Raw genomic sequence first — 288,358 nt, forward strand, 5'->3', positions numbered from 1 at the left:
CTCTCTCTGTGTAAATCTTTCTTTTTTATTTTTTTGTTTTTTAACTTTTATTTAATAAATATAAATTTCCAAATTACAACTTTTGGATTATAGCAGCTGTTTCCCCCCATAATTTCATTCCCACCTGAAACCATCCTATCTCCCACCCCCTCTCCCATCCCATTCTTCATCAAGATTCATTTTCAATTATCTTTATATACAGAAGATCAATTTAGAATATACTAAGTAAATATTTCAACAGGTTGCACTCACACAGAAACACAAAGTATAAAGTACTGTTTGGGTACTGTTATACCGTTAATTCACATAGTGCAACACATTAAGGACAGAGATCCTACATGGGCATTAAGTGCACGGTGACTCCTTTTGTTAACAATTGACACTCTTTTTTATGACGTCAGTAATCACCCAAGACTCTTGTCATGAGCTGCCAAGGCTATGGAAGCCTCTTGAGTTCACCAACTCTGATCTTATTTAGACAAGGCCATAGTCAAAGTGGAAGTTCTCTCTTCCCTTCAGAGAAAGGTACCTCTTTTTGATGGCCCGTTCTTTCCACTGGGATCTCACTCAGATCTTTCATTTAGTTTTTTTTTTTCCCACAGTGTCTTGGCTTTCCACTCCTGAGAAACTCTCATGGGCTTTTTAGCCTGATCTGAATGTCTTAAGGGCTGATTCTGAGGCCAGAGTGCTATTTAGGGTATCTGCCATTCTATGAATCTGCAGTGTATCCCACTTCCCATGTTGGATCATCCTCTCCTTTTTAATTCTATCGGTTAGTATTAGCAGACACTAGTCTTGTTTATGTGATCCCTTTGACACTTAATCCCATCATTATGATCAATTATGAACTGAACCTGATCACTTTTCTAACTCTATCATTAGGGGTAAGTCCGAGTGAGCAAGTGCCAAACTGTACATCTCCTCCCTCTCTTATTCCCACTCTTATATTTAACAGGTATCACTTTTCAGTTAAATTTAAACACCTAAGAATAATTGTATCTTAATTAAAGAGTTTAACCAATGCTATTAAGTAGCATAAATAATACTAAAAAAATAAAATAGTAAGTTGTTCCTTGACAGTCAGGACAAGGGCTGATCAAGTCATTGTGTCTCACAGTGTCCATTTTACTTCAACAGGTTTCCTTTTTGGTGCTCAGTTAGTTGTCACTGATCAGGGAGAACATATGATATTTGTCCCTTTGGGACTTCGCTTATTTCACTCAGCATGATGTTTTCCAAATTCCTCCATTTTGTTGCAAATGACTGGATTTCATTTTTTTTCCTAATGTATAGTATTCTATAGAGTACATATAATAAGATTTCTTTATCCAGTCTACCGTTGATGGGCATTTGGGTTGATTCCAGGTCTTAGCTATTGTGAATTGAGCTGCAATAAACATTGAGGTGCAGACAACGCTTTTATTTTCCAATTTAATTTCCTTTGGGTAAATTCCAAGAAGTGGGATGGTTGCGGTGTATGGTAGGGTTATATTCAGGTTTCTGAGGAATCTCCAGACTGACTTCCATAGTGGCTTGACCAGTTTGCATTCCCACCAACAGTGGGTTAGTATCCCTTTTTCCCCACATCCTCTCCAGCATCTGTTGTTGGTAGATTTCTGAATGTGAGCCATTCTAACTGGGGTGAGGTGAAACCTCATTGTGGTTTTGATTTGCATTTCCCTGATTGCTAATGATCCTGAATATTTTTTCATGTGCCTGTTGGCCATTTGGATTTCCTCTTTTGAAAAATGTCTATTGAGGTCCTTGGCCCATCTCTTAAGTGGGTTGTTGGTTTTGTTTTTGTGGAGTCTTGATCTCTTTGTAGATTCTGGTTATTAATCCTTTATCTGTTGCATAGTTTGCAAATATTTTTCCCATTCTGTCAGTTGCCTCTTCACTTTCCTGACTGTTTCTTTTGAAGTACAGAAACTTCTCAATTTGATGTAATCCAAATTGTTAATGTTGGCTTTGACTGCCTGTGCCTCCAGGGTCTTTTCCAAGAAGTCTTTGCCTGTGCCTATATCTTGCATGGTTTATCCAATGTTCTCTAATAATTTGATGGTGTCGGGTTGTAGATTTAGATCTTTAATCCATGTTGATTAGATTTTTGTGTAAGTTGTAAGGTAGGGGTCTTGCTTCATGCTTCTGTATGTGGAAATCCAGTTTCCCTGGTACCATTTGTTGAATAGACTGTCCTTGCTCTAGGAATTGATTTTAGATCCTTGATCAAATATAAGTTGGCTGTAGATGTTTGGATTGATTTCTGGTGTTTCTATTCTGTTCCATTGGTCTATCCATCTGTTTCTGTACCAGTACCATGCTGTTTTGATTATAACTGCCCTGTAGTATGTCCTGAAGTCTGGTATTGTGATGCCTCTGGCTTTGTTTTTGTTGTCCAAGATTGCTTTAGTTATTCGAGGTCTCCTGTGCCTCCATATGAATTTCAGCATCATTTTTTCCAGATCTGAGAAGAATGTCTTCGGTATTTTGATTGGTATCAAATTGAATCTATACATTGCTTTTGGGAGAATGGACATTTTGATGATATTGATTCTTCCAATCCATGAGCATGGAAGATTTTTCCATTTTTTGGTATCCTCTTCTATTTCCTTCTATAAGATTTTGTAATTCTCATCTTAGAGATATTTAACGTCCTTGGTTAAGTTTATTCCGAGGTATTTGATTGTTTTTGTAGCTATTGTGAATGGGATTGATCTTAGCAGTTCTTTCTCAGGCATGGTATTGCCTGTGTATACAAAGGCTCTTGATTTTTGTGCATTGGTTTTATGTCCTGCTAATTAAAAAAAAAATAGTAAAAGAAAAAAGAAAAGGAAGAAACTAAACTGCCTTTTTTTATATTTAAAAAAAAATTTCATTTTAAAGGCAAAGTTACAGAGAGGGAGATACGCAGTGTGGGTGGGTTTGTGGCAGAGACTTTCATCCATAAGTTCACTCCCCAAATGATGGCAACAGCCAGGGATGGACCAGGCTGAAACCAGAATCATGGAACTCCATATAGGTCTCCCACATGGATGACAGGTGCCAAGGTACTTAGGCCATCCTCTACTGATTTCCCAGGCACATTAACAGGGAATCTGGATTGGAAATGGACTATCCAGGACTGAAACTGTCACTCATGGGATGCTGGCTTTGCAGGCATGATCTTAACCAACTGGGCCACAATGCTGGCCCCAAAACTGCCTTTATTTACAGATGACATAATTTGGCATGTAGAATACTCCAAGAAATCCACTGAAAGACTGAGAACAGTAATAGGTGAAATTAGTAAAGTCATTTAATACAAGATAATATCCAGCAAGCATTACATTTACAGACTAGAAACAATTTAAAATGAAATTTTAAAATAATTATATTCATAATAAACACTTATAATGATTTAAATTAAATATGTACAAGACTTTTACATTAAAAACTATAAAACATTGCTAAGAGACACTAAACAAAACCTAAATAATGAGAATATACATGACGTTTATGGGTCAGAACACTCAGTAACTTTGTCAGTGCTCTGAAAATTGATTTGCAACTTCAATGTAATCTCAATTAAAATATCAGCAGGTTTTTGAAAAATCAAAATAGAGAAGTTAATTTGAAATATACATGGAAAATCAAAAGACACAAAATAGAGCAATCTTGAAAAAGAATAAGACAAAATTAGAGGAATTACACTACCTGGTCCCAAGACTGACTATCAATTTACAACTATCAAGACAGTGTGGTAATATATTAAATAGAGATATACCTATAGATATTGATATTTTGGATTTTTTGCTATCATGCATTTCAAAATGTGTTGTGTTCTAATTTTTCTCATTTATCTTTATCCAAAAAGTTATTTAGATATATATTCATTAATTTCTAAATATTTGAGATTTTTATGTTTATGTTTATTGATTTGTATTACTTTCTATTGAGTTCTACCTTCATCAAAGAATTAATTCCATATGGCTACAATCATTTTATATTTATTGAGAATACAATATGGTCAGGGTAATGAATATTACATGTGCACTAGAAAAGAATGTGTGTGCTGCCATGTTGGATATTGTCAGTCTATTCAAGATGTTCTAACAAAATACTATGAACACAATGGCTTATAAAGAGCAATTATTTATTGTTCACAGTTCTAGATGGATAATAGAGATAAAAAGAAAAGTTACACTATAAATCATCTAAATGTAAACACAGAAGAAGCTCTTCACAATGTGTGGTAATTTGATGAAATGGAAAAATAAGTCGAATGACACAAATTACCAAAATTGATACAAGAATTTGCCATCTCCAGGGGAGATCTTATTGATCTAGACAAAAATTTCCTTATCAGTAGCCAGAAATTGCTAAATAGAAAAGAAAAATAAAAGAATAAATTGAACTTCAAGAATATTAAAATCTTTCTGTCATTAAACAATGCAAGTTAAAAAGAAATAGCCAAACAACAGGATCAGTGAGTATACAAGGGAACTTCAAAAATTCATCGGAAAATAAAACTAAAAGTTAAGCTCATTTCAGGTTTAAACTGTTTTAAGGACCATTCTTTCATAATATATATTTTACATGAACTTTCTGAAGACCTCTCATAGTTGTAACAAATAATTCTAACAAAGAGTTCAAATTTAGTATATATGTATAAAAATTCCTTTAACTTAACAAAACAAGGGAAAAAATTCAAGGCAATAAGTTAACAAAAGTTTTGAACAGACACTTTACAAAGGAAGATATGCAAATGACCAATAAACATAAAATATTGAACAATGTTATAAAATTTAAAATAATTATAAAATTAAAATTGTATACTGTATTTAACACTGCATCAGTACAAATTAAAACCATGATGGAGTATCACTACATACTCATCAAAATCTCCAAAATATTAGATTGCTATTACTGAATGTTGGTAAGTATTTGGAACAACTGACACTCTCAAACGTTCCTGTTATGTCTATAAAACGTTAAAACCACTATGAAAACAGTTTTTAATTTCTTGTAACACTGAATATATGTACCTTTTCCTAAGGCTTGTTACGACCCAATAATTCTCCTCCAAGGAATTTACTGAAGAGAAATGAAAACATATTTCCATAGATTTCTATAAGAACATTCATAATATATTCAGTCAAAATAGGTGAAGACTAGAAAGAATCCAAAAGATCATCAACAGAAACGTAAATTGTATTCAATAATGAAAAAGGAATAAATTATTGATATATACAACAACTTGGGTGAACCACAAAAACAGTATGTGCATTAAAAGAAATAATTCAATAACAGAAGGGTTCATGCCATGGATTTCTGAAACAGGCAAGGATGATCTATAGTGAAAGAAATGAGAATAGTAGTTGCTTCTGGTGGAGAGGGTCAGGGATTAATTTGGACAAGGTATAAGGAAACATTTTGAGGTTGGGTAAAGTTGCAAGATATAAAATCAACACACAAAAAACAATAGCTTCAATATACAGAGACAATGTCATGGCTGAGATCAGTAACAATCACAACAGGGATAAAACCAAGAAGGTGCAAGATCTCTACAATAAAAATTATAAAACATTGAAGAAAGAAATAGAAGAAATTTAAAAACAGAAAAATATTGCATGCTTTTGGATCAGAAGAATGAACTTACAGATTCAATGTGAACCCAATCAATATACCAAAGATATTCTTATCAGATAGAGAAAAAAATGCTAAAATTCATATATAACACAAGAGACCCCGAATAGCTAAAGCAATCTTATGCGACAAAACCAAAGCCAGAGGCACCACAATACCAGATTTCAAGATATACTATAGAGCAGTTATAATCAAAACAGGCTGGTATTGGCACAGAAAGGACATGCAGAACAATGAAACCTAATAGAATTTTCTGAAATCAGTCCACACATCTACAACCAACTAATCTTTGGCAAATAAGCTAAAATCAATCACTGGAGAAAGAGTAGGCTCAAATAATAGTGCTGAGAAAATTGGATGTCAGCATGAAAAAGTGTGAAACATACCCCTACCTTACAACTTATACAAAAATCAACACAAAATGGATCAAAGATCTAAATCTATAACATAATACCATCAAATTACTAAAGGAGAACATTGGGGAAACACTACAAGACATTGGCAAAGGCAAAGACTTCTTGGAAAAGTTCCTAGAAGCACAGGCAATTAAAGCCAAAATTGACAAATGGGATTACATCAAGGTAAGAAGCTTCCTCACTGCAAAGGAAACACTCAATGACATGAAGAGGAAACTGACAGAATGAGATAAAATAGGGGCCAGTGCTGTGGCACAGCTGGTAAAGCCACCGCCCGCAGTGCTGGCATCCCATATGGGCGCCGGTTAAAGTCCTGGCTGCTCCACTTCTGATCTAGCTCTCTGCTATGGACTGGGAAAGCAGAAGATGACACAAGTCCTTGGGCACCTGGACCCCGTGTGGGAGACCCAGAAGAAACCTATGGCTCCTGGCTTCAGATCGGCACAGCTCTGGCCATTGCAGCCAATTGGGGAGTGAACCAGTGGATGGAAGACCTCTCCCTCTCTCTCTGTAACACTGACTTCTAAATAAATATAAATAAATCTTAAAAATAATGCTATAAAATATTTACAAACTCACAATTGATAAAGTATTAATATCCAGAATCTATAAAGAAATCAGAAAGTAAAAAAAAAAAAAAATCCAGTTAAGAAATGGGCAATGGCTTTGTAATGGCTGTAATTAATACACAATTATTCTTAAGTGTTGAAACTTAACTGAAAAGTGATTCCTGTTAAATATAAGAGTGGGAATAAGAGAGGGGGGAGATGTACAATTTGGGTCATGCTCAATCAGACTTGCCCCAAATGGTAGAGTTAAAAAATACCATACCAAGGGATTCCAATTCAATCCCATCAAGGTGGCATGTACCAATGCCATCTCACTAGTCCCAGTGATCAATTTCTGTTCACAATTGATTATAATGACAGGACTAAGAGTCAAAGGGATCACATAAACAAGACTAGTGTCTGCTAATACTAACCAATAGAATAAAAAAGGGAGAGAACGATCCAACATGGGAAGTGGGATACACAGCAGACTCATAGAATGGCAGATGTCCTAAACAGCACTCTGGCCTCAGAATCAGCCCTTAAGGCATTCAGATCTGGCTGAAGAGCCCATGAGAGTATTTCAGGCATGGAAAGCCCAGACACTCTGGCAAAAAAAAAAAAAATGACCTAAATGAAAGATCTCTGCAAGTGAGATCCCAGTGGAAAGAACAGGTCATCAAAGAAGGAGGTACCTTTCTCTGAAGGGAGGAGAGAACTTCCACTTTGACTATGTCCTTGTCTAAATATGATCAGAGTCGGTGAACTCAAAAGGCTTCCATAGCCTTGGCAGCTCATGACAAGAGCCTAGGGTGATTACTGACGCCATAAACAAGAATGTCAAATTGTTAAGTCAACAACAGGAGTCACTGTGCACTTACTCCTCATGTAGGATCTCTATTCTTAATGTGCTGTACATTGAGATTTAATGCTATAACGAGTACTCAAACAGTATTTTTCACTTTGTGTTTCTATGTGGGTGCAAACTGTTGAAATCTTTACTTAATATAGGCGAAACTGATCTTCTGTATATGAAGAGAATTGAAAATAAATCTTGATGTGAATGGAAGGGGAGAGGGAAAGGGGAGGGTTGCAGGTGGGAGGGAAGTTATGGGTTGGGGGAAGCCATTGTAATCAATATTCTGTACTTTGGATATTTATATTCATTAAATAAAAATTTAAAAAAGAGGAATGGGCAATGGAATAGAACACGCATTTTTCAAAAGAGGAAATTCAGGCCGGCGCCGCAGCTCACTAGGCTAATCCTCCGCCTTGCAGCGCTGGCACACCGGGTTCTAGTCCCGGTCGGGGCGCTGGATTCTGTCCCGGTTGCCCCTCTTCCAGGCCAGCTCTCTGCTGTGGCCAGGGAAGGCAGTGGAGGATGGCCCAAGTCCTTGGGCCCTGCACCCTGTGGGAGACCAGGATAAGTACCTGACTCCTGCCATCGGGTCAGTGCGGTGCGCCAGCTGCAGCACACCGGCTGCGGCGGCCATTGGAGGGTGAACCAACGGCAAAGGAAGACCTTTCTCTCTGTCTCTCTCTCTCACTGTCCACTCTGCCTGTCAAAAAAAAAAAAGTTGCAAAAGAGGAAATTCAAATGGCCAACAGACACATAAAAATATATTCAGGATCACTAGCCATCAGAGAAATGCAATAAAAACCACAATGAGGTTTCACCTCACCTCAGAATGGCTCTCATACAAAAATCATAAAACAATAAAGGCTGATGAGGATGTAACAAAAAATATTCTCTAATCCACTGTTGGTATAAATGCAAACTGGTACAGACTTTGTGGAAGATCTAATGGAGATTCTTCAGAAAGAAAATAAATCTACCTTATGATCCAGCTATCCCACTACTGAGAACTTACTAAAAGGAAATAAAATCAGCATACAAAAGAATTATGTGTACCTCCATTTTCATTGCAGCTGAATTCACAATAACTGAAATATTGAGTCAACACAGATTTCCATCAACTAATTATAGTTTAAAAATGTGTTATATATATATATATATGAATATATATAATGCACGTGCTCACACACTATGGAACATTACTACTCATTCACAAAAAAATGGATGCAACTAGAAACCATTATACTTAATGAAATGATCCAGTCCAAAAAAGAAAAATAACACATATTTTTCCTGCTCTGTTGAAACCATTAGAGTTCAAAAAAGTTAATGTATAAGTATTCGCATGGCAATGTGCAGAAAATTATTCCTGTGCATAGAAAAGAATTCAAATATGGTTCAGAATTTGTTGCTAAAATTTTCATTTCAAATAATAAATCTGGGAAAGCAAAATTTTCTGATAAGCAAACCATGAAAGAATTGATAAATATAAGAAAATATTTGTTTTAATAATCAGAGTTGTTCAGGTTCCAATAAAGGACCTAAAATATTTGAGTGTTGCCTTAATTGTTCAATATAGCTCAGTTTGACTTGTTAATCTTCTAGTTTCAGTAATCTCTTTGGAAAAATAAATATGATTTTATTATACATGCAAGATACAATTTTTGCTAGCAAATGACACCTGACAAGACAGCAATTAAAATGTGAAAATGTGTATTCCTCCACTATGAATAAATGAAATCTGAAGTTGGAATTCATAAAATGCTTCCAGGAACTTGTTGAAAATTTCAAGACACTTCAAATCATCTTAATATCTGGATTGTTTCTGTCATAACCATTGCATCAATAGTCTCCAAAACAAATAATTTATAATTCTGATGCTTTGAGTCAATCCATTCTCCTAACTAGCTTTGTTTTGTTCTTAAGTGCTGTTTTAGTTTATGCAGAAATAATAAGTATATATCCAGGAGCCTAGATATGCCATCAAAGACCAAAAATACATTGTAGGACACTTTTGTGGCAATCATATGTCTTACATAGTACTTTATAGGTTATGGAACAGCTGACAATCAATAGCATCTACAAGTCTAACATAATTTATCATGCTTAGTTAAAGCATGGAACCTTCATCTAACTCTTTTGAAAGGATGAAGTGTGTCTCAATAAGAAACACTTTTTATAGAATCTGCTTCAAAAACCTGAGAAAGAAGGAAAAGCAAAAGCCTGAAGTGATGAAGTCTCTGCTTTCTTCACAAGACCTACCTGATTTGTGATTTCCATGTTTTCTTCAAGAGCTTAATTGAATCACATTGTTTTGACTTTTCACTTTCAATTAACATCCTCTACAAAGTGTGAACTCTGAGCCTGGTTTGGCAGTTTCATACTTAACAAGAAAGCTTCTGCATGTCTATTTTGAAATAATGTAAATGAAAATGCTGTAGGTATCAAGTTAGAGCTAACAGAAATGAGTGCCAAACTATGCTGAAGTTTACATGTATTAGAGTAGGGTATCTGAAATTAAATTGGCTAAGAAAATCTATTTCCCTGCTATTTAGAAATATGTAGGTTTTTAGTGTTTTGATTCTAGGGCATATAAAATAGGGTACACTGAAAAATATAACCCTACTATATCTAAAATGCTGTTGGAAAGATAATTTCACATGTAAAAATATGGATTTATTGCAAGAATGGTATTTCCTTTTCACTTAACTTACACTATATACTATACATGAAGACAATAAGACATTACATTTTCTACAGACAAATCATTATTGGTAAAGCTGAGATTTCTTCTCTTCTGGGAAATGTTATGCTGAGGCTGTTTTCATCACACAGCTGCACTTTATAAATAGGAAGAATATTTCATTGGGTCATTCACAAGTTACAGGATCCCAAAATCTACCAAATATCATTGGTTTTATTTTTATAAATGTAAAATAAATGTTTGGATTCTGTCATTCACACATAGTCACAAAGCTTTGAATTCTAGCAAAAAATTCTAAATCCTTTGTCTTTTTTATTGATAGCATGAGAATCTGCTCCCACAGTGGTATTTGGCTCAATGTATGCCTTCAAAGAGTTAGCAATACTGTCCAAGTTGATTTGAAAGTTAGGCTAAATTGTTGAAACATTCTGTATATGATAAACAAAGATCATGGTAATTCAAGTCACATTTGATGTGACCAATACCTAACAACCGTTTAAATGGAAAATGCATATTAACGAGATCAAGTGAAACAATTTCTCTAGCCTAGTCATTTTCATTCCTTGAATGACACTGTTAAAAATGATCCAAAGTGGCATTTATTTGCCTTAACACTTTTACATGTATGCAACTGAAAAGTCTAGAAATTCTTATATTTTGACCTCATTTAAAAGAGTACTCTTCTTCCTGGAGCTGTATTGGGACAAATTTGCATTATCAGAATCCAAAAACTAGGCAAAGCTAAAGAATAGCCTGTCAACAAAATTGGAAAAGATTGTATATAGATTATTTATTCCTCTGGAGTGAATCTATTGATGCATAGTACCTTCTATTACACTAAGACTTAAGAGTTACAAGACTAATATAATAAGAAAATAATACATTTATGGGCAAAACAGTACAATTAGTAGATGCCACTGTGCAAACTCTGAAAAGATAACACATACACACTTACTTTTTCATTTTTCACAACTTTACAATCTTATACTCGGCACTTCCCAAAACCCTAGGAATAGTTCACAACATTGTATTATCAAGATTGAAGAAAAAATAGTTCTTTGGCTCAAAGACATAATACCTCACATAAAGCATTGCTTCAAAATAAAAAACTAAGGTACAGATTCCATCAGTTGATATGGCAGTGGAAATGCTATACAGTACTCTCATTTTTATCACTTAAGAAAAGGGCATTCAAACATTTGCAAAATAGTAATGAAACTTTTAATACATAAAACTGTATTTGAGTGTACCTTTTTTAATAATGGAATTTAAAACCATAAAAAACAAATAACAAATCAAGAGTGGGTAAGATTTGCCACTGGAAGGATTAGAAGTAAATGCTGAAGGAAAAATGAGTTGTGTCGAGGTACTGATCCATGCTGTCTTGTGAAGAGGCAATAGACTGAAAGTGTATGGTCAAGTTTCCAGAAAAAAATCATCCTAATCTTGCAGTTCTCACCCCTATATAGCCAAAGTTGCTTTGGAAATGACACAGAGAGATTGTGCAATATGAATCCCTGTCAGAGAGATGTGGCAATAACACTCTGGGTCAAGCCAGCACACTCAATATGCCTCCGATCAAAATGGCACAGTTATCTGGTGCCCAATAAAACTGAAAAGCTAGACTTATGGCTGTGAAAGCACTGCAGATTAATAAACAATTCACCTTGTTCTATGTTATTTCCCAGAGTACAATAGAATAGAACTCAGGGAAACTAGCAAAGCCCATATCCAGGAACAATGAATGGCAGGGGAGAATGAAAGACAAGGGGTTGGGGGAGAATCCAAAAATAAGCCAGGGAGATTTTACAGGAGACTCAGTATGAGGACAAGTAGAAAAATATGGTACACTTCTAGTCTTCCATCAGCAACAGCAGTAATCCACATAGTCCCCCAAGTTTGTGTTGAAGCTTCAAAGCAATATACCAAATCCTTTCACAAGTTTTCTTAAAGCTGCTGGTGACAACAAAGCTCTGGGCACTTCCTTACACTGAGTAAGGACACTGAGCCACCCTGTATCTATTAGGAATTTTGAAAGAATCCCTAGTACTAGAATATTTCTGTGGCTTTGGAAAGTAATTCAATGATTGTACATACAATAAAAAAAGAGGGTATTAGGTTAGCTTGTCTGCTTACCTTGACAAATCAGTGACAGATTAGAATGCATAAAATGATTCTGCTTTTTCCTACCAAATGACCAAATGAAATGAGAAATATTTGATAAGCTGTTCTCTTCCCCAAACTCCACTGGGATAGCTTACTATAGATTTGACTATGTTTGGTACTCATAATCATCCTACAAATCACTGAAGAACCCTGAGTGGCTGAGCTTAGAGCAAGAAGCACTTTCATTTTTTATCCTAGATAGACTGCCCACTTACCTCATTGCTTTTTGCTGTAATCCTTCCTACAGTAGCGAAAATGGTGAAATTTTAAAAAGAAACTATGTACAATTTTTGTTCTTCAAGTTTTATACAAATTTTGTTCTACAGGCCATCAAAGAAGGAGGTACCTTTCTCTGAAGGGAGGAGAGAACTTCCACTTTGACTAGGACCTTGTCTAAATAAGATCGGAGGTGGTGAACTCAAAAGGCTTCCATAGCCTTGGCAGCTCATGACAAGAGCCTAGGGTGATTACTGAGGCCATAAACAAGAGTGTCAATTTGTTAAGTCAACAACAGGAGTCACTGTGTACTTACTCCTCATGTAGGATGTCTGTCCTTAATGTGCTGTACAATGTGAATTAACGCTATAACTAGTACTCAAACAGTACTTTACACTTTGTGTTCTGTATGGGTGCAAACTGTTGAAATCTTTACTTAATATATACTAAATTGATCTTCTATATATAAAGAGAACTGAAAATGAATCTTGATGTGAATGGAATGGGAGAGGGAGAGGGAGATGGGAGGGTTGCAGGTGGAAGGGAAGTTATGGGGGTGGGATAACCACTGTAATCCAAAAGCTGTACTTTGGAAATTTATATTTATTAAATAAAAGTTAAAAAAAAAAAACAAATTTTCTTCTAAAATGAGGTTCCGAATTTGTGCTCAAGGGATGTCAAATTGTCCCAACTATCTTTCTGCAAGTTTTCTTCACAAAGGAATCTCCTTTGTCTAAAGAGCTCTCTTTGGTGTCAACATAACACTTTTTATGTAGGCAGTAGCTGTTTTTGCTTTCCTCACTTTTGACCAAAAACACCATGTTTTCTGTGTGCAGTTTTCACATAATTACGTGTAATGTTTTTGAAAGATTATTCTATACATGCTCCTTCCCACCTCACTTGGTTTGAATAGAAGTATGAACCTATATTGATTCCTACTTTTCTATTTTTTCACACACTTTTTCTTAATATATGCACTATTCATTTTGAGAGGATGAATGTTCTGCTAAATTAGCTGTGGGCAATCAGGGGAATTGTTCTTGCAAAGTCTCAAAATAAATGACAAATTTATTCATTCCTTCATGATTTATTGGATTTTGTGCTGTACACTAAAGTAGACATTTAAAACAAAAATATAAATAAGGGGCCAGCATCATGGCATAATGGGTTAAGCCGCTGTCTGCAATGCCAGCATTTCATATGGGTACTGGTTTGAGTCTCAGCCACTAAACTAATCCAGCTCCCTACTAATGCTCCTGGGAAAACCTCAGAAGATGGCACAAATGCTTGGGCCCCGGCACCCACTTGGGAGAACCTCAACGAAGCCCCTAGCTTCAGCCTGGTCCAGCCCTGGCCATTGCAGCCATTTGGGGAGTGAACCAGTGGATGGAAGATCTCTATTTCTCCCTCTCTCTATCTGTAACTCTGTCTTTCAAATAAAGAAAATCAATCTTGTAAAAAATAATTATTTAAAAAATAAAAATATAAATAAGATGCGAGACCTGCCTGATGCTGCTGTCATTCTGGTATAACTATAACAGTAAATGATTGGTGCTGTAATATGTGACTGAAAGATCTAACTCTGGTTGGGGACAGAGAAAGTAGGTTAAGGGTTCAAAAAGGGGGTTACATTTAAACTGAGTCTGGTAAGAAGGGTAATATGTCCCAACAAAGACAAGGCAAGAAAGAATCACATAGCAACCTGGAGGAACATGGCCAGTTCAGACAAGGAGTTGAGCAGCAGTTCCCCTCCGTGCATGCTAAAAGCAGACTAAAGAGAGACAAAAATGCCTGTGCCCCAATACTACCATTTCAAGACTTAGATTCGTTGGCCTATGATGAAAAAGGTAATTTCTGAAAGGCCCCTGGTTATTTCAATCTAAAGCCAGAGTGGAAAAAGCACTGCTTTACAAAATAAGGAGAATTTAAAGCATTTTAAGTTGGGAGTAAATAAAAATTTGAAGAAATAAAAATCATTTTGTTTAGATTGAAGAAGTAGAAGACTGAAGGCTGAGAAACCATTAGAACAGTAATCCCACAATAACACTTTTCAACTGTTGTTAATCCAAAACAAGGTTTTCACTAATACTAAGCAAACTGATACGTGATGTTATAAAAATAAGGACAAGGCAATATGATTCCTGCAAAGCTGGACTTATTCTACAAATAGGATTATTTTCTACTCTTTTATGCAATCATCTTTGTGTTTTTGTTTTATTTTATAAAATAATGGTAAATATTAGTTATTCATTGTGTCATTCTTTAATGCCTTTATTTGCTATCCCTCACAATTAGGAGTTATGATTACTCTTCTATTTTTCTTTTGCTTTATTTTGCTTTCACAAGTGAGATATTAGATGCATATTGCAAGATGTATAAAATGTACATACCTTGATTAGTACATATATTCATATATACTTGTGTATCTACAACCCACATTACAATGCATATTGTTCCTAATACTCCAGAAAGTCTCCACAGACCTCATTCTATTGAACTTCCACCCCTTCACTACTGGCAACAACTCTGGGTTTATAGCATCTTAAATTAGTTTTGTCTGTTCTTGTACTTAACTTAAGTGGATCGTAGGTTATACAGGTTTTATGTCTGGTTTCTTAAAGTCAACATGTTTCTCTGTTTCATCTATATTGTTGAGTTAGTGTCAGTAGATTTTAAAATATTTTCTATAATATTTTGATGTATAATTTTTTTTAACTTTTATTTAATGAATATAAATTTCCAAAGTACAGCTTATGGATTACAATGGCTTTTCCCCCCCCATAAATTCCCTCCCACCTGCAACCCTCCCCTTTCCCTCTCCCTCCCCCGTTCCATTCACATCAAGATTCATTTTCAATTCTCTTTATATACAGAAGATCAGTTTAGCATATATTAAGTAAAGATTTCAACAGTTTGCACCCACATAGAAACACAAAGTGAAAAATACTGTTTGAGTACTAGTTATAGCATTAAATCACAATGTACAGCACATTAAGGACAGAGATCCTACATGAGGAGTAAGTGCACAGTGACTCCTGTTGTTGACTTAACAAACTGACACTCTTGTTTATGGCATCAGTAATCACCCTAGGCTCTTATCATGAGCTGCCAAGGCTATGGAAGCCTTTTGAGTTCACCACCTCCGATCTTATTTAGACAAGGACATAGTCAAAGTGGAAGTTCTCTCCTCCCTTCAGAGAAAGGTACCTCCTTCTTTGATGACCTGTTCTTTCCACTGGGATCTCACTCGCGGAGATCTTTCATGTAGGGTTGTTTTGTTTTGTTTTGTTTTGTTTTGTTTTGTTTTTACAGAGTGTCTGGGCTTTCCATGCCTGTAATACTCTCATGGGCTTTTCAGCCAGATCCGCGTGCCTTAAGGGCTGATTCTGAGGCCAGAGTGCTCTTTAGGACATCTGCCCTTCTATGGGTCTGCTGTGTATCTCGCTTCCCATGTTGGATCATTCTCTCCCTTTTTTATTCTATCAGCTAGTATTAGCAGACACTAGTCTTGTTTATGTGATCCCTTTGGCTCTTAGTCCTATCATTATGATCAATTGTGAACAGAAATTGATCACTTGGACTAGTGAAATGGCATTGGTACATGCCACCTTGATGGGATTGAATTGGAATCCCCTGGTATGTTTCTAACTCTACCGTTTGGGGTAAGTCAGCTTGAGCATGTCCCGAATTGCACATCTCCTCCCTCTCTTATTCCCACTCTTATATTTAACAGTGATCACTTTTCAGTTAAGTTTCAGCACTTAAGAAGAATTGTGTATTGATTACAGTATTCAACCAAAAGTATTAAGTAGAACAAATAAACAAAAAAATACTAAGAGGGATAACGTATTAAGTGTTCATCAACAGTCAGGGCAAGGGCTGATCAAGTCACCGTTTCTCCTAGTGTTCATTTCACTTTAACAGGTTTCCTTTTTGGTACTCAGTTAGTTGTCACCTATCAAGGAGAACATATGGTAGCTGTCCCTTTGGGATTGGCTTATTTCACTCAGCATAATGTTTTCCAGATTCCTAACAGGGATCACTTTTCAGTTAAAATTTAAACACCTAAGAATAATTGTGTGTTAATTACAGAGTTCAGCCAATAGTATTAACTAGAACAAAAAAATACTAAAATGGATAAAGTATTACATTGTATATCAACAGTCAGGACTAGAGCTGATCAGGTCACTGTTTCTCATAGTGTCAATTTCACTTCAACAAGTTTCCCCTTTGGTGCTCAGTTAGTTGTCCCCAATCATGGAGAACAATGATATTTGTCCCTTTGGGACTGGCTTAATTCACTCAGCATGATTTTGTTACAACTTATTTGTTCTCCTATTGGCATTTAGAGCATTTCTAGCTTGTGTTATTATGAATAGGCAGTAAAACCATTATCTTTCAAGTATTTTGTAGATACATGAACTCATTTCTCTTGCTTATGTATGTGGAAGTAGAATTTCCAGGTCACAGGATAATGTATTTAATGTATTTAGCTTATCCTAATAGAAGCTTATGTGATATATTTAGCATACATTAAGTAGAAGCAAAACAGATTCAACTGAACTTATTCAGAATGGCTGCATAAAATTACATTCCTGGGGCCTGCACTGTGGCACAATGGGTTAACGCCCTGGCCTGAAGCACCGGCATCCCATATGGGCGCCGGTTCGAGACCCAGCTGCTCCACTTCCTGTCCAGCTCTCTGCTGTGCCCTGGGAAAGCAGTGGAAGATGGCCCAAGTCCTTGGGCCCCTGCACCCACGTAGGAGACCCAGAAGAAGCTCCTGGCTCCTGGCTTCGGATTGGCACAACTCTGGCCATTGCAGCCATCTGGGGAGTGAACCATCGGATGGAAGATCTCTCTTTCTCTGCCTCTCCTTTCTCTGTGTAACTCTGACTTTCAAATAAATAAATTTTTATTAAAAAAGTACATTCCTACCACTAATACATGAAAACTCTGGTTCTTCACGTTTGACAACACTTAGCATCACGTATTTTAAATCTGGCCACTTGGCAGATTGTAGTTATATTTCATTGTAGGTTTTTTGTGTGCACTGGCTCATGTGAATAAAATTAATGTTTTTTGATGACTATTTTATCAATGATTTTAATATTCACACTTTTAAAATGTACAGCTAAGTGACTTTGTGAATATTCATAAAGTTGTGAAACCACCAACACTATGTAATTCCAGAATATTACTATCATGGCAAAAATAAATTCCATGCTAAATTATATAGTCACTCCCCATCCCCTCCATTAGTCTCTGTGGTTTTGACTATTATGAACATTTAATATAAATGAAATCAAACAATATGTTACTTTTTGTGTCTAGCTTCTTCAAGGTAACATAATGATTTCAAGATTTATCCACACTGGAGCATTTATCAGTACTCCTTATTTATGACTGAATAATATTCCATTATATATGTATATATATATATATTACTTTTATTTTTTCATTCATCAGCTAATGCACATTTGGGTTGTTTTTACTCTATTTATGAATAATGCTGTTGTGAATATTCACTTATGACATGTGGCCATATTTTTCCCCCTTGGACTATACCTACTAGTGGAATTGATGGATCATATGGAAACTTTAAGTCTTTAAGGAACTGCCAAACTGTCTATCAAAGAAGCTGCATGTATTAATTTGGATCCTCACCAGCATTATATGAAGATTACTAATTCTCCACATATTTGTGGATAATTTTTCTTGTCTTTTTCAGTGCAGCCATCTTACTAGATATGAAATGGGTATGTCATTGTGGTTCTGCCTCATTCTTTCATGAATAAAGATGTTAAACATCTTCACGTGTTTTTACTAACCATGGTGTATCTTCTTTACAGAAATGTCTACTCAAATCCTTTGCTCATTTTTGAACTGGATTATTTATCTTTTCTACTCATTCCTAAAAGGTTTTATTATATTCAAGACACAAAATCTTAGTAAGCAGGTGTTTTGAATTTAATGATGTCAAATTTCTTTGTGTATCTCATGTGGTTTTATTGTATTTTTTTTCATTTTAAAAATTTATTTAAAAGAAAATGCTCCTATACCATAAAGAAATACTCTTATATTATTGTCTACTACAATGGATTTTGGCAAACTTATTCTGTAAATGACCAGATGGTAAAGACATGTATGTCTTTATGGGCTATATAATCTCTATCATAACTAGCAAACTTTGCCATTATAGCATGAAAGCAATCATAAACATACATAAATGAATGGACTGGCTCTATTACAATAAACATTATTCACAAAAAGAAGCAGCTGATTTGGCCACTGGACCTATCTGTAGGTAAGTCTGTTGTAAAACTTGCAATATCCACATGTAGGTCTATGATCCATCTCAATTTGACTTTTATGTATGATTTGGAATAAGTATTAAGGTCTATTTTCTTCCACGTGAACATTGAATTTCTTAAACATAATTTATTAAAAAGACTATTCTTTCCCTCAGTTAATTACAATAGAATCTTAGGTCTAAATCAAGAGACTACATTTGTGGGCCTATTTCTGCACTCCCTTTTCTGTACCACCAACCTACCTGTCAATCCTTTCATCTCTACCACACTACATTAATCATTATAAGCAGAGTTAGTCTCCAAATCTAACAGTAGAGGTCCCCCAATTTTGTTTTTTCTTTCAAGATTGTATTTGCTATTCATTTCTTTTGCATTTTGAAATAAATATTACAAGTTTATAAATTTATATACCCACACTGCAGAGATTTAAAATTACATTTCAATCATAGAAGAATCGATATCATAACACTATCATGCTTTCCAAGTAATACATAAACATGCTTTTGATTTAAATATTTATTCAAGTGTTTTTTCAATGTATCTAATATAATGGTATGTCCTATTTTTATTAGATTTATTCCTACATACTTTATAATTTTTCTTGTGATTTTAAATGGAATTTTTGTGGTGGATGATTGCCGTATTAGTTAAAATGCTGGCTGAGACATTCACATCCCATAAAAAAGTACCTGGTTTTCAATTCTAGCTTCTCTGCTCGGATTCCAGTTGTTTACTGATGCACACTCTGTGAGACAGTCATGGTGGCTCAGGTATTGGGTTCCTGCCACCAATGTGGAAGACTTGGATTGTATTCTCAGTTCTTGTTTTGGCCTAGTCATATCCCTGGCTATTGCAGCATTTGGGGAGTGACCCAGTAGATAAAAACTCTCTCACTCTTTGTCCTATACCCACTTTCTCTCTCTTTTCCTCAAATAAAATAAAGAGTAAATAAATGTTCAAAGAATGGCTGGCGCCGCGGCTCACTAGGCTAATCCTCCGCCTTGCGGCGCCAGCACACCGGGTTCTAGTCCCAGTCGGGGCGCCAGATTCTGTCCTGGTTGCCCCTCTTCCAGGCCAGCTCTCTGCTGTGGCCAGGGAGTGCAGTGGAGGATGGCCCTATTGCTTGGGCCCTGCACCCCATGGGAGACCAGGAGAAGCACCTGGCTCCTGCCATCGATCAGCGCGGTGCTCCGGCCACAGCGCTCCAGCTGCGGTGGCCATTGGAGGGTGAACCAACGGCAAAAGGAAGACCTTTCTCTCTCTCTCTCTCTCACTGTCCACTCTGCCTGTCAAAAAAAAGACTAAAAAAAAGACTTAAAAAAAGGAATAGCCAATATAACTTTTAAAATACTTCTTCAAAACATGTATTAATTTACATGTTAATTAATATTAATTATGTGTTGATGTTAATTAATAAATATTAAAGTCAGTTTCATTCCCTTAGCTGATCTCTGTGGGCAAGCAGGTGAATCCTTTTAAGTGTTTCCTTTTGCATTTACTACCACATGCAAAATACATAAGGTTATGTGTGGTAAGTTAATGAAAAGATGAGACTCTGAGCTCCTAAATTAATTCATTAGCCGAATATTCATGAAATATATTTTTCTCTCGATGCACACACATAATTAATATTAGCATTGGTGGCAGGAAGTTACATTTGTATGGGAAGAATACAACAATCAACATGGAAAAAAGTCCAAGAGAATTCCTTCAGCAGGATTTGCTATTTCACCATTTATTGCAAAAAATCATATCTTCAGGACACCAAAGAGAAACTTTCCGTTATTCAAATATTTCTTAATTGCTGCATGTCTTACATACTTGATCTTAGCCAAAAGGCCGAGAAGATATGCATGTCTTAAACAATAGGTACATTGTATGAAATACGTATTTTATTTTCTCCACAAGTATGAAAAGCAACAGAGTTTGTTGAAGGCCAGTCATGTGTCAAGTACTATGTCAAGTCCCTAAGAAGAATTGTTGTGGCCATAAAAAATGCTGCAAAATCATCCCCAAATTAGGTAGCTTAAAAACAACAATCATTTTGTTTCATGAATCTGTGGATCAGTAAGGCATTTGTTGATCAAGGCAGTTTTTCTAATGTTAAACTGGTCTTTCCCATGGATCTAGAGATTTGCTAGGAGTTGTCTGATGTTGGCTGGACCTGGTAAGGTGGTTTATCCTGTTCCAGTGTATTTTCTCCTTCTCCAACAACCAGAATAGCCCAGGGATATTCTATTTTTATGGATGGGAAAGGAACAAAAGTGAAAACTGAATAATTCAAAAGCTTTTACAAATTTTTGTCACATTATGTGCTATAGCTTGCCATTCACCAAAGCAAGCTATATGGCTACAGTCAAAGCCAAGCACTGGGGAAATACATTGTGTATCTTCAATGGGAGAAACTGTGATGTCATCACAAAGGGCACAGATAAAGCAAGGGGTTTAGAAGTAGGCCACTAGTGAAATCTGAAATAGACCCAATGTAATTTAATCCTCAGTTCATCCTCATAAGAGACCATTAGTATAAGGGGCTGGCGCTGTGGCGCAGTAGGTTAATCCTTTTCCTGCAGCGCTGGCATCCTATATGGGCTCCAGTTCTAGTCCCAGCAGCTCCTCTTCCAATCCAGCTCTCTGCTATGGCCTGGGAAAGCAGTGGAAGATGGCTTAAGTCCCTGGGCTCCTGCTCTCATTTGGGAGACTGGAAGAAGCTCCTTGCTCCTGGCTTCAGAATAGTCCAGTTCCATCCATTGTGGCCATCTGGAGAGTGACCCAATGGATGGAAGACCTCTCACCCTCTCACTGTCTGTAACTCCACCTCTCAAATAAATAAATAGAATCTTTTTTTTTTTTTTAAAAAAGCTCCTATTAGTATTTTCATATTACAGGGAACTGGAACATAGAGAAGTTAAATGACTTTCCCCAATTCATGAGAGTTATATGTTATAGACATAATGCCAAAGTTTATTGTTTTTGTTGTTCCTATACGTGATTTCTTATTCATTTAGTTTATAAATTTGAAACTGAAAAAGAAGTCTGCGAATTTATATGAAAATGTAATTGCAGATCAACAATAAAGCCATAATAGGGGTTGGCATCAGGGCATACTGAATTGAGCCACTATTTGCAATACCAACATCCCATGCCACAGTGCCAGTTTGTATCCCCACTACTCTGCTTCTGATCCAGCTCTTCGTTAATGCACCCAACAAAGTAGCAGAAGATGGCCCAAGTACCTGGGCCCCTGCCATCCAAATGGAAGACCTGGATGGAGTTTGAGGGTCCAGGCTTTAGTCTGGCCCAGACCAAAGGGGCCGTGTGGGAGGTGAACCAGCAGTTGGAAGATCTCTGTATATAACTCGGCCTTTCAAATAACTAAATAAATCTTTCAAAAATAAATAAAAATCCATATAGAAAAACCATAACCATGTAGAAATTGATAAAAATAATACCCACTTGATTGAAACAGTAAAGTTTTAAGTTGCTTATAAATTTATTATCTCTGTCTGTGACAACATGACTTTCTTCTTTTAAATATCGCTTATAATACCCAATGGTGAAGAGACATATGATCTTTATTTCCCTCTGATTCTACACTTCTGGATGGTGAGGAAGTAAGTCATGAAACCATACTCACTATAACTGTCCATAGCCAAAGACATATTTTGATATGGCATATCATGTGGCCTGTTTTCTTAATAACATATGCTAATGATAATAATTGCATCATTTGCAGAGATAAACAATAAGATATTTGACTCTTCTATCTTTAAAATCAAACAAACAGCAGCATACTTTCCCTGCCATTCTATCAAATTTGTATGGTATCTTTTATCTTTCTTTGTCCATTCAGTGCCAGTCCATATTTCTGCTGTCACTCTCTACATGTTCTCTTATTAAGACCTAACTTCCTTAATGACAGTTCTGCTGAGACTTACTCTCTCCGATGCTTTTTTCTTCAATCGCCAGCTATTTTCAGCAATCCTCATTCTCTTGCCAGCTCCGTTTTATTTTCATACATTTATTTTCATTTTATTTTTGGAATGGGGAGGGGGAGAGAGAGAGAGAGAGAGAGAGAGAGAGAGAGAGAGAGAGAGGTTTTCCACCCTCTGGTTCACTCCCCAAATGCCCACACAGCCAGGGTTGGACTAGACTGAAACCAGAAGCCAGGAACTCTTCTGTCAATTGAAACTATATTTGGTAGAAGTGTAATTATTCTAAAATGTGGGCACTGGAGCCCATCTCCCTGAATTCAAATCACTGACTTCCACTTCAAAATGCTGTGACCTTGAGAAAGTCAATGAACATCTTCATGCTTCAACTTTCTTATTTATAAAATGGGAGGGATTATGGTACCATAGTACCCACATCATATGGTTTTCAAGAACATTAAATGAGCCAGTATATTGTAGTACTTTGAAAAGTATACACAATAATACACAATTGAAACTCTTTGTGATGGGGCTGCCACTGTGGTGTAGCAGGTAAGGCTACTGCCTGCAGTGCCAGCATCGCATATGGGCACCGGTTCGAGTCCTGATTGCACCACTTCCAATCAAGCTCTGTGCTATGGCCTGGGAAAGCAGTGGAAGACAGCCAAAATCCTTGGGCCCCTGCACCCATGGGAGAGACCAGGAAGAAGCTCCTGGCTCCTGGCTTTGGATCGGCCCAGCTCCTTCGTTTGCAGCCAACTGGGGAGTGAACCAGTGTATAGAAGACCTCTCTCTCTGTCTCTACCTCTCTGTAGCTCTGTCTTTCATATAAATAAATAAATCTTAAAAAAAAAACTCTCTGTGATAATACTACATTGCCCTATTTTCTTTTTATTGTTTTTAAAGTTTTTTTTAAATTATACAAGTTTTATTTCTTTCATGTACATAGATTTAGAAACATTGTGATATTACTCCATTTTAATATATTAATTTTAATTCTTCTCCCAATCCCTCTTTCTTTGTGTTTCCCATTTATTATCATACTTCTCTTCTAAACAGTAAGCTTTCAAATCTGTTTCTAGACTAACCACTCTCCAAACATCACTCCCTGTTTCAATTAAACACAATTTTCTCTTAATCAGTTTTCTGCTGAAAAATAGAAAAAAATTCATTGGTCTCATCACTGAATCTTCTTAAATAGTTTAAGACACTTTTCATGCCTTAGCCGCCTTCTTACTAAGCTAAGTAACTGCATTCCCCTCAACTATTCCTTGAAGAGTCTATTTTTCCATTTCTTTGAAATTATTGTATCCTTCTGTATCCTCCCCATCCCTATATTCTTTTACAATATGAAAATTCACTCTTCATAATACTCAAAAATGTTTTGACTAATATTGTGTACAATGAAAGCATATTTTAACCTTGGGAGTTAATCCCCTACTAAGTTCCAATATTCAGTTTGTGGGTAAGAATAGAACTTTCCTACTCTGCTTGATTCTAGCTGGGTCTGTTCTAAAGGATAAGAAGGTAAAATTAATATAATTCAAATTACATTATCATGATCTCAATTGAAGTTGTGAGTTTTATGCACAGCAATTTGCCACTATTAATTCACAGGATATACTTTTTGAAGGGATCTAAATAGAATAGAGTCCAATATTGGGCATATCTAGCCTTATTCCATATCCCAGAAAGTCTACTGCATCAGTTCCAATGAGTATATACCAAAGATCATTCTTCTCTAGAAAAAAACAAAACACAGAAGCATAGTGGGTATAGGAATCAGTAAAAAAGGAGAATCTGATGTCTTATTTTTGAATAAGAATTACCACAGTCAACTTAAAAATAGATATGTACATTGCTGATACTTTATATTACAGCCATGGGCATGAACTTGTATTCTAAGCATTCCCATAGCAAATTTCCTTTAATTGGTCAGCTTTAACCCACTATCCCAAGGAACATCTTTTCTCATTGTGACTTTGAAGAATTCAGCAACTGTGTAGCATTTGCAAATACACTAAAAACAGTCATAGTACATAACTCTATTGTTTATAAATTGATAGTAAAGAACCTATAGGGATACAGAATGTTGCAAGTCTCCAAACTTCCTTGGGGCTATAGGGAAGTTTCAAAAGTACTTATATAAAGCAGATTGCAGACATTAAGTAGATATTGACTTGTGTTGAAGGCAGTAACAGGACTGTATTGAACTGTGAGATAAATATTGATCCAAGATCAGACCAATATTTACCCTGAGGAACAATGCAACTTGGTGTTCACCAAAAACCCATGTTAATGTATGTGTTTCTATATGCATTCCATTACCAGAATTAAATGTGAGAATTTTTATATGCTTCTATTTTTACATCTGAGAACTATTTACAACTCCACAAAGTAGATAACATTTTCTGTTTTATTTCTGTAATTATACTTACTTCCTATTTATTAATCTAAATAAAGAACCCAAAAATATAAATTATTAATTTTGTTACAATCATCTTTGTGCCTTCATCCTGGAAATCTTACAACTTGCTGTAACTGAGAGTAAGGATTAGAGAAAATGAAACTTTGAAGAGAGAAGACTCAAGTTAAAATTGTGGTCACACCATATACTAAATATTTGGCCTTGAGAAAGTTTCAATCTCTCTGAGGCCCAAGTATGTAAAGAAGGACATTAATGCCTGAATCATCAGGTTGTTCAGATAAAATTCCAATGCAGTTGCCAGTATATTCCCCACTGCCTCTTTACACTCAAATGTCTTGAAAGAAAGAGTTTCCTAAATTCATTTTTAGTTCCTATCTTCTTCCTTATCTTTCAACCCAGAGCAATCTATCTCTGTACATACTAGTAAATTATACCTGCTCTTCAGTTATCATGTACTTCTTCATTTGTAAGTTCAATGAATTCTCAATTCTCAAATTATTTGACTTTTTGACATTATTTCTCATTTGCTTCTTAATTAAAAGATATTTATTCCTTTAATTCTAAGCCTCTGTGTTCTACTGGATTTCCATTTATCATTCTATGGTGTCATTTATTTTTCCAGTATATTTTGAGAGGTCATCTTCTCCCACCCGGTCCTTAAAGTTTGCTTTTTTCATTAATCTGTACTAAGTACTCTTTTTGTGGAAACTCTCCCTGTGTGCTCACACTCAGTCCCTCTGGTTGACCATAACCACCTATGATATGTTGGATCCCAAATCTATAAGTCATTCATTAATTCAAAAACTAATATATACTATATACTGCCAACCCAGATCTTGATTGTCAGACATGTTTATCATATTGCTGACAATGGAGTTCATCATTTTCCTAATCACAACTGATCTCTTTCCTTGTGTGCCTTAATCAGCAGTTTCCCAAGCCAAAAATGTGCGTCTCTTCCTTCATTTCAGCCACTTTCTGATATCCTACACTCAACTTGCTACCTATCCAATTGGTCTTACTTCTTTGAATCAAAAGAGGGAAGGAACTAGGTAAATAACTAGAAGATCATTTCAGTGGAGAGCAAAAGATTGAACTCTAGGAACAGCAAGGCAGCCAGTGGTCTGAAAAATGTTGCTTCGAAATGCTATCAGGGAAAAGTAATAGGAAGTAAAGTCAGAAAGGTAGTGGAGGACCTCTCACTTGAGGTCTTTACTCCAATGTCACATAATCGGAGAGGTCTTCCACGACTATCCCTAGATAAATTACTGTTCTCTATTTTTACACTCCACACTTTCCTATATTCTACTTTATATTATCCACAGAATGTATTAAGTATATTTGTTACTAATCTTCATTTATTTTCCCATCTTCTCTAGTAGTAGATTGTAATTGCTAGTAGACTGAATAACTTGTTTAACTCATTTACTGATGTGGCTGGCACCAATGCCCAGAGAAGTACATAGAACACAGTAACAACTCAATAACTACTGATTGAATGGGTATGTAAGATAACTAGAGTATAGTATGTGCTCAATTTATTGTAGCATTATTATTTGTGAATAGCTAAAATATTTTGAAAAGTAAAATGTCATCTAAATGCTGAACTAGGAAATGAGAAGTACAAGGTGCTTTATTAATTTACTACAGATAAATGTGGATAAGAAAACATATTGTATCCACTATAGCTCCAGGATATACGATATACACACTTCTGTTGTCCATCTCATACAAGTATAGGACAGTGGATATCAGGTCATAGTTGTCAGTGGTGGCTTGGGAGTGCCAGTAATATGTAAATTATTCTTTGATTCTCTGTTATGGTGTAACACTAAATAGTGTCGGACTAAATTTAGTCTTACTAAATCTAACTACTTGCTGCCTGGCCGCATGCTCCTCAGTAGCCTTTGGTCTAGCACCTTTCACAATGCCCACCCCTAAGGCTTTGCCACTCCATGACAATAGCTCAGCACATTACCTGGTATAAACTTGATTCTATTAAAGGAGTGGAGTACAAAATAGATTAATTTCAAAAAAGCTTCATTGCCTTGGGAAACTGAGCACTATGCCTTAACAAAATGTTTATATTAAGTAAAAAAAAATATGTACTGTAGGAAAATAGTCTAGCTTTCTGATAAACATTATAGGACTGTATGGTTGAAGGTTTCTCTAAGGAAAACAACCATAAGTTATTGTAAATAGCTCACTCAAGTTAGCTGTGTGTAGGAGCTGGTTCCCCAAAGCTTTAAGATTATTGGGGGCATCAATAAGGCAAAAGCAAATGTTAGAAGCAATAGATCCCTTTTACACTTGGGATCTAAGACTCAGCTTTGAGTAGTAGATTATAAACCAAAGCTGAGAAGAGGTCACAGAAAAATGGTCCTGGTGGTATTTAGCTACTGTGTATAAACTAAAGCAGCAACAAAATTAGAGCAGTATGTATTCTTTGAAAGTATTTAAGTCTACAGGAAGGCACATACAGGATGCAATGAACTTGTCTTTTCAGTGAAATTTAAGATTATAAGCAGGAGTTAATTTTAAATAAGGGGCACAGAAACTTGTACTAAGGGCAGGAGGTCAAAGGAGTAAATCTTAAAGCCAGGACTAAAATAGACACGGAAACCCAAGGAGATAGATGTACAGATGTAAACAGGTACATTCTCAGAACAAGAAAGCCAGGCCTTTCAGTAAGCCCAGAGTCTCCCAAATTCCATCACATGAAATTTCATTTCAATCAGATAATTTCTTTACTGAAATAAAGATTTATTTTTGAAGAGAGCTACATTGTAACTGGCCAGTTTCACTTGCTTTTTATAGAGGGTGGCCAGACTATATGGATTAAACACTGTTATTAAATTCCAGCTACATACTAATGTTAGACCTAGCTTCCTAGATTGAAAATTACTTTTGCCTTTCTGTTAAAGGGACACTGACCATTTTTAGAGTATTATTAATGAACAAACTGGCACCAAACTAAGATTTCTCATTAATGTAATCAGAATAACTGAATGAACATTGAAAAGAAATTAACTTTCACTTTATGAGTCATCTATTATTTGACTGTGTTCCAACAGTACTAACTACATTTAGGAAAACAAAGTTAAATAGGTAACTATTTGGAAGCCATGGACTAAAAGAACAAAACAAGAGTAAAAATGGAGGATGAACCATCAGGGACTGGGATATAATAGTCACTGAAGATATCAGAACTTATCAGTCACGTTGTTTTAAGCTATGCCAAGGTTTAAAATAAATTTTATCAGGCCGGCACCGCAGCTCACTACGCCTGCGACACCGGCACCCGGGGCTCTAGTCCCGGTTGAGGCGCCGGATTCTGTCCCTGTTGCTCCTTTTCTTGTCCAGCTCTCTGCTGTGGCCCGGGAAGGCAGTGGAGGATGGCCCAAGTCCTTGGGTCCTGCACCCCATGGGAGACCAGGAGAAGCACCTGGCTCCTGGCTTCGGATCAGTGCAGTGTGCCAGCCGCAGCGCGCCGGCCGCAGCGCACTGGCCACAGCGGCCATTGCGGGGGTGAACCAACAGAAAAGGAAGACCTTTCTCTCTGTCTGTCTCTCTCACTGTCTGCTCTGCCTGTCAAAAAATAAAAAATAAATAAATTGTATCGGCTTAGCCATGAGCAATATTTTTTTGTATCCATAATCCCATCAGTGACCATAGCAGCTTCTGACTCTGTGCCTTACACTATAAGACGTAAGTGGAAAGAACAGCCCTGTTTCATTCTCTATTTTAAAAAAGTGATTTATTTTTATTTATTTGAAAGGGAGAGAAAGAAGATGGTGAGCTTCCAGCTGTTGGTCCTCAAATGCCCACTATATTCAAGGTAGAGTCAGGCCAAAGCCAGGAGATCCCAGAACATAATCTTGGTCTCTCATGTGCATGCCAGAGACTCAAGTGCTTCAGGCATCATCTGCTACCTCCCAAGGTATGCATCAGCAAGAAGCTGCATCAGAAGCAGAGCGGAAACGTGATCCTAGACAGTCCATTATGGGATGCAGTCACCACAAGTGGTGTTTAAACCTGCTGCACCAGCCGGCGCCATGGCTCAATAGGCTAATCCTCTGCCTGTGGTGCCGGCACCCAGGGTTCTAGTCCTGGTTGGGGCGCCGGATTCTGTCCTGGTTGCCCCTCTTCCAGGCCAGCTCTCTGCTGTGGCCAGGGTGTGCAGTGGAGGATGGCCCAAGTGCTTGGGCCCTGCACCCCATGGGAGACCAGGAAAAGCACCTGGCTCCTGCCATCGGATCAGCGCGGTGCGCCGGCCGCGGCGGCCATTGGAGGGTGAACCAACACAAAGGAAGACCTTTCTCTCTGTCTCTCTCTCTCACTGTCCACTCTGCCTATCTAAATAAATAAATAAATAAACCTGCTTTACCACAATGCTCATCCCTTCATTCCACTCTCTTAAAGTTTTACATCAAATATGGCCCATATCATTTCTCTCAGACATCTTGGCTAAAGAAAGTGACATGGCCAACCTTCACATCAGTGTAGCAGGGAAGACACTCCACGTGGAAATGCTGGAGGTCACATATCCTCCGGTTGGAATGTATAATCGTCTGTGAAAGGAGTGGCAACAGGGAACAACAATACCATCTACCACAAGGCCTACACTAGCAAAGACCAAGGGCTGATATAATTGTCACTATCATGTATTGAGTGCTTATTGTATGCTTATCCCCCTTCAAGGGCTCTGCACACATTTTTCTCACTAACTTCCTCAATAGTCATATGAAGAAGTAATTCTTATCCCTCCTGGAGGCTGGTGTGAAGGATTATATGTAATAGTTATTTGTGATGTAGCTATTTAAGGTAGCATCAATTTTATGACAGCTATTGGCTAGAGAAGCAGCTATGTAGTATCAAGACATAGAGCACAAGACAGAAATTCTGGAAGAATTCATTTATGAAGTACACAAGAGACAATATACTAAACCTGATATTCTGAAGCAGCAAATTAGGGAGATGAGTGGAACATGACATAATAATTTGAGTATGGAAAATATTTTCTAACTTTTTGTTACTTTGTTTGTTTAGTTACAACTCAATGAATCCGTGAGTTAGAGTTTTGTTTTATTTTTCTTAATATGAACAGAATAGAATTCATGCATTCCATAGGTACAGTTCCAAGAAGACAACCACACTTCCCTCACTACCCACTCTTCCAATCTCCCTTCCTTCCACCCTCCCCCCATTCATCAGTCTATTCAAAGATATAGTTTTTAAATATTTATTTATTTGTTTGAAAATCAGAGATACACAGAGAGAGAAAGAGAGGCGGGGGGGGGCGGTCTTCCATTGGCTGATTCACTCCTCAACTGGCCACAACAGCTGGAGCTGCGCTGATCCGAAGCCAGGAGCCAGGAGATTCTTCCAGGTCTCCCACACAGGTGCAGGGGCCCAAGGATTTGAGTCATCTTCTACTGCTTTCCCAGGCCACAGAAGAGAGCTGGATTGAATGTGGAACAGCCAGGACTTGGACCAGCATCCATATGGGATGCCAGCACTGCAGGCAGCGGATTTATCCACTACACCACAGCTCCAGCCCCTAAATATATAATTTCAATCCATTCAATAATCACAGGCTTAATTCACCATGAAGCAAAATATTCAACAAGTTAAAAGTAGAAAGACCACAATACTACAGGAGTATAAATAGCTGCTAAAAATAATCATCACCTGCCACATATCATTGAAAACATATTTTCTCTTTGATATGGCTTATTTCACTAAGCATAATGGTTTCCAGTTGCATCCATTTTGTTGCAAATGACAGGTTTTGGCTGAGTAGTATTCCATAGTGTGCATGTATGTGTGTGTGTGTGTATATATATATATATATATATATATAACATTTTCTTTATCTAGTCATCAGTTGACAGACATCTGGGTTGATTCCATACCTTAGGTACTGTGAATTGTGCTGCAATATACATAGGAGAACAAATAACTCTTTCATATGCTTATTTCATTTTCAGGAGTGGGATGGCTGAGTCAGATGGTAGATCGGTTTTCAGATCTCTGAGTAATCTCCATACTATCTTTCATAATGGTTGTACTAATGTACATTCCCACCAGTAGTGCATTAGGGTACCTTTTTCCTCACACCCTCACCAGCATTTTCTGTTTTTGCTTTTTGGTTGATAGCCATTCTAACTGGGGTGTGGTTTTGATTTACATTTACATTTTCCTGATGGTTAGTGATTCTGAGCATTTTTTTCATGTGTCTGTTGGTCATTTGTATTTCATCCTTTGAAAAATACCTGTTCAAGTCCTTTGCCCATTTCTTAACTGGTTTGTTTGTTTTGTTGTTGTTGAGTTTCTTGAGCTCTTTGCACATTGATATTAAACCTTTATCAGTTGCATAGTCTGCAAATATTTTTTCCTATGCTGTCAATTTCCTTTTAACTTTGCTGAGTGTTTCCTTTGCAGTGTAGAAATTCCTAAGCTTGATGTAATCTCATTTGTCTATTTTTATCTTTCTTAAATTTTTTATTTATTTGAAAGGCAGAGTTAAACAGAGAGAAAGAGGCAAAGGCAGAGAGAAAGACAGACAGACGGACAGAAAAATCTTTATCTGCTGGATCACTCCCCAAATGGCCACAAAGGCCAGAATTGGGCCAAACAAAAGCCAGGAGCCAGGGTTTTCTTCTGAGTCTCCCATGTGAGTGCAGGGGCTCAAGCACTTGGGCCATCCTTTGGTGTTTTTCAGGCATATTAGCAGGAAGCTGGCTTGGAAGTAGAGCAGCAGGGACATGAACCAGTACCCACACAGGATGCCGGTATTGCAGGTAGTGGCTTTACCAGCTACACCACAAGGCTTGACCCTATTTTTGTCTCTTTCAGCTGTGTTTCTGGGGTCTTTTCTAATAAGTCTTTGCCTATTCTAATGTCTTGCATAGTTTTCCTGATATTTCCCTCTAGTAATTTGATAGTATCAGGTCATAGATTTAGATTCTTTGTCTACTTTGAGTTGACTTTTGTATAAAGTGTAAGGTAAGCATCTTCTTTCCACTTCTGCCAATGTAGATCCAATTTTTCCAGCACCATTGGTTGAGAAGACTGTCCCTGGCCGGTGCCATGGCTCACTAGGCTAATGCTGCACCTGCGGCACCAGCACTCCGGGTTCTAGTCCCAGTTGGGGTGCCAGTTCTGTCCCCGTTGCCCCTCTTCCAGTCCAGCTCTCTGCTGTGGCCAGGGAGTGCAGTGGAGGATGGCCCAAGTGCTTGGGCCTGCACCCGCATGGGAGACCAGGAGGAAGCACCTGGCTCCTGCCTTCGGACCAGCACAGCATGCCGGCTGTGGTGGCCATTTGGGGGAGTGAACCAACGGAAGGAGGACCTTTCTCTCTGTCTCTCTCTCTGTCTAACTGCCTGTCAAAAAAAAAAAAAAAAGACAAGACTGTCCCTTCTCGAGGGACTGATTTTAGCTGGTTCATCAAAGATCAATTGGTTGTAGGTGCGTGGATTCATTCCTGGGGTTTCTATTCTGTTCCATTGGTCTGCATGTCTATTTTTGTGCCAGTTTGTGCCAGTAATAAGCTGTTTAGATTATAACTGCCCTGTAGTATTTACATCCAGTTTCTCTTCAAATAATTTTCTTTTAGTTAAGTATATTATTAAATCATACTTTACTGTATTGTTTCTTTACTTCATCTTCGTATCCTTTGCCAGTTTCTTATAATTAATGCAGTTTATGAATTATTATATGCTTTAATTCTTTTGTACCCTATTCACTTTATTGCTTTCATAATTTGTGTCTTTATCCTTCTTTGTCTTATTATTTTTAGTTAATTCAATAATTGTGAAATAGTTTCTTTGCAATCATGTTGTCTATTTATTAGTCCTCTATATGACATTAGTATTTCTTTAAAGTTTTATTTTTAACTTATTTGAACATTTATATCATGCTTTGTAACAGTAGGTTATCATTTTATAGTTGATTGTATAACACATTTAAGTAATTGGAATGCAGTAAAGGTAGGCTTATATTTTACAGCTGAATCCATTTCTTGTAAGGTAGGATAGGCATCTGAGATGATGTTCAAGGACTCTGCCAGCTCCACTGTGAATCATAGGCTAGGAAAAATATGATTGGATGGGCTGACAACAATGATGACTGAATAAAATATTGTGCCTGAAATTCCTCATTGGCTAAAAGGTAAACAGACTTTCACAATTCCACTTATTAATAGATAAGGTGCTTCTAATACACACTTTCAGACTGAATCTAATCCTACAAAAGATTGGATGAGGCTGAAACCATAGGTAGTACTTTATTACTTTCTGTAGAAACAAAATGACAACAAGCCTGTAGTTTTTGCACATTTGTTCACTTGTAGACACGGTTTCTATACTTGTGTTTCACAATTTCAAGCCTGAACAGACAAAAGATGGAGAGACTAACATTTGTTTGCCAAATTTTTATTTAGTCAAATCTGCACATTCTAGTACATAAGTTTCTACTATCAACATTATTTCTCAAAACAAAAGATATTCTAATATTAAAAGTATGAGGGAATTGTCTCAGAACAAAAGAGCATTAAACAATTTTCTTTCTTTGAAACTCAGTATATACCCCTTACTTTCTCCTTTTGTCATATATCAATATAAACAGAACCACAGGTAATCACCAGCCCATAGACTAATATCTTAGATTCATTGCTACAAGTTTTATATTGCTATCATTGAGATAACAGAAAATTATATGTTCCAACCACTTTAACTTAGTCTTTTTTTAGAATTCCCTACACAGTGTTACCTTTGTATATTGGCCTCTCAGCTTTTATAAGCAATCTTATAAAATATTCTGCATTTACCTTTAAAAGTGTTCATTTTTCATTGTGCTGTGCAATGAACGACATGATAAAATTTAGTCATTTAGAAACTGTCTTCCCTGAGGAGGTGATATGGGTTTGATATGGGTTTTCCTTTTCATAAAATTATAACTTATTTTGTTCTGGCTTCTAAAAAGCTCAAAGCCACCATTGCAGTTCCAATGCATACATTCTATTAGCACACATACCTTTTCCTTTTTCCTTGGTTTATAGCTTATATTTCTAGTTTCCTCTCCTGTTGTAATTGCTATGTTATAAACCCTCTCAATGTCTTTCTATATATATATATGAGTTACATATTAGCGTAAAATAACTAATAGTCTCATTACTTATTCATTTCCATATTCTGATTTCTCCTTTGTAAGTTTTTTGAGTGCAAGACCCATGTTGGATTCATCTTTGTATTTTTAATAGTGTTTAACATCTAGCAGACAGACTCAAAACATATTTGCTAAATGACTCACTGGCTAGGTGGTTAAATCGGATTTGATATCCCTCACCTGCATAGATGAATAATTTTATTCTGTGTTGACTATTTTAGGAACCATATGAAATAGAAAAATGTGTGTAAGAGTTAATGCAGGAAATCACTAAGTCTTCAAATGTCTAGTTTTAAAATAAAGTCCTATTTTCAGTTGCTGGAAAACTATTAATGATTTTTTAAAGATAACATCAGTATATCTGCCACATGCAAAACTTTGAAAGAATTGCTATACTTGTACTTTGAGATGTCTCTTCCCACACTGAAATGTTGAAATGATATTTGTAATGTTGCCAGGTTTCATTTTACTTGATTCATGTGACACTCTGTCAGCTTAACTAGAATACCTGGCTTTATCACATATTTCCTTCAAGATTGTCATACCACATTCATTCTTACTAGCTTCCTCATCTTTAACCCACTTTTATTCCATATCCCACATTGTAGCAGTGTCCTGTTTTAGACACAAATTCTTCATTGTGAATCAGTTAGAAGAGTTACCCCTGGTTTTTCTTTCTTTCTTTCTTTTTTTTTTTTTTTTTTTGAAATAGGTTGATCACAGTTTTTCAAGGTGTCTACAAATTACCCAGCAGACTCATAAGTATATTGCTCTTAATTAAACGCTACTTTCAATGACTAGTGCAGATCACCTTCAAAGCACTCTCCCAGCACTTACCTAAGATGTCATGGTCCGTGCAGCTCCCTGAATCATGAATGATGGAACTGTTGGTAAGTGTAGGGCCCTAGAAGAAGGTAAACTAAATAAATTTTTCACATAGTTTTACATTTGAAATACAGAAAGGTTTTTATCTAAAAATACATAATAGTACTAGAAAATGAATTGTTTGCATCACAGAAGACAGAACTTAGAAACAACATATTTGACTGTTAATGAAGATCTTATTATATGTGAATACATTTGAGACCATGACTAAAAAGCAAAAAACCATTGCAATGAAATTTCTACATAAAATAAAGACATGCCTGAAGACAGTTCAAGGATGGCATGACATACTTTGGGAAGGAAGTAAATGAATTCAAAAGACATGGCTCAGGTATTTCTGCAATTTAGAACCCAGAAGACTGGATGAAGATTCACAACTAACCACTGACACAAAAGTGTCCTCTTCACATCAGAAATGATGCTGTTCTTTATATCTATTAAGTCTATACACTGGTTCTCCTAATGTAAAAATCAAGGCTATTTTCATCTACTATTATTGAGTTGTACATCTTGTCATAATAAATAGAGTACAGTGAACCAAAAATCTCTAGGTGAATTAATTGCTCCCAGAAATGACTATCTTTTAGTGCTAGAAGCTAGGGGAGAACTGGGGGCAGTAGAAAATGTTCAAAGTAACACATTGCCATTTAAGAGATTCAGCATCGTTTACCGGCAGAAGTATTAAGATTTGCCAGCAGTCAGACTTTGCATTTGGCCTTTCAACATGACTGAAATTTAAGCCAAAATGTTGGGGTACAGCTTATAGAACCATACGACTCTGAAGCTGTTCAGAAATAACCTTTGCTTGCAGTACCCACTCACTCATAGATAGCACAGATAATGTTCTGGGGTTGCATGGGACAATTATTTCACAACTGGATTACAGCTTTCGACCTTTTTAAATTAACTACATATGTCTATTAGGCAAATACAGTGTCATATTTTGGAAAAGATGTCCTTGTATAAGATTATTCACTTCTAACTACATTGTGATCTACAAGTGCTCAACAGAAACCACTGCTGTTGTCTCAAGGCAGTGTCTGTCAATCCGATTTAATCATCATAAAGATCGTTCTCTGACAACAAGGACCAGGGTTTAGTATAGCAGACATCTTGAAGGGAGGTTTCTTAGTTGGGAAGTAGAAGATCTGTGCCCAGGGGTCGCTTCATTATATCTATTTAACATTTCTTAATATAAATCCAAAATTTCTGCTACCTTTCATGATACCATAGAGAGATGATTTTTAAAATTATAAGTGAATGCTTTAGCTGTGAAATTATAACCCACAGGACTGTGAAAATACTTACTTTAAAACTTAGCACAATACTAGGTGCCCACTGGGGATTCAATAATGGTCACTCAATAAATAAAACATGGTGATGATCATATCACTTTAGGTGCAAAAGGTTGTAAACCATGTTACTTTCAGCACTTAGCATTGTTGAATAACTCTGAATTTTGCAAAATGCTTACCTAAACCTGATCAAAACTCACTCAGTAACTTGTGGCAAATGCCCCTTGAATATCTTAAATTGTTAATGTGTATCACGACCATATTTTACTGCTAAATGACACTGGGAAGTTTTCTTCAGTAGAGATATTGTTTTGATAGGAAAACAAATTTTTATAGAACTTTGACAACGTCATCTCTACATATCTTTCTTTTTCTTCTATATCCAATACATGCTGCAGTTTTCTTTCCCAGAATAATTATGCATAGGAGTTAGGTAATGTCTTATATTCTGAAGAGCTCACGAATATCGCCCATTATTTTCATCCTTCTAGCTTTAATATTTAAGAGGTACCTTGGAAATTGTATTCCCATTTTAAAGGTGGAGCAGTTAAGACTGAGAATAACTGGTGGGTATTTTGAGGGTTGAGAGAATTGTCAAAATTGAAATATAAAAATAGAATCTCGCTTTTCCAAAGGGGAAAATTCTTAAAACTGTAACGGTACACTAGGTGAACAGATGATGTTCTGCTGAGCACCTTGGAAACTATGCTATTTTGTGTAAAATAGAGCAGCAAATCTCATCAAGGGAGATATATAGCTTCCCATCAGGCTTTGAGAAATATATAGGAGCATCTCTATTGTCATAATGATAGGGGATCTACTGACATTTAATAAACAGGAACCAGGAATTCTGGACATGCTGAAATACACAATAAAATATTGCTCTGAACTTAATATCCTTCTGCACCCACTCCACAAAAGCTATAGTCATTCTCTTCTCACAAATGGTAAATTTCTCCATCCAAAAGCTCAAAATCATTGTTGCCTCATGTGGGAGTTGTTGGAGTATGCAGATGAGTGATTATAACGAAATTGAGGTTATAGAAGCATTGAAGTAACAAGGATTAGTGAAATGACAATACCTATGTAGTTGAGGATTGCTGGGGAATCCAGGTGATATTTGTAGTGCTCAGAACTCATCTTGTTTCCTGATTGGTGGATAGAATGTCTCAAAGAAGCAGGATCTTAGCTTCATCATTATTTTTAAATAAAGCTTATTTATTTTGGTGTTATTCAGTTGAAAGGCAGAGAAAGACAGAGACAGAAACAGAGAGAGAGTTCTTTATACACTAGCTCACTCCCCAAAATGCTGCAGCAGCAGCTGGTGGTGGGACAGATCAAAGCAAGCCAGGGGCCTGGAATTCCATCTTGGTCTCCCACTTGGCTGGAAGAGACTCAAGTACCTCAATCATTACCTGCTGCCTTGCTGCTGCCTAGGCTGTGCATTAGCAGGAAGCTGGACTGGATGTGGAGATGGAGTACATACCCAGGCCCTCTGATATGGGATGCCTGCATTCCAAGCAGTGGCTTAACCCACTGTGACACAACGCCTTCCCCAACTCATTACTCTTGATTTGCTGATGGTTTTGAGAACTAGAGAAGCTGAATATCATTCCTCATATTCAGGCCCTCTGTTTGAGTCTGATGATTGGGTAGAAGTCTGGAAAATGCGTGATCTTTATCACAGTGCACAGAGATCACTGTTAATCCCTTTTGTAAGAGAAGAATAATTACGTTGGAAAATTTACGTGGATTCCTTTTGAGGCCTGCTTATGGAGTTGAAGATGCCTTCTGGGGAAAGCAGGTATAGAGCCAAGTGTGCAGGGCAACATTTTACTGCCATCAATGGTAAAATTATCAATAAATGACTTTAAATATCACTTATGTCACTAAGACTTCTAAGTTTGTAATGTTAGCTATTCTGAAGACCATACTTGAATTTCCAACAGCCTACTGAACAACTCCACTCAGATGTCTCACAGGTATCTTAAACTTAATATCTTTAAAATTAAACTCGAGATCCCTCTTCTTCCGCCCAATAAAAGCTGTGATTTTCCCTTTCTCAGTAAATGATAAATGTCACCATCCAGAAGGTTTTCCAGGGTAAAAACTTGGAACCCATTCTTTATCCTTCTCTTTCTCTCATATACCATATGCAACTCCTTAGGAAATTCTGTTTGACTCTTTAAGGCTTAGGCTAAATGCAGCCACTTCTTACCAACTCCAGTGCTAAAATCCTTTTCTAGCCACAATCATCTCGTATGGAGATCACTACAATATCCTCTCTACTCAACTCCTTGATTCCATCTTTGTCCCTCCTCCCATCTCCCCCAACTATTCCAGGCACATTATCTATTTAAATCATAAGTCAGATACCCTGATGCTTCTCTGCTCAGAACCCTGCAATGGCATCCTACTCACTAAGATTAATATCCAAAGTATTCAGAATGACCTACAAGGTCCTACATGATATTCCCTCCTCCCATTACCTCTGACCTCATGTCCTGAGATTTCCCACTTCATACACTTGGCTTTATTGATACTGGCTACCTTGCTGCACTTTGAAAATGTCAGGTATGTGCCCTTACTGAAGCCTTTAAATTAACGATTCTCTCTTCCGGGAATGCTTTGCACCATATGTCTACATAGTTAACTTGCTCAATTCCTTCAAATTAAAAAAAATGTTTATTTGAAAGGCAAAGACATAGACAAAGACAGAGAGAGATTGAGACATACAGGCAGAGAGAGAGGGGCGGGGTGGGGGGAATCTTCCATATGCTGGTTCACTTCCCAAATGCCTGTAACAGCCATGGCTGGTCCATGATGAAGCCAGGAGCCTGAAACTCATTCCCTGTCTCCCACATGGGTGGCAGGGACTAAAGTAGTTGAGCTGATACCTGCTGCCTTCCAGGATGCACAACAACAGGAAGCTGGATCAGAAGCAGAGGTGGAACTCAAGCCCAGGCACCTCAATATGGGATGAGGGTGTCACAAGTAATTTCTTAACCGTTGCACCAAATGCCTATCTCTCCCTCAAGATTTTGTGTTGAGGCCATCTTCTCATCAAGGCCCATCATAATTACTCTTCTTTCAAATTCTAACCTTCTATGTCCCAAATACATGGATCTCTGACACCCACTTGGGAGACTCCGAGGGAGTTTCAGGTGCATGGTTGGCCCAGCACTGCTTAATGAAACCATTTGGGGGATGAACCAGAGAATCATATTCCCTCTCCTCCCCTCCCCTCCCCTTCTCTTCTCTCCCCTCTCTTTTCCTCACCCTCTTTCTCTCTGTAATGCTGCTTTTCAAATACATAGAATAAACATTTTTTTAAAAAGTCTAACCTTCTACCATTCCCTGGCAATGCTAACACAATCACCTGCTCTTCTTTTCCCAAGGTACTTACTACTTTACAACATACTATTTAATTTGTTCAGTATGTCTCTCTCCCACTCCACTCCTAGCGAGTCTGTAAGCTCCATGAGGATAGGGATGTTTGCCTATTCTGTTCGCTACTTTAGGAAGGATCTTCAAAAATTAATAAAAAAATGCATATTACATAAAAACTAAGCATGAATCTTCAAAAATTCTTGCAGTGAAATAAAATTATCTTTTAATTCAACTTTCCACCAACTTTTTGAAATGTTCTCACATTCCAAGAATCTAGAACAGTGCCTGGCATATATTGGCACTACTCAACATATATTTATTGAATGACATTCAAATGTCCTAACACACATTCATATAGTTGAAAAGGTTTTTCACACACTATAATTTGAGGAAATACTCCTTGTTTTGTATGACAATAAGATTTTTTTCACCATTTTGGGAAAATCATATCAGAAACAGCAATGGCATTCATGGTCTTTGGGTATTTGAGTGTTGAGTATGTACAAAGTCAGCCTTGCTAGCGTTCATCTCATAATGATTTTAATGATAGTTATAAACATCTGACTACTTTATTATGTCTTCTGGAGTGGTTTTGTCTGAGTATTTGCATATTGAAATACATATTATTTTATTACAAATTACTTTCCTTTCATTTACCTTTTATGTTACCATTAAGACATTATATTGTTGCTTTTCTTTCTTTAATAGTGTGCGTCAGTAGGTAATAGTATCCACGAATTTAATTTCATAATTTTAAAGCAGGCTTTAGAAAATACTTATTACAAAAGCAATGGAGTCATTAATACTTCCAGACTGCACACTTCATGTGTAGTTTGTGGCTTTCCAGATATAGATAACTGGGCACTCTGAAAATATGGGGCAGATGACACAGATCAAACCCAATAATTTTTAATAATAAACCAAACTTGTGGAAAGTATTCACCTCACCATGTCCACAAAATTTCTTGTCAGCATTGGGAAACACAATTGACATGTCCAAGGTGATAAGCACGCCTAACTTCTCCCCCATAATTAGCTACAACAACAAATTGGAGAGCTTTTGCAAAAAAGGCTCCTCTATTCTCAGTGCAAACCTTTCAAGTCATGTCTACCTAAATTCAGCAAAATATAAACCCAAGTATATATCTGCTTGTCTGTGCCTAATGAGAAATATGTCCCTAGTTCTAATTGTCCCAGATGTATTTCCTGTCTAGTCCTTCCAAATCTGCCAAAGATTTCTTCCAGACAATATCTTTGGAACCTGCTTCCTGACTTTTACCTCTTGGCTATAGCAGCCTCATCTGCCCCTTCCAGAATAAAGCCCTTGAACTACACTCCTTTCATGCCTACTCACCAGAATGCCCCGATCCCAGCTTGTTTGTACTATGCGGAAAAACAGGAATAACTAGTCACTAAATTTAGACAGTTTGAAAGCAAGCTAAAATTGCTCTTAAACTTCTGCTCTCCTTATGACCTTGAGCTTTATTTGAAGTGCATGTTAAGATGACACTTTAATGCATGTGGTTACTATCAGTCTTTAAGATCTATACCAGATGAGTCTAAGAACCAGCAAAGAAACAGTCAATTCTTTTACTTCTATATTTTACAGATGCTATTTCTAATGGTGGCATTGTACATTTGTGAAATTCTGGCTGGCAAGTCTAAAGTATGATCCTATAGTTCCATATAAACCATATTTTTGTGTTTTTTTTTTCTTTTAAGATTCCTGTCATCTATCCGAATTTCAAAACACTTAGTCAATAATGAGAGTTTGATTCTCCCACATAGGCTGGCATGAAAGAAGCTTTGGGTGAATAAGCAGGCTGTAAGTTCTTACATAATGCATCTTCCTTAAGGAAATCGTTGAAGTTATAAGATATCATCACCTACTTGGGCACCTGGCCAAGACAATGAACTGAGCAATGATATTCATGCACACTCTCCACAAATAGTATAAGTCATTTTAACAACCTCTACTATTCATCACTTAGCTTTTAGTTTTTGTAATCTAGAGTTCAGTGAAACTCTCTCTCCCTACTGGTTTCTGTTCATTCACTGCCTCCCTCTCTTCTTTATGTCCTGGCTAACCAAGATCCAGCCATGCTCTCACCCACTCCTAAGTTTTCTCTCTCACCTCCAACAGAAAAGCAGAAAAAGAAGGAAGGGGGTAGGACAAGAGGAAAAGATGATAGAGCACTAACCAAGAGAAAAAAGTCATGAATTTGTGATGACACCTTCCATTGCCACTCAATTCTACTCTTCTCCCTAGTCAGAGCTGTTGCCTAAGGTGCCAACTGTCACATGAAGAGAAGCAGATACCACCACCATTCATCTTGGAATTGACCCGAGGTGAAAACCATGTCTCAACCTCTGCTTGAACAAGAAGCTACATAGAAAGTTCTGGTGTGTGGGCTGGTGGAAGTCTCAGAAAACAGCCAGATTGGCAGGTGTGCAGGTGATCTACAAGTCAAGAACCCATTGACATCTAAGGATCCAAACGTCAAGGTACAATGTAAAACAGAAATGCAAGCCACTAATGCTAATGTTCAATAGAAAATCTGAGAACTATTTTGTGGATATGGGTACAGATATCTACCAGCTTAGTTCTTCCTCACTGGGATGGCTGATATTGTTAGTGCAGACATCCCAGGGAATCGGTGGTCAGAACTCATTCCTTATCTGGCAGCCATTGCCATAAACCTCAATAGCCCAGAACACAAGAAAGAGTCAACACTGGATGCAATTTGTTACATCTGCCAAGATATTTGCAGAGAGAAGCTACAGGATAAATCCAATGGCATCCTGAATACCACTATCCTGGGGGAGATGAAAGGAGACCCAAATAGTAAAATAGTCATGGCTACTAAGGTTCATGGCTACTAAGGCAGTCTTGAACCACTAGAGTTCACCAAGCAGACTTTGACAAAGAGTCTTATAGGCAATTTATTTTGTGGGTAGTCAATAGAGCAACTTATTATCAAAATAATAGGTATGAGTGGCTAAATTAGAGTAGCTTGTATTATCCTTACATGGAGCCATATATGATTACTACTCTTTTTGGGGTGGTCACAAATGAAATAATTAACATTGACTTTGATGACGTGGACCTATAAGGAATAAAATCTTGATCCAAAGTCTGTGATGAAAAAAAATAGGCTTGGCCATTAAAGTAGAACAAATAGTGCCCCTAAACAAGCATGCAGCAAATTCCATGCCAAAGGAGCACTACACTCAAGCTTCCAATTCTCACAGACAGTAGCAAATAACAACAAAAAAATCATGTTTCTGGCCACTTGATGTGCAAATGACATTACAGTGCATGTCTCTCTCTCTTTTAAAGAACATATCAAGAACTCTTAGTCATAGAAGGTTACCACCATGCTGACTTTTTCCTGTATCTTGGGAAGACAGATATCCAATAAGCTCCAACTCCTACTTGTTTAGCAATGCATATCTCAATAGAATTAATCAAATGGCCTTGTATAAGTTGTTTGACACATGATGAGTGTGCAAGCTGCTCCATGTAGCTGCCAGTGATGTCTTCTTCACTGCCTTGCTACAATGTCTGATGGAAGACCTTAGTGCTAAACCCAGAATAACTTCAAAGCAAGCTGGGATTTTTCCAGTCTAGCTGAACCTGCTTATGAAACTTCATATATCATGATTAGGAATAAACAGCTACTTATTACTTACATTCACATTTCAGAATCTCATGGAGACCACAGTCAGGACTTCTGGCCACCAGAACACTGGAGAAGTGCTGCATATGAATATTTGATGGAACATATAGGAAGTAGTACAAAGTACTATTACCTCCCAGTTCAAAAACTGACTTTGGGAAAGAGGGAAAGAAGGAAAGGAGGAAGGAATGAGGGAAAGAAGGAAGAAGAGAGCAAGGAAGTGGGCAAGGAAGGGAGGAGAGAGACAGGAAGGAAGGAAGGCAGGCAGGCAGGCAGATAGCACACTTATATTCAGCAATTGGAAAGGATGTACTGAGATTAGTAACAATTAGTGTGACAACTCTTCGAAGTGTTGACTAAGGGAGAGATTAAAAGTGAGCAAACAAAACCTTGCTCCATGGGCAGCAACATAACTGAGGCAACTGAAGAATCAAAGCTGACCTGTGTTCATTGTAATGATACCTGTGATCACTACTGTGAATTTCCAATCTTTCAAAAAACCAGGAAAGGTGGAGTGTGCACAGATGTTCAAAATGCCACATTGGAAATTTTGCCACAGTAGCAACAGCTGTCAGTAGTACTGTTGGTTACTTATGTGAAGACTGACTCAAGAGCATGCCATCACATTGGACATCTTGGAAAAGAGAACAAGACATGATATATTTAAATGAAGAGGAGGAAGAAGAAGCAGTGGGGGAAGAGGAATAAGACAGAGGCAGGAAGGAGAAGAGGAGAAGATGAGGGAGAAGGGAAGGGGGAAGGGGGAAATGAGAAGGAAGAAAGAAGGGGAAAGGGGAAAAAGGGAAAGGAGGAAAGAGGAAGGACAATGAAAATCAGCAACAAGTTAGCTCTTCCCAAGTTCGCCGCAATTTACTGTTATGTCAGCTTGCACTGGGTGGAATAACTAATTTTTCCCAGAGAGGAGAGACTGTGTTTGGCAGTTGTATTTGTCATGAAAATTAGTCTGACATATGCCAGTGATGATAATGGATCCTGGGTTTGTGGACCTTTACTACACAAAACTGCACTCAGGCATGCGAGGAGGAAGATGAGGAAAAGTTGAGAAGTATTCCTAGGTATGGGTAAGTGAAGTTGAATCTACATTCTGAACTGCAAATGATTAAAGTTTATGTTTTTCCTTTAAAAAAGTTTGGGGAGATAGATGTTGCATTTCACAAAACTAACTGAAATTCTCTCTACTGATAGAGAACAACAGATACAAAATAAAAGGAAAAGAGGAAAAGAAAAGATACTTTGTAAATCTTTGGTTCTTTATTTTTACTGTTACCATTATTTTAGGGAAAACACAAACAAATGCTCAGAATAAAAATAAGACCTCCAAGACCAAAAAAATAATAAAAACATAAGGAAACAAAAATTTAAATGATTCAAATTACCTCTTTGTAACAGTACAAAGAGAAAGCTCTCTTTTGACCTGTATGTGAAGAGTGGACACCCACTAATACGTCCAGGAGTTTATAAAAATATGCAAATTTAGGTGACTATTTTGGTCTGAAATGAAGATAAATTTAAAGACAAAATATAATAAAATAACCATTTAGAAATTATTTGACCTTCTGTTCTATTTTGTCTCCAATGTAGTGTTGTTTTCTTGCTATTTTTTAAAACTAACCATAAAAAAACAACTAAAATATGTGCATAAAGGATGTGTGTGTGCATAATACAGCTCTCATAATGAAAATGACATTAATAAATGTAGTATTCAATGGTATGGCTATATCATGACCTATTGAACCATTCAAACATTGAAGCCTTCCTGCATTTTTTCTGGTTGGGAGCTTTTACAAATAAAGATGCTATGACCAATGGCGTGCAGGTTTTTGTACAGACATGAGCATTCATTTCTATGAGGTAAGCGTCCAGAAGTGCAGTTGCTGGGTTGTATGATAGTTTCATGTTTAGTTTTTAGAGAAACAGCCAAATTATTTTCTAGAGTGCATGCACCACTTTACTTTCTCTAGTGACCTTCTAGCTCTGTCTATCCTTGGTTCCTGAGGTTTCTAGCCAGTCTAGACTTCTCCTGACCTTTCAGTCTTTTTTATGTATGTTTTACATATAATATCCAAGGTTTACTTGTGTCTTAGTAGGAAGAATATGGAAATATACATCTACTCCATCTTTTTTCTATATTTTCTTTTGATAAATGTCGCTCCCCCTCTTCATGGAGGAACGACACTAAGCCCTGCCTAGGCTTCATATCCGAGTCATGGCACCATTATGTCGCTCCCCCTCTTCGTGGAGGAATGACACAGGACCCTGCGCTGTTCTTTTGTCTGCTCGGCCCTCCCTGGGTTTGCTGCTGGTTCTTCCCGGGTTGGCTACCGTCCCTTCTACCTCCGTGGAAGGGGGGTTCCCCCTGCCACTTTCCCCACTTCCGCGGGGGAGCGGCACACCGCCAGCCGGCTCTCTCGGGGGCTGCACAGGTGTTCCTTCAGATAGATGTTCCTGGTGCATGTTGTCTCTCTCCTCCTTTATAGTCCTCTTCCACCAATCCCAACTCTGCTACCCACACGCCGAGTATGCTGCTCTCCTCCAATCAGGAGCAGGTCCTACAGTTTATTGGTTGAACTGGAGGCAGCTGCGTAGAAGCTGTTTCCTCCTCTCCCAGCGCCATATTGTGGGAGAGCAGATGCATAGAATAAGTCTTAATTCCAGTAACAGTATAGTCCGAGTTGCTCCCCACAATAAACACACAAAGTCTATGTTCTTCTTTAGTGTTATATGAAATCTTAAATTAACTCATGATTTTTAAAAGATGAGATAAATTTCCATGTAGATAAAACTAACATGATAATTTTCCTTCGCTGATAAGGATATGAGCCACCCACTTCACTGAGAATCATTGCTACCCCACATTTTCAAAATTGTGACAGCTTGATTTCTAATCCCCCTACTTTTAAAGCCAGCCATATCTCCACTTCCTAGTTGGGCTTACTGTTTTAATACTTGTGACCTATTATGACCAAAGCATCAAAATCAGTATCAGATCTTTGGCCTAGTTTTTTAGAACAAAGATGTTCAATTTCAGATAAGTTTGAATAAGCATCAGATAAGCATCCACATGCTTAATCAATGCTTAGTTGAACCAGCAGCCTTCCACAAGCTTTTGAGGCCTGCCCATCAAAAGAGATTTGCTTTTTTCAGGGTTTTGCTTGATTCAAACTAACCTGCTAACCCTTTTGCTTTGCAAAAAAATTCACCAGTTTGGAAGCATCAGGTTTGTGATGGATGCATGGGCTTTACAAACACAGTTTGGGACTATTTTAACACATATACCATGAGCCATGTACAGTTATAAAGGGCTACTAGTTGAGGTTCAATTTCAGCACAGATTTTTGTAAAGGAGACGCATTTTCACAAAAATTTATTTTCCCTCTATAGCAAGTTTGACATCATTGTATGAATCTTCAACTGTAGTAGAAACAAAAATCTTTTATTAATGTCATTTTGGCATCCCATATCGGCACTGATTTGAGTCCTAGCTGCTCCTTATTCCATCTTGCACTCTACTGGCCTGAGAAAAGCAGTGAAAGATGGCCCAAGTGCCACTCATATGAGAGACCCAGGTAAAGCTCCTGGCTCCTGGCTTCAGCGTGGCCTGACCCTGGTCATTTTGGCCATCTGGGAAATGAACCGGTGGATGGAAGATTTCTCTCTCTCTCTCTCTCCCCTTCTCTAAAACTTAACTTTATAATTAATTAATTAATTTTCAAAAGATGCCCATATCCCATATTGGAGTGCCTAGACTGGAATCCCAGCTCCACTCGTAATTAGTTTTCTGCTAATGCATGCCCTTGGAGGAAGCAGGTGACAACTCAAGTAATAAGATTCCTGCCTCCCACATGAGGAACCTAGATTGAGTTCCAAGATCCTGGTTGTAGCCTGACCCAGTCCTCACCACTGGCAAGTGGGGAGTAAACCAGCAGATTGAAGATCTCTGCCAGTCCGTCTCTGTGTGTGTGTCTCTAGTAAATAAATATATTTTAAATGGTCAAAATTTTATTATTCCATTTATTATTAATAATATTATTTTCTAAATGAGAAAATTATAGAGATGAAAACACAAATTATTACTCTCCAAAGCTTAATGATGTGGGACATAAAGGGTAGCATGAGGTAGATCTCTGCAGTGATGGAATAGAACTATATTTGGGTTGTGATGGTGGTTACATGAATCTACATTAACTGAAAACGAACTATATATTTACATATTCTCTCTGTCTCTCTCTCACACACACACACATGCACACACACAGTATCCAAGTTAATTTCATTATTTTCATATTGTACTGCAGTTATTTAGGATGTAGCAACTGGGAGAAAACTGAGCGAAGGCACATGGTGTTTTTCTACACTACCTTCAGCCTATGGACCTATATTTCAAATATAAAAGTTTAAAATAAGACATAGGTTTGCAATTTTGAAAAAAATGCTGATAGAGGAGGAAAATGTAGATAACCACTGAATGGGACAAAAGGGCTTTTGTTAATCTCAATTTTGAGATGAATGTCACATTCTATTTGACTAAAACTTCAGTTAAAGATTATACTTTTATTTGAATCCCTGAGTTTCTGCTTTTTAAAACTTGCTGGTGATGTCTTTTTGGGGGACTGGGACAGGGCATTTGCACTGAAAAAGTAACCTTCACTATCCATACCCCATAACATGTGAATACCTTCTCTTCCAATTTTTTATGTGTAACCAATATAACCACTACTAAAATATTACTAGACTGACTTTGTTCTCAAAACTCATGCTCAGAAAAGTATGACTGGATCATCTAGAAACAGGAACAGAAACTTTAAACAACAAGGGCTTATATCAGATTTTTAAAAATTAATTTTTTAAAAAATAAAAGATATTTCAATGTAGGCAAATCTGAGTTATTAATGATAACTCCAAGATCACAAAGGATGAATTTTTATATTTTTGATCTATCTTTTGCATTGACTTCCACACTCAAGATTATCCAGTGGTTCAGTATAGCTACTAGGGCTCTGGCCATAATGTCCCTATTATTGGCAGGAAGCAAAAAAGAGTTCCTGGAAATCCCACTCCAGCTCTCATTTACAACCCATAAACCATCCAGGATAAAATTGGGTCCTATTATTAACTATGAAAGATAGAATAGATATCAGTTAGGCAGATAGCATTCTGTCAAATATGAATTAAGCATCATAAATAAACATAAGAATAAGCATAAATAAACCCATGAATACCTAGTCAGGCCAATGTGTTTGTGTGTGTGTGTGTATATATATATATATATATATATATACCATCAATAGCTGGAAACAAGACTGTCATTGGCAATGGAACAAGGTCTTGTAGAATTGGAACTTAAAAGACCATATAAACAGTGACATTCTCGTCAGAAGGAATCTGAGCTTTGCATCAACAAAAATCTTGTGAGGATTTCAGATTGTCAGTTGCTAAACTTAAAGGGAAAGTGATTGAAATATAGCTATTCACTGTGTCTAGACATATATAGCAGTTAAATTGGGACCCACCAAAAGTAGCTCACCCAGCAGATTAAAAGGTGTCATTGACAGAACCTTACAAGTTGTATAATAAACAGCAACACTGTATCACTAGCTACAATACTGGAGAGATCTTGCCTAACCTGAAGGAAAGCCTGTTCATTTGTGAATGAGAATTTCTGGAGAAATAAGATGCCATTGTTATCACAATTTTATGGATAAGGAGATTGAGGCCCACTGAGATTAAGATACGTGGCAATTCACTCAGCTAACCGACAGGGCTGAGATTCTTTGTTAACCAAAGTGCTTACTAACTAGATCTGCTGCACAAATCAGCATTACTTAAAAAATATTTTATCTGTATGTTTAATCCGGATGTAAGAGGTATGTATTGCCCCTTTCTAGGAGATTGCTTTATTTTTCATCCAGCATACAAAGTTCATGTTATACAAACCTTTGGAAAAACACAGTTTCTGGAAAACACAGTGTGCTTAACTGGGAGAACTGAGCCAGCTAGTGCATTGGAGGTTTCAGCTGAGACTACCTCCAAGGGATCCATCTTCCTCTCCAGCGAGGAAGAGCCCAGCTGCATCTCTCCTCCAGCATTTTATCCAGCTGTTCCAAAGTGCTTTGCTTGCAGCGATAGCCATGACCAGCTCTTTCTACTAAAGATAAAGCATCCTGATTATAGCAAGTACTCCTGCTGCAAACCATACCTTTTTGCAGTGGCTTGTTTGTTTTATTTAAAGCCATTTTGACAGCACTCTGCTTTCTCTGCTTCTATAAATAATCAGCCTTAATGATAAAGTATAACCTGCACATTCAAATGCACATTTACTTCTATATATCTTCGTGCCCTGAATAGGCACAGCTACAAAGACATCAGTTTTGAACACGAGCATATGGTTCTGAGAACTTCATATTTCAAATTCACAATTCAACTTAGGAATTGAACATAATGTTTTCATTAACACTGATGATACACAAAACTGCTTCTTAAAAAAAAAAATAAAACCTGGACTTGAGCTGTGAGGTTGGAGCTTTGAAGCTACTTAGGATTGAATTTTTATATTGAAAAAAATCATGTCTGACAGCAAGATAAAGCACACATAAAACATTGCCTAAATTCACAATGCTTCTGTTCAGTCCTTAAAGGAGACCTGTAGATGAATGTTCCTCCATTGCCAGACGAGTGATTTTTAGTTCCTTGCAAGTACTCTGTCATTGACTTTGGAACTGATTCTGTGTCATGTTTTCACACTGCACTGTGTCCTCCCTGCTGGTCATCAGCTGCTCCAATCCCTTCTCAGAGTCCCGTTTTTGGTGCCTATGTCAGACAGAGACTGCAGGGAGAAGAGGACTCACACATAATTGCATATTATTCTAAAGTGACTTGGAACTCTATGGGACACCTGGTCATGCACACAAAGAATGGAAATACAGTCATCTGAAAACTCTTTCAGTTAAATGTCTTTCTAACAACAGAGCCAGGTACTCCCCATCTTATTTGCCCCAAACGGAAGCATTCAGTTTGTCTATTAATGGCTAAGCCTAGGGAGCTGCAGTCCAGCTTCTTCCCACTGTGCCCAAACTGTTCTTAATAGATCATCACTTTAGTACAGACAAGCATACAGACAGCATGCAGAATACATTTTTGCCTTGATTTAGAAGGCTTACAAGAAATAGAAAATACATGGTGAGAGTTCCCTGTAGAAATGTCCTCTTCTTATTGCTCCTAAGATATTTCTCATGGAGAAAGGAGAAATGGGAAAGAGCAGTGCACTGACTTGCTTGGATTCTCCCCCCCCCCTTCCTTCTGACATTGGAACCTTTCTCAGGCTGCCACAGGCCTCCCTTGCTCATTGCCTTTTGGTTGCCCTTAGCAGTTTACATCATTTATTCCACCTTCCATTTTGCCTCCTCCCTCAGATTTCACTCCCTAGTTGTTCTTCCGTGTTTCCTGGTGAACAATCCTATTAGTCTGAACTATGAAAATGATTTACAAAGGAGAATTCAATAAAATGAAGTCATGATGAAAACAAGTACCATGACAAAACTAAAAAATTTGTAATTACATAGAAATAAGCAGGGCCAGCGCCATGGCTCACTAGGCTAATCCTCCGCCTTGCGGCGCCAGCACACCGGGTTCTAGTCCCGGTCAGGGCGCCGGATTCTGTCCCGGCTGCCCCTCTTCCAGGCCAGCTCTCTGCTGTGGCCAGGGAGTGCAGTGGAGGATGGCCCAAGTACTTGGGCCCTGCACCCCATGGGAGACCAGGAGAAGCACCTGGCTCCTGCCATCGTATCAGCGCGGTGCACCGGCCACAGCGCTCCAGCTGCGGTGGCCATTGGAGGGTGAACCAACGGCAAAGGAAGACCTTTCTCTCTGTATGTCTCTCTCACTGTCCACTCTGCCTGTCAAAAAAATAAAAATAAAAAAATAAAAAAATAAGCAGAAGAAATTTTTAAATGTATCTGTGGAAAATGGTTTGCTATTATTATTTACACTTGTATTTATTAGTTAATAGTTTATCTAAGGAAAAAAAGTATGTGAGATAATTAGTTCCAATTGATAAAGCAATGAGTTTTTAACTTGAAAATCTCAACTGAAATTTTAAAGAAAAATAAGAAGGGAATATCCTTATGTTGTTAGAATTGTACTTATAAGCCATAACAAATCTGTTAAGAACTAATTTAAATTTTAAATAAGCAATTAATTTAAAAAAGATTTTGGAGAAGTTAAAAATTGGTAGTCCACAGGTTGAATTTTGCCTGGATGTTTTGTTTTGGTGTTCTGTTTCGTTTTTTAATTTGGAGGTGAGCAACAGAGTTTTGCTTTATTTCATTATGATTTAATATGATACTTTTCAGTGGGGAATACACTCTCCATTTTTCCTCAAATGGCACCTCTCCATATTGTCTGCTACCTGTCAGGCAAGAAACAACCTTTAAGTTTTTATTTCTTGACCTAGAGATTTTATCTGGTCTCACTTCCAAAATCATTTCCTCCAATCCCACTCTTTCAAGTCTATACACTGATGCCTCTCATAGAAAAGAACCGCAATTCAAAATGCTCTTCTCTCACTACATTTCTGATGTTCAAGGACATGCATTTCTGATGTTTCAGGACATGCCAAGTTAACCAATTCAACAGTTCATGTGTTTTTATATTTGCTTTTCTATTGGTGGCAGGATAACCTTTGTGTACTGTGATAACCTCTACAAGAATAGAGTTTTATTTCCAGTCCCATGGTAGTGTAGCAACTCCATATGCATGGTAAAGAGTGATGGAAGCTTGAGAGTATGATTTATAGTTAAAGACTTCAAGGCTGTGTCGGAACACCTCAGCACAGACATGTAACCACATTACTCACCGGCAGAGCTCATCCCTATGCCTGTTTAACAATGAATTGAGGAAGGTCCTTTGGGCTTCCTATCATCATTTCGCTTTTGTAAAAGATCAGAATCCAGCAGGGTCACATGCAGAATCAGCTCAATAGTGAGTAAAATCCACTGGAAAGCAAGGAAATTGCATTTCAGTTGCAGGTGCAGATTTGGATGGCCTTATCCCTTACACATCTGCCTAGAATTTCTTATTGCTACTAAAGAGAATAAAAGGAAAGCCATTTGGCAGAAGGGATGTGTTTCCTTCTGACTTTGCCTTAAAACCTCTTCAATTGCAAAGAAGGTGAGAGGAGCCATATGCTGCCTCTATCATGCACTGCTTGCTGTGCCATGCTAACAGGAATGTTTTGGTGCTGAGAGAGTCTCTTGAGCACGTGGCAAATCAAGTTGTAAACAGTTGGAAATACCTAAGCTCAGCAAATACACCGGCAAATATGTTACCATTAGAAATATTCTGGAGAAATGGTTTTGCCCTAACACAGAGTAAAGTGAATTTCAGAATCTCAAATTTGTGCCCCGAAAAATACTTCTTTGTATCAAATAAGAGCTAAAATAGGACCCAGATCAGAAAGGATCATCAACCTCAGCCTGCTTCTGTTGGCGGATGCAGTAAATGGGACACCCTTACTCCATGAAGAGAAGCTCACCCATTGATGTTAGGCCTGCCTCCCTGGGCTACATGTGTATCCATGTGTGCATAGATGTGTGTGTTGTTAAATCTCAAACCTTGTGATATCAGTAGCAGGCCTGAGATAGTCTCATATCATTGAAGAGTTATATTAAACTTTAGAGGCCAGCATTCCTGCTGTGGTCGTGGATTTCCCACTCCATTCCCCAAACTGTGTTCTGGACATGGTACCCTGAGGTAGGAAGACAAGGAATAGTACAATAATGGTTGCTATTGCCCTCAATGTAAATGTTAATGTATGTATGCAGCCATGGTGTGGCTATCATTACTTGCCCATTAGTAGATTGAGCATGCTCAGCTTCTTATATGTTAAAAAAAGACACCCCAGAAATGAATATGTCTTTCACTTAGAATTCAAAACAAAACTATGTGGGCTTTTTAAAATTATTTTTTCATTTCACCTTTCAAATAGGAAACTGACAGAGTTATGTGAAAACTGTTGCCAACACTGGCAAAACTTATAGTTGACAATGTTATAGGAAAATAGAGAGATTTTTAGTCGGTTAAGTATGTACATGTGCATGTACAAACACATACACTCACCACATATAATAAAAATAGTGCCTTGGAATTCTTTTTCTTCCCTTTAATGTGTTGTTGATGTACCCTGTCACTAGACCAAGAGAAAAATATTGGATGTTAGGTTAAAAGGCCCATGTTTCTGCACAATGATTCTCAGATCAGTTCACTGGTACTCAAAATAGCCTCAAGAACTTTCTTCCCTTATTCTGTAATTCAGAATAAATGTGATTTCATAGACGTAGAGAGTAGAATAGTGGTCATTAGAAGTTGTGTAGGGTAAGAGGAAGAAGGGATAGAGGGAGATTGGATGATGGGCATCAAAATACAGTTACATAAGAGGAACAAATTCTAATATTTTACAACATAGTAGGGTACTTATATGCTACAAAGGTTATAAAATTATACATTTTATAAAAAACTAGAAGAGTTCAAAATTATAATCATTATACATTGTATACGTGTATTATCACACTATATACCATCAATATGTATAATTATGACATGACAATGAAAATAAATTTTAAAATGTGAGTTAGAGGAAAAAAAAGTAGTAGATAAGTTGAAAGGTTTTAAGGGCTATAAGACCTATCTGGCATTCCTTAAAAGTAATGTCACTTATTTTATTCAACAATTTAAAAAAATCATTATCAACAGAAGCCTTGTTATTCAACTATGAGTACCTTGTTCTTATTTGTTGTTATCAACACCCAAATCCAAGACATCTGTTTTGTAAGATATGTGAGATGTTAAAAATGAAATTTGTGTATCTTTCCTATTTCATTTCTATTATTCTACACTCAGCTCACTCTGTCTACTAACTCTTATCTTAATCTAAAATAAGTAGTGAGTGACTATTGGATGTGTGTCCCCCTAACAGACTTTGCTCTCTGTAAGAGCAAAGATCATGTCTGTCTCATTCATGGAGAAATTTCTAACACCCATCCCACCACCTCTAACATAATAGGTACTCAGTAATTTTTGATGAATAAAGAATTAAATAAATCAATGAAGTGAAATTTTATATCATCCCTATTAAAACATCTCTCCTCTAGTATCAAGTTTTAGATAGCCCGAGGCAAAATTCTTTTCCCATGAAGTTAATAACTACATACAATAAATACTCCATATTTGGTAGCTGTCGCCATTCTTTGAGCCAGAGAAACGACTGAATAAACTATACAAATCCCTTCCAATTCCATTATTTCATGATCCAATGAAATACTGAAATTTGCAGCTTGCCATCAAAGATCTAGGTAGCTATAAGCTAGTAAATGTGACTGAAATTGAAATATCATATAATGTTCAGCCCAAAAGTAACACGCACTGCCAATGTCCTAGCTGTCAAACAGGCATGACAGATTGCACAACTGTTTCAACAGTTTACACGACCAGTTTACACGAGGCTGTGAGAGCAGGAAGGAGGGATCTCCAAGAGAAATCATTAAGAAATAGTAGTTCAACCCGAGGCCCTAAAGGGAAGAATGCTAAGGGAAACGGTGTTTCATTCATCTGCAGGAATTCACGAGTGAGTTTTAGGTTTGTATTCTTGACTGTGGATGTCACAAATTATTAGTGTTACAAATGTGATTTTCCAGAAGGAAGGAAGAGAAGGTCTTACAGAATAACTCTCACGCTACAGGTAATTAGGAAGAATGAAAATACACAGAAAGCACAAAGGTAAAAAATGGAGGAAGTATCGGTGAGCAGGAAGTTATTATCTCCATCACGTAAAGCGCTGGGTTCATCTTAGAGAAAACCTGAAGAAAATGCTTGATAAGAAATAGTACAATCTAATTAAGAAGCTTTACAGTGAGAACGAGGCCGGCATTGTGGCTCAGTGGGTTAAGATGCCATCTGTGATGCCAGCATACCTGGGTGCAGGTTCAAGTCCCAGCTGCTCCACTTCAATCCAATTCCTTGCTAATTAGCCTGGGAAAAGCAGCAGCAGATGGCCCTTGCCACCCATGTGGGATATTCAGATGGAATTCCAAGCTCCTGGCTTTATCCTGGCCCATGCCTGGCCATGGCAGCCATATGAGGAGTGAAAACAGTGGATGGAATATCTCTCTTTCTCTCTCTGTCTCTCCCTCTCTGTAACTCTGCCTTTCAAATAAATAAATATTTATAAATAAATAATAAAGCTGAAACTATATAAAAGAAAGGAAATCCCTTAAATTATTGTGTGCCTGAATCTGACGTATGAAAGTGCATACATTCCAGGCCAGCTCTCTGCTATGGCCAGGGAGTGCAGTGGAGGATGGCCCAGGTGCTTGGGCCCTGCACCCCATGGGAGACCAGGAAAAGCACCTGGCTCCTGGCTCCTGCCAGGATCAGCGCGGTGCGCCGGCTGCAGCGGCGGCCATTGGAGGGTGAACCAACGGCAAAAAGGAAGACCTTTCTCTCTCTGTCTCTCTCTCTCACTGTCCACTCTGCCTGTCAAAAAAAAAAAAGAAAGTGCATACAACAAAGCAAGTAAAGCACTTGGAAAAAGCCCTCAGGAATTCTCATGAGAAAATAACAGGAAAGATATTTAGAAGCCATAGTTCAGCTGTCTTATATCAATAGCAACAGTATGAGGAAAGCAGCTTGAAATTCTCATACAGAGAGGTTAAATAGAGTGTCACTGAGACTCAATACGATTATATACAATTAAAAATTAGAATTAACGGTAATAATCTGTTCAATAACAAATTTAACAGCAGAAAGATCATCAGATGTCATAAAGATATACAGTGGTAGAAAAAAATTCCATGAACCTAGAGGCAGAAGCATGGTGCACAGAATTAACAAAATAACATGATTATGTGAATCTAATATGATCTGTTTGGCCACATGAAAGGTATGGACAGTACTTGCAATACTGATCACACAGCTGGTATACTGGAAATTAAACCTTAATGGGGACTGAAATTTTAAGAAATGTGTCTAATGTCTACTTGTTCTGAAAATAAATCCTATGAATTCTTGACATACCCAGTTTTTTACTCATAAGCACTTGAAGAAGTAAAAATGGAAAGCTTTTACACAGCAAAGGAAACAATCAAGAAAGCAAAGAAACCACCAAAAGAAATGGGAGAAAATATTTACAAACCACATATCCAATAAGGGACTAATACACAGAATATATGAGGAAATCAAGAAACTCAACAACAGCAAAACAAACAATTCCGTTAAGAAATAGGCAAAAGACATGAACAGACATTTTTCAAAGAATGAAATCCAACTGAGCGGCCAGTGCTGTGCCGTAAAAAGCTAAGCTTCTGCCTGCAGCACTGGCATCCCATATGGGCACCAGTTCAGGTCACAGCTTCTCCTCTTCCATTCCAGCTCTCTGCTTGTGGCCTGGGAAAGCAGGGGAAGATGGCCCAAGTGCTTGGGCCCCTGTACCCACATGGGAGACCCCGACGAAGCTCCATCTCTCCCTCTGTCTGTAACTCTCTCAAATAAATAAAAATCTTTATAAAAAATAAATCCAAATGGCCAACAGACACATGAAAATATGCTCAAGATAACTAGCCATCAGAGAAATGCAAATAAAAACCACAATGAGGTTTCAGCTCACTCCAAACTGTCGCTCCCCCTCTACGTGGAGGAACAACACTAAGCCCTGCCTAGGTTTCCTATCCGAGTCACGGCACCATTATGTCGCTCCCCCTCTTCGCAGAGGAACGACACAGGACCCTGCACTGTTCTTTTGTCTGCTCGGCCCTCCCCGGGTTTGCTGCTGGTTCTTCCCCGGTTGGCTACCAACCCTTCCACCTCCGTGGAAGGGCGGTTCCCCCTGCCACTTTCCCCACTTCCGCGGGGGAGCGGCACACCACCAGCCGGCTCTCTCAGGGGCTGCTCAGATGTTCCTCAGGTGTTCTTGGTGCATGTTGTCTCTCTCCTCCTTTATAGTCCTCTTCCACCAATCCCAACTCTGCTACCCACACGCCGAGTACGCTGCTCTCCTCCAATCAGGAGCAGGTCCTGCTGTTTATTGGTTGAACTGGAGGCAGCTGTGTAGAAGCTGTTTCCTCCTCTCCCAGCGCCATATTGTGGGAGAGCAGATGCATAGAATAAGTCTTAATTCCAGTAACTTAGTCTAGTCTGAGTTGCTCCCAGTTGCTCCCCACACAAACAGTGAATCAGTGGAAGGAAGACCTCTCTCTGCCTCTGCCTCTCTGTAACTCTGCCTTTCAAATAAATAAATCTTAAAAAAAAAGTCTATCATCCAAAAAATCAAAATACAATAAACACTGGCAGGGTTGTGAAGAAATAGGTACCCTAATACACTGTTCGTGAAATTGCAATTCATACAACCATTATGGAAAACAGTACAGAGATTCCTCAGAAAACTAAAAATACATCTACCAGAGGACCCAGCTACTATCTCACTCCTGGGAATATATCCAAAGGAAATGAAATCATCATATGAAAGAGACACCAGCACTCTTGTGGTTATAGCAGATCAATTCGCAACAATAAAGATATAGAATCAACCTAGATATCCCATTAACTGGTGATTGGATAAGGAAAATGTGATATATATACATGATGGAGTATTACTCAGCCATAAAAATGAATGAAATCCTGACATTTGCAAGAAAATGGATGGAACTGGAGATCATTATACTAAGTGAAATAAGCCAGACTCAGAAAGACAAATATAACATTTATTTGTGTTATTAACACTGCTTAACTGAATCATCAGATAAATGACAATATACTCTTCTTTCTCCACATTATAATAACTGTCATGAATCCCTCACTCTGTCATTAATATTTTTGATTTCAAGGGAAAAATGGTATATATGTGTATGAATATGTATACATTTGAAGTGAATGTGACAAAATGTTAAAATTGCTAAGTTTTAAAACTAAATATAGGGGCCAGCACTGTGGCATAGTAGGTTAAAGCCTCTGCCTCAGCGCTGGCATCCCATGTGGGTGCCAGTTCACATTCTGGCTACTCCACTTCCAATCTACCTCTCTGCTATGGCCTGGGAAAGTGGTAGAAGATGGTCTAAGTGCTTGGGCCCCTACACCCATATGGGAGACCTGGAAGAAGCTCCTGGCTCCTGGCTTCAGATCAGCTCAGCTCCACCGTTACAGCCATTTGGGGAGTAAATCAGCAAATAGAAGACCTTTCTCTCTGTCTCTCCCTCTGGCTATAACTCTACCTCTCAAATAAATAAATAAAATCTTTTAAAAAACCCAAAATATAATAAATTTGTAATTCAAACATGAAAAGTACTTCTCTCGAAATAGGATCAACAAGAGTATGCATTGTACTTATGAGAAGTATCTTGAATTCAGTAAAATATGTAATAAAAATTCTCTAAGATTATTTTATCAATAATATGCTAAAATATGAATAAAGATCATACTATCCAAGTGGTTTCTTTCTTTTTTTTTTTTTTTGACAGGCAGAGTGGACAGTGAGAGAGAGAGACAGACAGAAAGGTCTTCCTTTGCCGTTGGTTCACCCTCCAATGGCCACCGCGGCTGGAGCGCTGTGGCCGGTGCACCACGCTGATCCGATGGCAGGAGCCAGGTGCTTCTCCTGGTCTCCCATGTGGGTGCAGGGCCCAAGCACTTGGGCCATCCTCCACTGCACTCCCGGGCCACAGCAGAGAGCTGGCCTGGAAGAGGGGCAACCGGGACAGAATCCAGCACCCCGACCGGGACTAGAACCCGGTCACCACAAGGCGGAGGATTAGCCTAGTGAGCCACGGCGCCGGCCCCCCAAGTGGTTTCTGAGAGCACTAGGCAAGGCACTAAACAAAAGAGTATTATATGGTGTCACAGCAACATTTATTTGTGGGGGCAGAACAGTTACTTTTGAGTAGCTTAAATAGCTATGAGTCAAACACTTAACTGCATAAACAAATAAGTAACTTTTATTCCTAGAAACCAAACATTAAATGACATAGCAATTACTTAACTAAATATGTCTTTCAAAAAAATAAAAAAAAAAACCTCAACCTACTAAATCAAAGACTAGGTATATAAGGCGTAGGCAAACAAAATTCAGAAACAAAGAATGAACTAGAAGTATGCTACATATGCATTGTTTTTATGGATGATGTCTATCTTTTCAACTTATTATTGGTCAAATGACTTCAAAATAAAGCAACTAAAGTAATTCCTGAAGGGATCTGGGGATGTTCTCATCCTTCGTGTGGTCATGTGTGAAATTTTAATCTTATTGACTTAACGTAAAGAAATTTGTGGCAACTGCCCATGCTACATACAAGTGGTATACTAACTGTGGAGTAAAGGAGGAGGAAATTTTTAAGAGAATTATCAAAATAATTACAGGAGAATATTTTCATTAAAAATAAATTGGTATAATTAGAATAGAATCATAACTCTTTCCAAATGCTTCTGCGTACACTCCATCTTTGTTACCTTTAACGATTTGACATTCAGTTAAAATTAAGTGCTTCTTCCAGAGTGAGGAAAAATTCTGATTTACTGTTCAATTCTTAGCATAATGGGAAATGATGTAGAATTAGGTACTTTTAGCAAGAGATTATTTCTCTTACCCTTACTGAATTATGTTCACTCTGCAAGTAAATAATGAAGAAGAAGAAACCAACTTGTCAATATGTAACCAAAAGTGTCTTTCCTACAGCACAAGGATACACTAAAAATTAAAGTGAAAAGAAACAAGAGTTAGAGGAGTTATGAAAACCTAATAGGATTTTTCAGTTATTATAAAAACAGTACATTTATAGCTTCTTCTGTTTAAAACCCAGATACTTTTTTATACTCAACTTTTTTTCAAAGACATTAAAAGGGATTATAAAGAGATACTTTTTATAATTGCATTTTGCAATCATTCAAAACAGTCTAAGGCCCTGATAAGAACCATATTATTATAATTGGCTCATACATGTCCATGTTATAAGGACATGAAAAGAAGCTGTGAGGATTCATGATACCCAATATACATAAAAACTGAAAGCAACATGTTTAAAACACTTTCCCAAATAAAAGGGTTCAAATCATCAGCTTATGGCCCTAATACTTTCAATAAGAAATCCACACTGCTGAACAAAACCTTTTCTCAAGAAAAGCCCCATCTTGTTAAATTTCCCCCTACTTTTGCAGTCTCATAACTTTTTTTCCTTTGTTGTGTTTTTTATACATTAATAACAAGTACAAGTAAATTTCAACTATGGGTTAAACTTATTTTACTTTGATGTTTAGGTCTTCTAAAAATGAAAAATGCAAAAATATTTTAAAAATAAATGATTCCAGATGCCAAATGTCATCCAGAAAAATAATAGGAATATCAAAATTTATGAAAACCATACAGTGAAGGATAATACTGTCTCATTGAAAATGCGTGACAAATAATCCAGATGAGGAAGTTGACATACAGCAGGGAAATGATGCTTCCTCAGGGTCATACGGCATAAATGCTCTTGCCTTTTATAATTATTGTGTCATGGTACATTTGAGCAACTTCTAATTCTTCAAATTCAGGTTTCAGAAGATATCTCTGGAAAGCCTTGACAACAGCAAGTCACATTATGTATAAATTAAGGGTACTAGGAGCAGGCACTGTGGCGTAGCAGGTAAAGCCACTGCCTGCAGTGTCGGCATCCCATATGGGTGCCGGCTGCTCCACTTCTGATCCAGCTCTCTGCTATGGCCTGGGAAAGCAGTATAGGATGGCCCAAGTCCTCGGGCCCCTGCACACTCATGTGAGACCTGGAAGAAGCTCCTGGTTTCTGGCTTCGGATTGGCGCAGCTCCAGCCATTGCGGCCAATTGGGGAGTGAACCAGCAGAAAGAAGACCTCTCTCTCTCTCTCTGCCTCTCCTTTTCTCTGTGTGTAACTCTGACTTTCAAATAAATCAATAAATCTTTTTTTAAAAGGGGGGGTACTGAATTATGAGAAAAGTTAAACTAATACCAATGAATTATTTGATATCAAAAAATTATGATTCTTAAATGTATAGTTTGACTAAACTTAGACTTAATGGATAAATAAATAAATGAAGATGAATTAAAATCATTTAAGGAGTTTATTATGGTTAGGAAATCATTTAATGATACATGTGGGTGCAAATAGTGGAATCCTAAGAAAAAGGATAAAGAGGGGAACTCATTTGATGAAATCAACAAAGTCCATGACTTATGGACCGAACTCTAATTTATAGATCGTTAACCTTTGAGCTGAAGGCAGTTTAACAATCACCTAGATTGGCAGTTCTCATCTCTGACCTATCAAAGTAAACGTGATGGGGATGAGAGAGTCAGTCCACGGATCAAGTCTGGGAATCCCTGACCTTGTACATGTACTTTGCCACTGCAAAAATCGCTTCTACAATGTCCCCAGTATACTTCCATTTCCTAGGAACACCTCCAGTAGCAAGGAGTTCCTGGTTTCGAAAGGCAGCACAATTCTTCTAGAAGCTCTAATTGTTAATCAAAGTCCATTTGACAAGCATATATTGAGAGCTGACTATGTTCCAGGTACTTTATGTACATTATTTTTAATTCTCATAATAGCTCCATTAAATAGGTATTAATTTCCCCATGTGTAGATTGGGAAAATGAGAGGCTGAATGGCTTGTCCAAGTTCATATAACTAAGTGACAGAGCTGGGAATGAAATTCTCTACTGCCTCTTGCATACATTTTCTCATTGAATTCTTAAAAGTCCCTTATAGAATGAGTATTATTCTGTCCAGTTTACAAATGAGAAATACAAAGATGGGAGAGATTTAGTTATTATTCAAGGACAGCTAGTAAATGACAGATTGATTATTCAAATTCATTTCCAACTTCAAAATCTGAGATCTTAATAATGGTTAAGATAATGATGTCTTAGACCTTCTAATACACTTTCATACAATACACAGTGATGCATTTAAATAAACAGAAGTAGCTTGGAGGACAGAATAGCAATCTCCAGTAGAAAAGCAGATCAGTTCAGCATTCCAGGAAAGGTGCCATCAAGTTTAGTTTCTAAAGATAAACAGATCATGCAGACAATGGGAGGAGTGGAGAACGGGAGCAGATGAACACATGAAGTGGTGTGAAGCTAAAACATATCACAATTACAATCTGACTACGTGTAACATCAACACAGGACTCCATGGAATGCTGTTAATTTTCCAGTTCTTTTCATCTGTCACCTTGCCATGCCTTATGTTCTCCCATCCACTTATGAATATAAGAATAATGGCTACTACTTACTACATGCCTACTACCTATCAGGCACTGTCCACAGAACTTTGCACGGAATAATTCCTTTACCCTCACAGAATTTACATTCCCACTTTACATATGAGAAAACTGAATCACGGGAAGATTAGATTACTTGTATAACATCACTGAGCAGTAAGTGGGTGAGCAAGGCTTTGAAGCCAGGCAATCTAATTTCAGGAGTCTTCTTTTTTAACCATTAGACTTCTACTGACTCTCCAAGGGGCATCAGATTACATAACTAACTTAAGTTCGTCATCTCTCTCCTCCCATTTGCATACAAGTTCTATAAGGATAGGGACTATTCTGTCTTGTTTAATGATGATTCCCAGAATTCAAAATAATACCTAGCACTTCAGTAAATAATTGTGTCTACTATGTACCAGTACTATGAACATAGTATGTTCATATGTACTATGAACAAGTATTTTGTATCTACTATGTACCAGGCTATGCTAGTTACTAAATTTACAGATAATTTAGAGTCCTTCTCCCATAAGATTGTTCTTGTGATGAATACAGGCAGTTCTTGTATTTCTTCTAATTAACAGCCCTATTCTATTCCATTATCTCTCATATGACATTGCATTACCCAGGACTTTTTGTTTGGACAATAGCAGTACATTCATAAAAATAAGGGAGACAAAAACGTAACAGAGTGCTTTTGACATGCTCTGAAACTTCTTTCCTATATTACCTGCTTCTTTTAAGACAACCCAAGATTGTCATTTCCATTTCTAGCAACTGCATCATATTGTTAGTCCTTACTGAGTTGGCAATGAAATAAAATGCTCGGAGTCTTCTTATACTAATTCTATAATTCTAAACCACCCCCCACTATGAATTGTACAGCAGAAATTCTATCATGTTTCTTTTTTAAATATTTATTTATTCATTTGAAAGAGAGAGGGAGAAAGGAAAAGAGGGAGAGGTCTTCCATCCACTGATCACTCCCCAATTGGCAGAGAAAGAGGTCTTCCATCTGCTGGTTCACTCCCCAATTGGCTGCAATGTCCAGAGCTAACCTGATCCAAATCCAGGAGACAGGAGCCTCCTATGGGTCTCCTACGTGGGTGCAGGGCCCAAGGACTTGGGCCATCTTCCATTACTTTCCCAGGCCACAGCAGAGAGCTGGATTGGAAGTGGAGCAGCCGGGCCTCGAACTGGCACCCACATGGGATGCTGGCACTGCAGGCAGTGGTCCAACCCGCTTTGCCACAGTGCCAGCCCCTCAATGTTTGTATTTTTAAAATCAATATATAAGATTACTAATTATACCCACTAAATTTTATCTCATTACTACAGGGACATTCTTCCAACCTATAAATCAGTTTGAATCTTGAGTCTTGATTCATCTTGTTTGTTCTCCATCTGAGAATTGACTCATCAAAAAAATTCTACAAGAAAGACTAATATGTTTTCATCTAGATAATTGCTCAACATCTAGAAAGGTACAGAAACAAATACAAATTCTGCAGTGAAGTACAACAGATTAACAGTGACCCACCAATCAAGATTTTAGGTTCAGTTATTCAATGAGTTAAAACTACAAACCCACCTTTAGAGAATGATCCAAATCCATCTTTTAACATTTAACCTACAACATAAAGCATAAATCATTTTTGCTAGATGTTTTGCTGAAATCAAAATACTTTGTGTTAAATGCATTTTCTAACAATTCTAATACCAGAGAAGCTCTTTCCTTCACTGATTTTTCAAGTGCCCATGTGGTAAGGAGACAAGTCAAGAAGTCACCACATGCTCTGCTTTTAGAATATTAAGACTTTATCCATATTTCTGGAAATTGAAGTCCTCATTAAGGTTTATTTTGCCAATGTGCCAGTTGTATGATCATCATTGAACAAACCATCCCTAACCTTCATGTAGGCAAACAGCTCATATAAGATTCTCACAATTATGATATTTTGGTCATTCTCATCCATGTGTCTTCCTCTAGATTCATGAATATTCTTCCACTATAGATCTTTGCAACATCTGATGCTTTCTCCTAATAAATCTTTTTGAGTAGATTGGTTTTTTCCCAAGATGTATTTGTTTATCTGAAAGGCAGAGCTGCAGCAAGGCAGAGACAGAGATAGAGATCGATCCTCCATCTTCTGGTCCACTCCCCAAATGGTCGCAATGGCTGAAGCTGAGCCGATTTGAAGCCAGGAGCCAGGAGACTCCTCTGGGTCTCCCATGCAGGTACAGGGGCTCAAGGACTTGGGCCATCATCAGCTGCCCTCCCAGGCCATAACAGATAGCTGGATTGGAAGTGGAGCAGCCAGGACCCGAACCAGCGCCCATATGGGATGTCAGCACCACAGGCAGTAGTCTTATCCACTACACAACAGCACCAGCCCCAGACTGTTATGTTTTTTATCAATTTTCAATTTTTCTGTATCACGTATTAAATCTCAGTGACACCTATGTAGATGTATTTAACTTATTTGTGTTAGAATTTCAAGTTGATTCCCTAAAACATGTACTAGCATGTATATAGGAGATATTCTCTAATGTTGGTCAAAGGGTACAAAGTTTCAGTTAGGAGGAATAAATTTTGCAGATATTATGCACAGCATGGTGACTATAGTTAATAATAATGTATGATATATTTAAAAATTGCTGAGAAGAAAATTCAAGTGCCTCCCTATAAAAATGATAAGATAATGGATATCTCAATTATCTTGATTTAAGCATTTCATATTATATGAATGTATCAAAACATCACATTTTACCCATAATAACCTTCAATTATTATTTGCCAATTTAAACTAAAAAGCATTTTCCCTATTGTTAAATATAAGTACAGGGAAGCTGTGCTTATTCATTTCTTTTATAGCCACTCTAACTCCAGGAGTAACTATCTGGCTTCCTGCACGTTCACGCATTTATGAGAGCATCTCGAGCTCTACTTAAGCTGTATACAATTCCAAAGAGAAAAATAGTCCATTGTTGCATATACTCCTAGTATTTGCCAAATAGCAGGAGGACAATCATTGATCTTTCTCACAAATTATCCGTCTGGTCAGTGTTCCAATGGTGGTCATGAAATAAATTTGGGCTCGATGGAAGTTTTAAACCTTGACTGTAAAATTCTCCTATATTAGTTAATATGGATAAGTAAGCAAAGTAAACAAATAAGAATGTGAATATAAATTAAAGGGAACATGCAAAATTCTGTGTGCTTTTACCTGGAAAATTGATGTCTGATGGTAAAAATTATCATAAACCTCATTAATGTGTAGTATTATTGTTCAAACTGGCAGATATTACACTGCAGTTAATTGTGTTAACAATTAAGACAAAGGAAATCCTTTTTAGCTTGAACAGAAGCTTTAAACTAATCATTTCAAACATGGGAAATGAAATGAATAATTTTGTTTAAAAAGCATTTGTCCTTTGAACTTCAGTCTATTCAACTTCTGAAATGACTTATTAAAACAGGGTTCTATTCAGCACATTTTAAACTTTAAATAATTATACCACCCAGTGTGCATTTCTGTAAAACATCAGTAGCTGACAATACTATTTCATAAAACATTTATATTAGATTATTCAGTTGCTCTCACAGTTCAAAAAGAAAAAAAAAAAACTTTGTTAATAAGGTGACAAACTAAGGAATTTAATGGAGAACTTGTTGCAAGAGGCCAAAACTGAAGTGATCCAAAGCCTTAGAACTAATGACAATAATGTCTTCAACGTGCTAAAGGAAATCAATACATACTTTTCATTATTGCTCTTTGTGAGTTGGTCAGGCCCATATCTGAAAATGAGAGTGTGATGTCCTGAGTAGCGTCAGCTCAAAAAACCTGCCTGAACAACTATTACTAAATTAAGCACTTATGGAACTATAAAGACCTGTCCATTATGAAATAATCCTTACAAGTTAGATCTCACCATTAGAAACATATAAATATTTAGTTCTATTGCCAAAGTCTTCAGTGATACAGAAATGCCTCGTCTGAAGAATGATGTAAAGATTCCTTAGCAAAAAAAAATTGATATTCACAATTATACCCCAACTTTTCTTCCCAGTTTCATTTCCATCACTTCTAGAATATGACTGCCCCCCAAAGATGTTCATACCATAATCCTGGGGTTTTGTAACAATATTATAGGACATATAAAATGATACCTTACAAGCAAAAATAAGGTTACAAAATTTAAACTAGCGAGATTATTTTAGATTATGCAGGTGTGCCCAATCTAATCACACATGCCCTTTCAAGTACAGCACTTTCTCTGGCTGGAGTAAAATAAATGTTGTGTTAGTAAAAAGCTAATGTTTAAAATATATTTCTTTTTAATTGACACTTTTAAATTATATATATGTATGGGCAGAGTGTGATACACACAGATACACACACACACACACACACATACATATGAGATGTATAATTGTCAAATCAGTGTTTGGAACATTCCAAATCCTCTCTACTAGTATTTTTGAAATAGTCAATTATTTATTGTCAACCATACTTATCCTATAGTACTACAGAATGTAAGAAGTTATTTCTCATAACCAATTGCATCACTGTACACATTAATATTTCTCTATCCATGACCCTCTCCCCCTTAGTCTTCCCAGGATCTGATTATCAGAACCTATTAATCTAGCCTATGCTTTATGAGATCAAGGTTTTAGCATCCACATATAAATGAAAACATGTGGTATTTATCTTTCTGTATTTGATTTCTTTTAATATGTGTGTCCTCCATTTCTACCCACATTGCTATGAATGACAGAATTTTGTTCTTTTATGGCTAATACTCCATTTTATATACACGTGTGTGTGTGTCTGTGTGCGTGTGTATATATCGCATTTTTTATCCATTCACCTCTCAAAAGATACCTCAGCACTTTCTTGACTATTGTGAATAGGGTTGCAATAAACATGAGAGTATAGATGTTTCTTTAACAGATTGATTACGATTACTTTGGATATATACCCTCTAGGGATATTGCTGAATCCTGCGGTAGTCCTGGTTCCACTTTTGGAGGAACCTGTGTACTGTTTTCCATAAAGGCTGTACTCATTCCAGTCAGCATTGTCTAAGAGTCCCCCATTCTTCACATCCATGGCAGTGTTCCCTATTTTTTGTCTTGTTGACAACAGCTATTCTAACTGGACTGAGATGATATCTCAGTATGATTTGATTTGCCTTTCTTAATGATCAGTGATCTTGAGCATTTTTAAATACACTTGATGGTGATTTGTATATAATATACTTTTGAGAAATGTCCTTCAGATCACTTGTCCACTTTATAACGGGATTGTTTGTTTCTTTTTGCTGTTGACTTATTTTAATTCCTTATATATTCTTGGAATTAATACATTTTTGGATGAATAATTTGTAAATACCTTCTCCCATTCTGTAGATTATCTTTCATTCATTCTGTTGATTGCTTTCTTTGTTGTACAGAAGCTTTTGGGGGGGGGGTTTGACATAATACCATTTCTCAATTTTCACATAGGTTATCTTTGCTTTTGGGGTCACATCCAAAAAGATATCTTTGCCCAGACCAATGTTCTGAAACCTTTCCCCTATATTTCTTTTAGTTGTTTCACAGTTTTATATGTTACATTTAAGTCTTTGATTCATAGTGACTTGATTTTTCCCTATATCTTTGTTATTATTGTTGTTTGGAAAGGCAGTGAGACAGAGATAGACATATAGGTCTCCCATCTGCTAGTTCATTTCCCAAATGCCCAGAGTAGCCAAGGCTGGGCAGGCCAAAGTGAGGAACTGGGCACTCAATTTGGGTCTCCTACGAGGGTGTCAGGGACTCATCTACTTGACCCAGCACCTGCTGCCTCCTAGAGTTTGCATTAGCAGGAAGCTGGAATCAGCAGCAGAGTCAAGACAAACCCACACAATTTGATATATGATGCAGGTGTCACAAGCAGTAGCTTACCTACTATACCACACATGCTCCCCAAGTAGGTATTCACGTATAGTAAGAGAAAAAAGTTTAGTTTCTTTCTTTTGCATATGAATATTCAGTATTTACAGCACTATATATTGAAGAGAATTTCTGTCTTCCAATGTTTGTTTTTATTGCACTCAATGCTTTGAGATATATATATATATTTATTTATTTGAAAGGTAGAGTTACACAAAGACAGAAATATCTTCCATCCTCTAATTCACTCCCCAAATGGCCATAATGGCCAGACTGGACCAGGCCTAAGCCAGGAGTCAGGAGCTTTCCATCCAAGTCTTTCATGTGAGTGGCAGGGGCTAAAGAACTTGGGCCATCTTTCACTGCTTTCCCAGGCACATTAGCAGAGAGCTGAATAGGAAATGGAGCAGCCAGGACTTGAACAGTGTCCCATATGGGATGCCAGGCATCACAGGTGGTGACTTAATCCGTTACACCACAGTGCCAGCCCCCATAAGTTATACTTTTAAAAATACATTTAGTTTTATAATGATCTGGATCAGAAGATCAGAACAGTAATCATAAGTGAAATACTATGATAATGAACAGAATGTATTCCAGTTTTAGAAAAAAAATTGCTAAATATTTCTGATTAATACAGATATATTTACATTGTCAAATTTCCTCCAAAAATATACTCATTCCAGAATACTGTATGAATCCAAGTTCTAGATTCAAAAACATAATTTTAAAATAAGGTAAATAATTCAGATTCTCCAGAAAAAAAAAAAAACTTCTCCTCTATAAAAACCACTAGCCCCACATTTCTTAGAAGATATTAGTTAGAAACAATGATGAATATAAATTATATCTTTCTTAGAACTCAATTTTATTTTATTTACATATATTTTATATAATAAAACAGCTATCTTTGAAGTGTTAAATGTTACGAGTTTGACAAATATGTATAACTGTAACCATCACCTCAATCAAAATACAGAATATTAACATTGTCCTGTATAACTCCTTTAAATCTATTTACAGTCAATCCCTTTTTAAGATTTTCTTCTGATCCCCATCTCAGATAATTACTGACCTGATTTCTATAGTCATCAATAAGTATTTGTGTGTGTGTGTGACAGGCAGAGTGGACAGTGAGAGAGAGAGACAGAAAGGTCTTCCTTTGCCGTTGGTTCACCCTCCAATGGCCGCCACGGCTGGCGCACTGCAGCCGGCGCACCGCGCTGATCCGAAGGCAGGAGCCAGGTGCTTCTCCTGGTCTCCCATGGGGTGCAGGGCCCAAGCACTTGGGCCATCCTCCACTGCCCTCCTGGGTCACAGCAGAGAGCTGGACTGGAAGAGGAGCAACCGGGACAAAATCCGGTGCCCCAACCGGGACTAGAACCCGGTGTGCCGGCTCCACAAGGCGGAGGATTAGCCTAGTGATCCGTGGTGCCGGCCTCATCAATAAGTATTAATTAGTTAATACGACATTTAGAAGTCATAGAAGCTCAAGTGTAATCATTTGTGTCTGGCTGTTTTCTACAGCATAATATTTTTGAGACTCATCTATGTTGTATACATTCATAGTTTATCTCTTTGTATTACTGAGTAATATTCCAGTATATAAAAACTATGATAATCTTTTTCACTTTCTTTGGATATTTCCATTATTTGTATATTTGGACTACTATGAATAAGCTGCTATATTATTATGGAAGCCATATTATAGATATGTATATTCATTTCTCTTGGATAATATGTATAAACAATATTCTACTTTTTTAATTTCATAAGAAACATCCAAAAAGTTCTCCAATGTGATTGTTACATTTTACTCTTTCACCCAAAATACATGAAAGTTTCAGTTGATTCACATCCACATCAACATTTGGTGTTGTGTTTTATTTTAACTGCTCTATTATGCGGGTAAGTGACTATCAAATGGTTTTAACAAGGTGGATTTCATTTATGTTACCCTATCCACTAATATACTAAATATCTTTCCATGTACTTGCTGGCCTTCAGGATATCTTTTTTTGTGAAGCATCTGTTCAACTGTTTTCATGTTTTGAGATGTTTTCTTTAAGTGTAGATTCACAGACACTCATGATGTATTCTGCATATGAATCCTTTGTCATATATTTTATATTATATCTGATTTTTCCAGATTGTAGACTATTTTTCAGTGAATTCAACTTATAAATGTTTCTCCTTTATGCTTGGTGCTTTTTGTCCTATGAAATATTTGTCTACCTCAAAACTGCAAAATATTGTCCTATGTTTTTACTTATAATCTTTGTGGTTTTGACATGTGTGTTTACATCAATGCTACATCTCTAATCCTCTCTAGTTTTTCTGTATATGGAGAGGTAGGACTCAAAGTTGATTGATTTTTATGTTTATTTAATTTTCGTAGTATAATTAGTTGAAAAGGACTTCTTTTTTCACTGAATTGTTCTGAAAATATTCTCAAACTTCAATTGACCATATACATGAGTTTGTTTTGATTTCTTTATTCAAGTACATTGATCCTGTTCATCTAACCTTATGATAATGCTACATTTTTTGACCAGTGTATTTTATAATTAACCTCACAATCAATAAGATTTTATATATAATGTTGGTTTTATTTTTAAAATTTTTGGTTTGGATGAGGCATTTGGCCCAGTGATTAGGATACCACTTGGGACATCCACATCCCATATCAGAGTGCCTAGTTTTGAGTCATGGGTCTGGATTACAACTTCCTGATAATGCACACTGGGATGTAGCAGGTGATGGCTCACATAGTTGAGTTCATGTCACCCACTTCAGAAACCCAGATTGAGTTCCCAGCTTCTAGCTTTGGACTGGACAAGACCTAGCTATTGTAGGTATTAATTTGGGGAGCAAATCAGCAGGTGGGAGATTCTCTCTCTCTCTGCCTTTCAAATATAATAAATAAAATCATTTTAGGTCTTATAATTCCTCTTTATTCCCAGAATAAATTTTGAATCTATATGTTAATTTTTATTAAAATAGAATTTTTACTGGAACTGCTTTGAGCCTGTAGATCAAGTTGGGGACATTTGACATATTAATAATATTAAGTGCTCCAATCCTTGGATATGTTATATATGCCAATTTATTTAGTGTCTATAATTAATTTTGGAAAATAATCAGTTGTAATTACTTCAAATATTTCTTCCATTCCTTTCTCTTTTTCTTTTAGTATTTTCATTATGTGTATGTTACACCATTTGTAATTAACTCACTGCTCTTGGATATTAATGTTAGGTCTTTTTCATTCTACTTTATCTTGAATTGTCATTTTGAGATATTTCTATTGACAAGTCTTCAAACTCACTGGGTCTTTCCTTGGCCTTGTACAGTCTAGTGATGATTCCATAAAAGACATTCTTCCTTTTCTTCCTTTTTTATGTTGTTTTTTTTTTTTATCTCTAGCACCTATTTTTGATTCTTAGAGTTTTCATCCTGTGCTTATGAGAAACCTTCAACAAGTTCATTAAAACTGTATTACAATCCTAGGGAAGGTTCCATGTACTGCTGAGAAGAATGTAAAATCTTTAGCTGTAGGATTGAAAGTTCTGTAGATATCTGTTAGATCCATTTGGGCTATAGTGTCGTTTAAATCTACTGTATCCTTGTTGATCTTCTGTCCTGTTGATCTGTCTATTTCTGAGAGTGGAGTATTGAAGTCCCCCAGTACTATTGTATTGGGGTCTAAGTCTCCCTTTAAGTCCCTTAACAAATCTTTTAGATAAACCGGTGCCCTGTAATTAGGTGCATATACATTGATAATTGTTATATCTTCCTATTGAATTGATCCCTTAATCATTATATAGTGTCCCTCTTTGTCTCTCTTAACAGTTTTTGTGGTAAAGTTTATGTTGTCCGATATTAAGAGGGCTACGCCCGCTCTTTTTCCATTTCTGTTGGCATGGTATATCTTTTTCCAGCCTTTAAAGAAGAACTGACTCCAATTCTTCTCAAGCTATTCAGAACAATCGAAAAAGAGGGAGTCCTCCAAAATTCTTTCTATGAAGCCAGCATAACCTTAATTCCTAAGCCGGAAATAGATGCAGCATTGAAAGAGAATTACAGACCAATATCCCTGATGAACATAGATACAAAAATCTTCAATAAAATTCTCTCCAATAGAATGCAACAACATATCAGAAAGATCATCCACCCAGACCAAGTGGGATTTATCCCTGGTATGCAGGGATGGTTTAATGTGCGTAAGACAATCAATGTGATACACTACATTAACAGTCTGCAGAAGAAAAACCATATGATTATCTCAATAGACGCCGAGAAAGCATTTGATAAAATACAACACCCGTTCATGATGAAAACTCTAAGCAAACTGGGTATGGAAGGAACATTCCTCAATACAATCAAAGCAATCTATGAAAAACCCACGGTCAACATCCTATTGAATGGGGAAAAGTTGGAAGCATTTCCACTGAGATCTGGTACCAGACAGGGATGACCACTCTCACCACTGCTATTCAATATAGTTCTGGAAGTTCTAGTCAGAGCTATTAGGCAAGAAAAAGAAATTAAAGGGATACAAATTGGGAAGGAAGAACTCAAACTATCCCTCTTTGCAGATGATATGATTCTTTATTTAGGGGACCCAAAGAACTCAACTAAGAGATTACTGGAACTCATAGAAGATTTTGGCAAAGTAGCAGGGTATAAAATCAATGCACAAAAATCAACAGCCTTTGTATACACAGGCAATGCCATGGTTGAGGAAGAACTTCTAAGATCAATCCCATTCACAATAGCCACAAAAACGATCAAATACCTTGGAATAAACTTAACCAAGGACGTTAAGGATCTCTACGATGAAAATTACAAAACCTTAAAGAAAGAAATAGAAGAGGATACCAAGAAATGGAAAAATCTTCCATGCTCATGGATTGGAAGAATCAATATCATCAAAATGTCCATTCTCCCAAAAGCAATTTATAGATTCAACGCAATACCAATCAAGATACTGAAGACCTTCTTCTCAGATCTGGAAAAAATGATGCTGAAATTCATATGGAGACACAGGAGACCTCGAATAGCTAAAGCAATCTTGTACAACAAAAACAAAGCTGGTGGCATCACAATACCAGATTTCAGGACATACTACAGGGCAGTTGTAATCAAAACAGCATGGTACTGGTACAGAAACAGATGGATAGACCAATGGAACAGAATTGAAACACCGGAAATCAATCCAAACATCTACAGCCAACTCATATTTGATCAAGGATCCAATACCAATCCCTGGAGTAAGGACAGTATATTCAATAAATGGTGCTGGGAAAATTGGATTTCCACGTGCAGAATCATGAAGCAAGACCCCTACCTTTCACCTTACACAAAAATCCACTCAACGTGGATTAAAGACTTAAATCTATGACCTGACACCATCAAATTATTGGAGAGCATTGGAAAAACCCTGAAAGATATAGGTACCGGCAATGACTTCTTGGAAAACACCCCAGAAGCACAGGCAGTCAAAGCCAAAATTAACATTTGGGATTGCATCAAATGGAGAAGTTTCTGTACTGCAAAAGAAACAGTCAGGAAAGTGAAGAGACAACCAACAGAATGGGAAAATATATTTGCAAACTATGCAACAGATAAAGGGTTGATAACCAGAATCTACAAAGAGATCAAGAAACTCCACAACATCAAAACAAACAAACCACTTAAGAGATGGGCCAAGGACCTCAATAGACATTTTTCAAAAGAGGAAATACAAATGGCCAACAGGCACATGAAAAAATGTTCAAGATCACTAGCAATCAGGGAAATGCAAATCAAAACTACAATGAGGTTTCACCTCACCCCAGTTAGAATGGCTCACATTCAGAAATCTACCAACAACAGATGCTGGAGAGGATGTGGGGAAAAATGGACACTAACCCACTGTTGGTGGGAATGCAAACTGGTCAAGCCACTATGGAAGTCAGTCTGGAGATTCCTCAGAAACCTGAATGTAACCCTACTATACAACCCAGCCATCCCACTCCTTGGAATTTACCCAAAGGAATTTAAATTGGCAAACAAACAAGCTGTCTGCACATTAATGTTTATTGCAGCTCAATTCACGATAGCTAAGACCTGGAACCAACCCAAATGCCCATCAAAAGTAGACTGGATAAAGAAATTATGGGACATGTACTCTATCGAATACTATACAGCAGTCAAAAACAACGAAATCCGGTCATTTGCAACAAGATGGTGGAATTTGGAAAACATCATGCTGAGTGAATTAAGCCAGTCCAAAAGGGACAAATATCATATGTTCTCCCTGATCGGTGACAACTAACTGAGCACCAAAGGGGAAACTTGTTGAAGTGAAATGGACACTATGAGAAACAGTGACTTGATCAGCTCTTGTCCTGACTGTTGATGTACAATGCAATACTTTATCCATTATAGTATTTTTTTGTTTGTTCTACTTAATACTTTTGGTTGAATACTGTAATCAATACACAATTCTTCTTAAGTGCTGAAACTTAACTGAAAAGTGATCGCTGTTAAATGTAAGAGTGGGAATAAGAGAGGGAAGAGATGTGCAATTCGGGACATGCTCAAGCTCACTTACCTCAAACAGTAGAATTAGAAACATACCAGGGGATTCGAATTCAATCCCATCAAGGTGGCATGTACCAATGCCATCTCACTAGTCCCAGTGATCAATTTCTGTTCACAATTGATCATAATGATAGGACTAAGAACCAAAGGGATCACATAAACAAGACTAGTGTCTGCAAATACTAGCTGATAGAATGAAAAAGGGAAAGAACGATCCAACATGGGAAGTGAGATACACAGCAGACCCATAGAATGGCAGATGTCCTAAAGAGCACTCTGGCCTCAGAATCAGCCCTTAAGGCATGCGGATCTGGCTGAAATGCCCATGAGAGTATTTCAGGCATGGAAAGCCAAGACACTCTGGGGGGAAAAAAAAAAACCTAAATGAAAGATATCCGCGAGTGAGATCCCAGTGGAAAGAACGGGTCAACTTTCCATGATATTTTTAGAATGTCCACATATATTCCCCTTTTGTTCTTTCATGTTTCCCCTTTTTTATTGAATTTCTTAGTATATTAATCATAGTTTCTTTAAAATCTTACACTGACATTTCAAAATTTCTGCCATATCTAGGTGTGATTCTTATGCTGTTTTGCTTCCTCAGACTTTTGTTGTTTGCATTTCATTTTGCTTTGTAATTTTTAAGGATAGTCATATAAGATGTATTGTATAAACAAAATTAAGGTAAATTGGCCTTTAATATGAGATTTTATGTTTATCTGACTAGGAGCTAGGTTATTCTCATGGTTTTCTATAGCTATAGGTATCAGAGGGTAAAATTTCCCCTACTGTACTTATTTGTGTCTGCCTTATTTTATTCAGGTTTCTCCAGAGTATCTTTTTTAAGAGAGTCTGAGGCTTATAGTGCTTTCAGCTGTATTGTTATACAGTTCTCCAATTAGTGTGTTGGTAAGATGGTGGGACAGGAGACAGCCTCTAGTTTTATGATTATGTCTGTTTTCTGTTTGTGGGATTTTTTTTTTTTTGGCAGTGGGTAGAAGGGAGCCTGTATCCCTTATTCCTGGCCATGACCTTCACCAGTGCTTCTTGGCTTATTCCCACCAAAAAGCACAAGGAAGTTTCTCTCTCATCTTCACTTTAAGAACTTAGTAGGAGTTCTGGAGGTAAACCTTTCAAAAATGTGAGAGATCTCACGTTTTGGGCCCCCTGGATTTTTAAACTCTCAATCTTACCCACATTTAGCATTCTACACTTCGACAATCATGGTCCGCTTTTCTACCAGTACTGAGTCCAGTGGCCAACTTCTGCTCCTGGTAAGCTTTGATTCTCTGATTGTCTCCAGCTCCAGTTTTCAGGGTGGCAGCTTTCACTAAGGTTTAAATTTTTAGATGGATATAAGGAGACTTGATTTTCAGTTTGTTCAGCTTTTATCTTTTATGAGGACAGAAATGACAACTTCTAAGCTTTTTTTTTTTAAAGAAACCAGTCATTTTGAACCAGAAACCAAAGTCCTATCCATTTATCTAGAAAGTTTCTAAATTGTCTTATAACATTTTGCTGTTTTCAGTGTAAATGTCTTGAGAATCTCAGGTTCAATTTATTCATAAGAATTTATCATTTTTCTATCTCTGTAAACTCTTTTAAAAAAATTATTCATTAGGGCAGGCGCTGTGGCTTAGCAGGTAAAGCCGCCACTTGCAGTGCCGGCATCCCATACGGACACGGTTTCAAGTCCCGGCTGCTCCACTTCTCATCCAGCTCTCTGCTGTGGCAGCAGTGGAGGATGTCTCAAGGCCTCGGATCCCTGCACCCACGTGGAAGACTCAGAAGAAGCTCCTGGCTCCTGGCTCCTGGCTCCTGGCTCCTGGCTTCGGATCGGCGCAGTTCGGGCTGTTGCAGCCAATTGGGGAGTGAACCAGGAGATGGAAGACCTTTTCTCTCTCTCTGCCTCTCCTTCATTCTATGTGTAATTCTTTCAAATAAATAAATAAATAAATCTTTAAATGCTGTACATTGAGACTTAATGCTATAATGAGTACTCAAACAGTATATTTCGCTTTGTGTTTCTATGGGGGTGCAAACTGTTGAAATCTTTACTTAATGTATACTAAACTGATCTTCTGTAAAAAAAAAAAAAGAAGAAGAAATTATTAATTCCCAACTTGATACTCGCTGGGATTAAACATGACAATAGGTCTGATCTGATTTCATCATCATTTAAAAAATCATCTATTATTTTTCACTTTATGTTTGTGTGGGAGCTAACTGTTGAAATCTTTACTTAATGTATGCTAAACTGATCTTCTGTATATAAAGAGAATCGAAATGGAAGGGGAGAGGGAGTGGGAAAGGGGAGGGATGCGGGTGGGAGAGATGTTATGGGGGGGAAGCCATTGTAATCCATAAGCCGTACTTTGGAAATTTATATTCATTAAATAAAAGTTAAAAAAAATGTATTCACAATTATGTTTTACATGAAAATACAATTACTTCTTTAACAACTTCTGTATATTGACCTTATATTCTGAGACACTTTTTAGTTGTAGTGCTTGATTTTTATATCATAGGATATTCTACATATATAATTGTATCTTCATTAATTTTTTTCAGTTTTAATTTTTTTCCTACATTATGCTTTTGTTGTTTATATTAACTTACTGAACGGGCTAGAACATCTAGTATAACAGTGAAAAAAATGGTGATAAAAACATATTTTGCCTAGTCCCTAATCTTAGGAGAAAGGTATCCAATAATTCATCATTAAGAATTTTTTTGTAGATTCACATTATTGAATTAAGTTCCCTTCTGTTCCTAGTTTATTAAAGATATTTTGTTTTAAATAATGATTCAGTATGGAATGTATCAAATGATTCTTCTCTATAGAGATTATCCTATGATTTTTTTCTTCTTTATTCTCTTAAGATGATAAATTACATTGATTGATATTGAATGTTAAACCAACCTTGCAACATTAGAATAACCCTCACTCACTCATGATTATCTTTTTTAATATTTCTGTATTCAGCTTACTAATATACTATAAAGGGTGCATGTGTACATGTCTATATTCATGACAGATATGGGTCTATTATTTTGTGTTCTTGTAATACCTTTAGTCTTTAGTCAGATTTTAGTCTATGTTTTATCCTGTAAAACAAAATAAGAACTTTCTTCTCCTTCATTTTCTCAAAGACTTCATGTAAGCCTTATGTTATTTCCTTCTAAAACATTTGACAGAATTCATCAGCAAGAACAGTGAACTGGGAATTTTTATGGGGAATGCTTTTATTATACTTTCAATTTCTTCTTTTGAACTGTGATATTATTCATATTTTCTATATTTTTTCATATCGGTTTTGGTAATTTGTGTCATTCAAGGTATAGGTTCATATCATCTAATTTGTCAGTTTCATTGACATGAAGTTGTTCATGATATTCCTTAGATATCCTTTTAATCTTTAGGATCTGTAATAACATCCCTGTTTTCATTCTTAATACTTATAATTTGTATATTTTCATTTTTATTGGTTTATATCACAGTTTATTTCATCAATATTTTCAAAGAATCAGGCTTTTCTTGTTTTTTTCTATTTCATTTATTTTTGCAATTTCCTCTCATCTACTTTCTTCTACTTTCAGTTAAATGTATTCCTGTTGTAACTTCCTAAGATAAAAACCAGGATCACTAATTTTGGCCTTTGCCTCTTATCCAGTATAAGCATTCAAATATAAATTTGCATCCAAACACTTCTGTAGGTTGTTCCCACATATTTTGCCATGTTTGTGTTTACATTATCATTCAAGTAAATTTTTTGTTTAATTTTCCATTGAATTTCTTCCTTGACTTAGGGGAAATTTAAAAGTAGGCTGCTTAATTTTCAACCATTCCAGGACATTCCTAGGTACTTTTCTGTTTTGATTTATAATTTAATTCTGCTGTACTTAAAGAGTATTCTCTGGGGCCAGCATTGTAGCCTAACAGGTTAAGCTACAGCCTGCAACACCAGTATACTGTATGGGCACTGGTTTGAGTCCCAACTGCTTCCCTTCCCATCTACACCCTGCTAATGCACCTGGGGAAGCGATGAAGATGGCCCAAACCCTCGGGCCCCTGTACACATATGGGAGACCAGGATGAAGCTCCAGGCTCTTGGCTTCAGCCTGGCCCAGCTCCAGCTCTTGTGGCCATTTGGGGAGTGAACCAACAGACAAAAGACCTCTCTCTCTCTTTGTAACTCTGCCTTACAAATAAATTTAAAAAATCTTTTCTTAAAAAATGAGTATTCTCTGTAAGATTTGAATCTCTGGCCGGCGCCGTGGCTCAACAGGCTAATCCTCCACCTAGCGGCACTGGCATACCAGGTTCTAGTGCCAGTCGGGGTGCCGGATTCTGTCCCGGTTGCCCCTCTTCCTGTCCAGTTCTCTGCTGTGGCCCAGGAAGGCAGTGGAGGATGGCCCAAGTATTTGGGCCCTGCACCCCATGGGAGACCAGGATAAGTACCTGGCTCCTGCCTTTGGATCAGCGCCGTGCCGCAGCGGCCATTGGAGGGTGAACCAACGGCAAAAGGAAGACCTTTCTCTCTGTCTCTCTCTCTCACTGTCCACTCTGCCTGTCAAAAAAAAAAAAAAAAAAGATTTGAATCTCTTCAAATTTACTGAGACCTCTTTTGAAGCCCAGCATATAGTTTACCTTGCTAAAGTTTCTATGTACATATGAAAAGAATTTTCTACAGTTTTGGGTGAAGTGCTATAAAAATATTAATAGAGACAAGTTAATTGATACTATCTTCAGATCTCTCACATATTCACTGATTTTTTTCTTTTGTTCTCTTATTTAATGAGAAGTATGTTACTATAGCCAAACATGATATAATTATTTATTTTTATTTTAATTCTGTAGTTTTTGCTTTTTGTATTGTGAAGTTCTCTTTTTCAGATACATATACAATTATTAGTATTTTTATGTCTCCTAGATGAATTGACATTTTCATCATAATCAGTGTCCCAATTTTCTTCAGTAATCTCCCATTTCTTGAACTATATTCTGTCTGACATTATTACAAACACCTCAGCTTTCTTCTGCTTACAATTTATATTATATTTTAGATCTTTTTAAAACTTTTCCATATATGAACATTTTAATATTTTAAGTATGATTCTTAAAGGCAGCATATAATTGTGTCTTACTTTCTCTACTGGTAAAAATTATCCAATTAATCCAAGTGTAGAAAATAAAAGAGGAATGGAGAAACAAAGAAGATAACGATGTAGGCAAACTAGCAAGATGGTAGATTTCAATCTAACTACATCAATAATTTCAAGAAGTATAAGTAGTTTCACCAATACCTTCCAATTACAAGCTTCTTTTGATTAATCCAATAATTATTATTCCATTTTAAATTGTTTAATGGATTATTAATTATAATTATACATCTTTAGTAGTTGCTATACTTTTAGGCTTAAATCATGTTCCCTTATAATAGTGTACATACACATTATATTAATTCAAATTTTTTAAAGTATCTTGAAAAATAAAATTTTATATATCAACCATCTTTTTTTTTTTTTTTTGACAGGCAGAGTTAGACAGTAAGGGAGAGAGAGAAAGAGAAAAGTCTTCCTTTTTCCGTTGGTTCACCCCCCAAGTGGCCTCTATGGCCGGCACGTTGCGGCTGGCGTGCCGCACAGATCCAAAGCCAGGAGCCAGGTGCTTCCTCCTGGTCTCCCATGGGGTGCAGGGCCCAAGGACCTGGGCCATCCTCCACTGCCCTCCCGGGCCACAGTAGAGAGCTGGACTGGAAGAGGAGCAACTGGGACAGAATCCGGTTCCCCAACCAGGACTAGAACTGGGGGTGCCAGTGTCGCAGGCAGAGGATTAGCCTAGTGAGCTGTAGCACCGGCCTATTAACCATCTGTTGTGATACCATATATTTTATGTCTACATATGTTATAAACACAATGTAATGGTTTTTGCTTTAAACATTCAGTTAACTTTTTAAAAAATTGAGGGAGAATCTTTTAAATGTACATACTTTTCATATTCCTAGTGCTTTCATTCCTCCCTTTAGATCTGAATCTCCATCTTATATGTCATATTTATTTGAGAGGCTGAGAGACATAGGCAAATAAATGAACAAAGAAAGCTTCCAACTGCTGGTTCAGTACCCAAATATCTGCATAGATGAGACCAAATCAGGTCAAAGCCAGGAGTCAGGAACCAAATCCAGGTCATTCATGTGGGTGTCAGGGACCCAACACTTGAGCCACCACCTACTGCTTCCCAGGGTGCATATAAGCATGAAGCTGGAATTGGGAATAGAGCTGGGACTTAAATCCAGGCACTCAGAAATGAGATTTGAGCACCCCAACTGCTGTCTTAACAGCTAAATCAAACACCAACTCCCATCCTCATTTTTAAAGAATATTTCTAACAATCTCAGGGAAGAGTTAGAGATAAAACTGCAGGGGAAATTTCACATAATGAAGAGGGATGCTGTGGATCTATAAGAAGGGTATAGACGTGTAGCATGAACTCATACTCAACACAGGATCCTAGCAGCAAAGAACCTCAGTACCAGCATTGGAGAGTGAGGTGAGACCAGACTGCAGCAGCCCATGCCACTGGTGATAAAGCTGTGGGGAGAGCCCAGCATGAGTCTGTCCTGGAGACCTGAGGAAGACAGGGTACCTGCTCAACCTAGAGGGGAAAAAAGGGCAGGTTGCTCTCTCCCAGGCCCCCAACAATGGCACCCAGCAACTAAGAGAGGGCGGGCACCATTTAGGACACATGTAACAGCTGCACCAGCTTGTGTCCATGTGACCAAGAAATAGCTGAGAAGAGACTCCTGAGTCTGGCCAGGAGGACTGAAAAGGGGCTAGGCACCCATGTAGAACCGTGAGATGCCACCAAGCTCCCAACACGTAACAGGTTCCAGGGTTTAAACTGTCCAGGCAAAAAAACAACCACCAACTGGCTTTGGCCACGTCTCTGCCTCTCTGTAATGAGACAGACTGGCGGAGTGGAGTGGATCCTCAGAGCCCAGTGACTGTGGAAGCCTTTTGTGCTGGGACTGTGGGGACACTGTAGCTGTGTGGGAGGGCCCTGAGTGTGACTGGGTCTCTGCACAGTCGCTGTGGGCAGCTCCACATGCTCACGGCTACCTAATTGCCTGGGGTGGGTCACTGTGGCAGGATCCATGTTCACTCAGAGGACTGCATGGATCCTTTGTGTGGTCCATGTGGCCGCATGCACAAGTATTGCATACACTATGGTCTAGCACCTGGGCACTGATCACCTTGGAAAAGTATAGGTGAGGGTATGATCACACCAACAGAGCTGATGAAACCCTCCTCTCTGATTAAAAAAAAAAGACATCTACCACACCCAGCTTGGGAGTCACTCTGGATACAAGCCCTGCACAGGAACTCTGACTCGAGTTCTCTGGCCAAACCCAGCACATGCCTCTGAGTATTCACTGAAAGAGCAGATATTCCACTATGCCACAGAGGCATGGCCCAAATATAAAAGCCATAAGAAAAACCAGCAAGTATCTCCACAAATGACAAAAAATAAATGTAGAAATTCAAGAAACAAGAATAAGTAAGACAATATGATGTGCCCAAAGGAACACAACACTTCAATACTAGTATGTGAAGATGAAGAGATTGATGAAATGCCAGAAATCTAATTCAAAAGATTAATCAAATAATTACTCAGAAACAATCAGAAGCAAGTCCATAAAATCCATACATGACATGAATAAAAAATTTGCCCATGCAACAGATTTTAAAAAGAAAATCAAGTATTAGAAATAAGAATCCAGTAGATAAACTAAGAAATGCAATGGAAAGCCTTAAAAATAGACTTGGTGAAGAGAAGAAAGAATATCCGAGTTAGAAGACAATCTCTGCAAATTTTACATTCAGACTAAAAAAAAAGAAGAAGAAATTAGAAAAATTTTAAAAAGTGATGGCGATTTATGGGATACTATCAAACAACCCAACATATGTGTCTTAGGGGTTCTGGAAGGCATGGAAAGACAGAATAGATTAGAAGTCCTATTTAGTGAAATAAACAGAAAACCTCCCCAAATTGGAGAAAGAAAGGGACATCCAAGTACAGGAAGGACATAGAACTAACAGACATAAACAGAAAAGATCTTCACCATGGCACATGGTAGTCAAACTTTCCACATTATAGTAAAGCATAAAGAAAATATTCTAATGTGTCTGAGAGGGCCCGGTGCTACAGTGTAGTGGGTAAAGCCGCCTCCTGTAGTGCCAGAATCCCACATGGATGCCAGTTCAAGACCCAGATGCTCCTCTATTGATCCAGCTTTCTGCTATTGCTTAGGAAAGCAGTAGAAGATGACTTAAGCCCTGGGGCCACTTGCATCTGCATGGGAGACCCTCCCTGGATCCTGGATTCAGATTGGCACAGGCAATTTGAGGAGTGAACCAGGAGATAGAAGACCTCTCTCTCTCTCTCTCTCTCTCTCTCTCTCTCTGTCTTCTGCTTCTCAAATAAATAAATCTTTGAAAAATGTGCATGAGAGAAATGTGGGTTACATTCAGAGGATCTGCAATTAGATTCACAGCTGACATCTCATCGGAAACCCTACAGGCTAGGAGAGAAAGACAACATATAGTTCAACTTTTAGAAGAAGAAGAAAAAAACTGTCAATCCAGAATGCTGGACCCTGAAAGTTCTCATTTATTAGAGAATGTGAAATAAAGACTTTCCATAATAATAATAACTTTGAATGTAAATGACCTCAACTCTCCAGTTAAAAGACACAGACTGGATGAAAGAATTAAAACGCTCACTACAAGAAACACATCCTACCAAAAACATATACCCATAGACTGAAAGTGAAAGGAAGAAGTCCAGCCTCTGCTGTGGCCCAGGAGGGCAGTGGAGGATGGTCCAAGTACTTGGGCCCTGCACCCACGTGGGAGACCAGGAGGAAGCACCTGGCTCCTGGTTTGGATCAGCGCAGCACTGGCCATGGCGTCCATTTGGGGAATGAACCAACAGAAGGAAAACCTTTCTCTCTGTCTCTCTCTCTGTCTAACTCTGCCTGTCAAAAAAAAAAGAAAGTGAAAGGAAGGAAAAAGATATTCCATGCTAAAAGAAATCAAAAACAGCAGGTTTATCCACCTTAATATCAGACAAAATAGACTTTAACACAAAAACTGTTAAGAGAGACAAAGAAGGGTACTGTGTACTGATTAAGTGATCAATTCAAAAGGAAGATATGACTATAATAAATACATATGCACCCAACTACAGGGCAGCTGGCTATTTAAAAAAATGTTAACACATCTAAATGGAGACACAGACTATGATACAATAGAAATGGGGGACTTCAATATCCCACTGTCAGCAATGGAGAGATAAACAAGACAGAAAATCAGCAAGGAAACAACAGAGTTAACCAACACTACAGACCAAAAGCACCTAATGGATATCTACTGAACTTTTCATCCTACAGCTGAAGAACACACATTCTTCTCACAAGTACATGGAACTTTCTCTAATTGGCCACATACTAGGCCATAAAACATGTCTCAGCAAATTCTTAAACACTGAAATCATACCATGCATCTTCTCTGACCACCATGGAATAGAGCTGGAAATCAACAACTCAAGAATCTCTAGAACATATGCAAGCACATGGAGACTGAACAACATGCTCCGGAATGAACAGTGGGTCATGGACGAAATCAAAAGAGAAATAAAAAAAAAATTCTGGAAATGAAGGAAGACAATAAGACACCATATCAAAAATTATGGGATACAGCAAAAGCAGCATTTGATAACACACAAAGTCATGTTATGATGAAAACCTTAAGCAAATTTGTTATACAAGCAAGGCAATTTATGAAAAACCTACAGCCTGAATCCTATTGAATAGGGAACAGTTGGAAGCATTCCCAATAAGATCTGGAACCAGATAAGGATGCCTACTCTCACCATTACTATTCAATATTATCCTAGAAGTTTTAGCCAGAGCCATTAGAAAAGTAAAAGAAGTCAAAGGGATTCAAATTGGAATAGAGGAAGTCAAACTATCCCTTTTTGCAGATGACGAGATTCTATATATAGGGAATCCAAAAGACTCCACTAAGAGACTATTGGAACCCATAAAAGACTTTGGTAAAGTGGCAGGATATAAAATTAACACTGAAAATCAGTAGCCTTTGTATACACAGAAAATGTCATGGCTGAGAAAGAACTTCTAAGATCCATCCCATTCACAATAGCTATCAAAAAAATTCAATACCTTGGAATAAATTTAACCAATGATGTCAAAGATCTCTAGGATGAAAATTTCAAAACTTTTTAAAAAGAAATAGAAGACACAAAAAAATGCAAAATCTTCCATGTTCATGGATTGGAAGAATCAATATCATCAAAATGTCCATACTACCAAAAGCAATTTACAGATTCAATGCAATTCCAATCAAAAAAAAGAAAAAAAAACACTATGGATATTCTCAGATCTAGAAAAAACAATGTTGAAATTCATATGGAAACACAGGAGATCCCAAATAGCTAAAGCAATCTTACACAACAGAAACAAAGCCGGAGACATCACAATACCAGATTTCAAGACATACTACAGGACGGTCATCATCAAAACAGCCTGGTACTGTTGCAAACACAGATTGCTAGACCAATGAAACAGAATGGAAACTCCAGAAATCAATCTACCATGTTTGACAAAGTAGTTAAAATCAATCCCTGGAACAAGAACAGTCTCTTCAACAAATTGTGCTGGGAAAACTGGATCTTCACATGCAGAAATATAAATCAAGACCCCTACCTTACTCCTTACACAAAAACCCACTCAAAATTGATCATAGACCTACATTTATGACCCTATACCATCAAATTATTTGAGAACATTGGAGAAATCCTGCAAGAAATTGGCATAGGCAAAGATTTCCTGGAAAAGACCACAGAAACACAGGCAGTCACAACCAAAATTGCCAAAGGGGATTACATCAAATTGAGAAGCTTCTGAACTGCAAACACTCAGCAATGTGAAGATGCACTGCAAAGCAAACATCCAGCAAAGTGAAGATTTTTGCTTTAAATTCAAGAATCTCGACAATAAGAAAACCAATGATCCATTTAAGAAATGGACAAAGGATTTGAACAGGCATTTTTCAAAAGAGGAAATTCAAATAGCCAACAGACGCATAAAAAATGCTCAGGATCACTAGCCATCAGGTAAATGCAAAATAAGACCACATTGAGGTTTAACCTCACTCCAATTAGAATGGATCTCATACAGAAATCAATAAATGACAAAATCTGGGGAGGATGTCAGGGAAAAGGTGTGCTAATCCACTGTTTTGGGGAATGTAAAATGGTGCAGCCACTGTGGGAGACAGTATGCAGATACCTCAGAAATATTAATATAGACCTACCATATGACCCAGGCATACCACTCCTGAGAATTTACCCAAAGGAAATAAAATCTACTTATAAAAGAATTATGTGTACCTCCATGTTCACTGCCACTCAATTCACAATAGTTAATACATGGAATTAACCCAAATGTCCATCAATTTAAGACTGTCTATAGAAATTTTGATATATGTATACCATAGAATACTACTTACCAGGAAAAAAATAGAAAACCTTTAATTTGCAACAAAATGGTTTAAACTTGGAACCATTACACTTAGTAAAATAAGCCATTCCCAAAAAGATAAATACCAGATATTCTCCCTGATCTGTGATAACTAATGAGTACCTAAAAGCTAATCTACAGAATTGAAATTGACACATTGAGATGCAATGATTTTGAACAGCCTTTGACTGGACAGTTGAGGAACAGTGTTTTTTAATACTATTTGTTGAAGTTTTTACTTAGTGTAGTGTTAATATTATGATTGTAAAGTTAATTTAAAATAGATCTTTTCAAAAAATTGGAATTGGAATAGGAGAGGGAGGAGGAAGAATGGTGGGAGTGCAGGCAGGAGGGAGGCTAGGTGGAAAGAATCACTATGTTCCTAAATTTGTACATGTGAAATACATGAAGTTTGTATGCTTTAAATAAAAGGTTTCTATGTAAAAAATTATTTTATAAATCTGCAGTAGCAAAAAAAATTTTGTTTGTTCAATTCTCAACTGATAGCTTTTTTCCCAGCACTTTAAATATATGATCGCATCATCTTTTGGCTGTCTTATTTTGTCTTTTGTTAGAAGTCGTTCATAATAAATTATTCTTTCCCTATAAATAATCTGATTTCTCTGCTGATTTAAATATTATATTTTTAATTTGCTTTTCATAATTTGACTATGATGTTCCTAGTTGTGCTTTCCTTTTCATTTATCTTAATTGGGTTTGCTAATGTTATTGGATCTGTAAATTGATGTTGGTTTGTTTTCTGTTTTTTTAATTGAATTTGGAAACATTTCAACTATTATTTTAAAATGTATGCCCTACTTTCTCTCTCTCCATGCCTCTGACACTCTAGCTTCATGTTTTAACTGTTTCATAATGTCTTAGAAGTTATTGATACTCTTTACTTTTGTATCAATCTTCTTTATCTAGATAGCTTTAATTGATCTATCTACAAATTCATTGACCCTTAATATTTTCAAACTTCTGTTAAGCTTATCTAATGAATTTTTATCATTTCTGATTTTCACTTTTAAATTCTAAATGGTCCATTTAAATTTGAACAGACTCTGTTTCTTCAATGAGATTCTCCAACTGTTCACTCATGTTGACAATCTTTTCCTCTAAGACTTTGAGCATGTTTACAATGGATGTTGTAAAGTTCTTTTCTGCTAATTTTACGATCTAGGTCATCTAAAACTCATTTTCCATGATTTTTTTCTTCCTGATTACAAATAAAATTTTCATTTTTCTCTGAAGATCTCATAATTTAAGAAAAATATTGGAACCAGCTTTATGGTATAGCAGGTTAAGCTTCTGCCTACAGTGCTGGCATCCCATATGGGAACCAGTTCAAGACCCTGCTATTCTGCTTCTGATCCAGCTCCCTGCTAATGTACTTGGGAAAGCAGTAGAAGATGACCCAAATACTTGGTCTCCTGCCCCCATGTGGGAGACTTGGAAGAAGCTCCAGGCTCCTGGCTTAGGACCTGGCCCAGCCCCAGCCATTGCAGCCATTTATGGAATGAAGCAGCAGATGGAAGAAATTCATTCTCATTCTTTCTGTCTCTGTCTCTCTCTTCTTCCTCTTCTCTCTGTAACTCTGCCTTTTGAAACCACATACCAGGCCATAAAGCAAGTCTCAGCAAATTCAAAAGAATTAGAATCATACCATGCAGCTTCTCAGACCATAAAGGAATAAAGTTGGAAATTAGCAACTCAGGAATCCCTAGAGCATACGCAAACACGTGGAGATTGAACAACATGCTCCTGAATGAACAATGGGTCATAGAAGAAATCAAAAGAGAAATCAAAACTTTTCTGGAGAGTGAGATCCCAGTGGAAAGAACAGGTCTTCAAAGAGGGAGGTGCCTTTCTCTGAAGGGAGGAGAGAACCTCCACTTTGACTATGACCATGTCTAAACAAGATAAGAGTCGGAGAACTCAAGGGGCTTCCATAGCCTTGGAAACTCATAACTGGTGCATAGGGAGATTACTGATGCCATAAACAGGAGTGTCAATTGGTAAAGTCAACAACAGGAGTCACTGTGCACTTACTCCTCATGTAGGATCTCTGTCCTTAACGTGCTGTACACTGAGGCTTAATGCTATAACGAGTACTCAAACAGTATATTTCACTTTGTGTTTCTATGGGGGTGCAAACGACTGAAATCTTTACTTAATGTACACTAAACTGATCTTCTATTAAAAAAAAAAAAAAAAAAAAGAAAGAAATTATCAATTCCCAACTTGACTCTCACTGGGATTAAACATGACAATAGGTCTGATCTGATTTCATCATCATTTAAAAAAAATCATCTATTATTTTTCACTTTATGTTTCTGTGTGGGAGCAAACTGTTGAAATACTTACTTAAGGTATACTAAGCTGATCTTCTGTATATTAAGATAATCGAAAATGAATCTTGATGTGAATGGAAGGGGAGAGGGAGTGGGAAAAGGGAGGGTTGTGGGTGGGAGGGACGGTATGGGGGGGAAGCCATTGTAACACATGAGTCGTACTTTGGAAATTTATATTCATTAAATAAAAGATTAAAAAAAATAAAAAAAATAAAAATAAATAAATAAAAAAAAAAAAACTTTTCTGGAAGTAAATGAGGATAACAGCACAACATACCAAAACTTATGGGATGCAGCAAAAGCAATGTTAAGAGGAAAGTTTATATCAATAGGTGCCTACATCAAGAAATTAGAAAGGCACCAAAGAGATGAGCTTTCAATTCACCTCAAGGATCTAGAAAGCCTACAGCAAACCAGACCCAAATCTGGTAGGAGAAGAGAAATCATTAAAATCAGAGAAGAAATCAACAGGATTGAATCAAAAAAACATTACAAAAAATCAGCCAAACGAGGAGCTGGTTTTTTGAAAAAATAAACAAAATTGACACCCCATTGGCCCAACTAACTAAAAAAAGAAAAGACCCAAATCAATAAAATCAGAGAAGAAAAAGGAAATGTAACAACAGACACCACAGAAATAAAAAGAATCATCAGAAAAAAAGAAATCTTTAAAAAATATATTTCAGGTAGATGTGGTGGCAGATGATCATTCAAATGCTTGGGTGCCTGCCACACACGTGGGTCATCTGGATGGATTTCCAGGCCTTGACTGCAGCCTGACCGACCTCTATCTTTTGGAGAGATTTGGTGAGTGACTCAGGAAATGGAAGATATTCTGTCTCTGTCTCTGTCTCTACCTGCCTGTCTCTCTCTCTCCCCCCTCTCCCCTTATATGCAGGCACATACACTTATGCACATTCTTCATTTCAAGTAGATGAAAAAAAAATAAGCCCCAAACTTTAAAAAAGATTTATACTAGACATTTTGTATAATTCATTGTAGAGACCATGGATTCTGTTATTTCCATCTAAAGATTGAGTGTTGTAAATTATTTGCTGAACAAACTGAACTTGTGGAAGCTTGGTTTTTGCTCCATTAGCATGGCTGTCTTTCACGTATTCCTGTCTTTCACATATTCTTTTTCTCACAAGGTGAAGCGTAACTTTTACCTGTAAGACATGACTGTTATATTTATTTACTAAACTCCACTAAAATTCCAAACACTGTCTTTCCTTCAATGGGTAACAGTGGTGCATTTTCAGTCTTCTAGCCCTTATTTTCTCCTGGGTTCTTTGGGGTCTCCCCCTAAAGGCATGGTTCATAGATCATATAAAGATGTAAGATGAATTTATATGCAGATTTGAAGATTCTCCTTCTATGGCTTCTGCTTTGTCAGAATCTCTCTCTAGTTTGCATCTAAATTGCCATCCTTCAATTCTATTATTTGATTCCTAAATCCAAACTTTCTGCTTCATTTCTAGCTGTCCCACAGTCTATGGTCTTGGCAATATTCTCAGGATAAAAACTACATAAGTAAGGATCTCGTAATTGCTGTCTGAGTGAAGGTTAGTTCAATACAAGTTACTCCACCATTCCCATAACAGGAGAGTCAACACACTAATATAAAAAAGAACAAGAGTAGGAAGTTTTTCTCTGACATTCTTTTTTTGTTCAATCATCTAGAATTGTGGATTAAAATATAGTGCCATCTGCTTCTCAGTAACCTAAGTTCCTATTGCAACTTTAAATTCAACGTTATGTACCAAACCCAACAACTGAAGGTTCTTCTTAATTGTTTCTTCCTGATCTTTTCTGAATTATTTTTCCTTGAGGCTATGGGCAGCACTACTATCTCATCTGACCAAATAGAATGACCCAGACTTCTAAGATCATATTGATAACATATCTGCAAAGTCAAAACTAATAAAAGAATGTGACCTTAATAAGCAATTCGAGTATAACTTACAAAGCAGAAGAATGCTTTGCCAATTAGAGAGGCAGTACAACTTATGCTTATGGAATTCTATTTTTAGCCAAGAAGAATAAAGTGCTGACTATTTCTTATTAAAACTAGTATGACTTCTTATTTCTTGAGCCATATTTATTTTAACATTGTTCTGTTGACCTTCAAAACTGACACAATTGCCTCTGGCTTTATCTGAGTGTTGTCATAGAATTTACCCCCATGTTACACTCCTGCTACTCTATATATCTATCTCAGATCTGACATTTTCAGATGAAATTTTAAGGACATCTACACTTTGACACAAACTTTCTGACAAAATATAACACATAGTAATAGTATTAATACTCAGAACCCTGACTTTCCTCATGCTAATGACACACTTTAGAGTGGAATTGATTGCTACATGGTCAAGGACAACCAAGTAGCTTGGCAATTTAGATAGGAATGTTGAGACCGAATATCAAGAGGCCAATCCCATGGAGGCGAGGGGTAAGGGTGAGATTATGCCAAAAGAGCCAATCAATTCCCCCCTCTGATTAAAAAAAGAGATCTACCATGCCCAACTTGGGTACCCTAACCCTGGGGTATTGAACAGAGCTCCCTGGCCATAACCAGCACGCACCTCAGGGTATTCACTGAAAGAGTAGATACTCCACTAAGCCACAGAGGAAAAGATAAAAGTCATCAGAGGACAAACAAAAGCCAACAAGTATCCCCACAAATACCTAAAAATAAATGCAGAAATTCAAGAACAAGAATGAAGAAGACAACATGATACACCATAAAGAACAAAACAATACTTCAATACCAGAATGTGAAGATAAAGAAAATGATGAAAGGCTGTTAATGGAATTTAAAAAAAAAATCACAGAATTACTCAGCAGTAATCAGAAGATCAGAAGTAATGCCATGAATTAAAGAAATCATACATGACATGAATTAATTTTTTCTCATGAAATTGAGATTTTAAAGAGAATCAAAATGAAATATTAGAAATAAAGAATTCAATAGATTAAATAAAAAATGCAGGTTTAGCCATCTTAATATCAGACAAAATACACTTTAACACAAAAACTGTTAAAAGGGACAAAGAAGGGCACTATGCACTGATTAAGTGATCAATTCAAAAGGAAGATATGACTATAATAAACACATATGCACCCAATTACAGGGCAGTGGGCTATTTAAAAAAATGTTAAGGGACCTAATGGGAGATGTAGAATCAAATACAATAGTAATGAGGGACTTCAATATCCCACTGTCAGCAATGGAGAGATAAACAAGACAGAAAATCAGCAAGGAAACAACAGAGTTAACCAACACTACAGACCAAAAGCACCTAATGGATATCTACTGAACTTTTCATCCTACAGCTGAAGAACACACATTCTTCTCACAAGTATATGGAACTTTCTCTAGGATTGACTACATACTAGGCCATAAAACATGTCTCAGCAAATTCTTAAACACTGAAATCATACCATGCATCTTCTCTGACCACCATGGAATAGAGCTGGAAATCACTAACTCAAGAATCTCTAGAACATACGCAAGCACATGGAGACTGAACAACATGCTCCGGAATGAACAGTGGGTCATGGACAAAATCAAAAGAGAAATAAAAAAATTTCTGGAAATGAAGGAAGACAACAAGACACCACATCAGAAATTATGGGATACAGCAAAAGCAGCATTTGATAAAACACAAAGTCATTTTATGATGAAAACCTTAAGCAAATTGGTTATACATGGAACATTTCTCAATACAAGCAAGGCAATTTATGAAAAACCTACAGCCTGAATCCTATTGAATGGGGAACAGTTGGAAGCATTCCCAATAAGATCTGGAACCAGATAAGGATGCCCACTCTCACCATTACTATACAATATTATCTTAGAAGTTTTAGCCAGAGCCATTAGACAAGAAAGAACAGAAAAAGGGATTCAAATTGGAATAGAGGAAGTCAAACTATCCCTTTTTGCAGATGACATGATATATATATGTTCATATATATACATATACTCACTTATATGTATATATATGTATATATTCATATATTTCTAAGAGACTATTGGAACCCATAAAAGACTTTGGTAAAGTGGCAGGATATAAAATTAACACTGAAAATCAGTAGCCTTTGTATACACAGAAAATGTCATGGCTGAGAAAGAACTTCTAAGATCCATCCCATTCACAATAGCTATCAAAAAAATTCAATACCTTGGAATAAATTTAACCAATGATGTCAAAGATCTCTAGGATGAAAATTTCAAAACTTTTTAAAAAGAAATAGAAGAAGACACAAATGAAAAATCTTCCATGTTCATGGATTAGAAGAATCAATATCATCAAAATGTCCATACTACTAAAAGCATTTTACAGATTCAATGCAATACCAAGGACATTCTTCTCAGATCTAGAAAAAATGATGTTGAAATTCACATGGAAATACTGGAGACCCGAATAGCTAAAGCAATTTTGTGCAACAAAAACAAAGCTAGAGGCATCAGAATACCAGATTTCAAGACATACTACATGGAAGTTATAATGAAAACAGCCTGGTACTAGCAAAGACAGAGAGAGAGAGAGAGAGAGAGATTGGTAGGCAAATGCAACAGAATGGAAATTACCTGAAATCAAACCACGCATCTACAACCAAGTTATCTTTGACAAAGGAGCTAAAATCGATCCCTTGAGCAAGGACAGTCGCTTCAAGAAATTGTTTTGGGAAAACTGGATCTCCACATGCTGAAGCATTTAGCAAGACCCCTATCTTACACATAGAAGTTAATCTATAGAAGTAAAATTGACACTTTGTGATGGGATGACTTTGAACAGCCCTTGTCTCGATTCCTGAGGAACGATTTTTTTTCATGCTACTTGTTGAACTCTTTACTTCGTGTATGGTTAATCTTACATGTATAAAGTCAATTAATCACTGGCACCGCGACTCAATAGCCTGATCCTCTGCCTGCAGCAACAGCACACGGGGTTCTAGTCCCGGTCAGGGCGCCGGATTCTGTCCCAGTTGCTCCTCTTCCAGGCCAGCTTTCTGCTGTGGCCCAGGAGTGCAGTGGAGGATGGCCCAAATCCTTGGGCCCTGCATCCGCATGGGAGACCAGGAGAAGCACTTGGCTCCTGGCTTCAGATCAGTGCAGTGCACCGACTGCAGCACACCAGCCACAGAGGCCATTGCGGGGTGAACCAACGGAAAAGGAAGACCTTTCTCTCTGTCTCTCTCTCTCACTGTCCACTCTGCCTGTCAAAAAAATAAATAAATAAAGTCAATTGAGGAGTCAGTGCTGTGGAACAGGGGTTAAAGCTGCTGCCTGCAGTGCCAGCATCCCATGTGGGCACAGGTTCGATTCCTGGCTGTTCCACTTCCGATCCAACTTTCTGTTAAGATCTGGGAAAGCAGTAGAAGATGGCCCAAGACTTTGAGCCCCTGCACCCATGTGGGAGACCAGGATGAAGATCCTGGTTCCTGGCTTTGGATTGGTGTAGCTCCAGCCGTTGTGGTCAATTGAGGAATGAACCATCAGATGGAAGAACACTCTCTCTCTCTCTCTCTCTCTCTCCTTCTCTATGTAACTCTGACTTTCAAATAAATAAATAAATCTTTAAAAAATAAAGTCAATTGAATATAGATCTTACTAAAAAATAAAAATGAGAATAGGAGAAGGAGGAGGAGGAAGGATGGGAGCGGCAGCTGGATGGGAAGAATCACTATGTTCCTAAACTTGTACATATGAAATGCATGAAGTTTGTATGCCTTAAATAAAAGTTTCCTAGGTAAAATCAATCAATCAGTCAATCAATCAATAAGAGACACAATTTAAAAAAGAACCTACAAATAACATTCTTTTAAGATTCGATTTATTTATTTATCTATTTAAGAGAGAAAACTCCTATCCCCCTGTCGACTTCCCAAATGTCCACAACAGCTGGAGCTGTGCCAGAGCCAAAGTTGGGAACCGATTACATAATCTTGGTCTGCCATGTGGGTGGCAGGAACACAATTACTTGAACTATCACCACTGCCTCCAAGGGTAAGCATTAGCAGGAAACTGGAGTCAGAAGAAAGCTGTATATTAAACCCAGGTACTCCAATATGGGACATGGACATTTGCATGACTAGGTCAAATACCCCCTATTGATCAGTTATTTTATCTAAAATTTTTCATTTCTTCAATTTCATTTTATTTGAAAGGTAGAGAGAAAGAAAAGAGAAATCTCACACTGGTTAAGTTCACAAATGTTTACAACAGCTGGGGGTGGGCCAGACAGAAGCCAAGAGCTCTGAGCTCAACCAAGATCTCCCACGTGAGTGGCAAGGACCAAGTCCTTGAGCCTTAGCCTGCTGCCCTCCAGGTAGTGCATTAGCAGAAGGCTGGAAGAGGGAGCAGAGCTAGAACTCAAACCCATCCACTCTGATATGAGATGTGGATATGCCAAGTAGCATCTTGCTCACCCATATAAGAAGTTCATGATAAGTGTATGCTGCAATTAAAATCTGGATCATTTAATTTCAGTTAATCCTGGACTCCAATTCCATACTATTTCTATTTACAAGGTGCATGACCATTCAATTTAAGAAGAGAAAATCCTTTTCTCAGTTTCTCAATTGTTCAATCTTAATAGTTGAGAATTCTTCTACAGTAAAATTCATGAAAATATATTTCATTTCCCACATATTTATGAACTCTGCACTCTTCTCAATTGTGAAAACAAAAATCAGAATGTATTCATTTATATCACAATGTGTGAATTCTGTATGTAGAACAGATGTTTATATCTAAGTTATACTTCATCACCTTGGTAAAGAAAGAATCAAAAAAAGGCTAGCCTGATTTTACTATTCAATAGAGCAAATACGTTATTATGTGTCAGTTAAAATTTTTTAAAAAATAAAATTATTTTAAAATAATAAACGAAACTGATAAAAATAAAATAAAATGTTTTTTAAAAAAGAATAGTATGTAAAATTAGTAGGGATCACCCTAATATACTGGATAGAAACAAAATTCTCCAAATTTTATCAAAATTTATAATGCAATTTTCTGAAAAGCATGCCAAGTTTTTTTTTTTAATTTAATGACTAACACTATTTATTCCATGAATGGCTTATTTCACCAACATTGACTTACATTTTGCATTAATTTATATGTAATTCAGTAAATTCTCAGATTCAGTAAACTCTACTGTCTGTATTCTATACTGGTTTAATTGGTGAAAAGCCCTATTTTATCATAAATAAATTATAGCTACAAAATGCCAAGTGAGCAAATTGTCCACAGTCCTAAAGTTTGCATAATTTATCATCTAAAAATTTTAGTATAGGGGTATGTGTCCTTTTATGCATGTTTCTGTGTGCCTGTATAAATTACAAGCCTTCCAGATATTGTTTGCCTGTATCCAAAATGGTTATAGATCAAAATACATATGGCTTGAAGTTCTTCTTGATTCCAGAACAGCCACCATTGTTTTGTGGCTATAGATGATATTTCATAGAATGTATTCAAATTCATAGATTCATTTTTTCATTCTAGAATCCACAAGAATACTACCCTGGGAACTGGTGTGGTACAGCCCCAGCTTAAACCACTACTTGTGATGCCAACATTCCATATTGGAGTGCCATTAAGAGTCCCAACTTTCCTGCTTCTGATCCATCTTCCTGAAAATGCACCTGGGAACACAGTAGATAATGGCCAAGTGCAGTGCTTGGGCCCCTGTTACCCATGTGGATGGGCTTCTTGACTCCTGGCTTGTTTGCACCAACCCTGGCTGATCCAGCCTTTTAGGCAGTAAACCAGTGGATGCAAGATCTCTTCTCTTCTTCTCTCTCCTCTCTTTTTTCTCTCTCTTTCTCTCCCCCTCTCTTCCTCTCTTTCTCTCCCTGATACTCTGCCATTCAAATAAATAGTAAACAAAAATATGTATATAAAAATGCTACCCCATCTTCGCTTTCTTCACTGTCGGTTGATCTGTCTGCTACTAGTATTTACTTATGATCAGCAGGCAAATTTCATTACTTAAAGATTTACTTTTTCCAGGTCCTTATGGCATAGCATATGCCAGCACATTGGGCTGCAGGGCAGAATCCGTTTCCACGATTCCAGCAGCATCAGGACTGGAGTGCCCAGAAGACAACAGCAAGACACTGGATGCCTGGGCAGAAACTGACTGGAAAAATACTAGAGAAAGGCGTCACCTCTTCCACAGCTTCCCAGGCGCTGACCTTCCCCGCACTAATGTACCTCAGACAACGTGGTGGGTTTGCAGTCTGGTTTCATGCTTGCAGCCTGGCTGCGTTCTAACGCCTTATTGTTGCTATTTAATTCTGGGTATGACTCACAGTTGCTTTTGATTAAAAAACAAACAAATGCATTTCAACAGCAAGATATTGCATCTTCAGAGGATGATGTGTAAATGAAGATGAAAACACTGATCTATAATCCTTGATAACTGTTTTTATCTTATGCATAAATTGCGGAGAGGGTGGGGGAAGAAGCCAATTCACTAAATAACACTTTGGGATAAAAACATCATCCATAACAGAAAATGGACTGTTTACAAATGCTTCATAATGCAGTATTCAAAACTGGAATCCTTTTCTGTCCAGAGCTGTATCCAAAAAAACTCTACATATAAAATTCCCTGCATAAGAATCTGGCCCTTTATTGGCAAATGCTTAGTTTCTACATAGGGATTAAATAGGACCCCAAGGCATCTCCAAACTGTGTCCCTGTAAATGTCTAACAGTTAGAAGAGGAAAATGTAATTTGATCATCTGGACAAGTTACTATTATGCCCTCTTTTTAGGCCTCCCTGGTCTGCTTTTTGCATTGCATAGACTCTGTGTGGTGATTGAACATTGTCCAAGCTGTGCTGCTGTTCAAAACCAGACTCACATTGAGCTTATGCAATTGGAATGAGAAAGCGTTGGAGAACACAGCTTTCTTATTCATGTGACTACACACCAAACACTGGGAGGCCTGAGATGGGAGGCAGCCGAACAGTCTGTCAATTGTGGCTTTTTCTTCAACTCTGAAGCAAATCTTGAAATAAATCTTTACTTCATGACATTTGTTATATCAAAACTAGATGTTTGCCAGATGCAGAATAGTGAGAAACAACCCCTTCCCTCTGTGGCTAGTATCAGAAATAGCCAATTAGAAATAATGCATAGTGATGACTGTCTAATGCTAAACTGGATTAATTCAAGAAATACACAGACATTTGTTTGTCTTTTTCAAGCCTATAAATGAGCCTTGTAAAGGGCAAGCCTACAAATTACTTTTTTTCAAAACAGCTTAGAGCTTTGGTTGTGACTATCTGCGTGCGTTCTTTATGATTTCTACAAACAGATTTCTTGAGATATACCCTCCATACAACACAACTTACCCAATTAAACTGCATTATTCAGTGATTTGTAGTATATTCAGAGTTATGTAATAATTACCATTGTCAAATTTTAGAACATTTTTATCATGATTTAGTGACCACTCCGGATTGCCCCCAAAAAGTTCAAGTCCTAAGCAGCCACTAGTATATTTTTTGTCTCTATAGACTCCTTGTGACATTTATAATGCTAACTCTAAGAATGGTATTTCTGGGATAATAGTAATCACTATTATTGAAATCACTGAGTCAGACCTTTTAGCATGTTATTCTAACTTTATTCACAGAACCATCTTATGAAAAAGGCATTATTCTCTCCAATTTTCAGATAAAGAAATTCAGGCTCAGATAGACTATGGCACTCTGCAAAAGTCACACAGTTGGTAGAGCTGGGATTTCAATCCAGACATCTCTCTTCAAAGTGTCCATCTTTTTTTTTTTTCCAGTATGCTAAATTGAGGTATGGTACAGGAGTTTAACCCTTAGGTTGAAGAGTGTGAAATTGCCAACACTGTCATTTTTCATCTAAAAAATGGCAATTTCTTAAGACAATCTGTACAAATATTGAACACCTTGTATATGAATGGATCTCAAGAATTAATATTATTGTATTCTTCCAAAAGCTTTCAATTTGCTTTAGAAGAAGCAATCTATAGATGAACATGTAACTCATGTGTAATGGGGACGCTCGCCCCACTTTTCATTCCTTATAAAGACACTTTAAATATTCTCATGTCTATGAGGCTATCCATCTGCTTCCACAGTAATTTCCTAAAACAATTGTAGGTGAATTTTTTATGTTGAATCACATAAAATGAATTTTTAAAAACATTACATATTTTACAAACATAAGAAATACTTTTGGTCCAACCTGAGTATGGCATGAGCCCAGAGTCCATCTCAGAGTTTCACCTTGTTCCTTATCAAAATTTCTCACAGTGAAGTTCTAGGGTGGGATATAGTTCACAAATAGGGCAAGGTCCAGGCAAAGGGTGAGGATATCTCTTTTTCACATGATTTGGTAATGGCTACATCAAAGCAGCTACATCAAAACATCACATAGACTTCAAGATGTGAATGACTGTATAGGCATGGGATAGAATCTAGGACCCTCACCCCATTATCATAGAGCTCTGAGCTTTATTTTCAATTTAGCAAGCAACCACAGCCTACTAATCATAAGCAGTTCATGGGGGTGGGGGTGAGAACACACCTCATGGAAGAAAATATCTTACAGGGAATAGAATATTTTGTATCTTAAAGAGCTGTTGACCTTAGTCTCATTGACTTATCACACACACACACACACACACACGCACACACGAAAATGGTATGGATTAGTAGAGGAGCAGAGTTTTTCTTTGCTCTCTCTTTACTCTCTTTCTTTTTAGTTGGGCAGGATTATCATAAATCTTGATTGCTTTAGAGGATTGCTTATGGTGCTTTACTTATGTTTAGCTGTTTATCCTTTTTAAGAATACCTGATAGATCTTCCTTATGTGAAAGAGCCAGAGCATTAAAGATGGATAAGTGCCTAATAAATTATATTCTCATCTAATTTCTATTAAGTGATTCTACACGGTATTAAAAATACAGTAAATAATAAACTCAGCAAACTTATTTCTTTGAATTAACTCTGGCAACAGACAATTACTGTAGCTGCAATTAGGTATTGTGTTTTGTCAATAATGCCAGACGATAGAAAGTAAAAGGAAAAAGTTTAAATTCAAGAACGCTCTAAATTACCTCATAGGTCTTTGGTTCTTTTTCATCTTCCCCTGAAATCCCTATCAGTGCAGGGAAGGTAAATAGCAGGTTGTGTTATGATGGATTAGCATTGGCAGATGCACAGCTGGGCATAACTAAGACAGTTGTTGGAAGCCAAAGTTCTTGTGGATTACCCACATCTGTTGCCCAAGTTGCCTGTGTCTATTGACACTAATGATAATCCTCCTTCTTAACAGGCTTAGCACGTAAGATGTCTCTGGGGACTTCCTCAACTGCTTTTCTGTTGATTTAGAGATCTACCTGTCTAAACTATGACTGCATCCAAGCTATACAAACTCTTCCTCTGTTTATACTTTGGATAAGATTTGATATCATTGAAAGGACTATCAAATGCTTCTCATTTTTGGATATGAATCCAAAGGAAGATGCCAGTGACAATCTGTTGTCATAGTTATTCCCAATTCCTGTGAATCATTGTGCCCAGTTTTTCAAGAATATTCACACCAAGATTCTTTTAAGGTACTTAAATATACACTTCTAATTCTTCTTTTAATTCTACCAATTAAAGCTGTACTCATCCCAGGGTCTTCTCAACAAGTAATGAAATTTCTATCCTTTAGGCTTCCAGAAGTATGAGGATTTGAAGTCACTGAAGTAATCTGCTTTATTCCGTATTCTCTGCCTTTAATTCAGACTCTTATAGATAAATATTAAACTCTTCCTTCAAAAGCTACAAATCTTCTAATAACTCTTACAGCAACAATATATAGAGGGACTCTTTCCTTCTGGGGTTGAACTAGCAGATTATAATTTATCCAGTACTATTATTATCTTAAAATTTTTTGTCATGCAGGGTCCCATTAGGTTAAAAAATGTCTCATCGTTATATTATACAGAAGTCTTGACTTCTTGCTGAGCTGGCTGGCTCTTCATCCAGTTATAAACTATATCTATGGAATGACATTTCAGAATCAACACTATGTGCATAGAAACAACTTGTTCCCCTAGCACAGAGACCATTATTTCCTTAAGTAACACTGATATGCTAATTCTTCTTACTGAGAAATTTAGGCAGTGTTGTGTACACCACAGCAACTAAACAATTTCTATGGTCAAATAACATAAGGGATTCTTTTCCAAACCAGACTCCAACATGGTATTTCTAAGCAGCTAAGACTCTGCATTTTGTTGTTTTAACTGAGTTACAAATGAGGGCCAAGTGCTGTGCTGTATGAAAAGGCTAGCTACCACTTTGAAAGTGTGATCGTGGTCAGCTATTTTTTTCACCTGAATTTGTTTGTTTTTTTTTCCTCTCTGTAAAACCACTTCAAAAGCAGCTTTTGAACCTTCTCAGATCAACCTGCAATAGGGCTAAATATTTAGGTTCCCAAATCATTCAAATGTTATAGCGTGGAGAGTAAATTTTATATCTATAGTAAAGTTTATAGCTACTAGAAAGGAAGTGCTGTGCTTACTCATCACCCCCAAGAGAATGCCTTCTTCTGAAATGAATGGCTTCTTCTCATTTTTACAGAATGAGAACCATATAAATGGCAAAGGAGCTCTGGAATCCAGCTTAGAGAAGACAGGGTATGAGTTAGGAGGACTTTGCTAATCAAAGAAATGTTGATATTGTAGAGTCATATCTTATTAGTGTATGAGTTTTATTGTATAAATAATTGGTAGAAGAGCTTGCTTTCTTGTATTTGCATGAACAGAGTAAAAGATGGTAAAGAAAACATCTGAAGTTTGATTATCATTATTTCCCTCAATAGAGAGAGACATGTAAAATAGGAACAGAGAAAATACTTGTTTTTTTAAATACACCTTTTTGTTCCTTTACTTGTTATAATACAATTATTAACATAGGACTTAAAAAATCAAATATACTTGGATGAACTTATTTTACCAAGAAAAATGATTTAAATCTTTGTCCCTGCCACTGCAATAGATAGACTTTTCATTAAGCTGCACTTAAATTAACAAGCATGGGCTGCTATAGGTAGCATTCACAACCCACAGAATCACAGATGTGGTTTTTCAAAGTTGTTTCTACACCTCATACCTTGGTATCATTGAGAAACCCCAAACCACAAAGTGATTTCCTACACCTCCTAAGCAGGTGAAAATGTGCTGTGAATATTGCATGATCATAGGAATACACCACCAATATTAAATACAGACTTTTCTCCTCTGGCTTATCTTCCTTTTTTCAAAACAGAGGAAGTTTCATAAAAGAAAATTAGGTAAGTAAAGAAGCATTTAGAGCAGACCCAAAGCAGGGTTTCCTCCTCTGCCAAACTCAACTCCTTTATCCCAAAATATAAAATTTGAGGTTGGAGGAATCTCCGAGGATCCACGCTAATACAAGGCCTTTTAAAAAAAAGGCAATTGAGCAACTTAAACTCCTAAGTAATAAGTGACTACCCCAAAGTCACAGAGTTAATAAGTAGAATCACAGAACATTATTTTCACTTTCCTTTGTGTCTACCAAATCCAGCTCTTGGATGTTTTGCAGCCACCAGGGGATACAGGAATATGAAACAGAAATGTCCCTCAAGATTCCTTGCCATAATGTTGTAAAGTGAAATGAATATGTGACTTTTAGAGGTCTTTTTTCCTAGAAGTTTTGGAGAAGGTTTACCTTGTAAGGAACATCTATAGCTATAAACAAATGTAGATGCTCATAAAACACTATAGAAGTAAACATGTGTTTCCCAATAGGACATGAATATGTGATACTTTGCACAGTTATGATGATCCTTAAAATGTGAGAGAACCTGAAAGCTGCAAGAATGTGTGGCATAATGAGAGTAGATTCTATTGGGACTGCTTTGAAAAGATTGAAACAATAGAATAATCAGTAGTAGCAGTAGCCGTATTTGGTTTCCATTTTAATTTGTGACCTCATATCCAATATTCATACTTGTATGGTTTACACATTTTAATATGTACTATACTATGTTAAACAACGTAGGAACAATATTAAAAAGGAAGAACAGTATGAGTTTGAAGAATAGGTGAGGCATTAAAATTCTTATATTGTTTGCTTATAATAGGTTTAATGAAGAGAAAAGCATTATTAATGCATTCTCATGATAAAGTTTTATCAGCTGAAAACAAAATTAATCATATGGATATGGATCTTTTACCATGATTTTTTTTCTTTTTATTTCAGAATGCTTTTAAATTTACAAAGCAAAAATTGTGGAGTTGTACAAAGAGTTCCCATACACCCCATACCCAACTTCTCCTACTATTAATACCTTATATTAATATATTTGTCACAATGTATAAACCACACCTGCCTTCACCTATTTTTTTAATCCAAACTCCCCAATTCCCTTTCAACTCTCCCAGCATCTAATAAATAACATTCTGGGTTCATACTGAAGAGAACTTTTTAGCTCCCACATATAAGGGGGAACATACAGTAATTTTATTTCTGTCTCTGGCTTATCTCACTTGACATGATGTCCTACAGTTGCATCCATTTTTATGCAAAGAGTAGTTTCATTCTTTATGCTCCTGAGTAATATTCCATTATATATATCACATTCTCTTTATGCATTCATCTGGTGATGGACAGCTTGAATGAGTCCGCATTTTAAACCCATCAAAGGTAACTCTTTGATACAATGTGTTCATGTCTTCCCAGTATACACTCACTAGTGGGATTGCTGGATCACACAGCAAATGCATTTCTAGTTTTTTAAGAAGTCACCATACTGCTTTCCACAGTGGCAGCACTAATTTACATTCCCACCAACAGTGTATAAGAGTTCCTTTTACCCACACCCGAGCCAGCATTTACTTTTTGATTTTGGATGATAGTCATCCTAACAGGGTGAGGTAATATTTAGTATTTTTTCAAATATATTTTGGCCATTTGTATTTCTTCTTTTGAGATCTGTATATTCAGGTCCTTTGCCCATTTCCTAACTGGATTGTTTTCTTGTTGAGCTTTTTGAGTTGCCAAAATATTTTGGATATTAATTGTCTGTGAGATAAGTAGCTTGCAAATAATTTCTCCCACTGTGTTGAATGTCTTCTCACTGTTTTGATTGTTTCTTTTGCTCTATAGAAGCTTCTGGGGCCAGTACTGTGGTACAACACATTAAGGTGCTGCTTGGGATGCCAACATCTCATATTGTGGTGCCAGTTTGAGTTCTGGATGCTCCACTTATGATCCAACTCCCTACTTATGTGCCTGAAAAGGCAGTGAATGATAGCCCAAGTTCTTGTGTCCCTGCCACCCCTGTGGGGGATTCAGATGCATTTCCAGACTTCTGGCTTCAGCCTGGCCTAGCCTATGCTAATGTGGTCATTTGGGGATAGAATAGCTCTATCTTTCGCTCACTCGCTCTCTTTCAGTCTGTCTTTGAAATAAGTCATAAAATCTTCTGAGTTTGATAGAATTCCATTTGTCTAGTTTGGCTTTTGTTGCCTGTGCTTTTGAGATTTTACCCCCCCAAAAATTGTCTACACCAACGTCTTGAAGTATTTCCCCCATGTTTTATTCTAGCAGTTTCATAAGTTCTGGGTCTTATATTTGGTCTTTGATCCATCTTGAGATTGTTTTTGTATATACTGAGAGCTATGGATATAATTTCATTCTTCTACATATGTAATCCAGTTTTCCAGCAATATTTGTTTAAAAGACTCTCCTTCCTCCAATGTATGTTCTCAACATCTTTGTCAGAAATTAGTTGCATGTATATCTGTGGATTAACTTCTGGGCTATCTATTCTATTCCATTGATTTCCATGGTAGTTTTTATGCCAGTACCATGCTGCTTTGATTACTACAGATTTGAAGTATTCCTTGAAATCATGTATTGTGATGTCTCCATCTTGATTTTTTGCTCCTCAGGATTCCTTTGTTTATTCTGGATCTTTTGTAATTTAATTTTGGGATTTTTTTCTAATTCTATAAGAAATGCCATTAGTATTCTGATAGAGACTGCATTTAAACTGTAGAGTGTTTAGGTAGTACATTTTTTTTAATTTTTATTTTTTTTTAACTTTTATTTAATGAATATAAGTTTCCAAAGTACGGCTTATGGATTACAATGGCTTCCCCCCCATAACGTCCCTCCCACCCGCAACTCTCCCCTTTCCCACTCCCCAATTCCTCTAATCCATATCCGCAGAATATCTTTCCATTTTCTTGTGTGTGTGATTGATGATTTCTTTCATCAGTGTTTCATAGTTTTCATTGTAGTTATCTTTCAGTTCTTTGATAAAATTTATGCCTAAATATTTAAGATTTTTGTAGCTGCTATGGATAGGATTTTTCAGCCAGGTCATTGTTGGTGTATAAAAATGCTACTCTTGAGGGCAATTCAAAGATGGCAGAGGAGGGAGGGAGCTTACTGCTGTAGTCCAGGAAAAGTTAGTTTTAAAAAAGTGGAGAGAGTGTAGTCTCACAGAAGAGTTAGGGAGAAAATGACAGAGGAAACTCTACCAAAATTAGAGGGACATGGTGGACCTACGTAGAGGGTATGGATTCTCAAATGGGACTCCAGCAGCTGACAGCCTAGCCAGCAGACAGGAGCCTACAAACCAGCATTGGAAAGTGAGGTGAGACTACACCACAGCATCCCAAGCCACTGGTGATAAAGCATCAGGAAGAGCTTAGAGGGAACCCGGCTTGGAGCCCCATGGGGGATAGCATACTGCCAAACTAGAAGAGAAAAAAAAAAAGGATGGACACGTTTCTCTCAATCCTAGATTGTAAAGATGATGAGATGAAAGAAATACAAGAAATAGAATTCAAAAAGCGGATCATAGATTACATAGAAGTAATCAGAAGTAAATGCATGAACTACTAAAATCTGTAAAGGACATGAAAAAAATTCTATGAAGTTGAGGTCTTAAAGAGAAATCAAAATTAAATGAACAATTCAATAGAACAAATAAAAATTTAGTAGAGAGCCTTAACAGAATCGGTGAAGCAGAAGAAGGAATATCAGACTTAGAAGACAAAGCACAGGAAATTATACAGCCAAGCCAGAGGCAAGAAGAAGAAAGTAGAAAACTAAAAAACAATATTGGGAATCTACAGGATACTATAAAATGACCCAATATATGGGTTCTAGGAGTTCCTGAAGTCATGGAAAGAGAGAAAGGATTAAAAGGCCTTTTTAGTTAAATAATAGCAGAAAACTTACCAGGTTTGGAAAAGAAAGGGACAACCAAATACAGAAAGCATATATAATGCTGAATAGACACGACCAGAAAAGATCCTTGCCACGACACATTGCGATCAAACTCACCACAGTAAAATATAAAGATTCTAAAATGTACATGAGAAAAATGCCAGATTACTTTCAGTGGACACCCAATTAGACACACAGAGTACTTCTCATCAGAAACCCTACAAGCTAGGAGAGAATAGGGATATATAGTCAACATCTTAAGAGAAAAAAAAACTGTCACCCAAGAATACCAATGGCACCCAGTAAAGCTCTCATTTATGAATGAAGGTGAAATAAAGACCTTCCATAACAAACAGAAACTGAAAGAATTTGTCACCAGCAGTCCAGTCCTACAAAAGATGTTTAAAGATATGCTGCACACAGAAACACAGAAACATGGTCATCACTATGAAAAAAGGTAAAGGAAGAAAATCTCTCAAAAAAAGTTCAAAGGAAATTCAAAGTAAAAAATATATTTATGGAAAAATTGCAGGGCAAAGTCATCACTTATCAATAGTCACTTTGAATGTAAATAGCCTCAACTCTCCAGTTAAAAGACACAGACTGGCTGAATGGATTTAAAAAAAAAAATCTGTTTGCTGCCTACAAGAAACACATCTCACCAACAGATACATGCAGACTGAAAGTAAAAGGATGGAAAAAGGTATTCCATGACAACAGAAACCAAAAAGGAGCTGGTGTAGGCATCCTACTATCAGACTTTAACACAAAAACTGTTAAAAGAGAAAAAGAAGGGCACTATGTAATGATTAAGGAATTAATCCAACAGGAAGATATAACTATTATAAACAAATATGCACCTAATTACAAGGCATCTGGCTATTTAAAAGAAATGTTAAGGGGTATAAAAGGAGACAAAGATTAAAATACAATAGTAATGGAAGATTTCAATATCCCACTTCCAGCGATGGACAGATCAATCAGAAAATCAGCAAGGAAATAGCAGATATAATCAACACTATAAACCTAACAGATTTATACAGAACTTTTCATCCTACAGTTGCAGAACTCATATGGAGGCACAGGAGACCTCGAATAGTTAAAACGATCTTGTATAAAAAAAAAAAAAAAAAAAAAAAAAAAAACAAAGCTGGAGGCATCACGATACCAGATTTCAAGACATAACACAGGGCAGTTATAATCAAAACAGCCTGGTACTGGTACAAAAATACATGAATAGACCAATGGAACAGAATAGAAACACTAGAATTCAATCCAAACATCTACAACTGACTTATATTTGATCAAGGAATTAAAACCAATCCATAGAGCAAGGACAGTATCTTCAACAAATGGTGCTAGGAAAACTGGATTTCCACATGCAGAAGAGGAAAGAAGCAAGAGCCCTACCTTACACCTTACACAAAAATCCACTCAACATGGATTAAAGATCTAAATTTAGGCTGACGCTGTGGCTCACTAGGCTAATCCTCTGCCTGCGGCAACAGCACCCCCGATTCTAGTCCCGGTTGGGGCACCAGATTCTGTCCCGGTTGCTCCTCTTCCAGTCTAGCTCTCTGCTGTGGCCCTGGAGTGCAGTGGAGGATGGCCCAGGTCCTTGGGCCCTGCACCTGCATGGGAGACCAGGATGAAGCACCTGGCTCCTGGCTTCGGATAGGCGCAGCACTGGCCACAACGCACCAGTCGTAGTGGCCACTTGGGGGGTGAACCAATGGAAAAAGGAAGACCTTTCTCTCCATCTCTCTCTCACTGTCTAACTCTGCCTGTCAAAAAAAAAGATCTAAATCTATGACCCAACATCAGCAAATTATTAGAGAACAGTGGGGACACTGCACAAGATATAGGCACAGGCAAAGAGTTCTTAGAAAAGACCTCAGAGGCACAGGGAGTCAAATTCCAAATTAACAAATGGGAATATTCGAATTGAGAATATTATCTACAGCAAAATAAATAGGAAAGTAAAGATGCAACCAACAGAATGGGAGAAATTATTTGCAAACTATGCAACTGATAAAGGATTAATAACCAGAATCTACAAAGAGATCAAGAAACTCCAGAACAAAACAAACTACCCAGTTAAGAGATGGGCCAAGAACTTAAATAGACATTTTTCAAAAGAAGAAATCCAAACAGCCAACAGACAAATGAAAAAATGTTCAGGATAACTAGCCATCAGGGAAATGCAATTCAAAACCACAATGAGGTTTCACCTCACCCCAATTAGAATGGCTTACATACAGAAATCAAAAAACAACAAATGCCGGTGAGGATGTAAGGAAAAGGGTACCCTAATCCACTGTTGGTGGGAATGCAAACTGGTAAAACCACTAAGGAATAAAGTTTGAAGATACCTCAAAAATCTGAATGTAACCCTACCATAGGACCCAGCCATCCTACTCCTTCAAATTTATCCAAGGGAAAAGACATCAGCAAATAAAAGAGTTATCTATACCTCCATGTTTATTGCAGCTCAATTCATAATAGCTAAGAAATGGAATCAACCTAAATGTCCATCAACAAAAGACTGGATAAAGAAATTATGGGATATGTACTCTATGGAATACTACATAGTGATAAAAAAAAAGATATCCGGTCATTTGCAACAAAATGGATGAATCTGGAAAACATCATACTTAGTGATACTTAGTGAAATAAGCCAGTCCCAAAGGGACAAATACCATATGTTCTCACTGATCTGTGACAAATAACAGAATACCTAAATGAAACATGTAGAAGTGATATTGACAATATGAGAAGCAATGACTTGAACAGCCCTCATCTTAACTGTCATGGAACAGTTTATTTTTTTATTTTATTTTTCTTTGTCTTTTTTTCTACTTAATACCATTAGTTGAACTCTTTACTTAACACAGAATTAACCATAAGTATATAAAGTCAATTGAAAAAATAAGAATAAAAAATAAGAGTGGGAATAAGAGGGAGAAGCTGTACAGTTCAGCACACATTCCTACAGACTTACTTCTAAGGGTAAAGCTAAAAACTAGCCATGGGACTCCAAATCCCACTAAGCTAGAGGGCACTAATGCCATTTTACGTGTCAAAGTGTTCATATTAAGTGTGGAATTGATCATATAGATAGGATTAAGTGTCAAAGGGATCACATAAATAAGACCAAGTGTCTGGTAATAAGAAAAGATACAATTAAAAAGGAGAGAATGTTAGAACATGGGATGCAGTCCAAACAGCAGGCTCACAGATTGACAAACTACTTAAACAGCACTCTGACCTCAGAATCAGCCCTTAAGGTATTTGCATCTGGCTGAAAAGCCCATGAGAGCATATCAGGCAAGGAAAGAAAAGACTCTGTGGCAAAAAAATATCCTATATGAAAGATCTTTTGAGTGAGACTCCAGTGGAAAGAAGGGGCCAAAGAAGGGGCCATCAAGAAGGATATACTTTTCTCTGAAGGGAGGAGAGAACTTCCACTTTGCTTATGGCCCTATCTAAATACTGACAAAGTCTGTGGACTCAAAAGTCTTCCATAGCCTTTGCAGCTCATGTCAAGATCACTGACATCGGAAGGAGCCAAGATGGCGGAATAGTGAGGGCGCGCACTGATAGTCCGGGAAAATTTAGTTTAATAAAAGGGGAGTTACGGTAGCCTCAGAAAAAAGAACCAGGAAAATATTGCAGAGGAAACCCTTCTGGATTGAGTGGTCATGAATCGGAGGACCTACTGGGAGAACAAGGTCGCCCACCGCGCGGAAGCCGAGCCGCGGGACTGAGCCGCGGAAGCCGAGCTGCGGGACCGAGCCGCTGGAACGCGAGGTGAGCCCGAGACACCGGCAGGCAAGCGGAGAGAGACTAGAGGGAACGACCCCCGGGGAGGGGGGGAACTTCACCAGGCTAACTGGAAGAGAGAGAGGTGACTGGTACGGACACGGGTTTCTCTCTCTCCGCTCACCTCTCAAGGGTGAGCAAGACAAAGAGCAGGTGCCATCTTGGACATACGTCATAAGCAGAGCGACCTCAGGTCTGCACCGGCCCTGAGCCTAGCAGAAAAACCAGACTCTGGGCGGGGCAAATTAACAGGAGATTAGGACCTAGTAAATTTGTGGTGCTACTGAACTGAGACTGTGAAAAAAGAGACGGTGGGGGAGAGAACTCACGGAATTCACGTGAGCACTCTCCAGAGACGCTACAATTCCATAACTTTGGCAACCCAGTGGGAGACTGAAGGAGAATTTGAGCTCACTCTAAGGGCCAAACAGATTCCCTGTGTGGTCCTTGGGAAAGAGCTTCTGATCTCTGGCTCCTGTGGGTATATCATTTGCCTGCTAACTACCTCCAACTTCGTTCAGCTGTGCAGAATAACTTCCCTTTTGAATCAAAAAAAAAAAAAGAAAGAGAGAGAGAGAGAGAGGTTTACCACGCCTAACCTGGGAGTGCCACCTTTGGCACACCAAACAGAGCTCTCAGGCCACACCCATCTCAAGCCCTAAGGCTCCATCAAAAACAGATAGTCCACTTAATCTAGAGTCATAGTATAACAAGAAAAAGCACCACAGTGAAGAAACCAAATATCTCCAATATGACAAATAACAAACGCAAAAACCAAGGTAATAAAAACAAGGAAGTCACCATGAAGCCCTCAAATGAAAAAGACACCCCAATTCAAGATTATGAGGATGATGAGATAGAAGAAATGCAAGAAGCAGATCTCAAAAAATTGATAAGAACATTAAGAAGTTCTCAAAAACAAATTCTGGAACTACAGAAATCCTTAATGGACAAGATAGAAAATCTCTCTCGTGAAAATGAAATATTAAGGAGGAATCAAAATGAAACGAAACAACTAGTACAACAGGAAACTGGGATAGTGACTGAAGTGAAGAATTCAATAGATCAAATGAAAAACACAATAGAGAGCCTTACAAACAGAATGGGTGAAGCAGAAGAGAGAATATCGGACTTAGAAGACAGAGAACAGGAAAGGATACAGTCAGACCAAAGAAAAGAAGAGGAAATTAGGAATCTAAAACATATTGTCGGGAATCTTCAGGATACTATTAAAAAACCCAACATTCGGGTTCTAGGAGTTCCTGAAGGCATGGAGAGGGAGAAAGGATTAGAAGGCCTTTTTAGTGAGATATTAGCAGAAAATTTCCCAGGTTTGGAGAAGGACAGAGAAATCCTAGTACAGGAAGCTCACAGAACCCCTAATAAACACGACCAAAAGAGACCCTCACCACGGCACGTTGTAATTAAACTCTCCACAGTGAAACATAAAGAAAAGATCCTAAAATGTGCAAGAGAGAAACGTCAGATTACTCTCAGAGGATCTCCAATCAGACTCACAGCTGACTTCTCATCAGAAACTCTACAAGCCAGGAGGGAATGGCGAGATATAGCCCAGGTACTAAGAGAGAACAACTGCCAGCCCAGAATATTATATCCTGCAAAGCTATCATTTGTGAATGAAGGTGAAATAAAGACTTTTCATAGCAAACAGAAATTGAAAGAATTTGTTGCCACTCGTCCAGCCCTGCAAAAGATGCTTAAAGATGTGTTACACACAGAAACAAAGAAACACGGTCATCAATATGAAAGAAGGTAAAGGAAGGAAACCAAGGAAGGAAAGCTCACAGCAAAAGATCACAGGGAATTCAAAGCATATATTAGAACTTATCTTTGGCAAATGGCAGGGCAAAGTTACCACTTATCATTAGTCACATTGAACGTGAATGGCCTGAACTGTCCAGTTAAAAGACACTGATTGGCTGATTGGGTTAAGGAACAAAACCCATCTATTTGCTGCTTACAAGAAACTCATTTTCCAACAAAGATCCATACAGACTGAAAGTGAAAGGCTGGAAAAAGATATACCATGCCAACAGAAATGAAAAAAGAGCAGGCGTAGCCATCTTAATTTCAGACAACATAAACTTTACCACAAAAACCGTTAAGAGAGACAAAGAGGGACACTACATAATGATTAAGGGATCAATTCAACAGGAAGATATAACAATTATCAATGTATATGCACCTAACTACAGGGCACCGGTTTATCTAAAAGATTTGTTAAGGGACTTAAAGGGAGACTTAGACCCCAATACAATAGTACTGGGGGACTTCAATACTCCACTCTCAGAAATAGACAGATCAATAGAACAGAAGATCAACAAGGATACAGTAGATTTAAATGACATTATAGCCCAAATGGATTTAACAGATTTATACAGAACTTTCAATCCTACAGCTAAAGATTTTACATTCTTCTCAGCAGTACATGGAACCTTCTCTAGGATTGACCACATACTAGGCCATAAAGCAAGTCTCAGCAAATTCAAAAGAATTAGAATCATACCATGCAGCTTCTCAGACCACAAAGGAATGAAGTTGGAAATTAGCAACTCAGGAATCCCTAGAGCCATGGCTGAGGAAGAACTTCTAAGATCAATCCCATTCACAATAGCTACAAAAACAATCAAATACCTTGGAATAAACTTAACCAAGGACGTTAAAGATCTCTACGATGAAAATTACAAAACCTTAAAGAAAGAAATAGAAGAGGATACCAAAAAATGGAAAAATCTTCCATGCTCATGGATTGGAAGAATCAATATCATCAAAATGTCCATTCTCCCAAAAGCAATTTATAAATTCAATGCAATACCAATCAAGATACCGAAGACCTTCTTCTCAGATCTGGAAAAATTGGTGCTGAAATTTATATGGAGGCACAAGAGACCTCGAATAGCTAAAGCAATCTTGTACAACAAAAACAAAGCTGGAGGCATCACAATACCAGATTTCAGGACATACTACAGGGCAGTTGTAATCAAAACAGCATGGTACTGGTACAGAAACAGATGGATAGACCAATGGAACAGAATTGAAACACCAGAAATCAACCCAAACATCTACAGCCAACTTATATTTGATCAAGGATCTAAAACCAATTCCTGGAGCAAGGACAGTCTATTCAATAAATGGTGCTGGGAAAACTGGATTTCCACGTGCAGAAGCATGAAGCAAGACCCCTACCTTACGCCTTACACAAAAATCCACTCAACATGGATTAAAGACCTAAATCTATGACCTGACACCATCAAGTTACTAGAGAACATTGGAGAAACCCTTCAAGATATTGGCACAGGCAAAGAGTTTCTGGAAAAGACCCGGGAGGCACAAGCAGTCAAAGCCAAAATCAACTATTGGGATTGCATCAAATTGAGAAGTTTCTGTACTGCAAAAGAAACAGTCAGGAGAGTGAAGAGACAACCGACAGAATGGGAAAAAATATTTGAAAACTATGCAACAGATAAAGGGTTAATAACCAGAATCTACAAAGAGATCAAGAAACTCTACAACATCAAAACAAACAACCCACTTAAGAGATGGGCCAAGGACCTCAATAGACATTTTTCAAAAGAGGAAATCCAAATGGCCAACAGGCACATGAAAAAATGTTCAAGGTCATTAGCAATCAGGGAAATGCAAATCAAAACCACAATGAGGTTTCACCTCACCCCGGTTAGAATGGCTCACATGCAGAAATCTACCAACAACAGATGCTGGCGAGGATGTGGGGAAAAAGGGACACTAACCCACTGTTGGTGGGAATGCAAACTGGTCAAGCCACTATGGAAGTCAGTCTGGAGATTCCTCAGAAACCTGAAGATAACCCTACCGTTCGACCCAGCCATCCCACTCCTTGGAATTTACCCAAAGGAATTTAAATTGGCAAACAAAAAAGCGGTCTGCAGCCTAATGTTTATTGCAGCTCAATTCACAATAGCTAAGACCTGGAACCGACCTAAATGCCCATCAACGGTAGACTGGAAAAGAAATTATGGGATATGTACTCTTTAGAATACTATACCGCAGTAAGAAACAACGAAATCCAGTCATTTGCAACAAAATGGAGGAATCTGGAACACATCATGCTGAGTGAAATAAGCCAGTCCCAAAGGGACAAATACCATATGTTCTCCCTGATTGGTGACAACTGACTGAACACCAAAAAGGAAACCTCCTGAAGTGAAATGGACACTATGGGAAACGGTGACTTGATCAGCATAGCCCTGACTGTTAATGAACAACTTAATACATTATCCCTCTTAGTAGTTTTTTTGTCTGTTCTACTTAATATGACTGGTTTAATTCTGTAATTAATACACAGTTATTCTTAAGTGTTAAAAATTAACTGAAATATGATCCCTGTTAAACATAAGAGTGGGAATAAGAGAGGGAAGAGATGTATAATTTGGGACATGCTCAAGCTGACTTGCCCCAAATGGTAGAGTTAAAAACATACCAGGGGATTCCAATTCAATCCCATCAAGGTGGCATGTACCAATGCCATCTCACTAGTCCAAGTGATCAATTTCAGTTCACAATTGATCATAATGAAAGGACTAAGAGTCAAAGGGAGCACATAAACAAGTCTAGTACCTGCTAACACTAACCGATGGAATAAATAAAGGGGAGAGTGATCCAACATGGGAAGTGAGATACTCAGCAGACTCATAGAATGGCAGATGTCCTAAACAGCACTCTGGCCTCAGAATCAGCCCTAAAGGCATTCGGATCTGGCTGAAAAGCCCATGAGAGTATTTCAGGCATGGAAAGCCAAGACACTCTGGCAAAAGATCTCTGTGAGTGAGATCCCAGTGGAAAGAACAGGTCTTCAAAGAAGGAGGTACCTTTCTCTGAAGGGAGGAGAGAACCTCCACTTTGACTATGACCTTGTCTAAACAAGATAAGAATCGGAGAACTCAGAGGGCTTCCATAGCCTTGGAAACTCATGACTGGAGCATAGGGAGATTACTGATGCCATAGACAGGAGTGTCAATTGGTAAAGTCAACAACAGGAGTCACTGTGCACTTACTCCTCATGTAGGATCTCTGTCCTTAATGTGCTGTACATGGAGATTTAATGCTATAACGAGTACTCAAACAATATATTTCACTTTGTGTTTTCATGGGGGTGCAAACTGTTGAAATCTTTACTTAATGTATACTAAACTGATCCTCTGTAAAAAAAAAAAAAAAAAAAAAAAAAGAAATTATCAACTCCCAACTTGACTCTCACTGGGATTAAACATGACAATAGGTCTGATCTGATTTCATCATCACTTAAAAAAATCATCTATTATTTTTCACTTTATGTTTCTGTGTGAGAGCAAACTGTTGAAATCCTTACTTAATGTATACTAAGCTGATCTTCTGTATATTAAGTTAATCAAAAATGAATCTTGATGTGAATGGAAGGGGAGAGGGAGTGGGAAAGGGGAGGGTAGTGGGTGGGAGGGACAGTATGTGGGGGAAGCCATTGTAATCCATAAATCGTACTTTGGAAATTTATATTCATTAAATAAAAGTTAAAAAAAAAGAATAGAAAGGAAGAAAAAAAAAAGATCACTGACATCATAAATAAGAGTGTCAATTGTTAAATCAACAGCAGGAGTCACTGCACTTACACCCCATGTAGGACCTCTGTCCTTAATAAGTTGTTCTATGAGAACTAACTGTAAAACTTGTTTTCAAACAGAACTTCACACTTTGTGGGTGTGGGGGGTGCAAATTGTTAAAATCTTTACTTAGTATGGAGTTGGAATTCTGTATATAAAGTTAATTAAATTAATCTTAATGAAGAATTGGGTGTGAATGTAGGAGGTGGGATGGGAGTCAGAGTTGGAGGGCAGGTATAGGGGGAAGAACCACTATATTCCTAAAGCTGTACCTATGAAAATTGTATTCATTAAATGAAAGCTTTCTTTAAAAAAATGCTACTCTTTTTATGTGTTGGTTTTGCATCCTGTGATTTACTGAATTGGTTTATCAGTTCTAAAAATTCTTTGGAGGTGAATATGAGTTTAACTATGTACAAAATCATGTCATTGATCAACATGGATATTTTTTCTTTCTTTACAATTTCAATGCCTTTATTTCATTCTCTTCCCTAAGTTCCATTGCTAACACTTCAAATACTATACTGAATAAAAGTGGTAAAAGTACACATTTTTGTCTTCTTCTAGATCTGAGGTGAAATGCTCCCAAACTTTCTCCATTTAGTATGATATTGGCTGTTGTTTTGTTCATACATAGCTTTAATTATTTTGAGGTATGTTTCTTCCATACCTAATTTTTTGGGAGTTTTTTTTTTATCATGAAGAGATGTTGAATCTTTTCAAATACTTTCTATACATCTTTTGAGAAGCATCACATGACTTTTGTTCTTCATTATGTTGATGTGATTTATGAGGTTGGTTGGTTAATTTACAAATGTTAAACCAACTTTGCAGCTCTGGGATAAACTTCATTTGATCATGATGGATGATCTTTTTGATGTAGTGCTGGATTCACTTTGATAATATTTTGTTGAATATTTTGTTGAGAATTTTTGCATCTATGTTCATCAGTGATACTATAGTTATCTTTGTGTGTTGTATCTTTAGTTTTGGTATCAGAGTAATGTTGGTCCTATAAAAAGACTTTGGCAAAGTTCCATCCTTTTTAATATTTTGGAAAAGTTTGAAGAGTATTGAAATTAGTTCCTCTTTACATGTTTTGCAGAATTCAGGTTTAAAATCATCAAGTCCTGGGTGTTTCTCTGATGGGAGTCTTCTCAGGCTGGCATTGTGGCACAGCAGGTAAAGTCACACCTGCAATGTGAACATCCCCTACAGGTGCTAGTTCATGTCCAGCTTGCATTACTTTTGATCCAGCTCCTTGATAATGGGCCTGTGAAAAGCAGTGGAAAATTACCCAAGTGCTTGGGCCACTGCCACCCACATAGGAGGCCCGGATGAAGCTCCAGACTCCTGGCTTTGGGGTGGCCCAGCCCTGGCTATTGCAGCCATCAGGGGAGTGAACCAGTTGACAGAAGATTCATATTCATTCATTCTCTCTCTCTCTCTCTCTCTCACACACACACACACATTCCCTCTCTCCATGTTTTTCTCTACAAATCTTTCAGATAAATACATAAATCTTTTTAAAAATTTACTGCTTCTATCTTGTTAGTTGTTATGGACTTGCTTAGATTTTCTATATCTTCTTGATTTAATCTTGGTGGATTATATGTAACCAGTAATTTATCCATTTCTTTGAGGTTTTCCAGTTTGTTAGCATATAGTCTGTCAAAGCAATTTCTGTGGTATTGGTTGTAATGTCTCCTTTTTCATCTCTAAGTTTATTTATTTTACAGGGGTTTTTTGTTATTCTGGTTAAAGCTTTGTCTGGTTTGCTTATCTTTTCAAAACAAAACAGATTTTTGTTTTATTGCTCTTTAGTATCTCTTAAGATTCCATTTTATTTATTTCAGTTCTGATTTTTTTTCTTTCCTCCAGCTATGTTGTGTTTGTTTTGTACTTGCTTTTCTAAATTCTTGAGATGAATCCTTAGATTGCTAATTTAATATATCCTACTTTTAGAAATTGCATAAATCAATCTACTCATTGACAACCAACTTATCATTGACAAAGGACCTAAAATCAATCGCTGGATCATGGGCAGTCTCTTCAACAACTGGTGCTGGGAAAACTTGATCTCTGCATGCAGAAGTATGAAATTAGACCCCTAACATACACTTTGCACAAAAATCCACTCAAAACGTATCAAAGACCAAAATCTATGACACGATACCATCAAATTCTAGCGAACAATTGGGAAAACTCTGCAAGACATTTGCATAAGCTCATTTCTTGAAAAGTCCCCAGAAGCACAGACAATCAAATCCAAAATTGACAAATACGATTATATCAAAGAAGTTTCTGCACTGCAAAAGGAACACAGCACAGTGAAGAGGCAACCAACAGAATGGGAAAAAATATTTGGAAACTGCTTAACTGATAAACAGTTAATATCCAGAATCTATAAAGAGCACAAGAAATTCAACAACAACAAAACAAACAATCAAGGTAAGAAATGGACAAAGGACTTGAAGAAGTATTTTTCAAGAGAGGAAATGCAAATTGCCAACAGACACTCTAGAAAATGCTCAGGATCACTAACCATCAGTAAATTGCAAATCAAAACCACAATAAGGTTTCACCTCACTCCAGTCAGAATGGCTGTTATGAAATCAACAAACAGCATATGCCGGTGAGAATGTGGAGAAAATGGTACCCTAATATACTGTTGGAGGGAATGTAAAGTGGTACAGCCATTGTGGAGGACAGTATGGATATACTAAATATAGAACTACTATATGTCCCAGACATCCCACTCCTGGGAATTTACCCAAGGGAAATGAAATCAGAATACGAAAGAGTTATCTGTACCCTTGTGTTTATTGCAGTTCAATTCACAATAGCTAAAACAGGGAATCAACCCATATGTCTGTCAACTCAAGTCTGGATAAAGAAATTATGGGATATGTGTTCTATAGAATACTATACAGCAGGAAAAAAATTATATCTGGTCATTCACAACAAAACTGAGGAATCTGGAAAACATGCTGAGTGAAATAAGCCACACCCAAAGGGACAAATATCATATGTTCTCCCTGATTTGTGACAACTAACTGAGCACCTAAAAGGAAACCTGTAGAAGTGAAACAGACATGATGAGAAACAATGACTTGATCAGCCCTTGTCCTGACTGTCAAGGAACAGCTTACTATTTTATTCCTTTTAGTATTTTCTTGTTCTACTTAATACTATTGGTTGTGGGGCCAGTTCCGTGGCTCACTTGAGTAAGCCTCCGCCTGAGGCGCCAGCATCCCATATAGGCGACGGGTTCTAGTCCTGGTTGCTCTTTTTCCAGTTCAGCTCTCTTCTGTGGCCCGGAAAGGCAGTGGAGGATGGCCCAAGTGCTTGGGTGCCTGCACCCGCGTGGCAGACCAGGAAAAGCACCTGGCTCCTGGCTTCGGATCAGTGCAGCACGCCGGCTGTAGCAGCCATTTGGGGGGTGAACCAATGGAAGGAAGATCTTTCTCACTGTCTAACTCTGCCTGTCTAAAAAAAAAATATTGGTTGAACTCTTTAATTAACACACAATTATTCTTACATGTTTAAATTTAACTGAAAAGTGATACCTGCTAAAAATAAGAGTGGGAATAAGAGAGGGAGGTGATGTACAGTTTAGCACATGCTCACTTGGACTTACCCCTAATGGTAGAGCTAGAAACATGCCAGGGGATTCCAAATCAATCCCATTAAGTTGGCATGTACCAATGCCATCTTACTAGTCAAAGTGATCAGTTTAAGTTCATAATTGATCATAATGATAGGACTAAGTGTCAAAGGGATCACATAAAATAGATTAGTGTCTGCTAATAACAACTGATAGAATTAAAAAGGAGAGAATGATCCAACATGGGAAATGGGATACACAGCAGACTCATAGAATGGCAGATGTCCTAAACAGTACTCTGGCCTCAGAATCAGCCCATAAGGCATTCGGATCTGGTTAAAAAGCCCATGAGAGTTTCTCAGGCATGGAAAGCCAAGACACTGTGGCAAAAAAATGACCTAAATGAAAGACCTCTGTGAGTGAGATCCCAGTGGAAGGAATGGGCCTTCAAAGAAGGAGGTACCTTTCTCTGAAGGGAGGAGAGAACTTCCACTTTGGTTATGGCCTTGTCTAAATAAGGTAGGGGTTTGTGAACTCAAGAGGCTTTCATATCCTTGGAAGCTCACGACAAGAGCCTCAGGTGATTACTGAAGTCATAAATAAGAGTGTCAATTTTTAAATCAACAATGGGAGTCACTGTGAACTTGCTGAATTCTCCCACTAATATCGTATTGGCATCTTTTTCCTCCATAGGTCTAATAATATTTGATTTATATATCTTGATGGTCTTATGTTTGGCCACATATATTTATGGTTGTTCTATCTTCTTGCTGAACATATCCTCTAGTCAGTATATAATGTCCTTCTTTGTATCTTTTGACAGTTTTCAAAGTTTGTTTTATCTGATACAAGTATATATCTCACTTTTTCTGATATGAGTATTTGAGTATACCCACTCTAGTTCATTTTATGTTTCCATTTGATTGGTATATCTTTTTCTATCCCTTCACTTTCAATATATGTGTATCTTTTCTTGTGAAGTGAGTTTCTTGGAGAAGCATATATTTGGGTTCTATTTTTTAATCCATTCAGCCAGTCTATACCTTTTAATTGGAGAATGTAATCCTTTCTACATTCAAGATTAACAATTATAGATAATAATAAACTACTGGGGGCAGGCATTACGACAGATCATGTTGAGCCATCATTTTGCAAAGCCAGCATACAATGTCGGGATGTCAGTTCTACTTCACATCCAGATCCCTGCTAATACACCTGGGAAAGCAGCAGAATATTATACCAGTGCTTCAGCCCTGCCACCCATAAGGAAACCTGGATGAAATTCCAGACCACTATTGGCTCCAGCATGGCCTAGCCCTGGTCATTGCGGCCATTTAGGGGAATAAATCAGTGGATGAAATATCTCTTTTTCTTTCTATCTTTCCCTCTTTCTGCGTCATTCTGCTTTTTTAATAAATAAAATAAATCTTTTAAAAAAGAACTCCTGTTATTTTGATGATCAGTTTCTGACTGTATCTACTCTGTTATGAATTTTGTACCATACCATGACAATTTTTATACTCTTTCTATAAGCAGCACCCCAAGTGTTTATCATCTTACAGTCAAGGTAATAGCACCAATAATCCCATTCAGTCCCCATAATGATACAAAGGAGTCTCAAAAAGTTCATGGAAAAACTACATATGGAATTCAAAATTTTCTTGTATCACATATTTACTTTTAATTTCATTTTTCTAAGAATTTTTGAATTACTCTCACATGTATTTAGTCATAGTAAACAATATATATTATTCATGAAAACTATGTGGAGTTCTTTTTTATATTTATTTCCTTTGTTATTGGCTATCAACTCACCTCCTTCTGACATGTATTAAACACTAAGTAATTTTTCATCATAATTTATATTGTGCTGATACCTAGAAAAATATAATAACCCAAAATATATTTCATTTATTAAACCCTTAGGAGGGGCCAGCGCTGTGGCACAGTGGGTTAATCCTCCACCTGTGGTGCTGCCATCCCATATGGGTGCCAGTTCTAGTCCCAGCTGCTCCACTGCAGATCCAGCTCTCTGCTATGGCCTAGGAAAGAAGTAGAAGATGGCCCAAGTCCTTGGGCAGCTGCACCTGCAAGGGAGACACAGAAGAAGCTCCTGGCTCCTGGCTTTGGATTAGCTCAGCTCTGCCCATTGCAAACATTTATAGAGTGAACCAGTGGATGGAAGATCTTTCTTTCTGCCTCTGCCTCTCACTGTTTGTAATTCTACCTCTCAAATAAATAAATAAAATCTTAAAAAATAAATAAAATAAATCCTTATTATGAGCTAACTGTTAGATTCTTCTACATTCCATAGCAGAGTGCCTGGGTTTGAATCCTGCCTCCAATTCTAATACAGCCTCCTGCTAATGCATACCCTGGTAGATAGCAGATGATGGTACACCTTGATCCCCTGCCACTTATGTGAGAATCCTGGATGGAGTTCCTAGATCCTGGCTATTGTAGGCATTTTTGAAGTGAGTGTGCTCATGGCAAATATCTCTCTTTCTCTTCCTTTCAAATATATTTTAAAATGCATACATAACTTATTTTTTGAAAGGCAGAGAAATAGAGAGCTTATTGCAGGCATTTCAGGAGTGAACTACTAGATGTAAAGTACTTATTTCAAATAAGTAAATAAATAGAGAATTTTCTTAAAAAAGAAATATTTCATAAAAGTAGGAAGGGCCAAGAATGATAGACCTTTATCCAGCTATTTCTACATCCCTCAAGAATTCCAAACTCCTTGCCTATTTCTCCTTCAGCCAGTAGTTCTTTTCTCTTCTTCCCCAAATGCTTTTAGAGTCTCTTAATTATTGCATTATTCTTTCTCACAGAACTTAATTCAACTTCTATGGGACAATTCTTGTGCCTATTGAAAAGATCTCGTATAAGATTTCTTTTCAGAATCTCTTCATTATCAAGATCTTTATTTTTCCAATTCCATGACCTTGGCTTGATTATCTTCTTCACTGTTTTGATGTTTCTCTCTGCCTAGAAACTTGTACCCACTGTGGAGTTCTAAGAGAGTAACTTCTTTTTATTTTCTCTTCTCCATTCCCTTCATATTAGTTTGATTTCCCTTCTCCCTTTTCAGAGTACTTTAACTATTGAAATCTTTTATATAGTATGTCTTTTATTCTCTCTGGAATCTATTTATACTTTTGGCAACCTGAAATAGTAATGGGTACTCTTTAGGCATACTTTCACCTTTTTCATGGTGACTAACGTACATTTAATATACATATATTATAATAATTGCTCCTCTCAAGAATAGCAAACACAACAGACTCCCTGCAGGTCAATAAAACAAGTTCCTTCAGATTTCAGCCTTAATTGAATATAGTTAGGTTCACAAATGAAACCATAGTCCTTTGCAATTTCCCTCCATAGCTGTCTCACTGAACTACCAATTGTACTGGCCTCTGTTCCCTCTGGGTTTTGCAAATACACTTTGTCTGCTTCTCTATAGTACACCAAGGACTTCTGTTTGCCATTTGATGACATAACGTCAGCAAATTCCCACTGAACATCACGAGTATCTTGAAAGAGCTAGCAGATTATAGTCTACCCAGAAAAATAGAGTAGAAACCTATAAAAAGTTAGTCAGATCTACCTATTCACCCCAGACAATGAATGCTATTTAGGAAAGCTGAATATAATATAAAACAATCAGTCATGTTTCTTAAAAGTACTAATAGAATAATGCTCCCTTCCATTTTAAAAAATGGATAACTTAAAAATAAGAAAAATGTTCTGGATCAACTTTTCCTCTTTTGTTCATATAAGCAACATGACCATTTGATGAAAGGCAGGCTATATAGAATGTTTACAACCAACACTTAGAAAAATATACTATATGATTTGGAAATGAGCAGTGTAATGTTAAGTGTTTAAAACTGTTTTGACATTGGAAACTTTTTTGTTCATATGTGGATATGAAACTTTTGATGACTAAATCTGGATTACAAGAAATATCCTAAGAAATAGAAAAAGGAACAAGTATAACGGTGCAAATAGACTGATTGTCCCATTTTGATGTAAGATGCTTGAGAGACTGAGGAAAATGCCTTGTCAAGGGAGGATATTAGTTAAATTAGAGTGTTGTAGTATGGACCCCAGCTGTCTGGATCTTAGTTAGAGCATCATTTGTGTCACTTCAGGGCTTTTGATTTGTTTATAAAATAGCACAGCCCAAGTCATGGATTGCTATCCTTTTAAGAAACACCAGTCTAGACTGTTGAGGAACAACTTACTATTTTATTCCCTTTAGTATTTTGTTGTTGTTGCTCTGTTTGTTCTACTTAATACCACTGGTTGAACTCTGTAATCAATACACAATCATTCTTGGGTATTTAAAATTAACAGAAAAGTGATCTCTGTTAAATATAAGAGTGTGAATAAGAGAGAGAGGAGATATATAGGTCGGCACATGCTCACTTGGACTTACCTCCAATGGTGGAGCTAGAAATGTGCCAGGGGATTTCAACTCAGTCTTATCAAGGAAGCACGTACCAATGCCAGCACACTTGGTAAAGTGATAAGTATAAGTACATAACTGATCAAAAAGATAGGGTATGTGTCGATGAGATTTCACAAATAAGACCAGTGTAAGCAAATAATGAAGGATAGAATTAAAAGGGAGAGAATGATCCTGCGGGGGAAGCAGGACACACAGCTGACTCATAGAATGGCAAATGCCCCAAACAGCACTCCCGCCTCAGAATCAACCCTTGGGGCATTCAGATCTGGCTAAAAGGCCCATGAGAGTCTCACAGGCATGGAAAGTGATGACATGGTGGCAAAAACAACCTAAATGAAAGATCCTGGTGAACAAGACCCCAGCAGAAGGAACAGGCCATCAAGGAGAGAGGCACCTTTCTCTGAAGGGAAGAAGGAAACTCCACTGTGATATGGCCTTGACTAAAGAAGTTCAGAGTTGGTGAACTCAAGGGGCTTCCATAGCCTAGACAGCTCATGGCAAAAAGACTCGGGTGATTGCTGACATCATAAATAAGAGTGCCAATTGTTAAATCAACAACGGGAGTCACTGGATACATGCTCCCCATGTAGGATCTCTGTCCTTAATGTGTTTTACTATGAAACTTAAAGACAACACTACAGTTGAACAATACCCTATACCTTGTGCAGTTGTGTGAGTTTAGCATGTTTAAATCCTTGCTTAGTATATACTAAGCTGATCTTCTGTATATGAAGGTAATTGAAAATGAAACTCGATGAAGGGCAGGATGGGAGAGGGAGTGGGAGAGGGGAGGGCCGCAGGAGGGAGGGAGGTTGGGGGGGGAGCCAAAACAATACAAAAGTTGCACTTTGTAAATTCGCATTTATTAAATAAAAAAAAAAAAAGAAAAAAAAGAAACACCAGAAGTTTGTGGACAGTGTTGAGATTGAATCACCTACCAAAAGATGCTGAATATTTTCCTGGAACCTTGAGAACAAGGCTGTTCTGGATAATTCCACTTTCTTTCCTCTGTTATATGCAGCCTTGCTTCAGGTGTGAAAAAAATTATCATGGTTATCTTCAAAACATTACTCACCCTGGCCCAGAATCCTCTTCAGAGGATGCTGATTATTTGAGATTAATAAGACTGTTGATCACAAAGGGCCTACTGATTTGAGCAATAGCTATGTGGCTATGTGGCTGCTATAAAGCCCAAAAGGACGCTGGAAAGTAGACAGAGTAACTCTCATCCCTCTAGGTCCATAGCTACAAAATCAGCTGTACATTATTTGATTCCAAGTCATGTTTGTTACCAACATGCCAACGCCCTCTATTAGCTAACATTTCATGTCTTAAACATGGGTGTTAGACAAAAAGATGTGCCTCAACTGTGATCTAAATTTTAAAAATTCCTATAGAAAAACTATCAAAAATGCATAAACATTAAGTCTAAATTAATTCTGAAAACCTTGGAAGATGTACACATGAATTGTACTACTTCAACAATGAAATATATTATTATTATACAATGCAACAATGAAACAAGTGCAAGGTGTCCGGCACGTAACAGATCTTCCCAGGCAGACGAATCGATTAATTCACAGGCTTTTATTGGGGTTCCGCTCCAGGGCGAGGTTCCCCAGTCCCAACAGAGCAACAGAGCGGGGGCCGGAGAAGTCGCACGTCAGAGATTGGGAGAGCTCCTTTTATAGATTCAGGGCATGGGGGTTAAAGGTTGAGGCGGGTCTGATCCTTATTGGTTGACCTTTAGGCACCTGCAGGGACCTTGACAAGGACTTTTCTTCCCCGGAAGTACAGGTAGGAACTTTCCATTCCCGGAACTATAAGCTTTTCCTCCATGCGGATCCCAAAGCTACCATCCCGACCTTTTGATGATAGGAAAGGGGGAGACGATGAGTCTCTGGCTACTTCCTGCTGACTGGGGACATCATCTACAGGGGCCCGTTGGGGGTAAATTGGGGCTCCGCAGGGACAGGCGTATATGGATGCAGAAACATCTGGTTGACTGCCTGGTTGCTGAAGGCCTTGGCTCATTCCATTTTCACCTGCTGTAAACACTGAAACAGACACTGTAGTATACAAGTCAGGGTGAGAATAGCAACCAATGATCCTAAGAGTGGCATTAACCAGGTAATGAAAGGATTTCATAGAGGAGGGGAAGTGAGGGGGGGGTCTCTGGACCCTCGTGAGGACTGTTTGATGGATGTGGCTTAAATCTGATCCCAGCCAAGTCTCGGAGAAAGGCCACTCAACTTTTGCAGGTAGAGGGGTTTGTCTGTAGAGAAATTCTGAATAATCATACAACATTAAGTGAGGGAGAGGACCATCAGTACACAAAGGTTGGGAGTAGAGCCATTAATGTTAGAGTAGAGGCTATGATTACAAAGGAAGGTGCTGTCTAAGCCACGAATAAGTTCTCCAGTTGAGAGATAAATAGAACCTGACAGAAGGGACTTGATAATAATCTGGTGAGCTTTAGGCCTTATAAGTTAAGAGGCCCAGACTTATCTATCTCTTCACATAGGGTACATCCTAAGGGAGGTGTGAACCTTCTTGGGGAAGGCACCCTGTTGACTTCCATTACCTAGCTGGTCTGGGAGGAGAGCTGGCCAGGTAAAGGCAGGTGGCATTGCAAAAGAAACAGTCAGGAAAGTGAAGAGGCAACTGACAGAATGGGAAAAAATATTTGCAAACTATGCAACTGATAAAGGATTAACAACCAGCATCTACAAAGAGATGAAGAAACTCCACAAAAACAAAACAAACAACCCACTTAAGAGATGGGCCAGGGGCCGACACTGTGGTTCAGTAGGTTAATCCTCTGCCTGCAGCACTGGCATCACCTATGGTTGCCAGTTCTAGTCCCAGTTACTCCTCTTCCCATCCAGCTCTCTGCTGTGACCTGGGAAAGCAGTAGAAGATGGCTCAAGGCCTTGGGGCCCTGCACTCGCATGGGAGAACCAGAAGCAGCTCCTTGCTCCTGGCTTTGGATCAGCCCAGCTCTGGTCATTGCAACCATTTGGGGATTTAACCAGCAGATAGAAGACCTTTCTCTCTGTCTCTCCCTCTCACTATCTGTTACTCTACCTCTCAAATAAAAAAAAATAAAATAAAATAAAGAGATGGGCCAAGGACCTAAACAGACATTTTTCAAAAGAGGAAATCCAAACGGGCAACAAACACATGAAAAAAATGTTAGGATCGCTAGCCATCAGGGAAATGCAAATCAAAATCACAATGAAGTTTCACCTCACCCCGGTTAGAATTGCTCACATATAGATATCAACTAACAACAGACTCTGGTGAGGATGTGGGGAAAAAGGAACACTAATCCATTGTTGGTGGGAATGCAAACTGATCAAGCCACTATGGAAGCCAGTCTGGAGATTCCTCAGAAACCTGAATATAACCCTACCATTCGACCCAGCCATCCCACTCCTTGGAATTTACCCAAGGAAACTGGCAAATAAAAGAGCTGTGTGCACCTCAATGTTTATTGCAGCTCAATTCACAATAGCTAAAACATGGAATCAACCTAAATGCCTATAAAGAGAAGACTGGATAAAGAAATTATGCGATATGTATTCTATAGAATACTATACAGCAGGAAAAAAATGAAATCTGGTCATTCACAACAAAATGGAGGAATCTGGAAAACGTCATGCTGAATGAAATAAGCCACACCCAAAGAGACAAATATCATATGTTTTCCCTGATCTGTGACAACTAACGGAACACCTAAAAGAAAACCTGTAGAAGTAAAATGGACATGATGAGAAACAATGACTTGATCAGTCATTGTCCTGACTGTCAAGGAACAGCTTACTGTTTTATTCTTTTTAGTATTCGCTTTTTCTACTTAATAGCATTGGTTGAACTCCTTAATTAACACACAATTATTCTTAGGTGTTTAAATTTAACTGATAAGTGATCCCTGTTAAATATAAGAATGGGAATAAGAGAGGGAGGAGATGTACAGTCTGGCACATGCTCACTCAGACTTAGCCTAATGGTAGAGCTAGAAACGTGTCAGGGGATTCCAATTCAATCCTATCAAGGTGGCATGTACAATGCCATCTTTCTTGTTAATGTGATCAGTTTAAGTTCATAACTGATCATAATGATAGGATTGTCAAAGGGATCACATAGGCCGGCACCACAGCTCACTAGGCTAATCCTCCACCTGCAGCACCAGCACCCTGGGCTCTAGTCCTGGTCAGGGCGCCGGATTCTGTCCCGGTTGCTCCTCTTCCAGTCCAGCTCTCCACTGTGGCCAGGAAGTACAGTGGAGGCTGGCCCAAGCCCTTGGGCCCTCCACCTGCATGGGAGACCAGGAGGAAGCACCTGGCTCCTGGTTTTGGATCAGCGTGGTGCACCAGCCGCAGCGCACCAGCCACAGAGGCCATTGGGGGGATGAACCAATGGAAAAAGGAAGGCCTTTCTCTCTCTCTCTCTCTCTCTCTCACTGTCCACTCTGCCTGTCAAAAAAAAAAGGGGATCACATAAATAAGACTAGCGTCTGCTAATAATTCATAGAATTAAAAAGGAGAGAATGATCCTACATGGGAAGCGGGACACACAGCAGACTCATAGAATGGCAGATTTCCTAATCAGCACTATGGCCTCAGAATGAGCCCTTAAGGAATTCAGATATGGCTAAAAAGCCCATGAGAGTTTTTCAGGCATGGAAAACCAAGACATTCTGGCAAAAAAAAAAAAAAAACTGAGCACCAAAGGGGAAACCTGTTGAAGTGAAATGGACACTATGAGAAACAGTGACTTGATCAGCTCTTGTCCTGACTGTTGATGTACAATGTAATACTTTATCCATTTTAGTATTTTTTTGTTCTAGTTAATACTATTGGCTGAACTCTGTAATTAACACACAATTATTCTTAGGTGTTTAAATTTTAACTGAAAAGTGATCCCTGTTAAATATAAGAGTGGGAATAAGAGAGGGAGGAGATGTATAATTTGGGACATGCTCAATCAGACTTGCCCCAAATGGTGGAGTTAGAAATGTGCCAGGGGATTCCAATACAATCCCATCAAGGTGGCATGTACCAATGTCATCTCACTAGTCCAAGTGATCAATTTCAGTTCACAATTGATCATAATGATAGGACTAAGAGCCAAAGGGATCACATAAATAAGACTAGTGTCTGCTAATACTAACCAATAGAATAAAAAAGGGAGAGAATGATCCATCATGGGAAGTGGGATACACAGCAGACTCATAGAATGGCAGATGTCCTAAATAGCATTCTGGCCTCAGAATCAGCCCTTAAGGCATTCAGATTTGGCTGAAGAGCCCATGAGAGTATTTTAGGCATGGAAAGCCCAAACACTCTGGCAAAAAAAAAAAAAAAAAAAAAAAAAAAAAAAAACCAACAACAACACCTAAATGAAAGATCTCTGTGAGTGAGATGCCAGTGGAAAGAATGGGTCATCAAAGAAGGCGGTACCTTTCTCTGAAGGGAGGAGAGAACTTCCACTTTGACTATGACCTTGCCAAAATAAGATCGGAGTCGGCGAACTCAAAAGGCTTCCATAGCCTTGGCAACTCATGACAAGAGTCTAGGGTGATTACTGATACCGTAAACAAGAGTGTCAATAGTTAAGTCAACAACAGGAGTCACTGTGCACTTACTCCCCAAGTAGGATCTCTGTCCTTAATGTGTTGTCCAATGTGAATCAATGGTATAACTAGTAATCAAATAGTACTTTACACTTTGTGTTTTTGTGTGGGTGCAAACTGTTGAAATCTTTACTTAATATATACTAAATTGATCTTGTGTATATAAAGATAATTGAAAATGAATGTTGATATGAATGGAATGGGAGAGGGAGCGGGAGATGGGAGGGGTGCAAGTGGGAGGGAAATTATGGGGGGGAAAGCCATTGTAATCCATAAACTGTACTTTGGAAATTTATATTTACTAAATAAAAAGAAAGAAAGAAAGAAAGAAAGAAAGAAAGAAAGAAAGAAAGAAAGAAAGAAAAGAAAAAAAAGTTTAAAAACATGAAAAGAAAAGAAATAAAAAAACTGATTCCTATTGAGGAACAGATTCTGATTTTTGTACATTTGTTTATCCCCATGTCATTTCTCTTCCACTTTGTCTTACCTTGATTGTCGTGTTGATAACACAAGTATATTTGCATGTTCCAACTCTTGCAATTGTATTTATTGAATACATGCAGTTATTCATACATCTACATCTCAATAAAGCTGTTAAAAAAAACCAACTCTACAAGCCTACCTCCAGCAGATAGAACAAGGTATTAGTGTGATACTGAATAACAATCATGATAGAGGATGGGTATAAGGGAGTACCCCAATCCTGAGTGCGCTTTAGCTATCCATGTAGAAGGTTGGCAATGAATCCAGTCAAATCCTCTATTTTGGGAAGTACAAATGCTAGCTGAAAGGTAAGTCATTTGAGCTGAGAAGATTAGCTACATTCTAATTTATTATGTCATGTACAACAACTACAATAACAACAGCTACTATTATTACTTCTACTACTACAAAGTTCGTAGCATTTCTTATGAATTTGTCATGGGTCAGGTACTACAACAAGCATTTTACATGTTTTATCTTGCTTAATCTTTATTCATCCTTATGAGATATATACTATTTTTATCCACAATTGATAGATAAAGAAACTAGAGCACTAAGAGCTTCAGCAACTTGTTCAAAGTCACACAAGATATAAGTGGCAGACCCAAGATTCAAACTAAGGCAGATAGCCAAGGCTTGGAAACATCAGTAACTGGTATAACTATGCAACTCATGAATGGCCTCACTACCTCATTGACTCATATATCATAGCAATAAAACTTCATCCCTGAATGCAATTTGAGTGTCTTTTTTCTTGCAATTTTAAAGATGCTAATAACCACAGTTTATATCTTATATTCTTATTCTGCATTATGCTTTATTTTAAAATAAAATGATAAAAGTTTCTCAGTATGAATCAGGAGAAACTAGTAAAAATAAACATAAAATGGAGAACTACTTAGTTCAAGACATTCTATGAAGTCTGTATATAGAATATTCCATACCAAGAATCATTATATACAGTCTCTGGGGTCAAGGAGCTTACTATTGTGGTGTAGCATGATGTTGTATTATTCACATAAAGAGAAGACTCATAATACAAGAAGTAATGGGGAATCATGCTATTAGCTAAAATTTAGTAAGTGCAAACTATGTGCCAGACTCTAAACAAAGTACTGTCTGGCTTTTATCATATGTAATCTTTACACAAAACTACAAAGTGTTATTGCTATCCTATATTTAGAGAAGGGAGAACTGAGCCTCACCAACTGTGACTTTATTGGTCAAAGGTACCCAGGTAGTAAGCAAGAGAATCAAACTTAAAACCCAGTCTGTCTGACTCCAGACAAGTTCTTAACCACTGGCATGACAATCGTTCTTAGGGGAAATACCTGTAAGTGGCATAGTTTGTAAATATTTGAAATTGCAGGGAAGGAATAGAAGTTTCCCTGGAAGCTACAAATGATAAAGTATATATTAGGTGTGAGTTTTCATTATTATGTAAAGTTCAGTTGTACCTTGGAGTAAGCAAACTTGATATACTAAAATGGAAACTTGCAAAATAGAAACATTAGAATATGAACATTTACATTACAAAGGTTTATTTGCCTCACAAAGAATCATCACAGGTTTCCTTTAAATAACAATCTTCCCCATTGTGCTCAGAATATAATGGGGTCCCTCCCCACAAAGTGAAGGAAAAAAGGAATAAAAATGCACAGCATTTCAATAATATGGCTATTTTATAAAACAGGATGCAACTTCAAATTTCATATGCAAACTCGGAGGCTTCTAACAAATACCAAATAGACAGGGGAAAAAAAAACTTAGTAATCATCTTGTCTGACACCCTCGTTTTATAGATGAGAAGAAAATGGAAGTTCAAGAAAAGTGATTTGGCCAGTTTCAGAGCTACTTGATAGCACCCTCATTAGTGATTTCCAAGACCATGTATTTTGCCTCTCAACTTGGTTTTCTTTAAACTATACCACCTCACTGCTCTTTAATGAGAAGCAAAAATAACATCAATAAAGGTTAGGTAAAACACTCTTTTTTTTTTTTTTAATAATGTACGGACATATGTGATCCCAATACAAAAGGATTCAGAAGCAACGAAGTATCCCTTATTAACATGGATACTCCTAGGACAACAATTCAAGTTTCACTAGTTTCTGTCATCGTCTTTGTCTTACCTTGTTCAGGCTCCAGGATGAACATGTGAAAACTAAGAAGGTACTTGGTTGGCTCTGTGACAACATTCGTTTATCAGTGGAGCCTTAGATGCTTCCAACGTGACATCAGATATACATAGTTGTTTGCATTAGTGGTTCAGAAAAGCCTTCTCTCCCAGTTCACTAGGGATGACAGATATGATATATAATTTATTGGAATAGTACTTATAAGAGGTTAAAGGTGAGAGAGACTGTTTTCACTCCTAATTTGTTTGGAAACTAATACAAGTTGTAAACACGTGAGATCTGAAGATAAACAACAAAGTCCCAAGAACATGCATGCAGATGATCATAAATGAAGTATAAGCCTTTACTCTCTTAAAATTGTGATGGCTCTAATAGCCTGTAGCCTATGTGATTGGAATTTCTATCAAGTCAATACCCAATCCTCATTCTTAGAGGTGTTTGACTCACACCATTTATATTTTGGCCTGGTTCATTAAACACATGATTTATTGGTTATTAAAATGCCCTGCAGTATTTTTCCATTACAGAAAAATATAAAAAGTGATTTATGCAGCTTGTGTGTAAATTGATACATGTCATAAAGACAAGAGTTGTAATTTGTTTCAAAATAGTACTTCTTTACTATCAGAACTAGTTACGGCTGTCAAAGCCTAATCACAGCAAAAACTTGATTAAATCTGTCAGTTGTATGGTATGGATGCAAAAAGATCCCTTCATGAAATCTATTGCTTTAGGTAGTATGCACTACTCTTTTAGCATTTGGTTACAATATTTACCTGTACAAGTTGACACCTAAAAATGGACAAATCAGGGAAACAATAGTTTCTAGGTCTACACGAAGTTACTTATTTCATATTTTATTTCTCTAACAGTCATTTATAGCAACAGGGAAGGTAAAACTAAAGACATTGGTGAATCAAAGGAAGAACAAAATGAATGAAAGTGAAGAATAAACACGATGGGGTATTTGTGAGGAATCTCTCTGATGTCCTATCTATTGATCATAAACAAAAATCCAAGCCCAGGGTTTATGGTAATGGTTCTGGATCATCCAACCTTGTTTGGACTTACAGTGACTGCCTGAACTATTCCTCCCCAAACACCAACGTTTGCTTTTTCTAAATGGAATATTTCTCACTATGAAATTGAGCACTCTTATTTCAGGAAGAGGTCAAATGTGGATGAAAATCCCTTGCAGTACTAATGACTTTTTCAATCACATTTCTCTTGTCTGTACATATAGCTTCTTTCCATCCCTAATGTCCCTGGATTACTTTTAGCTTCTCCTTTGCCTGCAATGCTAGAGCTATGCGTACCATGATTCCAAAACAAATAAGGGGCTTGTCATTTCAGAGTCATTAATTTCAGTAAATAAGCATTTACAGTTTTTAAGTATTTTATTATTAAATTCACTACATATTTGGTGCTCTACTACTCTAATATTTTGTAGGGGAATTTTAGTATCACTCAGACTCCATTTCATAAATGAATGCCAGCGATGTTCTTAAGAGCTGCAATTTTTGTTACTTCACCTTCTACAGCCATAAACTCACTCACCCTACCCATCCTAATGGGGCTGGATTAATGAAGCTTTCAAAAGTGCAACATTTGGTGAAAATTAGAGAAGTACCTAAAGGACTAGCTATTTGCAAATTCACTAGCAAATGAGGTTGTGATATTGGCTGCTGACTGGCATACATGTAATATCCTGCTGTATTGCCTCCAACATGCACTGAATTCAACTGTCTATCATTGACACTAATGAAGGGGAGCGATAAAACAGATAATACAAAGCAGCAGGTGACTTAATGATCTCCTCATTAGCCTGGGGAGTAGAGAGAAAAGGATATAGGGGCTGCCAAGAGAGGAGTGCAGCCTATTTTTTTTTCTAAGAGTAGTCATAAGGGAAAAAACATTCAAAAATCACATACTTTGTTTCTGAATACTACCTACATTGCCCATTACCTTCTTTTCACAAAAGTAGTACTCACGTGAATTTCTTAGCTGTCCAAGATGCCCACAGAGCTATTTCTCCTGTTCTCTCCAAAAAGCCTTCTGCTTTGCATGGTTCCTTACTCTAATACCATCCAAAATCAAAGCACACATGTTCTGTGTTGCATTTAATTTCATCACTAACTTATGCTTTCCAAGGTAATGTAACACCCATTTTGACATTCTGTCCCCCACATGCCCATAGCAAAGCACATTGATCAGATATTGTTAAAAATTATTTATTTGGAAGTCAGAGTTGTGGGGGAAGAGAGAGAGTGTGGGTGTGTATGAGTTTACCCTCCAAAAGAGCATCAAAGCTCTATCTGGGCCAGGACAAAGCCAGGAACCTGGAACTCCATCTGGGTCTCCCACGTGGGCAGCAGGTACCAAAGAATTTGGGCCATTCTCCAACGCTTTTCAAGGTGCATTAGCAGAGAGCTGGATCAGAAGTGGAACAGCCATAGAATAGAGGCAACCAACTATTATGTTCTCAAGACTGCAGGGCTGGCTCTGTGGCATAACGGGTAAAGCTGCTGCCTTCAGAGCCAACATCCCATATGGGCACTGGTTCGAGTCCCAGCTGCTCCACTTACAATCCAACTCTCTACTATGGCCTGGGAAAGCAGTGGAGGATGGCCCAAGTTCCTGGGCCCCTGCAGCTATGAGGAAGACTAGGAAGAAGCTCCTGGCTCCTGGCTTTGGATCGGCCCAGCTCCAGTCATTGTGGCCACTTGGGGAGTGAACTAGCAGATGGAAGACCTCTCTCTCTCTCTCTCTGCCTCTGTAACCCTGCCTTTCAAATAAATAAATCAATCTTAAAAAAATAAAAAGAGTGCATGCAGCTGTTACTACTTCAATGAAACAGAAAAGTATGTGATTAAAAAGTATATGATTTAAATAGAAAGATACTTTCCTATTGTGGTAAAGGCTAGCACAAGCGTTAGCAGGGAAGCACAAGGCACATTTCCAAGGCACTTGAAAGGAAAATACAAAGATTTTACTTTCATTTTAGTTATGTAGCATTGGAAGAATAAAAACCAGAGCTAAAACATTCTCAACTTTTCCTGTAGTTCAGGTGGAAGGTAACAATGTTAACCGATTATAAACTTTAAGTTACAATAAGCATGTTGAAATAGCTAGGCATTCACCACGTTTTAAAAAATCAGTTAGTCTATAATATTACAAGAAAATAAAACAGAAAATATAAAAAAGGACAAACAGAAACTACATCAAATAATTTAAATAAATCCCAATATCTCAGTAATCAATCTAAATATAAATGCACTAAACTCTCTACCTGAAAGACAAAGGTGGTTCAGATTGATTTTTTAAATTTTAGTTAGACACATTTTAAGAGGGCATACAAAAAGCTTAAGAAGACTAAAACATCATAGAATACAACAATAATCCAAAGAAAAGTTGCTATAGATACTATCAGTACAAGACAAAATAAATTATAGTAAAAGGAAACAAAACATGCACTGGAGAGGCACTACATAGTAACAAAGGCTTGGCTCACCAGAAAGACCGAACAGTTCTAAACTTCTATTGATCTAGGAACACAGCTCCCAAAACATAAACAATGACAGAATCACAGAGAAAAGTTGATTATATCATCTTCATGAGAGGTTTCAGTTCAGTTCTGTCAGTAATTGCCAATTTGGGTAATTAAGAAATAAATGAGATACAAGCAATTTGAACCATACAATTTATGAGTTTAATTTAACGGACATAAATGGGATATTATTTACAACAGTAGGTTGTACTGTTTTTGTAAACATACCAGGTTCTTTTAAGGAAACTGCACACAAACTAGGTTATAAGGATAGTATAAACAAATCTGAAAGAATTAGTATCACATGACCCACACTACAATATAATTAAGTGGTGGAGTTGGAAGCATACCAGGGGATTCCAATTCAATCCCATCGAGGTGGCATGTACCAATGCCATCTCACTATTCCAAGTGATCAATTTCAGTTCACAGTTGGTCATGGTGGAGGGACTGGGAGTCAAAGGGAGCACATAGACAAGTCTAGTACCTGCTAACACTAACCGATGGAGTAAATAAAGGGGAGAGTGATCCAACATGGGAAGTGAGATACTCAGCAGACTCATAGAATGGCAGATGTCCTAAATAGCACTCTGGCCTCAGAATCAGCCCTAAAGGCATTCGGATCTGGCTGAAAAGCCCATGAGAGTATTTCAGGCATGGAAAGCCAAGACACTCTGGCAAAAGATCTCTGTGAGTGAGATCCCAGTGGAAAGAACAGGTCTTCAAAGAAGGAGGTACCTTTCTCTGAAGGGAGGAGAGAACCTCCACTTTGACTATGACCTTGTCTAAACAAGGTAGGAGTCGGAGAACTCAGAGGGCTTCCATAGCCTTGGAAACTCATGACTGGAGCATAGGAGATTACTGATGCCATAGACAGGAGTGTCAATTGGTAAAGTCAACAACAGGAGTCACTGTGCACTTACTCCTCATGTAGGATCTCTATCCTTAATGTGCTGTACATTGAGATTTAATGCTATAACGAGTACTCAAACAATATATTTCACTTTGTGTTTCTATGGGGGTGCAAACTGTTGAAATCCTTACTTAATGCATACTAAACTGATCTTCTGTAAAAAAAAAAAGAAATTATCAATACCCAACTTGACTCTTACTGGGATTAAACATGACAATAGGTCTGCTCTGATTTCATCATCATTTAAAAAAATCATCTATTATTTTTCACTTTATGTTTCTGTGTGGGAGCAAACTGTTGAAATCCATACTTAATGTATACTAAGCTGATCTTCTGTATATTAAGATAATCGAAAATGAATCTTGATGTGAATGGAAGGGGAGAGGGAGTGGGAAAGGGGAGGGTTGTGGGTGGGAAGGACGGTATGGGGGGGAAGCCATTGTAATCCATAAGTCGTACTTTAGAAATTTATATTCATTAAATAAAAGTTTTAAAAAAAATATATACATTTTGAAAGAACAGGAAAACTCACTTATCAAAAATTAAGAACTAAAAACAAAACAAAACTCTAAGCAGCTCCTAGGCCAAAGAAGACTTCATGATAAATACTTCAAAGTAAATATTCATGAAAATATTATGCATTCAAACACACAGGACACATTTAAAATGATATTTGGAAGAAATCTTATTGATTTAAATTATATGATAAAAGAATAAATCTGAAAATAATGACTAAACTGTTCTTATCAAGAACTTAGAATTCTAAATAATTCAAAAGAAAATAGAATGAAAAAACAAAAAATGAAAAGACACAATGAAATAGAATATAAATGAAATAAAGAGGATCAAACAAAGTATAAGTTTCCTCTTTAAAAAGATTTTTTAAATGTCAAACTTCTAATGGAATTAATCAAGGAAAAAGAGAGAGAGAAGGAACACAAACAGTATTGGAGAAGCATAACTGTTGATATTGATGTTAAACAGATAGTAAGTGGATAGTAGGGACAGTGCCTTAACATAAAATTTGAAAAACTAAACGAATTAGTAATTTCTAGAAAAATAAAATTTATCAAAATTGGCTTAAGAATAAACAGAAAACCTGAATAGCCCCCCAGATATCAAATAAACTTGATTAATATTAAAAATAATAACAGCAAAACAAAGAAAGAAAAAACTTCCATTGAAGAAAACACAGTTCTAGCAGGTTTCAAGATAAATTTCAAAAAGAAAAAAAATCAGGTTATTTTAGTTTTAATCAAATTCTTCCATAAAATACTAAAAGAAAAACAATCCTTATTCATTAAACAAGGCTAATAAATTGTTTTTATCAGAATCAGACAAGAATAGCTGAAAGAAAGGGCCGGCATTGCAGCACAGCAGGTTAAGCTGCTGCCATCAGTGCCAGCATCCCATATGGCTGCTGGTTCAAGTAGCAGCTGTTCCACTTCTGGTCCAGCTCCCTGCTAACATGCCTGGGAAAGCAATAGAAGATGGCCCAAGTCCTTGGGCCTCCGCAACCATGTGGGAGATCCGGAAGAAGCTCCTGGCTTCAGCCTGGTCCACTTCCAGCTATGGCAGCCATTTGGGGAATAAACCAGTGGATGAAAGATCAATCTCTGTCTCGCCCTTTCTGTGATTCCAACTTTGAAATAAATAAATCTTTAAAAAAAAATAACTGAAAGAAGGACCTGTATACTCTTGGTGAGAGTGTACTTTGTTTCAACCAGTTTGAAATAAAAGAATGTTGACTCTCATGGATGAATAATACACATTGTCTAATTTATGATAAAATTATTTTCAAAAATAGAAGAAAATAAAGTGGCAAACTTGTGGCCAGGTTCCAATAGGTATCCTATGACAGTGAGTGAAAAAAATAATTGCTTTTTATTTTGGTAGAGAATGTAAAGTTCCCTCTCGCATTCCCCTCAATGGCTAACTCAAACCTATAATACTATTCCTCTTAAGCTCACTTTTCCTTCCTTAACTTCTGCCTTCGCTTCATTTTTCAGTAAATAATATAGACAAAATTTCATCTAAAACCTCTCAAAATCATTTCTTGCCCAACTCCTAGAATTTACATACATAGCTTAGCCTTTCTCAGCTTATTTCAAAAAAAGACAATCAAGGTAATCCCTCTACCTCTGCTTTTTCCTGTCTCCTCCATCACTTTATTCCATCAATTATCTCCATTTTGTACAGTATCTTCAGCATCTCTCTTTCCATGTATTTTATGTTTTCCTAGCCAGTTTCCATTAACAGCATCACCATCCATCCACTAATTTAGGCAAAATAAAACTTGGGAGACGTTCTTGACTCATTGCCCCTTTCTGTCCTCCCTCCAAATCCACACAATAACCAATTCTTTTTACCAATTCCATTTCCTGAATATTTCTCACATTTTCCCTTCCTTTCCATGCCACTGCCAATGTCTTATTGCAGGCTTCCATTATCATTCACTTCCAGACTAATACAATGCCTTTACTCCTGCTTCAAATCCATGAGCTCCTTGTATACACAAAAGGAATTTGCCTTATTCATCTTTAAATCTCTAAGGTCTGTGATGTGATTTAGCTTAGTGGTTAAGACATCAGTTAGGATGTCTGCCCCCAGATGGAGATGCATGGATTCTATCCCTGGCTCTGGTTCCTGATTCTAGCTTCCTACTAACGTGGGCTCTGGGAAGCAGTAGGTAATGACTCAAGTAATTGGTTCCTGCAACCCACAAGGGAGACCTGCCTCGAATTTCCAGCTCCTGACTTCAGCCTCTTCCCAGTCACTGTAGGCATTTGGAAAGTGAACCAGCAGTTGAGAGCTGTGTGTGTGTGTGTGTGTGTGCATGCCTCTCAAATGATTTCTTTTTAAATCTCTAAGTTCTAACAACAGTGTCAAGTTCAAAATAAATGCAGTGAAAGTATAGAATAAATGTCCGTTCAAATAAATGTTTAATATTTGCACGGATTCCACTTCACATCTATAAAATACATGATATTTAGAAATTTTTCAAGTGGATTTTGATGGGAGGTACAAGTTGCTATTAAATTAAGAAAAAATGATGTTTCCATTTTGATGTGTTTGTTATTTTGTGATCATAGGCATAATCAGGTTTTGATTTACTCTGAAGTTTCTTAAACTGACAGGATAATATCATGCCTTAGGAAAATCATACCTAAGTTAATCAGGAAAGCATGGATCAAAGGGAAATCAATGGCATGTAAAGCAAGAGTCAAACAAAAAAGCAACATAGAAAACATCTCACATAGCTTAATTTTTTGTGATAATGATGGTAGTATCACTTTGTATTTAATAAAGATTTTCCTTCCAAAGATCTCAAAGTACTTTGAATATATTACCTTGTTTTTACTCACAAAGTCCCTGGAAGATAAAAAGGAATTGTATCTTAGGTAAATAAACTTATTTTGAGCCCTTAAGATTTTTTGTTTTTAAATGTCACATATTTCTGCTTTAAATGTACTCAAACTGCTAAAGACTACTGATAAAAATCATACAACTAGGCAAGTAGCTAACACTGTACATTCATGATCACCATTGTTCCCTAAACATCTGTGATGTCACTAATCTTATTTTTATTTCCACTTGCATTTTCTATAAATTCATAGTTTTAGAGGCTTAATCTAATTTAGGTTCAATTTTAGTATTAAATGTGTCATAGATGGGTTTGTGTATCTAATACTCACTACCTCTCTATTGTTAGAAATCTCTGATGATCATTTCTTAGATTAAGGTTTGAAAAAATATACCATGTGCAGGCACTGCGGCTCAATAGGCTAATCCTCCGCCTTGCAGCACCGGCACCCTGGGTTCTAGTCCCGGTTGGGGTGCCGGATTCTGTCCCGGTTGCCCCTCTTCCAGTCCAGCTCTCTGCTGTGGCCCGGGAGTGCAGTGGAGGATGGCTCAAGTCCTTGGGCCCTGCACCCCATGGGAGACCAGGAGAAGCACCTGGCTCCTGGCTTCGGATCAGCGCGATGCGCAGACTGAAGCACACCAGCCGCGGTGGCCATTGGAGAGTGAACCAACGGCAAAAAGGAAGACCTTTCTCTCTGTCTCTCTCTCTCACTATCCACTTTGCCTGTCAAAAAAAGAAAAGAAAAAGAAAAAATATATAACATCTGACTATATCAAATGATAATCTGGGCATTTAGCCTAGCATTTTGAACTCTGGTTAAGACGCCCACATTCTGTACATGAGTTTGGTTTCCAGCCCCAGCTCTTGATTAAAGCTTTCTGATAACATAATCCCTGGGAAGCAACAGGTGATACTCAGGTAGTTGAGTTCCTGCCATCCACATAAGAGAGCTGGATTGAGTTCCTGGCTCTTGCTTTGGACCAAGTCCAGTCCCAACCATTGTGGACATCTGGCAAGTTAAAGAGCAGATGGGAGAGCTCTCTCTCCTCTCTCCCCTCTCTCTCCTCTCTCTCTCCATGTGTGTGTGTGTGTGTGCATGCATGTGTGTCTGAATTAACTAGCAAAATTTTTTTAATTTTTAATATTTATTTGACAGGTAGAGTTATAGACAGTGAGAGAGAGACAAAGAGAAAGGTCTTCCTTCCATTAGTTCACTCCCCAAATGGCTGCCATGGCTGGCGTTGTGCAAATTATTTTTTAAGCACTCAAATTTTTAAATAAGGTATACATATAAACATGTCACCCTCTTGCATAAAACTCTTTAATCTTTATTATTTCTGGGATAAAAATCTAAATTTCTTAAAATAGATTCTAACAAGTTTATCAACTGGCATCTCCTTGCCACTCTCTCCTTATTTTATTCCTCTCTCTGCCTCATTTTTTAGGTTCCAGACATGCTGACTTTCTTACAGATTCCTGAATAGACCTTACTCCAGACCATTTCAGAACATTCTCTTGTGCTGTGCCCTCTATTCAAAACTTTCCCCTCACTTCTAACTTTAACTAACTAATACCACATATTTTTATACCTTAGTTTATTATAATTTCTTCAGAGAGATCTTCCCAAAAGTCTGAAACTTGGTTAGCTCCACTTGTTATATATATGCTTGTTCCTATTCTAACTTATATTTCTCTCTTCATTATACTCTTGCAACTTGTTTGACCTGTTCCTTCACCACCTGTTTTGTTCATCACTATATCTACAACATCTGAAAATTTCCCAGTACGTAGTAGGTGCTCCATGCTTGCTGAATGAACTTCTATCACTAAAATATTAGCTTTTATTTCTGAATTGGTAATATGTTCAAATTATGGTCTGATAAAGCATTTATATGTCATCATATTAAGAACCAAAACATCCCAATGAAGATGCAGGGAGCAGACTTCGTTGTATTTCTGCTGCTCTGCTTCTATGAATTATGGTTGTGAACATAGCTATTGTGACATTCTGTCACCTTGAATAATATGCTGTGAAATATATACTTGTTTATTTCTTCTGTTTTACATCTTGGATTCTCACACCTTAAAAAGCTTTAAAACAAAGATCAGGAGTGTGAAGGATTTGTATTATACAATGGAATTCAATCATATCTGTTCTACCTAAATAGCATAATACCATCCCTCATTTCCTGTCTTAGCATCATTATTTCCAAGAAGACTTTCCTGAAAGAGCTAATAATGCCTCAATCTGGGCTATATTTGGACTTTGTACATACTTCCGACATGCCACACATTATTTTTCTCTACATCACTGTTGCATCTGCTAAACTGTGATCTCCATGAGAATAGGTACTAATCTTTATTCATTTCTACATATTAAATACCTAACACAGTGTCTGGTACACAATGTATACTCTAATCATAATTGTTGAATCATTGGTTTGAAGTAAGGTACTTTCTTTTCTATAATTAATGCTCACATAATGAAAGATGGTTAGATAAATTTATGATGGTACAGTGTTGGCAATGGTTACCTTGAAAAATGAATGGAATAAGGACCCCTGGTCAAAATTTAACAGCAATAAAACTAAATATTAACATGTTAGATTCAAAGAACACTTTAATGGATTGAAGTAGAAATCTAATTTTAATTCTCAAAAAACACTCATTAAATAGAGGGAAAAAAGTTTTCAAAGACACAAACCCAAAAGACTTGGGCAAACGTAAAGAGAGAGAACATCAATGCAATATTTGAACTAGAAATCAAGCTAAATATTGCTGGTTGACATAGACAGACCTAATTGACTTTAATAGAGACCTCAGTCAGCATTGGATAAAGCTGACAAATAACCCAAATTACAAACAATGTCCCCATAAGTTACCGAGTCCTAGTCCCATTAACATGATTTTGGAGTTTAAACATCGGCCTGAATTTGAGAACCAAATCTTGTTCAAAGCATGGTAGATGTGAAGACAGAACTGCACACGTGCACACACACACAAACACACAGACTAGGTAATTGTATACAGTATATCTGGATGGATACACAAGAAGGAAATAACAATGATTCTGAAAAGAAGGGCTGAATGTATGAGGGGCAGAGAATGGAAAGAATTCGTTTCACTGTATGCCCTTTTGCACTGTTTGGAATTGAAACAATAAACAAACCAAGGAAAAATTGAAGTTGGATTTCACAATACAATTTTCCTTCTATAATAGGACCCTTCAAAACTTCAACTTTTGTACTGCTATGTAAATGTTGACAAAGTTCTTTAAAATGACACATATAGGGTTCAGTGGGCCACTGAGAAGTTCAGAGCAGTCAGTCCTCAGAAGACACTTGGCTGCAATACAGATATATACATTGATATTAGATACCCAAAATATTGTGACAATTCAGTACATATTAATACGTGAGGAAGAAACTAAAGAAATAGCATTATTCTTGTGTGTGTGATATTTGTTTTTGAAAAAAATCTCAAATTTAAAAGTTGCAATAACAATACCCACATAGCTTTTACACAGTTTCACCTATTAATACTTTACCTTATTTGCTTTATTGTTTTCTAGTTCCTCAAATATACATGGTCATTTAAATATATTCTCACAGATACATATATGCACATACACACTTACAGTTTTTTCTACATTAGTTGAGAGTTAAGTTGCATAAAGCTCCTTAACTTTAAATGTTTCAGTTAGCATCCCTGGAATGTTTTCTTATGTTACACTGTTACTGTTCACAGTACAGTTGTCAAATTCCAGAAATTTAAAATCAAAGTGATACTTTTGCCTAATCTACCAACCATATGATTATTCCAGTTTTTTCAGTTGGCCTAATAATTTCCTTCATAGCATTGTATCATACTGTGTTGTTTTACAAAGAGCATAGATTAAATTGCTATTAAAATTTCTAAACAATGTTAATTATTTTAATTATCTGGGGAGCTGAAATAAGCAAAACAAGATTAAACTTCTTAGGACTTAGGTAATATACCTGGAAATAATTGCTTTTTACAGATTCACTATACATAAATATGGAACTGATATAGGCCTAGTTGCTTCCAACTACTACCTACTCTTGACTGGATACCAGGATGTTAACTGGTACTGAATCCTGAGGCAGCTCACAGTAAAAGGGCCTTAGCCAAGCAATGTAGAATTTCTTTGTCAGCATTCTGCAAAGTCCTAAAGAGTACAGAATCTTCTCATCAGGTCAGGATATTTTTGACCAGTGTTTGTCTCTTCTTTTTAGAGATTTTTTTTTAATTTATTTATTTGAGTGGTAGAGTTACAGAAAGAGGGAGAGAGACAGAGAAAGGTTTCCCACCTGTTCGTTCACTCCCCAAATGGCCACAACAGCCAGAGCTGAGCCAATCCAAAGCCAGAAAGCCAGGAGCTTCCTCTGCTTCTCACACATAGGTGCAGGGCCATCTTCTCCTACTTTCCCAGGCCATAGCAGAGAGCAGGATTGAAATGGAGCTGCCGGGACACAAACTGGCACCCATATGGGATTCCAGTGCTGCAGGGGATGCTTAGCCACTATTCTACAGCACCAGCCCTTTTGTTATGTTGCTAATTCTAAGAAGCCAGTTCTGTTGTCTTGACATACTGTGATGTTTCGCCTTTCATGAGAAAAGAAGCATGAGCCCATCACAGAATATCAGAAGAGTATTTTTTCAAGTGTTTGTCAATAAATTTGCCCTCATTCTCCTTAACTCCTGTTACCCAGGCACCAGCACCACCACAACAATGTTTGAGTAATGCACTGATCACTATATCCCCAGTAGAATCACTGGAGGGCCTAAGCAGGCCACTGGAATCAGATAGACACAAAGCATTAACAGCACTTAGGGAAGGTAGTTTTCCTTCAAACAGCCCTTTTGAATATTTATAGGTGTGCATAAGCATTGTGTGGAATTAACAAAAATTTTCTTTTTTAAATCTCTTTTAAATTGTATGGAAGCTATTGTGTTTTTCCTAAAATAAAATACATTATTGACTGTAACATTTAAAGATGAATTTATTTTGATTAATTTGTTCAGAGCTTAAAACTCCCACCACAGGGGCACTTTATTGAGCAACATAATTTTGAAAATTTATTCATAGAATCATTAAGAATATGTTTATTGAGCCATTTGAGGGCAATCAGTAAAATCACTAGCCATCTTTACAAAGCCTTATATCAGAAAAGTGGAGACTACAGTCACCAAAATGGCATTATTACCACAATTTAAAACTCCACATACATTGCAAAGATTAGCTATTTTCATTAGCAAAAGTAGGCTATTATCTATACAGCATATAATATAGATTAAGACCATTAGGGTAAACTTTATAACGTCATATTGATAGAAAGATAAATTTGAATTTAACCACCTACAAAGTACTCTACAGAACCATAGCACAGTGGCAAATAATGCTGAAAGTGAGTGAGTGCTTATTTCTGTCTTCAGTGGGGAGTGGCAATGTATAATCAGGAGATTTCCCGGCATTAGCATGACACTCCACAGTAGGGGGGGTTGGCAATGGAGCAATAAACAGTTATCTGGAGAATGCTGTAAGGCACTTTTAAAGACCAAGAACATAAGATAAGGCATATTAATAACTCTTACATTATAGCAGCCCCGCGGGTGAAAAGGGAGCCTGTGGAAGACTGCTGTTCTTCCCATCTTGCCCAAACCTTGCCACTGGTGCTCCTTGTTTGAACCTCTGTCATGGAGCACAGAGGCAAGGAGAAAAGGAAACTTAACTGGCAAAATTTAAAAGTAAAATAGTGAATGGGGTTACAAAATGGCTTGTTTAGGATTTGAAGAAATTAATTTTTCCCCAATAGTGATTAGAAGATACGCATTAAATGTACAGGGTAAGTGTCTAAGTTCTGTAGAGACAGAGACAGATAGACAGAAAGAGGGAGAGGGAGAAATCAAGAATACTTAAATGGATATGAAAATTATAGAGAGAATTAACAATATTTTGTAGAAATATTTTTTGTGCTGGCTCCACATCCTACCATTAGCTCTCCATAAAATATTTTACCAGAGGAAAATGGGAACTACTATCCTTGGTAAGCACTGCTCACCATAACGGTACAAAGGTATTCACAGCAAACACTTTCAAGTCTGGAGACAGAATTTGAAGCAGGACACATTTAGTCATAGCACTCTTCTTTCCCTCACCCTCTTATAGGGGTGGAAAACGGGGTGGTCCCTTTCCTATCTGAGGCTGGTGGGGCAGTCTGTGGGCCCCTTGTGACAAGGGTAGAATGTCCTTCACAAGCAGGCTTTCAGCTGTGGCTGGAAAGCCTGTCTCCAGGCCAACTGGCATCTCCCCCACTAAGAGTTTCTTGTGCTGCTTGTGTGACCTTGGGGCTTTAAATCACACCTCTAGGGTGGCTGCAGTCTTTCACTCAGAGCTGGCACAGGAGGGGGCTGAGCCACTAGGAGAGAGACAGTCTCCAGGAGACCCTTGCTAGATCCAGGAGCCTTAAGCAAATCAACATATGTAAGTGAAACCCTCGTCCAATGGGCACCCCCATAGAATAACCCAATTGAAAAAAAACAGCAATGCCTTAAAAACCCAGGACACTTCCTCAAAGCCAGTGTCGCGCTCTGCCTGGTCTCTTCTCGGACCAGATGTTTTCTTTGTCACTTGCCAACTGAATAAAATTTTCTGCCTCTTTGCAAATTGTTTCCCAGCTTTTCATTTCTATACTAAGCTGAGGAAAAGAACCAGGAGACTTTCTCCTGCCACAGCCCTGCCCTCCGTGACCAGTAACACTATCCTTCCTAAAGAGTCATCATTGACATCCATATAACTGAAGAAAAGGTTAACAAGATAAAAGCATAATGAATTTATAAATAGGCTCATGAACATACAAAATATGCAAACTCCAAGAATAGGGTCAGATCACTGAAACTGAAATAGCTTCTTCACTGGGAGAGGAAGATGCTGGAGGGCTGGCAGGGGAGGTAGGAAGGAATTACAAGGAGGGTGAGTGGTGGAACTTCACTCAGAGGAAGGGTTTTTTGTTGTGCGAATGCTCTCCTAGGTAATCTCTGAGATCTGTCCTCAGAAGAAGAAATAAAAAGCCCATCAGGGTGTGGTGAGACTTTGAGTCTCCTCTGTGTTCTGTGATCAATCATTCCTGGTTATTTGATGAGACTCCTAAGGACAGGATTTCAGACAATTGCATTCTTTCTTTCTTAATCTTTAAAGTTACTTATTTTGCTTTTAAAATTTTATTAACATGTAATACTTGCCCATTGTTATACAATACAGCAAAGATACCCAGCACAAAATGATCAAACCAGGCTACTAGCCTATCTATCCGCTTATCTTTTCTTGGTGTTGGAGTCTACCAGCTCTTTTCTTCCAGCTCTTCATACAGTACGCGTTGTTGTGAACTACAGGTGCCCTGTACTAGAACTTGTTACTTCCGCCTGATTTTTTTTTTTTTTTTTGGACAGGCAGAGCGGATAGTGAGAGAAAGAGACAGAGAGAGGAAGCTTTAGGTCTTCCTTCGTTTTGCCGTTGGTTCACCCTCCAATGGCCACCACAGCTGGCACACTGCGGCCTGCGCACCGCGCTGATCCGAAGGCAGGAGCCAGGTGCTTCTCCTGGTCTCCCATGGGGTGCAGGGCACAAGCACTTGGGCCATCCTCCACTGCACTCCCGGGCCACAGCAGAGAGCTGGCCTGGAAGAGGGGCAACCGGGACAGAATCCGGCGCCCCAACCGGGACTAGAACCCGGTGTGCCAGCTCCGCTAGGTGGAGGATTAGCCTAGTGAGCCGCGGCGCCGGCCCCTGCCTGACTTTCAAAAGAATGGTTCTCATACAGGTAAGGGAAGTTTGAGGGAGCCCCTCCCTGTGCTTGGGAGAAAAAGAAGAGAAGCTTAGCGAGATCTTGATTCAGAGACTGTTTCTGCAGCTCAGCATGTCTAAGTGCCACACTCTCAGGTATCATTTTCTGAGCCCTAACACTGTATGGGAAGAGTATCTACCACTAAAATCTACAGGCAGCTACATTTTTATTACATAATCTAGAAAATAATATATTCAAGCACCTTTTCTAAAATCAAAATAAATGAGTACTTTTTTAAAAATTAAGCTTCAGTATTAGTTTTTAGCTTTAAGCATGCAATTTGTCAAATACAATACAATCCAATTCAAAAAATTAAAACTCATGAGAGTATTTAAACTATGTCATGAAAAAACATTTTACCTTAAATATTTGGATTGTATATTCAGTTGTCTATACTTACTTCTTGTTATTTGTCTGAAGACTAGAGAGAATAAGTTAGAGATTTTTCTGAACTTTTAATTTCTAAGTAAAATTTTATTTTGCAATCAATTAAGACAAAAGTAAACAACTAAAAATTTTATTATCACTTGGCAACTTTAGTAGTATTTGAGCACTATAAATCAATATTTTAATCTAAATGTAGTTACACAATATTATTTAAATTACTATAATAAAGTTGAAAATCCATTTCAAATACTTAGTAGCTACATGGGGGGTTGTATTGTGGTACAAAAGGTTAAACACTACTTGTGACACCAGCATCGCATATCACAGTGCCAGTTTTGATGCAGGCAGGCATATAGGTTAAAATTGATTAGGTCTGTGAGCTGGAAGACCACGCCTTCACCACGCCCTTGTGTGACCTCATGCCCCTACCTGGCCACACCTTAGCGCCCACCAGCCAATCAGGTTAATTAACCACTCCCCTTTGAAAGTGGATTAAAAGCCCAGGACACAGCGTGCCTGCCCCTTCCTTTCTCTGGCCTTTTGCTAGTGTGGGCCTGTGTGGCCCTGCACCTCCAGGGTGCGTGGCCTTTGGGCCACCCGCCACATGCTTCCTGGCCTAGATGCTCTTCCACATGCCTGGTTCCTGGTACTCGGTGTGAACCCAGATTTCTCTCTCTCCTATAGATAAAGCCCTCACTCTCCTATGCATCTTTCACACTGAGTAAAAGCTTAAAATGTATCATGCTGCCTTGTTCATTTATGATGGTATTCAGAATTCTTCTCTGAATATTAGGTAAGAACCCACACGGGCTTGTTAATATTGGAAATTTATTGATAAGCACACAGTGATATCATAGGCACCCCAAGTTCCAGTTTCAGTTGGAGTCCCAGCTGCTCTGCTTTCCCATCCAACTTCCTGGTAATGTGCCTGGGAAGGAAGCAGAAAATGACCCAAGTACTTGGGACCCTACCAACCAGCAAGAAGTTCCCGACTCCTGGCTCTCCCTCTCCCTCTCCCTCTCCCTCTCCCTCTCCCTCTCCCTCTCCCTCTCCCTCTCCCTCTCTCTCCTCACCCCCTCCTGTTATGGATAAAATAGCAGCAAATTCTTCTTTATTGAAAGAAGAATTTCTACACAGACAAGGCAGTGAACAAAGCAAGATTTTATTTAAATCAGAAACCTCCTGCCACAGCAGCCAGGAAAGGGGGGGGGGGTGTCTCCAAAAGAGGCAGACCTGAGAAACAGGTGGAAGTACAGTCTCTTAAGCATAAATTTTGGGGAAAAAAAAAACAGCAGCTAATTATCAATCAGATGGTGAGGATAAAACTCATCAAAAAGCCAGATTTGTAATCCTGTCTATCCTGTCTAGCTTGTTCATGATAAAACAAAAAACCATCAGAAAGGTGATTGGTAACTTCTCTCTATTCTCATGCTTAAAAACTCAGAAGGGTAGAATCACTACTTCCTTGCTATTCTTGTGATAAAACTGGAAACTCCGGAGTGGGATTTGGTACTTTTATCTTGCTAAAGGTAGCTTTTGGGGAGAAGCAAGCATTTTGCACCTCCTTAAAGAGACATCTCCTTTCCTCATTCTGACCAGGATCCACCTAACCACCTGTTATCCATCTATCTCCTCACACTCCCTCTCTTTATGTCACCGTCTTTGAAATAAATAAATAAATGTTTTTTAAAAAAGCTACATGTGACTAATGACTACCATAATGGACATTGTTCATAAAAACATTTGCAGTTGCACAGAAAATTCTATTGGGTACTATTACTCTAGATGCTTAAGTGCATTTTTAAATGATTGTGATTAACTTTTCTTAAGATTCTCATTAAAAGTTGCACATATCTTTAAGGATACACTATTGTCCTATATATTTATTACAATTGTTAATTGTGGAGGAATTATTATTGGCTGCCCATTAGAAAATTTAACCAGCTGCAATGACAACTATGAAGAACACTGACAAGAAAACTAACAGATCACTTCGTCTATTACAATCCAAGAGTATTTGTTCCCTAAGAGTATTACATGATTATATTGCCTTAAAATGTATAAGCTTTAAATATCAATTAGTTGAAATATTCAAGAAATAGAGCACCCTGAGTAAAAGAATTTTTATCTGATGCTTAAGCAATAAACTTTTCCATCTCAATACACCTAATAACCTTTTAAAACTGTATGATCGCATTTTCCTAACTTGCATATTCAGCATCATTGACTTTTCCTGTCTTAGAATGACTCAAAAACCAGTTAGAGGACTTACTATCCAACCCACAAAAGTGGATCTGATATGGGACCCAATCAGGGAGATCAGATTAGGCTCATGAGCTGGAGGCCACACCCCTTTATCCCCTGTGTGATCTCACATGTATCCATCCACCTATCAATCAGACTACATAACCACTCCCCTTTTGGAAGTGTATCAGAGGCTGAAGCTTGCTCATCAGGTGCCATTTTGCTGCTTTCTGTGACTGCTTTCCTGCCACCAGCCACTTTGCTTACAGTCCCCGGCCTGCTCCCTCGTAAAGGCTGGTATGGAACTCCCCGTCTACTCTTTCTGACCTGCTTTCCCTTAATAAATCCCTCACGTTCCTGCGTATTTCTCCAAATAAATCCCAAACTTAACCATGTTGCCTGTCTCATTTGTGCCTGAGCTTAGAATTCTTATCTAGTGGCTGGTGCTGTGGAATAGTGGGTTAGGCTGCCGCCTGCAGTGCCGGCATTCCATTTGGGTGCCAGTTGGAGGCCCAGCTGCTCCACTTCTGATCCAGCTCTCTGCTATGGCCTGGGAAAGCAGTGGAGGATGGCCCAAGTCCTTGGGCCCCTGTACCTACATGGGAGACCCGGAAGAAGCTCCTGGCTTCGGATTGGCGCAGCTCTGCTGTTGCAGCCAATTGGAGTGTGAACCAGAAAATGGAGAACCTCTCTCTCTCTCTCTCTCTCTCTCTCTCTCTCTCCCTCTCTCCCTCTCTCTTTCTCTCTGTGTATGTGTGTGGCTCTGTCAAATAAATAAATCTTTATTTAAAAAAAAAGAATTCTTATCTAAGCTAAAGAGCCCTAAATATTAAATTTGGCATAAGGTAAACTGATAATATGTCTGCTCAGCTGAAATGCAGCAAGCCAATCACCGACATGGAGTTGGTAGAAACAAGGAAGTATCTACTACAAAGCTCAGAGCAAGCAGCCAGTCAACTAGCACTTAATTTATGGGATCCACAAGGAGTTAGGAGTAAAGATTCCTTATACACTGAAGTTGGACCTGAGCAGTACATGCTCAGCACGTGTCCACGTTCCAGGTTGGTTGACAGTGCTCACAGCCCTTCTTAAGTTGGCCTGTGATATGTGTGTGCCCGAAGTGTGCTCCAGTCAGTCTAGGGGCTAGCTACACACAGGTGGTAGTTGTCTAGGGGGAAAACAAATGACCTCATAGATCAGTGCCTAGGGACCTTGAAGGATCAGTTGCAGCACTCACTCAATTGAGCAAGTTAATTTTAATGAAAGCAGGGCAAAGGAAACTTTAAGCATAGGAGGGAAGTGGAGAGACCACGAGAGACTAGGTCCTGATGGGATCTAGCATCTGCATTCAGGGCACCGTATGTGGGCTTGCTTTCATTCCTTTGAAGACTAATGGTTTTGCAGGGCCTTCAACTGTTCACACTGAGTGACTACATAATCACACACATTGATCACATGAGTGTTCCCTGTAGAAAATGATGGAGCATGGCTTTAGTCAATGTTCCCTCCAAATACACTCTGGAAGCTGGATTTGTACTTAAATAACTTATACCTAGTTTATCTTATAATAGCTCTCCGTCTAAAAAATTGAGCTTCAAATAATTTTTTAAATGTTTGCCTATTTGAGCTTTTTGACAAATAAGAAGGCCAGTTTGTCTAAAATTTTGTTAAAATTAGAAAGCATAAGCATAATTTTGTATTTCAAAACTAGTTCTTTTGGGGTGTGACACAGCAGGTTAAGCTGCTGCTCATGACTCCAGCATCAGATATGCCACTATGAATCCCACTTACTCCACTTCCCATCCATCTCCCTGTGAAGGCGCCTGGAAAGGCAGCCAATGATGGCCCAAGTGCATCAGTCCTTGCCACACATGTGGGACTCCTGGATGGAATTCCAGCGCTAGCCCCATCTATTCTGGTCATTTGGGGAGTTAATCAGAAGATGGAAGATCTCTATCTTTCCCTCTGTCATTCTGCCTTTCAAATAAATAAAATAAATCTTTAAAATAGCTCTTTAAACATCTTACTAAAACCCACAGCCAGCATCCTATGAATGGGAAAAGCTGGAAGCATCTCCACTAAGTTCCGGAACCAGACAAGGATGCCTACTCCTACTATTGCTATTTAACATAGTCCTGGAAGTTTTAGCCAGAGCCATAGAGCCATTAGGCAAGAAAAAGAAATCAGAGGGATACAAATTGAAAAGGGAGAAGTCAAACTATCCCTATTTGCAGATGACATAATTCTATAAATAGGGGATCCAAAAGACTTCACTGAGAGACTATTGGGAGTCATAAAAGAGTTTGATAAAGTGGTAGGATAAAAACCAAAACACAAAAATCAACAGTCTTTATATACACAGACAATGTCATGGCTGAGAAGAACTTTAAAGATTAATCCCATTCACAATAGGTACAAAATGAATGAAATGCCTTGGGAATTAATTTAACAAAGGATATCAAAGACCTCTATGATGAAAATTATAAAATGTTAAAGAAAGAAACAGAAGAAGGCATTAAAAAATGGAAAAAACTTCCATGATCATGGATTGGAAAAATCAAAATCATCAAAATGTCCATACTACCAAAAGCAATTTACAGATTCAATGTGTCACCAATCAAAATAACATTGACATTCTTCTCAGATCTAAAAAAAAAATGATGCTAAAATTCATATGGGAATACAGGAGACCTCGAATAGCTAAATCAATCTTATACAACAAAAACAAAGCTGGAGGCATCACAATACCTGACTTTAAGGCATACTACAGGGCACTTATAACCAAAACAGCCAGGTACTGGCACAAAAAAAAAAGATGTGTAGACCAATGGAACAGAATGGAAACTCCATAAATCAATCTACCTATCTACAACCAACTTTTATTTGACAAAGGAGCTAAAAACAATTCCTGGAAGAACAGTCTCTTCAATAAATTTGCTGGGAAAACTGGATCTCCACATACAGAAGTATGCAACTAGATTCCTACCTTATACCTTATACAAAAATCCACTGAAAATGGATCAAAGACCTAAATCTATGACCTGATAGTATTAAATTACTAGAGAACATTGTAGAAATTCTGAAAGACATTGCCATAGGCAAAGACTTCTTGGAAAAGACCCCAGAATCACAGGCAATCAAAGCCAAAATTGACATATGGGATTATATCAAGCTGAGAAGCTTCTGCACTGCAAATGGAACACTCAGCAAAGAGGCAACCAATAGAATGGGAAAGAATATTTGAAAACTATACAACCGATAAATGGTAAACATCCAGAATCTATTCACAGTAGCTAAGTTAAGGAATCAACCCAAAAGTCTGCCAGCTGTTGACTGGATAAAGAAATTATGGTGTATATATACACTATGGAGTACTACTCAGCTGTAAAAAACACAACAAAAAAAGAAATCCTGTATTTTGTAACAATATGGATGTAACTGGTACCATTATACTTAGTGAAACAAGACAGTCCCCAAAAGACAGATATCGTATGTTTTCCCTGATCTGAGGTGACTAATAGAATACCTGAAATGTAATGTATTGGAATGAAATGGACATTTTGAGATTTGATGACTGTTTATAGCCCTTGTCTTTTCTGTTGAGGAAACATGGTTTTTTTCTTCATAATATTTGTTGAACTCTTTTAATTAGTGTAGGTTTAACTGTGTGATCATTAAGTGCACTGAAAATAGATCTTTGTAAAAATTAAGAGTGGGAATAGGAGAGGGAGAAGAAAGAAAGGTTGGAGCATGGGTGAGAGGGAGGGTAGGGTGGGAAGTATCACTATGTTCCTAAATCTGTGTATATGAAAATATGAAACTTGTATAATGTGAATAAAATTTTTAAAAAAGAAAAAAACTAGGTATAAGTTATGATATGATTTAAGCATTTAATTTTAAAATTCTAAATTAACTTTTCAGTTTGTCTTAGCAATAATATTTTCCACATTAAAGAAAACTATCTCAGAGAAACTTCTGTCATGAAATTTGATAAGTTTATGAAATTATTTCAGTCTGAGAATATTTCCTTAGATAAAAAATAAAATATTGGTGGAGATTTAAAATAAAGCAATGGAAAGAAAAAAATTGATGAATAAAAGTTACCAATCACTTCATCCTTTTTTTCTTAGTTTCATAGTATAGTGAGTAAGCCAGAAATAGAAACCAAACTTAATAACTAAATAAAAACCAAACTGAGTCAGTTATCTGCCTCTCTGGCATCCTTTCTAACAGAATCAGCGCATGGGTGAAACACAATGAAAACTCATATTGCAGCTCAAAAAAGAGAGAGACTTGGAACATACCAAATGAATTCAAGGACTGAAGTTTCATGGTGAGAAAGGTATTAAAATTCTCATTTCAACCCACGTACACCACTCAATGCTTATTTAAACTCTCCCCTTCTAGAAACATTTTGTATCCGACTTCATCCACGAAAAGCTGTTCTGATCTTCTGGTCTAGATCCTCTTTTCCTCCTCTGAACTATGGGAGGATGTGCTGACTATATGATTCATTTATCAATTATTCATTCACTGCCTTCCAACATCTTTTTAAATCAATTTTATTATTATTCTAATCATCAAACTAAATGTGCTGTTCTTAAAAATATAACTTATAGCAAGTTCTAAAAAATAAGATAAAAATCAGCCACAATCCAACCACCAGGAAATAATCCTCAATTTAGACTTAAACAATTTTTCTCCTCATTTTTATAAATTATAAATGTATAACTATGTTTTTTGTTTCTAAAACTGTGATTTTTCTATTCATTGTTATTCTTGTTCACTTATCATTACTGCATAAACACTTCCCCATGTTTTAAATAGTTTTTGAAAACAGGTTAATGGAGATTCTACTTCCAGTATGAATGAGTAAACTCCTGAAAATTATCCTTTGACAAATTAAAAGCTATAAATTAAAAGCATGTGGGTTTGAGGGGTAGAAGATTGGAGGAAGTAACTGGCATAGAATAAATTTCATGTTTTCAGACAAAAGAATATAGGATCCACCATTGTGGAGCAGAGGATTAGGCCACCTCCCATAACACCAGATTCTGTATGAGCCCTCTTTCAAGTCCTGGCTGTTCTACTTCCAATTCAGCTCCCTCTTAATGTGCCTGGGAAAGCAACAGAATTTGGCCCAAATACTTAGGTCCCTGCCACCTAAGTAAGAGACACTGGAGTTCCAGGCTCCTGGTTTTGGCTCAGCCCAGCCTTGGCTAATGCAGCCATTTGGGGGGGTGAACCCACAGATGGAAAATCTTGCTCTGTCTCTCCCTGTCTTTTGTAACTCTGCCTTTCAAACAAGTAAATAATTGAATCTTAAAAATAAAATAAAAATGAAGGAAAACTAAGAGAATGAATCACTAGCAGATACAAACTACAAGAAATTCCAAAGAGAAGTATTCAATTGGAAAAGAAATGACATCAGAAAGAATCTCAAGGGATTGGTGTTGTGGTATACTGGAGTAAAGCTGCTACTTGCAATGTCAGCATCCCATATGGGCATGATTTCAAGTCTCAGCTGACCCACTTCCAATCCAGGTCCCTGCTAAAGGCCTGGAAAAAGCAGTGGACAATGACCCAAGTACTTGGGAACCTGAACCCATGTGGGAGACCTGGGAGAAGTTCCTGGCTCCCGATTCCAGACAATCCCAGCCCTGGCTATTGCAGCCATCTGGGAAGTGAACCAGTGGATGGAAGATATCCATCCATCCATCCATTCATTCTCTCTCTCTCTCTCTCTCTATATATATATATATATATATAATATATATAATATCCCCCTCACCACAGCCTTTCAAATAAATACATAAATCTTAAAAAAAAAAAACTCAAATCCTTAGGACTAAAGGAAGAAACTCAAAAATACTAAGTATTTCAATAAAAATGAAATTCTTTCCTTTCAATGTATTTCAAATACAACTATTGAAAGCAAATATATCATTCTCTTGCACAGTTAAAATGTAATTAGTTGTAATATATAGGGCAAATATTATAAAAAAGAAGGCAGAGGGGATTCATATATGAACCTATATAGTTGTAAGGTTATTACATTTTATACAAGTGGTACAAAATTAATCCTTAGAAGACAGACAACTTCAGAACATAAACTGTAAGCTCTAGGGTAACCACTGAAAAATGAGGAGGGTATGGGTAAAAAGTTAACAGATACTAAAGTCAAATTCAAAAATATTTTGAAATAATCTAAAAGGAGTGAGGAAAATGTACAAAAATAAAGGAAGCAAACAAAAATAAAAATATATAACTGTGTAATTACATTAAATAATAATGCACTACACACTCCAAACATAAGGCACAGAAATGCAAAAAATATAAGACCTTTGAGACAAGCATTTGGTACAGTGGTTAAGATGACACCGCTTGGGATGCTCACACCCTATGTCAGAGTCCTTGAGTTCAAATCCCAGGTCTACTTCCAATTACAACTTCCTGCTGATGAATATCCTGGGAGGCAGCAGGTGATGTCTAGATACCTGGGCTCCTGCCACCTAAGAGGGAGATCTAGATTGAATTCCTGGCTCTTGGCTTCAATCTAGCCCAGCCCTTGCTGGTGCAAGCGTTTAGGGATTGAATCAAAAGACAGAAGATCTCTCTGTGTTTCTCTTTCTCTCTTTCAAATGCATAAATTTAAAAAAATTTAAAGACTCAACTATATGCTGTATACAACACCTACACTTTATGACACAGATATGTGGAGAAAAAATGAAACAAAAATATATCACGCAAACAGTGAGAATAAGACCACAATAGCAATGAAGTCACTAGTCAAAACAAAGAATACTACCAAAGGAAAAGAGGAATATTTTATAATGATAATAAAATCAATTTGTCAGGAAAAAAATCTTACATGTACTGTGCTTTGTAAAAGCACTGCAAAATTCATGAGGTAACAATCAGTAGAATTAAAGGAAGAAGTCCACAATTCCAAAATATTAGTATATTCCAACACCCCTCTTTCAGTAGTTTGTAGGATATGTAGAAAAAAATTGGGTTAAACATATAGGATATGAACAATACTTTCTATCAGTCTTACTTAATTGATATTTATGGACTGCACCACCCAAGAACCACAGAATGCACATTATTTTCACATACACTTCATATTTACTGAGAAAGACCATATGTACACCCATAAAACAGATCCCAATGTGTCCAAAAAGGATTGAAATAATATGGACTATATTCTATATGAGATCATGTAGAATATTTATTCAATAAAATTCCATTAAAAATCAATATGAATTGAAGATTCTAAAATATTTGAAACTTAAAGATATTTCTAACCCATGAATAAAACAAGAAATCACAAAGAAAATAGGAATATTAAAAATTACTTCTGAGTAAAAATGAAAATAAGCATATCAATATACAGTGATTGAAAGGAAAATTTAAAGTTCCAAATACTTAGAAAGAAGAGAGAACTAATATCCAAAATGTGAATTCCCACATCTATAAGCTAAAAACATGAGAAGAAATTAAACAAAAATTAAGTAGAAAAGAAGAAATAAAGATGAAAAAAGAGACCAGTATTTGGCATACTGGGTTAAGTCACTGTTTACAACACCAGCATCCTATATGGGAGTGCCAGTTTGAGTGCTGGCTGCCTGACTTCCAATACAGCTTCCTGCTAATACACCCGGGAACGCAGCAGATAATGGCCCAAGAGCTTGGCCCCTGACATCCTTGTGGGAGACCTAGATGTCGTTTTTGGCTCCAGGCTTCAAACTGGTCCATCTCTGACTGTTGCACCCATTAGAGGAGTGAATCAGTGAATGGAAGATCTCTCTCTCTCTCTCCCCTTTCTTAAATTAATGCTTTTAAAAAAAATGGAAGTAAACAATAGATAATTCAGAAAATTAACATTGCCCAAAGCTTCTTCTATGAAAAGATCAACAATCTAGTTAAAACTGTTCAGAAAATGAACAAGAAGAAAAGAAAGTGCAAATCATTATCAGGAATTAAAAAAGAGTTTAGCAAGAGAGGTCTTAAACATGTTAAACATATACTTTAAAATTTATGGAATAACATGAAGAGTCTTATATTGATCAAGTTCAATAACTTCCTTAAAGTGGACAGACAACTGAGATACACAAGAGGACTTCAAAGATTCCTGTAATAATTAAAAGTTAAAAAAATTATTTCTCAATATAAGTTCCATCAAGTTCAAAACACTTTTATAACACTAGCTATATTCACTGCATCCCTAAAGAACTGAGGACCTGAGAATTTAGCCATATCAATGTAGTCATTTTAACATTATTAACTGGAAGGAAAAAAGTGACTGCCCTTTAATGATTTTTTTTAAGACTAGGAAACAAAAGGAAGTTAGAAGTAGCCAAATCCAGACTATAAGCCTAATGATATCCCATAAAAACTCATCAAATTGTCTTTGATGAGAGAAATGAGCAGGAACATTTTTGTTGGAGGACAGACTAGAAAGCTATCCTGTGTGTTGTGTGCTACAGCACTAGCTAATTTTCTCAAAACATTCTCGTAATAAGTAGATGCTATCACTCTTTGGCCCTCAAGAAAATGAACAAGCAAAATGTCTCAAGCATCCCAAAAAACTATTGTCATGACTTTTGCTTTTACTTCAACTGGACCACTTCGACCTCTTGATAGCCTTCACTTTGATGGTTTCATCTTCAGGATCTTAATGGTAAAGCCGTAATTCATCTCCTGTTATAATTCTTCAAAGAAATTCTTCAGGCTTCTTAATCTCACTTCTTTAAAATTTCCATTGAAAACTCTGCTCTTATCTGCAGATCTTTAACATTCATCATGCCCCTTCTTATTCATTTGTGAACTGCTGATTTCTTCGGAGCACTGTACTTCTTAATCTTTTTTATAAAGCATCAGTGATTTCACAAATCTTCCACCCAAGCTTCAATATCAATTTGATGTTTGTTCTTTCTTCAATTTCAGCAATATTCACGTTGTTCTAATAGGGGTTCTTTCAAATTGATATATTATCCATCTTATTGCCACAAACTAGAGCTTGTTCAGAGATGTTATATCAAATTAGTATGGGTTTATTTTGGTGCAAACCAATTTTGAAATCTATGCATGGTTTTCATATTACTCATTTTCCATGAATGTTTTGAAGACCTCTTGTGTAACATATTAAATTTGACAAAGGATAAAACAAAATTTTTCAGAACATAGAGGACAAGAGAGTACTTCCCAAATGTTTTTATGAATTCAGAATATTATTCAGGTCAAGATATGACAATGATGCTACAGAAAAAAAAAAAACCTAAAGATCAATACCTGTCACAAACACATATGCAGAAATCCTTAAATCTGTATATTGATAGACAGGGTTGGGATTATGACACAGTAGGTTAAGCCAAGGCCTGCAATGCCAGCATCCCATATTGCAACACTGATCTGAGCCTCAGCTACTCCATTTTCAATCCAGCTGTAAGCTAATGTGACTTGGAAGGCAGCAATTGATGTTCCAAGTCCTACGGCCCCTGTGACCAATGTGGGAGACTTGGATGGAGTTCCTGGCCCTGGTTTTGGCCTGGCCCAGTCCTAGCTAATGCCGACAATATGGGAGTGAACCAGTGGATAGAAGATACTCTCTCTTTCTCTCTCCCTCTCGCTCTCACTCTTTCTCATGAATGAATAAATCTTTTAAAAAATTGACAAATTCAAATACATCATGAAAAGATAGCACAAAGATTAAACTTGTTTTGTGCCAGGCATGCAACATTATTTTAACATTCAAAAATAATTACATTAACAGAGTAAAGGTTAAAAATGATCATTTTAATAAATACAGAGAAAATATTTGAAGGCATTCAATGATTTGTTATTAAAAATAGAAACAAACAGGCAACTGGGAATAGAACAGTAAAATTCTTTGATCTGATTAAATAATCTATGTTTTAGAAATAAACTAAAACTAACTTATTTAATGATGAGACTAGGATAAAGGATTAATACCCAGAATATATAAAAAGCTATATGCAAGCATCAAATCTCAAAATGTCCATTTCACTCCAATAAATTACATTTTAGGTACTCTATTAGTTACCTCGGATTAGGGTAAACATATATCTGCACCAATTTAGATTTCCATCAACAGTGGATTAGGATATTTTTTCCCCACATCCTGGTCAGCATTTGTGGTTTTGATTTACATTTCTCTTCTGTTGAGATGCAGTGTTTTTTTCCTCATACTATTTGTTGAACTCTTTCACTTAGAGTAAGGTTAACTATACAATCATTAAGTAAGCTGAAAATAGATCTTCGTAAAAATTAAAGAGTGACAATGTGTGAGGGAGGAGGAAGAAGGGTTGCAGTGTAGGTGGTAGTGAGGGTAGGGGGAAAGTTATCACTCTATTCCTAAATATGTATATATGAAATACATGAACTTGTATAACTTAAATAAAATTTAAAAAAAATAAAAAAGAAAGAATTCAATAGATAAAATAAAAAATGCTGTGGAAAGCCTTAACAACAGACTTGGTGAGGCAGAGGAAAGAATATCTGATCTAGAAGACAAATCTTTGGAAATCATTCAGTCAAACCAAAATAAATAAATAAAAATGGGAAATTAAAAACTTAAAAAAGTGTTGGTGATTTATGGGATACCATCAAATGACACAACATACAGGACTTAAGAATTCCTGAAGGTATGGAAAGAAAGAATGGACAACAAGGCCCATTTAGTGAAATAATTACAGAATACTTCCCCAATTTGGACAAAGAAAGGGACGTCCAAGTAAAGAAAACATATAAAATTCCTAATAGACATGATAAAAAAAGATCTTCACCATAACACATTGCAGTCAAACTTTCCACAGTAAGACATAAAGATTCTAAAATGTGTACAACAGAAATGCCAGACTACTTTCAGAGGTTCTCTAATTAGACTAATAGCTGACTTCTCATCAGAAACCCTATAGGCTAGAAGAGAAAGTGCAAGACATAGTCCAAGTCTTAAAAGATAAAAACTGTCAATGCATAATACTGAACCTTGCAAAGCCTCATTTAAGAATGTAGGTGAAATAAAAACCTTCCATAACAAAAAGAAATTGAAAGAATTTGTCACCACTCACCCAGCCCTACAAAAGATTCATAAGGATGTGCTACACACAGGAACACAGAAAGCCATCACTATGGAAGAATGTGAAGTCAGAAAATCCCCCATTAAAAGTACAAAATTAATCCAAAATAAAAAATATAATTATACACATAAAAATGGCAGGGCCAAGTTGTTACTTCCCAATAGTCACCTTGAATGTAAATGGTCTCAACTCTCCAGTTAAAAAATATAAACTGTAGGGGATGATCCAAATGTCAGAACAGGGAGGGAGCTTACTGCTCTAGTCTCAAAGATAGTTTTAAAAAAATGGAGAGAGTGCAGTCTCAGGGAAGAGTTAGGGAAAAAAAGGCAGAGGAAAATCCACACAATTAGAGAGACACTGTGGACCTACATGGAGAGTGCAGACAGACACAACTCAGGACCCCAGTAGCCGAGAACCTCAGCATCAGCTTTGGAGTGAGGTGAGACCAGACTGCAGGAGCCCAAGCCACTGGTTATAAAGCTACAGGAAGAGCCTGGTGGGAATCTAGGTTGGAGCCCTGTAGGGGACAGTATACCTGCCAAACTAGGGGAGAAAAGAAAGGGTGGACATGTTTCTCTCTCTGACCACCCTGCAATGACATCCTGTTACAAGATGAGAGGGCAGGCATCATTTTGGATGTAAGTAACATCTGTGCCGTCTATGTCCACAAGCCCAGCAACTAGCCAAGCAGACAGGCCTGAGTCTGAATGAGAGAACTGACAGGGGACTTGGTACTTGTGACTGTGTGAGGCTTGTGTGCTGGGACTATATAAACACTGTGGCAGCATGGGAGGGCTCAGGGTGTGGATGGGACTTTGGGTAGTCACTGTTGGAGGCTCCACACACTTGGGCTTCCTGATTCCCTGGTGAGGGTCATTGCTGCAGAATCTGTGCTTTCACTGAGGACTGCACAGAACTTTTGTGTAGTTCTTGTGGCAGAATGGAGGAATATTATACACATTGGGGCTGGCACCCAGGTATTGGTCTCCTTTGAGGGGAGGAGGTGAATGTGAGACTATGCCAATGGAGCAGAACAAATCTCCTCTCTGATAAAAAAAAAAAAGACTTATAATACCCAACCTGAGTGTCACCTTGGATATTCCCTTCACCCTAGAGTACTGAATAGAGTTCTCTGACCACACCTACCACATGCCTCTAGGTATTCACTGAAAAATTGGACCCTCCACTAAGCCTCAGAGGAAATGAATATTTCTACTAATGCCAAATAATAAATGCAGAAATTCAATAAACAAGAATAAGGAAGACAACACGATGCCCCCAAAATAACACAACACTTCAACACTAGAATGTGAAGATGAAAAAACTGAAGAAATGCCAAAAATGGAATTCAAAAAATTGATTGTAGAATTATGTTGAAGTAAATCCATGAACTAAAGGAATCCATACATGACGACATGAAAGAAAATTTCTCCCAGGAAATTGAGATCTTAAAGACAAATCAAAATAAAATATTAGAAATAAAGAATTCAATAGAACAAATAAAAAAATGTGGAGGAAAGCCTTAACAACATAGTCAATGAAGCAGAAGAAAGAACATCTGAGTTAGAAGATAAACTGCTAGAATTTTTACAGTCATACCAAAAACAAGAAGAAATTATAAAACTAAAAAACATTGTTAGGCTTGCGCTGCAGCTCACTAGGCTTATCCTCCACCTTGCGGTGCCGGCACACCGGGTTCTAGTCCTGGTCAGGGCGCCGGATTCTGTCCCGGTTGCCCCTCTTCCAGGCCAGCTCTCTGCTGTGGCCAGGGAGTGCAGTGGAGGATGGCCCAAGTCCTTGGGCCCTGTACCCCATGGGAGACCAGGAGAAGTACCTGGCTCCTGCCATCGGATCAGCGCGGCCGCGGCAGTCATTGGAGGGTGAGCCAACGGCAAAAAGAAGACCTTTCTCTCTGTCTCTCTCTCACTGTCCACTCTGCCTGTCAAAAAACTAAAAAATAAAAAAAAACATTGTTAATGCTCTATGGGATACTATCAAACAACCCAACATATGGGTCTTAGGAGCTCCTAAAGGTATGGGAAGAGGGAATGGAATAGAAGGCCTTTTGAGTAAAATAACTACAAAAAACTTCCCTAATTTGGAGAAAGAAAGGGACATCCAAGTACAGGAAGCACATAGAACTCCTAATAGACATGAACAGAAAAGATCATCAACATAACACATGTAGTCAAACTCTCCACAGTAAAACATAAATAAAAGATTCTAAAATGTGCACAAGAGAGATGCCAGATTACTTTCAGAAGATCTCTAAATAGACTCACAGCTAACTTCTCATCAATACACTACAGGCTAGGAGAGAATGGCGAGATATATTCCAAGACTTAAGAGAAAAAAAAAAGTCAACACAAATACTGTACTCTGCAAAGCTCTGATTTATGAATAGAGGTGAAATAAATACCTTCCATAACAAACAGAAATTGAAATAATTTGTCACTACCCATGCAGCCTTACAAAAGATGCTTAAGGAACACAGAAACATGGTCATCATTATGAAAGAAGATTAAGGCAAAAAAATCTCCCAGTAAAAGGGCAAAGGAAATCCAAAGTAAACAATAGGAATATTTATGGAAAAAATGGCAAGACAAAGTCATTACTTCTCAATAGTCACCTTGAATGTAAATGGTCTCAACTCTTCAGTTAAAAGATTCAGACTGGCAGAATGGATTAAAAAAAATCCATCTATTTTCTGCCTGCAAGAAACACATATCACCAACAAAGATACAAAAACAGACTGCAAGATAAAGAAGAAAAAAGATATTCCATAATATCAGAAATCAAAAAAGAACTGGTGTAGTCATCCTAACATCAGCCAAAATAGAACTTAACACAAAACAAAAGAGACAAAGAAGAGCACTATGTAATGATTAAGGGATCAATTCAACAGGAAGATATGATTATTACAAATGTATATGCACCTGGCTATTTTAAAAAATATTAATGGATCTAAAGGATGACATAGACTCCAGTACAATGGTAATGGGGGACTTCAATACCCCACTTTCAGCAATAGACAGATCAACTAGACAGAAAATCATCAAGGAAACAACAGAGTTAATCAACACTATAGATCAAGTGGACCTAACTGATATCTACAGAACATTCCACCCTACAGTTGCAGAATACACATTCTTCTCACCAGTGCATGGAACTTTCTTTAGGACAGACCATATGCTAGAACATGAAGCAAGTTTCTGCAAATTCAAAAAAAATGGAAATCATACCATGTATCTTCTTGGACCACAATGCAATGAAGCTGGAAATCAACAATTCAGGAATCTCTATAACATATGCAAACATATGGGGACTAAGCAACATGCTCCTGAATGAACAGTGAGTGGGTCATGGAAAAAAAATCAAAAGATAAATCAAAAAATTTCTGGAAACAAATGAAGATGACAATACAACATGTCTAAACTTATTTGATACAGCAAAAGCAGTGTTTTAGAGGAAAGTTTATAGCAATTAGAGCCTACATCAAGAAATTGGAAAGGCACTAAATAAATGAGATATCAATGCATCTCAAGGACCCAGAAAAACAACAGCAAACCAAAACCCAAAGCTAGTAGGAAAAAAATAATTAAAACTAGAGAATAAACAAAATTGAAACAAAAATATACAAAAGATCAGTGATACCAAGAGCTGGTTTATTAAAAGCAAACAAAATTGATACACCATTGGCCCAATTAAGGAAAAAAAAGAGGGAGAGAGAAGACCTAAATCAATAGAATCAGAGATGAAAAAGGAAATGTAACAACATACACTAAAGAAATAAAAAGAATCATCAGAATTACTACAAAGAGCTGTATGCTAACAAATCAGGCAATCTAGAAGAAATGGATAGATTCCTAGACACATACAACCTACCAAAATTGAGCCATGAAGACAACGAGAACATAAATAGACTAAGACGAAGATTGAGTCAGTAATAAAGACCCTCCCAATAAAGAAAAGCCATGGACTGGACAGCTTCACTGCTGAATTCTACAAGACATTTAAAGAACTAATCCAAATTCTTCTCAAGCTATTCAAAACAATGAAAGAGAAGGAATCCACTCAAACTCTAAGTAGCTGGCATCACCCTAATTCCTAACCAGAAAAAAAAAGAAAAATGGAATTTTATAACACTGTCCCTGATGAACATAAATACAAAAATCCTTAACAAAATACTAGGCAATCAAATCCAACAACACATTAGAAAGATCATTCACCTTGAACAAGTTGGATTTAGCCCTGGAATGCAGGGATGTTTCAATAATCACAAATCCATAAATGTGATACATCATATTAACAAACTGAAGAACAAAAACCATATGATTATCTCAATAGATGCAGAGAAAGCATTTGATATAATAAAATATCATCTCATGATGAAAACCATAAGTAAATTGGGTATAGAAGGAAAATTCCTTTACATAATCAAGGCAATTTATGACAAACCCACAACTACCGTCTCACTGAATGGGAATAGTTGGAAGCATTCCCCCTAAGATTCGGAACCAGACAGGGATGCCCACTCCCACCATTGCTATTCAGTATAATCCTGGAAGTTTTAGCCAGAGCCACTAAGTAAGAAAAAGAAATCAAATGGATACAAATTGGAAAGGAGGAAACCAAACTATCCCTATTCGCAGATGACATAATTCTATATATATGGGAACCAAAGACCCCTGGCTTTTGCTTGGCTTAGCCCCAGCTACTGCAGCCATTTGGAGAGTGATCCTCCAATGAATGGAAGATCTCTCTCTCTCCCTCTCTCCCTCTCTCTCCTTCTCTAGCTTTGCCATTCAAACAAATAAATACATCTTTAAAAATAAAAATAAATAACTTATTCTCTTCAAAATACAACTACAAGAAAATAAATAGACAAGCCACAAATGGAGAAGATATCTTGCAGTATTTAACATCTGAAAAAGGATTTGTACTCAGATTATGCAGAGGTCTTCCAATGCAATAATAAAGAGAATTGTCTCAAAAAATAGAAATGGAAAAATTATTTTGCAAATATCTTATAAACAAGATATACAAATCACCAACACACACATGAAGAGTTGCTGAAAATATTAGTCATCAGGGAAAATCATAATGGTATACAACTAGAAACACATTATAGAGACTAAAATAAAACAAAATAAACAAAAGTTGATGAAAATTTGGAGAAATTAGCATTTTCATGTTGTTGGTGGGAATGTAAAGTAATGCAACTTCTTTGGAAAACAATACATACACACACACACATATATACCTATTATATAACTCAATGATTTCTTTTTTAAGTATTTACCAAAGAGAAATTCAGCTTACTTAGTTTGTATTATGCTTCAGAAATACAGTTGACTTTAGGGGAAAAAAACAGAATGCCTATGTAATATTTTATAATTTGCATGTATAAAAATTTGTTCATTCAAGACTATGATTATATATTTGGGAAAACACATTAAATATTTATATGGTAGCATAAATATCCAATACAAAGTATAAACATTATATGAATGCTATCCAAAAGGGCACAGAAAGAATATGAGTACTGAGAGACCAAAGTATCTACTGGAGAAGATGAGGAAATAACGAATTGGTCAAGATGGAGACTGCCTACAAAAAGAGCAAAGCCTTCATTTCCCAAGCAGTAATGAACATTCTGACAAGTATCTTACGCTGCCATGTGTATATCTCAGGTGTGAATAGTTGAGATAGGTTATTTGGTGATTCACATAGTCCTGGGAAAGGTAGAGTGGCAAATACATACTTGACTGTAGCCCATGAAATACACTGCCTGTGGAGAGTTTATGAAGGATATCAGGGATTGTGGTAGTGAGTGAATACCTTTTTTTTTAAAGATTTATTTATTTGAAAGTCAGAGTTACACAGAGAGAAGGAGAAGCAGAGAAAAAGAGAAAGGTCTTCCATGCACTGGTTCATCCCCAATTGACTACACCAGCTGGAGCTGTGCCTATCCAAAGCCAGGAGCCAGGAGCCTCCTTCCAGTCTCCCAGGCAGATGCAGGGGCCATCTTCCACTGCTTTCTCAGGTCATAGAAGAGAGCAGGATGGGATGTGGAGCAGGTGGGACTCGAACCAGTGCCCATTTGGGATGCCAGCAACTGTACCCGCTTTGCCACAGTGCTGGCCCCAGTGAATACTTTTTAATGAAAGAGTTAACTTCCTAATTTGTAAAATTGAGAATTCAAGAAACCTCATTAACTGTGTCCCTGACACCACCTAAACTTCTTGTTAAAGGCTCATCACTATTTGAAATGAATTGGGCAGCAAAATGTCTTTCCGCTGAGCTCCTTGGAAAAGAAAGACTATAAATCCAAGGCATTACTGTTTGCTGTTTGCTGGGGAAAGGCATATCTATTTACTCTTTGCTGGTGCTTGTGAAAGTCTTGGTTACCTATAAATTACTTGGTTACATCACAGAGAAACAAATGGACTAGAGAAGAACATCTAGGCTATGAATCAGTGCTCCAAAATTTAATTTCTGATGGCGAAGTTAGGTGCCAGTGACAGTCTTATGTTTTTCTTTCTTTTTGTCCCTGGAAATACACCTGATACTTTAAACCTTCCTCCTTTTTGTATATAATAATTAATTGCAATTATTATTATAGAGGATGCTGCTTACAATCATGAAAGTGAAAATATTCAAGAAACGCTCATATAACATAGGCCATAAATATAGATCAATGCATATGTAGGATCTTCAAAAAGTACAAAGAAATATGCATTTAAAAGTTACACATGAATTTCAAAAAACTGCATCAAAATGAACTTTTCATTCATTTTCCATGAACTTTTTGAAGTACCCCCATATTGTGCAAACAGAAATGTCCAACTTCTAAATATGTGTATTTGGGTAACCAAAGGTGGTCTAAATCTGGGTACTATTATTTAAGTGGTTTGCTTCAAGTATTGTTTTTGAATAATTGATTGTTTAACTTTCAAAGCTAAAGAGGAGCAATTTTCTCAAGGAATGATAACCATCCTCATGTATTGAATTTCCACTTCACCCTTTGCTACTATAATTTTGTTAGTATTTAGTTTTCAAATTAATGTTGGAGATATTCAATAGTAATCAAATGCTTGAAGCTCTTGTAGAGTTTTAGAATTGGATTAAAATAGAGAATTTACATTTTTTGTTTCTACTTAGATACAGAAGCATGAAAGAGTTTTAAAAGTAAAATCTAACGGTGTTAACAAAATTCTTTTGGTTTCACTACTGATATTATCAGTCTACCCTTACAGAATGTGAACTGCTAAACATATTCCATCACTGGACTGGCACAGTACTAAGAAATTGACTTTACCATCTGGCTTTGTAGTATTTTTATCAGGACTTTTTAATTAGGTTCAAATCGGTGATCTCCACCTTTCCCTGCTTCTACCTTTTCAGTGCCATTAAGACTGAACTCATTTCCAGTGCACTACAGTGTGCTCAAGTGGAACTTAAATTGAATAGTATTTTCCCACAGGTTTTCACACCTTACATATGCTAGCGAAAGTCATGTCATGCTTGCCCAGTAGTGCATATAATTCAATTTTTGTTTTATTAAGATATGAAGATGACCATTACATTAAAAAGCCAGGCAGCCTTAAGAGACCCAAATGAAAAATGGGACCATAGTTAGAGAAATTAAAGATCTTGGCAAGGTAAGGAAAAAGGAATGGAGAGCCCTGAGATTTTGCTCTTCAACTTAAACTGTTGAAAAAATGTAAGAGAATATTTTTTAAAAATATTTTCAGGTTAAACCTAGTGTTGCACTTTCTTACAAAAATACTTCCACAGGGTTTGGAAGAAAATGAAAAATTGGTCAATTTGGTTATACTGAATCTCTCTTGTTAATTTAAAATGATCCCAATTCAATAAAAACCTAACCTCTGCAACAGAAATCTGGTCAGACATTAGGAGCTCATTTTTTTCCTTCTGTCTGCTGCAGCAGAGCTAACTGGAGATTGTAATACAGTTATTCTGAAATCTTTTTCTTCTTCCTGAACAGTAAAAGTAGAAGTCATTCCAATATGGTAAGCTTACTACCATCATAATATTCACATCAGGATGACCCATATTCAAATAAAATTGATTTCGAGGGAAGGAAAGAGTGATTTTCTTTTTTTTTTTAAGATTTATTTATGTGAAAGGCAGAGTTAGAGACCTTCCATCTGCTGGTTCACTCCCCAAATAGACACAACATCCAGGACTGAACCAAGCCAAAGCCAGGAGCCAGAAGCCTCCTCCAGGTCTCCCACGTGGATGCATGGGCCCAAGCTTCTAGGCCATCCTCCACTGCTTTCCCAGACACATTAGCAGGAAGTTACAATTCAATTAGTGCAGCCAGGACTCAAACTGGTGCCCATATGAAATGCTGGCACTGCAGGCCAGGGCTTTAACCTGTTGAGCCACAGCACTGGCCCCAGAAAAAGTGATTTTCTAGAGTGGAGGCAGAAGGAAGAGTCACAGGTGGAACACTCTTGAATTTCTAAGAAGCATTCAAAGTATTAAGGGCCATTATTCTCTCTTTATTCAAGCAAATGCATATTTTTCCTATTGCTATATCAAGATCCGCACTGTAAACTCAAAAAGGACCAAAAATTCTGGCTCTTCCTAATTCATCAGGAAAGTCCTGGAAAGAGTGAATTGCATATCTCAGAGTCCCTGCCATGCCCATCCACTATACAAAGCTAAAAAACTAGGCACAGCGGATCTCTCATTCTCATACAATCCAGCATGCATGACTAGATTAAATTTTTTAAACTTTTATTTAGTAAATATAAATTTCCAAAGTACAGTTTTTGGATTACAATGGCTTTTTCCCCCCATAACTTCCATCCCACCCGCAACCCTCCCATCTCCTGCTCCCTCTCCCATTCCATTCACATCAAGATTCATTTTCAATTCTCTTTACATACGGAAGATCGATTATTATATATTAAGTAAAGATTTCATCAGTTTGGACCCACACAGAAACACAAAGTGTAAAATACTGTTTCAGTACTAGTTATAGCATTACTTCACATTGGACAACACATTAAGGACAGATCCCACATGAGGAGTAAGTACACAGTGACTCCTGTTGTTGACTTAACAATTTGACACTCTTGTTTAAGGCATCAGTAATCTCCCTAGGCTCTAGTCATGAGTTGCCAAGGCTATGGAAGCCTTTTGAGTTCGCCGACTTCTATCTTATTTAGACAAGGTCAAAGTCAAAGTGGAAGTTCTCTCCTCCATTCAGAGAAAGGTTCCTCCTTCTTTGATGGCCCGTTCTTTCTACTGGGATCTCACTCACAGAGATCTTTCATTTAGGTTCTCTTTTTTTTTTTTCCGGAGTGTCTTGGCTTTCCATGCCTAAAATACTCTCATGGGCTTTCCATGCCTAAAATACTCTCATGGATCCGAATGCCTTAAGGGCTGATTCTGAGGCCAGAGTGCTATTTACGACATCTGCCATTCTATGAGTCTGCTGTGTATCCTGCTTCCCATGTTGGATCATTCTCTCCCTTTTTTATTCTATCAGTTAGTATTAGCAGACACTAGTCTTATTTGTGTGATCCCTTTGACTCTTAGACCTATCAGTATGATCAACTGTGAACTGAAATTGATCACTTGGACTAGTGAGATGGCATTGGTACATGCCACCTTGATGGGATTGTATTGGGATCCCCTGGCATGATTCTAACTCCACCATTTGGGGCAAGTCCGATTGAGCATGTCCCAAATTCTACATCTCCCTCTCTTATTCCCACTGTTATATTTAACAGGGATCACTTTTCAGTTAAAATTTAAACAATTTAATTGTGTGTTAATTACAGTATTCAACCAATAGTATTAACTAGAACAAAAAAATACTAAAAGGGATAAAGTATTACATTGTACATCAACAGTCAGGACAAGGGCTGATCACGTCACTGTTTCTCATAGTGTCCCTTTCACTTCAACTGGTTTCCTTTTTTGTGCTTGGTTAGCTGTCACCGATCAGGGAGAACATATGATATTTAAATTGTAACATTAAATTCAAAATGCAGATTTTGGATTTCACAGGGGTAAAACTCAACGGATTTCCAGAGTACACTGAGGTTTGGAGAAACAACAAAAAAAATCTGACCTACAAAGCTGCCACACAGGGATTCTATGCACACTTGTTTCCTAAGTCTTTCTAAATAGTGCTTAGGATTCTCCCATATAGACATTCAAGCTGGTATTGCCTGCTCCTCTTTGGAATATCCTAACACTCCCTAGCACAAAGGATTCTGGTTTGAGAACCTGTGTTTTTAACACCTGTCCAAATTGACTTCCATAGTTTGGAGGGTGAAGGCATCCACATTCAGGTTAAACTAGCACAAAATGGGGAATCCTATAGCACAAGAAAATAGTTTTTTACTGCGTTTTGCTCACCAGAGTGTAACTGCCCACAATTTCTGGATATTCTGCTCTCTAAGCACTTTAGAAATAAATGTATGCTGCAGAAGCTGCAAACTTCCTTTTCATTTTTTTTAAGTGGAGGATGGGGAGTCATTTTGGGGCTAGCTTCAATCTTCAGTACTCTCACCAACAGCTACAGTCTTTGCTAGCTGTTTAAGTGACCCTGAAATAATTTATATATTTTTAGAATCTTCTCCTAAGGCAGTCAAGCCAACCACAGATTATTAAATTCATTCAGTTTTTCCTTTTTACACATTTTCTTACTGCAGATGTGCTAAACCATTCAGCAAAAATGTAGGATACTGCAGAACAAGTAGAGACCTGCAGAGCTGCAATAATTACAGGATAATGTAGAACTAAAATAATTCTTCTGAATATTGAAGTTTAATATCATCTGTTCTTTCCCTCCATATTCCCAGTGGAACAACTGACTCAATTTCTCTAGGCACAGATCTTTCATAACCTCTTCTTAACTTTCTGAGCTCTTCTAGCAGGACTATATACTGGAGCACATGTCGCTCCCTCCACTGAAATAGAAAATCACATTTTAACCACCAGGCCTTATTCATCCATCTCTATCCTCCAGCGCTGTTTTTAAGAATCAATCTTAGCCAGAGGGATAACTTAGCAATTTAAGTAACAAATTTTGACAAACTTTCCCTTCCCTAAGTAAGAAATTCAAATTCCTTCAGGGTTGACTTAGTAAATGAACTTAGAAGCACAATGAGTTCAAAGAGGAGAATCTTCCCAAGGGAACAGAGTATTTCCAAGCCCCCAGAGATCTACATCTGTTGCCTAAAAGCAATGCCTCTGTACTAGATTTCTAGGGCCTGACAAAGAACTTAATCTTTTCTTTCAAATATTAAATAGAACAAGAGAACCTCAACAAAAAATGCAAACACTTTTCCATGGGCGTGCTGTCTCATGGTGTACAAGTTGTTATTCATCCTTGGGCGAGTAGGTAATTATAAGCCTTTTTGTTTCACAAACCAGCTATGGCCTAATAATATTTCAATACAAGTTTCCAACTGAACAAGTCACCTTGTGATTTGTAGTCATGCTAGCAATAAATCTTGGCCATAGGTTAGGAATGGACTCAAAAATTTGTCAGTAATTCATGTTACGCTGTGATATCTCATTTGGCTATAATATAATAAAGTGTGACAGTTACAGCCTGTAACTAATCATAGTCTTATTCTAAAACCTTCCTGTGTGGAAAGCAAGATCGTAGAGAGTCCACCATATGAAAAGAGGTTGCTTCGCGTATCAGGCAAAGGCTCAGTGCACATTCAGCTTCTGCTTTTGGTGTTTGAACTTTTTCTAGTTTCAGACTTCAAATGATTAATCATCATAACATTCCTGAATCAACATTAGCATTTTCATATCCAGGCTGTAGAAAACTGAAGTAACGGAACAACTCAACATTCCCATGGACAATGCATGGGACAGCTAAAATGAAGATTAGATAGGTAGGTAGGTAGACAATTCAGATAGAATTCTCATTATATTTGGATAATACATACTGTTCATGTTTTGATTTGGAAGTAGCAGAGAGAAAGCCTAACTCTCATAATCATACTTGTGAGGAATGTGAGAATTTGACATCTAGCTTATCTCTACTGTTTTTCTTCTTCAAAACCTACTGGATTTCTTCCTGTGATAGTCTTCCAAAAAACATAAAATTATTTCAAATATCTGGAGGAACTTTGTAACCACTGATCAGAGTTTATGAATTGATTTGTATAGAAGAGGTTCATTCTTTCTACTTTTTACTATTGAAATGAAAAAGGCATGTACACTAGTTTGAACTAGATACATAATGGCAGAAAATTCCTTTTGCTTTTTTTTCAATTTTATGCTCAGAAAGTTGGTAATTAAGTTATGCTATTTGTTAGTGATCACAATAATAGTTCAAGGTAACTCTGATATTCCTTCAGATCATCCTAAAATCAAAAAGTCTGTATTCAGGATCTTTGTTAAATATTCCTCTTCCAATCCAGCTCTCTGCTATGGCCTGGGAAAGCGGCATAAGATGGTCCAGGTGCTTGGGCCCCTGCACCCACGTGGGAAACCTGAAGAAGCTCCTGGATTCAGGCTCCAAATCAGCCCAGCTCCTGCAATTGTGGCCATTTGGGGAGTGAGCCAGTGGAAGGAAAACCTTTCTCTCTGTCTCTCCCTCTCACTGTCTGTAACTCTACGTCTTAAATAAATAAATAAAATCTTTAAACACACACACACACACACACACACACAGGAACTTCAAGACATTCATAGTGGGGCTGGTGTTGTGGCAGAGTAGATTAAGCTGATGTTTGCAAAGACGGGCCTCCCATACTAGAGCACTGATTCAAGTCCTGGCTGCTCTACTTTTGATCCAGATCCTCCTTAGTGCAGTGGAAAAGCAGTGGAGGACCCCTGCCACCCACGTGGGAGACCTGGATGGAGTTCTGGGCTCCTGACTAGTTGCTCCAGCCTGGTCCAACTCTGATCATCACAGTCATTTGGGGAGTGAAGCAGCAGATGCAAGATCTCTTTCTGTCTCTCCCTATCTCTGTTACTCTGCTTTCAAATAAGTAAAATAAATATTAGGAGCTGGTGCTGTGGCGCAGTAGGTTAATCCTCCGTCTGCAGTACTGGCATCCTATATGGGTGCCGGTTCTAGTCGCAGCTGCTCCTCCTCTGATCCAGCTCTCTGCTATGGGCTGGGAAAGCAGTAGAAGATGGCCCAAGTCCTTGGTCCACTGCACCCACGTGGGAGACCTGGAAGAAGCTCCTGGCTCCTGACTTCACACTGGCTCAGTTCCAGCAGTTGCGGCCATTTGGGGAGTGAACCAGCAGATGGAAGATGTTTCCCTCTTTCTCTCCCTCTAGCTGTCTGTAACTCTACCTCTCAAATAAATATTAAACAAAAGAAGTTTGTGGAAAAAAATGTAATTAAAAATAAATTTGGTTTGTTGCAAAAAAATTGAAATATATACACAAGTGGGCCTTCAAAAAATTTATGAAACATGAATACTACGAAGAAAAACAAAGCATTTTCCTATGAATTTTTGAAGGACCCTTGTTTACATCACACATATATATTCCCTTCATGAGGATGTTTATCAAGTTCAATTCAAAATGAAGCAACTTTAGATAGCCTTTGATCCATAGGAATATATCTTAAAATGATACAGATATTATGGAATTGTAGAAGATAAGTGTAGAACAACTAAACAACTCCCAAAGTAAAATATATAAAAACTAAGTTGTGATGAATTCCTAGGAGAGGTAGAAGCTGAAGAATTTTTTGGCTGATGGTTAAAAAGCAGCTAGATGAATTGGGCCTGGAATGACATTCCAGACACAAGAGTATTAAAAGACTTAAAAGTTAAAAGAGAAGACTTTTTAAGGTAGAGAGAGAAGATTGGCAAAATGTGCATTTAATAAAGATGGTCTATTAGAAGTGTAGGAAATGCTCAAAGGGTAAGAAGACAAATTAAATGAAGATGAAAAACCAGGTAAAGAAGTCATTTGAGGGGCTGGTGCCGTGGCACAGTAGGCTAATCCTCCGCTTGTGGTGCCAGCATCCCATAAGGGTGCCGGTTCTAGTCCCGGCTGCTCCACTTTCAATCTGGCTCTCTGCTATGGCCTGGGAAAGCAGTAAAAGATGGCCCACGTGCTTGGGCCCCTGCACCTGTGAGGGAGAACAGGAAGAAGCTCCTGGCTTCGGATTGGTGCAGCTCTAGTCATTGTAACCAGTTGGGGAGTGAACCAACGGAAGGAAGACCTTTCTCTCTGTCTCTTCCTCTCACTGCCTGTAACTCTACTTCTCAAATAAATAAAATCTTTTTTTAAAAAGGGGAAGTCATTTGATCAACTACTATGTTTCTAGACAAGATAAAACCCAAGAAATTCCTTTAAAATAGCAAATGTCTAAGTTCTTAAACTACTTTAAACTGGTTTCTCCATTTAGCCTAATTTCAATAGTCTCACAGGTTTCAGTCTTTTCTGATAGTTTTTATCAACCCCATACTTGTACTGCTATCATGTGGGCTTACATTTTAGGGAGAATGGAAATCAACAAATTCTTGATCTTGAGAAAACTTACACTTCTCCCCTTAAAATATGCACTATAAATAAGAATTTTACTTGGTGTTAATTAATGTGGAAATCTTTAGACCAGAAATGCAGTTGTCAGATATTATATCTTTCTTTCTTGTTTATTATTGTCCTACTAATCTTGTTCTTCATTTTCTGGGATGACAGTATTGACGGAAATTGTTTTCCTCTGAATGGAGTATAAGTATTATATATATAAATGTATGCAAAATTATTAGTGTGAGACCCAATATCCTTCTTCACTTTGCCCATCAGAAATATGAGCTTGATGTTGTCTGCTGGCATCATGTAAATCCTGACGAAAGACTCTGTGTCTTTCCCTAGCTCTGCTTTTACTTTTGTCATCCAAATGAAGACTATGTTAACCTTCATGTTTCTCTTCAAATTGCTTCTTCTCAAATATTTGTTGAGTGCCTATGATGTGCTGGATAATGTTATAGAACTTCGAGATATAAAAACACTGGTCTAGAGACTGATCTAAGATGGCTAAATAGTGAGAAGCCACACTAACCTCAGCCGAAGATACCAGAAAAACAAAGGAATGATCTCATTCCTAGGGGACTGATTGAAATTTTCAGTACAGAACAAACAAACAGAACAGAGACTCCATGGAGCAGCATGAAGAGAGAAGAGACATACTGCTGCCAGCCACTCCTGAATCTACATGGCCAACTCCAGGCTGGAAAGCACCACCTTCCCAGGGCAAAGTGAGAAGAGGCTACCATGCCCCCACCACTGGTGGACTTGAATAAAGGAGAATTCCACAGTCCCCACTGGATTTGAGTCTGGCCTAGGAAGTTGATGGGGGTCCATAACATGAGTCCACATTGCCTCCCTCCCTTCCCCCAACTAAAGCACCAGACTCAGTCTGCTTAAGTGGAGCAACAGCTGAATTCTTCCCTGAGTCAGGGAACAACAAACAATTCTGCCACCACCAAGCGCTACCAGGACAAAGACCGGGCAGCTTGCAAGATAGAGAACAGATCCCTTTCACCCTGTGACTGAAAGAGTTCTGGCTATAGGCCATGGAGCTGAGGGGATCACAGGTTGTGGCTGGGTTCCTGTGAACCCACTAGGTCTGACTATAGAGACCCAGAGCTCCCTCAACATTAGGAACAGATATCACTGAGGGGTCAGGAGACATTGCAGAGTAGGTTGGTGCTCTGTATGGTGTACATGACTAGGTAGGTGAGGTGCACAGGCACCATGAACTCACTCTATGCTGTGAATCAACTAGTTCACCCTGGCACACAAAAGGGCTGGGACTGTGAACACACTAGCTGGCTCCAACATACCCAATACCCACTGACTATAGCCAGAGGAACTCCACCATGCTCAACTTGGGTATCACTGTGAACTATTGTCCCATCCACAAACGGTGGCCAGAGCTCCCTGGTACTAGCCAGTATATACCCTGGAACTAACGTGTAAGCCTTAGAGGCACATTTCCAGGAAATAAAGCCTTCAATTAAAAAAAAATCCTCTAGAGGCAATAGTATCAAGAAATTCCCCCCAGATATGCAAAATTCAATGGAGAAACAAAAACAAGCATTAACAAGGCAATGTCTCCCCCAAAAGGGACAATTCATTAATATTTGACTTGAAGAAGAGAAGATTGATGTAATACCTCTAAAAGAACTTAAAAGAATGTCTGTAAGGTTACTCAAAATCAAAGAAACAGTTCAATGAAATTAGGTAGTCAGTACATGTCAGGGACAAAATTTCAGCAAAGAGATAGAGATGTTGAAGAGAAACCAAACAGAAATATTAGAAATGAAGTATTCAGGAAAGATCCAAGATGGCTGAATAGAGAAAAGACATGTTGATTCTAACCACAGGGAGATAACAGAAGAAAGGGAGAGGAATTGCATTCCTCTGTCCAGGGGACAGCTGGAGCGATGTTTTCAGTAGAGATTCTACACATAGAAGAGAGGCGTCGTGGAGCAGCAGGGACAGTACAATCACACAGTAGTGAAAAGGACATCGTCAGTGACTGCCATAGCCATTGGCTGGAGTGGACACCATCTTCTCAGAGCAAGGTACCCAGCATTCAGCATGGGGGAAACAAAATCCTAATAAGGCAAGTAGAGGCTTCTGTGGCCCACACATAACTGGAAGATTTTATTAGAGGGACAAATCAGTGGTCCTCACTGGCACTGAGTCTGGACTGGAGGATGGGGTCGGGGAGGGCTGGATGGGGGAACATCTACTTAGGCTCATGAAGTTCTCCCCTCTCCTCACTGTATCAAGGACCCCAGACTTGACTTGCCAAGGCAGAGCAACAACCAACCTCTATCACTTAGTTAGCTGGCTCTGGGACCACTACGACTCCTACCATGGACAAGAGAGGCTTATAAGACTGAAAGTAGATCCTCTGCTCTCTATGACTGTGGAAGACCTGCACCCTATGACTGTGGGAATTTGGTGACCGTGCAACAGTAAATGTAATAGGGTATGGCTGGGTCTTTGGGCAATCACTGTGTTTGGCTTCTGAAGTGCAGGGTTCCGTGCTCACACTGAGGAACACACAGATACTTTGTGCGTCTCATGTGCCTGCATGGGTCAGCTGCGTAGGCACTGTGGGCTCACCCTGGGTGGTTGGTTCACCTTGGCAGAGAGGGGATGAAACTGTGATCACACCAGCTGACGCAATCATATCCTCTTCCTTGCTTATAATAGAGGAGACCTACAATTCCCAAATTGGATGTAAACCTGGACTCTTCTGGTGGCATGCAGCATATGCCTCTGGATATCCACTGAAAGAACAGATACTCCACTAAGATACAGAGACATATTTCAAAGATAAACAGCATCAGAGGAGAAAACTGGCAAGTGTTTCCATGAATGCCTAAAATAAATATAGAAATACAAGAAACGAAAGTGCTGTGGTACAACAGGTTAAGCTACCATCTGCAGTGCCAGCATCCCGTATAGGTGCCAGTTCAAATCCTGGCTGCTCCTCTTCCAATCCAGCTCCCTTATAATATGTCTGAGAAAGTATCAGAAGATGGCCCAAGTCCTTGGGTCCCTGGATCACATGGGAGACCTGGATGAAGCCCCTGGCTTCAGTCTGGTGCAAGCCTGGCCATTGCAGCCATTTGGGGAGTGAACAAATGAATGGAAGAGTGACTGACTTTCTTTCTCTCTCTCTCTCTCTCCCCCCCCCCCGCTTCTCCCACTCTGAATCTCAAGTGAATAAGTAAATCTTTTAAAAAAGGAATAAAAAATACAAGAAACAGGAATAAGGAAGCTAACATGGCTCAACAAAAGGAACATAACAACATTTTAATATTAGAATTTGAAGACAAGGGGCCAGCATTGTGGCATAGCGGGTAAAGATACCACACGAGATGTTGGTGTTCCGTATGAACACTGGTTCCAGTCCCAGCAGCTACACTTCTGATGAGCTCCCAGGTAGTGACCTGAAAAAAGCAGCATAAGATGGCCCAAGTACTTGGGACCCTGCCATACACATGGGAGACTCAGATGAAGCTCCTTACACCAGCCTACCCCAGTCCCAGCTGCTGTGGCCATCTGGGGAAAGAGACAGTGGATGGAAGATCTTTCTTCCTCCTTTTCTCTCTCTTTCAAATAAAAAAATATTTTTAAAAATAAAAGTTTTAAAAACATGACGATGAAAAAATTGATGAAATGCCTTAAAGAATTCAAAAAATGATAATATTACTAAAAAATACAGAGAAACAAATAGATGAGTTAAAGAAATCCATGTATGACATGGATGAAAAATCATGCTGGGAGAAAAAGATATTGAGGAGAAATGAAACAGAAATATTAGAAATGAAAAAGTCAAGATGCCAAATAAAAATTACAGTGAAAATCATTAGCAAATGATGTTGTGAGGAAGAAGAAAAGATATCTGAGCTAGAAGACAAGTCTTTGGAAATATCTCAGACAAGAGAAAAAAAGAACAAAAATTAGAAAAACTAAAAATAGTGTTCAAGATTTATGTGATACTATCAAATGACCAAACATATGTGTCTCAGAATTTCCTAAAGTTGTTGAAAGAGAACAGATTAGAAGACCTATTCAGTGAAATGATAAAAGAAAACTTCTCTAATTTAGAGAAAGATAGTGATATCCAACAATTGGAAGCTCATAGAACTCATAATGGACATGACCAGAAAAGATCTTCACCATAACACATTATAGCCAAATGTTCAAAGTAAAACATAAAAATTCTAAAATGTTTATGAAATGGCAGATTGCTGTCAAAGGATGATTTCTCATCTCAGCTGATTTATCATCAGAAACCCTACAGGCTAGGACAGACATATAGTAGAAAACCTAAAAGAAAAAAACTTTCAACCCAGAATATTATACCCAGCAAAGCTCTCATTTATAAATGAGGGTGAAATAAAGACCTTACAATACAAACAGAAATTGAAAGAATTTGTCACTACTCATCCATAGTTACAAAAGATACTACATAAAGAAACAGAGAAAGATAGTCATCATAATGAAAGAGTGAGAAGACAGAAAATCTAGTAAGAGTACAAAGGAAAGCCAAAACAAACAATAGGAATATTTATTGAAAAATGGCAGGAGGGGCCCACTCTGTGATGTAGCAGGTAGAGCTGCCGCCTGCAGTGCTGGCATCCCATATGGGTGCTGGTTCGAGTTCTGGCTGCTCTGCTTTCAATCTAGCTCTCTGCTATGACCTGGGAAAGTAGTAGAAGACCCAGAGGAAGCTCCTGGCTCCAGATCAACTCAACTCCAGCCAGTACGGTCAATTAGTGAAACAGCAAATGGAAGACCTCTCTCTCCTCTTTTTCTCTCTGCCTCTCCTTCTCTGTGTAACTCTGACTTTCAAATAAATAAATAAATATTTTTTAAAAAAAGAAAAGAAACATGGTAGGAACAAGTCATTATTTGCCAATAATAACCTTGATGTAAATAGCCTAAATTTTCCAATTAAAAGACATAGACTAGATAAATGGATTAAAAAACAAGACCCATCTATATTTTTCCTACAAGAAACACATGTAACAAAGATACACACAGATTGAAAGTGAAAAGATAGAAAAAGACATTCCATGCTACCATAAAGCAAAAATGTTCAGGAATAGCCATTTTGATATCAGACAAATAGACTTTAAAACAAAAATATATCCAAAGGGACAAACAGGGCATTATATAATGTCTAAGGGATCAATTCAACAGTAAGATGTGATGAAAGTAAATGTATATGAACCCAATGCTAGGGCACACAGATATTTTAAAAAATGCTAATGGATATAAGAGGAGGAATATGCTCCTATAAAATAATAATTGTGGACTTCAACACCCAACTTTCATCAGTGGTCTAATGAACTACACAAAAAAATCAACAAGGCAACAACATAGCTAATCTTCACTATGTGCCAAATGAAATTAATTGATATATTCACAACATTTCACCACACAGCTACAGAATATACATTCCTTTCATTAGCGCATGGAACATTCCTTAGGATAGACCATATGTCAGGCCATAAAACAAGTTTAAAAAATTTCAAAAAAATTGAAATTATACCATATATCTTTTCTGACCACAAAGGAATGGAGCTGGAAATTAACAACATAACTCAGGAAAATAGGCAAACACATGGAGACTGAACAACATGTACTTTAATGAACATAGAAAAAAATCAAAAGGGAAATCAAAAATTCCTGTAAACTAAGATGACAACACAACATATTTAAACTTATGGGATATAGCAAAAGCAGTGCTAAGAGGAACATTTATAGCAATTAGTGTCTAAATTAAGAAACCACAAAAGAACCAAAGAAATGACCTAACAATGCATCTCAAGGACCTAGAAAAACACCAAACCCAAAATTGTAGGAGGAAAGAAATAATTAGAATTAAGGAAAAAATAATTAGAGTAAAGAGGGGCGAGGGGGGATAGGGTGGCGCTGTGGCATAGCGGGTGAAGCCACAGTGCTGGCATCCCATATGGGCGCAGGTTCGAGTCCTGGCTGCTCCACTTCTGATCCAGCTCTCTGCTATGGCCTGCGAAAGCAGTAGAAGATGGCCCAAGTGCTTGGGCCCCTGCACCCATGTGGGAGGCCACCAGAGGAAGCTCCTGGCTCCTGGCTCCTGGCTTCTGATCAGTGCAGATCCTACCATTGTGGCCATTTGGGGAGTAAACCAGCAGACAGAAGGCCTTTCCCTCTGTCTCTCCTTTTCACTGTCTGTAACTCTAGCTCTCAAATAAATAAATAAAATCTCTAAAAAAAAAAGAAAAAAGGAAATGTTACCACACATATCACACAAATAAAAAGAATCATCATGAATTACAACAAACAGCTACATGCCAACAAATTGGAAAAATCTAGAAGAAATGGGTAGATTTCTGGACATGTACAATCTACATAATTGAGTCACAAAGACACAGAAAACCAAAATAAATCAATAACCAAAATGGAGATTGGATCAGTAATGAAGACCCGCCCAATAAACAAAAGCCCAGGACCAGATGACTTTACTGTCTAATTTTACCAAACTTTTAAGGAAGAACTAATCCCAATTCTAAAACTATTCAAAATAATCTAAAGGAAGGGAACACTTCTGATCTCATTCTATGAGGCCAGCACTATCATTATTCCAAAATCAGATATATAATAACAAACAAGAGAGTGATAGACCAATATCCCTGATTAACATAGATGCAAAAATCCTCAACAAAATACTAACAAATTGAATATAACAGCACATCAAAAAGATCATCCACTCAAACCAAATGGAATTTGTCTAAAGGATGCAGGGATGGTTCAACATATAAAAATCAATAAACAGAGTCCATAACAGCAACCAAATGAAAGACTAAAAACCATATAATTATCTCAATAGATGCAGAGATGTTGTTTTATAAAATACAACAAACTGTAATGATAAAAAAAACTTTAAAAATTGGGTGTAGAGGGAACATATCTCAATACAACCAAGGCAATAAATGACAAGCCCACAGCCAGAATCATATTGAATGGGGAAAAGCTAGAAGAATTTTCACTAAGACCTGGAACCAGACAAGAATGCCACTTTCATCACTATTATTCTTGAAGTGTTAGCCAGAGCCATTAGGCAAGGAAAAGAAATCAAAAGGATATAAATTAGAAAGGAAGAAGTCAAACTATCTCTTTGCAGATAGTATGATCCTTTTTATAGAGAAACCAAGATTCCACTAAGAGAATATTGGAACTCTTAAGAGAATTCAGCAAAGTTTCAGGATATAAAATCAACACACAAAAATAACTAGCGTTCTTATACATCAACAATGCTCTGGCTACCAAAAAATTTAAATACCTTGGTACAAATTTAGCCAAGTATCTCTATAACAAAAATTATAAAACACTGAAGAAATAAATAGAAGACACCAAAAACGTAACAACCTTCCATGTTCATGGTTTGGAAGAATAAATATCCTGAAAATGTTGATACTACCCAAAGCAATTGATAGATTCAATGTGATCTCAATCAAAATACCAAGGACAGCCTTTACAGACCTAGAAAAAACAACCCTAAAGTTCATGTGGAAAGACAAAGGACCCCATAATAACCAAAGCAATCTTAACAATAAAAACAAAGCCGTAGACATAACAATACTAGATTTCAAGATATACTGCAAGGCTGTTTTATCAAAACAGCCTAGTACTAGCACAAAAATAGACATCTAGACCAATGGAACAGAATAGAAAACTCAGAAATTAATCCACTCATCTACAACCAACTAATCTTTGACAAATGAGCCACAATCATTCCCTGGAAAAAGGTCTTCTTGATGAATGGTGGTGGGAAAATTAGATTTCTACATGCAGAAATTTGAAAATAGACTCCTACCTTACACCCTATATAAAAATCAATTCACAATAGATCAAGGATCTAAAAATAAGACTTGAAACCTTCAAATTACTTGAAGAAAATGTAGGGGAAACACTGAATGACATTGGCCTGGGCAATATTCTTAGATAAGACCCCAGAAGCACAGGCAATTAAAGCAAAATTAGACAAATGAGATTACATGAAACAGGTAACAACGAGTGAAGAGGCAACCAACATAATGGGAGAAACTACTTTCAAACTCTACATCTGATAAAGGATTAATATCCAGAATATATAAAGAGTTCAAGAAACTCAACAACAAAACAAACAATCCAGTTAAGAAATAGGGAAAGGATATGAACAAGCCTTTTTTATTTTTTTATTTTTTGGTTGCCCTCCAAGGCAGAGAGCACATTTTTTTTTTTGACAGGCAGAGTGGACAGTGAGAGAGAGAGACAGAGAGAAAGGTCTTCCTTTACCATTGGTTCACCCCCACCAATGGCCACTGTGGCCGGCGTACTGCACTGATCCAAAGCCAGGAGCCAGGTGCTTCTCTTGGTCTCCCATGCGGGTGCAGGGCCCAGGGACCTGGGCCATTCTCCACTGCACTCCCAGGCCACAGCAGAGAGCTGGACTGGAAGAGGAGCAACCGGGAAAGAATCCAGCACCCCAACCAGGACTAGAACCCAGTGTGCTGGCGCCACAGGCAGAGGATTAGCCGATTGAGCTGCGGTGCCAGCCTGAACAAGCCTTTTTTAATAGGGTGAAATACAGATGGCCAACAGACACATGAAAAAATGATCAGTATCACTAGCCAGCAAGAAGATACAAATAAAAACAACAATGAAATATCACCTCACCCATTAGAATGGTCATTATCCAAAAATCAAAAAAAACAACAAATGCTGATGAGGATGTGGATAAAAAGATACCCTAATACTCTGTTGGTAGGAATGCAAACTGATGTAATCATTATGGAAGACAATATGGAGATTCCTCGGAAAGCTAAAAATAAATCTATCATAGGACCCAGCTACCCCACTCCTGGGAATATCTCCAAAGGAAATGCAATCAGCATGTGAAAAAGTTACCTGCACTTGCATGTTTATAGCAGCTCAGTTCACAATAGCTAAGATACATAATCAACCTAGATGTCCATCAGCTAATGGCTGAATAAAGAAAATGTGATATATATATATATACACACAATGAAATATTACTCAGCCTTAAAAAATTGAAATCCTCACATTTGCAAGAAAATGGTTGCAACTACTCATGACAAGAACCTAGGGTGATTACTGAGGCCATAAACAAGAGTGTCAATTTGTTAAGTCAACAACAGGAGTCACTGTGCACTTACTCCTCATGTAGGATCTCTGTCCTTAATGTGCTGTACATTGTGATTTAATGCTATAACTAGTACTCAAACAGTATTTTTCACTTTGTGCTACTATGTGGGTGCAAACTGTTGAAATCTTTACTTAATATATGCTAAACTGATCTTCTTTATATAAAGAGAATTGAAAATGAATCTTGATGTCAATGGAAGGGGGGAGGGAGAGGGAAAGGGGAGGGTTGCGGGTGGGAGGGAAGTTATGGGGGGGAAAGCCATTGTAATCCATAAGCTGTACTTTGGAAATTTATATTCATTAAATAAAAGTTAAAAAAAAAAAGAAAATGGTTGCAACTGAATAACATTATGTAAAGTCAAATAAGCTAGACTCAAAAAGACAAATATCACTTTTTCTCTTACTTGTGGAGTTAATATAGACAGAGTACAAAACAAGGTGTGGGTGTTATATCATTTAGTATATAATTATAGATAGTGTTTCACTAAATCATATCATGCAAATGACAATATACTCTTAAAAAGAAAAACATGATTTTGAAAGCTGTATATAATTTTTCTATGAAAATGTAAATATTCATTCACCTATTATTAGACATAAAATTGTTTATAATTTTTCATTACCATAAAAAATAAGAAAACTGGTCCAAGCCATTATCTTTCAGTTGAGCAACTACAGCAGCCTTCTAAGTGGTTTTTCTATCTTCAGAAAGCTTTCCTCCAACCTTGTATCCACTCTACAATGAAAGTGAGCCTTCCAAAACAAAAATTGTGCCACTCTGCTGCTTAAAACTCTTCAAATGGCTTCAATATGGAAGTTCCAAAATAAAGTTGCAGTATCTTACATGGCCTTTCAGAGTTATGCGCAGTCTCCATTCTGAATCTGCACCATTTCACAATTAGATTCCAATCTAAACTTCTCCCACTTCTGTGGAAGCCCCACAAGGTTTCACTCGAGATATGCTTGTTCCTTTACTGTTTGATTCTCCCTCATTAGAATAACTCCTAGTCATCCTTGGGTCCCAGCTTAAATGTCACCTTCGGGTAGCATTGCTTCAGAGCTCACAACGTGAGCTATGTAACATCTTGTTAGACTCCCTGGCTTCATGCTTCCATGAGACTCAAATATACCCCAATTATAATGTGTTCATTTACTCAGACTGCCATACCAAAATCCAACAAATGGAGTGCCTTAAATGAGAGAAATATAGATTATAATTTCAGACATAGTAATAACTCTATAAGCACTTTCTGATGAATAAAGAACAAGATGTGTCCTCTGCCATCAAAAAGCAATAAATCTGGCTTTAAAGTATGTATAAGAAAAACTGGTCATAATATGGTACAGTAAGCTTTATTATAATAGTATAAACAAAGCATCATTGAGAAGAATCATTATTTATTAATTCAGACCAGGGTGGCATGTAGGCAGAGTGGGGTCAAAGTCAAGGAAGGTTCTACAAAGCAGATAATATTTGAATTAATCCTTAGGAGAGAAAAACTTATCTATTGCTTTGATCATTATAAATTCAGCTTCTTTCCCCAAAACTCTGTGATAGCTCTTAAACATGTATTTATAATGAGATTCTTGAATTGCACTGCATAGGCTTCTTCTTGTGCTTCAAAACCTCCACCCACCCACTATACAGCACGTAGCCACTGGCCACATGTGTCTATATAGATTTAATTTAATAATCAAAATTAAATAAACATTCAGTTAAATCACTTGAGCAAAACTTCAAGTGCTCAATTGCCATATTTGACTGCCATATTGGACAGCACAAATTACCGAACATTTCCACCATTGCAGAAAGCATATTTAAAGCAATGTAATTATTCATCTATTTAGTAAATTTGTAATGAACATTTATTATTTGCCTAGTAGTGTGCTAGATGGTAGTTTGTACAAGATAAATATGACAACATTCCTGACCTCACAAAGTTTATTCTAGTGAATGGGCCTTGCTCTATTTCTGCAAATTGACTCATGGTGATTCCATTTCTTTATTTTGATAAACCTCAAGATTACTGTCTCTTGGAGTTTGTATGTTGCTTATGGCTTATTGAATTTAAAGATTTCAGATGCCCCAAAACCAAATATGAATGGAAGTTTGAATAAACCCTCTATTCATTGGGTACTCATTATGTAACCATACTATGTGTAATACTTTGGAAAATAAAAAAAGAAATATAAGACAAAGTACCTTCTAAGAGTTTAAAAATTTTATGAAATGTTGAATGTAAAACTGATTTATAAACCATGAATACATTTCTATCATGAAATTATAATTGGGAAGGCTATATTCACATAAATTTAATGAGTAGAGAACAATAAAACAGTACATAATCAAGTGCTAGAATATACCCTATGAACTATAAATCCTATGTGAATTCAGAATTGAGAAAGAATAACATGAGCTGAAATGGTCAAGGAAGACATTCGGAAGAAAGTGATATTAGTCACAGACTATGTGTTAAAAATGACAGAAAGACAAAATAAATTGGATTAAGTAAAAAAGAAAAAAGGAGTTTACTGAGATGGGCATTTGGCACAGCAGTTAAGAAAATGCTTGGGATGCCCACATCGCATATGAGAGTACAAACAGCAGATGAAATATCTCTTTAACTGCCTCTCTAGCTATGTGTCTCTGCCTTTAAAATAGAATGAAAATAAATAAATAATAAAATTGTAAGGGAAATGTTTTGATTTAGTTAAGTTGTTAGGTAGGAAGTCAGATATGAGCTTACGTGTGTGTGACAAAGGTCTAAGGAGACATCTAGGTCCAGCATATGCATCTCAAAGTCATCCCGATAACCTTCCAGGGGCAGCCCAGTATCTGCACTTGAAACATCCTGCCCTGCCCCTTCTACCCAATAACCTGCCAGGTCGGGGTCCCTGCCCCTTCTGCCTGATAACCTTCGAGGTGCAGCCCAGTATCTGCACTTTAAACATCCTGCCCCAGATCCCGATCTTCCAGGGGGTCCTGCTCATCCTTCCTCTAACTGGGGTGGCACCAGCCAGGCTTCCCCCTGTCTGATCACTTCAGGGGGGAAACTCAGAAAGGAATTTTTAGTATTTACATCCAAAAAGTCCTTTGCTCCAAGAGAAGATGTGGGAAGACAAGACCCATCCCCTTAAAAACCCCCGGCCTCAACCGGACTGTACGCTCAGCCCTCTGCCTCTCTGCTGAGTTACCCGCCTGGCCTGCCCAGGTGTATTCTCTCCACTCAACCATGTAACCTCGCTCTCCCCCAGTCTGAGCAACTGGGCACTCTCTCTCAGGTTCTGTCTGGAGAGGTGCCCATCTGTTCTTAAGGATGTCCCTACCCTAATAAACCTTGCTATTGCTTTCCACTACTCTCTGTCTCACGCCTGAGTTCTTTCTTGTGCGAAGACAAGAACCCTAGCCTTCTCCGGTAACATAAGTGTTAACTTATATGTGGACTTGAGACACACATGCATCCAGAGGAATCAAAGTAGACATTTTTTTTTTCTTATCGCTCTCTTCTACCTACAGTTCTACTTTCCTGTGTATGGGCTCTCTTAGAAATACTCTCGTCTCTTGGTAGTAAGATGGCTGCCAGAAACTGTAGGCTTACTTTCCATTTTTTCAGCAACACCAGTGAGAAGAGAATGTCCCTAAGTCACTGTCAACCAAAAGAAGGCATGCTCTGATTGGACAAGCCTGGACTACAAATGCATCACAGGAGAAGAGGAAGGAATCCTTAGAGAGTTACATAGCTACAGTCCTACAAAGAAAATCTTGAAAGTGTATTTAAAACAAAGACAAACAAAATCAAGGGGATGGGAATCCAACTACAAACATCCTATTTAAAGTAGACCTTGAAGAAAACATTGAATCTGCTTCTTTCTCTGGTAGAAAGGTGAATTGGGTATTCAGACAAAGGCAAATAAAGAATGATACAGAGAAAAGAATGAGTGTTCTATCTTCAGAGAATGAGATCTATTTTCATATATGGGAATTCATCAGATAAATCTAGCTTTGATTTATCGTCCTTAACATACCCTGGGGCAAAACCTTTTGCTGTCCTGGCTTACCCACTTAACACAAAACAAAACAAAGACAATAGGCAAGCCAATTTGGTAAAATTCTTATCTGTCCACTTCTATCTAACTGCTTGCTTTTATCTTTGTTGTTTCCTGTTCCCTGACTTAAATGTGCTTCCAGAATTTCCTGTAACCAATTAGTGTGAATTTATCCTACCAGTTTTGCCACCTACCCTCTGCCTTCCTAGATCTCAAAGAAAACTTATTCCCTAAATATAAAGACTCCTTAGCATTTGGAGCCAGCCAAACAACAGCATAACGCATGCCATCAGAATCACCTCTCCACACTGGAAAACCTTTCAGAGCTTCCTATTTTTCTCAGAAGCTTCAAAAGTCCAGTTCTGTTAATGGCACTGAGTTTGGTGAGGCCAATGAATACCTTATGACTATCTCTACAGCTTGATTTTTGCTATATTTGTTATCCTACCCAGGTCAAGGCAATGAGAGAAGCCTGCTATAAGCATAGAAAATAAATGTTATCTATAGGAAGCATTCAAACAATAATAAAGCAGACTAAAAGTCTGCTTTTTTAAAGTATCACATTACACCTTCATTTTAAACAATATCAGGGAAGAAACAGTCCTCTGGGGGAAATATTCGGTTTAACTCAGTTTCACAACTTCAATACAATGGATATTGCATTTGGGGCTGGATCATTCTTTGTTGTGGAGGGCAGCTGTCCTAGGTACAGTAGGATATTTACCAGCATCCCTGACCACTACTCACTGGATGCCAGTAGCACCACTCCCTGGTTGTGACAACCAAAAATCTCTCTAGGCATGACTAAATGTTCCCTGAGAGAAAAAAAAAATCATCTTTGATGATAATCACTGATCTAAGTTCAAAACAATTGCAATGATGATGATTGAAATTAAAAATATACATATTAGTTTTCATCACTCTATTTGTATTATTTATCCCATCTTAAACATTATATTTGACATCAGGGAGGTTATTTGGCAGTCTATGTGATGACTCACATTTTGCACTAAAAGAGTGAATGAAGCAGAAGGAAAATGATAATGCATTATCCCTTAGATATTCTGATTAAGGATTCATAATAATAAATGCACAAATAAAAATAAATTTTGGCCTAGCAGTTATGATGCTGGTTAGGATGCTTGGGTCCCACAAGGGAGTACCTGGGTTCAATCCCAGCTCCACTCTTGACTCCAAGTTACTATTAATACAAACTCTGAAAGATAGCAGTAATGGCTCAAGTAATTGAGCTCTTACCATCCATGTGGGAGACATGGATTGAGTTCCCAACCCTGAGCCCAGTCTAGGGTTATTGCAGGCATTTGAGAAATGAACAAGCTGATGGCAGGGTGCTATCTCCCCACAAAAATTAATTAATTTTTAAAATAAAACAAATACTATTCTCTCTTCTTAATTCTTGATTCTCTACTTCATTGTCACCGCAAAGGATTTTGTCTTATGGAAGACCAAATGATCTTTTCCAGGTGTCAAATGTGCCACTATTGGGCATAAAACAAATTTGTCTAATGCAAAATTTTTTGCACAAAAGCAATGGTTCTCAACTAGGGGAAATTTTGTCTCTCTTCCCAGGGGACATTTTGCAATGTCTAGAGACAGTTTTGGTTGCCACAATCAGGGATATAATTGCTATAGGCATCTAGTGAAGAGAAGCCAAAGTCAGTTACTAAATATGTTGTAATGCACAGGTCAGCCCCCCACCAATAGATAATGATGCAACTCAAATGTCAATACTCACAAAGTTGGGTAAAGCAATAATTCCCAGAATTACACAAACCTAGAGCCTCCCCAAATTATTAAGAATGTACAAACAGCCCAACTAAATTAAATGGTGAATGAGCCAGATTCATGTTACAAGACACGTTACCATGACACATTTCTACTTGTCCTGCAAAGCTGCTGCCATTGCCTATATTCTCATTGAATAGACACTAAATTTCACCTTTATAATGGGTTTATGTTCTCAAGTAGAATTTGGAAAGTAAGAAATCTATTTTGTCACCATCATCGCCTCCCAACTCTTCTCCAGCCACAGTAAGTAATGAGCTAAATTTAGATAAGTGAAGGGCACTCCAAACCCAAAAGATCTTGCCTGTATTTACAGGGAAATATTGAAACCACATTCAATCTTATGACAGTCTGAATCTAGAGTAAGGGAAACTTCAAAGTTTTAAAAACACAAAACTAAAACTGTAATTAGGATTCAAAAAATGTCCCTATAACAGGATTTTTATAATCATCTCTCTTCTATGCAGATGAAAAGTAAAATTTAAATTATCTACTCCCTGAGTCCATAGATAATTCTGTGACATCTATAATCCCAAACAAACACTTTCCACGTGCTATAGAAAAAAAAAGAAATGAAATGAAAAGAAAAAGGTGAAGACAATATATATTTTTTCCTTGGAAAGAGAATATGATCTATTCAAATAGGAACTAACTAGATATAAAATTTCCTTGATCTAAAACAAGGTAACCTGTTGCCTTGATGAACTCTCATAGATGCCAGTTATAAAAGCTATTTTAGTTTCACTTGTGTTACAATGAATCAGAAAGGAGAAGAGAGGAGAGGAGAGGAGAGGAGAGGAGAGGAGAGGAGAGGAGAGGAGAGGAGAGGAGAGGAGAGGGGAGAGGAGAGGAGAGGGGAGAGGGGAGGGGAGAGGGGAGGGGAGGAGAGGAGAGGAGGGGAGAGGGGAGGGGAGGGGAGAGGGGAGGGGAGGAGAGGAGAGGAGGGGAGAGGTGAGGGGAGGAGAGGGGAGGGGAGGAGAGGAGAGGAGAGGGGAGGGGAGAGGGGAGATGGGAGAGGGGAGATGGGAGAGGGGAGAGCAGAGGGGAGAGGGGAGAGGAGAGGGGAGAGGAGAGGGGAGGGGAGAAGGGAGGGGAGAGGGGAGAGGAGAGGGGAGGGGAGAGGGGAGGGGAGAGGGGAGAGGGGAGGAGAAGGGAGGGGAGAGGAGAAAAGAAAAAGTCTGCACTAGTTATCAGTCTTATATACTAGTTCTCTTTTTGTCAGGGACCAGTTTATAGCCAATGCTATTTTATACCATCCAAGCCTATTTTATTAGCATATTATCATTGGGGGTTATTCAGTCAGTCAGTTGTGCCTCTTCAATAGATAACATGACATCATTTCTCCTGTTGTGGATGTTATATTGCTTCCCATTTTTGTGCAGATAAAAGCAGGTGGTTGGGGCAGATCATGAAGTTGTATTTTCATCTTGTGTCTCTATTAATGTCAGGAGCTCAGATTCTTGATCTTATATGGGATTTCCTGACAAAGACCGTCTAGAATAAGTTAAATATAAAGACATAAAATTGAGTTACCAAAAATGCATGAGAATTTGAAAAGATTTGGAAACATGAATAAGCTGCGCTGTGACTGCCAAGATTTTATTACTTCTTATGAGGCAAGGTTATGTTTACAATTATGACTTTCTTTAATATGCTACAACTGAACTTTTTAATAAGAATTTCTAATTTAAAGTAAGTCATCCCCAAATAATTTGTTGCTACAAATTTGATTAACCCTTTTCTAGGCTTAGGATCTAGTTTACAGCAAGAGGAACAAGGACAAACTGCTAAAAGACAATGAACATCGCCTGAGCTGAAATGTGGCTCCCCTCCAGCTCACCTCCAGGAACAAAAGAGATTTAAATGTGGGTTCTAACTGGACGTGATCTGGTCTTCATACATCATTTTGGGTGTCCAACATATACCACTAATTCTGCATGCAATGGAATGCAGTTTTGATTTGTACTTCAAGTTCACTTACTGTGCCATAGCAGTGCTCTAAATTTATAAACCAATAAAGAGTCCACCATTAACTACTGGACAAGCTTGACTTACAATTTCAGAGTTGTTTAGAATCATGTGACAGAGAGTAGAAATATCACAGCAACAATACTAGCTGCAAAAGATTAGATTTCACACTTTTCTCTGTATTGTGATCTTCCCTCAAAGCTGGCATTTTGGCATTTATAGTTCCCTAATATCCTTTAAAATAAGTAAAGTTTTCCCTTGGATGCTTTCACCCAGCATTTGCAAAAGTAGATATTTTGAATGCTCTTTCCCATCACACAGGCTGATGATATAGAAAACTGACCTAGTCTTTGGATAATTTAAAACACCCGTGGGTCAGGCACTGAGGCGTAGTGGGTAAAGCCACCGCCTGTAGTGCCGGCATCCCGTATGGGCACCGGTTTGAGTCCTGGCTGCTCCACTTCCGATCCAGCTCACTGCTAAGGCCTGGGAAAGCAGCACAAGATGGCCCAAGTGCTTGGGCCCCTGCACTCACGTGGGAGACCTGGAAGAAGCTCCTGGCTCCTGGCTTTGGATCAGCGCAGCTCCGGCCGTTGTGGCCAGTTGGGGAGTGAACCAGTGGATAGAAGACCTCCTCTCTCTCTCTCTCTCTCTCTGCTTCTCCTTTTCTCTCGGTGTAACTCTGACTTTCAAGTAAATAAATAAATCTTTAAAAAAAAACCTCTGTATTATTCAAAATAAGCTTGACATTGTTACCAGATTATTTGCCCTTCATATAAAGCATGGCATAGTTCAGATTCATATGAAGCATGAGTATGGTTCAGAAATCTCTACCCCATGCTATAGCTATACCATATGAAATACATGACCTCCAAGGTCATTTTCAGAGGCTGTAAAGAGGAGCTGAGGAAGCATACAAGATCATACCAGAAATGCTGCATAGCGGCCAGAGCCGCGGCTCACTAGGCTAATCCTCCACCTTGCGGCGCCGGCACACCGGGTTCTAGTCCTGGTTGGGGTGCCGGATTCTGTCCCGGCTGCCCCTCTTCCAGGCCTGCTCTCTGCTGTGGCCAGGGAGTGCAGTGGAGGATGGCCCAAGTGATTGGGCCCTGCACCCCATGGGAGACCAGGAGAAGCACCTGGCTCCTGCCATCGGATCAGCGCAGTGCGCGGGCCGTGGCGGCCATTGGAGGGTGAACCAACGGCAAAGGAAGACCTTTCTCTCTGTCTCTCGCTCTCTAACATTGTCCACTCTGCCTGTCAAAAAAAAAAAAAAAAAAAGAAATGCTGCATATCATATTAGCATTATAACCATTAGCCAAAGCTATTTATATGGTTCTAACAAGAGAAACTGGGAAGTCATAGGAAAAACGAAGATGTTTGATTCATGCCAACAGGCATGAATAAAATTCTATGTTCTCTCCAATATATGTACCAACATAACAAATGAAGAGAGAATAAACAAAATTTGTTGTGAACAGTGGTCAGTTGTGATATCTGATCCAGTTTAATTGTCCTATATGTAATATGTGAATAGCTCAGATCATGCCTTGAAAATACTACTGATGTGCTACAACAATTTTGAAATTGGCCAAGGCTATTAATCCTTAGACTGTCATGAATGCCTACAGGCCACCTTCAATAACATTGATTTGGCTGTCAAGTTGAGGGTAAAATGTCAACATCTCATACTACCCAATTAAGACTTTAGAGACATACTTCTTCCAGCTGAGAAACAAAAAGGTCTCTCTCTCATGTCTCACATAACTCAATGTAGGCAGTGTACAATGTCATATTATAGAGGTAGAAATAACTGTGCCACATGACTCAGCTGGGACACATATTCCACCCAAGTCCTCATGTCACGGCCATGGCAGAAGCTGCCCTCATTAGTAATGATGCACAAGGACAGTAGAGGGCATTTTTTTTTCCTTTGCAATATGGCTTGTCAGGACATCTCTCTGAAATTTTGCACATGTGATATAAAATTCTACCTGAAATTCTCAATTATATTATCTTTTGAATTATATTGAAATATTCAACACCAACAACAGACATGGAAAATAACTACCAAATGGGAAATGATATGGTACTCAGTTAAAGAGAGTGTCTTTCTTCTAAGCACGTTTGGCATGGTTCAATGGATCTTTCAGGACTAGGAGTAATAAAAGAATCATCCTACACTGTTTCCAATTGAGATCAACCAAGGGATCCTTCAGCTGCTTGCAATAAGCAATTGTTATGGTCTGCTTTGGTTGTGTTTGAACCTGTTGGGTTTTGATGCAACTTTACAACTAATTTGAATTTGAATTTGAATTTGGAAACAGATAAAACTAACTTTATGGGATAGAAAATTCAATGTGAGGGAGGTTAAGTGGTTCCTAGTTATCTCACCTTCCACCACCACTGCCAGCCCCATTTCCTTTATCCCTTTCGTTCTACACCCATAGCTTTGTCAGCTGGAGACAATATCTAAAAGCTTTCCTAGCAGACAACTTCAGCAATAAGAACATATAAGATGTATCCAACTTTGACTTCATTTCATTAAAAGGAATTAGCTTGTGCTGGATTTCCTCTTTTTCTTCCTTTAGAACAAAATAGAACACAGATGTGTTATCAACCCCATTTTGACCATGCACTCTAGGAAATGCTCTGGAGAAGAAAAAACAACAAGATGGAAGGAACTTATGTTCATGAATGATCTTCTCAAGCAATAAAGCCCCACCATCCTAGACTAGCCAGACTTTCATAAAGAAATAAACTTGTCTTATACTCCTGCACCAGGGGCCAGCATTGTGGCATAGCTGGTAAAGCCGCCGGCTGCAGTGCCAGCATCCAATATGGGTGCTTGTTCGAGTCCTGGCTGCTCCATTTCCAATCCAGCTCTCTGCTATGGCCTGGGAAAGCAATAGAAGATGGTCCAAGATGGTCCAAGTTCTTGGGGCCCTGCACCTGCGTGGGAGACCTGGAAGAAGCTCCTGGCTTCAGATCAGCACAGTTCCGGCCATTGCGGCCAATGGGGAGTGAACCAGCGGATGGAAAACCCCTCCCTCCCTCTCTCTCTCTCTCTCTCTCTCTCTGCCTCTCCTTCTTCTCTCTAACTCTGACTTTCAAATAAATAAATAAATCTTTTTAAAAAAAGAAGAAGGAAACTTGTCTTATTTAAACTACAGTGTTTTGGCCTTTATCTTTATTGTCACATTTGTCTCTGCCCAGTGCCCTGTGGTCTTGGCCTGGCCTCTGATTTCAGATGCTACCTTCAGTGCACAATTCTACCTCACCTGACAGGCCCCTCATGTGGACTGTTCCCACCTCAAATGCATGCTACACATCCTTCTAATCCTTGCATTGCAGCTTTCACCAATGCCTCAGAAGCCTTCACAGTCTACAAGCAACCCTCACATGATGGGGGACAAGAGACGATGTACAAATACCCTTGGCTCTCTTCCTTCCGTTAGAGAATTCTGCAAGGACAGATGGTTAAGAGAACTAAAGATGTTTAAACTAGAGAACATCTACTAGACACTAATCACAATTGTTAACTATGCATAAAAGATTGCAAGTAGATCTATTCTCTAAGTTCCCACATGAGCAAATGAAGATTCAGAAGTAGAAGATATTGCGAGAAAGATTTCAGTTCACTACAAGACCTTCATAAATTCAAAGTTGTTCAAAGTTAAGTCTCTAAAACACTTTTGATATATAGTGACAAGTGACTTAACATCCTCTAATGACTCCCCATGTGACCTCTGATGAGGCAGACAAGGTCCTTCAGGATCTAGCTTCTTCTATCCTCCCCTTGCCCCAACTATAATGAACCATGACAAACTACTGGAGATTCTCTGACATGCCAGGTTCTTTAATCTCTCTGCCTTCACTCTAGGCTGTTCTTTCTGCCCTTTCCACCTCACCATTCATTTGTTCTCCCAGAAAATCTCACTCACTCATCAAGACCCAGGTATGACATTTCTTCCTCCGTGCAACCTTGTTGGAATCCTGCCAAGCCCCCACACATTCTCACAAGGTTAATTATTTGCTTCTCTGTACTATCTGTTCCTTTTACATTCTTAGTTTTCTTCTATTATTACCCACATTGTAATACAATTATCTGCTTGCATGGCTGTCAATCCAGCTAAAGTATCAGTTCCTTAAAATCAATGACATATTAATCTTGCTGTCTACGTCATATAGGAAGGTACCTGACATAAAATAGGCATTCAGATATTTACATAAATATGAGAGAGGGAGAGAGAGAGAGAGGGAGAGGGAGAGAGGGAAAGAGAGAGGAGAGGAGAGAGGGATAGGGATCCTTTGAGAGTTTTTAGTGGAACATTGTAGCGACAATTAAATCATCAAAAGGGTGGCTATTCTGACTTACCCTTAAGGTTTCTTCCAACTCTGAGTGTCTATGAATCTACTAAAAAACCTGCCAACTGCTCAAGGCTGATTAGACTTATTTAAATGAAATGCAGTCTAAAGTATCAGTCATCCTATAGTGAAGAAACTTTACCTCAAAGTATAGAGGAATTTTTTGACTTGTTAATATCATATACCAATCAAAAGTTAGCAAGTGAAAATTCAAATTTTTATACCATTAATTACCAACTGGGAAATAAATTGTGCCTACCCTAAAGTCACTGAGTTCTTTGCAGCAGAATCAGAGATATGTGTCTGGTCATGTATGCACATATATGCATAAATGCATGTACAACATGTTTATGTACATAAATACAAGTATTTATGTGTGGTATACCATTGTATACTGTGAAGCAATCATACAGTCACATAAATGAATCTAAACCCTATGAAGCTAACAAAAAATAAAATGGTTGTTACATCTCAACTAAACCCTCACAGTTACAGAATGGTGAAGCTTTCATTTATTAATATTATTACACCTCTATTCTCTGACTCACACTCAAGGGCACACTAAGATACTTTCAATCTAATACATAAAGCCAGTTGTTGTTCCTAGCCTCTCACCTGCATCTTAGTTAAGTTGTAGCACAGCCCTGGGAGTGGCAGCTTACCTGAATCTTGCTTCAATTATTTGTGTAATGGGGACACCTAAGCCAGGAAAGCCACAGTAACAAGAGACTATCCTATACCTTGCCCACATGTCCCACTAAACTTCTTTGAATATTCCTATTATTCTCTATGGTTTTAGAGAATACAAAGATGGGATACAATTTTATGTGATAACCAGCTTCACTACCTGTACCTTCTCTGAATGTTATGGTAATTATTAGAATTGGCCAGGGAAAAATTATGCTGTTAAGAAAGTTATATGTGTAGTTTCCTTTTCAGTGCCTACATGCTTCCCTTTTGTTTCTTAGGGTTTAGTTTCCTTATAATTCATCTTGGTTGTCCAGGGTCTTCCACACTGACACTTGTAATTCTCTGGAGCATTCCATAGTCTCTGTCTCATTCACTTACCTTAGAATTTATCTGCCCTGAGAACTAGTCTTCTACAGCCTTTCAAAGGAACTAGCTAGACAATCTGATAAATTAATTCCTAACAAGCATGTTAATGGACAGTACCAAATTCCCCCCTTCCTTGCAGTGTCCCCTTGGGTAAGTTCTTTAACTTCTGTTTGCCTAAGTTTTTTCATCTATAAGGAACACCTACCTTAAATTGCTGTAGTAAGCAATGAGCAAATATAAACTTCTCAGCACAATGCCTGGCACACAATGTTAAGAGCTCAATGTTAGCCTTTGATCATCATATTTTAGGAGGGACATGAGTATATAACCAGAATGTCAGACTTATGGAAAACCCTTTGGGATTCATTTGGGTGGCCTGTACAAGCAAGTCTTCAAAAATTTCATGGAAAATGTGGATTATGAAAAAAAAACTCTCCATGGATTCCAAAGGGGTTTTTTTTTTGTATGAAAATAAATTTACATTTTCATTCCATCTTCCATGAACTTTTTGAAGTCCCCTTGTATTTTAACATAACTTCTGCATCCGTTGCAAGAAGAACCTGTGTGGTTACTCTCTGCACCGTTTTGTGATAGAGAAAGACCAATGAAAGAATGAGAGTCCTTCCATATCACTTAGAGCAAAGACTCTTTAGTTAACATAAAACTAAACAATTCCTTTAAGATAGGGATAAGTACTGTAACTGAAGACACCCCTGGAAACTCACTCATCAGTTTTTAAAATCCTAGTGTCTTGTGAGAGGCTGTTAAAAATGCTTTTGCCTTGGGGCTGGCACTGTGGTGCAACGGGTTAATGCCCTGGCCTAAAGCGCCGGCATCCCATATAGGCGCCGGTTCTAGTCCCGGCTGCACCTCTTCCGATCCAGCTCTCTGCTATGGCCTGGGAGAGCAGTAGAAGATGGCCCAAGTCCTTGGGCCCCTGCACCCGCGCAGGAGACCAGGAAGAAGCTCCTGGCTCCTGGCTTCGGATCGGCGCAACTCTGACCATTGTGTCCAACTGGGGAGTGAACCAGTGGATAAAAGACCTCTCTCTCTCTCTGCCTCTCCTCTCTCTGCATAACTCTTTCAAGTAAATAAATAAATCTTTAAAAAAAATGCTTTTTCCTTTTCTCCCTAACTTCTCTTGAGTGATAACTACTTTCCTTCATTGACTGAGCTTCCATATATGGACACACCTTAGCAGACACAAAACTATGCTCCTGGGCTCAGCCTTGCACATCTTAATGACTGGCAAAAAAAAAAAAATCCCATGAAAGTGTATGATATCACAATGTAATGTGCCAAAATCATTTTCCCTCTTCATAATGATCATTTCACTCATAGAAAGTGTGCTTTTCAAATATATTAGAAGAAATTCAGAAAAGTTTTTAAATCCTGTTATCTCTTTAATGACAGTTTCTAAAGAAAAGCAGTGTCCTTTTAAATGCTTGGATTTTTTTTTTCGTTTTTCTTCCGTGCCTTTCCCTTTTTATAAATGTGGCCTAGAAGATAAACCTGTTGTATGAAGCCACAGACTGAAGGCAAAAACACAAGATGAGAAAGAGGTTACAGTTTTATATGATGACGCCATGATAAGAGAGAGATCAAATCACTCTCATCTTTTTCCAGTTGATGTTTGAACTTGCCAGTGTAGAAGGTAATAATGCACACTTCAATCTATCTTCCTAGCAGCTGGTTATTTAATGTGACTTTGGGTTTTCACATGTGCTATTTCAATTACATTCTTTTATTTTTAAAGATTCACAGTTCTTGCTTTTCTTCTTTCTTTTACAGCAAATGTCACACATTAATTGTTTTCCATTTTTAAGAATTTGATTGAAGTGTTATCTTAGCTTTGTATTTTTTCTCCTCCCCTCCCAAACTCAGACATCAGCCTCTGTGAACTTTCGAGTGACCACATATTGCTAGAGTTATTTCTGTCACGAGCTTAAAAGCACCATTCGTAAGTCATTCCCTATTTTCTTCTTACTCCCTTTCAATTCAAAGTGTGTGCTCTCTTGGCAATACAGAATGATACATTTCAACAGAGCACACTTTATAAAATGACTGTTAGGCCATTTTTATTTTATAGGGAATCAAATGTTCATGTCTTAAATATTGGCCAACACCAGGTACTTCAGAATTGAAGTTATATAAAGTATGGTCCAAATAATAGCATCATAGTATGTCATGGGGTTAACTTAATAGTATTATTATCTTCAAATAAATGTTTCCATCCATCTTACTTCCCATACCATTTTCAATTATAAACTGCAAAGTAAAATTGAAATTGTCAAGTCCCATCAATAATGTGTTGATTAAGCACATCTTAGTTCTTAAAACTTACCATACCCTGTCATACTCAGAACATGCATTCTGTTCCCTGATTTCCTGTTATTGCCTTTCCATGTATCTTTGTGATTTATAATCTCTGAGCTATTGAGCTTCTGAATATGGCTACTGAGCATTCAAGCAGATTGGGAAAAAGTCAAACTTTTTTCAAATTGATTTACCAAAATAAATGGCCAATGGCAAAATCTGAAACATAAGAACTAAGTCAAAATCTTTATATCTAAATAATCTATTATTTGCAAGTGCAAAATATCATTTTAAAAAATAGCAACTATAAGGGCTGTTGCCATGGCACAGTATGTTAATCATCCGCCTGCGGTGCCGGAATCCTATATGGGTGCCAGTTCTAGTCCCGGCTGCTCCACTTCCAATCCGGCTCTCTGCTACAGCCTGGGAAAGCAGTAGAAGATGGCCCACGTGCTCGGGCCCCTGCACCCGCGTGGGAGACCCGGAAGAAGCTCCCAGCTCCTGACTTTGAATCAGCGCAGCTCTGGCTGTTGCAGCCATTTGGGGAATGAGCCAATGGAAGGAAGACCTTTTTCTCTGTCTCTCCCTTTCACTGTCTGTAACTCTACCTCTCAAATAAATAAATAAAATCTTTTTTAAAAAATAGCAACTATAACAAATTTTGCTGCATAATATGTAGAGCTGATCTTCATTATCTGCAGATTATGATCTTGTGAATTTTTCTCCTCACTGAAATTTTGGTGTAACCTCAAAATCAACACTTGTGGTACTTTCATGGTCATTAGCAGATGTGCACAGAGTAGTTAAACATTTGTCACCCAACATGCACTTTGATCTGAGGTCAAACAAGACAACCCTCTGTCTTTGACTTCAGTTCTCATACTACAAACCAATTTCCCTTTTGTGTTCTATTTAGTACCACATTTCTATGCTTTTTAATGGCGATTTTTCTGTTTAAAGTGGCCCCATAAATGTAGTGTTGAAATACTGTCAAAGATTCCTTAAGCACAAGAAGGCTGTACTGTTTCTTACAAAGAAAATACTGCGCTAGATAAGGATCATTCAGGCATCACACGGTTGGCCACAAGTCCAATGTGAATGAATCAACAAAACATATTAAATGAGGTGTATTGAGCAGAAACACATATAAAACAAGGTTATAAGTTGATTGGTTAATAAAACTGTGACCAGAAGCTTGCAGGAACCTAAGATTGCACATGCCCTAGGAGCAATGGTTCAGTATTTTATAAAACATAAATACCACAAATAACAAGAATTAATTGTACTTTAAATCCAGGTTTACTTAGAACTTCCAAGAAATGTGCACAAATTAATAAAATGTCTTCCTATGCCAAGATTGCTGGGTCATAAGCCCTGGGACTTTTCCATGAAAGAAGTAGTGAAACTAGATACAATTTATTTTTTATAAAGATGTTTCTCTTTTTTCAGAGAATGAAGATGTGCTTGATCAGTATGTAGATTTCTAACAGTATTTAAGAAAAACATTTGAAAATTCTTAAAGTTATATTATAAAGTAATGAGTATGTGTGATTAGGTTACCAAAATAATTGTTGCCAATGTTTATAACCTCATACAGTGAAACCAATTTTAAAAAGCCAGCCATCAGAGAGATTTCTCCCTTCATATAGTTTCCTAAATGCTTGTAAGATACCACATAAGATCAAGAAAACCAAATTAAAATACAGATAGATGTGATTTTTGTTGGGGTAGTGAGGTGTCCATTTGTTATTGGTTATCCTTTAAAGCCAATTCTTTCACTTAAGGTAAGAAATGTCCGGATTTTAATGCATTATTAATGAATAAACTAAAATTCATTTTCTCTAAGACAATGTACTATTTGATTATCTTTTTAATTCTTACAGCACCACATTTGCAATGTATGAAACTCTACAATAGATTTGACAAGTGACTTGGATTATAAGCAAATGAAGTAACGTTCTATCCATTTGCAGCTGATGTGCAGTGATATACCCTAAGTGAGAAGGGCTGTGAAAAGAATAACACAGCTACTTCGATCGCTCTATAGACCAAGCACAATAAGTGTTGATTAATGTGAGATTTATTGACGGATTATGAACCAAGAAGCCAAGAGGGTGGCCAGCTGGTCACTGCCTAATGTTTAAATTGCAGCACCCCTAATGATTTTCACTTTCCTTTAGCACATTTCCTGTATTCCCATTTTAAGTCACTGTAGTAATAGATTTTCTACCAGTAACCTTTACCTACTCTTTAGCCATTGAAAGAGCTGCTTATTTAGGCACGAATTCTAGATATTTCCCCTAAATTTTTCTTGGCTTTATTTCTTCCCATTATGCCTTTTAAATAATAAATGTAATTACTGGTTCTATAAGGTTTAATATTTAAAATATTCTCATAGTTGTGAAAAAGTCAGTCCTTACCACATCCATGAAAGGTAGGCCAACTCTGTTCTTTTGTCTACTTCAGGCGCCTTCCTGTCAAAAATCAAAACATCATAAACTCCTTTTAATGCAGGAATATATGCATATTTTGTGTATCCTCAGTAGACCAAGATGTAAGTCCTAAGGACTTAATCCATGTTCACCCATAACTGGGACATGTGCTACAGTACTGCTGAACATATGCTCTTTAGAACAAGGGATTCAGTCTTATTTTATTAAGCTTGGATGTAATACATAATACATTTCCATACACACCTGGGCAATCAAAAGAAAATTGATGACTAGGAGTAAGGTAAGTAAAATATACTCCCTCCTGGATTCAAAGTGATCATCTAATTGAGGCAAATTAGCTTTTCCAGAATTTGCTTATAATAGAAAATGTAGCTCCTAAAAGGCTTAATGAAACTGAATTGGTACCCTTTTGAACTAAATTATTCCTTCAGAGAGCAAAATGGTCTTCCTGGAAGTAGCAAATTACCTTCAACATCTGAGCACTTTACCTCAGAGAACGAGGACCAATTTGCTCTGGGCATCCATTCTTCAGTTGCCCACACTCTTCCTGTACAAGGAATCTGCCATTGTAAATCATTTGTCTGCCACTGCTTAGGTACCTCAAAACATACCCAAGGTGTTCACCTCCTTACGGGGCCATACAGGAATGTTAACTCTCTTGAGGACAGGGATCTGCTCTTACTGGGAGATTCAGATTATGGTCATTAAAATAGCATGTTTGTAACAGGCTTGACATTTAATTAAGGGAAAATTATTGCTTGCTGTGCCTCTAGCATGATTCCCCCTTCTTTGGCAAGAACTGTTTGGGGGAATGGGCTACTCCTGTTAGTTGAATTCACTCCTGACCCCTTGAAAAGCAGTATGGATCCAGATAATCCCTTCTGTTAGTCTTCTCTAAATGTTAACAAAGGGCCTCCCTTGATTTTTTTCAGTGTAGTGATAAGGTCTTATTTCTTAATTTAAAAAAAAATGGCTAAGGGGCGGGCACTGTGGCACAGTGGGTAAAGCCGCCACCTGCCATGCCAGCATCCCATAAGGGCGCCGGCTGCTCCACTTCCCATACAGCTCTGTTATGGCCTGGGAAAGCAGTGGAAGATGACCCAAGTCCTTGGGCCCCTGCACCCGCATGGGAGACCCGGAAGAAGCTCCTGGCTCCTGGCTTCAGATAGGCGCGGCTCCAGCTGTTGCAGCCATCTGTGGAGTGAACCAGCAGCAGGAAGACATCTCTCTCTTTCTCTCTGCCTCTCCTCTCTCTGTGTAACTGTGACTTTCAAATAAATAAAAAAATCTTAAAAAAAAAAAAAAGTAAAAGCCATATAAACATTGTACTTACTAGGCTCAGCCTCGTGTTGGCGGCAGTGGTGGTGTTTGGAACTGCACACGCAACATCCAGGCCCACGACTTTATATCTACAAGTCTCCTCCCCTGCTGTCCGTGGGCGCGGTGCACCCTGGGATAGGAAGTGATCTCAGAGCCAGGCAGCAAGTGAGGGGCAGAATTCTGCATAAATAGAAGGCGGCGAGGAGCTAGGGTGAAACCACGGGCTTCTCGCCTAGAAACCAGGGGCTTCTCACCTAGCCCCTGGTTTGGAAACAAAAAGGATCCCAGGAAGGATACTTCCGCCATATAACATTTTGTTTTATGGAAAAAAAAATTGTACATTCTTATGGGGTACTATGTGATATTTCATTACGTGTATATATTATATAATGTCCAATCAGGGTAATTATACTTAGCCTTTCAAGCATGTAACATAACTTTATATGAAAAACAACCAAAATCTTATCTTCTGGTAGATATTTTGAGAGAAATGCATAGATATTAACAATGTCTGTACACTAGGCTAATCCTCCGCCTTGCAGCGCCGGCACCCCGGGTTCTAGTCCCGGTTGGGGCGCCAGATTCTGTCCCGGTTGCCCCTCTTCCAGGCCAGCTCTCTGCTGTGGCCCGGGAGTGCAGTGGAGGATGGCCCAAGTGCTTGAGCCCTGCACCCCATGGGAGACCAGGATAAGTACCTGGCTCCTGCCATCAGATCAGCGCGGTGCGCCGGCTGCAGTGCACCAGCCGCGGCGGCCATTGGAGGGTGAACCAACGGCAAAGGAAGACCTTTCTCTCTGTCTCTCTCTCTCACTGTCCACTCTGCCTGTCAAAAAATAAATAAATAAAAAAATAAAATAAAAATAATGTCTGTAGTTACTGTACTGTGTGGTGGATTCCTGGAACTTCTTACTCCTACCCATCGCCTTATGCATGGATATTCTCAAATATTGCTATGTAGTAAATTCACTATTTGGACTCTTTTTGTGTGTATGCGCTTTAATGTTGCCTTTCCACGTGTTTTAATAAACCAGCCTGGGGCCAACTTTGTGGTTCAACAGTTTATGTTACCACCTTCGACACCAGCATCCCATATGAGCACCAGTTCGATTCCTGGATGCTCCACTTCCAACACAGCTCCATGTTAATGTGCCTAGGAAAGCAGCAGAAGACGGCATGAAAGCTTGGGTGGCTGCCACCCATGTGGGAGGTCTGGATTGAGTTCTAGGCTCCTGGCATCAACCCGGACCAGCCTCAGCCATTGCAGCGATTTGGGAAGTAAACCAGCAGATGGACGATCCTTCTCTCTCTCTCTCTCCCTCCCTCCCTCTCTCTATTACTCTGGCTTTCCAATAAATAATATAAATAAGTCTTCTTTAAAAAATAAACCATCCTTAAATCATTTTTATTGCTGTAACTTTTTCCTGTCACTGGAAAATAGTCCTTATGTTATTTCTTTTTTCAACTTTATTTATTTAATTGATAGACAGAACTCCCGCTATGACCAGGGCTGGATGGGGTACAGCTGAAGCCAGGAGGTGAAAACGCAATCCAGGTCTCCCAGGTAGCAGGAGCCCAATTGCTTGTGCTGTCACTGCTGCCTCCCAAGATCTGCACAAACACAAAGCTGGAGTCAGCAGTGGAGAATTGAATCCTGGCCCTATAATGTGGGTTATGAGTGGTTTTTTTAAAGATGTATTTATTTATTTGAAAGTCAGAGTTACACAGAGAGAGAAAGAGAGGCAGAGAGAGAGAGAGGGAGAGAAAGAGAGGTCTTCCATCCGCTGGTTCACTCCCCAATTGGCTGTAACGGCCGGATCTGCGCCAATCCAAAGCCAGGAGCCAGGAGTCAGGAGCCGGGCCCAAGCACCTGGTTCATCCTCCACTGCTTTCCCAGGCCATAACAGAGAGCTGGATCAGAAGTGGAGCAGCTAGGACTCGAAGCAGCACCCATATGGGATGCCGGCACTGCAGGCGGCAGCTTTACCGGCTATGCCGCAGCCCCACTCCCAAATGTTTTAACCATTAGTGTAAATGCTTACAGTCTTATATTATTTCTTTACCACTACAAGCATTCTATTGCCATCCATGGCATTCATTCCAAATCAGTCCATTCTAAGCCTTGATTTTGTCTTTCTACTGTGTTTCTAATCTAGCAATTCTGTGTTCCCTGTGGTATTTGTGATAAATGCATGCCATTCAATACCAGCTATCAATGTGATGAATGTGCCTTGATCATTAATAAGGATATTAAAGCAAAAGGAGCCCTTTACCAGACTATGTGGCACCTCATGAAAATTTTCCTCATATTATATACTATCTGAAAGTATTCTGACATTGTTCCAATATTTTCAACTCATCTGATCTTGTCCAAATGAGCTTTCCTGATTTTCTTGGCCACGAACAGATGACTCACTGGTAATCATTTCCTTGTTTGACCTTTATAACCTAATGTTTCCCACAGTTCTGGTTTCTTTGGACTTTGATGTCAAGACTTCTCTTCTTTTTTTTTTTTTTAACTTTTATTTAATGAATATAAATTTCCAAAGTACGACTTATGGATTACAATGGCTTCCCCCCCATAACGTCCCTCCCACCCACTACCCTCCCCTTTCCCACTCCCTCTCCCCTTCCATTCACATCAAGATTCATTTTCGATTATCTTAATATACAGAAGATCAGCTTAGTATACATTAAGTATGGATTTCAACAGTTTGCTCCCACACAGAAACATAAAGTGAAAAATGATAGATTTTTTTTTTAAATGATGATGAAATCAGAGCAGACCTATTGTCATGTTTAATCCCAGTGAGAGTCAAGTTGGGAATTGATAATTTCTTTTTTTTTTTTTTTTTTACAGAGGATCAGTTTAGTATGCATTAAGTAAGGATTTCAACAGTTTGCTTCTTACTTCATGAAACACTCAACAGAATCCAATCTTCCTCACACAAATGGCTCCAACCGCACAGTGGGCTCCAGTTCAGAGGGCTGCATTTAATTTACAGATCAGTGAATGTCTCTTTCAATAATCCCACACGCAATTTTTAATTCATAATTTTTGCCCTAGTTAAATATGCTTTTTACTGTGACAACTATTTTGTGACTGTGTGACTGCAGCTTACATGACTTCCAGAAAACAGAGTTCACGTTTGTCTCCTTTTGGACCATACAAATTTTCAAGAAAAGCTGCTAGATAACAAAATCTGATTCCATTGTACATCAGGTGCATTTCCTTCCTCACTGGATTGTATCTGAAATGGTAGCACGATGCAAAAAATCTACCATGTCCATGTTTAATTCATTAGCTGACCTTTTAAAACGTAGATTTTGTCATTAAACTAAAAGTGATCCAAACCTTTAAAATACACACAGCAATATTAGACCTATAATAACTCCACACAGAGATCCCTCTTTTAAAAGCATGATTTTGGACTTAAATAAATTGATTTCTCTCTCTCTCTTTCCTTCCAAGTTCCATTCTACTTTTTGCACACCTCTTAGAAGTCAGAGATGTAGTGAATTAACTCCTTACAGTTAAAGGGACTGAGAGACTCTAGGAGAAAGGAGCAATTTTTCCAAATAACTTTTATTGATTGTAGATCTAAGTCATTAAACAGACTTTGCTGAGGCAGGAAGTGTCAAAAATTGTTCCTATCACCTCAGCAACCTCCACCCACTTGTTTGCCCACCCCCAACACACACTCAGTCTCTGGGGTCATTTTACAACTTTCCTATTCCCTATTATGCATAGACTAATTGTTAATTCTGAAACTGTGACCTCCGTGAGAGTTAGGAGCAGGTCAATTAATCTCTGAATCCCCAAGGTCTAGCACAGTGTCTGGGACATGTGTGGGCTCACTGAATAAATGCCTGTAAAGGGATCAGTTAAATAATTAATTGGATTTTAAATGTTTCTGATACTCTTATGCTGCTTTCCAATCCTAAAATTACAGTTAAGGGTGGATAGAGGGCAAAGCCTCACAATCACATTGGCCTAAATTTCCTCAACTTTCATTCTGTCAAAACAGGGGAGGACATAATTTATGGAATGCTAAGAGGTGGCTGATCCAGTTTAATCCTATCTTGCTATGGCATTACTACCTAAATAGAATATGTCCGCATCCATATTTCAATTAAATTATTTTTAAAATTCCAGACTTCCACTCAAGGTACTGTGGTCAATAGGTTACTTAGAACCATTCACAATTGTTTATTGATGCTGGCAGAAAAACAAAGATAAATAGATATACTAAAATTTATAATCATGCTTTCTTTATGGGTTCTACATTTATCTGACAGTAATAATAAATATCCCTCTACAGGTACAATAATATCCAGGGCTCATCAGAAAAAGAATTCTAAAACATTCTCACATCACCAGGAAATGATAGACACATGTAACTGAAAACTAACTTTATTAGAAAAATAATTGCACTGAATTCCAGTAATTGCATGGCTCTAAAAATCACCACAGTTTCAATTACTCAAGGATGGTGATGGAATTTCACCTAGTGAAAATGCAGGAAGTTAACCAAATTATTTATTTCTTTTAAATGGTGGATAACATGAATAAAAGTATTACTATGTTATTTAAATCTAATTTAAAAACATAATTTACATGATGAAAATTGCTCTACTTCTTAATCAGAGTCACTCTGGTGGAATTGCTTTAATAAAAGTTTCTTTTTTATATAATTTAGCTTTCTTATTAGAAAATGGATTCTTCTATCTCCAAATTACAAATCGCCGCACACTTTTAACCTTTTCTCTGATCCTGAAGCTCACATGAGTTGGAGTGAAGAGCGTGCTGCTTGATAACCCCATCGCTTTCCATTTGCATTTCTGTCCAGCATGATTGTCAGACTTGGGTTGTGCTAGTCCCTAATTTAACACCATTACTACACAGTGAGACGGCGTGAAAGGAAAGAAGTGGAACTGAACGTTTTCCGGGCTGCTACCCTTCCCATGGTTTCCCATTCATCAGAAGGCACCCAGCCTCCCTCAGCTTCTTCCTGCAAATGATATTCCTTTCTCATCACCAAGGAGAAGCCAGGGCAGCATGAATAAGATATGCAACCTCATTGAAAAAAAGGCAGATATGCAAACTAAACAGTCTTTTTATAGGTATCATAGGATCACATCAATTGTTGATACCAACCCCTGACAGCATGAAACTGCACGGATTAACAGAATCAAGAATTGCACTTCTGTGAACCCCTTCAGGTCATAGGATCGAACTACTGAAATGTATCTTCGAGACCATTTCATCCTGCCCTCATTTTGGCAATGAGGAAACTGAGGTTCGAGAAACATGACTATTGTAACCCAAAGTCACACAGCCTGTAAACATCTCACCTTGAGCTAGAACCCAGGTCTTTTAACTCCCAGCCCAGGACTTTTTCCACATCACCAGCTTGACTACAATGAATGAAGCAGTGTACTTTAGTGTAACCACTTTATTTTCACCCAGACTAAATCCGGCCCCCAAAAAATCTCATTTGGGTATTTGTCCTCTTTTCAGTACCTACTTAACTTTTTTAAGTACATACTTACATGTTAATGCATTTTATAATGGAAAGCCTTTTTTTCTCTACACCTTATTTTTTTCTACTGGCACCTACCAACCTAATTTCTGCTAGCCTCAAAGCCTCTCTTTCCCACATGTCAATGTCATTTTCACCTGACCCATGTCAGGCCAGATTGTTTGACTGCCCCTTAAGACTGATGGAGCGGTCGGTGCCGTGGCTCACTAGGCTAATCCTCCGCCTTGCAGCGCCAGCCCACCGGGTTCTAGTCCTGGTCGGGGCGCTGGATTCTGTCCCGGTTGCCCCTCTTCCAGGCCAGCTCTCTGCCGTGGCCCGGGAGTGCAGTGGAGGATGGCCCAAGTGCTTGGGACCCCATGGGAGACCAGGAGAAGCACCTGGCTCCTGGCTTGGGATCAGCGTGGTGCGCCGGCCGTGGCGGCCATTGGAGGGTGAACCAATGGCAAAGGAAGACCTTTCTCTCTGTCTCTCTCTCTCACTATCCACTTTGCCTGTCAAAAAAAACAAACAAACAAAAGACTGATGGAGCTGGTAAAATCCTACGCCTAGTGTCAAAATTCATAGTGACCTCTAGAAGGGCATTGCTGAAACAAATGAAAGAAGATGCCACAATGCAGTTAATTAAAAATGCACTTGTAATGAATCCAAAGAAAAAGTAAGCATTTTCAAACATGAACATGGTAAAATATAGATGCTACAGGACTATATGCAAAGCAATTTCATCTTATAAATATGTCATTTTAATTCCAACTAATGGATACAGACACTTTAAAAAATGTAAAGGAACTGCCTGTTAATTGATAAACTCTGCCTCACCAAAGTAGGGCACCGCATATAAGATTCTAGGCACTGTCTTGATTTTACATATTGTGTTAATGAATATATAAAAGGCCTATTTAGGTTTTCATTTAGATGCTTTATTTAAGATGGAAAATTAGATTATGTGTGTAATAAACTGCCGTTGAATTATAATTACACATAAATCATCAGGGTATGAAGTTTACAGAAGTCTTATCAGATAATATAAACAGAATAGTTACTATAAATAATAAAACAATGACAAAGAGCAACTACTCAGAACTGTGTATTAAATATGTCATAACTAAGCAACTTTGTAACACTAACATCGTTAGGTCCCTCCCTCTGTCTATTTCTTTCTCTCTCTCTCTGTCACCTTCCCCATCCCTCAGTCCTCGTCTACAATATTCATTTTGTAGGATGCCTACCAATCCCATTATCCCATTTGCTACAATCCCCCAACAAGGTCCCGGCTGTTGTGTATGTGGTATATAACTGATACCATCCCTCCCACTGAGCCAAAGGTGATTAGACAAGTGAAACATTTGGCCTAAACTGGGTTGATTACCGCCCCCCCCCTCCCCGGGCCTTTTCCTATGCCATAGCTGATCAGATGAAGGCAAATATTTAAGATGTGTTGCTCATATTCTTCCTCTACGAATTTGAACTTAGCAGAGATGTGACTCAGCTTCTGCAGTTCATTTATACTGAGCACATAGCAACTCAGAAGCTGCCAGGAGGCTATGTTTCTGTTTCTGTATTGGCTAATACCATGAAAAGTAGGTCTCCAGAGAGAGAATCGGAAGAGAGAGCAGCTGCCCGGTCACTTGACAGCTTTCTAGGTATGGTTTCCAGTTGGCCATGAAGCTCAAACAGCCATCTTCAACTTCCCTGAGATAAGGTTTTTTTACAATAATGCCCCCATTTTCACTTACACTGGTTTTCATGGACTTGTGTTATTTGCAACTAAATGCATGATAACTAAGAAACTTTGGATCTTTTCCTTTGCCTCCTATCTTTTTCATACAAGCATGCAAATAAACTGGACACACTCATATATTCACATATATACACATACACCCTTATTTAAAGTATAAACCAAGAATTCTAGAACTCCATATGCTATTACTTGAAGTCCCTAAATTTTGTCACGTTTTACCTTTAGTACTAATCTTTATGTCAGCTAAAATGTTTCTTAGGGATTTATAAAAACAGCAGGAAATGAGTACTAGGGATCAGTTTTTCCAAAAGATTTGTAATACATTGGTTCATTTCCCCTCTCCTCACTAAACACTCTCTTAAAAAGGAATCACATTTCCTGGATTAGATTTACTAATATATTAAGTTTACTCATTTATTTTATTTATTGGAAAGGCAGAGCAACATGAGAGGGGTGGGGGAGAGGGAGAGGATCTTCCATCTATTTGTTCACTCCCCAAATGGTTGCAATAGCCTGGGCTGGGTCAGAACGAAGCCACAAGTGAGGACCTCCATCCAGGTCTCCCATGTAGGTGGCAAGGACCCAAGTACTAGAGCCTTCATCTGTGCTACCTCCCAGGGTATGAATTAGGAGGAAGTTGGATAGAAAATAGAGGCAGGTTTCAATCCAGAAACTCTGATATGGTATGCAGGTTTCCCAAGTAGTGTTTTACCCTGCTGCGCCACAACACCCACCCTGAGATTTACTGATATTTCTAATTCTTCACAAGGAATATGTACTTAATGAAATTAATAGCATCTGCGAATGGATAGGAGGAGTGGGAGATGGGAGGGTTGCGGGTGGAGGGAAGTTATGGGGGGGAGCCATTGTAATCCATAAACTGTACTTTGGAAATTTATATTTATTAAATAAAAGTTAAAAAAGATATTAATAGCATCTGATTCCACTATGAAGACTGAATAGATACCTAAAATTCGTTCCGTTTTTATTTTTCAGTCAGAATTGCATTAGCTGAAGCAATTAAGATGTCTGTAGTGTTGGCTATTGTTTCTACTGCAAATTGTCAGTCTTTTTCACTTAGTGCATGCACGAGATTTCTTTTTCTCTGCAAATTGGTGCAAATGGTCTGCTGCTGTGGGCTTAATTTTCACATAATCTTGGCTCTTCTTAAAATGAGTTCTCCATTGGTAAACTAAACTTTTCATAAAGCACCAAAGAGTTCACCATCCTTCTGCCCAAGCTTTGCCATTGACTTGATGCTTGTTCTTTCTTCAATTTGAGCATAATTAATGTTGTTTTGATAAGGATGCTTTTCAAGTTGATTTCTTACCCTTCATAAGACCCCAAATAAATTCTTTTCATATATATTATAGCAATTCTGTATGAATTTATTTTGGTGCAAAGATAAATTTATAGTCCATGAGTAGTATTTTCATAATACTCATTTTCCATGAAGGTTTTGAAGATCCCTCTGCTTGTCAGCTAAATACACAATTCTTAACTTGACTGAGACATGCAAAATGTAAAAGACAGAATACTTGCCCAAAAAGAGTTAAGAATGCAGTTGGTTAGAAAGTCATTTTTAAGTTATATAATATAAGGAAAATTCACCAATTGTGAAATTTTTTGTAGAAATAATCAGTGCTATAAAAACCGTAAAAGGGGGGAAATCATTATGAGATCATGTAAGAAGGAGAAATTCCTAAGTAAAATGACACTTGAGTCCACACATTCATTGAACAAATCATTATTATGCCAAGCATTCTATTCAACTCTGGAATTGCACCAGAGGACAGATAATAATTAAGTTAGCAGAAAAAAGATGAATAACTTTTTTTAAAACATATATGAGACCAAGCATCCCTGGCTGCTACAGGGTGTATAGCAGACAGGTATAGTTAAGAAACAACCTGGGGCCAGCACTGTGGCTTAGCAGGTAAAGCCACTGTCTGCAGTGCCGGCATCCCATTTGGGTGCCAGTTCAAGTCCCAGCTGCTCCACTTCTGATCCAGCTCTCTGTTATGGCCTGGGAAAGCAGCAGAAGATGGCCCAAGACATTGGGCCCCTGTACCCATGTAGGAGACCCAGAAGAAACTCCTGGCTCCTGGCTTTGGATCTGTGCAGCTCCAGCTGTTGGGGCTAATTGGGGAATGAACCAGTGAATGGAAGACCTCTCTCTCTCTCTCTCTGTGTAAATCTGACTTTCAAATAAATAAATAAATCTTTAAAAAAAGAAAGAAAGAAAAAATTTTATTTTAAGCAAAGGTTATGACAACACAGCACGAAACATCTATTTTGTAATCTGAATCCTACCTGACAAATAACATTTCTAACAGAATAAACAACAGAAGCAAAGGTACAAGCAAGGAAATATGCAGAGTATATTTTAGAAATATTGATTAGATTCATTTGATTCTTATGGGAGAATCATGAAATCTATTTAGAAAGTTGTTTATGGACAGATATAGAATACCTTAGAAGCCACGCCAAGGAGTATGGACTTCATCTTTGAAAGCCGTGAAAAGCCACTTGACACACAAGGACAAGCAGAATTTTAAGCAAGAAAGACAAATTATCATAGAGTGCAAGGAAAATAAATCTGATAGTGAAGAGATGGTTTCAGGGTGTAGCAGAAGTTGAGACTTGAAACAAAGACTAATTAGATCATTGCAATAGTCTAAGTGTGAGATGCTAAGGACTGAATTAGGAAATAGCAGCAGACTGAAGCGGGAAAGAAAAAAAATTAGAGGCAAGTATTCTACTGCTGCCGGCTCCATCTTTAACATTGTCTTGTCCCTGCTTTAAATGGGTTGTCCATTTGTAGGCTGCTGATTTACAGCAGTTGGATGTGAAGGAAAAGGAAGGAGAAGGATCAGTGGTTACAGTGAGGCCTAAGACTCTGGCGACAACTAACTGAGCACCAAAGGGGAAACTTGTTGAAGTGAAATGGACACTATGAGAAACAGTGACTTGATCAGCTCTTGTCCTGACGGTTGATGTACAATGTAATACTTTATCCATTTTAGTATTTTTTTTGTTCTAGTACCATTGGTTGAACTCTGTAATTAACACACAATTATTCTTAGGTGTTTAAATTTTAACTGAAAAGTGATCCCTGTTAGGAATTTGGAAAACATTATGCTGAGTGAAATAAGCCAATCCCAAAGGGACAAATACCACATGTTCTCCCTGATAGGTGACAACTAACTGAGCACCAAAAAGGAAACCTGTTAAAGTGAAATGAACACTATGAGAAACCGTGGCTTGATCAGCCCTCGCCCTGACTGTTGATGAACAACTTAATATGTTATCCCTCTTAGTATTTTTTTTGTTTATTCTACTTAATACTTTTGGTTGAATACTGTAATCAATACACAATTCTTCTTAAGTGCTGAAACTTAACTGAAAAGTGATTGCTGTTAAATATAAGAGTGGGAATAAGAGAGGGAAGAGATGTGCAATTCGGGACATGCTCAAGCTGACTTACCTCAAACGGTAGAGTTAGAAACATACCAGGGGATTCCAATTCAATCCCATCAAGGTGGCATGTACCAATGCCATCTCACTAGTCCCAGTGATCAATTTCTGTTCACAATTGATCATAATGATAGGACTAAGAACCAAAGGGCTCACATAAACAAGAATAGTGTCTGCAAATACTAGCTGATAGAATAAAAAAGGGAGAGAATGATCCAACATGGGAAGTGAGATACACAGCAGACCCATAGATTGGTAGATGTACTAAAGAGCACTCTGGCCTCAGAATCAGCCCTTAAGGCATGCGGATCTGGCTGAAATGCCCATGAGAGTATTTCAGGCATGGAAAGCCAAGACACTCTGGGAGAAAAAAAAATCTAAATGAAAGATCTCCATGAGTGAGATCCCAGTGGAAAGAATGGGTCATCAAAGAAGGAGGTACCTTTCTCTGGAGGAGAGAACTTCCACTTTGACCATGGCCTTCTCTAAATATGATCAGAGTCGGTGTGAACTCAAAAGCCTTCCATAGCCTTGGCAACTCATGACAAGAGCCTAGGGTGATTACTGATGCCATACACAAGAGTGTCAATTTGTTAAGTCAACAACAGGATCACTGTGCACTTACTCCTCATGTAGGATCTCTGTCCTTACATTGAGATTTAATACTATAACTAGTACTCAAATAGTATTTTTCACTTTATGTTTCTGTGTGGGAGCAAACTGTTGAAATCTTTACTTAATGTAAGCTAAATTGATCTTCTGTATATAAAGAGAATCGAAAATGAATCTTGATGTGAATGGAAGGGGAGAGGGAGTGAAGGGAGTGGGAAAGGGGAGGGTTGCGGGTGGGAGGGATGTTATGGGGGGGAAGCCATTGTAATCCATAAGCTGTACTTTGGAAATTTATATTCATTAAATAAAAGTTTAAAAAAAAGAAAAGAATGAGTAGAGAAGTTAGTTTTAAGGAAATGTATGAGTTCAGTTTTAGGTATGTTGAATTGTGCATAATTGAGGTCATACAGATGAAACTATCAGCTGGATTAGTGAGTGGTAGAGTTGGTAGAGCTGAGAATATACTAGATTCCACAATCATACATAAGGATACTTCAAAACATTCATAGAAAATGGAATTAAAAGTTTCCTTTAGGGCCCAGCCCTGTGGCACAGCAGATTAAACTGCAGCTTGCAGTGCCAGCATCCCATCTGGGTGCCAATTCAAGTCCCAGCTGCTCCACTTCTGATTCAGCTCCCCGCTAATGTGCCTGGGAAAGCAGCAGAAAATAGCCCAAGTCTGTCTCTCTGTCTTTCCCTCTCTCTGTAACTCTAACTTTCAAATAAATAAATATATCTTGACCAAAAATAGTTTTAAAAAGTTTCCTTTATTACCAAAAATTTTTTAAATCCATCCAATAAAAGGTCTTCAAAAAGTTCATGGAAAGTTACGTTTCAATAAAACCTGCATGATTTCAAAATGTTTGTAACAAAAGTAAACTTATCTTTTAATTGCATTTTTCAATGAATTTTGTGAAGTACCCTGATTAATAAAGTATTGGCTATTTTAGACTCCCTTTGTAAGGAGATGTTTGAGAATGAAAGAAGTAGATAACTTTGTTCTCAAGATCTGACAAAATCAGCAATATGTCAAATGCTCGAATGTACTGTAAAGGAGGTACACATGTAGTCTGATGGTTAAAACGCTCACATTCCGTGTCAGAGTATCAGGCTTCAAAATCTGGCTCCAGCTCCTGCTAATGCAGACCCTGGAAAGCAACAGCGACATTAAAGTAATTGAGTTCATACTACACACATGGGAGAATTAGATTGGGTTCCCAGCTCCCAGGATCAGTCTGACCCAGTCCTGGATATGGTGAGCATTTGGGGAGTGAATCAATAAATGGGACCATATTTTCTCTCTCCCTCTCTCTCTCTGTATTTCTGTCTGTCAGTCTGTCTGACTCTCCCTCCCCAAATAAAATTAAATAAATAATAAAATAATAAGATAGAATGTGCTCTGAGAAGTTGGAAAAGAGAGAAATAGATATAGGCCAAGACAATCACTGAAGGTTACTTGAAAAGTGGCACTTGTATCTGGACTAAAGAAAGGCCTGTATGACTTGTGGACTTTCTTAGCATAATGGTGATGTTCACAATACTGATAAATATTTTATTGTTTAACTTTAATTGTTCAATAATTAAATAAACAATAGTGGCAGTAGTGTCTCTTCCCAACCAAGAAAATGAGTCATTCCCCATAAGCCAGTGGCAATGAGCTTAATGGAAATTAGGCACCAGCCTGAACCGCTTGATAGCACTTTTCCTATCCTTTCTCTATCTGGTTTACATGACTGTTTCTGAGAAAGCTCTTAGGGCAGCACTACAAAAAAAAAAAAAAAAAAAAAAAAAAAAACACTTAGCTCTCTTAGCTTGTGGTGTGAGATAAGAAAAAAGAAAATTCATTGTGTGGCCTTAAAGGGTGAAATTAGTGACAGGAATAAAGCTCCATCTACTTTCAGCAACCATTTCGAAGTGTTTGCTTTGCAAATCATTAGGGTAGATCGGGAGAAGGGAAAGTAGACAGATACAAAAATGACTAAAGGGACAAGGGTTCGGCCTAGCAGTTAAAGCACGGTTTGGGACACTTGCATCCCATATTGGAGTGCCTGGGTTCAATACTCAGCTCTAGTTCCTAACTCCAGCTTCCTACTAACGTGCATCCTGGGAGGCAATAGGTGATGGCTTAAGTAGGTGAGTTCCTGCCATCCATATAGGAAATACAGATGGAGTTCCAGGCTATTGTCTTCAGCCTGGCCCAGACCTGATTGTTGTGGGCACTTAGGGAGTGAACCAGCAGATGGGAGCATTCTCTCTCTCTCTCTCTCTCTCTCTCCAATAAATAAATAAAATTTCAAAGCAATTTTTAAAAGTGACTGGGGAACAGCCTGTACTCTCAAAGGAGCTTATTGTCATGGAGATGATCGCCCAGACATAATACAAAGCACATAAGATCAAAAGGGAAGCAAGGCAGTTTTGACAGTTGTAAATTGAATCCCTTATGGTATGCTGTGGAAGGGTCACTTGTAAACCCTGTTCCCGTGATAAAGTTCAGCCAGTGCCAATTGGCAAGCCATGTGAGTTTGTGATGGGCTTATCAGTAGAAAAAATCATTTACACAATATACTCTACATTTCTAACACAGGCATTTAATTCTAAATCAACTGCTGCTTGAAGAAAAATGTAAATGAAGATCTTTTATTTTAAAACTAAATTTCTGGTGATGTCATGATTCAAAGCATCAGAAATAGTCTTTAAATGAAAAAAAAAAAAGCCAGTCTTCTTAACTCACATTTTACAACTCTAATATTTCAAGTGAATACTTGGATGAAAATAAGAAGGAAAGAGAATTCAGTAGCTTTTTGGCTGGAAAAGTTGGCACTCTTCCATGACTTGCCTGCTGCAAGAGCCAGGATTTGATTCAGGAGGAGCTGAAAGCTTCTCCATGCTGCTCCGGTGGCCCAGAGATTCTGGCTTTGGACAGCACCATCTGGACCAGTGTGAACGACAAAGTCAAACCTCCCACGTGCATTTGCCTGGCTGGGCAAATCAACTTCAGAGCAAGGGCACAGGCTGCCACTTGGGTTCCATCAGCTTTCTTCCTTGCTGGTGTGGCTATCTCCAAGGTGCCCCTGCCATCAAGAAGAGAATCAGGCAGCTTTTCCTGTTGCTGTATAGTACAAACAGTCCAATTGTGAGCTGCTGTTGATCCGGGTTCTGGCAGCTGTAGTTACTCAGTTTCCTGTATCATCTTCTCCTCTGTGAATCCAGAAGCTTTCCTTGCATATACTTGTAAATCCCAACAAGTGTCTTCTTTGGCAATCCCTCATTAGAAGAGGTTTTTCCTGATAGTTTCATATATAGGAGCAAATGTGGCTAGTAAGCTTGAGATAAGCTCCATGAACTGAATTGCATCCCAAAACTTGTTTATCATTTTGGTATGCCAGCTATTTTAGTCATGCCTTCTTTTCTGTTTTCATTACCCTTGACAAATGTAAAGTTCTGGGATCACTGCAATAGATTTTGAAATCAAACAAAATGATCATAAGCCTTTCTAATAATCCATGCATCCATGTTCCATGGCTCCAAGAAAATCTGGAACCATCTCTAATGTCCTTTTTTTAAGTTATTTTTGCCTCAAATTTCCACCCAAAACCAAGCTGATTTTAGGAAGACATACTGTTTTCAATCCAGTGCAATGGCTATCTGATGTAGTGTCTTTACTACCCCCTTCTCAAAGGTGACTCTGGTGAGCGAAAGTGATGTCAACATACGACCTGCCAAGTTTTGAGACCATTTCCAAAATACCTGTGCTAACTTTTTATAGCTTGATATTTCAGCAGGGTAGACTAATCAAGCTAGCATGCAGATTGCCCCAAAATGTGCTACACATAAGCAATTTGATGTCACCAAATTGTCAGCATATAAGCCACAGGAAATCTCTAAGAGACTTCATGGCCTCAGTTTATAAAACTGAATAAAAAATAAAATAAAAACACGAAGTTTGGTATCTTAGCTGAGCTGATTTTTTTTAAAAAATGGAGATTTCATGTTTAACCCTATCAAGCTCTTTGTCCTAGAATGGGAAAGAAAGTTCTAGTCAGTATATATGTGACTTTTATAAATAAACATAAAAATTTAAGGATAAAGACCTCTTTGAAAGACTGAAGTTAACAAGATTCACCAGACAAAAGTAACCCACTCTGAGTACAGGTCTGTAGATGTAGTGCATGGGGAGATGCCAAGTCCCTCAATATGAGAGTAGAACTAGAAAATGCTGTAATCCCATCAGCGGCATTGTAATTCCTCTGAACAATGTACCTGCACTATATGGCAGTTGCCTGCGTGGAGTCTATAAAAAGGAGAGTTGCCTAGAAAGAAATTGCTTGTGTTAACTAACTCTGCCCAGAAAGATAGGCATTATGTAGTGCAATAATGATAATGATAATTACAGAATCATAAACATTATCATTTATTGATGTCTAAACGACTTAATATATGTAAGGCACATAGAAGAGTGCCTGGCACAAGTACATGTTCACTGCGTGTAAGCTGTAATTATTATGATGCTGTAATAGTATAATAAAGCATTCTAATATGCACTTTGCAAACTTTAGTTTAAAATTAAAATCTAGAGCCAGCTCACAACCCTACCACTATCCTCACCAACTATGAACCCAATTCTTATCATACACATGCCCACAACTGTGGGACTTCTACCATCTATCTCATCCCACAATCCTGAACTGGGCATAATCTTTGAAACCATCTCCTCCCTCTCTCTCCAAATCTAATCCTCCAAGGAGGTTCATTGCTTTACTTTGTTAATATCTATGTCATTTACTAACTTTTCTCTACTTCCAATGTCAGCACTCTAGTCCAAGCCACCATTTTCTACTTTTTGGACTATTACAAATGGCCTCCTAACTGGTTTCCTTGTGTACACATATCTGCCTATATTTGAGTAGACGCTCCATAGAGTAAACAGAGTATCTTTTGAGAACCCAGATCTGATCCCTGTCATTCTGTTCAGTGGCTTTCTACTGTCCTTATGCTACTACTAACTTTATTGTCAAGTAAGCCTAGAAAGCCCTGCATGCTCTGTCCCCTGCCTACCACCCTAGTCCCACATTGTACGACTGCCACCAGTACTCCATATGCTTCAGCTACACTGGCTTGCTTCCAGTTCGTAAAAGTGTATTTAAGGGAAGAACTTAATCTGGAATGTCAGGGAAGTTCTCCCTGAGAAAATGAAGTTTAAGCTGAGAGCAGAAGAATGAGTAGGTGTTGCTTTGATAATGGAGCATGGAGGGAGGGGAAAGAAGGAGTCGTTTGGGAGGGGGGTAAAAAACCAGCAAGGGGAATGAACAAAATCTCTGAACAGGAAATGATGTTGGTGTGTTTCAGAGACAGAGAGAGTGTGTGGCTTAAGTTTAATGGGCAAACAGGAGAGTAATACAAGGTAAGCTCAGTCAAGAAAGTAGAGTTCAGAACGTGTTGGGTCCCCAGGCCACTATACAGAGTTTAAAAGTGGTATGGAACATATGAATGAAAAGTTAGACTTTTATTTTTACAAACTACAATTTGGTTCATATTTCAAATTTTTTTTTTCTTTTTTTTTCTTTTTTTTTTTAACTTTTATTTAATGAATATAAGTTTCCAAAGTACGAATAATGGATTACTATGGCTTCCCCCCCATACCGTCCCTCCCACCCACAACCCTCCCCTTTCCCACTCCCTCTCCCCTTCCATTCACATGAGGATTCATTTTCGATTATCTTAATATACAGAAGATCAGCTTAGTATACCTTAAGTAAGGATTTCAACAGTTTGCTTCCACACAGAAACATAAAGTGAAAAATAATAGATGATTTTTTTAAATGATGATGAAATCAGATCAGACCTATTGTCATGTTTAATCCCAGTGAGAGTCAAGTTGGGAGTTGATAGTTTCTTTTCTTTTCTTTTCTTTTTCTTTTCTTTTCTTTTTTTTTTTTTTTTTTACAGAGGATCAGTTTAGTATCCATTAAGTAAAGATTTCAACAGTTTGCACCCCCATAGAAACACAAAGTGAAATATATTGTTTGAGTACTGCTGTGCATTGAGATTTAATGCTATAACGAGTACTCAAACAATATATTTCACTTTGTGTTTCATATTTCAAATTTTAAAAGATGAAGTTCACCCAAACGTGTTTTGGCTCTCCAATAAATCATCATTGGAGTCTGCTGGCCCTGGCTTGGTGGACAGCAGCCAAGAGATGCCAGAGTCCAGAGAAAGGAATGGGTTGCTGGTGGAATCTCAGGTGCACTGGCATGACTGTGTGAGATGAAAATCTTGCCCACATCATCTGATGCTTGCCAGCTTTCTTCCTCCTAAACTCAATAGCTGTTACTAAACAGTTGAGAGAACAGAACCAACAACTTGCCTAGATTAACCAGTTGAAAGATGCACCTTTAAATTGGTTTTGAAAAATAAAGTAGATGGGGGAGCAGAGAGAAATAAGTTACACAGTTGTGATTCCACAATTATGTATTTAAACATGCACATGGGAGATGAAGATTAACAAATTGTAAAGGGGGGAAAGAAAAAAAATACCTTCAAATGAAGATAAATGGACCTTAAAAATCCCAGCATTTTGATTTGTTTATTCATTCCCAAGACTTCTCGGGAAAGGAAACAAAGACAAAGGAAAAGATTTTTATAAACATTGCCTGAAAAACTTCCCAGTAATTTCCCAAAAGAGCTTTATCCAACCAGACCTTGAAACAATTTCAAATTGTTCATAGAGTCATCATAAAAGATATTTTTCCATATTTTAAAAATTGAACAACCAAGATACTGCATTGTTTTGTGGCATAGGTAAGTCTCTCTTAAAGAAACGTAGACATTGAGGTTCCTTGAAATCTAATCTACCTTGCCAGCGCTGTGGCATAGCGGGTAAAGCCACCACCTGCAGTGCCAGCCTCCCATATGGTCGCCAGTTCGAGTCCCAGCTGCTCCACTTCTGATCCAGCTCTCTGCTATGGCCTGGGAAAGCAGTAGAAGATGGCCCAAGTCTTTGGGCCCCTGCTCCTGTGTGGGAGACCCGGAAGAAGCTCCTGGCTCCTGGCTTCAGATTGGCTCTGGCCATTGCAGCCACTTGGGGGATGAGCCAGCTAATGGACGATATCTCTCTCTCTCTCTCTCTCTCTCTCTCTCTTTCTCTGCCTCTCCTCTCTCTGTGTAACTCTGATTTTTAAATAATCTTTTTAAAAAAGAAATCTAATCTACCTTAATCTACCTTAATTCACCTTTATCATATAAAATTCTTTGAGAGTAAAGGTTTTAATCTGATTACCATGAGTGCCTGCAACAGAGCATTCTACCTAGTGTATGCTCTATAAATAGTTATTAAATGACTGAGCAAACTCTGCCCCAGCTCAAAAGTGACATTTGCTCTTCATTCACTGCCTGGAGTTTCTTCTAACTACCAATAGAGAGCAATACAGAACTTGCCATAATCAGCATCTTGGAAACTGAATATGTAGCAGTTTGGCGAGTTACATTGTCCCAGTTACACTTTAGAAAATAAATTTCTTTTTAGACATCTGTTTGCTCAAAACTCTTGGGTTTTGTTAATGGCAGTATTTAAAGAAAATTATTTTTAGTTGACATTTTCCATTTTAACAAGGATTAAGCAAACCATGTGCTGTTATACTACTCTGTCTTTGCACTCATATGAGGAAGGTCGTGGGCTCTGGTGTCTGCTGGTGAAGTGGATGCCTGCATTGATTTCACTCGGCTGGTCCTATCTTTCCAAGTCTTCACATTCCGCCAAGCCTCCAGACAACAGTGTAAGACTAGCCTCAATATATACTATGCAGGAACTTACCTTGCTTATGTTTGAAGAGCAGGTTTTCCTAACTGTCAAAATGGTACAAGCTACATATCTTCTAGTCTATTAATATTCACGCAAAATACAGATTGTTGATTTACCACTCAGATATAAGACTTAGTACTGACTGAACTCATGAATGTGTGGAGCCCTGTGCCATGCACTTTTGCACATTTGGTTTTACTTAATACTCTCCACGATTTTGGGACATAGCTGTTCTTATTCCATATCACAAATGAGTAAACTGAGGCTCAGAGGAGGTACACAACTTGCAAATAATCATACAAAAGGGCATTCCAAGCCTCTGGAATTAATCATGCCTTGGCCACTACCCCATTCTTCTGCAACAAAGTATGTTTTATTCATTTTATGTTAAAAAATAATTCACATTCATGACGGAAATATTTTAACGTAGAAACAAGAAAAAGGAAACATTTAGAGATAACCTCTGGTAATGTTTGCTATACACCTTTCTGGGGTTTTTCTGTGTGTATTTTTTAAGAACCTACTGTAGGTAGTTTTATAATTCCTTTTGCATAATTAACAATTATGACATACTTGTTGATAAATAGACATCATAATTTTAATGGCTGCATAATATTCCATCTTATGAATAAACCACAATTCATTTTATTGATTTTTTATGCTTTTCAGTTTTTTCCAATGTTTAGTTAAAGCAAATCATGCTACAGTGAGCTGTATTACAGCTCTGTTTTTGCCCACATCTTTACTAATTTACTTGAGATTCCTAAAATGGAATTTCTGGATCAAAAGGAATGTACATTTTAAAGTCTTTTTGATGTATATTCAATTTATCTCTTAATTTGAGACTCAAGATAAAATCTGGGCCAGTGCAGATATTTTTAAAAGATAAGAAATGTTGCCATGTTTCCTCTTCTCTTTTCTTAATGCTTATCTAACACTCATCTGACTTGGTATCATTTCTCTGTCACCTTTTTTTTCCCCTAGTCATTTGTAGTCTCTGTATCCACACATTGCCAGTAATTTGCTTAAGACATCCAAGGGGGCAAACCTAGAATATGACTTCTGTCTACATATGAATGATCACTGGTCACAGCTAGCTGCAGAACCATGGGCAAGCAAATATATAAGTATTAGCATTTGATACCTGAATGGATCTTTCTGAAATAGTATTTTCTGAATTCAACAATTCATTTGTTTAAGATTTAATTCTATCTGCTTTCCATTTCTTCATATTTATCTTTCTGATTATGATTCCTGCTTTCAATCTCTAGTTCCTAATACATTAAAAAATCATTAGACATATTTTTAATTTTACTCTTTTTTCAGATGGAAATTGTTTGTACATTGTCTACAACTATGGTTCAGGTTAAGTGATTTCATCTCCAATGTTCAAATGCAATTAGTACTTAAAATGGTCTACAAGAAAAACCATATTTCAGTACCTGTGAGTACAATCAAGCAATATGTATTTGAAAATGCATTCATCCCTGACAAATGAAAGGAAAGTATTTAATACTTTCCATTCTCCATTAAAGGCCTGATTGCCCAATGTCACAGCCTTTTTTAATTTTTTTGCCATTTTCTTCTGTTAATGGGAAAGTCTTCCCTCTTCAGCACATTAATAAATGAATGAACATAATGAAGGCTTAGACTATAAAGAACAAACCCAGGAAAACCAGATACATTGTGATCTTTTCAGGGCAATTCTTATTCCAATAAATACTATTAAAATACCATCTCTAAAGATGGACAAACACAAAGATAGCCAATTCGCTGCTCAAGGCCTCTCTCAAGCAGGACTCGCTGCTGTTGGAGTCTCACACAGCAAGACAGTTAGCATCAAGTGCTGCACCAGGATTTCCCGTGCTGTTAGTTTCACCTGTCAAGTGTTTGAATAGCCACAAATCTCAATTAAGATCATGTTTCTTAATTGCAATAGTGTATGAAACACAAGCAGCACAGAATATGAAAGCCAGATTTCCAGAAAATGTCCTTTGATGCCTGTTCTCCCTCTCCTCTTCCAGAATCAGATCATTATCCTGAATTGTGGTCCCCTCCCTCCTGGGTGACTCCATTCATCTTGCAATCCTCCCTACATGCAAATGCATTCCACTACAATAGTCCTGTAGCTCAAGCAATGACATAAACTCCTAATCTCTCCTATATTACTGACATACAAAAGTGAGAAATCGTAAAGGAAAGTGGAAAATTAAAACAGTCGAGGAAGATGGGAGTTGAATATGAAAGAGAAGGCATGATTTGAATGGGTAAAAAGGAAACAGAATATTTGCCGACCTTCATATATCACAGTGTTCCCCCTATCAAAACTAGATGGCTAGTAATAAAAATATTGTTGAATTTCAGAGAGAGAGAGAAATTTGACTGCAGTTTCTCTACTAGATTTACAAAACGCTTTTAAAATTTTATATACTTAGCTATTTGTGAGACAGGGAGAAACAAATAGAGAACTCGTATCTGCTGGTTCACTCCCCAAATGCCTGCAAACAGCTGTACTGGGCTGAGGATGGATCCAGGAGATAGGAATACAATCCAGACCTCACACATGGGTGGCAGGAATCCAGTTCCTTGAGTGATCACTGCTGCTTCCCAGCATCCATATTAGCAGGAAGCTGAAATCACGAGCTGGATCCAGGAACTGAACCCAGGTACTCTGATGTGGGACACAGGCATCTTAAGCACTAGACTAAATACATGCCCCAAGCCAGCGATTTTTCAAGGAGCAGCAGCATAACATTCACTTTGAAAAAACAGCACACTGTTCAGAACTTCTCTTTCTACCTCTACTCCTCTCATCCATGTCTGGGTCTCGACCTCTGGGAGACTGAGCCCAGTCTCTCCAGGTCTGTAGACAATGTTCCTCTTCCATGCCTTGACACAAGAGCCTGCAGCTGATATTATCAAAAAACAACTATAAGCAACTTAAATGGAAATTGTTCAAATTTTCAGTGTCTCGAATGTTAGAAAAGAAATGGCACACTGACTATTCTAGTTTATTGCCTTAGAGATTTCCTTTCATTCAAATTTAAAGGAAGTAGCAAGAAAGAGACTGGTTGAGGCTATTTCACTCTGGATTATTCTGACCGGCAGTCTCATCAGAGTTGTGGATGCACGTGAGCCTGTCAGAGGGTCCACCTTTGTGTTTTAAAGCTTAACCCTTTTCTGGACAATACAGAGCCATCAGTTAAGAGGCTGGGGTCCCAAGTCAGATGGAAATGGTATTGAAACAAAACTTTACCATTTACTAACCCTGTAGCCTGTGGGAAACATCTTTAACCACCCAGAACTTTAGTATTCCCATCTGTAAACTGTAAATAATAGTATTACTAACCACATAGAACTACTGTGAATTTTAAATGGAATAATACAAATATAGCATTATTACAATGCCTGGGCCCCAGATAAGCATTTAAATAAATGATTGCTCTTGTTTCTGTGGCTGTTGTTATTATACATTTTTCTAACTGAAAGCATAAATATGAATCTTTTTTTTCCATCCCCATCCCCCATTGTGTTGGGAAGGCAGGTAAGAAATGCTTCTGACATAGAATGTATGTTATGATGAACTATTGAGCCTAGTGAAGCTGATTATTCATTATCCTAATATCATACATTTGGATATGTTCTATCCTAACATCCTGGGCATCACTCATCTATTGCCTAGAGCACTAGTACCTTAGGAAAATTCATTCATCAAATACGTCTTGAGCACCTGGTGTACACTAGGCATTGTACAATGTCCTGCAGACACACTTGCAGGAAGGGCAGATGAGGTTTCTACTCTTAAAGAACTCACGGTTTGGTTGTGTTTATTAGGAAGAGGGGAATATGCACGAAGGGATGGGGGCTGGCACGGAGGCACAGTAGGTTAATCTCCCACCTGCAGCATTGGCATCCCATATTTCATCGCAGTTTCGCTTCCAAAGGGGGGTGGTTATGTACTCTGATTGGCAGGTGGGTGCACAGGTGAGGTCAGATAGGGGCATGAGATCATGAAAAGGGACAGGGGCCGGCGCCGGCACACCGGGTTCTAGTCCCGGTCAGGGCGCCGGATTCTGTCCGGGTTGCCCCTCTTCCAGGCCAGCTCTCTGCTGTGGCCAGGGAGTGCAGTGGAGGATGGCCCAAGTGCTTGGGCCCTGCACCCCATGGGAGACCAGGAAAAGTACCTGGCTCCTGCCATCGGATCAGTGCGGTGCGCTGGCCGCAGCGTACCGGCCACGGTGGCCATTGGAGGGTGAACCAACGGCAAAAGGAAGACCTTTCTCTCTCTCTCTCTCACTGTCCACTCTGCCTGTCAAAAAATACAAAAAGAAAAAAAAAGAAAAGGGACAGGGCAAAGACATGGTCTCCAGCTCACAAATCTAATCAATTTAATCCTATCTGCCTGCCTGTATCTCCGCCGCCACCTACATGGGAGAGTTCCTGGCTCTTGGCCTCAGCCTGGTCCAGCCCTGGCTGTCACAGCTATTTGCGGAGTGAACCAATGAATGGGAGCACTCTCTCTCTCTCCTCAAATAAATAAGTGAAATTTTTAAGAAGAAACAGAAATACTTTTTAAAATAAAAGAAGTCCGAAGAGTTGCCTTGCCTTTTCCATCACATTAGGACAAAGTGAGAAGCTGTCATCTATGAGCAATGAACCCTCACCAGATAACAAAATCTGCCAACGCCTGCTTTGATCTTGGACTTCACTGAATCCAGAATTGTAAGAACTGTAAGAAATAAATTTCTCCTGTTTATAAAACATTCAGTCTACTGCTATACAGCCCTAAGAGATGAAGAGCACAACTATCTTTATATTATTAAAAAAAAAAACCTTTCTGGAGCAATGAGAGCTAAAGGAGAAATAAAAATAAGCCACATGGGTGTCAACACCTGCAGTGCCAGCATCCCATATGGGTGCCAGTTCTTGTCCAGGCTGCTCCTCTTCTGACCCAGCTCTCTGCTATGGCCTGGGAAAGCAGTAGAAGATGGCCCAAGTGCTTGGGCCCCTGCACCTGCGTGGGAGACCCACAGGAAGCTCTTGGCTCCAGGCCGTTGCAGCCATTTGGGGAGTGAACCAGCAGATGGAAGACCTTCTTGCTGTCTCTCCCTTTCTCTGTCTGTAACTCTGCCTCTCAAATAGATAAGTAAACTCTGAAAAAAAAAGGAGCAGCCACATGAAGATCCAGAGAGTGTTCCAGGCACAGGCAACAGTGCAACTAAAGGCCATGATATGAGAAACTGTTCAATGTGAACCGGAAGAATTCTAACACATGACTGTGGAGGAGAATGCTGGGGATAGATGAAGATGAATCTAAAAATCTTTGTGAGCCATTGTTTAATTTTGGACTTCACTCTAAAAACAACCACAATTTGCAGAAACTTTAAGGGTGGGTCTGACCTAATCAATTTTCCACTTTGGCTACACTCTGAAGTGGAATTTGGAAAGAAATGAAACTGGAGGCAGGGAGACCAGCCCAGAGATTGTTGTACTATTCCAGTCAAGAACTGACATTGGGCAGTGACAGGGAACCTGGAAAGAATAATTTGGAGGACAATCAATAAAACTTGCCAACTGACTGAATACAAGGTGCTGAGTGACTAAAGATTACTCCCTTGTATCTATTTTGAGCAAATGGGTGGAGGATGCTGAAGCTATTGACTGGTATGGGACACTGGAAAAGAAAGACTAGTGCAATGAGAAGATGAGTTCTGTTGGAACCTGTTGCATTTCACTTGCTTGCGTGACATCCAAGTGCAAATGCCAGGGTCCAGGGTGGAAGTCTGGGCTAGAAAACTCTATTTGAGATAGATAAGCACACTAATGAAAGTCCCTTCAATTATTTCTGTGAACAGCTAATATCCATTTTGAACTGATTGTAGCTACTTTCTCTCATAGAGAATAATCTAATTTCATGTTTACTGGCTTTAGTAATCACGAAGGCTACCATGGAGAAGATGGCAATGGATCTGGACCTGTGAAAGGCAAAGATGAAGCCAGTATTCCAAGCAAAGAGGAGAGAAAGAGAAAACCAGCATTCATGAGACAATGAGTCTTCAAATTGACTACAATATATGTATTATATATTTATTCAGGTTACTATCTGCCAAAAATTGTACTAGACCCTGGGATAAAAAGTTACAAAATGATGAGTTCTTCATCCCTTTTAGAAGCACCCTGCTCAACTCCCAGACCGAGTTATAAGCGCTTCCTCTGTGCTTCCTGCATACAATGTGCTCAGTCTTGCTAGCGACCACAGCCACATTCTATTGAAAGTATTTGTTTCTTGTGTCAGGCTTCTCCACAATAACAAGAATTCTTTCTGTCTTATTCACAGTCTTATCCCATGCCTAACACAGTCACTGGTCATGGTAAATACTCAATAAACCTTCATTGAAATGAACTAAACTGCAACCAAGGAGCTTACAATCCAGTGGGGAAAATGTAGAAGCTAAAGCTAGAGAGAAACATATTGCAGAGAGATCTAAATGTCAAGATAAAGTATTGGGATTATATTGGTAGGCAATGGGATGTCAACAAACATTTTTTGAGCCTGGTTTATGAAACAATCAACAAGTATTTTGACGTATTGATCTAATAGCCATGTCTAGAATGCATTGGAAGAGGCAAGATGTTAGTCAAAAGGGTGCTGTCCAGCAAATAATGCAACCAATTGGCACATACAGTATTAAGTCGACTTTTACCAACCATAAGGATTAAAGTGAGAGCAGAAAGTAAGGAATGGATACAACTAGTAGCTAGGGGATTTGATGCATACTTAGTTACATGCTAGCTCTCTGGAATACTTCAAACACCAATAACAGCATTATGTGTATTTTATAACTGCTATAGTGTGAAACCTGTTATAATTGCATCTCCAGGACTGACACTGTGACACAGCAGGTTAAGCTGCCACCTGTGATACCAGCATCCCATATGAGCAGTGGTTTGAGTACTAGCTGCCCCACTTCTGATCCAGTTCCCTTCCTATGCACCTGGGAAAGCAATGGAAGATGGCTCAAGAACATGGGCCCCTATCAATCATGTGAGAGACCAGAATGGCTCTTGGCTTTGACCTGGCCCAGCCCCAGCCATTGCAGCCTTTTGGGAAATGAACCAAAAGATGGAAGCACTCTCCCCGCCACCCCTACCCACCGCCCCACCCTCTCTATTTGTAACTCTGCCTTTCAAATAAAATAAAATTGATCTTTAAATAATAATAATAATAATAACTAGGGTCTCTGCAACAGCATAAATTAGCTTCTCCATATCCTTTTGTAAAGTTTCTTTCAATGAATTAATTTTAAGCTGATGATGTTATTTTACATGATTTGGTTGGGGACTCAGTTCATGTAGCTGCATGATTAATACTTTGTCAGGAGACTGCAAGCCATCAGACAGCATACCTACACACTGAATGCTTCAATTTGGCAAAAAAGGAAACAACTTTAAAAGTGATTATTGTGTGTGAAGATTTTCAGAGGCAGGACCTGGCTATCATTGATCAAAATGGGCATCATTCTGCTGCCTTGCTTATTTTGCTGTGGAGATTCTTCAGTATTTCCATTTGATTATAGCTATTGCACAGATGTTCTGCTTTTTCGTTGTTGTTCTCTGGTACAAAATATCTTAGATAATCAATCAGAACATCAAAGCTCCTCGTTTCTGGATTCCTTCAGTCCAGAAGCCCAGCAGCAATAAGCCGAGGTTTATCTCTGGATCTAATTAATGTGTGAATCCAATTATTGTGCTGTAGGGGTTCAGTCTTCCTAAGTCAAGCCTGTGGATCTATATTGCACCTAGCTGAGTTTTAGAATGCTGCAATCAAATTGGCCAGTCAAACGGAATGGACAAATTATATTTAACAAAAAACAATGAAAGGAAGAGAATGCAATTTTCTCTTTCCTTGGGAAGCTACTGGCTTATGTAACTACTATATTCTGGTGAATGGTGTAGGTTTTCATTATGAAGACATTGGATTTATTTGAAATCCATTTAAAAAAATCAATGCATCTATTCCACCTGAGGGTTATTTTATGCTGAAAACAAATAGCATTATTTTTCTAATATTGAAATAAGTGCTTCCACTGCTAAAATAAATGATTTGCTTCAATAGAGGGAAATTGACATGTGTCTAAAGCAGTTTCATTTTCTATGATTTATTTTATTTGCTTTCCAGAATTTTATCTTTCTTTATGAATGAAGTTAAAGGTGAATTTTTTTATTCTGCTTAACTCTTGTAATTTGGACAATTTGTGCCACAAACCAGCCTGTGCTGGCTTTTTACATCAGTACAGAAAGCATTAGTCCTAAGTGAGGCCAAAATGGAAAGCCACATGGCTGCCTAAGCTCTCTGTAATAAGCAGATTAAAGCATGTCCATGTGTTCAAGCCCTAAAGGTAAGCAGGAACAGAGAGACTATTGAAAACCAGGAAGAGAGTTTATTTAGAAGAATAACTAAGTCTTTTAAATCGCAGAGTGAGACGTCAATTTTTTTTTTATAATTACATGTGTGATTTCATGCTAACAATATGGACATTGAGAGAGATGTAAAGGCACAGTTTAAGAAGATTTTTCTTGGGGCCAGAGTTGTGGCTTTATGGATTAAGCCACTACCTGCAACGCTGGGGCATCCCATATGGGTGCTGGTTCCTGTCCTGGTTGTTCCAATTCTGATACAGGTCCCTGTGCCTGGAAAAGCGGCAGAAAATGACCCAAGTGTTTGGGCCCCTGCACCCAAGTGGGAGACCTGGAAGATGCTCAGGGCTCCTGGCTTTTGCAGCCATTTGGAGAGTGAACTAGTAGATGGAAGATCTCTCTCTCTCTCAGTCTTTTTCTGTCTCTCTTTGTGTTTGTCTCTACCTTTCAAATAAATGAAAAAAAAAGAAGTGTGCAATTTCCAGATTACATTACTAAAAGAAGAAGAAAAGACTTGTCTCAATCTTAAGATAAAGTCTATGCCTAACTTAGACATCCCTGTAGAAGGAAGTAAAACTTAAAATGAGGTATAAACAAACTGAAGTGGGCCTAGGAACCGAAGGGACCATTTGGTTTTTCATCCTGGAGGTCTCCATTTTTCTGTTGAAAAAGAGAAGTAAATATTCACCTTCTCTTCTATGACCATGGAATAGGAAAATATAGAAGATTGTGCTAATCTGTGCATAAAGAAACAGAGAAGATAAAACATGAATAATACAATTGTTTACCTAAGGGGGCATTTGGTATGGAGTAGAATGGATGGAGAGAAGAGATGGGTAAGGGATGGAAGCTACTCGGCTGGAGCCGCGGCTCACTAGGCTAATCCACCACCTGCAGCGCCAGAACACCGGGTTCTAGTCCAGGTCAGGGCGCCGGATTCTGTCCCAGTTGCTCCTCTTCCAGTCCAGCTCTCTGCTGTGGCCCGGGAGTGCAGTGGAGGATGGCCCAAGTGCTTGGGCCTTGAACCAGCAAGGGAGAACAAGAGAAGCACCTGGCTCCTGGCTATGGATCAGCATGGTACTCCAGCCGCAGCGCGCCAGCCGCAGCAGCCATTGGAGGGTGAACCAACGGAAAAAGCAAGACCTTTCTCTCTGTCTCTCTCTCTCACTGTCCACTCTGCCTGTAAAAAAAAGAAGAAGAAGAAATGGCGGATAATCCCAAACTGATGAATATTCTGCATAATAAATCGCCTGTTCTTTTTTAAAATGTCAGGGACCTGTGTTTTGGTACAGTAGATTAAGTTGCTACCTGAAACGCTGGCATCCCATATCAGAGCACCAGCTGGAGTTCCAACTGCTCTGCTTTTGATCCAGTTCCCTGTTAATGCACCTGAGAAGCAGAAGATCATAGCCCAAGTACTTGGACCCCTGCCACCTAATTGGGAGACCTGTATAGAATGCTTGGCTCCAGGTTTTAACCTGGCACATCCCCGGTTGTTGTGGCTATTTGGGGATTAAGTCAGAAAATGTAATCTTCTCTCTCTCTCTCTCTCTCTCTCTCTCTCTCTGCCTTTCAAATATATAAATAAATAAATCTTTTAAAAAAGAAAGAGAGCAGCATTGAGGCACAATGGGCTAATTCATCACTTACAATACTGGGATCTCATATATGAGTGCCAGTTCAAGACAAGGCTGATCCACTTCTGATTCAGCTTCCTGTTAATGCACCTGGGAAGTCAGTGAAAGATGGCCCAAGTACTTGGACCACTGCCACCCACGCAAGATGGGGTTCCTGGTTCCTGCCTTCAGCCTGGCCCAGCTCTAGCTGTTGTGGCCATTTGGGAAATGAAACAACAGATGGAAGATCTCATTCTTTCTCTGTATATCTCTTCCTCTCTCTGTTGCTCTGCCTATCAAATTAATAAATATTTTAAAATAATAAAATAAAGTTAGGATCATGAAAGACAAAGAAAGGTTGAGAACTGCTCCATATTAAAGGGAGCTAAAGAGACATAGCAAGTATATTCAATGTGTGAGTCTAGATTAGATTCCAAAACAAAAAAAAATCTTTTTAGTTGACTATAAAAGATATTACTGGGACAATTGAAAAAATTTGAATAAAGTAGTATTTTATCAATGTTACTTTCCTGATTTTGATGACCACACCATAGATATGTAAGGGACTACCCATACTTCTAAGAAATACACAGTGAAGTATTTAGGAGTAAGGGAGCTCATCTCTGCAACTTATTCTTAAACCACTCAAAAAATAAAAATCATATATTGATAACACAAAAATGCATATTATAAGCACTGTCTGTTTCATGTAATGACAGGAATATATTGTCATATATATAATCTGTCATTAGGTGATCACATCTCTCTATGAACATCTGGTGTACTTACATAAACTTAGACAGTATAGCTTACCATACACCTGTACCACACCTAGGTAGATCCCTATTGCGCCTAAGTTACAAATCTGCACAACATGTTACTACATTGAATACTGCAGTACAATGGTAAGTATTTGTATATATAAATATATCTAATCACAGAAAAGATACAATAACATACAGTATAAAAATAGTACACCTGCACAGAGTATTCACAATGAATGGAACTTATAGAACTAGCAGTTGCCCTGGGTGAGTCAGTGAGTACTGAGTGAATGTGAAGGCCTAGGACATCACTGTCTAGATATTAATGTCTAAAGACATTAGACTTCATCTACACCATACACTTAGGCTACACTAAATTTATATGAAAATATTTTTTTCTTAATTTAATAATGAATTAAGTTTAGGTTACTGTAAATGTTACTTTATGAACTTAATTTTTTATTCTTTTATAATTATGCCAAGTTTAAGCAACAAATGCAGAATGCAAATGTGTAAAGATATTTTTGTTTATAATCTTATTCCATGAGCTTTTCTTATTTAAATTTATTTCACTTCTTAAATATCTTTATTTAAAACCAATACAGAAACACACACATTACCCTAGGCCTATATAGAAATAGCATAATTGGGTGGTTCCAAGATGGCAGAGTAGGGAGGGAGCTTACTGCTCTAGCCCAGGAGAAGATAGTTTTTTAAAAGTGGGGATAGTGATCACTTTTCAGTTAAGTTTCAACACTTAAGAATAACTGTGTATTAACTATAGAATTAAAACAAAAGTATTAACTAGAACAACCTAAAAAAATACTAAAAGGGATAAAGTATTAAGTTGTTCATCAACAGTCAGGGCAAGGGCTGATCAAGTTACCGTTTCTCATAGTGTCCATTTCATTTAACAGGTTTCCTTTTTGGTGCTCGGTTAGTTGTCACCAATCATGGAGAACATGTGGTATTTGTCACTTTGGGACTGGCTTATTTCACTCAGAATGATATTTTCCAGATTCCTCCATTTTGTTGCAAATGACCAGATTTCATTGTTTTTTTACTGCTGTATAGTATTCTATAAGTACATATCCCAGAATTTCTTTATCCAGTCTACTGTTGATGGGCATTTAGGTTGATTCTATATCTTAGCTATTGTGAATTGAGCTGCAATAAACATTAAGGTGCAGACAGCTTTTTTGTTTGCCAATTTAATTTTCTTTGGGTAAATTCCGAGGAGTGGGATGGCTGGGTTGTATGGTAAGGTTATATTCAGTCCGGCGCCGCGGCTCAATAGGCTTATCCTCCACCTAGTGGCGCCGGCACACTGGGTTCTAGTCCCGGTCGGGGCACCAGATTCTGTCCCGGTTGCCCCTCTTCCAGGCCAGCTCTCTGCTGTGGCCCTGGAAGGCAGTGCAGGAAGGCCCAAGTCCTTGGGCCCTGCACCCCATGGGAGACCAGGAGAAGCACCTGGCTCCTGCCTTCGGATCAGCGCAGTGCGCTGGCCGCAGCGCCAGCCATGGCAGCCATTTGAGGGTGAACCAACGGCAAAAAGGAAGACCTTTCTTTCTGTCTCTCTCTCTCACTATCCACTCTGCCTGTCAAAAAAAAAAAAAGGTTATATTCAGGTTTCTGAGGAATCTCCAGGCTGACTTCCATAGTGGCTTAACCAATTTGCCAATTTGCAAGAAAAAAAATGACCTAAATGAAAGATCTCTGCGGGTGAGATCCCAGTGGAAAGAACAGGTCCTCAAAGAAGGAGGTACCTTTCTCTGAAGGGAGGAAAGAACTTCCACTTTGACTATGACCTTGTCTAAAAATTATCAGAGTCAGTGAACTCAAAAGCCTTCCATAGCCTTGGCAACTCATGACAAGAGCCTAGGGTGATTACTGATGCCATACACAAGAGTGTCAATTTGTTAAGTCAACAACAGAAGTCACTGTGCACTTACTCCTCATGTAGGATCTCTGCCCTTAATGTGCTGTACATTGTGATTTAATGTTATAACTAGTACTCAAACAGTATTTTTCACTTTATGTTTCTGTGTGGGTGCAAACTGTTGAAATCTTTACTTAATATATACTAAATTGATCTTCTGCATATAAAGAGAATTGAAAATGAATCTTGATGTGAATGGAAGGGGAGAGGGAGTGGGAAAGGGGAGGGTTGCGGGTGGGAGGGAAGTTATGGGGTGGGGAAGCCATTGTAATCCATTAAGCTGTACTTTGGAAATTTATATTCGTTAAATAAAAGTTTAAAAAAAGTGGGGATAGTGTAGTCTCAAGGAAGAGTTAGGGAAAAAATGGCAGAGGAAACTACCGAAATTAGAGGGACATGGTGGACCTCTGAGAAGGGCATGGGCACCCACGGCTCAGGACTCCAACTGCCAAGAGCCTACACACTAGCGCTGGAAAGTGAGGTGAGATGAAACTGCAGTAGCCCAAACCACTGGCAATCAGCCAAGTGCAGACTCCTGGCTCTGGTGGGGAGAAATAACACGGGGCTAAGAGCTTGTGACTGTGTGAAGCTTCTGAACCAGGACTGTGGAAAAAAAAACTGAGGGTGTGTGGGAGAACTCATGGTGTGACTGGGACTTTGAGCAGTCTCAGTGTCTCAGTGAGAGACACCGCAAGTTCAGAGGTACCTGGTTACCTGGTGAGAGACATTGCTGGGAAATCTGAACCTACATTGAGGGCTACACAGATCCTTTGTGTGGTCCTTGGGATAGAGCAGACAAATATTATACCCACTAGGGCTAGCACTCAGGCACTGGTGTCCATCAAGGAGAGGAGCTCAGCTGAGCAGAATATACTTCCCTTCTGATTAAAAAAGAGAGAAAGATTTACCATGCCAAACCTGGGTGTGTCACCTTAGGCACACACTTAACCGTGAAGAACTGAATAGAGCTCTATGGCTACACCCACTACAAGCCTCTAGAGATTCACTGAAAGCAGATAGCCCACTTACCTACAGAGTCATAGTACACTGATAAAAGCCACCATAGCAGAAAAAAAAAAAAGAAGAAGAAGAAGAAACCAACGGGTATCTCCACAAATGCTGAACAACAAATGCAACAATCCAAGAAACAAAAATAAGGAAGACAACATGATGCTCCCAAAAGAACACAATACTTCAATACTAGATTATGAAGATGATGAGATAGAAGAAACGCAAAAAATGGAACTCAAAAAATTGATCATAAGATTACATAGAGGTAATCAAAAGCAAACACATGAACTACTGAAATTCATGCAGGACATGAAAGAAAATCTCTCCCATGAAATTGAAATCTTAAGGAAGAACCAAAATTTAATGGAGACTTCAATAGAACATGAAATTGAGATACTAAAGAAAAATCAAAATAAAATTAAGAATTAACAAATTAAAAAATGCAATGGAGAGCCTTAAAAACAGAATCAGTGAGACAGAAGAGAGAATATTGGACTTAGAAGACAGAGCACAGGAAAGTATACAGTCAAACCAAAAATAAGACCAGGAAATTAGAAATCTAAAGAACACTGTTGGGAATCGACAGGATATGATTAAAAAAAAATTCAGGTTCTAAGAGTTCCTGAAGGCATGGAGAGAGAGAAAGGATTAGAAGGCCTTTATAGTGAAATATAGCAGAAAAATTCCTGAGTATGGAGAAAGAAAGAGACATCCAAGTATAGGAAGCACACAGAACTCCCAATAGACATGACCAGAAAAGATCCTTGCCATGACACATTCTAATCACTCACCAGGGTGAAACATAAAGAGAAGATTCTAAAATGTGCAAGAGAGAAAAGTCAGATTACTTTCAGAGGATCTCCAATTAGACTCACAGAAGACTTCTCATCAGAAAACCTACAGGCTAGGAGGGAATGGCGAGACAAAACCCAAGTACTAATAGAAAAAAACTGTCATCCCAGAATACTATACTCTACAAACCTCTCATTTGTGAAAGAAGATGAAATAAAGACCTTTCATAGCAAACAGAAATTGAAAGAATTAGTCACCACCCATCCAGCCCTGCAAAAGATGCTTAAGGATGTGTTACACGGGGCTGGTGCTGTGGCACAATGGGTTAAAGCCCTGGACTGAAGTATAGGCATCCCATATGGGTGCCGGTTCTAGTCCTGGCTGCTCCTCTTCTGATACAGCTCTCTGCTATGGCCTGGGAAAGCAGTAGAAAATGGCCCAAGTCCTTGGGCCACTGAAACCACATGGGAGACCTGGAAGAAGTTCCTGACCCCTGGCTTCAGATCAGTGCAGCTGCAGCCATTGCAGCCATCTGGGGAGTGAACCAGAAGATGGAAGACCTCTCTCTCTGTCTCTACCTCTCTCTGTAACTCTGTCTTTCAAATAAATAAAATAAATTTTTAAAAAAGGATGTGTTACACAAAGAAACACAGAAAAATGGTCATCAATACAAAAAATGGTAAAGAAAGAAAATCTCTCAGTAAAAGATCAAAGGAAGTTCAAAGTATAAATTAGGACTATCTTTGGGGGTGGGAGGGAAGTTATGGGGGGGAAAGGCCATTGTAATCCATAAACTGTACTTTTGAAATATATATTTGCTAAATAAAAGATTAAGAAAAAAAACTTTAAAAAAAGGAATATCTTTGGGAAAATGGCAGGGAAAAATCATTACTTATCAATAGTCACATTGACTATAAATGGCTTCAGCTCCCCATTTAAAAGGCTTACTGGCTGAACGGATTTAAAAACAAAACCCATCTATTTGCTGCTTAAAAGAAACACATATTTCCAACAAAGTTGCATGCAGACTGAAAGTGAATGGTTGGAAAAAGATAACCCATGCCAATAGAAACCAAAAAAGAATTGGTGGAGCCATATAAATATCAGACAAAATAGACTTTAACACAAAAAATGTTAAAAGAGACAAAGAAGGGCACAATATAATGATAGAGGGATCAATCAATTCAACAGGAAGATGTAACTATTATAAACATATATGCACCTATTACAAGGCACCTGGCTATTTAAAACATATATTAAGAGATTTAGAGACATAGACTCTAATAAAATAGTATAGCGGGATTTCAATACTCCACTTTCAGCAATGGAATTGAATCATTAATAGAGGCCCTCCCAACAAAGAAAAGTCCAGGATGGGATGCATTCACTGCTGAATTCTTCCACACATTTAAAGAACTAATTCCAATTCTTCTCAAGGTATTCAAAACAATTGAAAGAGAGGGGATCCTCCCAAATTCTTTCTATGAAACCAGCATCACCTTAATTCCTAAACCTGAAAAAGATGCATCAGATAAAGAGTACTACAGACAAATTTCTCTGATGAACATAGATGAAAAAATCCTCAATAAAATTCTAGCCAATCACACCCAACAACACATCAGAAAGATCATCCACCCAGACCAAATGGGATTTATCCCTGGTATGCAGGGATGGTTTTAACGTTCACAAATCAATCAATATGATACACCACATTAACAAACTGCAGAAAAAATACCATATGATTATCTCAATAGATGCAGAGAAAGAATTTGATAAAATAGAACAACTTTCATGTTGAAAACTCTAAGCAAATTGGGTATAGAAGGAACATTATTCCTTAGCATAATCAAGGCAATTTATGACAAACCCACAGCCAGCATCATATTGAATGGTGAAAAGTTGGAAGCATTCCCACTGAGATCCAATAACAGACAGTACCATTCTAACCATTGCTATTCAATATAGTACTGGAAGTTTTATCCAGAGCCATTAGGCAAGAAAAAGAAATCAAAAGGATATAAATTGGGAAGGAAGAAATCAAACTATCTCTCTTTGCAGATGATATGATTCTTTATTTAGGAGATCCAAAGAACTCCACTAAGAGACTACTGGAACTCATAAAAGAGTTAGTAAAGTAGCAGAATATAAAGTCAATACACAAAAATCAACACCCTTTCTATACACAGAAAATGCCATGGCTGAGAAAGAAATTCTAAAATCAATCCCATTCACAATAGCTAAAAAAAAAATCAAAAACCTTGGAATAAATTTTACCAAGGATGTCAAAGATCTCTACGAAGAGAATTATAAAACTTTAAAGAAAAAAATAGTAGAAGATACTGAAAAAATGGAAAAATCTTCCTGTTCATGGATGGGAAGAATCAATAACATCAAAATGTCCATTCTTCCAACAGCAATTAGAGATTCAATGTGATCCAAATCAAAATACCAAAGACATTCTTCTCAGATCTGGAAAAAATGATGCTGAAATTCATATGGAAATATAGGAGTCCTCAAATACCTAAAGCAATTTATACAACACAAACAAAGCCAGACGCATCACAATAAAAGATTTCAAGACATACTACAGGGCAGTTATAATCAAACAGCCTGGTACTGATACAAAAATAGATGGAGAGACCAATGGAACAGAATAGAAACAACAGAAATCAATGTAAGCATCTACAACCAACTTATATTTGATCAAGGAGCTAAAATCAATCCATAGAGCAAGGACAGTCTCTTCAACAAATGGTCCTGGGAAAACTGGATTTCCACATGCAGAAGTATGAAGCGAGACCACTACCTTACACCTACACAAAAATTCACTCAACATGGATTAAAGATCTAAATACTACCTGAAACCATCAAATTATTCGAGAACATTGGAGACACCCTGAAAGATATTGGCACAGGCAAAGACTTCTTGGAAAAGACCCCAGGACATAACAGCCAAAGCCAAATAACAACTGGGATTACATCAAATTGAGAAGTTTCTGTACTGAAAAAGAAACAGTCAGGAAAGTGAAGAGGCAACCAACAGAATGGGAGAAAATATTTGCAAATTATGCAACTGATAAAAGATTAATAACAAGAATCTACAAAGAAATCAAGAAAATCCAGAACAACAAAACTACCCAGTTAAGAGATGGGCCGAGGACTTAAACAGACATTTTTCAAAGGAGGAAATCCAAACGGCCAAAAGACACATGAAAAAATGTTCAGGATCACTAGCCATCAAGGAAATGCAAATCAAAATCACAATGAGATTTCACCTCACCCCAGTTAGAAATGTTTTCATAAAGAAATCAACAAACAACAGATACTGGCAAGGATATGGGGAAGAAGACACACTAATCCACTGTTAGTGGGAATGCAAACTGGTAAAACTACTATGGAAGACAGTTTGGAGATTCCTCAGAAACCTGAATATAACCCTGCATACAACCCAGCCATCCCACTCCTCAGAATTTACCCAAGGGAAATTAAATTGCCAAATAAAAAGAGCTATCTGCACCTCCATGTTTATTGTAGCTCAATTCACAATAGTTAAGATATAGAATCAACCTAAATGCCCTTAAACAGAAGACTGAATAAAGAAAGTATGGGATATGTACTCTATGGAATACTACACAGCATTTAAAAAAAATGAAATCTGGTCATTTGCAACAAAATGGAGGAATCTGGAAAATATCATGCTGAGTGAAATAAGCCAGTCCCAAAAGGACAAATACCACATGTTCTCCCTGATCTGTGACAACTAACTGAGCACATAAAAGGAAACCTGAAGAAGCAAAACTGACACTATGAGAAGCAATGACTTGAATTCAGACAGAAGCATGATATAATATCAGCATCTTCAGTCATCTAGGTATAATCATTAAATGTAAGTCAGTAAAGCAAATGATATAAATGTGTCTAAATGTAAACTTTGGTACTCTTAGCACCTTATCTACTATGGAGTAACTATTTGGGTTTCTTTAACAAATATGTTTTCATAAATTGTCCATATGAAAATAGTTCAACATCACTTGAAAGTTACTAAAGTTGAAATTTAATGTGTTACCTTATTTAAAAATGTTGCCTTAATTTCGAGACTTCTAAATCAGCCATTGTCCTGACTGTGGAGGAACGGCTTACTATTTTATTCTTTTTATTATTTTCTTTTTCTACTTAATATCATCGGTTGAACTCTTAATACAGAATTATTCTTAGGTGTTTAAATCCAATTGAAAATTAATCCCTGTTAAAAATAAGAGTGGGAATAAGAGAGGAAGGAGATATACAGCTGGGCACATGTTCCCTCAGACTTACCCCTAAGGGTAAAGCTAAAATCTTGCCATGGAAATCCAAATCCCATTAAGATGGCATGTACCAATGTCATTTTACTAGTTAAAGTGATCAGTTTAAGTTCATAACTGATCATAAAGATAGGATTAAGTGTCAAAGGGATCACATAAATAAGACCAAGTGTCTGCTAATAATAGATAGAATTTAAAAGGAGAGAAGTTTACATGGGAAGCAGGCCACACAGCAAACTCATAGAATGACAAATGCCCTAAACAGAAATTCGGCCTCAGAATCAGCCCTTAAGTCATTCAGATCTGGCTATAAAGCCCATGAGAGCATTTCAGGCATTGAAAGCCAAGACACTCTGGCCAAAAATGACCTACATGAAAGATCTCTATGAGTGAGATCCCGGTGGAAAGATGGGGCCATCAAAGAAGGAGGTACCTTTCTCTGAAGGGAGGGGAGAACTTCCACTTTGATTATGGACTTGTCTAAATAAGGGCTGAGTTTGTGAACTCAAGAGGCTTCCATAGCCCTGGCAGGTCATGACAAGAGCCTTGGGTTTTGGCAGGCACTGTGGCCTACTAGGCTAATCCTCCACCTACAGCACCAGCACCCCGGGTTCTAGTCCTGATTGGGGTGCTGGATTCTGTCCCGGTTGCTCCTCTTCCAGTCCGGCTCTTTGCTGTGGCCCAGGAAGGCAGTGGAGGATGGCCCAAGTGCTTGGACCCTGCACCCACATGGGAGATCAGGAGGAAGCACATGGCTCCTGGCTTCGGATCGGTGCAGCACCCCGGCCGCAGCATGCTGGCCGTAGCAGCCATTTGGGGGGTGAACCAACGGAAAGAAGACCTTTCTCTCTGTCTCTCTCTCTGACTGTCTAACTCTGCCAGTCCAAAAAAAAAAAAAAGAGCCTCAGGTTATTACTGACATCATAAATAAGAGTGTCAATTGTTAAATCAACAACAGGAGTCACTGTGCACTTGCTTTCCATGTAGGACCTCTGTCCTTAATGAGTTGTACTATGAGAATTAACAGTAAAACTAGTCTTCAAACAGTACTTTATACTTTGTGTGTCTGTGTGGGTGCAAACTTTTGAAATCTTCACTTAGTATAGAGTTGATCTTCTGTATATAAAGATAATTAAAAATGAATCTTAATGAAAAATGGGATGGGAGAGGGAGTAGGAGGTGGGTTGGTTTGTGGATGGGAGGGTGGATATGGGTGGAGGAAGAACTGCTATAATCCAAAAGTTGTGCCTATGAAATTTATATTTGTTAAATAAAAGCTTTCTATAAAAAAAGAATCAGCATTATTAATGTCACTGTCTTCCACCTTCATATCTTGTCCCACTAGAAGATCTTCAGAAGCAATAACATGCATGAAGTGGTCTCCTCCTGTGGTAACAATGCATTCTTCTGGAATAGCTCCCAGATGACCCATCTAAGACTGTTTGACAGTGGACTTTTCTCATTAGTAGAATTTTCTTCTAAAATAACGATGAAAAATATAACAAAGTAAATATAAAGTAATATAAACCAGTGAAATAGTCATTTCTTATTACTATCAAGTTCTATGTTCTGTTTATAATTGTGCTATACTTTTATAGGACTGGCTGCACGGTAAGTTTGTTGACACTGGCATCACCACAACATATGAGTAATGTGTTGTTTTATGACATTAGGACATCTCTAAGTGATAGAAATTTTTCAGCTTTTTATAATCTTACAACACTACCATCACATATGTTGGCCTACCATTGACCAAAATGTCATTATGTGGTTCTTGACTGTACATATATACACACACACACACATATATATATATATTATTCATACACACCAGTATAGACAGATACTATAAAGGTTGTCAAATGTAAACATTAAGGAATAGGGCCATGGGGTAAAGAAAATGTGGAAAATACAATTTTTTAAATGGATCTATTGTGGTGTCAAAATGCTTTGCATCTGGGTTAATAGGGCCTCCTGCAGAGTACGGAAGTAAATCATAAAGCAGTTACCATGATCAGAGTAGCTTGTACTAAGTAATTCTGGTATTTATTTTTCCCTTTGATTCTCATACATCATCATTAGTATAGGGGATTTAAAGCCTAACAGAGAAACCCTGATTTGCCCAATAAGGAGAACTAGGCCCAGTCTTTCCTCTCTCTGCACTGTTTTGGTGTTGATTTTTCAAAGTGAAAAATTCAAAATATCAACCTAATCATACCTCCCAATCATGAGTTCTCCTTCTATTGCTGTGAAGTTGCAGGACTTCCCAATGTTCAGTGCATCCTAATTCATACCTTTGGGTCTTTTGCACCTTTAAAATAAATCAGAGTTACTGACGAATGGAAACAAATGGTTTCCTTACACAGAACATTAGCACAACTATAGGCCTAAACATGAGTATTTTCTCTTGTTTTGACATGAAAATCAAAATAATTAAAAATTCTTTTAAAAGTGAAAAAAAATCTAAAAACATAGCTCTCATCCTCTTCCTAATTTACAAATACCTGAGGTTTTACTCCTGAAGCAAGGAGCAAGGTTATTCCCAGAATAAATTATGAATTATACAAAATTTTCTTTTTTTTAAACTTTTATTTAATGAATATAAATTTCCAAAGTACAGCTTATGGATTACAATGGCTTCCCCCCCATAACGTCCCTCCCACCCGCAACCCTCCCCTTTCCCACTCCCTCTCCCCTTCCATTCACATCAAGATTCATTTTCGTTTCTCTTTATATACAGAAGATCAGTTTAGCATATATTAAGTAAAGATTTCAACAGTTTGCTCCCACACAGAAACACAAAGTGAAAAATACTGTTTGAGTACTAGTTATAGCATTAAATCTCAATGTACAGCACATTAAGGACAAAGATCCTACATGAGGAGTAAGTGCACAGTGACTCCTGTTGTTGACTTAACAAATTGACACTCTTGTTTATGGCATCAGTAATCACCCTAGGCTCTTGTCATGAGCTGCCAAGGCTATGGAAGCCCCCTAAGATCACTGACTCTGATAATTTTTAGACAAGGCCATGGTCAAAGTGGAAGTTCTTTCCTCCCTTCAGAGAAAGGTACCTCCTTCTTTGATGGCCCATTCTTTCCACTGGGATCTCACTCGTGGAGATCTTTCATTTAGGTTTTTGTTGTTGTTGTGTGTTTTGTTTTTGTTTTTTTTTTTTTTTTTTTTTTTTTTTTTTTGCCAGAGTGTCTTGGCTTTCCATGCCTGAAATACTCTCATGGGCTTTTCAGCCAGATCCGCATGCCTTAAGGGCTGATTCTGAGGCCAGAGTGCTCTTTAATACATCTGCCATTCTATGGGTCTGCTGTGTATCTCACTTCCCATGTTGGATCATTCTCTCCCTTTTTGATTCTATCAGCTAGTATTTGCAGACACTATTCTTGTTTATGTGATCCCTTTGGTTCTTAGTCCTATCATTATGATCAATTGTGAACAGAAATTGATCACTGGGACTAGTGAGATGGCATTGGTACATGCCACCTTGATGGGATTGAATTGGAATCCCCTGGTATGTTTCTAACTCTACCATTTGAGGTAAGTCAGCCTGAGCATATGAAGTTTATTTTGAAAGACAGAGTTATAGAGACAGGAGGAGCGACAAAGAGAAAGAGCTCTTCCATTCACTGGTTCACACCCCAGATAGCCTCAACAGCCTGAGCTGGGCCAGGCCAAAGCCAGGAGCCTAGAGCTTCCTCTGGGGTCTCCCACATGGGTGCAGGAGCCAAGCTCTTGGGCCACCTTCGACTACCTTCCCAGGCCATTACCAGGGAACTGAATCGAAAGTGGAGCAGCTAGGAATCGAACTGGCTCCCATACGGGATGTGGGCATTGCAGGCAGAGGCTTAACCTGCTATGCCACAACACTGACCCCTCCTGTTTCAACCTCTTTCAACAATCTTCCCTGTCTAATCCAAGGGGTGAGATTGACTCCAAGTATTGCTCCTCTCAAGGATGTTACAATTTTAACAGATATCTATACCACAATTCAAAACCTAAAACTCTCATGGAAGATTCAGACATCTGATAGTGGATGAAAGAGATCAGGAGAAAGGGAAGTGATAATGGCTCTGGGTCTTCCTAATACAGCTGATATCATGGACTTCTATGGCACACCAGCCCTAACCTAGTCAACCAAAACGTCACAAATAATAAAAACGTACGCAAAAACCTCACCCTAAAGTTAGATTACCCAAATTGGTAGCCTGGCTTCTAGCCCAGAGCCATTTTGGCTGCAGATACATAAGCACTTTCAGTCAACTTAAATTTGTACAGCTCCTTCCATGTTTTTTGATTAAACTCATTTAAAAAAAAGGGGGGGGGAGACCGAAACATGGTATTTCCTTATCAGAGATGGGCAAATTGATTCAAAGCAGAGCACCATTGTCAGCTAGCAAGTAAAAGTTAACAACAGGAATGACATTTTGTGGCTTCTGCTCTTGCTTTCTATATCCAAAAAGAAACCATTTCATAACTTGGACTCCTCCTGGTGTTGTGTCTTCTGTGGAGCTAGTTTAAAATCAACCACCCAGAGCTTAGGTATCCACATTTCGTTTGAAATGCCAATTGGCTGCATATCCTTTGCCATAATCTCTTTCCCAGTTGGCCTTATATTCTCTCTTACGGATGCTGTAGGGAGGATTCCAATGTTGAGTGGAAGGTTGGACCAGATGGCCTTAAAGGGCCCTTCCAAATACAAGATTCTCTAATTCTCTGATTTAATTTTGATGATTCAATTTGATGACTTTGGCTATCACCAGATGAAATTATGTAGACATTCTGTCTTCCATCTGCCCTCAGATATATGTCAACTTATCTCTATCCAAATTCATCACATCAGTCAATGATTAAGTACTCATTTACATGCAGTATTCTAAAAAGGCTTCCTAAGGGCTCTGACCCACAAATATGAGTAACAGCTAGGAGTAGCAGATATAATGGAGATGGACACATCAAGTTATCATAGCTTTAAGATACCAGACAGTCTAATCATCCATCGAATTCTCCATATCCTGATGTCAAGCCACTAAACAATCTTTGATATAATGTAGCATCCCTAATAGATAGACCAGAAAATAGGATGAGTCAGGTGATTGGCAAATAATAATAACTAACAATTACTGAGTTACTGAGTGCTTACTATATAGCAGGTTAAATACTTTACACATTTTAACCAACTTTAATTCTTAGAGCAACTCTCTGAGGTATGAGAAAATCAAGGTAGGCAGAGTTTAAGTAACTTTTGCAAGGTCAGACAGGTAGTAAAAGGGAGTCAAACTCAAGCTATATGACACTAGGCCTCTAATGTCCCTTATAGAAGTATGCAGGTCAATTGATAATTGTGTGAGCTTTTTTTCTTGTAAAGTAATCAATTATCCAGCTAAAGCAAAAAATCAATATGTCTTCTAATGACTTACACAATAAAACACCTTTAACTTGGTCTGAGAAATTATGACACCTCTGTTCAACTCACTCTCTATTCACAAGTATTTCAAGCCTGTCTATTTCCCTTCAACCTCTAATGTGTTCTCCTTTCTCTTCACTCACAAATCATATCATCGCCTACTTTTCAGTGAAAAAGCAGAAACTATCATATGTCAACTCCCATAGCTTCACAACAGCAAATAAGAGGTGATTTCAAAAAGTGAGTAGAAAGTGAAGTTAAAAGACAATTTTATTTTGGTTAGAAAAGTATTGCAATTTATACATACTCATATACCAACCTACCTATGTGCACATGCTGTTGCCTTTCTGAGCTAATATTTCTCCTGTGCTCTATGCCCTATCTCTCTCAATCTTCACAGAAATCCTGTACTATCAAGTGTAGCTTTTCCATCCTGTACATTTAATCACATCCTTTCAAATGGATCCTTCCTACTGACTGGCATGTATTCTTAGGTTGTCTGATTAAAACAACTAAAACCAGGGCTGGTGCTGTGGCACAGCAGGTTAAAGCCCTGGCCTGCAGCACTTGCATCCCATATGGGCGCCAGATTGAGTCCTGGCTGCTTCATTTCCAATCCAGGGGGCGGAGCCAAGATGGCGGAATAGTGAGGGCGCGCACCGATAGTCCGGGAAAATTTAGTTTAATAAAAGGGGAGTTACGGTAGCCGCAGAAAAAAGAACCAGGAAAAAATTGCACGGGAATCGTGAATCGGAGGACCTACTGGGAGAACAAGGTCGCCCACCGCGCGGAAGCCAAGTCGCGGGACCCAGCCGCAGAAGCCCCAGTGCTCCAAGGGGAGTGCATGCCACACAGACAACAGCGGGGAGACTTGGGACGCTCAGGGCTCCGAGTCCACACATCGGCGCTGGAAGGGGAGGTGAGCTCAATAACCCGAGACATTGGTGGGGAAACGGGGGTCAGAATCTAGAGGGGGGCCAGAAAGTGCAGCAAACTCACTACCGGAAAGAAGGAAAAAAAAAGCTTCGGGGTTTCTCTTCCCCCTAACCTTGCAAAGGTTACAAGGCTGTGAGGCTAGAAGAATTCCCAAGAGACAAAGAGCAGGCCTGCTCTCTGGATTTACATATCAATGGGGGAGAGCTAAGGAACTGAGTCACTACAATTCAGTAGCCTAGGCAACCCAGTGGGAGTCCAGAGGAGCCAAAGACTGGAAGCTAAATACCATCAATTCTGCACAGCCGTGCCCTGCGGTGTTACTTACCCCCTGAATAAATAAAATAAATAAATAAATAAAAAGAGAGAGATTTACCACGCATAACCTGAGGGTGTCACCTTTGCACACCCTTAACCTGGAAGAACCAGGCAGAGCTCTCAGGCCGCACCCATCTCAAGCCTCCAAGGCTCCTCCAACAGCAGGTAGTCCACTTAACACGGACACAGTATAAAAAAAAAAAAAAAAGGAAAAAAAAAAACGCACAGTGACACAAGAAGAATTAACTATGCCGAGTAACAAACACAGAAATACAGGGAGCAAGATCAACGATGACACTATGATGCCTCCAAATAAGCAAAACACCCCAAGCCAAGAGTATGAAGATGATGAGATAGAAGAAATGCAAGATACGGATTTCAAAAAATTTATGATAAGAACATTTAGAAGTTTTCAAAAGCAAATCCTTGAACTACAGAAATCCTTAATGGACAAGATTGAAAATCTCTATCGTGAAAACAAAATTTTAAGGAAGAGTCAAAATGAAACTCAGAAACTAGTAGAACAGGAAAGTGTTATAGTGAAGAGAAATCAAAATGAAATGAAGAGCTCAATAGATCAAATGACAAACACATTAGAAAGCCTTAAAAACAGAATGGGTGAAGCAGAAGAGAGAATATCGGACTTAGAAGATAGAGCACAGGAAAACATACAGTCAAACCAAAGAAAAGAAGAGGAAATTAGAAACCTAAAAAATATTGTTGGGAATCTACAGGATACTATTAAAAAAACCAACATTCGAGTTCTAGGAGTTCCTGAAGGCATGGAGAGAGAGAAAGGATTGGAAGGCCTTTTTAGTGAGATACTAGCAGAGAACTTTCCAGGTTTGGAGAAGGACAGAGATATCCTAGTACAGGAAGCTCATAGAACCCCCAATAAACATGACCAAAAGAGATCCTCACCACGACACGTGGTAATTAAACTTACCACAGTGAAACATAAAGATCCTAAAATGTGCAAGAAAGAAACGTCAGATTACTCTCAGAGGATCTCCAATCAGACTCACAGCTGACTTCTCATCAGAAACCCTACAAGCTAGGAGGGAATGGCGAGACATAGCACAGGTGCTAAGAGAGAAAAATTGCCAGCCCAGAATATTATATCCTGCCAAGCTCTCATTTGTGAATGAAGGTGAAATAAAGACCTTTCATAGCAAACAGAAATTGAAAGACTTTGTGGCCACTCGTCCGGCCCTGCAAAAGATACTTAAAGATGTGCTACACTCAGAAACACAGAAACACGGCCATCAATATGAAAGAAGGGAAAGGAAGAACACCTACCAGTAAAAGAGCATGGGAAGCTCAAAGCATATACTAGAAAATATTTCCGGGAAAATGGCAGGGCAAAGTCACTACGTATCAATAGTCACATTGAACATTAATGGTCTGAATTCTTCAGTTAAAAGACACCGTTTAGCTGACTGGCTCACAGAACACAACCCAACTATTTGTTGCCTACAAGAAACACATCTCTCTAACAAAGAGGCATGCAGACTGAAAGTGAAAGGTTGGAAAAAGATATTCCATGCCAACAGAAACCAAAAAAAAGCAGGTGTAGCCATATTAATATCAGACAAAATAAACTTTAATACAAAAACTGTTAAGAGAGACAAAGAGGGACACTATATAATGATTAAGGGTTCAATTCAACAGGAAGATGTAACTATTATAAATGTATATGCACCTAATTACAGGGCACCGGTCTATTTAAAAGATATGTTAAGGGACTTAAAGGGAGATTTAGATTCCAATACAATAGTACTGGGGGACTTCAATACTCCACTCTCAGAAATAGACAGATCATCCGGACAGAAGATCAACAAGGAAACAGCAGATTTAATTGACACTATTGCCCAAATGGATCTAACAGATATCTACAGAACTTTCAACCCTACATCTACAGACTTCACATTCTTCTCAGCAGCGCATTTCCAATCCAGCTCCTGGCTAATGCACCTGGGAAAGCAGCAGAGGATGGCCCAAGTGCTTGGGCCCCTGCACCCACAAAGGATACTTGGAAGAGGCTCCTGGCTCCTGGCTCGTGGTTTTGGCCTGGCCCAACCCCAGATGTTATAGCCATTTAGGAAGTGAATCAGCAGATGAAAGACCTCTCTCTCTGTTTCTACCTCTCTCTGTAACTCTGCCTTTCAGACAAATAAAAATAAATATGAAAAAAAATTAAAACCTTCATTTGATCCCACTTCTACCCCAGTCATTAATCTATCTCTCTTCTCCCTTTCATTACAATTTCTCAAGAATTATATGTCTTCTGTTTCCATTTTCTCTCCCCCATTACTCATTCAGTTCACTCCAATTTGATTACATCCCTCTCAGTCTGCCTGTTCAATGGTTACTGTCACCAATTCCCTGTAATGACCTAGACCCACCAATGATTTCATCTCTTATTTGACCTTTACGTACCTTTGGACACTGTTTACCAATTGCTCCTTCTTGAAATGCTCTCTTCCCCCAGCTCCTGTAAGACCACATTCTCTTGGTCTTCCTCCTATATTTCTGGCTGCTTTTTCCTACTCTCCCTTGTCAACTCTTTGCCTCCCACCAGCCATTGTATATGTTCTTCAAGGCTGGTATATGAGGCATAGTATGGTATGGTATGGTATGGTATATATAAGCACTTAGCAACTCAATCCAGCTCCCTGCTAACGTGCCTAGAAAGCAGTGGGAGCAAACTGTTGAAATCTTAACTTAATGTATGCTAAACTGATCTTCTGTATATAAAGAGAATCGAAAATGAATCTTGATGTGAATGGAAGGGGAGAGGGAGTGGATAAGGGGAGGGTTGCGGGTGGGAGGGACGTTATGGGGGGGAAGCCATTGTAATCCATATTCTGTACTTTGGAAATTTATATTCATTAAATAAAAGTTAAAAAAAATACTTCTAAAAAAAAAAAGAAAGCAGTGGAAGATAATCCAAGTGTTTGGGTCCTTGCTACCCACATGGGATACCTGGATGGAGTTACAGTCTCTTGGCTGTAGTCTGGCTCAGCCCTGGGCCATTACAGACATTTGTGGAGTAAACCCGCCTATAGAAGATTCTCTGTCTGTCACTCTACCTTTCAAAGGAAAAAAATAAGTCTTTTTTCAATAAAATGTTTTGAAGGAATTAAAACTTTCTATGCTGTGTATATATGTTAAAATATTTGCACTGTACCCCATAAAAATGTACAAGCATCACATGTTAATGAAAAACTTCAAAAAATAAAATAATTTAAGAAAAAACATGAGTTTAATTTTATGTAAAATATCTGCACTCCACTAAGTTTTTTCATAATACACATTTTCCATGAACTTTTTGAAGTACCCTCATTTGTTTAGGTAAATATAAATGACCATCATATTTTTCTCTTAATTCATTTAAAAATACATGTGATGATGTACAGCAAAAACTATAACACTCTCTTTGGGAGTTTATATTGTATGTAAATGTAATAATCATGACAACTATAACACAAAGGATGGTGGAGGGGAGGTTAATGGACCTATGTGGTTTCAAAGTTCTACATTTTTCATGAAGTGCTCCAGTATGAACTCTTAGACTGAGAAGTTAAGGATGTATGTTGTGATCTCTGAGACACAAGTAAAAAAATAATACAAAGAGATATAGCTAAAACACCAATACCTAAATAAAAATGTAGTTTACAAATATTCAAATAATCCTGAAGAAAGCTGGAAAGAGAGATTAGAGTCACCAATGAGAGAGGGCCAAGAGAAGACAAATAAAATGTTCAGACCTAAATGCAAGCATATTCATAATTATATTAAATATTCATTTCAATTTGAAGTCTGATTTATCAGTCTTTGCCTTATGAGTCAGACTATTCTTTGCTCTTCTCTAACTGGTACAGCTGAGATTCATACTGGAGACTAACTCCAAAGTTAAAACATTGCTCTGCTTCCCATTTGCTATGTTTCAGGAGATCTACACCCTCAGTCTTGAGCAGAGAGCACTGCATAGGAAGTCTGGAAAGAGAAAATCTTTGCCTTCTCAAAAGAAAAGAAATCCCAAGAGTCCTGAGGAGCCTTAAGAATCTAGTAACACAAGGAACTGCTATTGTCCTGAGTGATGACCTACCGCTCCATTGCCCAAAGGGTGATATAAAGGTCCATATACGTGACACAGATGTTCATGATGTAGATTTTCTCTAGAGGAGGAGTCTGGAGAACAAGAACTAGATGCAGTCATCATTAGCCTTACAACATCACCAACCTCACAAGAATAATTTCTTTTTGCAGATACTCAGACAATTTAGTTCACATTAAATTAGAACACCAAGATTTTTTCAGAGTACTGAATATTCACTGATTGATTTTTGTCCTAATCCAATTTAATCAATGAACTGCACATATATTGAAATTTGCTGCAAATTCTTGACCTTCTTCTACCCTTTACTACCTCTTGCTACATCCTTTTGCCATATTCTCCAAAATGCCATTCTATTAATTAATTAATAAGCATTGTACGCCTTATAATTTCTTTTTTTATCCCAAATCCTCCCATGTCCCTGGATCTTGTTTCCATGGGAACAACTAGTTCTGTGACTTTTTATTTCATTTCCTTATCTGTGACTTTCCCTGTAACACACTGAAATATGACTTTTACCCATGTCCCCAAGCCCCACACACCCCTTCGAAGTGGAATTGATCTTTCTAAGGTTATCAAAGATCTCCATGTTGCTAAACACAGTGGAAGATTTTTAAGTCGCTGTGTCTCAGCAGTATTTGACATTGTTGACCATTTTGGCCTTGAGAAATTCTTTCCTTCAATTTCCTTTATACTCATCATCCTTGCTTTCCTCCTACTTGATCTGCCCCTTTCCAATCTCCTTTACAGGATTTTGCTTCTGTCAGTTAGCTGTTGGTGTTTACTGGGGCTCTGTCTTAGCTTCTCTGCTTTTATAAATGTACACAAATTTCCAATGGTTACAACGTTCCAGTGCTATGATTTGAATGTGTCCCCCAAAGATGGAAACTTGATCCTTAATGCAGAGGTGTTGGGCAATGGGACCTTGAAAAGATGTTTAAGTCGGTAGATCTCTGTTCTTATGAACTGATTAAGGCCATTATAGCAGGAGTAGTTTCTTAATAAAAAGACAAATTTAGCACCCCTCTTGCCTTCCCACTCTCTCCCACTCTCTTGCCTTCTATCATGGGATGACATAGTAGGAAGCCACCGTCAGATGCCCAGCACCTCAATATTGAATTCCCAACTTTCAGAACTGTGAGAAATAAATTTGTTTATTATAAATGACCCAGTCTCAAGTATTCTGCTATAGTAGCATAAAATGGACTAAAACAACCACATTAGCTATAAATGTTGTATGTTGGAGGCTCTTGTGTCTCTATCTCTATCCTAAATCTTTTCTGCAAGTATAAGTCTATCGAAATGTGTATGAGGCATGTCCACTTGGATGCTCCAAAATAGCTCATACTCATGATGTCCAAAATTAAATTGTCATCTTCTCACCTCCTACCTCAAAACTCCTCCTCCTCCTGTTGTCTGAATTAGTGAACTGTACCACTAAATACCCAGTTCCAATGGTCAAAAACTTGATGACCTTCCAAATTTATTTATTTACTAATTTTCTTCCTTCCTTCCTCTCTCTCTTTCTCCCTCTCCCTCCAACTCCCTCCCCTCCCCATTTCTCTCCACTTGCACTGTCAACATCACAATGCAAGCCACAATCATCAGCTGTATAGGTTAACACAAAACCTTCTTACCTTACCTCTAGTTTTGTTCCCACTTAAATTGCTTCTTCACATGGCTACCAGAAGTTACCTTGGTAATATTCAGCATATTAAGCCTTTCAGTGCTTTCACATTGCATTAGAAGAAATTTAAAACTCTTATAGCAAACGCTAGACCCTTAGAATTAAGAGTTGGTGATTATGATGGTTTAAACCTTGGAACTGCCACTTACTAGCTAGGTGATCTTGGGCTATTGGGTTAACCTCACTGAGCCTCTCTATTTCCTTATCTGTGAAATGAGGGAGAGGACAGTAATATATGCTTCAGAGCACGTTGTAAGGATTTAATAAATTTACACATGAATAAAACACTTAGAATGCTTTCTGTCCTTTCTCTCTCCTAATTAAATGACTTTTATCTTTGTTGTTATTGTTATTCAACAAATATTCCTTGAGTTTTTACTATGTGACAGGAACTGTGGTAGATAATGGCTTTGCTATTTTGAACAAAATAGATAAGGTTACAAACCTCAGGGGATCTGATTTACAATCTAGCCACATTTCTTATTTCTCCAAACCTACACTCTAAATTGTCTTATGGTCCTCCTATTATATGCTGTTTTTCTCTCCTGTGGACATTTTCCTACACGCTTCCTGGCTCAGAAAACATTCTCTCCCCAATTCAGTTATGGAAATCTTGGAAGTGACATTTGAGCTGAGATCTGAAGACTGAGGAGTTACACAGAAGAGGGAAACCTGGGAGAGAATGCTTTGTCCCACGTGGCAAGGGAGAGAAAGGATAGGGGTGATACAGGATAGGTAGGTGGGTAGTAAACAGGTAGATAGGTAGATAGATAGGTCTGCTGAGCTGGAAGACACTATCCCTGCCTCAAGTACCCTCATAACTGTCAATCAAACCACCATCTTCCCAGGAAGTTTCTCCTTCACTTGGGACCTGGGGCAGGAGGTGCCATGTAAATAACCACTCCCCCTTCTGACCTCATAAAAGAGATCAACACCTGGGAAGAACTCTCTCTCTCTCTCTCTCTCTCTGCTTCCCCTCCCCCACTCTCTACTCCTTCTGGGCCCACACCCCACTCATGACAGGTATATTTCTCTGAGTGGAGCAACCCACGTGTATGTGTGTGTTTGTGTGTGTGTTTTCTCACTTCCCAAATTAAATTTATTTTACGTATGTCAGTATTAATACTTTCTCTCTTTGACCTAGCATTGTGGAATAGCAGGTTAAGCTGCAGAGCCAACATCCCATATGGTCTCTGGTTCAAGTCCTGGCTGCTCCACTTCCAATCCAGCTCCCTGCTGATGCACCCGAGAAAGCATCAGAGGATGGCCCAAGTGCTGGGGTCCCTGCCACCCACTTGGGAGAATCAGAAGAAGCTATTGGCTCCTGGCTTTGGCCTGGTCCAGCCCGGGCTGCTGCAGCCATTTGGGGAGTGAACCAGTGGATGGAAGATTGCTCTTTCTTTATCTCTCATTCTGTAACTCTGTCTTTCAAATAAATAAAATATAAATCTTTAAAAAGAATGTCTCTCTTTTTGTACAGCAAGAGCTTCGAATAAAAATTAAACCTCACTTCCTCCACAACAGGGGGAGGGTGCTTATCAGTAACTTGATGATCACCTTTGTGTGTTACATTCTATAAGCTAAAATCATATAAGCTTCATCATTTCAAATCACCATCTGAAGTATTTGCACATTTGGAAGGCAGTGAGTGGGCAATACCTAAGCTATTATTTGAACTTGTAAGTGTGCACACTTACTGTCATTATGCTTTGTCATAATAGAAGACTATTTTAAATAGTCACAAGAGTAATTAATGCTAGTCGAATTGTTAAACAGCTACCACATAGCCTGAGATATTGGCATCCTATCCTAAAGTAGGCCCCTAGCTCTGCTCTGTCTGCATGAAGAAGTGTTTGCATCGCCCTCTCCTAAGAACAATTTCTGTCATAGCTCTAAACACCATTGTAAGAGAGAGTGGTAGGCTATGCTGCTAAGAATTTTGGAAGTGATTAGAAATGTTGCTGGGTTGTCTGACCAGAAAGTCACTTGGCCATAGAGAGGAGCATACTAAGGCCAGCAGTGATAATGCTGCCAAAAGGTGACAAACATTCTCAGCCAAGTTCTGGCATTCATCAAGTTTCCTAGCTGCAAAGACACTTCAATGTTTTGAAAGATGTACTTGCATATGGCAAGCATTTCTGACTGTAATGTAGTCCTGGATAGCATTATAATTGAATCACATTATGCTTCCCAAACCTGATTCTTCAAGAAAAGTCTTTCCAGGAAGATCAATATTTAAAATAGTGAAAAATAACAGTACACATCCTAGCTTCCTTCCTATCTCCCTAACACAATGGTCCCCAAGGATAAGTAGAAAGATCACCATACTGGCAATCAGACTCGTAGAATACCCACGTAGAAACAGAACATAGGAGGGGAGAGAATTTGTCACAGTAGTGAAGATATCATTGTATTCCATAATCACAGTGCCTGGTTTGAGTCCCGCTGTTCTTCAGATCCAATTTCCTGCTAATGTGCCCCCTGCAAACACAGCAACTCAACAACAATACAACAAATACAACAAGCTCAAGAACATGGTTCCCTATCCACCTCATAGAAGACACAGAGATTTAGTTCCTGGCTCCTCACTTAGATTTAGCCCAGTCTTGGCTGTTGTGAGCATTTGAGGAGTGAACCATTGGCTGTAAGATCTCTCTCTCCCTCTCTCTCTCTCTCTCTCTCTCTCTGCTTTACAATGTGATGGAAATGTAATTAAAAAAATGAAAAGAGTATAAGGTAATTCAATTCAGCTATCTACCTTATGCTTTCCAGGCTGTTTCTCCCACAGCCTTCATGCACTTGGACAAGTTGTCTGCTTTCTGCACTTGTCAATTTCTTCATCTGTAAAAACTATCAGAGTAAACATACTCCAGTCATTCCACACCATACAAAACACATGATTCAACAGTCCTCAGAACACAGGAATCCTGACCCAGAATGCAGATCATTATACCCACTAAGTTCTGTATTCTGTACAACCTGTAGGCCGAAGGAATATGATCCAAGGAGTCTTTCAGGACTATAGGTAGGTTGAAGGACTCTGAAACCACTCAATATTTATGTATAATTGGTTAATTCTTCTGGTGACAGAGCCCATAGGTTGGTTGATTGGGTGCTTGGTTGATTTGGCTTGGTTTATTCTGTTATTTTACATTGCCATATTGCAACATGTTGCATTGTAAAAGTAGAGCCCAGAGTTTAAAAGTAGAGCCCTGCTATCAAGGGTGGCATTCCTGTACCAGTATTGCATGTTCTAGAGCACCCTGGACCTCCTATGAGTATTTGAATTTGGAAGAGGCTTCTCATTCATCTTGTCATCCTGCATTTTTTAAATATTTATTTATATTATTTCAAAGGCACACAGGGCACATACATACACACACACACACACACACACAGAGTCAGTCCTTTGGTTTACTCCCCAAATGCCCACAACATCTGGGGCTGAAACAGCCCACAGACAGGAGCCTGGACCTCCATCCAGGTCTCCCATATGTGTGGCAGGGACTCCAGATCTTGTATCTTCCCAGCAGCATAAGCAGGGAGCTAGATCAGAAGCAGAACAGCCAGGAATTGAACCCGTGCTCAGATATGGGATGTGCATGGTGTTAAAATGTCTCCCTACATTGCAGGAATGGGGAAATCATTTATCTTCCAAGGGCCATTTGGATATTTGTAGCATCATCTACAGGCCATACAGAATTATCAACTTAAAAATTTGCCTACTATAGATTTATTGAATTTGAGTCCCACCTGCAGTTGCTTTGGCAGGGTCAGACCAAATGATTTTGCAGGCCTTGTATGGCCCTTGGGTCAGGTGTTTCCTACCCCTGCAAGAAGAAAATAGTCGCTACAGTGAAGAAAACACAGGACACTTTGAATTAACCTCATGAGTGAGGAGTAGATCAATGTGTGCCTCTGGACACGCTTTCCTGAAACAGATTCAACATCATTTTTATAGTATGGAGGCAAGGAGTCTGGCTTGAATCTATTTACAAGGAACATCAGAGAAAGCTGAATTGATGCACCTTCTATAAAATAGAACTACATTCTTTTAAAATGCCAACATAATGAAAACAAAGTAAGGCTAAGGAACTATTTCGGAGTAAAGAAGACTAAAGAGATCCGACAAATGCAATATGTATGATTGGACAGGATTCTGTGCAGGAGGGGAAAATGCTATAAATGGACATTAATGAGTCAATTGATAACAATAGAATATGCACTGCAGATTAGATGAAACTATTTTATTAATATTAAATTTCCTGTGTTTGATAACTATATTGTGGTTATATAAAAGAATATCCTGTCCTTAGCAGAGGCACACTGAATAGTTAAAGGGTAATGAGGCATACCCTCAAGTAGTTCAAAAAAACACAAGTGTACATAAATGCTTACCTATCTGTATATAAGGATTTTATACTAAGAGGGGGGAAAGGAGGGGAGAATGATAAAAACAAATGTGGCAAAATATTAAACTCTGGTGAAGGGCAAAGCCAGGTAAAGGACAAACAGACATGTGTTACATGGTCATTGCCACTGTCTTTGAGTTTGAAATTACTTCAAAATAAAAAGGTTTGAAACATGACCACTGTTGATAGTCATCTTAATTTTGAATGATAAATAGAATTTCTTTTAAAATATTTCTGCCCACAAAAAATAATTTGTTGGGAAATCTTTTTCACTCAAATGTGTTAATTTTCTTTGTGGTTAAAAGAAAATGCTATGAGATGTGTGAAGCAACCAACTTAGAACCAGCCCTTTAAAGTGAAGAGGAAGCTTTACAACTCGGTAGAATGGGAACCGTAGCAGTTTGTAACTGCACATGTGCATGCCCACACAGACACACACACAGATCTACTGTTATATCATATTGTTACTATTTTTTTTCCTCAGTGAAAATCTCCTTGTCACCACTTGGCTTCCCTCTATTAATTTGAAAGTTCTTCTAGAAGTTCATGAAAAATACATACTATGAGACAACATGGATGAATTTCAATTTTTTTTCAACAAAACAAACATCTTTTTTTTAATATTTTTGTATCTATTTGCAAGGCAGAGTCACACACACACACACACACACAGAGAGAGAGAGAGAGAGAGAGAGAGAGATTCCATCCACTGGTTCACTCCCCAGATGGTCTCAATGGCTGAAGGCCGGTCTAGGCTGAAGCCAGGAACCTAAAGCTCCATCCAGGTCTGTCATATGGGTGGCAGGGGCCCAACTACTGGGGCCATCTTCCACTGCCTTCCCAGGTCACCAGCATGCAGCTAAATCAGAAGTGGAGAAACCAGGACTCTAACTAGAGCTCACATGGGATGCCTGCATCACAGGTGGTAGCTTAACCTGCTGTACCACAATGCCAGCCCAAATTTATCTTTTAATTTTATTTTTCCATGAACCTTTTTATTGAAAAACCCTCGTATTTTCCCTGCAGAACAACAAGCAGAGTAACGGTCTGGGAGCCAAGAATACCTGGGTGCAAGTCTTAGCTCTGTCACTTATTAATAGCGTGTGCTCACTCTCTCTCTCTCTCTCTCTCTCTCTCTCTCTTTCTCTCCTTCCATCTCTCTCTCTCTCTTTCTCTCTTTCCATATATCCTCTCTCTCTGTCACTCAGCTTTTCAAGTAAATAAATACTTATTAAAAAAAGACATAGGTCTAAGACTAACTTCAGCATCCCCATCTAGACAAAGGGGATAATGGCCAATTTGGGAACACAGACTCTCTATATCTAGGATGCAAGCTAGCTTTTCTGCAAGTATACCAGTGATCAACTGGATCGTGAGAGTTTATGTGAGACTGGTAATAAGTGTGGGACTTTCTCATCTACTTGTCCTTGTTTAATCTGACCATCCTTTAGAGTGGAGCTTGCTTACAGAAAACATATATTCTTAAAAGGAACTTGACAAGCCACTTTCAAGAGTAGTAAATGCTACACAATCTGCTGCACTGAATTCACTGGCTTGTGCATATTAGGGCCATTTTGCTCTGTTTGTCTGAAATCTTCCAAGTAATTGCTGTGTTGGTCCGGAGAGTGACAACACGGGAAACACATCTCATTTTCCCCCAGGATTTTTTCTTGTGTACCTTTGAGGCCTATCTCTTTCATTTACTGACAAATGCATTTTTTTCTTCCTGTTAGCTCTGCTGAGCCAGTCTCCCTGTGAGAGTGGGAACTGAATTGCATTCTGCCCTCAGCAGCGGTGATTTCTTCAGCTAGACTGTGGCTGTTGAGCTTTATACCCAGGGAAGTGGCAACACAGGGTGACAACTTGCAGATTGCTGACTAGCTATTTTGGGACTTGGAACCTTGTGGCACAAATGACTTGAAAGTCAATGCTTGTATCAATGATACCTAAATATAAGAACGAACCATTTCCCTTGTTTACACTAAAATCCTAATTTTCTCTAATTCTTATTTATGTTTGCTTCGGATTTTATGCAATACATGAAACAAATAGAATTATCTATCAAAGAAAAAAGTAAATTTAGTGGCAAACACAGGTCACGCACAGTGTTTTATACAATTGCAATCCCTTTCAACCTTTTTTGCATCTTTAGTTTTCTTAGATAATTTTCTGCACCAAAATCTTTGCCTACAGTTTTCTTTAGCTGTAATTATGGAGTTATATGAAAGGTAGGAATGTGCCTCAGAATATCAAGTATGAATCAGAAGGAAATGCCCTTGTGACTCAATACAGACATCTGTAAAATGGGCCTGAGGATACATACACACCATATTGTTGGGGCTCAGAGAAGGATACTTTCAAAATGCAGCATTTGGAGCAAGCTGAGCAATTTTATCTAAAAGGAATTAAGAGACTTCAGAATCAGGCTCAGAATCAAAGTCTCTCAGTTTCCATTGCTTCTTTCCACCTAAACTCAGGGAGAGACTGTTGGAAGCTTCCTTTTCGGCATGAAGACCAGACTATGAAAGGGAACATAGATATTTTCCATGCACCTGAAATCTCATGTTCTGTCTCAGACAACAAAGCTGAGGAATGCAACCACTGTTGGACACACTTCAACTTTCGTCCCTTGTGCTTATTCAAGTTGCAAGCAGAATCATTTTACAAACCAAATTCCATCTCCAGGACCATTTAGTCCCCTAATAATAATTTGGCATACCTCAAAATTGTCTGCATTTCCCATTCCCCATTCTTCCTCTCCCCTGTACAAAAGGGTTAGCTAAGCTTCTAAATCATGTTGAGCTAGTGAGTAACCACTTTGCTGTGATTTCCCCATCTGCACATGAATACATTTGTATGCCTTTTCCCCTTTTTAATTTTTGTTAGTTTATTCCAGTAAAATTTCAAAAGTCAAAGAAATTTCTCTTAGCCACTACTCCATGAAAGTGTGCTATCAAAATGATAGCAAACATTTCCTCCTAGAGTCTTGAGTAGGAGGACAGCTGCTAGATGCACAAAGACCAAGGTCCATCCTGAACCACTGAATAGATATCAAGGTGATTTTCCTCAAATGTAGCAAGGCCATTCCAACATGGCTACATAATAACAAGGCATTATTACATCCTTGAGGGTAGGGTAGTAGAAGTAAGGGTCAATTGAACAGTAGGTAGTGAAGGAGGATGGATATCCTGCCTGTCCTTTACCTCAAGTCTCATCAAACTGTTTATGGGCAATCTTAGGGACGGATCATGTGAATTTACAAAGGATCCTCTCATAGTCTCTTTTCTGGACACCTTCATTGATCTCATTAATGTGAGCTGTTGTCTAGCTACTTAAGGATGGCATCTTTCTGTGACCTAGCTGCTACTTGACATGGTGCCCTTCATGCCTTGTCATGTTTTGCTGAAGCTTTCTAAGCTGCACAACTTAATTTTTTTTTTATTTTTTATTTTGACAGGCAGAGTGGACAGTGAGAGAGAGAGACAGAGAGAAAGGTCTTCCTTTGACGTTGGTTCACTCTCCAATGGCCGCCGCGGCTGGCGCGCTGCGGCCGGCGCACTGCGCTGATCCGATGGCAGGAGCCGGGTACTTATCCTGGGCTCCCATGGGGTGCAGGGCCCAAGCACCTGGGCCATCCTCCACTGCACTCCCAGGCCACAGCAGAGAGCTGGCCTGGAAGAGGGGCAACCGGGACAGAATCCAGCGCCCCGACCGCGACTAGAACCTGGTGTGCCGGCGCCACAAGGCGGAGGATTAGCCTATTGAGCCACAGCGCCGGCTCAAAGCTGCACAACTTAGTCACAACAAAGACACATCAAAAGTTCTTCAGTTTTCATTGAGTCGAAGCCACACTGTGTCCATGTAGATTGTCCTGTTCATCCACTTTGTGTCACGTTTGACACCCTGACCACAATGGCTGGATCTTTAAGGACTAGAAACAATGATGACTTAGACTTTGTTAAAGATTACTTGTACTTTGTGTTGTTACCAAACCAGCAAAGACTGGAAAAGATATATACCAGATATGATTACAAATGATGCAGCTCCCATTGCTTGTGGACATGCCAGAAATCAATGATAACTGCATCCTGTGCAGAAGAGGATTCAGATCCCATAAACTTGCTACCTATTATATGATTTCAGCCTTGGGGAAGGCCCACATCAGCACTTGAGGGTCTACTCATGACTATTTCTTTCCATTTTTATTTTTATGATAACATATTTTAATTTACTTTACACTCCAAGATTTAATGCTCCACTAAATGAGGAGTTTAACAAATAAAAAGTAAAAAACATAGTTCAGCAGGAATATAGACAAGGGCTATAAACAATAATCAAATGAAAAGATATCAATTTCACTCACAGAAAGTTTTAAAATGGTCACAGTTTGCCAAAATATAACACTACATTTGTAACAAAAATAATACAAGAATTTCTTTTTTTTTTTTTTTTTTTGAATTTGACAGGTAGAGTTATAGACAGTGAGAGAGAGAGACAGAGAGAAAGGTCTTCCTTCCATTGGTTCACTCCCCAAATGGCCACCACGGCCAGCACTGCGCCAATCCGAAGCCAGGTGTTTTTTTATTTTTTTTAATCAGCTCCCACATGTAAGGGAGAACATGAAATACTTATCTGTGTATGGCTTATTTCACTCCAGTGACTCCAGTTGCAACCTTTTGCTGCAAATGAATTTCATTCTTTTTACAGATGAATAATATTCCATTGTATAAATATGCCACATTTTCTGATGATGGATACCTTGTTTGATTCTTCCTCTCTTTCTGTTTCCGTCTCTCTTCCTTCTCTTTTTCTTCTTCCAGGCCTCTATTCTTCATGTGACTAAACTCATGGAAATGGACCCTTTGGGTTACTCCTATCAGCTAACCAGATGCACTGAGATGTGTTAGAATATCAGCTAGGCTCAATTGAGACCATTGCTAATTTTATATCTGTTGTGAAATCCAATCAATAACAGGTACAGTAAATTATTATGGAACTACATCAGTTGTAACTTTGGGTAGAACTAATTTACCAAGATCCTGTTCCATAGCAGCAGAAACATGCGAAAATATAGCCCTGTCTCAAAGCAGAACAATAGTCGATCACATAAAGGTTGAAGTTAGAACGGTTAAAAAAGGATGCTGTAGCCACACATGGGAAAAAAGCTCTATACAAAAACATTTATATCCACAATCATAATTTCATGATCTTTATGGGAGGAACTTGGGGCATATGGCCACATATCAACGCCTTACTCATCAACTATGAATCAGAGTGTTTATACACGTTTTTGATCTGATAGAACATAACGGTGGAGTCAGACCAGACATTGTTGTCAAATGAATACATAAGGAAAATGGAAAACAAATATCCTCTCAGTGTTCCTCTCCCTGAGCTGCTCAATTAACTGGGCAAACCATTCAGTTCTTATACTTCCTGTTGAAGTGCCCTCTGAACTGTTCTTGCATAGGGCCCCAGGGTCAGTAGGAGCCGTTGAACCAGCTCTAGCACTGGAGTGAGCTAATTGCTCCCCACACAACAGGAAGTAGAAGCAGATTGCCTGCCATTGCAATCCAGCAGGGGAGGGGGACTTCACTTCTAAGTTACAAGTAGATAGGTGCCTTGACTGGGACTTGGTTCTCTCCCAAGTTTATATTTAAATGCAGAGGTCATTTCACTTAGGAGAAAGACAAAACTCCCAAACATTTTGTTTCAAGCAATTTCATGCCCCAGAAATGCCTGATTCCACCAATTCCATCCAGCCATGTTGAAGGCTTTGCCTGCACTGCAGTGATTAATGAACGTTGCATTTTGCTCATAGCAAAAATTGAATAAATTGAGAACAGCACACAGCTTGGCAACTCTTCTGGCATTAGAAATAACATGCAGAGGAGCTCATCCTAACTAGACAGAAGAACCAGGTATCAATTTAACTATGAAGGTGGCAATTGCTGGTCATTTCAGTCCAAAAACTGGTCCATGAATATTGAATTTTACCAAACCCTCATGTGGGTTAAACCTTGGGTCTTTCCAACAAGTTGTGTTATTATCGCTGTTTGAAGAGGAACTTTTCTACCCAAAATATTTTTCTATCTGATTTTTTTTCTAGTGTTTCTAACATACACTGTGTAGTCTTGATTGTTTTATAAAATCTTCACAAAAATATGTTAAATTTTTCCATAGACTCTTAGATGACAGAACTAGGAAAAGTCATCTACCCATTACTTTTTGCTACTATTTCATACACTGTTATTTCTACTATTGTCTAAAATGTGATATAAGCCAGAAAATACAGAAATAATTTTGAAGTCACAGGTTACTCTCTGGCCCTTTCAAAGTACATTAAAGTTTTCAATAACTGGAACAATCATGTGAATCAAAATGTCAGAAATGTAACCTATAGTACATCCTTACACGTCCCAAATGTCACCATCCCCTCCAGGATTAGTAGGTTGCAATCTCTTGGTAACAGTTGAAAATATATATGGCAAACAAACCAGTCCTCATTCAAAACTCTCATTCTGAAAACTGAGGGGCGATTGTGGTCAGAGCAGCAGACAGTGAAATCTTATTAACTGTTTAAGAAATATCTAAAAACACTGTTCATGGCACGACAATAACACCTGAAGGAAGTCAGAACTACTTTCCCTTGGTAGAGCTGCTTCAACAGCCATTTGGAAAGATGAACTTCTTTTCCAAATTAGGAGCAGCACACATAGTATTCTGATGCTGTGTCCTAAAATAGTCGAATATGCACTATTAGGGAAGGTATCTAACAGCATAGAAGTTATATCAGTGTTTATTCGAGAAAAGCTTGTGTGAGGTAAGACAACTCAGGCAGACACAAAGAGGAAAATGCTTTAGAAACAGGACATCAATTTGAATGTCACAGAAACCAGAAGTGCTATCCTTAGGGATAATGATATTATTGATGGTAAGACTTATTATTATGACTTATCTCAGGACTCAGAAAGTGACACACTGGCATGGGAAAGCTCCAAGAAAAAAAGTACACATCTAAGTGGTTCTCCACAACCTCTTCTTCAGTTCTGACATTAACAATGAACTTAAACCTGAGGACAGAGAGGTTAGGCTGAACAAAGCTGCAGCACAGCACGTAAATTTGTGGGAAGTCCAGAACTATATGCTTAAGGTAGAGTTGAGGGGTAGTTGGCTCTGTATTTTCTTATGGAAATTAGAAGCTTTACATATGGAATTCTCTGGAAATTGTCTTCATTTCATGACAAAAAAAATCTGTTTTAAATTCATTTAATGTTTGTGAATGAGTGGCAGCCTTAGAAATTGAATAGACTACTCCCTGAAGGTATTTTTATAGGAAAATAGAAGTTCTCTGTCATATTCCAAAAACAAACACATTTGGTCATTCAATAAAGACTGTACAATTCTCATGAAATTGCAAAGGGAAAACAACACTCCTGTCAAGAACAAACAAAAAGGTAAAATGTCAGTCTTTCCAGAATTCATTTTTTTCCCAAGTGCTAGAAGTGTTGGCAGATATGTGTATGCAGAACTGTAATATTAAGCAAATGAGCATGTTTAACCTCTGGGCCAGATGAATTGTATGGAAGAGTCATGTCAGATCGTGTAATGTCTAGGGGAAGTCACGCAAAATGTCAGTATAAACTAGGCTAGTATCCATCAAATATTAGATTCACCACCTTCTAGAAAATGCATAACCATCCAATTAAGTGACTTTCTGAAAGGAAGAGGAACATGATCATTCTATTTCAGTGAGCTCTTGCTTTTGGAAAGTGTTTTTCATGGAATGCAAAATTATCGCATCAGTTGATAATCTATGGCACTAACAGATCGACTTGCTCAATTTACAAATGGGTATACTACATTCAGGCAAGGGAAGTGATTTCCTCTAGGAAGGTACGTAAAAAAACCAAGACCTACCTGACTCATAATAAAACTACATAGGCTTGTGTTGATCTGATTGCAAAAGGTTCCAGCCAGCATTTCTGATTACCATTCCAAGTTTTTCCTCTACTGAAGACCTCAGAATTCTTAAAACACGAAATATTCACTGGCATTTCCTTTCAGGATATTTCATGAGGAAAGCAGCTATTATATGTAATAGCAATAAATACAAAAGAGGCTAAGGTCAAATCCGATCAGATTTACTTATGTTATAAACTCAAATTAACCCCAAGGGCACCCAAGTTGTGTTCTTGCAATCTGAGCACAGGCTATCTATGATCACTTCCCGTCTGTCTTGCTTAGAGTATATTTTGCTAAGTAGCAATACCCCTTCTTAATAGTCCAAGTGATGAATTAACAGAGTTATAAATTAAAGTAATTTCATCTGTAACATGACTATAATTATTTCTTCATCATGGAAGAATGCCACCCTTAGCCTTATTCTAATCCATAGATTCCATTCTGCTTTCTGCACTCAATGCTACTGCACTAATGGTTGGATGAGAAATAATAGCCTTTCTATGGCAAGGAAACACTTTCTTGGAACCTCATTCTGCCACTTACAAACCAGGCAACTTTGGGGAAGACACTTAATTTTTCTGACTTCCAATTTCCTCATGTGTAAAACACTGCTTGCAGAAAAACATTAAATAACAAGAGTGTGCTAAAGTGCTTGATATGTAGTAGATATTGAATATATTCAAGCATTGACTATGAATATGAATATGGTGCATTATTTTCTTGCAGCAATCTGGAATGGATTCATGGGGGAAAGAAATAAAATAAAAAACACAAAATGCTCATTTTCAGGTTCATAAGCAACTTCAAAATAATAGAGGAGCACAGCAGTAAAAGCATGAATAAAAAATGTGATTCTGCCTGCTCTATAGGCCTGGGTTTTTACCAGTTGATAACTCTTTCTTCTTATATGAGATAATATGTGGATGAAATACCCTAAGCTGGCACAGTTCAGGGTGCTTTATAGATATCATGAGCACTTGTGGATATTAAATAGTCATCCATACGCATAAGTGTACATATACATATGTACATGTACTTAGGAGCTTGCCATGAGAAACCCTAGCCTAAGGCCACGCTTGGTTTAAGCCATCAGGTGCTTTCGCATCTGTGCCTTTTCACTCTGCGTGCACCTTCTGTATCAAAGGGCATCCTGTTTCTCAGTCAATGATTGTGGTTTTTAAGGAACAGGAGCTCACTCAAGTAAGTGTGAATAAAAAGAAATGGAATATAAGTTTGCTGTGAACAATTTCATGCAAACCCAAGGGTAACCAATGAAGTCCAGTAAAGACTCTTGGAACTGGAAGTTTTACATAAGTCAGAAACCATACTTGCTCACTCTTGTCTCAAAAACACCTCTTGTCTCTGCCTGTCTCCTCTCGGCCTTCTCTCTCTCTCTCTCTCTCTCTCTCTCTCTCCTTACTTCCTCTGGATTCACATGGTCTAATTTGGTTACAGTAGCCATTTAGGTCAATCACCAATGCATTTTCGACATACATCTATGTATTTTACTTCCAATTCTTTTTTTCAAGATTATTTATTTATTTATTTGAAAGGCAATTACATAGAGAAGGAAAGACACACACAGAGACACACACACACACACAGAGAGAGAGAGAGAGAGAGAGAGAGATCTTCCATCTTCTGGTTCACTCCCCACATGGCCACAATGGACAAGAGCTTGTAACTCCATCTGGATCTCCCACATATGTGGCAGGGACCCATGAACATGGGTCATCTTCTTATGCCTTTTTAGGTGCATTAGCAGTACTTCCAAATCGTGAGAAAGAGCAGTTGACAATGAACAGGCATCTTGGGGTGCCCATCTGTAATCTACTCAGGTATGTTTGGGGGTTGAGAAATGTGGCAGAATCACTAAAGTATTCCACTGATGTGACCAGGATTGACGATGCTGAAAGAGGAATTTGGATTTGAACAAGCAACTCAGTTAGCATGACATCTTTGCTACTCTCAAAGCCAAGATTTTTACAATGAAACAAATGTTAAAGCTATGCATTTTTATTTTTCCAAATCAAATAAACCTCAAAAATATGACATTACTCAGATACTGATTTATGTTAATCTTGACATGTAACTCATTCTCAATATGTTGATTACATTGCATAATCATCATATTATTTCTATACTAAAAATTCACTAATCCAACAAATAGAACTCAGTAGATCACAATTTAGCCCAACAAAGCAATTGAAATAAAAAATAACTTAAATATGCAGTACATCTTGAATATTTTATCTTAACAAATACTTTTTGAGCATTAGGTTTATTAATGTATAACTTCTTCCTTCTAGGTTTCAATACAGGCATGTCATGGAAAATCATTTATCCATGATTGTTTTTCTACCCTCCAGCTTATTACTTAGCTATGTGTTGAATTTCCGAGATTTGCAGTATGTTATTTGCACAAGCTACAAACATAATAATTCCAAGTTTAGATTACTTTAAAATAAAATGAGAACTTAAAAAGACCTATTAGAGAAAGTGATATGATATCTGAAATTTAGTTTGAAATAATTGCAGCAGGAGAGTAGATGAAGTATAGATGAATCAAGATTGGACCTGTAGAGAGGACTGTTGAAGCTGGATGATGAGTACATCATGTTAATTATAACAGACTTTCTAATTTTAGATACAGTTGAAATTTTCCATAAAATAAAGTAGAAAGTAAAACATGTGAAGTGAGCTGAATGTAGACTCTTTCTAAATTATTACAATTTTCGTCTTTTACTTTTTTCTCACCCATGCCTAATTTGACAGATTTTTCCCCAGAAACCTTTTTTTAAGGAATACAAACTTCATGCTTTTCATAAACACAGCTTTAGGAATATACTGATTCTTAACACTGTAACCACCTTCCCACCCCTCTTCCACCTCCCTCTATTATTCTTATTTGTTACTAAGATCTATTTTCAATTAACTTTATACACATACAATTAACTCTATACTAAGAAAAGAGTTCAAGATACTGTACAGAAAATGAAAACTGTTCTGCAACAGTCAAGACAAGGGCTGTTCAAAGTCATTACATCTCCAAGTGTTAATTTCACTTCTATAGCTCACTTGTTAGGTGCTCCATTAGTTATCACAGTTCCAGCAGAACGTATGGTATTTGTCCTTTGGGGACTGGATTACTTAACTAAGTATGATGTTTTCCAGTTTTATCCATTTTATTGCAAATGACAGGATTTCATTTTCTATTTTACTGCTGTGTAGCATTGCACGGTGTATATATCTCAGTAGTTCTTTATCCAGTCTTCAGTTGACTGGCATTTGGGTTGATTCCATGTCTTAGCTATTATGAATTGAGCTGCAATAAACATGAAGGTGCAGATAACTCTTTTGTTTACTGATTTCTTTTCCCTTGGGTAAATTCCCAGGAGGGGGATGGCTGGGTCAAATGGTAGGGGTAAGTCTATATTCAGATTTCTGAGGTATCTCCATACTGTCTTCCACAGTGGCTGTACCAGTCTACAATCCCACCAACAGTAGATTACGGTACCTTTTTTCCCACATCCTTGCCAGCATTTGTAGTTTGTTGATTTCTGTATGAAAGCCATTCTAACTGGGGGGGAGGGGGGGCGTGGTGGTAGTAAAACCTCATTGTGGCTTTGATTTGTATTTCCATGACAGCTAGTAATCCTAAACATTTTCATGTGTCTGTTGGCCATTTGGATGTCCTCTTTTGAAAAATGTCTAAGTCTCTAGCCCATTTCTTAATTGGGTTGTTTGTTCTGTTGTTACTGAGTTTCTTGAATACTTTATAGATTCTGGATATTAATCCTTTATCAGTTGCATAGTTTACAAATAATTTCTCTCATTCTGTTGGTTGCTTCTTCACTCTCCTGAGTGTTTCTTTTGCAGTGCAGAAACTTCTCAATTTGATGAATCCCATTTGTTAATTTTGGCTTTGGTTGCCTGTACCTCTCTTGGCCTATGAAAATATTTTACAGGGTTTCCCCAATGTTCTCAAATAATTTGATGGTATCAGGTTATAGATTTAGGTCTTTAATCCATTTTGAGTGGACTTCTGTGTAAGGTATAAGATAGGGGTCTTGCTTAATACTTCTGCATGTGGAAATCCAGTTTCCCCAGCACCATTTGTTGAAGAGACTGTCCTTGCTGCAGGGATTCATTTTAGCTCCTTTGTCAAAGATAAGTGGTTGTAGGTGTGGGTGTTGATTTTTGGCATTTGTATTCTATTCCATTGGTCTATCCATCTGTTCTTGTACCAGTACCAGACTGTGTTGATTAAAACTGCCCTCTAGTATGTCTTGAAAACTGGTATTGTGATGCCTCTGACTTTGTTTCTGGTGTTTAAGATTGCTTTAGCTATCCAGGGTCTCCTGTGTTTCCATATGAATTTCAGTATCATTTTTTCTATATCTGAGAAGAATGTCCTTGGTATTGTGATTGGTATCATGTTGAATCTGTAAATTGCTTTTGGAAGAATGCACATTTTGATGATATTGATTCTTCCAATCCATGAACATGGAAGATTTTTCCATTTTTTGGTATCCTCTTCTTCTTCTTTAAGATTTTGTAATTCTCATCGTAGAGAGATGATATCCTTGGTTAAGTTTATTCCAAGGTATTTGATTTTGGGGTAGCTATTGAGAATGAGGTAGATCTTAGAAGTTCCTTTTCAGCCATGGCATTGTCTGTGTATACAAAGGATATAGATTTTGTGTGTTGATTTTATATCCTGCCACTTTATCAAACTCTTCTATGAGTTCCAATAGTCACTTAGTGGAGTCTCTTGGATCCCCTATATATAGAATCATGTCATCTGTTAAAATGGATTGTTAGACTTCCTCTATCCCAATTTGTCTCACTTTGCTTTCTTTTACTCTTCTAATGGCTCTGGCTAAAACTTCTAGACTAATATTGAATAGTAATGGTGAGAGTGGGCATCTTTTTCTCTTTCTGGATCTTAGTGGCAGTACATTCAATGTTTCCCCATTCAATAGGATGCTGTGAGTTTGTCATAAATTGCCTTGACTATGTTGAGGAACGTTCCTCCCGTACCCAATTTGATTAGAGTTTTCATCCTGAAAGGGTGTTGTATTTTATCAACTGCTTTCTCTGCATCTATTGAGAAAATCACATGTTTTTTTTTTTGTTTTTTTTTTTTTTGACAGGCAAAGTTAGACAGTGTGTGAGAGAGAGAAACAGAGAGAAAGGTCTTCCTTTTTCCATTGGTTCACCCCCCAAATGGCCGTTATGGCCAGCGCATTACGCCGATCTGAAGCCAGGAGCCAGGTGCTTCCTCCTGGTCTCCCGTGCAGGTGCAGGGCCCAAGCACTTGGGCCATCCTCCACTGCCTTCCAGGGCCACAGCAGAGAGCTGGACTGGAAGAGGAGCAACCGGGACAGAATCCAGCACCCCAACCAGGACTAGAACCCAGGGTGCCGGCGCTGCAGGCAGAGGATTAGCCAAGTGAGCCATGGCACTGATCAATCAAATGGTTTTTGTTCTTCAGTTTGTTAATGTGATACATCACATTGATTTGTGAATGTTGAACCATCCCTGCTTAGTAGGGATAAATCCAACTTGGTCTGGGTTAATGATCTTTCTGATGTGTTGTTTGGATTTGATTGGTTAGTATTTTGTTGAGGATTTTTGTGTCTATGTTCATCAGGGAAATTGGTCTAGAGTTCTCTTTCTCTGTTTTATCTTTTTCAAGTTTAGGAATTAAGGTCATGTTGACATCATAGCAGGAGTTCCCTCCCTTTTGATTGTTTTGAATAGCTTGAGAATAATTGGATCTAGTTCTTTGTTAAATGTCTGGTAGAATTCAGTGGTGAAGCCATTCAGTCCTGGGCTTTTCTTTGCTGGGAGGGTCTTTATTACTGATTCAATTTCTGTCTTGGTTATTGGTCTGTTTAGGTTTTCTACGTCTTCATGGCTCAATTTAGTTAGGGTGTATGTATCCAGGAATCTATCAGTTTCTTCTGGATTTCCCAATTTATTGGCATACAACTCTATAGTAATTTTTGATTATCTAATTTATTTCTGTGGTATCTGTTGTTACGTTTCCTTTTTCACCTCTAATTTTATTGATTTGGGTCTTCTCTCTCTTTCTTTTGGTTAGTTAGGTCAATGGTGTGTCAATTGTGTTTTTGTTTTATTTTGTTTTGTTTTGAAAAAACCAACTTGTCATTTGGCTGATCTTTTCTACTGTTTTTTGGTTTTAATTTTTTTGATTTCTTCTCTAATTTTAAGTATTTCTTTTCTACTACTAGTTATGGGTTTGGTTTGCAATTGTTTTTCTGTGTCCTTGAGATGGATGCATTGATAGTTCATTTATTCTGTGCCTTTCCAATTTCTTGATGTAAGCACGAATTGCTATAAACTTTCCTCTTAAAACTGCTTTTACTGTTTCCCAAAAGTTTTGATAAGTTGCATTGTCATTTTTACTTTTGTCCAGAAATTTTTTTTATTTGTCTTTTGATTTCTTCTAAGACCTACTGTTCATTCAGGAGCGTGTTGTTCTGTCTTCATGTGTTTTCACATGATTCCTGAGATTCCTGAGTTGCTGGTCTCCAGTTTCATTCCATTGTCGTCAGAGAAGATGCATGGTATTATTTCAATTATTTGAATTTGCTGAGACTTGCTTTATGGCTTAGCATGTGGTCAATCCTTGAGAAAGTTTCATGCACTAGTGAGAAGTCTGTATATTCTGCAACTGAGGGATGAAGAATTCTGTAGATATCAGTTAGGTCCACTTGTTCTATAGTGTCAATTAATTCTGTCATTCTCTTGCTAATTTTCTGTCTGGTTGATATGTCCATTGCTGAAAGTGGGGTATTGAAGTCCCCCATTACTATTGTATTAGTGTCTGTGTCTCCCTTTAGATACATTAACACTTCTTTTAAATAACCAGGTGCCCTATAATTAGGTACATATATGCTTATAATAGTTACATCTTCCTGTTGAATTGATCCTTTAAAAATTACATTGTGCCCTTCTTTTCCTCTTTTAACAGTTTTTGTGTTAAAGTCTATTTTGTCTGATATTAGGATGGCCACACCAGCTTTTTCTTTTCGATTTCTGTTAGCATGTAATATCTATTTTCATCCTTTCACTTTCAGTCTGCGTGCATCTTTGTTGGTGAGATGTGTTTCTTGTAGGCCGCAAATAGATGACTTTTGTTTTTAATCCATTCAGCCAGTCTGTATCTTTTAACTGGAAAGTTGAGGCCATTTATATTCACAGTGACAATTGATAAGTATTAACTTGGTCCTGCTATTTTTTTGAATACATTTCTATTGCTTACTTTATATTTTACTGGGAGGTTTTCTCCTTTCACTTTTTTCATAGTGAAGACCATGTTTCTGTGTTTGTGTGGGTAATGCAACCTGAAGAATCTTTTGTAAAGCTAGACTAGTGGTGACAAATTCTTTCAATTTCTGTTTTTTATGGAAGTCTTTATTTCACCTTCATTCATAAATAAGAGCTTTGAAGGGTACATTATTCTGGGTTAACAGTTCTTTTTCTCTTAAGACTTGGAATATAACTCGCCATTATCTCATAGCCTGAAAGGTTTCTGTTGAGAAGTCAACTTTGAGTCTAATTGGAGATCCTCTGAAAGTAATCTGACACTTCTCTCATGCACATTTTAGAATCTTTTCTTAATGTTTTACTGTGGAGAGCTTGACTTCAATGTGTCGTGGTGAAGATCTTTTCTGGTCATGTCTATTAGGATTTCTATTTGCTTCCTGAACTTGGACGTCCCTTTCTTTCTCCAAATTTGGGAAGTTTTCTATGATTATTTCAATAATAACGCCTTCTGATTCATTCTTTCTTTCCACACCTTCAGGAACTGCTAAGACCCATATGTTGGCTTGTTTGATAATATCCCATAAATCTGTGATACTGTTTTTCAGTTTTCTTGTACTTTTTTTTTGTCTGACTGTAAAATTTCCAGATATTTGTCTTCCAAGTTGGATATTCTTTCTTCTGCCTCACCTAGTCTGTTCTTAAGCTTTTCCATGGTATTTTTTATTTGTTCTATTGAATTTTTTTTAGTGTCCATTTCTTTTTTTTATTTCTTTATTTCATTTCTTTATTTTCTTATTTATTTGACAGATAGTTAGACAGTGAGGGAAAGAGACAGAAAGAAAGGTCTTGCCTCTGTTGGCTCACCTCCCAAATGGCCACTACGGCTGGCACTGCACTGTCCCGAAGCCAGGAGCCAAGTGCCTCCCCCCGGTCTCCCATGCAGGTGCAGGGCCCAAGCATCTGGGCCATCCTCCACTGCACCCCGGGGATACAACAGAGAGCTGGACTGGAAGAGCAGCTAAAGGACCAGAACCTGGCATCCATATGGGATAGGCACTGCAGGTGGAGGATTAACCAAGTGAGCCATGGCACTGGCCCTGTTCTATTGAATTCTTTATTTCCAATATTTCATCTTGATTTCTCTTTAAAAATCTCAATTTCATGGGCAAAATTTTCTTTCATACAATGTACACATTTCTTTAGTTCCTAAATTTGCTTCTAATTACTTCTAAGTAATCTTATGATCAATTTTTTAATTTCGTTTCTGGCATTTCATCAATCTGTTTATTTTAACATTCTAGTTTTGAATGCTAGTGCTGTGTTCTTTTGGGGACATGATATTGTCTTCCTTATTTTTGTTGCTGCCTTTATTATTAGGCATTTGTGGCGATACTTGTTGGTTTGTTTTTTTCCCCCTATGGTGGGATTTATCTTTGAACTATTCCTCTGTGGCTTAGTGCAGTATCTGCTCTTTCAGTGAATACCAAGAGGCGTGTGCTCAGTATGGTAAAGGAACACTGAGCATGTAGAACTGCCCACAGTGACTGTCCAAAGTTCCAACTGCAGCCTGTGCCGTCCCATGCATATAGAGTGTGCTCACAGTCCCAGCACACAAGGCTTCCACAGTCACGAATTCCCAGTCTTTCCTGTCAATTCTCCCAGCCAGACTCAGACATCTCCTCTCAGTAGGTTGCTAGGCATGTGGACACAAGCTGGCACAGCCGCTGTGTATGTCCAAAATGGTGCCTGCCCTCTCTCATCTAGTTACAAGGTGTCAATGACAGTTGGTCTGGGAGAGAGAAACATTCCCCCTGTTTATTCTCTCTAGCTTGGTAAGCACACTGTCCCACACAGGACTCCAGGCCGAACTCACACTAGGCTCTTCCTGAAGCTTTATCACCATTGGCTTGGGCTACTGTCTGATCTCACCTAACTTCAAAGCTGATGCTGAGGCTTTCAACTGCTATGGTCCTGAGTTGTGTGTCCACACCCTCCAGGCAGGCCCACACTGTCCCTCTAATTTGTGTGGATTTTCCTCTGCTGTTTTCTCCCTAACTCTTCCCTGAGACCAGATTTGTTAGTACCTTACTTTTACCAAGTCTTATACAGACATTCAGCCTAGATTTCATTGAAGCAACGATTCACTCTGCATTCACATTTCATCAGTTCACATAATAATTAATTAAATCACATAACTATATTATTACATAAAATTGGCATAAATAGATGTGGAACAAATGCAACTAACCCTTTTATAAGCATACAACTCAAATAGTTAAAGCAGAAGTGTCTGGGAAAACCAGACATTTCTTTTTTTTTTAAGATTTATTTATTTGAAAGGCAGAGTTACAGAGAGACAGAGCAAGAGAGAGAGAGGCCTTCCATCTGTTGCCTCACTCACCAGATGGCTGCAACAGCTGGAGCTGGGCCTATCCGAAGCCAGGAGCTAGGAGTTTCTTCTGGGTTTCCCATGTGGATGCAGGGGCCCATGGACTTGGGCCATCTTCTACTGCTTTCCTAGGCCTTAGCAGAGAGCTGGATTGGAAGTGGAGCATCCGGGTCTCAAACCGGTTCCCATATGGGATGCTAGCACTGCAGGTGGCAGCCTTAACCACTACACCACAATGCCAGCCCCCAGACATTTCTTTTTAAGATTTATTTATTTATTTGAAAGACAGAGTGACAGAAAGAGGGATCAAGAGAGAGAGAGAAATCTTCCATATGTTGGTTCACTCTCTAAGTGGCCCAGCAGTTAGGTCTGTGCAAAACCAAAGCCAGGATCCAGGACCTTCATCTGGGCCATCTATATGGGTGTCATGGACCTAAATCTGCTGCCTTCCCAGATACATTAGAAGGAAACCGGTTTGGAAGCAGAGCAGCTAGGACTCAAACCAGCACGCTGATATCAGATGCTGACATCTCAAGAGGTGGTTTAACCTGCTAGGCCATAATACTAGCCCCAAGCTAGACACTTCTAACCACACTACTGAACTCAAGCAGTTAGTAAACCGTGGCCATTGGTCATTGGGTCTTACTGAATGTCAATTAATTCAGTAAGTTGATTAAGTGGAAGTTCACTAAAAGAGAGTCTACTGAACACTATTAATATTATTATTGTGTATACTCATGTGTTTTTAAAACTTTGACTTTATGTGATCCTCTTTCACAATCTAAAACTTGAGAAAGTTGGAAACTTATATGCTTGTCTCAGATGATCCTCTAGAGTAGAATGGTAGCAGTAGGAACAATTATTTTGTTGTTGTTTTTACTTCTGTCTGACAAACATGAAGATGGTTGGGGGTTAATTTCCATATTCTTACTATTGTGTTTTTCTCTTTTCACACAACTCTGATTCAACTTGCTCACCTTTAAAAAATTAGAAGTAGGCTGTTTTATGGACATTGGCTTTGGCAGGAAGCCTGATTACACTTTCTAAGCCTCCTAGTGGCCATATCAAGGAATTGATTAAAATGCAGAGACCAGTGTACCTAACCAGAGAGACAATGACTGTACTAGTAGTCTCTTACTTGGAGTTTCTGCAATCACTTGTGGAAATACCTTGTGTAAAGATAAGGGGTGCAGAACAGAAAAGTGACAGGATATGAACTCACAGCCAAAGCAAATTTATTCAAGAGAAATAAATTCACAGAGGTGGTCAACTGCCAGTGTGCACCCAGGCCAAACATGTGGAAGAGGGTACAGTCCCCCAGAGTGCTGAGCCTTATATAACTTAGGGTGGGCTAAGGGTCCAGAGTGGTGGTAGGGGCAGTAGTGAGGTAAGTTTTTCCATGCAGGTTTTGCAGGTTTTTCATGGGCTTTCAAGCTTGGAAAAGAATGCAGGGGTAAGGTGGGGAACAATGCAGGTCTTGGGGATGAGTTAGTGTCTTGAAAGAAGGCAGGAATAAGGGGGAAAAGGAATTTTTAATTACTTTCAGACAAGCGGCTAAAATGGCTCAGGCTTATGTCCTTGTTCCATCGCCTTGAAGAAGCCAGTCAGTCTTTATTTCACTGTGCATGGTGATGTAAAGTGATATGACTATTTTAAATGATAAAACTATATAGGGACTAAAATTCCTTCTCTTCCTCCCTCCATGACACCTAATAAAGGTGCTTCCAGAATGAAATTGTCATACTTCCCATTGGGTTTCTTTTTTCAAACTCTTACTTGAGGAAGTTGGAAAGGGCTGCTTTTACCTTGTTTCACCACTTTGGTATAACTAACTCATGAACACACAGGAGCAAGGCCATTGGAGCCTCCATTTTCCATCTCACGTATGCAGCCACAGCGTGCCTGAGTCACACAGCATCCATTCCTCGGAATGCATGCTGTAAGTGCAGAGGGGCTAATAATCAAATTTGGCTTCTAACAAATGGCAATTTATAATACTAAAACTAATGAGAGGTCAAAGAACTAAACTCTGCAAGGAGTTTTAATTATCTTGTCCTTTGTGACTCCACAAGAACATTTTTAAAGGAACACTGTTGCACAGTATTCAATTGGTACTTTAAATTTCATTAAGATTTACATAACCTATTAAATAAATGGGAAATATGTACTTTATTTCCAAGCACAGTAAGAACCTAAAACATTCTCTTTAGGATTAGAAATCAAGCACTATATTGATTTGTTGTTCCAGTAGAATATAATTCATGGAGTATTTTGCAAGCACTGTTGAATGGAGTACATTGAGTCTTTCTTTAGGGAAATCTCTAGGTTGGGTAGCATATGTGAAGATAACTACACCAAACAGAACAACTACAACTAGATTTTTCAATCTTTGCTTCCTGTGCCATCTCACTGGTTTTTTTCTTCTTATTTCCACTTCCCTCTGTTGCACTACCACACCCATTGCTTCTTCAGGTCAAAATGCTCTTCATGGGGTGGGCATTTGGCCTAGCAGTTAAGACACCTGCTTCCTGTATCACAGTACCTGGGTCAGATACCCGTCTCCAGTTCCTGACTCCAGCTTCCCTTCCTGCTAATGTAGACACGGAGAGGCAATGATGATGGCTCATATAATTGTATTTCTGCCATTCATGTGAGACTTAGATTAAATTCCTGGCTCTGGGCATTTAGGGAGTAAACCAGCAGATGGATGCTTGCACTTGCTCTTGCTTGCTCTTTCTCTGACTCTTAAAATAAATAATAATAATAAAACCTAATTTTAAAAGATAATGCTGGGCCAGCACCATGGCTCACTTGGCTAATCCTCCACCTGCGGCACCGGCACCCCAGGTTCTGGTCCCTGTTGGGGCGCCAGATTCTGTCCCAGTTGCTCCTCTTCCATTCCAGCTCTGGCCCGGGGAAGGCAGTGGAGGGTGGCCCAAGTGCTTGGGCCCCGCACCCGCATGGGAGACCAGGAGAAGCACCTGGCTCCTGGCTTCAGATCAGCCGTAGAGGCCATTTGGAAGGTGGACCAACAGAAGGAAGACCTTTCTCTCTGTCTCTCTCTCTCTCACTGTCTAACTATACCTGTCAAAAATAAAATAGATAATGCTTTTTCATATATGATGGCTTAACCTCTTTCTGGGCTTTCTTTGGGGACAGGTTTGTTAGTCGAGGAGTAGCAAAATTGATTGCTAAACCAAAATTCTTTATTAAGCCAAAACTCTTGAGACTGAGAGATCTATGAAATAAAAGATATTTATTGAGCTGCTACAGAGGCAAACCATAAAAAGGATCCAGTCCTTGGACAAGTTTCCACAAACTACCATCAGCAAGGTTAGGTAACTGTTGGGAAAAATGTCTGCTGGACCTAGAGCTAAGACTATTCTTATAAATTTTGGGGGAAAAAAAGCATAATTTGTTTACAATGAATCTACATCAGCTATAGATAAGAAAAGCAGGAGAAAACAAAGCAGTGAGGAAAGCTTTGGGATAGGAGAGTAATTCCTATGGGGAACACTTATTGCTTCTGGATTGGTGGGAGTTAACAGTCCAGAAAATTTAAATGTAAACATGGCACAATGGCTGTGCCATTTGATAGTGATGAGATTTAAGTCAATGTGGTGCCAAATATCCGTGGCTTCCACTACCCAGGTCCTTGAGTTTGCTTCAAGCAGGAATTCAGGAAAAAGTTGGAGAATAACAAATGGTGAGCAGCTGGTATTTTGTTGAGAAAACAAAGATACACACTAGATGAACAGAGTGAGGCCAACTTAGGCCAACTTAGAGGAGAGTGGTGTGGTACGTCTCTGAATTGTGTTTAACACTATATGGGACACTCCGTGAAAGGGGAGGTACATTTTAATAAGGGAGAAGAATATTCATGGATTTTCTGAGAAGTTGGTAGAGATTTCCCTGAAACCTACTTCTACCCTTTTTTCCCTCCTTAAATGGTCCAGTGTTTCCTGTCCTGGCTGCTGGTAGGTGTGCCATTCAGCATGATAGAGTACTAGCATGACAGGTCAATCTAGGTCAGCTTTGACCCCCCAAAACTGGCTTGAGCCTGTTTCAGGCAGGGGGTCTCTTTGTCTTCAGAGCAAGGAGAACCGAAACCACATCCTATAGATCTTGAAATAATAGGAACTATTACCTCCAGATAACAACTGCTTCCATTTCACCCTTGTCCCAAAGGTTTCAAGATACACTCAGGAATGTATAACATTATTTTTCTTTGGTTTAGCAGCAACTGTTAACTGATTAATTTCTTTTATCTCCTCCTCCCTCCAACCTCTGGCCTTTGTAATTAAACATAAGATATCTCAGAATTTTTTATGCTGATTAATGGAAGAAAGCCATGATACCAACTGAATGTGGAACTACTCACGCAAAAATGAAAAAAAAAAAAAAACTGCTACATGCAAAAGCTGGAGGAAAGATTAATTCAGAGACATTAGAAATTCTAACATCAATAGACTGTGAGTGCTGTTGGTTAGGAAAGTCTTTTGTTACCAAAGGGGCTAATTGTCCAAAGGTAATGTCTACTGGTCAAGCCAATTTAAGGCCAAAGAATGCATTTGGGCAAAAAGTTTTCTTTTATCAATAGCTATGACAATAAAACAGTAAATGGAACACAAGAAAATCGAACATTTCCATATCATCATGGCAGCAGGACAACTAGCCCAGAGCATTGAGAGGCTTAGTTGCTCTTATTTTTGGGGGAAAAAAAAAAAAAAGCCATTGCCCTTATTTTGAAAAAAAAAAAGCCATAAGTTAAAGCAGAAAATCAAACACAAGAAATTGGAAACAATATAAGTTTAAGAAGCTTTCTTCTTGGAAAAGACAAATTCTAGAAATGCTTCTGCTAAGCTTGTCATCTCCATTCCCTGCCATGTAACACTGCTTTATTGTTCTTTTAAATTGGTAGCCCATTGTTTTATAAGACAGTGTAGTTCAAGGGCTAAGAGCATTGTGCCCTAGAGTCAAACTGAATCCCATTTCTGTCACTGACAATCAATGTCGTCTTGAGCAGGTTACTTTTTCCTAAGCCTCAGTCTCCTCATTTATAAAATTGGGAAACTATCAGCAAGGCATCAAGAGTACAAGCTTTGGAGCCAAACTGAGTTCTGATCCTCTGCTCACCTACATAGTGGCAGTGGGATGTTGAACAAATTGGCTACCCTCTCTCAAATGCCCCCTCCATAAGATGAAGCTGATCATTCTCATGATCTCACAGGATCATTGTGAGAATTATAGAATACATAGAAAGCATCTAGTAAGAGTTCAATAAACGGCATTCATATCTACCTCAGTATGTTGTTACAAGGATGAAACAAGATAATGAATGAAAAGTTTTGTGCTCAGTATAATAAGTGCTGATAAATAAGTGCTCAAAAAGGAGCCACTGTTGTAGCATTGTGGGTTAAGCCACCACCAGGATGCTGGTATCCCATATGGGCATTGACTCAATTCTCTGCTGTTCTACTTCCAATCCAGCTCCCTGCTAGTTTTCCTGGAAAGCAGTAGAAGATGGCCCAAGTCCTTAAGCCCCTGCACCACGTGGAAGACTTGAAAGAAGCTCCTGGCTCCTGGTTTCAGCCTGGCCCAGACCAAGCCATGGCAGCCATTTGGAGAGTGAAACCAGAGGATGGAAGATCACAGTCTCTTTAACTCTGTCTTTCAAATAAATAAATAAATAATCTCTTTTTTTAAAAAAGTGTTCAGTAACTGCTTAGTGTGAGGGCCAAAAAATTCCTGTGCTCTCTAAGTTTCTGTACCTGAGGGCTAAGAATTAGACTAACAAATTTATAGATTACTAGTAGAAAAAAACCACACACTTTTATCAATATTTATGTGCATGGTTCCTTACAGAAAAGAAGTGAAACTCAAAGAAGTGGCTAGAACTAGGAATTTACCACCATTTTAACAATAGAAAGGGGTTTTGACCTTCAAGAGATAATAAATCATGGGCAACTGACCAGGAAATAAATGGAAACCTAATGGAACATAAGGATTATTTTAGTAAGGTCTCTTTAAGCAAACTCATTGTTACCAGACAAATAATCAGACATCTTGCTGCTTATTGCTTGGACAGCCAATTCACCAGAGACGAGTGTTGGTAGGAATGAGATTAAATCCTAAACTCTCATCTGTCCCCCTTAGCTCAAGGAGTCCTTGTTGTCCTTTATCAAAAGGAATTTACTGACTTAACAGAGTGATCCAGCTGGCCTCACAAAATTCTAATCACCTGACTCAAGCAGCCATTTGCTTCTCCAATAGTTAAGAGCCTTGATGGCCAGTATTGCCCTGGAGTGATTTGTATAGGGGAATTCCAGGTCTGGGCAGAATGTAACTACCACCTGTACAAAAACCCAAGACCAACTGGCACCCACCTGGCCATCACAAATTGCATAAAAAGCATGGCATCACTGAGCAAACATAGGTAGGTCATGAGTACCACCGACCAACCAGAAACTTGGACATGAGTTGATCACACCTCTCAGCTCTAATTTCAGTCTATAAATCATTCACCTCCATGAACCCAGGAATTAAGCATGAGCTGCCCAGCTCCTTGCTCTGTACTCTGTAATAAATACCTGCTTTCTTCTACCACCCCAATGACAGTGATTGGCTTTCTGCCAGGTGAGCAGCCTGGCTTGCTATAGCAACACCTCCAACTAGTTTGGGATATTGTTCTGCAACAAGAAAATGTTTATTTCAAGAATTCAGCAGTCTTGGGAAGTGGTTGATCTCTGGATCCCAAATGTGCTCTTTCCACCCAACAAGCCAGCAAAAAGTTGATGTTGTTGTTTTTAAGGGATTTCTCATCCTTCCCTTTTCTAAAAAACCGATTTCTGTATTTGAAAGACAGAGTTACAGAGAGAGAAGGAGAGACAGAGAGATCATCCATCCACGCAGGATTCACTCCCCAAATGGCTCTTTTTCTCTTGATCCAAAATGTGTTCTTGTGCCCAACAAGCCAGCAAGAGGGGTTTTTAAGGGGCAGGGACAGTTGCAGGGTGAGGTTAGAAAGAACACAAAGAGTCTATTCACTTGACAATTATGCAGATGTCCAGGCTTTGTTCTGATGAGGTTCCAGCCAGCACCTTGCCTTCTGGGAAGGCCAGTGTCAGCCAGGTGCAGGCCTCTTGCCCAAGGGGCTCAGTATGCAGAGTAAGAGCTTAAAAATTCACTACTTGATGGATGACCTGAATTGTTGCTGGGGCTTTTCCACCTATAGGTTTTATATACTAAAGTATAATGAAGTATCACTGTACTTTCCAAAGAATTTTTACCATAGAAGATTCTCTTTCATTATGTCTTAATTGGATTCAATATAGGACTTATTTGAATGTTCTCTTCATCAGCAGAATTGTGTTATTATCTGAAGCAGACAAAGCAAAACTTAATTCCTAGGGCTATGAATTGCCATAGTGGGCCTGTGTTGCTTTAGTCTATCCAGAACTTTTATCCTCTTTCCTGAGAGTAGAACCCTTCTTTTTTATAAGGAAAAAGTCAAAATCCAAATCAGTTTATCTGATTTGAGTCCTTCCCTGGCCATTAGAGAGGTCTTGGGACACAGAAGAGGTCTTTTGACTGAGATCCAGCAAAAGACCCTATTGTTAGGAAACTGGCGCAGTTGTAGCCAGGTGGCCACATGGCCCAGCTATCTGAGCCAGGCTCCACCCCCATCCTAATGGGATTCGCTGCTCCTGCTTCCCTGCCCGCCCTCAGGCAAAGTTTTAAAAGGGCTTGTTCCTGAACACGTGTTCTCTTGGCCCTTCCCTCCTGCTCTCTCTCAGTTCCTCTCTCCAGCCTCCTCCTCTGGTCTCTTGGCTCTTGGTTCTACCCTTCTGCTCTCTGCTCTATCTTCTGTCCTCGCTAGCTCCTCTCCTCTGGCTCTCTCTCTTATATTTTTGCTCTTTTTCCTTCGCCGCCCCTTCACTCCGGTCTATAGGGTGTTCCCTAATAAACCCTTTCCCTTACTCCAGTGTCCGGTGTGCTTTGCGACGGCTAACATTAAGATATAACACCTATTGGGGCCAGCATTTGCCCCGGTGGTTAAGATGCCACTTGGCTCACTTGTAACCCATATTGGAGAGCTTGGGTTTGAATCCTGGCTCTGCTTCCAACTCAGCTTCTTGTTAATATGTGTCCTGGGTGGCAGCAGGTGATATCTCAAGTACTTGGGTTCCTGTCACCCACATGGGAGAACCAGTCAGAGTTCCAGGCTCCTGGCACTAGCGTGGCCCAGCCTCAGCTGTTATAGGCATTTGGGAGTGAGACAGTGGATTGAACGCCTCTCTTTTTCTGTCTTCCCCTGTCTCTGTCACTCTCTGCATTTCAAATAAAATAAATATACACGTTATTTATTTTTTAAAGCATTTATTTGAAAAGCAGAGTTACACACACACACACACACACACAGAGAGAGAGAGAGATTTTCCATCCATTGGTTCACTCCCTAAACGGAGGCAACAGCAGGAGCTGGACCAGGCTGAAGCCATGATCCAGGAGCTTTATCTGGGTCTCCCACATGGGTAGAGGGCCCCAGCACTTGGGTCATCCTCCATTGCTTTCCCAGGTGCATTAGCAGAGAGCTGGATTAAAAGTGGAGCATCTGGGACTCGAACCGAACCAGCGCCCATATGGGATGCCTGTGCTAAAGGTGACGACTTCAATCACTCACTACCCCACAGCACTGGCCCCAATACATACATTTTAAAAGAAAAAGAAACAAAGTGACCTGCCTCTCTGGCCCCAGTGATTGGTCCAGGGATGAGCACATTATTCAAGTCAGACTAGACAAGGTGTTTCTCCTGAAATTGCTGCACACAAGTTTGAGGTGCCTGATGGTCGCCTTCCCACTCCTGTGCCTCTGTGCAGTGAGAATGTATGAGAATGAAAACAAGCAGAAATGATAGGCAGAGAAAGAATCAGAGCTCCTGGATCTAGCTTTGTCCAGAGCTAATGAAACCTACCTGTAACTTCATAGATACAGCTGCCATTATACTCTCCTAGCTTAGTTTGCATAGGACTTCTCACACCTGGGACCAAAATATTCCCAAATAGTGTCTTTCCACGTGTAATTAGGACAAAGTAAAAAATGTAGAGTTATACCTCATAATTGGTGTCCTTTTCAGAAGTTGAGAGCAAGTCAAAATTTTGCAAATAAATCACACTCTATCAAAAGTAATGCAGTACTAAGAGGAGACGTGTTGTCTGGAGGGAAGAGGGGGTGGGCGTTCATAGTATAGTCCAGTTGTTTTAAGGAAAGTTATTACAATCACAACAGAAAGGTGCAAGCAATTCACAGTTTCTCAAGGAGGACTCTGCGGTTGTCTTTCATGATTTCTGCAAGATAGCAATAGCTTTAGTGATTTCATTACTTCCTGGGTTGAATTCTCACCCGTGTAGGCTCAGAAATTTGATTTAGTTGGTGCACTAAGATAGGATCTGTCCCTCAGGGGAGGATTCCCATTAAGAAAGCTTACAGAGACGAAAATAGAAAACCAAAATACCAATTGATTAATAGACAGTGAGAAAGACAATCATCCATTGGGCCAGAATCCTTGTATCAGCCCTACATTGCATTCTATTATTAGGATGTAAGTTACATCTTGATAGTCTGGAACAGCCCTCAGCTGCTTTTTATGCACCTGTGGGATAGTAAATAAGAAGTCTGGAATTAGATAACCAGTATGAAAGTTCGCATAAAAATCTGAATTTCCAACTTCTGAAGAACCAGAATACCTATCAACACTGGATTCTCCTTTCAGGCATTATTTGCCTGAATCTAAACAGAAGCAAAGGCCTTTTTATGGGATAGCTACTCTCCAGTATACTAGGACACTCCTCATGCAATTTCTGCATTATGTTCCCTTCCTGATTTATACAGGCATTTGAGTTTGATACATTTAGAAAGCTAAATAGGAAGCCAGTATGCTCATCTTCATGGATTGGCTCAAGGAGCAATGTGAGTGAAACCCACAATTAAAGTGACTCTTGGGAATTTTACTGGGAATACTGGGACTATAGTATGAAAGCCCACATTTTTCTTCTGCTGCACATGAAATAGCAAACATGTATGCCAGGATACTGCTGGAAGATATCCTGGGACTATGAGGGAAGTAAATCCTAAAATGATAAGCTTCATAAAGGAAGACAGCAGAGACATCAGAAGAAATACTGTCTTTTGGGACTTGATGGAACTGTAGGAGCAAGCCTTTCCTAATTGCCACTTAGTAAGCATATTGTTTTCAACAAAGCAAAATGAATTTACCAGTGTCTGAGAACTTCACAGGAAGAACAAGATGTGCCTAAGCTCTATCGACCTGAAGTTCGGAGGGCTCCATTTCCCAAAAAGAACACAAATGTTAAAATACAAAATCAGAGGGGCCAGCGCTGTGGCGTAATGGGTAAAGCTGCCTCCTGCAGTGCCGGCATCCCATATGGGCACCAGTTCAAGACTTGGCTGCTCCACTTCCAATGCAGCTCTCTGCTATGGCCTGGGAAAGCAGTAAAAGGTGGCCCAAGTCCTTGGGCCCCTGCACCATGTGGGAGACCCAGAAGAAGCTCCTGGCTCCTGGCTTCAGATCGGTGCAGCTTTGGCTGTTGCAGCCAATTGGGGAGTGAACCAGCAGATGGAAGACCTCTCTCTCACTCTGCCTCTCCTTCTCTCTCTGTGTGACTCTGAATGACAAATAATTAAATAAATCTTTAATATATATATATATATGACCAGATACTAGGGTAGACTTTGTGTTGTGCAGTTTAAAGCCACTGCTTAGGGTGCCTGCATCTCATATCAGAGTGCCTAGGAGAGAGTCCCACCTCCATTTCAGATCCAGCTTACTGCTAATTCATACCCTTGGAGGTAACAGGTAATGGGTAA

General features: G+C 38.2%; 1 long non-coding RNA gene across 3 annotated transcripts; it reads right to left on the reverse strand.

Annotated features, from left to right (window-relative positions):
- Positions 1-30,475: 30,475 nt before the first annotated feature.
- LOC149119702 (uncharacterized) lies at positions 30,476-205,080 on the reverse strand. 3 transcript variants are annotated; one of them, XR_016227887.1, is made up of 6 exons: positions 204,933-205,080; positions 203,567-203,620; positions 132,455-132,616; positions 52,496-52,634; positions 35,211-35,277; positions 30,476-30,765 (listed from the first exon to the last, which is right to left on the reverse strand). It is a non-coding gene; the product is annotated as an uncharacterized LOC149119702 (long non-coding RNA). The 3 variants fall into 3 exon arrangements; XR_016227886.1 differs by lacking the exon at positions 132,455-132,616 and having other exon boundaries at positions 30,476-30,666; XR_016227885.1 differs by lacking the exon at positions 132,455-132,616.
- Between the last annotated feature and the right edge of the window lie 83,278 nt (positions 205,081-288,358).

This window comes from Oryctolagus cuniculus, chromosome X (assembly GCF_051225735.1).
Source record: "Oryctolagus cuniculus isolate XC-2025 breed Fujian yellow rabbit chromosome X, ASM5122573v1, whole genome shotgun sequence".
NCBI classification, from domain to species: domain Eukaryota; kingdom Metazoa; phylum Chordata; class Mammalia; order Lagomorpha; family Leporidae; genus Oryctolagus; species Oryctolagus cuniculus.